The sequence below is a fragment of the Homalodisca vitripennis genome, chromosome 2 (genome assembly GCF_021130785.1).
Source record: "Homalodisca vitripennis isolate AUS2020 chromosome 2, UT_GWSS_2.1, whole genome shotgun sequence".
Lineage (NCBI taxonomy): Eukaryota > Metazoa > Arthropoda > Insecta > Hemiptera > Cicadellidae > Homalodisca > Homalodisca vitripennis.
The window spans coordinates 59,545,410-59,833,767 of record NC_060208.1 but is presented as its reverse complement, the minus strand read 5'-3'; positions in this window follow the sequence as shown (position 1 = coordinate 59,833,767).

Genomic DNA, 288,358 nt, shown 5'->3' with positions numbered 1-288,358 from the left:
TTCATATTGTATTATATAGTTCACAAAAACATACAATAACTTTAATAAGTTTCTAGGTGATACATAAACATTAAAAAGGTCCCCTGTAACTGTTGTTCGTGATATTAAGATTATAAATCCATTTTTATTTTGGCTTTATTATATTTTATATCCGAAGAAGAACTATTCACTTCCGATATTTGAGCGACCTAAGTCTTGAAACCATAAGATATACTCTAAAAGTATGAAAGTATAAAAGCTGTTATACTTACATAAAGACCATAAAAGCGTTTTAATTTTGTTACATATTTTAAAGTAAGGAGAATATTTCACATGTTTGAATATGAATTACCATGAAAGTTTTAACTAAACGAGCCTGGTTAAGAACATGTTCAATGCTAGACATACCGTTTCAATATCAATATTTGATGAAACAGACTTACGCTATATTACACATCGGTGTATATAAAATACAAGTTTATTGGCATTCGTTGAATATAACTTTAAATAAATTTAAACTGAGTTAAATAACTTCAAACAACTTCCACTGCAACTGGATGCTCATTATGAACGAAACATTTAAAGTGTCTGGCAATATCGATTAAAAAGTTTCAGATAATGTTTTATTGCTCTAATATCATTAAAAATCCAAAACAGTCCAAGAATAGATACTTGATTCTTTTGATTACATGTAATGTACTATTTTAGGGCCCTGTTCCATCAATAGAATAAGGACAAAGTATTGAATCTAATCCATTTCTTCTTCCTATTGTTTAGCTGTACATCAGTCATTATTTGAAAACTTAAGGCAGCGTCAATTCTTAACAGTGTTCTTAAGTGCTTTATTTTTACACAATAAAAGGAATAGGCTTACATAAATCCCTATAATATCTTAATGTCCATTATAGTGTAATAAAACATTTACCATACATAAAACAAGTTAATAGTTAATATTTTACTACGGTTGTAACAAAATATGAACTTCATATGACATGTGTGCCAAATGACCAACGAAATTTCCATTAAACTTGTTTGGTTATAAGACAGCACACAGTAGTTGTTACATACTGAAATTAAAACCAAATATGTAGATTTTCATCCGCATAAGTATACCTTTTTAGAACAAGGAAAGCCCCATTCCCTTTTAACCCTAACTATCTAGTTCCTCATGGGTCAATGTCCTGTACGAGGATATTATTAAACACAAACATGGAATAGTCGATACTTATTTACAAACAAGCCAACGACCACCGTAAGCAAGTTAGCCATTAGATGACCAGTACAATTATACTGTCTCCTTTAGAAAACCGGGAGAGTCGATAGAGTACGATAATGTAGTGCAGTATAATTATAATATATTTAAAACATTGTGTTAATTGATGTGGTTTTGTATTGGATGAAAATTGCGTATTCACAATAAAAAAATCCTTGTACTGTGAAAATTTACTTAAGTCTCTGACCTCCACTGACCAGTGCAATAGTGCGCAGTACATGCTGATTAGTCACGGTTCGACAGGTCCTACTGTGTAACCGTATATTAGTTCCTGACTCAAAATAGACAGCGTCGGAGTACACAACACGACATTAGTCACTGGTAGAACAGGTCCTACTGTGTAACCACATTATACTCTACCTCTCCACTGTAGAGCGCATAGCAGCCTCCATGACCACGGATAAATAGGTTCCATTGTGTAACTGTATATTAGTCCCTTTCCCTCCAGTGACAGTGTCGGAGTACATTACGTGGTGATTAGTCACTGGTAGAACAGTTCCTACTGTGTAACTGTATATTAGCCCCTGTCCCTCCAGTGACAGTGTCGGAGTACATTACGTGGTGATTAGTCACTGGTAGAACAGTTCCTACTGTGTAACTGTATATTAGTCCCTGTCCCTCCAGTGACAGTGTCGGAGTACATTACGTGGTGATTAGTCACTGGTAGAACAGTTCATACTGTGTAACTGTATATTAGCCCCTGTCCCTCCAGTGACAGTGTTGGAGTACATTACGTGGTGATTAGTCACTGGTAGAACAGTTCCTACTGTGTAACTGTATATTAGCCCCTGTCCCTCCAGTGACAGTGTCGGAGTACATTACGTGGTGATTAGTCACTGGTAGAACAGTTCCTACTGTGTAACTGTATATTAGCCCCTGTCCCTCCAGTGACAGTGTCGGAGTACATTACGTGGTGATTAGTCACTGGTAGAACAGTTCCTACTGTGTAACTGTATATTAGCCCCTGTCCCTCCAGTGACAGTGTCGGAGTACATTACGTGGTGATTAGTCACTGGTAGAACAGTTCCTACTGTGTAACTGTATATTAGCCCCTGTCCCTCCACTGACACCGGTGCGGCGCCCACTCCGCGGTGATTAGTCATAAGTAATAAAGCCCTTACTGTATAACTGTGTTCATAGGGTTGATATCCCTGTCCCTGCATAGTAAGCGAGATATCTTCGATGCATCGGGGTTTTTATATTTAAATTAAGTTTGTTTTTCAACATTTAGAACACTTCTGCTATTTAAAGTACTAATTGCAAATTCAAACGGGAACTAGGTAACTTATTTGATAAATATAAAGTAATTACATTTGATAATGACCACTACTACAAAGTAATACCTACTTCGTGTTAAAAGTAATACTTTTACGTTTCTTTTCTTCATCGTTGAGCGCCGAACCTTATGAATAAGCTCTACATCTCCTTATCACAAGCACTGATAGCAGAACTGGCAAAGTAGCAGCGCTTATACTGGTAGTCATCGGATCAATTTCCGTTCAATACAGTTATTTTTTCCTTATTTTCCCATGGTATTCCTACTGTGACAAATGTTTCAAAATTTTTCTTTTGAAACGGTTTTACACAAAGAAACAATTTAAAAAGATCCTAAAGCATTCGGAACAAAATTTTAACTAAACAATAAAATTATAATAGTCAGTGGAATTGACAGGTTACGTAGTGAAAATAAAAATAAAATGTTTTCAAAACTGACTGACCCGGCCAATTGTAAATAGATATATGACATAATGGGAGGGTTAAACATGGATTGCTCATCTTTTTATTGTGATTTATTCTGAAGTTATCATTCAAAACACCTACATGTGTTACGGCATATCACAGACAGCAATCAAAAAAATAATTACCAACCTTCAAATTGTAGCATTGTATATTTTCAACATTACCATTTTGGACCAATACGGCCAAGAGGCTGTTGTTATTGGAAGAAAACTTAAAAGACAGCCTAAAACTACTTAAAATATTACAGACAAACAGTCACAAACTAATGCTCTTCTCAAAGTTTCTAATTCCAACAAGTGGAATTTTCTCAAATCGTATTTAAAAACCTTTCTTATAAATTAAAAAATTATCGTAAACAAAAAAGAGTTGAATTTTTTCTCCAATATTTCACAAATATTTATATCATTTAGATTCAATCCGGCAAAGTATACAATGTCTCTAATTGAGTTATCTCATCAATAAATGTTACTAAACCTGTTTGGGACATCATAAATAATAAAAAATTATTTAAAACTACAAATCAGAGTCGAAATTGGGGATGAACTGAAGGGGGGTCCAAATTAGGTTTCAAATTAATTTATCACATTTTTCTCAGCTGTTGCTTACGAGCAAGGTTCTTGTTCACTACCTCTTTAAGGAAACCGCATACGCAAGAGTGCTGCTGCTGTATTATATCGATACGCCCATCGTTTTTGGAACTTATAAATTTATATTTAGTATTTCTATACATTGGTAGTATAACTTAATTAAGTGCATTTGTAAGGAGGTAACAATATTATGTATTTGGTAAAAGAATATTATTTGAAAACTCATTAAATCTTTGAAAAATACTATATTTTCTGCAGTATATGTATTTATTATTTTATTAAACTATTTATCAGACTGTGTTCACCTTCGATCCTTACTTCAGAATACTTAATTGGTACCATGTCAAAAATAAGGCCACTTTTATTAACCCCTTAACACAAAATAAGAGTACATATCACGTAACTGGTTTCGCTGATGCTGCATTCATGATTTCAAGTCGTAGCTATTTTTTTTTACTTTAACGCATACTAAAATATAATATTACTAATATTATTTGTTTACAAGTTTATTGGTTCTGTTATACATGCGTTTACCATCATGGTTACCTATGTAAAGCTTTTCACTAACACTTAGCTATATACAGTTGATTATCATGCACTATCTTAGGTTTTGATTTTGTTACAAATAAATGAATCTTAATTTAAAATTTAAGCGTATAACTTTCATATATTTTTTTCGTATATATTTTTTCAAGATATGGTGTGTGACAGAAATAAAATTGTTCTATTCCCTCCGCAAACGCTCAGCATATAGTTAATTTAAAATGTAAAACACCAAATAATAAATTAATATAATGCAGATCACAATAAAGATATTTTAAACTTTATTAGCCAGAGAAATGTTTGTAGCAGCTTTGAATAATGTGACATTATTTACAGTTTGTGCAGCAGTTGTTCCAGATTCAAGATGTTGGAAACAACTGCTGGTTGATATTTTAGTCGCGTCATTGACCAGGAAAACCACACAAATATTACGAATTATGCCTTGAGGAAATGCTTTAGTAATAAGTTTTAGAAGGAACAAAAAGTGCTCAAATAACGGAAAAATTTGTACGGTAAAGTACCGCAAGGTAAATTACGAAACCCAATATAGATTCTTGTTTTTATATATATATATATATATATATATATATAAAACAGGTTCGACTCCCGGCGGAGCAAGTACTTTTTGCGATTCAATGTTTATTGAAATTAAATAAGGCTATTGCCATTTACACAATTTAATGTATATATATATATATATATATATATATATATTTAACAGTTTTTGCTTTACCTCCATCCCTACACAATAGCATACACATACACTTATATGCTGCAAAGGTTAACCTAGAACTTACACGACTACTATTGAATTCTTATAGGATTTTGGCACATGAACATGACGCACATCCGTACAAGATTTTCATTTCACTTTCTTATGACATAAACAATACAGATATTATTAAATTTTATAATTTAATCCTACTTGGTACTAAAAAATTTATGAGTAATAAATCTAAAAAACTTCTCCATAAACTGTCAGTGCTACGAAATGAACTTCACACAGTGAAATCAGAAGATACACTATCTCAAGTGATTCCTCAAAATTATGCTACTTCATCTAAAAGCAATTATCAAAGCGACAAAAACAACCCAAAAAACACTACAAAAATGCTTCAAAATTTAATAAAAATAAAAATAATCATAACACTGATGACTCTCTGATAAACATTGAAAATTTATCCATTTACAAACCTTCGTCTAAAGAAAATTTGGTATTAAAGAAAGGCCTAACCTTTTCTCCTACACCATACAAATTTAATCACATTAACTTCGTAACTGATGCTTTGGAATTCGCAAGAAACATTGGAATAAAATATTTCAGTCAAACCCCTTGTGATGATAAAAATAAAACTCCTCAATGTTTACTAAAATTCAAAGATCGTTCAGGATGGCAACCTCCACCACTTCCACTAGAACACCCTGTTGAGCAATTCATTAAATTCAATTTTGGTAAATATTTCAAATCCTGATCTGCCAGACAGTCTTCATAATTCCAAAAACATATCTCATGCTGAACGAAAAGCAATTAGGTCACTTCAAAATAATGATCAAATTATGATTTTGCCTTCGGACAAGGGCAATTCTATTGTAATTTTAAACTAAGTTGATTACATAAAAGAGGCAGAAAGACAGCTAAGTGATAGTTTCTACGTACAAACAAATTGATGAAGAACTAACATCAGCATTTAGCCAAGAAATCCGTGAATACCTTACTCAAGAGGCTGCTAATGAGGATCTTTCAGATGATGTGCTAAATCTTCTTGTCCCAAAAGCACCGAAAACACCAATTTTCTACCATTTACCAAAAATACATAAACCATCGAGACCACCTCCTGGCAGACCTATCGTGGCAAGCATCGGTTCTCCTACAGAGCGAATCTCAGCATTCGTAGATGACAACCTGCAACCCCTGGTGAGAAATCTTCCATCCTACATCAAAGACACCGGACACTTTTTATCAAGACTCAAGGATGTTCACCAGCCACTTCCTGATGAGACGATTCTTGTAACGATAGATGTAGAATCGCTTTACACTAACATTCCACATCAAGGTGGTCTGGAAGCTGCCACACATTGTCTTGAAAGAAGGCCAAATAATACTAAACCTTCAACAATCTTTCTAACCTCACTCATTCATTTAATTTTAACAATGAATAATTTGAAATTCATGGATCAGAACTATCTCCAAATTAAAGGAACGGCGATGGGTACTCGAATAACCCCCATCATACGCCAACCTTTTTATGGGATTTGTAGAAAAAATTTTTCTTAAAACTCAAAATTTCCTTCCTTTATTGTGGCTAAGATTTATAGATGACATTTTTATAGTCTAGAATCATGGGTTAGAGAAACTTCATCATTCCCATGATAGTTTAAATAAATTTTCATGTCTTAACTTTAATTGGAATATTAATCACAAATCGTCACTTTTTTGGATGTTGAAGTTTTTCTAGAAAATCGTATTTTAAAAACTAATATACACGTTAAGGGTACTAATAAAATGAATTACTTACATTACAGTAGCTGCCATCCAAATCATGTAAAAAAGTCCATTCCAAAAAGTCTTTCCCTTAGAGCCAAATCCTTATGTAAAAACGCTACAGATTTCAAAATTTACAAAAGCAAACTTACTAAAGCTCTTTCTAACAGGGGATACCCTAAAAAGCTTTTGAACCGGCAGCTCAGACAACCAAAAAAGGATACAAATATTCCAATTTACTTCCAAAATGATCCTGAATTTATAACAAAATTTTATCCTGGTTTGCACAAATTCAATAGAGTTATGAAAATTGGCTATTAAATTAAAAAAAAAACTCACCCTTAACTGGAAAATTATTGTCCAGGCCACCTAGAATAGTATTTAAGGGACCTAAAAATTTTGAAGAATATGCTTGTAAGGCCCAAAATTTATGTTGGAAAAAAATTATGAAAATTTATTTTTTGGCTGTAAACCTTGTAATAAACCACGTTGTGGTATTTGCAAAATTATGGATAATACCGATCAATTCCAAAGTAGCGTCACTAAAAAAACTTATCCAATAGCTGGTAAATTGGACTGTACCTCCAACAATTCAATTTACCAGCTAACCTGTAGGTTTTCTCCCAAGGACTACATTGGGCAAACTTCAAATTCTTTGCGGGTAAGTATGACCGATCACTGTTTTTCTATCAATCACAAAGACGACAAAAAACAAGTAGCCTTACACGCTATTCACCATAACAAAATCTTTGAGGATTGTTACAAACTCAAAGCTATAAGCAAAATTACTCCTTGTGAAAACAGCTCTCGAAATTATTTAAATTTAAGGAATAATGAATTGTCACACGAACTTATATTAAAATCAAAACAACCATATGGACTTAACATTCGCAAAATTATTGTTTTCCACTTGAATAATTACATTGTTATACAAATTTACCTAAATTCAAAATTATATTATATTATGTTACTATTGTTAAATTAACAACTAATCAAAACTTGTTTACATGTAAAAATTGTATTAACATTTAGAATTTTTCTTATCAGGTGTTTCTTCTTTTGTTTGTTTATTTTATTTTGTGTATATTTTAAAAGTGTACTTGAAAAAGTTGTTAATTACAACGTAATATTGTACGAAAAAATTGTAGTTTTCTTTTGAATCTGCTCTAAGAGACTATATATATATATATATATATATATATATATATGTGTGTGTGTGTGTGTGTGTGTGTGTGTGTGTGTGTGTGTGTGTGTGTGTGTGTGTGTGTGTGTGTGTGTGTGTGTGTGTGTGTACATTTTTAATCAGTTTAACTATGTACTTCAGAAGAATTTCTAGTCGTAATTTGTACATAACACATAAAAATAGCCTATTATTAGTATTTTAAAAGAATTAAATCACTTGTAAACTATCAAAGTTTGTGTTTACATTAAGCTTTCATTATAAAAAGGTTTGCGTTTACTTTACGAATATCAATAAAGACTTGAATATCAATAAAGCCAAAAGTATTTCAGTTCAAAAAGATAGCACGTTTTTAAACATGCTGTAATAAAATTTATTTAATCATATGTAATGATTTAATCATTCTCCATTGTTAATACATTTAAGTAGGATTTTGTTTAGAATATTTTATATATTTTTCTACAATAATATTTACTTGAAGTTGGATTTTGATACAGACATGTATTACGGCTTACATACTTCATGGTAGTTGAAGTAAGTTGATTGCTCTTGGGTGTTTTTTGACACTATACACTATTTACTGTAACACAGTTCTTCAAGTGTGTATTGCAATTTGTATACTTCAGAACACAATATATGTTCATAACATATATATTACTTCTTGGAGCGGTAGTTGATGGTGCTCTGTGAGTGAAAAGGACTTCTAACTATCGATGTAGTTCACTTATTACGTGCCGGTGGTTAATGTAGATAATACCTCAATAGCCATATTTCAAACCTTAGAGTGGTAAATAGTAATAGTCTGTCCGCTTAACTTACAGTGTAGTCTCCCTTAAAGTTAAGTTTAATGAGGTATAATGTTTCATTGGCGTACAATCGATGAGGCATAAAATCACATTAACCCTTAATTCAGTGCACATTAAACAACCAAGGAATTTTGTTGGAATAACTTTCAGAGCTTGAAGATTGTTTACGTTACACTTTGAGGGTAGCTGAACATTACACAAAGAATTCAAACTTTGCTTAGATTGGAATTGCTCTTAGGAACTTTGAAATTTTGCTGTTCACTTTATTTTTTTCTATTTCCACATTATACTGTATTTGAAGCTATTTATTCAGTTTGAAAATCTTATAAAATACCTGTATCCGTGTCTTTTTTTAGTAAATACACAATTGAATACAGGATACCTTCTCTAAAATTATATTTGATTGAAACTTTAATTTCAATTAAAAGCTTAGGTACAACGTTTCCTTTTCCCCAGCAGTTTTTTGCAGTTTTTAAATGACAAACAATAAGTAAATTATTGCGTAACATTGTTGAAGTACACAACACTACGTGTCGCCGAATACGCTTCTTTAAAGTCTTTATGAAAAATGTCAAGCCAATAGCACATTTAATTCTTGAAATCATACAGAAAATACATTTTTTACATCCCCCGGCAGATAAACAAGAAATGTTTTCAGCATACCATGAGACTCAGTCAAATTCCATTGCTGAACATCCACCAACATCAACCTCATTTTGTCTGTGTAAAAGTTAAATTTTACACACAAAATTAAACCCTGCAAATGATTTGTATTCGTTTACCTTGTCGAATTATACATTTACAATGTATTAGGTATGATAGTAGCATTTAAACAATAAGAGTTTGTGTAAGTTAGAGAGTGCATTACAATGCAAAAGTGCCATGAAATCAGATATTGTTACAATGTGTAACATGTAATTTTACTTAATTTTTTACTGTATAAATAATCTACATGTCTTAATATGTAACATGTTAATATCTCATTTTCTCTTTGCCATCAAATCAAATCAAAATGCCTCTATTTACAAGCGTTTCTCAGTACATACACTGTTTTGCAGAACAACTCAAGTCATTTAATGGCCTTAAATACTAAATAACAAAGACTTGTGATTAAAACTAAAAGGAACAACATTGGATTATACTAAATACTAAAACTTATACACTAACAACTTAAATACGTTATTTATCAACACATATGTAGTCCTTAAGTTTTAATTTAAAAGAATTGCAACTGTATTGCTTAAGGCTAAGGGGGAGGTCAGTGTACAATTTAGGGCCGAAATACGAAAAACTTTTCCTCCCGACTTCATGCCTGACTTTTCGAAAGTCAAGAAGGTAGCCATGGCGGGTACTGCGTTGCGAGACCCCCTCCCGGAACAACAACCGCCCGCTCAAGTACTGCGGTTCCTGGTGTGATAGGACCTTGTGGACCAATGAGCAAGTCAACATCCTGCAGACGGACTCCGCTGGTAGCAGGCTGGCAGTATCTCGAAAGGGAGACACGTGATCAAAACGTTTCAAGTTGAAAATGAAACGCACCGCAGAGTTTTGAAGTCTCTGAATACGTTCTACGTCCCCCCGCGAGATGGTGTTACCATAGGCTGGATAGCAGTAATAAATGACGGAAAAAACCATCGACTGCATAAGCTGAAGCTTCGCAAATTCCGGCAGTAGAGATCTGAATCTGTATAGACCTCTTAATCTGCCAAGTGCACGTTGTATGACATAAGTGAGGTGTTCAGAGAATGTTAGATCGCTATCAAGCATGATGCCGAGCGTTTTCACCCTGTCACACAAGGTCAAAAACTCCCCATCAAGAGCAATCCCCACACCACTGTCTGTCAAGGCCTGTATTGTGTTGTGTGGTATAGTATGAAGGACAGTGCACTTGCCTACATTGAGCTTTAACCCATTGTCTACAGACCATTTACTGATGTTTTCAAGATCAGAGTTTATATGGGCAAAAGCCACCTGAACTGAGCTAGGGTCGTAGGACAAATGCAACTGGCAGTCATCACCATACATATGAGCCGTACAGTGTTTAATACACTTTGGGAAGTCAGAGGTGTACAGGTTAAACAGTACAGGACCAAGACAACTTCCCTGAGGCACACCTCGTTCCCTACTTAGAGAGGCAGATGTCTCGCCCTCAACCCTTGTCACCTGGCTTCTGCAACCATCATGGTTATACCTACAGGACCAATATAAATTCATTTTCAAACGCTCAGCCAAATCCCATTAAGTGACATGCATCATCATCGAACTCAGCTTGTATAACTGAAGTTTAGTGCAAAATTGATAGTGTTCGGAACAGTATATTTTGATTTATCAGGATTCGGAGGGACAGACAGAAATTACAGTTTTCCAGCTTCACTAGTGATAAGCTTCACTGTCGCTTAAACAAATATATACATAATTATACAGAACATTAAAGTTTTTTACTACAAGTATTGTACTACGTCCGAGTACTGAGCGAGGTATACATGAATCCAATACAAATTTGCTCTAAACCTACTTATCGGGGGATTTTTTTATGAGCTAATTGTAATGATCTCGTCATTAAAAGATTGAATACTACAGTTTTATGTTTCTTGTAGTTTTATGTTTTTGTTTCTTTTTAGTGTTCTACTAACACATGTTCAAGGACAAATCTATTTTCTTGTCTATGCTTTGGCTTTGTTACGCTGAGCCAGCAAATTATAAGTAAAATTATATATTGAATATTCCCCTTATTTTGGAGTAGCTGAATTTTTAGAATAATTTTAAAATTAAGGTCCGGCCTTCTGTTAACAAATTTTTTTCTTAGACTTCAATGTAATCATTTGCTTCGAAATTATATTGGATGAGTATTAAAGAAGTGATGATAATGAGTTGTTTATGCTTATTTATCCAAAACCATGCTTAAAAATACCATAAACATTTGGGAGTTTAATACATAATATCACTATCTTAATTTACTTTTTACAATTATACAGCTATCATATATCAGAGAATTTTAATTTCACAGGCCTAAGGGAAACGGTGTACAATCGTTCATATTTTAATTGAAGTTTGTTCAGTGTGATAGTGTAAGGTGGAGATAATAGAAGGATACAGGACTAGCTTTAGTGTCGTGATTCTGCAATCTCACAACTCTTAAGTTACTCCTGACTCCTAAACTAAACTTCGTTAGACTATTCAAGAGAGTCTCTATGTTCTCCTATAGTTTGTAAATGGATCCAGTAGAAGTTTTTGTTGTGGTTCTGCACTCAGTCAAATCTAGATTACAATATGATGGTTTTGATAACCACATACATTTTTTTATTAGCCTTGTGCAAGTGTGATTTGTTCTCGAAAACTTTACTGCTCAATCACTGGATAAAACTTTATATCATGAGGCCTAGAAACTCCATAGAATGATTATACTACATTTTTTTGGGTACAATAATGATAGGAGACACGATTGTTTTTCATTCACTGTATTAGATATATATCGAAGATTGGTTATCTCAGCTTAAGCCATAGTCTATAGCAATAACAATTCTTTTTAACCCTTGTACCAAACAATTATAGATTTAAGTTTTAAACGCAAATAAACAGGAAATAAAATTTACACGCACGACAGAAAAATTCCATTCAGTTTGTAATTATTTCTTTGACATAGATCACTTAATTATCAAACACACATGATAGTTGCTCAATAAATAGTTGTTCGTTAGGGGTGATTCCCCAAATTGTTTCGTTATACATGTAAAAGTAACATTCTGTCTAATGCACGTCCTAAACAATAAATTAAATTGTCAATATTGCTAGGTATAGTTTTAATAGCATTTTCTGATTAAGTAAGTACAGTAAACACGTGATTACAAACCATTGCATGGCTTTAGATTAAAAATGTACTTGAGAAAAAAAACTCAGATAATTAATTTACAGAGATATCGTATTTATTTGTTTAGTAATTATCGGGGACCTTAGTCCATTTAGTTCATATTAAACAGATTTTAAAAATTATGTAGTGTACAAGAACAAATTCCACAGATTTAATGTTCTTTTTCAGGCTAGTATATAGAATTATGGATGATGGGTAGATTGGCCTGGTCAACAACATGATCGCAGTTTTGGATATTATGGCTCCTTGTGAAGTCATTCTTCTTACGACTGTTTCTGTCTCTAGAGATAATGCGCTGACTGAAGCTATCGTACAAGTCTCAAAGTGATTTACATTATGCTCTGCGCCACAATTTAGATGATTTAATAACATATTGAATATGTTATTAATATTTATATATTAATATTATTCATATTAGAGTAGTATGAACTGAATCTAAATAATTAACCACTACTTTAGACGTACTAAAATAGCACTGTATAATCACAAATATCAACACAGATGTGCACGTTGTAGTGACACATTTCTGTAATGTTTGCTATGACCAATGAAGCTGTAAATATTCTGTTGTAAATTAATACAAATATAGGTAAAGTATTAAAGATAACGTCGATAATATCTTTTATGGACGGTCTAGACATAAAGATTGTCAAAGTAGCGCTCTCAATTCTCATCGTCAGCGTCCCAGATCCCATGAATACAAATTGAACTTTCCCCACCCTGCTCTAAAACTTACAACGGCCATAACCATTTACAAGTTCACTATTCGTAAATAGACCTAAAGTTCTTGATTTGTATTCTACGCCCGCAGTTATTATTTAATGTACACAGTGTTCGGAAAACAAATGATTAGTAATGTGTGTTCCGATGTTACTTCTAAAAATTATCATACATGTGTCTGTTAACATATATCCTAAAACAACTAGTTTACACTAATCTGTTCGTAAATATTATTTACATAGATTAACATGTCATAATAACCTATTGATGTAATTGCAAGCCCGTGACTTGTAATAGAACCTATTAAATGTGGAATTTAAACTTGGTACCAACTGAAGACGGCATAAGTTTTTAGCTATCAAATATGGGAGAGGTGTTGAGAGATCGGCTGACGTAAAGAGTGGGGAAAGAAAAATGTAATAACTTCTATATGATTTATAGAATCACCCTAAATATTTCTTTGTTATAATTCGGAAATTAGATGATTTTAAATGCTTTTTTATTTACATTTTATATTTTATACTCATGAATTTCAACCGTTCAATTATTGAGAGTGACGAAGCGTATTCTAATGTCACCAAGATTAGAATAAGTAAAAATTATAAGGAATTAAATTAACAAATAATCTGTTATATTAAAGGCAATGTTACAAATGATTATATATATATATATATATATATAATTTTAAGATAAGTTTGACGTACCAGTAATTTCTTATAGCTGTCATTAGAAATAAGATTATTGTTGCCAATATACCTTGGTTTTGTCAGCTGAACCCTCCAGCGGTGTTATATAGGAGTGAAGGTAGGAACTGATAAAGTTTTATTAAATAAACGTTGTTTAACTGAGTAAATAATATTCCTGCTTTCACTTATGTTTTTACCTAACAATATTTATCAACAAAGGATAACGCTGAATCTTTATGCAGATGATATTCCTTTCACTACTGGTTTACTCCCTCATAACTTACTTTTTCATTCTGCAATGTAAAACTGCATAAATATATTAATGAAATTAGTATTTTTTCTGATCATTATGAATTGACTATAAAAAGGCCTAGAAGAATTACCAGCTTAGACGCAATTGAATAGTTGTATTGAGTATCTTGAAGAAATAAATTTAGTGAACTGCGAATCCAAATCAACCTACATGGTATTTAATAGTCAGAAAATTTAAAATTAATCCTCACATTGGTAATATTGGTGACAAGGTATGGTCAAAACATATACCACTACACATGTTGAAAGTATTCGTAAAAGAATGTTCTCCAATATATATTTGCTTAGAAATTTATAAAATGAAGCCCTTATTGGGAATTGCCTACTATGGACTTATTTTCCCACACATATGTGAAATTACATTAGAGGGTACTTTTCCTAGTTCGTAATTTAAAGATTATTTATATTACTAAAAAAAATTTTTCGCATAATCAATAACTTAACTTCCAGAGTCGTGTAGAGAATCCCTTGAGGAGCTCAAAATACTGTCATTGCCTGACATTACTCACATACTGTCATACGCTGTACGCTTGTGTCGAGCATACTCTGTATTTCAGGTGCACGCTACTGCAGGGCATGGATGTCCGTGGTTATAGTACAAGAGCCGTAGAAACCCATTTTTTTATTTAATGTTTTTTATTTGACGTGTTTTATACCTGACGAAGCTTATTGCCATAGAAGAAAGATTAGTGACGGGTTTTATACTATTTTGTACAATAGGTAAATTAATGACAATAGAGAACTAATGAAATTAATTGCACGTAGTATGGACCATTAAAACACAATTTGATAACGTGTAAATTTTGCACATAAATCAAAATCGGATAATTTTTGTCTTTTACATAGAATATATTACTTGTTCAGAAATAGGTCAATTTGTTAAATATATATATATATATATATATATATATATATATATATATATATATATATATATATATATATATATATATATATATATATAATTATTTTACATCCAATTATTTTATATTTGATTTAAAATCTCCCCTCTAAATAAACCCCTAACTATGCAAAACTGATATCGATATAATAATGTATTCATTTATTATTTGAATTGGTCTCTTTTCAAGTAGCGAATAAAGTATGTTTTATGACTACAATGAATACACTTTATTTTTACACAAAGAAATAAAACTCTTACGGATTAGTAGTTCTCAATGAACCTGTATTAATATTTTATTAAATTAAATATTAAATTGAGATTATATTTGTGTTACATGTGTTCAAAAATGATGTATGACTGCCATTGGGCTGCCTTTATTATTGCTTTTAACGCGTATACTTTGAACATCTTTGAAGACATAATAATTACAATCAGATTTGATTTTTATAATCGGTTAACCATCTTAGTTATATGTAAACAAAAATTATTAAGCGTATTATTATAAAAGAACTTGTGTTATTTTAAAATAATAATGGAAATTGTGATTTGGATTTATTTATTGTCAAATTTCACTTCAACAATTTATTTTTTGAATGTGGAATGTTTTTGTTAGGGATTAAAAGTAATATGGAAACTCTAATATTATATTTATATAACTAGAATAATGGAAATTGTGGTGTGGGCTCGGTGCACTCATCAGTATGATCCTGTTTGCATATAGATTTACCTGACGTCACTACAACACTACCATGAATAATGGTTTGTACGACGTTCAATTTTCATGCACATACTGACACTAACGACCTTAAAACAGAAGTAGATTACAATAGACGAAATAATTTCTTCATGACCATAACACAGGTTTCTTAAAAATAATTAGAAATGCATCAGAGAAAAATCTAAATGTTTTTAAATGTCTAACGTCCTTCTACGAAAAATTGAACATACACATTCCTTATAATATAAATAAAAAATTATTTCGTTGTGTATTGAAATAGGGTTGCAAACCCTAGAACTATATGAATGGTTTTTAATATTCCTGAAGACCTACTTAAAAATAAATTCTTTATACCTCTGCGTCATATTCTCAACAAAAATATACAGGATATATTATGCACATTAACCTTGTAATAGGAGAAGAAATAGGATTGAATTTAGCAGAAAAGTTTTATTGTTATTATGTAACTTCCTGTTATTTAACGAAACTTCACACAGTCACAAGAATAGTGAATTGAAAAGGGTTTAAACGCCCAAAAACCTATATTTTGTTTTTCAAATTCCTATACTATAAAGGTGAAGTTTGACACTGATGTGTATTACATTCCCATGTCTAGCGGCACCGGAAAATATCTTAGACCTATATATATATATATATATATATATATATATATATATATATATATATATATATATATATATATAAAAAATATATAAAAATAAGATACGTAAATTATCACACACAGTCTTTAAAGAAGAGAATTATAATATATTTTCTTAGTAGAGTAAAAGATTAAAATACTTCTACCGGAAATAGATTGAAATGGTCGAAAATAGACCTTTATTGAAGTATACTTATCAAGGAAATTTAAGTATACAATTTAGTAGTAGGTAGACAATGTTTTATTCAAGTAAAGTTTACAGACTGAGGATTTATATATTTTTTTATTGTGGCAACAGGAAAAAAGCTACTATTATGAGCGAAGTATAACTGATTTTGACAAAAAATGCTTCTTCAAAAATTAAACCTCAAATTCCTGCCAGTGCCATTTTGTTAGCTTGATAAAGCTCTCTTAACAATGAGCAACGAAAGAATACTCACAATAAACATTTCTACTTCAAAATCATAACTAATATAGTACTTTCACTAAGATTAATGTAACGAACTTTGTTTTCCTCTGCTCCTAAAATAATCCGAATGTTACTGAAATTTTGGAGCTATAATTTAAAATATAATGGAATCCTGAATAGAACCGTATGTATTTCATGAGTACTCGTAAAACTCTTTTTATTTTACAAATTTAGCTTAACAAAACAGTGCTTTTTAAACATAAAAAGTAGCTCATTATTCTAATAAAACCTCTTTTCAGAAAATGTTTGACAAAATTTATATTTTAATTATAATTGTATTATGGTTATTTTAAAATCTAATAATCTGTTGCAATTATTATTTTTTCAGTAATTTTTTAGCTAACAATTCAACTCATGTTTTAATTGCCCATTTGTTAAGGTTTAGCAATCAGTAACAATTCAAACAATAAAATTAAACTTGTTGTTCTCTTTGTTTGTTACTCTTTGTATGCTAGTTTAATTTTACAACTTTTGTCAGTTGAAAATAAAACAAGTTTTCTTCATCAGACAAATTTATATAGTTGTGTAAAACTACAAAGCTAATAGCTTATTATTCAGAATTAATCTCAAATACCGTTTGAACTTGGTGAGGGGAAAACAAGATTGCAGTAAAAGTGAGAGCGTGAAAGTGTTCTTATAAAAAAATAACGATACGGGAAGGCAGCACAAAATGGCCTGGTCATAACAATACATTTTGGTTCTTTCGCCTTACAAGACTCCATTCACTACGCCATATAATGTGAGGAGAAAGAAGATTGGTAATAGTTCCTCATTTTATTTCCCTTCACCTGGATTAACTTATTGGTTTCCTTCGTGGACAATTCCAGTACATGTATTAAAATTAGTTAAAACACAGGATTGCTATATACTAAGTTGAATAAGTAACGAAATAACACAAATAGTTTTGCCTTTGCAATGACTGAGTTTAACTGAGTTTTTATACTAAAATTGAAAATTCTAGTATTAACAAAAACGTTAACGCGAGTTACACAGTTAAGCATAATATTTGATAGCCATTCATATTATTTACTTGTAGTGTTAATTTATAAATGTAATCTAAAAATTCTTATTCATTTGAATTATACTTAAGTAGGAATATTCAAAATAATTTTAAGCTGGTGAAGTAAATTTATAGTAAGAACATGTTCAAAACCTGGCTAGTAACGCTAATAAATATTATTATTATATAGTAATAATTAATTTAAATCCATTAGACACTCAGGGAAAGGTTATGTTAGGTTTGTACATTTTCCATCAACATCATAATAACAAGGATTGTTTTCGATGGATGTCCAGTAACGCTTCAGTTGTATTTACCAGAAACTTCTGGACATATACGAGCACTAACAGTAGCGATAATTACCTGGTCATGTTTTTATATCTTTCGTATAGCCCCGAATGAACAATTTTAACCTTAAAAAATGTTTTCCTATTTATATTTCGTACATAGATTTGAAACTAAACTTACCTTCTTTTAAAAGTACAACGTATATAAAGTTTGTAACAAAACTCTTTACACAAACTTTAGGATATTGTAGGCTACCATGGATTAAGAAAAGCTGATTTAACTGAATGCAACCAATGGTCTTTGTCTTTTCAATTACCACCTCTATACATGTTTAATTGTTCAATTTTTACTTTAGAAACCAATAAAAATAAAAAAAATTCTAATTCACATAAAATTATTATTCAGGTCTCAAATCGAGGAAAATTATCATATCAAGTATCAAAAAACCCGAAAATTGAGGTGATTAAGCTTCAATCCGTAGTACCTAATAAAATAATGATAGTAAGTGGAGCTGCTAAATGTAATTTCAAACATTTTGTTTCAATTATAAAATTAGATCAGTACATAATGTGGCTTTTAACAATTTTAATTGTACGTTAATGAAGGCGAAAACATGTGAATCATTAAAACTTTTTCGTGCATTACATCAGTTAAAAGCTTACGCAAAAATTTACATAATTTACCGACTGATTTTAATAATCTGGATGTCAAAATATTTTTAACAAGATAAAGCAACATTTATAATCCCTAAACTATTTTAATAGTTTTACTAGCTTTTATGTAATTAAGCTGTAGAAACTTAAAAAGTCTCTCATCTTGAGTCTTGATATGATTGTGTAAATTATAACACTAGTATTGTTCATAAGTTAAACATAGAATGATTTGATGACTAAGCATTATTTGTTATGAATGAAATTTTGAAAATAATTAAAAACGTACTCGCATATCTTTATAATCTTCAGGAGATAGTTTCCGAATTGTCTTAAGGCTACAATTGTAATTTTAAATTTCCCCACTTAGGAATTCGTATATTGACAGAGAGCTGAAAATATTTTTCAATAGGAGAGTTGAAAATAGTAATTACGAAACTAAAAATATTTATAATTAGAGGCACTATTATTTCTGGCTGTTCGTTAAGTCAGAAATAAGTCCTCATTAAGTCTTCTAAAACTTTTTTGTTGTTACAATGTGTCAACAATGTATAATGTGACGGAGACACATATCAAAACAGCGATAAATCAAGTTTCGTGAGTATGTAAGTGCGCGCGTGCGTGCGTGTATACGTGTGTTTGATTCATGAATAATGCATATGATTTTGCACTGGAATTTTTATTATTCAAATAGGTTTATTCTATATTAGGTGTAACTATGTGACATTGCTTCTTACATGGGCAATATTGTAGCTGGATGTTATGATGATTTATGTTAATGTGAGTAAATGTTAACATAAATGTATATAAATACTCGTAATGTATGTAGGTTTTTGGGTGTGTGTCAACAGTTTGTCTAGACTAGAATTGTATTTTTTTAATATGCATTGGCAGTGACTTTTTAAGGATAATTTAAAATTAACGTTTTCATGTACATGTTAATGACAGTTAAATAATATTTTGTTTACGTGTATTTTATGATGGTAACCCCAAATGGGATAAGCCTAGGAGAACTTATTACTTATAAAATTGAAAACATAATGTAACTAAAGCTGTGTAAGTTTGATTTATAACGTTCGTTTTGCTAAATAAAGAAATATTAGTGTTATTAAGAAATTACTCCTGCGTTATATGGTGTGTACCATACGCATGTGTCAAGTATCCAATAACCAGTAATTGAACCCTGTAATTTATTTAAAATTACGCATTTTTAGCCTAGCACGGTCTCCGCTATTTAAAGTAAAATATTCAACTTTAAAAACTGCAGTTTTTTAATTATATAAAACAATACTGTAAACACCAAATGGCATCCATGTAAATTAATGACATGAATTGTTTAACATTTAAATTGAGCCAACAGTAAACCACATTGAATACGGGATCGGAAGCAATACCGTATTAATGTATTCCTTACGGATGAACAGACTTTAAGCTACCTTATCTTTTATTTATTTCACCAGAATCACGTGACTGTTACAAAGCGGATTAGGTTCTTATAAATCTAAACGTGTTCGAGTTAAGCTGCGTGTTTGGCACCGACGGATATTCAAAAATAGTATTATAAACCACAGCGTGTAGAGAAAATACAGATAAAAACATTATATATTTGGGTTAATACTTCCGGGAAATAATAAAAAGTCTTCCTGTAATATTTTGTTTATATCTAATCAACGCGAATACAAAAATAAGTTATAATTTAAATCAATATAATAAATTTACAATTTCCAAATAATTTTAAGTGATTAGATTTAAAATAGCCTACTAATATTATTACCTCTTTTCATTAAAAAAACTACAAACTACTTTTATACAATACCGTAAATGCCATACTAACGTTTGAATTTATTGTATTTAAATATAAAATGTCTACTTGATATCCATAACTATTTTTAAAGTATAATATTAATTCCCAAAATAACAGCCGATGGAAGGTTCGAGTCTCAAAACAAATTTTAAGAGTACAAGGAATACTCGTAAGTGAAGATGAATATGGCCAGCTCGAGTAAAATTTCACATCAGCCTGATGCCATAACTGACAGCAGCATTTAAATGTGTTTGCATTCACTTGTAACATTAGTTCCGTTGAGGACACCTAGGAATTAGAAGAGTAGGTAGAAAGTACAACATTAGAACCGCGTTTAAAACACACAACACTCTTAGACAAAGTCTCGTAAAAACAAAACCTAAAAATGGCACAGGATTCCAAAAACTGTGTTTACAGTATAAAATGTAGCTGCAATAGGGAATACATAGGCGAGACAAAAAGACCACTAAACGTAAGGAAAAAAGAACACAAAGAAAACACGAGAAAGGGTTTCACAGAAAAGTCAAAAATGGCACACCATTGTTGGTCCGAAGACCATCATATGAATTGGGATGAAGCCCACATAATACATCGGGAACCACATTTCTTCAAAAAGGAAATTAATTGAGGCAACATACATTAAGGTCAACCATCAGTCGAGATTAGGCTGCTTTGGTTGCTAATTCTAAAAAATGAACTAAAGAGAAAACCAAAAGTATCAAACGGATCGGATTTTTGTAATAAACCAATGCGGAGTCACAATATGGTTTTAAGAAGTTCATCTCGCATGAACCACTGTCCCCTTCCCTTGTATTTCCGCCATCTTGTTTTAGCCAGCCGTCACGATTACCATTGGCTAGTCCCTCTGGTCAGTCGTAGGTGGTTAGTAGACGAGTGAAGACGTATTGTGACCTGTATTCCATAGTTTAGTTTTTAATGATTAGTGTTTGGTATAGTTTTGTATTAAGTGCATGTCTTTAGAGTAAGAGAAATTGACAAACAACATGTAGGTTGTGATTCCTGACTTAGGCGTGCCACAACGCTTTAGTAAGATTTGTTTATTATGTAGTTTGTAATTATGTATTAGGTTAGTTCTTTACCTGAAGAAGAGATCAGATTGCAGATCTCGAAACGTAGTGTTACTGTTTTCTTGTTTCACTGAACGATGGCAAATGTCCGGAAAAATCCTGTTTCCTTCACAATCCTTCCATCGTCAAAAATAACCTTCAAACAAAGAAGGAACTAGAGTTTGTAAACTAGGATATATATTTTTATTATATTATCATTTTTCTATATTGTGAGCCAATATCGCTTTTGCAAAATATTCAATGCTGGTCCAGAAGTATAAAGTCCCAACTTCTCGGACTCCTCTTCTACACTAGCGGAGATCCTCTTTTACGCAGTTCACACGCCCAATCCAGGTCCATACATCCTTCCTATCGACATAGATCTTTCTATATGAAACACAATGCTTAGTTTATCTTTACATTAGTTTAGTATAGTTTTAAGATTATTAGTACTGTTCATATTACCTTGATACTGAGTTGAAGAGAGGAATAAACTTCGACTTAAAAATAAAGATATATTTAATTTCGTTTCATTTTAATTCCAATGCCATAGACCAGCGATTTTCCTGTTCTGTACGAATCCACTAACACGTCAAGTTCCATGTTTCTTGCTCTACATCTGTCTAATTTTACAGTATAGCTGCACACTTTCTCTGATACACCAATCCAACATTATATTCCTATTTCATATTGTTGTTATTTTACAACAGCCAAATTAAACACTTCTATTCCATAGTTCCACTACATCAGCCTTAAAGGATTCTCTTAAGGGAATACAAAAGGATACCTGAAAAAATACAAACTGAAAACAGAATATGTAGCCAACGTGATAGGTTTGTTTATTACGCTGCATTGGCCAGCCAAACGTACATACTTCACATATACACACTGCATATCGTTGGAAACCATTTTTATTGCATACATTTAATTATGATGTTATGAACGGTATCCGAGAAATAAGTGTGGCATTGTTTGACTTGCATAAAGTAATTGTAATAAGAAATTTAAAACTTGAAAGTCTTTAGTTTAATCTTATCATGTAAATATACTCCAGAATATTTACCTTTAATCTAGAAATAAGTAATCATTAATGGGTAAACTTCATAAAAGTTTTATATTTACAAAAGGTTTAAACATATGTAAGCGATATTTTTCCTTCTTTCTCAATTACGTAGTAAACTAAGTGTATTAGCTCTAATGAGATATAAATAGTTGTAAGTTAATGAGTCATGCTACATTCCGGTGAGGAAATTAACACTGTTCGTTTCAATATTTAACATAAACCGTGGTGGGATGGACAATAGACATATCTACTTCCACCATGAATAAAAGCACATTCGTGATTTTAAAAATTTCAGATAATACTTTAACTTTGCACGGTTCAGCGTGACACGTATCTCCCATGAAGCTTGAAGTTCAAATTTACTTATTAAGTTCTTAAAGCAGTTAAAAATTAATTAACCAAAATATTATAAAACTCACTTATTTATACATGGAACAATAAGATTCAATCAGAGCAATCGACCAATAGAGTAACAGTCGAGTATAGTAGACACCGTGATATACAGTACGTGTCATAGTAGAACGTTGAGTTTAAATAATAATTATAGTTGTTTTGAATATAAACAGTTTATTAACCTCCCATATTTGCTAAGGTCGTCATTAATGATTTCCGTTGAAATAAGTTATAACAATATAGACTTTAGTAGTTATTTCTTGTTTTGAACTTTTTTGCTGTGAGGTGTCGTGTTGTGAAAGAGGAAAACCAACAATCTAGTAGAATTTAAAAGTTAAGTTGTAATTAAATCTGGTAGTTTTTTGTAGCTAATTGTGTACTGTCATCATAAAAAAGGAGTTTCAATATTAAATCCAATTTTGTATTAACCTTAGGCTACATATAGACGGAGATATCTTAATTATTGGTTTTATCTCAGAAATTTATAGGTAATGAATTTCATCAATAATACATCCATTATTTTTTTAAGTAGTATCTCATATGTAAGCAACAAGCTGCATGATCACACTACTATACCTACAGGTATTTAGGCTACCAGCTATTTTAGATGTACATTACTGAATTGTATTATTACAAAAAATGTGTATTCTATTGCATAAAATTACATTAGGACATATTTCACGTAACGTGTTCATGTAACCAACATCGAAAATAAAGATTTACTGTAATGACAATTAATTATTTTATAGGCATATCAAACCCTTTATTCTCTTAAAAGTTTATTAATTATATTTTATATGCACAGTTTGTTTCACTATAGTATTACCTAGTTTCTAAACTGTAGGAGTGATCATTGTCTACACCATCCTATTAATAAAAATAAGTTAAGTTATATATAAAACAACTTTTACCGATATGTGACGTAAAGAAAGCCGCACACTACACGTAAATATACATAACTATAACAATTACTGTTATATAAACTGTTATGATACACAGTGTTTTTTGTACATTAAAAATATAGAGTAAGTTTAAACAACAATGACTGAGTTAATTTAATGCTACCGTTCTGGTATAGGTGAGTATATCTAATAAGTTTTGTCCTGCTACGTAACGGATACATATTCGAGTATATTTTCAACTTTAGGTATGGTATCAATTACTGGTACAACTTTATTCCTCGTGTATCAAACTTGTTGGATCATTCTCCACGATGATTGAGTGATGTAGGTTAGAATAGCTCTTTGTGTACTACGATTTATCAAAGACAATATGTGAGGTAAAAAATCAGTAATAATATTTTCTAAAAAAAAATAAATTTTCCCTCCATATTATCCTCAAAGTATTATCAACTATTGAAACGTTCCTCACTAATATATTATTTTCAGAAAATATAGCCACATTAGATTAAAAAGTGACTGAGACGATAAAATATTTATTGATATAATACACATTCTATTGCAGTTATCGTATATTATATACAATAAATATACTGCATTAAATACCATATTATAAACCTTCATATCAGATTTGTAAATATATGTTACAATGTATAAAGTTCTGCAAGTGTACATTTCAGGCTGAAATGAAACAGAGAACTTCTTCATTTTTATACAGTATATTTGGTGTTACATAATGAGAAAAGCCTAGAAATAAGTACATTAAACACGTGTCGTAAAAGGTATTGAGTTGGTTTGCAAAATTTCAAATCTATAGCTCATTTCATTCTCGAGGTGCTTTGCAAGAAAGATAGACGGAAAGAAAATCATACAAAAAAAGAAACCTCATACAAAAATTAATTTCTATGCATCATAAAACTGTTTGTAGAAATAGAGTATTATTCCAAATTTGAATCATCTTGTCACATAACCCATTCACATTTGTAATTATTACTTTGGGTTCAATATCAGTGTTTATATAATAAAAATGTACAAACCAAGTAGTTATGAAATCATGCTGTATATGTGGGGATAGTTAAGCTATATGTATTAATATGTCACATGATCGGATCTGTTAAAGATGAATAGAGTTTGTTTTTAAAAATTTTTATATTCTGTTATTTTATTGTCATTTTGTTTCCCCACAAGGAAAATGTACATATATTTGCTAACGCTCAGCCAAAACTCATGCAGTAACATTAACCATAGACAGATGTACAGGTATACATATATGCAGGTATGAATATTTTCAACTCGCTCCAGTAATTGGCTTCGCTAAGGCCCAGCCAGTAAACATTAAAGTTAAATAATTCGAAATATAATAGGGCGCGTTATGTACTCAGGACTATTATAACGCGTTCTTTACGGCAAATTAGTTTACATAATTTTAATTTAGATGTTTATTATCCTTGTCAGAATAAACAATTTGCATGTTTTCTTGCAAAATCATTTGAACGGAATTTCTCGAATAGTATATTGGAATAACAATAAGACACATGCATAGTGAATTATCTTGTAAAGATTTATATTTAATTCTTTGTCTATGGGTAAAATCTGTTCAGAAACAATAATGGAGAGACGAAATTGCCTATTCTATGTCACGTATATTCATGCAATCTATCAATTATTCATTTTTAACGTGTAAAGAATGGTCCATGTTTTGTCCTATACTGACAGTTAATGACATATTTTAATAAACAATTGAAAATTATGATACATAATTATTGTAAAACTTTTGTGTGGCTGTTTTGAAGAAATTAAAGAGATCAATTAAATATTCCCTTCACGGTCATTACTAGCTCTATAATATTATAATATGCCATTTTTGTCAAACAACTGTCATGGTCGTAATGTGCACAACAGGCAAACAGCAGGTAGGCGGGCAGGGGCTGTGTATATTAAAGGCAGGGTGTAATGTATGTATGTGTATGTGTCGTGTATGTATGTATTATAGACTGAGCGTTACTGAAGCCTAGCATTTGAGAGGCTGGATAAATTTCGTTTCTGTCTATCTGTCTGGACGATATCTTGAAAAAAAAATGACTTGAAAGTTTGCATAAAGCTTCATATTCATATCAGCACTACTGCGTTACATGCTGGTGCTTGTCACTCCATGGGTGAGTATGATGGCAACAATAAAAAAGAGGAGAAATCAATTTATTAAGTAATATTTATTCCCTGCTTGATGTATGTCTTTCTAACGCAGAACATTTTAAAATTAAAAAAAATGTATAGGGTTGATAACTTCATGCAATCTTAGCGAAACTTGTTTCACGATACTTGATTTGAATTAAATATTCAAGTTTACTGACGTTAAGCCAATCACTGAATTAGTATATTCATTAATCATTAAAGTTAGAAGTGTATCGGTTTAAACTATGAATATAAAAGAAAATAATAATTTATATGTTATTCTTTGTGTTTTAGTTCGAACAAACAAAATATAACAACACAACATTTAAAGTTAAATTTATTTACTGATGGCAATATCACTCAACAAAATTATTAACTTTGATTCAATTAAATTTAACATACCTTGAACTCTTATCTAGGTACATGGTAGTTTGTTTGCATGAAATTTTATGAATATATATTGATAATGGATAGGTTACGTTACCACCAGGAGAACAACAGAGCAATGATTCATATAGCATACCAGTTTAGTTTTGGTGATGTTACATGGAGCTATTGGGAAATGACTGATGTCTAATATGTTGAAAACAACAAACTAGCCTATAGACTTGATATTTTAAATTAAGTTTCATTTATATGTTAGCAACACTGATTTCATATATGGTGCATGGGATTTGACTGAGCGTTAGCGAATGTTTTTCATTGGCCTTATGATAGAAACTAGAAAATATAAGAATAAATATGTTTCTAAACAAACTGTATATAGTACAACTATATCAGATTTTTACAACAAGTAAAACTTTTATTTATAGAGTAGGGGAATCGTTATAAAGTGGATACAATATTAAGACAGTGACAATATGTGCCTTTCAGCGCGCTCTTGCGTATTATTAACCTCGTTACGTTACCGGAACGTTTATCATCTGTATACTGCTAAATATATCTAACTGAGCAAATGTGAATGTTTTTATGTAGGAAGATATATCGAGAGAGATCTTTACACTTTTAATCTTGCATGATCCTTCAACATTTGTATGCAGACAAGAATGAGCACTTTGGTGGGCGCATATTGAACCATTGGATTTAGCTGAGTGTCATTTCAGTTTATCATTAAAGAGATAGAAACAATTTTTGTTTTAGTATGATTTTGGATCTCTCATGGCACATTTAGAAAATTAAATAAGTTGAATGGATTATAATTTTTTCGTGTAAACTATTGCATAACAAACATGCAACCACTGTATTTGAAACCATGTACATTATGGTGCTGACATTTACGTAAACATAATAATTGCGTATTGCAAGAAAGCCGTTTAAGTTTCAGCTGAGCCAAGACGAAGGATGTAAAAAGGAAGTCAATTGTCATGAATAAGTATGATAAATGTGAACATTATCTCCGCTGTTACCGTTTGCCAAGGGAGAAGAGTTGGTGTTTTTTGGTCGTTTTATGCAGACGGTGACAAAAGACCTACGAAAAATGTTTCCCAATTCGATAATACTTTGCTACAGAAGTAGAAACCTTGATCAATACTTTTCTATGTAAAATGTTTGCGTTTAAATAGAGAATACAGTGACACGAATCTACTAGCATGTTAATTTCTAGAAATATTCTTTTACTCGTTTATAGCCAAATGTTACAAGTGTATTGCAACATTTGGACCTTACATTTTGATATTATTTGGTTTATATTTAAATATATTATATAATGGTAACAAAACGATAGTCTATGGAAATTCCGAATCGATTTCTGGTGATAGATTACACCAAATATTAGCCATAGTAACAGTCACGTGTGTATCTCTACAAACTTCTTCCGTAAATTCTGTATTTCTTTATGTTATCAGTTTAGTGAAATATGGTATATGATTCTCAGGGCCCTATGTCCTTAACCCTTCTGGTGAAAAATGTTTATTTAATTAGTAATAAGGTTTTTCCCTAGGGCAAAATATATGTTATCATCGGAGCGCTAAAATAAGATTTATTGCCGAAATACACCCTTGATCTGTGGAAAAAGGTTTCATCTTACGGAAAATAAAAACTAAAAATGTATTCTTTTCATTCAATTTGTATTACGTACCTATAGCCATTACGTAGCTATAACCATAACGTAGGTAATGTGGAAAGGGCTGATTCCATGTGAATGTTTGAGTTAGTTTACCTACCTCAGTGCAGCGTCTGGAATCTGACTCTGTCACAGATTTGACTTCTGGAATTTGGTGTCATGTTTGTCTGAAGAGATAAACAAAGTAGGCAGTGAAGAGGTAAAATCAACATTCACATATTGATCCACTGTTACCCTTGTTTGCCACTATATAGCGCATAACCACAACGTATAAAGAAACATCATATTTTAAGTAATTGTTGTAATATCTTCTCATAGGCTTATACATAAACAGACTTATCGCGTAACAGCCCTTGCTGACATTGCATGGAAACTGAGAAATCTACTGTTCACTTCATTAGGCACATGTTATATGTTATAATTTACATATTCTGTGGTTCTTTTAATTTATTAGAGAAGAAATATGTTCATACAAAGAACCGTAAATGAAATAAATTTAATATTTTATTCAAAAAGTTGCCTTAAAATATACAAAAGTTTGTACGATTTGTATCTATTGTAAAACTAAATATAGTTTCAGGTCTCACTCTTCTTATGGCTGTAGCATAATAATAACCCCCAATCGTGCCAGATATAATTATTTTACTAAGAGCTCATTATTTTTATAACAATTTAATAAGGTAAAATCTCTTAATCACAAATTGAGAAGTAACGCTACGATAATATGTTTATCGTTATATGTTTTCATTAAGCTTGTAAACAATAGTTAGTAACTTATAATACTATAGCTCTACGTACTATCAAAATTATATAAAACATTTAGATCTAAATTTATATATTCGTTGTATTACATAATATAGTAATATTCCAATCTCTTTAAGTGATAATGCGACCTTTATAATTTTGTAATACCACCAGAGCCCAAGTAAGGCTACGGCTTGCTCCTAAATCTCGCGGACCCTATACAATCCTATAATACCACCAGGAAGAGAACTTTGGTAAAAACCAAATATCCAAACATCCATGCCATCATACATAATTTAAGAGAAACAATGCCATAGTATTAATAAGAGGAGTGCGAAACTAAACATTTTATTTCTACTTATAGCATTTATGATAATTTGGCACAGTTACCCTATACATATATACATACCATACGTGATTTAAGAGCAAGAATTTTAAGTTGCTTTCATATATTTACATGTATTTTTACGAATTAAGTGTGGAAACATTCTGAGAAAAGATAATGATGTAATCCTCTTTCTTCATCAATTGATACGAATAATGTTAGTTTTATTATAAACTACTATGTTGGGTCTAAGTTTGGTTTAAATTAATAATCTTAAAATCAATTGAAAAAAGGTTTTGTTGTCGAAAAATACGTAATCCTGGTTACGAGGATTGCGTTTCATTTCGATTTATAAACAGTGGTTATGTCTGAAGAGCAGATCAGCGTGATCATACACGATATGCCTTATCTCTACTCTAATATTCTAAATGAAATAAAGAATTAAGTTTAATATTAAAAGTAAATGCAATGACAACTATCTTGGAATTCGGAATCCTGTAACTCATTTCAGTCCATCTATAATGAACATGGAAAAAGACTTCTGAACCTTTTCCAGTTCCATAAATTTGTGGATATATGGATCCTTGGGTGCTATTATTTAAACATTAATAGTTAATTCGGGTATATATATATATATATATATATACTTATATATATATATATATATAATATTATATATATATATAATTATATATACATATAAAGATTTCAAACATATTTCTGAAGTCGATATGCATAAGAAATACAAAACAAATGCCAATATTAAAGCCCTCGCATTTTTTAAGAACCTGGTTTGAAGCTTATGATATACAAATACTAATTGAATTGATAAATTAAAATACAAGTATGTATAAAATACTTATTCATTTTAATATTATTCCTAATTTACGAAGCTACTGCCCTTGCATTCAGCAAACATTACAAGACGCTATAATGAGGCCGAAACCTCAAACGCAACTGGCTCATATGGGTGCGAAAATACTACCAGAGATTCTTTGAATAATTTATGAATTTATTTCCATACAGCAAACTTTAAAACTAAATCATCGTCAATTCACCATGTTTTAAGGTTTTGGAGTTTTCAAGATGTAATGATGACTGAACAAATTTGTCCACCCTTGGTTTGGATGTATAGACTGTTTGAGACATATACTATTACATTGTTCAGATTGGTTTAATTGAAATATGGTTGCTGTAAAATACTGGGATTATATGTAAGCCCACCCTTTACATTAGGGTCATAAATAAAAAACAACAGTTTATTTTATCTATGATTTTGACTGGTTTGATTTTAACCAATTACTCGTGTTTTTGGATTGGGAGCTTTAATTACATTTATATTTTTCCGTTACCTACATTTATATCATTATGATCAGTATGATTTAAAGGTCTCAAAACGATTATATGATTTGTTGCATACTAAGAGTACATAGAAATATATACCATATATTAAAATACAGAATGCTCCTTAAACCGAAGTTCACAAGTACTAATACCTAAGCGTATTTAGGTAAAGAATGATCATGTATTAATTCCATGTCCTTCGAAGAAATTTTATTACATGTCACGTCATGTTTCCGTTTAGTGATTTTACAGTAAAAGATAATTCCTCTTGCAAGACTTAATATAATAATGTAACAAAATATTCACTTCTAAATAAGTAATAAATTCAAATAACTATATTTTAAATATTTAAAAACATTTATATGTATAAAATGTGTATTTCACTGCTATTATTTCAAACTACTTTTATAATCACAACACAAAAGTTCTACTTGAAATTGAAAATATACTATATGAAAAATATTCGAAAATATTTCATTGTAAATTTAACAAAGAGGAGTAGTAGAAACCGCCAGTGTTAATGGGACTTACTCCTGATTATTTTGTGTAATTTCTGTATAGCTTATAAATAATTTTTCATTACATGAAAATATATATAAAACCGCATTAAGATAAATTACTTTATTACGAATAGCATATTAAATAAACAGAACAAGATAAAATCCGTAATAAAATCAAACACAGCTACACACACAGTTGTGATTATGTTTTTACTTACAATATAAAATAAAAGTTAAACAAACTATGAAAGGAATATTTTTTAAATTAATAGCTAATTATCTATGGATAAAACATTGCTCTAACGGATTTTCCTTTGGTATAGCACATTTTAATGTATTACATATAAAGTTTAAATAACCGATAGTGTAATCTATTTCTAGATATTTTATCAAACCCCTTAATGGTAACAATTAAATTTGCTCTGTTATTAGAGACAGCTTTGGAGAGAAAATAATTACTACAGGAATATTAGCGGTTGTGAAGGGTTATATATTCCCAGCAGAGCTGCAAGAGATTTATCGGAAATGTTACCAGAGCAACTGACTTACTCGTTAGGTACAGTGAAAGTTTACAGCTTGGTAAATATTTACTTCATGTCTAAATCAATAATGCGGTACTGTTTTACATTGATATTATACGATTTGAAATAATGACATGATCTTTGACTATTATAATATATAACTGTCAATTAATTTCAAGTAATAATAATTTAATGTTTTCAAAATAACAAATTCAACATAATTAGAAGTAAAAAATTAATCTACAATTTTTACTGCCCTTTACATTTATTTAAGTCTTCTTTTCAAAGACTCTTTCGATAGCCTATTTTCTTATAAAAATAATGTCAATGTAGGTTCAATACATAAGTAAGATTTTATCTTGAATAATTTATATGTAGATATTTACTCAAAATCTTTGGTATTACAAGTGTAAAATACAGAGTGTTCTAAATTAATAAACTGGCTGTTAAATTAAATGGAATGTACATTAAAAAATTAGATATTCACTTAATTTAAGCCTAAAATAGTAGAGACGTAACCATTTAAGGAATTAAGTAAGGAAATTTTTTCAGTTTGTCTACAACAGCGTTAATGTGTTTAATGTCAGGATGTGTCCATAGCTTATTTTCTCCACGTAAAACACTTTTATTTAAATATTTTGGAGACCGTACTTTTAAAACCAAAACAATTAATTTAATTTCGATAGTTATTTTCATCAGGTAAATTATTATTTACGTGTTCCAGTTTTTACTCTTAATATATAAATAACTTTCGTTAGTAAATATAAAATTATTAAACTCGAAGTTTTGATGCAATCGTTTTGAAAATGAAAAAAAGTTTATAATTGCGTACCTCTATCTGGGAATTTTTTAACGTAATAGGTAACAGCATTTTAACTCATTTGTATAATTCAGCTTTTATTTAGTTGTATAATTGTCATAAAAGGTTTTTCAACTATGAACCAGAACCAAGGATGAAACTTACAGTAAAGCAAGACTAATGCAGATATATATATATATATATATATATATATATATATATATATATATATATATATATATATATATGATCTAACTTTTAAAGTGTAGTTATTATTATGAATATACCTGATTATGTATTTCAAGCTGCCTTGGATTATATGCAATGAAAGGATTTTTTTGGCTGCTAAAACTATTTTTTCAGGAGGGCAAATAAGTGTAGTAGTAGTATTAAAAAAAATTATTAATTTGTCACTAACAGTGTGACAGTTCGTATTTATTTACTTTCATTTAAATATACTGTACTCCACTAATTTATAATAGATATATACCTGCGTTGTATTATTGCCTTTCCATTTATTCACATCTAAAACACACAAGTAAACTTCAGGTAAGATTGGTTAATAATTTTTCTGTAATTTAAGTAACCTAATAACTGATTACACTATGGAAGAAAAATTTGGCAGAAACCTAAAAAAGTGTCATGAAATAAAAATATTACTGGACAAAATTACTGTGCACTAGTTGTATAAAAATTGTTCATATATCAATTCTCTCGAAAATGGACTTAAAATCATAACATATGTTAAACCGTTTAGAACTTACAAAGCAAGCAAGAACGTGTATAAAGTAAATGAACATGTACATCTCGTCTTATTTTCCTGACGAACATTCATGATGTTTAAATTGTTGTCCTACAAATAAACTTTAATTAATTAGTTGCACTATAAAGTGAAGAATAATTTTGAGTCTTTTAATAACAAACTTTGGTATGTTTTATTTTTTCATGATTTAAATTTTATACCGTTTAATTTCTCTATATACGAAACATAACCCAAATGAAGCCAACCTTGAAGGAGAATTAGTTTTACATTTAAATTTAGAATTACCTGTAAGATTGAAATACTGGTATAGCTCGATGCAGTGAAAGATGTGAATTGAAAGTACGAAATGAGATGCTAATGCAATTGTATACGAAACAAGTAGATTGTGGTGTAGCGTGTTGTGTGAAGATGTACAGTACTAGCATTACGAGTAACACTTATCCACCAATGAACTTTACATCGTAATAGTTTTTAAACAAAATACAACTAGTTCCTGGGACGTTAAAATGATCGACTATAAATCATATTTCCGACACATAACGTGAATTTCACGGTTTCTTCTACGGCATCGTTATTTCTTCTTCTTGTAAAGTGTCTCGTGCTTTTATTTATTTTAAAAACTGATAATATGACTTTTACAAGCTTCTGTTATCCTTTTTAGGAGTGTTAAAATGGTTTTGTCCTAAATAGGATTATGTTAAAAGCATAGACTTGTTTTAGTCGAGTGACAAAGTAATTTAGTTTTAATGAAGATAAGATTTGGAAAGCCTTTACTCTACTTAAAATTGAAATTATTAAAGTATTGTTAAAGGCGTTTAAATAAATAACTAATTTGTTAAAAGTGGTTTAAAGTATTAAATTATTGTCCTACAATTAATATGTATTTAGTTTGTTTGAAGTGGTTTTTAAATAAACACATGGAAAACAAACATTATGTAGTATAAGAAAACTTTTATAACTTTGTCGGTTTCAATTCATAACAAAAATCTTAAATAAATTCTTAATGTAGACATAAAAATCTTATTTGATGGTTTCTAATATTTTAATTTTTATATTTTGGATTTCAACAACAACCCATGATTGTTCTATATTAAAATTGAAATGTTACTGAAACACACTACATTATGTGGTAAAGGTTTACGCAGTGAAAGAGCTAAATCTGCTCTATTATACATATATGTAACGTATTACCATTTAACACATTAATTAAATTAGTATGTTTTATGTAAGTAATAGTGTGATTTAAAATTAATGCTAGCTCTCTAACTAACTACAGACCCATTGCAATTCTACCATCGGTCAGCAAGGTATTTGAGGCATTGTTTCTCACTCGGATGGTTTCTTTCCTGGATGAGCATGGTATTTTCTGTAAGGACAGTTTGGTTCCCGAAAAGGAATATCAAGAATTGATGCAGTCTCCCAATTGTTTCACGTTGTGGTGGAGGGCCTCTACAGGCAATTGCCTACGCTAAGCTTCTTTCTTCACCAGTCCAAGGCATTTAACTGCGTAGATGACCAGATCATTATTTCCGAATAACATAAATGTGGGATACAAGGCATACTACTCATGTGGCTTGAGTCGTACTTCAGCAAGTTTATTTAAATGTCGTCTCATCAAAACGCGCCCTCGTAAAATATGGCGTCCTACAGAGATATATTATTGGCCCTGTGCTTTTTTGAGTTTATATAAAAAACCTGAGGTCATCTATATCATCTGGTCAGATGGTTCAGTACGCAGACGATACTACCCTTTGTTTCCAGGGAAAATGTAGAGTCTTTGGAAATGTAATGCTTTGTTAATTCAAATTCATGGCTTCAATTTTTATTAAATACGAATCTACGAACAAATGATTTAAACTTCATCTTTTTTATTCAGGGCGCAGACCATCCCATGAATCCGTTCCATCAGCTGTACTGATTAATATGCTTGATGAAGTTTTAAGCACCAAGTTTCTAGGAATTTACATTGATAAAGGTTTGTCCTAGGAAAAAAATGTGGTTGTCTGTACTATAATTTCCTCAGGCATGCTTTGAGGAATTTGTCAGAATTTTGTGGAATATACCTATTGAAAATGGCCTGTTATGGTAGTGTACCTACATATCATATTATGGCATAACATTGTAGGGATGGTGTGCAAATTTACATTAAATGTATTAACTATGTTATAATAGTGATACAACTTTGGCCAAGAAAATGATGAATTATAATTTGAACTAAAACCAATATTAAGAAGGGATGATTTAGATGTAGCTCCCATTTGTCGTGTACTTACATAAATAATATTATTCTAATTTCCTAAAGCATGGCATTTACATTTATACAATAAGTTCAAACGTACGTCACAAACGTTGTTTTAAAGTACTTCATTGTTCTTATAAAAAGTACATATACTATTTAAAAAAATAAACCTATATACAAGCATATTTATGAAACACCAGAGTAAACTAAAAAAATGCATAAATTCGTTAATGGTAATTATTAGGAAAATTCCATTTTATCCCATTTTATATAATACGGACCTGTTAAGATATTTCATCAAAGTAATTCCTACATGTTATGAGAGGCATAACACATTTTATACCAGCAGTCACAATTTTTAACTCCTCTGAGGAACTGATAGTGAAGGTGATAGAATAAATTCTTGAATACTGTCAAAGGATAACATGCATATATTCTTGTTTTTCTCTACACACACACACATAAACATACATCTATTGTACTCCAATAATTATGATAATATAATATAACAACGAACAGAACGGAAGCTTCTTCAAGTTACAACAAGTAATCATTTAAGTTAATAAAAATCGCTGGAACTCTAAAACTCAAGTATGACGTTTTATTGTATTGTCTTAAAACAGAGTAAACAAATACAGTATAGGACAGGTATTTTTTTAACAATAATGCCCATGAGTGAGGATTCATCAACACTGACTCTTAGATACCCTCCCTTCTATATCTACCTTTGTACTGGTATTAACATTTCTAAATGAATTCGTATAATTTTTAAAATAATAATTGAACGAGACTTGAAATCTATTACGAAACCCAGCAGCTACGATTATCTCAAAATCGTCTCCAATTTAATTCTCTTTACCTCAATCTTGTTAGTCCTTGAGTCATTCTCTGGTTTGTATTTTCTAGCGAATATAAATTTTTCTGAGACACGCCGAGACCTACTCAACTTGCGACGTGTAGTTTGAAAGTCATAAAGCTTTTATATACTGGGTTTCAATGAGTTCATAATGAGTCGTTCAGAATTATTAAACTTTATTTGGAGATGGTGAGATTTTCCAATACCAAACTTGCCAGTTCAGGCAATATTTCACGAGCACTGTCTGGGACCGAGATTACTTTAGAGCTTACCCTTTCCATTTCTCTCCAATCATAAATATGTCACAGTTTTAACGTAAGGTGAAAAAAGATCTTAAAATAGTAAATCCTTTCAAACGTAGAGCTAAAACTCTAGATGTAATATATGGGACTTTGTACACTTCTTATATGTTTGCTACGGTTAGAAATAAAGTGTAAATGAGATTTCTTGAAACTGGGTTTTATTACGTAGCGTTATATTTTACTTACTCTTGTTATAAAACAAGATGTTTTTAAAATAAGTTCTCTTAAGAAAATGGAGACAGGATATTGTTTTGTATTTGGAAAGAGTATGCTGTGTTTGAATAATTTTACTGATACTTTTTAAATGTAATTTTTAATGATTTTTACCATAAAAGCAACTTAAATTAAATCAAACTTTGTTAAAATAAGTATATTAAAATACAATACAACACAATATGAAATATTTTCTTAGTGTAGTATTTATCAGAATTCTCTAATACTTTGACAAATTTTATGAGAGTATTATAAAACAAAGCAATAGTTTTAAAATTATGAAAAAAGTTAACATTTAAGTTTTGACGTGACAACGTCTTAAATTAGGTTGCGGCTCGGAGTCACTCATGAAAAAGTGTAACGCCCGGTAACGTTACGATGCCCGTCCAGTGGGTCCGCCGCACGGGATCCGCACGGGATAAAGCAGATAACTGTGGGTCCGCCGCACGGGATAAAGCAGATAACTATGTTTATTCGTGAAAATGTGGAGTGCTTAGATTCGTCATTTACAACAACTACACACAATAAAGGTAAATAATTGTACACTGATATTTCATTATCGTAAACTATGATTGATTGATTAATTGTTAGATTGACACAAAAGTTGAGAAACTGAGTTTATAGGTTATGTCATACTATTGACAAATGTTGATAGTGTTAAGTAAATTATTAGTTTAAATCACTCTGCAATCAATCATAATTCAGTCGATTGAGAAGAAACAGCGCGTATTGCTAGTCAAACATTTAAAATAACAAATTATAACCTCTAACCTGTCATAACAGTGCGACCAAACAAACGAACTAAACCGACCAATCACCACGCGCGGAGTTAGAATTTAACTGTGTTTAGCAAGAATTTCAAATTCCAATTCTAGTAAATGTTTTATTCAACTTTACCATTTACAATAACAAATTTTAATTAATTTCAAATTATGTACAATGTTTTAGTAAACAAAATATATTTCTATAGTTAAAATTTGTGCAATTCTTATTTTCATTCAATTCCTTGTTCCTATTGTGCAATTTAATAATATTCATATCAATAAATATTCTACCGAGAAAAAGACGTTGTCACGTAAAATCTTCGCCCGTAAAACCGACTTTACAGGCAACCATAATTTTTTTCAACATTAATATTGTAAAGCACGTGACGCCGTTGGAACTGGTGGATGTATAGTGTTCGGATTTAAGAGTAATCTAGTGTGATATTTATAAAGAAGTGATAATATTGTAAATGTTTTAAAAATATAAAATAAAGTGTTCGTTAAAAATGATAAATTATGTTTCCTAAAGTTTTAAATTTTTTTAGTAACATAAGAAATATTAATGAATTATTAATTTATGAACCATACTTAATAATACAATTATTTCCAATGTTAATTTCGTAGTTAATTTTTATAATAATTATTTATAATTTTGATAATTTCAAAATATGATTATTTCGGGATTTAATAAAATCGGGCTTTTTAAAATTTATATGCATACATTTTGTTCACTATCTTAAAGAAAACTCAGATAATAAAAAAAAATTTAACATTTTGTATAGATTACTGGGATTGAGTTGTAGCATTAATTTGCATTATACGTTAATAAATAAACACAATATTTGTTGCGTTTTATATTGTATTTATAAAATATACATCTAACATGTGCGGCGGCCCATAATAGAGAATGCTGCTACGTGGTGGTGTCTAGAGAGGATTGTCAAATAATCATGTTGAAAACTATTAGTGCAGTGGAAAATGCCATAGTTAAATTTTATTTATACGATCATTAACAAATTTATTTTTAATTTATATTATACATAGTATTTACACATAGATTCCAAAATGTACATAAAAAACGAAAATTTATTTATTTCACAATACTGTTCATAAACGTAATAGAATAAAACTTGTACTTTTATTTATTTCATGAATATAGAAAACAATGTAAATATTTTTTCTAAAAAGTTCAGTTTCCAAGCCACACACAACACACACACACACACACACACACACACACACACACACACACACACACACGTATATGTAATGTGTAATAATACATTAAAAGTACAAAAAAGTATTACTCATTTCCAAAGAATCGAGCATAATTCACATGTGGTATTCCTTTTCATTTTTAGACATTTGTATTGGAAAGCTCTGTGAATTATTTTTACTAATTATTTGGCATAATTTTGCATAATTAATTTTTGGGATATCCGGAAGGAATGGTCAAATTGAATTTATTGGTTTTAAGGGTAGTTTCAACAACCACCCATTCAATATTTTGTACAGTAAAACACATATCTACATAACTCGCTTCATTTCCGCTTTACCCTCGTCCAACGTTTAATTATAAACTCAGGGAACGGAAACTCCCGCTATCTCACAAGCTATCAAACAGCTTGTTCACCCAGTTTACGCTTTTCCGTATTTGTTACACCCATACAGGTTAACCATATTTTAATAATGTGGTGGATTTGACAATAGAATAAATATTTATTGTAATATTGTACTATTTGCCTTAATAAAAAACATAGGTACCTTACTTTAGTACTGTTAGTGTCCACTGTAGCACCAAAATATATGTATCAATTCTTATTTCCTTTCTTATTTAGATGTGCTTTTGAACAAACATACGGATTAAAATATAATCTTATAGGAAAGCTGTCGCACATTTTTTTAGACACGGGTTTTAAATAGGTTTAACTCGTAAGTACTGTAATTTTCAATGGATATGAAAATCAGAGTGGTTTGTTGATGAAATTGAGTATGATAAATTATGTAGTCAAACAAAAGAACGAATAAGGTAATTTTAGGGTAAATGGTTGGAACGGGTAGTCGCTGCAAAGGAGAATGTTGTTTCAACACCTCGTTCAAACTCAAGGGATGATATTGACTCAAAACAAGTGTAAAGTTTCATCCGTTCATTTAAACATCTGTCTGAGTATACTTATATATCTTACTTTCTCATTTTACTCACTCTAAAGTTAATGAGACACGGTTCATTAAAGCACGTACTGAACTTTTTTTACTTAAAAAACTGTTCTTTACCGAAATATTCTGGTAATTTTTACTTTAACAACTTCGAATCTGAGATCTTTTAAGATTAAAATATTTTGTCCATTGTTTGATAAAATTTAGTGTATTTAGTATAATCTTTATTATATTTATCTAATGTACTAATTTGTACATAACGGAGATATAGAAGTATGTAATTACGCTACATAAAAGCTTTGTAATCAAATGATAATTACAAATACTCACACGAATGCTAATATGTATACTATAAATACAATTTCTGTCTTAAAATTCAAAATAAGTTTTAACGTATTTTGGCTCTGAGGATTGACAAAAACTTGTGCAAAAACTTTTTCTCACGGTCACAGTGGGGGCAGCCACTGAACAAAAACCACGTAAAAACTTGTATATTACTCTAAATGTGAATCATCTTTCAGTTTTACAAAAAATCTATTTTCCTGGAAGAAATATATTTAAGCATGATTTAATTTTGCACAAATAAATAGTTAAGGAAAAATGAAGTTTTCGTTACCAAAATTTACGTCCGTATGGTCTACATTAAACTCATTCCGGATTTTACAAAATTAAATATTTGTTTTCAACTTGTTTGATGTATTTATAAGTTATTACCAAATTCTTATTCTTTTCCCTTCTAGAAGTGAGTTTTAAGTAATTGAATAATATAACCATATAAACTTAAATAAATTTAAAGAGTCATTTAGAGAAATTAAGAAAACAGGTAAAGTGTCCAGTTCTCTCAAACGTAACATTAGGGAGAAATAACTAAAGATAACTAACAGTCAATATCATTTCCGTTAAAATTCCTTATACGTAGCAGGCATTGCTAACGTTTGCCAAATTGTAGGTTTTACATTATGATTTATAACTATCTACTACATAGCTATTGAACGTGGAAGCTAAATGTACGAGTTGTTGCATATTTTCAATTTATGATTAAATAAAATACTGTAAGTAAAGTATATGTTAAATCAGTTATTAAAATGGCCCCTAATCATTATATTTCTTAAACCGTCGTTATCACCTTAGTTAAGTATTCCATACAACAATGAAGTATAACAAGATTTCGTACATTTGCATCGTTATATCTTACAAAGGTATAACAACATGTTTCGAGTATTTGAATCTATCCTCATCGTCAGGTAGGGGAGGAATTATAAAGAATAAAGAATTTTATTTTCTCAAATTTCAACAGTTAACAAAATGTACACTTTTATTTCAACATATAATAATTCTCTTGTCAGGCTGACAAATTATTTTATTACTTAACTTAGTAGTTTTGCTTGAAAACAGCCTTAACTATTACAATATACAGTATGTACATATTACAGTAGGTAAATATTGACACGAGAAGGAAATTTAAGAAACTCTGGGGCCTCTAAGGCAAGCCTGTTCAGAGGTTCTTTACAGTACTTACAAAAAACAATAGCGCTCAGAAAAAATAATTTTTTAAAGAAAATTGACAAAGATGGTCTCAAAAAAACAAACATGTTGTGCCTTAGCAAAAAATTTATCCACAGTTAACAAAATAAACAAATGCAACTTGCAACAAGAGAAAATAACAACACCTGACTTCCCGTACCACCATCCACAAGGAAGCAGAACATAGACTACAGATACATAATAAAAACAAAAATATTGACTTCACAACTGTATTAACAGTAAATAAATATTTACATACAAATATTAATCATACATTACTGATAAACACTGATCATCTGAATAAGTAAGCTATTGTATAATATTAAACAAAAACTCAATATTTTCCAAATGAAAGAGCCATGATTTTAGTCTATTCAAAAAAATATTTTTGTTTGAATGAATATTTAATATAATCAGGTATTTGGTTAAAAATCTTTGGTGCGATAAAATTATATGTTCTAGTGTAAAAAGATATTGTTGGCTTAGGTATTGTAAATTTATTAGCATTTCTTAATCTCAATTTATAGGTATTTACATTGGCTGGAATATTTTCCACTTCTACAGTAAAAAAGTTTTTAAGACTTTGAATACATATAAATATCTCAGAGGAAAAATTTTAGGTCTAAGAACAATGGACGAGAAGGTTCATATTTAGTTTTATTTGAGATTATTCTTACCAAATGCTTCTGCCGTAGATATATTGAGTTCAAGTAAGAAATATATGTATTGCCCCAAAATACTATTCCATACTCTATTCTGCTCTGCACCATTTGAAAAATAAACTGTACGCAAAACTCTCTCACTACACATTCTTTTTAAAAAATAGAAAAACCTTAGGATTTTATTTATTTTACTATTTAATTTACTTATATGTATCTTCCAATTCATTTCACTATCAACATATACACCTAAATACTTTATTTCACTGGTTTTAACCAAAACAGAACATTTACTTTTTTTACAATGAATTTTGTTGACTAATACAATCTGCACACCTATATAAAATCGGTACTGAAAAATTTACTTCTTTTTTTAAAGAAAAATGTATGTACTTTGTTTTTTCAACGCTCAGTTGCATATGATTCACAGTGAAAACCACCACTGTATCGCATCAAGGTCACGACTCATTGCTACTCGTACTGAGTCCAAATCCTTGCTGGCATAGCACAAGGCAGTATCATCCGCAAAAGATGTTAAAGTACCATGAAAAGCGAGCATTACAAAAATCATTTATATATATTATGAATAAAATAGCTCCAAGAACTGATCCTTTGGTACACCATTTTTAATTACACCCATGTCACTACATACAGCATTAATTTTTGACACATTGTTTTCTCTTCAGCAAGTAACTCTGAAACCAATCATATACAACTCCCCCCGAATGCCACACCGATAAAGCTTTTCCAAAAGAATATTATGGTCAACTGTATCAAAGGCTTTTTTGATATCTAAAAATAGGCCACTTAACATTTTTTCCGTCATTAATTCCATCATAAACATTGGTCATAAAGTTTAATAAGGCATGTTCAGTGTTTAGTCCGGATCTAAATCCAAACTTTTTGGTACTAAAAAAAATTTGTTTTACTTAAGAACTTCATAAGCTTATGCTTCATTACCTTCTCAATAACCTTAGAGAAACAAGAAAGCAATGATATCGGACGATAATTACTGCATAATAAACTGGAACCACTCTTAAAAATTGGTATGACAACAGCATTTTTTAATTTAGTTAGTTGGAAAAATGCCAGTTTGGAAGCTAAGATTAATTATATACAGAAAGAAAAACATCTAAAATATTTTCAGAAACTTCCTTTAGTGTACAAGTGGCTTATTCCATTAATACCCAGGCGCAGTGTTATTCTTTAGAGATTTTATAACACACAGCAACTCTTCAGCTAAAACTGGTTTTAATAAAAAATCGAATGATCTTCCATTCTACATGGAAAATAATTGTTATAGTGCATAGACAAGAAATTATAATTTTTTTTTTCAAATCTAAATTATTCACTACATCTAAGAAATACTCATTGAATCGATTTGATATATAATGTGTGAATCAGAAACTGTCATATCGCCTATTTCTAGAGCCTTATCTGGCATCTATTTGCTTTATTTTGTCCTGTTACTTCATTTATTACTTTTCCATGTTGCTTTAGAATTTCCTTCACACTTATTAAATTTGTCTCTATAGAAAACGATCTTTTAATAATTTTATATCGTTCCGTAATTTATTCCTGAATGTTAGGTAATAATTTTTTAGGCTCTCGTTGTAAGGATGCTTTTTAACATGACTGAAGAGTAAGTTTTCTTCTCTTAATCCTCGAACAAATCGCATTATTTATCCAGGGTTTAATTTTCTTATACTGAAAAGAGTTCTCGACGATAAAAGTTGATGATTTAAACAATTGTTGAAATATAGAAAGGAAAGAGTCAAAAGCAGCCGACACATCAGAATGTTTGTATACATCCGACCAGTCGGCATTATTTAACATCTGTTTGAGGAGAGCGTAGCATATACGTGTGCGGGCCGCGGGAGGGGTGGAGGGCGAGAATTAATACATACACAAGAATAGTCCAGTCTAGACGTTTTTCACTGAACAAAACGCAAGTCCTGAGCAGTCTTTTAATGAACTCCAAGCAGTTTTTTGGTATATTAAAATCCCTTTCCTAGTCTTCTTTCTATTCCTTAATTGAGTATGTAAGTTCTCCCAACTGACAAAGAGGGTATTTTATCGAAGAGGGTATCGATTTCCAATTCTCTACACGTTGTTATGCCTTTTGTAACATATAAATTTAGCAAATGTCCAGAACCCTGTTATCATTTCAAATATTCCCAAAATAATAAACTTCAAATATAGAGTATATTGTATAGTAACAATAACTTCGGCACAGTTTTAATTCATTAGTTCCATATCTTATTTCGTATTAAAAAGTACGGTGATAAGTTATATTGCAATAATACTGTGGTAAATTGGATTTCAGAGTCTTTCATTTATGGTCTCCAAAATACTATTTAATTACCTGAAAGAAATTAGATCAGTTTACAAAATGTATCATTCTTTAAGTGAATAAAAATAATAATTACAATAAAATTTACTAATGAACGAGCTCAACGTTTGCAAGTAGTAGTGGACATTTTTTATTTACAAAATTTGTGCGTGGTTATTATGGTCTAATTTTATAAAATATTTAATGATAGAAATAATTTTTTAATTGGACATATCACTAACAAAATTTTAGTACTTAACAAGAATGCTACAGTGCATTAAGGAACTTTGTGTGGAGTTTATCAAATGCCATTGAAATTTAAAATGGTGGCGACGTCAACACCGTAAATCCGTTCAGACAACACTGGCTCAATATTTAAACAGATTTGCTTTCCATTGGTGCAGAATTGCTGCGACTTTGTTTAACCAGTTCACTGCATCTAAACAAATTAATTACACCATTTAAAGTTATGAGATTTAATATCTGGTACTAACAACAAAATATTTTCAGAAAACATTAAGAGCTTTTAATGTTACTGCTTAAACGTTTGTTTTAAATTTAATTATAATGAAATTTTACATAGCAAGATTCTAATGAAAGGCTTTGTGATTCAGCTAATTATAAAACTTTTATGACACTGAAAGTATAATTCTATGGTGAAAATTATCAAAAATATATTCATTCATGTGAAATAGGAGTAAACCTGCTAAAATGGCTCAAAATCTGTTGAAACGTAACCAGCGACAATGCGACAACGGAACGATACACTCCAGTGACTTTGGTGTTATATTACGCGAATTGTCCAATTAGCTTACTGCAAAAAAGTCAGTTTTATTTTAACCCATTTTCCACCTAAAATTAAATAATACCGTTTTGGTTCCTAATTTTAGTGCTTGCTGAACCCAAGCACATGTGTACCTTTATATTTTCGTTACTTGCTTGTACAGGATCCCTCCAAAATACAAACACTGACTACTATAAACATGTTCACTAAAAACTTAGTGGTTGTTTTTGTTTTGGAACCATTTACGTATTAAACTGTTTTATAATAAATTACCATTTCATCTCAATTTATTATAACCTATTAATTGTTTCTAATTATTTTCCATTATTCGTCCTGTTGAATAATTGAGGAATCCACCATGTTGCAGATAAATTGAGTTTTGGCTCTAAATTGAGAAACCAATTTATCCTTAAATGTTAGTAGTGACACCATTAAAAACAAAAACCATACTAAGTAATAATTAGTAAAATCATTTAAATTTTAGCAGCATAGATAATACTGAGCCAAACGATTCACTTTATCAGCTCTGATTTGGAGTATAGTTTTCAATTAGCTATTCATCTACCATTGATATATGGATGGAAACTCTGATAGAATGTGTTCATGAATGGCATTTACTGACCGAAATTAGGGAGATGATTTGATTACGTCAAAAACTGTACCCAATTTTCTTATTAATCTTGCTATTATTGTACTAGCTCGAGTTTATGAAATAATTAGGGACGATTAGTATTAAAGTAATAGTAAGTTCTAATCTGTTTTGGTTTGTATTTAAATAACAAGTTAAAACATTTCCAATTCAACATAACAGTTATATTCACGTTGTTTTATTCAACAACTAGCACATACTCGTGGCTTCCATCGCCAATTCTATGTGACATTCAATATATATATCATAATTAGCAACCACGATTCTATGACATTTTTGAAATATAATTAGTCATATATCTTACATAAAGTACCAATTTTTCCCTACTCATTATTGAGAGGATCAGAGATATTAAGCAAAAAGGCGAGTAATTATTATTCCAGGCTTTTGGATTTTAAGAAAATTTCTGATTACAATTAAATATGTTTCCAACACCGAATTGGAGCTTGCTATTTTGCTTGTCTGCCATAGAAAGATTATTTATAGCCTCATATATAATTTTATAGTAAGTATGGACTCAAAACGATACTTTTTTCCAATTCTATAGATATATATTGCAATTTTAAAAATTAAAAATTAAAATCAACTTCAATAATAGTGACATATTTCAATACTTACATTATAACAGATGAAATCCTACAACGATGAAGTTCTATGCTATTTTTGAAATAAAGTATTTCAGTGTTCAAGATTGGAAGAAACACTATTATTAATAAAGCATATGTATGTGGTAAACATTAAAGTGGCAATCAGCTTTTATGTATATAACTTTTAAGTCTCATAAAGAAATAAAAGTGATAACAGATGAATAAATATTTACATTTAATCTTAAACGTCTGGTTTCCTAGATTTTAAATATGACTGATTTACGATTACAAATTCCTTTAAATTTATGTAATAATAATAATAATAATATAACTTTATTGCGGTAACAATAATAACATTGCATAAAAACGTCACAGAATATTTAAATAATAAAAAGGTAGGCCTACACTTCATTCACTCACGCACACAGTCACATGTTTCTCTCATTCACTCTCATCTTCATTCTCACCAGACAATCCTGCCACTGCCACACCAGAACCAGAGGATTGATCGTTTTAGTTTAGAATTTCGTCCCAGCGGCTTTCCATAAACTCGTCAACTGAGTAAAACACCCTCGACACCAAAAGGTGTCTTAGTCGAGTTTTAAATTTTTTTTGGTCAATCAATTGTTTGATCTCTTCAGGGAGCTTATTGATTAGCTTGACACCAACCTCAGACGGTAAACGTTCGAATGCTGCAGTTCTGTGTTGTTGAACGCGGAAGTTGTCCCTGCCTCTAGTCCCATACTGGTGAACGTCCCTGCCTTGAACCAAGTTACGCTTAGAACGGCAGTACAGGACAACCTCCAGGATATAGAGACAGGGCAAAGTCAGCAATCCAAGCTCCCTGAAGGTGTTTTTGCATGAATCTCTGAAGTTCAATTTTGAAATGATTCGGACAGCTTTCTTTTGACTTCTAAATACACGTTCGAATTTATATTTAGAACAGCTGCCCCACAGTCTCAAACCGTATGTCAGATGTGGATACACCAAGCCAAAGTAGGCCGTTCTTAGTATATCCAAAGAGCAGAATTTTGCAAGGTTCCGTAAGACATAGATGCCTGAGGAAACCTTTGAACAAATGCTGTCAATGTGATCGTCCCAAGTCAGCCCTCGATCTAGGTGCATTCCGAGGAACTTGGTGGAATCAGTTTTTTGAAATCAAGGTGTAATTGTAAAACTCCTTTTTCTGCTAGGTTTTAATCTATGTAGTTTGTCATAATAGAATAAAATTTACCCAAAAATAGTACTTTTGTAAAGTTATGTTTAAATTATAACCACAACACTTAAAACTATAAAAAAGAAAATTATCCAATGTCGAAACTTCAGCCATCTCTGAAATAACCGGCAGCCAACAGATCCGGTACTTTAAAACAGATATGGCTTCCTTCCTACCAGCTAAAAAAGACTAAAGAAAAAATGCTTAAACCCTTAACTCATACATCTCAAATTTTCTCAAAAGAACTCATCTCACTGGCTCACGTAATCTCTTGGACATATCGTATCGCACCAACACATTGCAAGTCATCCAACACAAGGGCTACTTCATTCTTGTCACGAGATTTTGAAATTCGTGACATCCAAACTGATTAAATCCAAACTGATATTTAGTTACAAAAAAGATTGTTACAAAGGAAATGATGATTAATTAGGTAAACGATTATGATGTTAAACTCCTTAGGAAACGTATTATAAAAAGGAAAAACAAAAATTCCTTACATACGTATTCCCATATAGGTACATTTTTCAAATCTTAACGCATATTAGTTTTTCCTGGTTGTTTTGCAGAAATGTCTTGAAGTTGGAAGTATATAATACTATATATATTTAAAGCGAAGTAATGAAAGATTTATATATCATTAATATGAATTGTTTACATATTATAAAAATGTTCTAAATGATGAGAGCATTATTCTTAATTTTAAAACTAGTCATTATTAGGTTTTTATTTGCTCATAATTCAAACTATATTTCTCACTTTAAATTTATTAATCTTCTTATATTTTAATTAAAGCTGTAAATAAGTTACTGTAACTAAAATATATAGACAATGTTCATCTAATAAAACTGTCTATTCCAAAACTGAAAAAAGTTGTATGAAAGCGAGTTTTTGAATATATTTAGTAACGTTGGACATTATTATTTTGTCATAGTAACTCTGGTTTAGTTTTTATAATTACATGTTTTTGTAAAGTTGTTTAACATTTAATGTATAACAAAACTGTATTGAAACTTAACATTTTTATTTCTTCACCTTATGCTGAACAAAAAAACTTAGGTGATTAAAAAAAATTGTAATATCTTATAATTGCAATAGACTACAAGTTCTTTTAGAATGTGAGAAATACTTAGCATTAAATAACTATTGCATCATTTTAGAATTTAAATTAACGAAAGCGCTTGTCTATTTTTCAGTCTTTTATAATTCTTTTTAGTTAGAGAGAATTATTAAGCAAATAGCTGAGATTATCATGATGAAAATAAATTGCATACTTATTACGTAAAATATATTAAATCAAATTATTCTTTTTAGTGAATTACATATTAAATATAGGCTAGTTTCTATTCCATAGACATAATAAAACTATGTCTTATGTTTTATACAAGTATATAATGATAGAAGGAAATGAAAGTACATCTGCTTGAGTTGCATGATATGTTTTACGTGCTATGTAGTATTGAAGTAACATAAATTTGTAATTATATATTTAAAAAATAATGAACAAGTAGTATCTAAACTTTCTCAGTCAGATGGACACGTAAATAAAATATTTTGGTGATGAACAAGTTTTGAATACATCTTTGAGTGAAGGGCATTCTTATAGAAGATACATGAAAAGTAAAATGAGGTGTCTGCGTACGCGAACAACATTATGTAATTATTTAATTAATAAATATATTCTCTGCATGGACCTGCTGTGTTAAAATTGCAATACCTTTGAGATTAATGGGAGTTGTGGTTATTGAGGTCCAATGTTGAGGACCATTTGATTGGTGATTTTAGTGAATTGGAGCCAATATACTAAACGTACGCAATGCACCAAGTCTTACAATAATTGGTAACTAAATATTGCTCTTAATAATATAATAGTATGTAAAACTGTATCTGTAACACATCTGTAAATACCTCTTAATCTCTACCAATTTGTGTTTGTACATATATCGATGGGAGGCAAAAGTTGATATTAAATTCCAACCAAAAAGCCATTCTACTGTAACAAAATCTGTTTTTATCTAAAACCCTTTTCATAAATCCTATAAAGGCCCCGATATGGGTTATAACAGCAGCTCCGTCGCCAACTACCACGAGGTGGTTTATAAACTATACTTCTGGAAATTGCTAGGCAACCACATGTCTAATGTCCATACCAGAATACTTCTGTCCGTACAGTGTTATTTATGTATCGGGAAAATGGTTAGTAAAAACATTTTCTTATGTCAAAGGCATTTTACTCAACTGATGAGTTCATGATGGGCCGCTGGGATGAAAATTTTTGAAATTAACAACCACGAAATCCCCGGTTCTGGTACATACAAGAATCGTATTGCATTGTATGTATTTTACCTTGACCAATATCATTTATCTGATGTACTTATCTACTTTATATAGTTACGTTGACGCATGCCATGCAATATTGTAATTGTTTTCACGCAATAAAGGATATTATTATTATTATATCAAATTTACCAAGAAATCTATCTTATCAGCTTTATGTGGCGAACTTGTATATTTTTACTACTTTTACAGATTCTCAAATCTAATAACCTAAAATAAAAATAAAAAAGTCTGGAACTTGATGTCACTAATACTATCCCAAATTATTCATGAAGCAAGTGTTGAAGATTCCATATAAATAACACTATATATATATAGTATATATATATATATATATATATATATATATATATTCGATATATATATAGTATTGCTTCATGAAGTGTTGAAGATTCCATATAAATAACACTATATATATATATATATATATATATATATATATATATATATATATATATATATATATATATATATATATCGAAACAGCTAATCATTGAGTCGTTATACCAAGCCATAAATATCCACTGCTCAGTTAGTAATGAATAGTTATCTAATAGGAGTAACAGCTCTAGTTACAGTATATAATATATACTGTGTATAATGTCAGGTGTTTTAATGAACTTTTGTTTCGATTTAAGCTCTCAAAACCAGTACCAAAACTAATAATAGTATTTTTTATGACATTATAAACTGTATAAATAATTTTCCTATACCGTTAATAATATAAATACTGTGAATGCATTAGACATACGTCAAAGCTCCAATATTATAATGTAAACACATGATTTAATTAGAGCACATTAGCATGAAATACGCCTTTATAACCCAGATAAAACATGGATAATTTCCCCTGAAACCCGTATTGAAAGAAATGTATTTAGTACTCAATATTCCGCGAAATTGCTCATTATTAAATTGCATGACACAAACAATGAAACAATGCCCTATCTTTATAGATTTCTTTTTAAATAGGAATTAAAATGTTTAATAGAAATATACCTTTTATTCATTTGTTAAAATTAGTGACGGATAAATTGTTTTTTGTAAACGTATTAATAACAAAAGACTGTAACTTTCAATAAAATTTTGCAATCAGTTGCACCATATTGATTACACTACAACGTACCAATAGAACGACTGTTCAGTTGAAGTATAAATACCGGATAATCAACTTGTGTCACTTTTGTTTCATACATCTCTATATTGTTGGTATTTTATTTGTAAAAACATTTTATTTGCAGATTTGTAGCTAGAAATTATTGACTTCGAATTAATGAAAAGTCATTTCTCAGTAGTTTTGTTATAGAAAGTTTTGGTTTTTTTATATATAACTAAATAAGATAAATAACCAGAAGTAAAGTTATTTGATTTATATTAAATATATAGTAAAATTTACAATTGCAATGAATATTTATTTCTATAATTTTAACTGTATGCATATAGAAGTCATTTACACTAAATAATTCACTCCTTGCTCAGATGCTTATTTATAAAGCTGCTTTGGAACAAATGAGTACGGAGTATGTAATTGCTTAATTGTATTGAGACCAAATAAAGACCATTTATAATTTTTAATTTTTCACTACAATGGTGGAGCAATATAATAATTATTGTTAATTATTATTTGCTGCCTACACTAATTGAAATTTTATTTTACTCGCGGTTTGTTTTAAATTTTAAATTTGTGAATTACAACGTAAACGTTTAAGTTTAAGAGGCGGGTAAGGTTTTTCCATACAAATTATTCACAACACTACAACATTTCAATACGCACTAAACACTAAATTAAGAGTAAAAGACTAAATATTGTATTTATAGCAATCACAGTTGACAGAAATTATCAATTTTCTCATGTTGGCTCCTAAGTAAGCGGAAAAACATTTTTTTATGAACATTGGTTTCTTGGAGGCCTTAAAATAAAAACTATTGGTTTTTGTATTTGCTGACGTTTCTATTGAACTTATTATAACTCTATGCAAATTGAATTTGACAATATTATTAATTCATGAGTTGATCCAGTAGATGTTATAATAATTATTTTTTTTACTAATTACCTTGCATACTTGTTTATCATTTTTGGGAATGGTATGAAAAGTTTATTATGTTTTAACGGTTAATTTACACACTAATAATAGTGATAATTTTAAAATATTCAGCAAAATTTCATGCAATAATTACCATATTTAAACCCGGTGTTACTTTTACATAGAAACGTTTTATGCAAAATTTCAAGTATACAGGTCAATTTTTACACGATATATTTATAGTTAGAATATCGGACAAAAATTAAGTTTTCCAAAAAGTCGCTAGTACTCAGCTAAAGAATAAGTTGCGCTTCAATGCGTGTTCTTAAGATTCAGGTTTACAATATTTTATTTTTGATTGCTTCAGATAATTATTGAGACAATAGTAATTACTTAAAAATGTATTACGTAATTTACATAAATTGTATTTTGTGAACTAATTATAAATTCGTTACAAATGTAAAAATTACGTTTTACCAACATGCACATAAAGTAGTGCTAAACTCATATCAGTAAGCAAACACAGCTCCCATCTTGCGCTAAACTAATTCAATTGCAACTCGTTGTATGTAACAAATCGAAATAGCTCAGTGTAGATGCCTGTGGTTTCAACTGTCTTGCGTATTTTTCACGTAAGATAAAACCAAATCATCGACTTTATCAGTCACTTTCGGTCATTATTTCTTATTGTGGGACTCGAGGGCCTGGTGCATCTGCAATGCTTATTCTGTCACAAAATTACATTTATTCACCAATATTCTAATAGTTTTAAAGAAAATAAGTGAGTTACTTGACTTTGGTAAAATTCTATCAAGAATTTATTTTGCGACTTCCCCTGATAAATTGTATTAAAACACGAATTCCCATTTTTACTCGAAACAACATACGTAATATCTATGTCATGCAGGGATTTGTTTAATGGTTATAGGGTTATAGCATTATCCCTTATAAATAGGTAGACTAAGATACTTATCAAACCAACCTTGTATGCCTTAGAAACGAAATACTTCAAATACATTTTCACTTGCTCATGAAATCAATGTATTGAAATCTGATCACTAGAGAAATTGAATACACCAAAAGTTAAAAACATTACAGCAAGTGGACCTTGGTTTTGTGTGAGATTGGTAAATAGCTACATCAACTATCATTTAGGTTATAATGTATGACCAAAAATATATGACATTTACAGATATTTCAGCACCTGAAACCAAGCATGTGGACTGCAACGTTCGTAGCACTTGCATTGTTAGCCTCCGTGTCCTGGCTACCTAGTGGTCAAGGGGTCGATGGAGAGAGTAAAGACCATTCTTCAAATTTCGGTAAAATGAATTATAAATATAATTGACTGTAATAAATTATTATTTCAAGATCTATCTAATTGTGTAAACTATACCCTGAGCATACAGGAAAACTTTTGGTCACCCCGACATGCTAACTCCTAACACACAATAGTTTTAAACTCTCTTAAAATAAACTAAAACTTTTTCGATTCAGCATTTATGTAACAGATTAAGTCTATTCATGTTTATAAGGTTTGACATAATAAGGTCAATCAAATTGTGTTAAAAGCCTTGTCACTTATGTAGAGTCCTGGCCTATTTATTAATGTTTGGAGAATATACGTATTCCTATCTTATGTGTAGCGTAAAATGTAGAAGTAATTCACAATATATTATTTTAAGCATTCATTAAATGTTAAAGATCTCAAAAGAGTATATTTAACATTTAAAATATTATTAAACTATAAGCTATACTGCTACAACGCTAATTATGACCACTTCTACAAAACTTGTTAAAAGACGCTTTATTAATATATTTTTAACCATATAAATCTATCATGAACAACTAAGTATTTGTCTATATCATTTAAACACAAAATTTAAGTGTTAAATGTGTTAAAATTCGATGCCATGATACATGCAGTTGGATATCCATTTGTTTTTTATAGAGTATGTATAGAAAAAACTTACGAGTAATAAATTAATTTAAAAAACCCAGAATAATTACATTTAGAATAACATTACTAGAAATACGTGAATATTGCCTTTTTTCAATAAAATAAGGAAGACAAGTTTTGTTTAAAAAAATCATAATGGGTTGACAAATTAACATTTAGGTAAATTTCATGAAAATTAATTCTTATTCAAGTTTTTAATGTATAATTGTGATTAGATATTTTTATTGCAAATCAAGGATTAAAAAAAAAATACATTACATTTAACATTCCTACATATGAAGAGTACGCAAACTGTAACTCTCAATAAATACTATGATTTATAATTTATTATAATTTTATTGATGTCGACTACATCAGGATCTAAAGCTAATTATAATGTGGTTTTTAGGAGAATACAAACCTTTCCTGCCTTTTATTCCTTATGTGGAGGGTAAGTAAAATAACTACCGTACTAATACAATAATGTCGAAATTGACTGTAAAACTTTCATGATTTGGTATTATAATTATTGGCAATAATAGTGTCAAAATTTTCAGATGATGATACTATTGTTTATTTCCAGATTATAGAAACGGGTACTACGGAACAGGATCTGATATGCCATTCGATCATTATAGTATTCCTCCATTTTACGGTATGTGAATGATGTCCTGCAATTTTAAATGAAACCAAGTTATAGTACTGTACACGTAGATATTCTCAATTTCATCATTCATGTAAAATACATAGTTGTCTAGGATCACCTAAAATTATATAATACGTTATTGCTGCCAACTATAGTACATATTAGATAGTACCACTGATCGTCATTATTTTCTGTCTACTATAACGGCTGATATTTATCGAAGGCTTGTAATATGTTGAAACACTGCGTGGCACGTCTCTGTGTATCAATGAACTATAACAGTTATCGCCCATATGTACAGTGAAATGAGTTAAATTCTTGTTATTATTCCAGATTACAAATATGCCTATATTTTGTTATCATATCTTAATAATATGCTAGCCACACATTGTTCAAATCAACCCACTTCGTTTTGATGCATTAGGCATCAAAACATCTAAACACCCCCCAAAGTTTTCATATATATTCGTACTTGTAATATTAGTTGGATATAATTCCAACAATTCTGGCAGAGTGTTTATCAAAACCACAAGACGAAATGTATGTACTTTAGCGACAAATCCACGATACATACATAATTTCTAAAATGTTTTAGATTTATCAAATGATTATTGATATGATAATAGCAGTGTTATTTTTTGCAGATTACCCAGACATACCTGTATATGACTACAAAGAATATGGGAATAAACGTGTATAAAATAATTTGAATATAGCCTACGTGTTATTTTGGTTGTTATAGTAAAATATACTACTATTTATTACTTTTACTTTATTTAGATACACTTGTACGTCCTTCAAAACAATCCAAAAACCCAGATGTCTAAGTGTACGTGTGTATGTTGCATTATGCGTGCTTTACATAAAGCCGTATCGAAAATGGTGATAAGTAAAAATGTTTAGTGGATATTCAAGGTCCTAATTGGAAATACTCTGGAATTATGGAACTAGGAATCAAACCGTAAAATTTTCGCTGATTTTCAGTTCATAAATATAAAACATCTATAGATTCTACACATTGAATTCCGTAGACACCGTTCTTTTTGATGTAGATACTGCTACATGACACATTCCAATCTTTTATCATTAACTCAGAATATATATCAGACTAAAAAAAAAAAACAAACACGTAAGTCATAAAGTGAAAACTTTATTATGTAAGCATATTTAGTATAATGTGCTATTTATTATATCACATGTTCATACCTCATGTCATAATATTGCCATCATGGACACCTATAAGACAAATATTTACAGAAGTCATTGCAGTTGCATTGATTATAAGCTAATGTTATTTACTTCATTTAAAGACACTATTTGCTGACAAAAAGTAGCAGAACTATAAAATATTGTATAAATATGTAAAAGGTTTAAATGCTGGGGTTCTTGTTTAGGTAATAACAGTTCCAGCTAAATACTTTATTATGATTTTTTATTTTTAAACAGAACTGACGGATAACATCAGGTATTTTAACTAAGTAGTTCAAAATGGATTATTATAAAAATCATAGCTGAATAAATTTGTTTTTTTTATCTGACCCACTGATATTCCCGCGTATTAACACACCTGACTTAAAAAAGTAACACATAATAACTAGACTTTAGGTTAAAAATAGAGGTTAACAAAAATAATTTTTACCCAGTGGTTGCAGAAATTAAAAAATGTAAAGTTATAGTATTTTTGGACTTATTTTTTATAATATTTTAACTTTTTGAGGTGGTCAGCAATACAATTAATCGAACATAATTATATTCCTCATATTACGACAGTTTATTAATACCATTATTTTGTTTGTTAACTGTAAGTGAGGAGCAGAATCAGAGTCGGTTGTAATTGAACTGATGAGACAATTTGAGGACTTTGACGTATCTCAGCTTCTGTGTCCTATTTACATTTGTGATAGTACATTTTAACATCCCTATAAACCTTTTGTATCTTATGTATAAGTCACTATGACTTGCTTCATTGTTTTAGTTTACCCTAATTAAAATAGTAAAACACAATTCCATTAACAATAATACTGATTCAAAAATAATTCTGTATAAAATGAGGGTATTTACTGTCATTCATTTGGTAGAAATAAGTTCTTTTATTCGGCCACTTAAAGGATAAGCTTTCGCCAAGACCGAAAACTGTAAAATATAAAATAAAGAAAAAGAAACTTTTTTTATTTATTTAATTTTTTTATAATGTTTTGCCCTAAGTGGACGGATCAAAATTCCCCAATAAATAGAAAATATGTATAAAAAACTATTGAATTAAAAGGAAAATACAATTGAACTCAAATTCCGTTATTTCCAAAATTTTGGAAATGGAACAGAGTATGGAACAATGCTTTGAGCTAAGATATTGTAATCCTCCTACTTGTTTGCATATTTTTTCACTCTGTATGACAACATATTGTGTTGCCTATGACGAAATTACCCCTGGTCAATTGCAGTCGTTATCCTTTGCTATAGTCAAAACCCTTTATTTCATTATATGACGTTGTTGCACATTTTTTATAGATAAGAAAATGATCAGAAAATAGTTATAAAAACTTTAACCAGTCTACTCTTATTCTAATATACTTCAATATGTGTAAATATAGTTTCTGCTTTACAAGGTTAACAAAATGGTTTATGAAGGAAAATAGATTCGAATTAAAACAAGTGATTTTTATTATGAATGTAACCTATTATTTGAAAACTTGTAAAATAATATTATAATATCTTTAATTGGTTTTTCGACATAACATGTATTAAAATATAATATGAAAAGTGTAGTTTTCAGTTAGGTTTTGTCATTCAACCTGGCACATTTTATATACTAAAGCCTGAAGATTTATAATATTATTTATAAACTTACCGTCTAATAGTTCTGTATTGGAAAATTGTGTTATAGCAGTTACAAGGAATGCGTTCGTTTACGGTCTTCAAGTGTGCAAAAGAAGTACCATTGTATTCAGAAAAATTACATAAATATTTTCTCCTCTAGGTTTCAAATATTAACGAGGCTAAAACTCATACACATTATACTGGTTAAATTGATCGTAAAAATAACAGTAATATAATTTCCAAACACATATCGTATTGTTTATTAGTACAAAAAGTAATTACATGTTAATAAACCGATAGCTATTAATAAATTGTACTACTAAAAAAATTTTGCAATCAAATTGGTTAGTATTACAAAAAATCTTAATTTAAAATTACAAGACTTTTACATTTTTTACTTGCTTCTGAGCACGTATATATATCTCTCACGGCAAGTGAGAGATCCGGGTTCGAGTCCCGGCGGAGCAAGTACTTTTTGCGACTCAATGTTTATTGAAATAAATTATATATATATATATATATATATATATATATATATATATATATATATATATATATACATATATATATATATATATATATACAACTTCAATGTATTCAGTTCCCTGCACAGTTAGACCAAAGAAATTACTGTGAGATTGGCTAAACAAACAGCGGTAGAGATGTGTTAGTAATGGAACTGATGAAACAGCATGATTGTTCTGTCTGTCTATCAACAGTCGTATCTCCTGAGCATTACAGTAAACAACCCTGTAGACCACCAACGGATTGACCTGTGTGGTTTTTATTTACAGAGTGTTAACTACTGCTAAATTTTAGTAGGGGAAATAAAAAGATTTTTTACTGGAAACGTGGTTGCAATTTCTAATTTGTTTCGTCATATGTATTGCAACCGTTGTATTCTAATATCTTCTGGGTTATACCTTTTTTCCTTTTTGAAAAGGAACACGCTTAAGGAAATTCTCAGGACGTATGGGTTTTATAAAGTTTTAATCACGAACCCTGCAGTAACTCGATGACTTCCCCTTCAATATACGGTATGATCCAAATTTATAGGGTTCGATAAGTACTAAGTGGTCTATTAATAACGTAATATTTGCCCTCATCACATATGATTTATTCACATTAAGATGGGGATTGGCTTTAACAGCAGAAATAAAAATAAACAGTTATATATTTTCAATTAACAAGGTGTCATAATCTTGTCAGTTTTTGGCGCTAATAATAAAGGGAAAATTTATCATTTGCTATTATTATCAGTATGCTTGTTACTGATATTCTGCCTCAATAAAAGAGTAAATAGCTCACGTCCATCCTTTTGTTGAAATACTCCTAATATTATTTTCGCGTTAATTAGATCATGCAACAGAGTTTTCAATATCTCTTCTAAGAAAAGTAAAGCTGTGAATTGTGAAATATAAAGTACAAAAGGGTTTGTATGGTTATCGAGAACAGATAAATAATATGTTTTAGTGCAAGATAAAGATTTGTAGTATTTTAACAAGAAAAACTACTATAGCATTTTTATTCTGTACGTTTTGTTATAATAAAAGTATCATGTAACACAACCGTAATAGTAAAACCGTAGTGAACGTGCAGCCTTGAACGTACTAAATTAGTTTCTTACGTAAAAACTATGAATATAATTATTATTTAACTCTTAACCCACTGAAATCGTATTATTTTACACCTATATATTAAATGAATATTTATTAATTATTTTAGTAAACGTTTTTGTGAAACATTTTGTTTCTTATAAACTGTGAGCGTATATGAATAAATTTTCTAACTTGTTATCAAAACTCATTTCTCAAACTATCAAAATTCAAACTATTATCTACATTTTGAATAATTTGTGTTCCAAAATACGTCAAAAATATTTTGTGAATCCATATTTATTAAGTAATAATTTGTTAACAACTTCTTTAAAATCTTTACCATCACTCAGTTCATTCAACACAAAAACACATAAATGACCACAAATTGGGGGATCTTTATAGTCTTGAATCTGAGAATCATTGTAGTAGACGCTTGATTTTTTCAAATATTTAATCAATTCTATAGGTGGTTTGTCCTCAATTCTTCCATACGAATCAAAATAACATGCATTCTTATCATTTTTATAATAACAAATCCAATGCGTTCCACTTCCCATAATCGAGTCTAAATTCACAATTCCACATTCAAATTTCTTAACTTTTTCAGGTAATGTATCTCTCATGAAGATACCTCTAAAATGTTTAATATTTTTGCAGATTTCTTCCAATTCCCCGAATGTTAAAGGTTTAAATTTTTTTTCAATGTTTGATTTCACGTAATTCAAAGTTTTCTCATCTAATCCAGATCCTGTAACATCTTCCAACTCTTTATCTAACCAATTTAAAATGTTTCGAACAATAGGAATCACATCCTTTTTAACGATTGGAGCAGCTTTACGAACATAAGGAACAACATTTTTAACAACTGGAATATATTTTCTCCAAAATCTAATAAATCTTTCAAAAGTCCACCATTTTTAAGTTCTTTCAACTGATTATAAGAAAATTCTATTCTGGTTCCTTTATTGTTTTTCTTATGTTTTTCGAGTTTAAAAATTGTCTATTTGTTAAAAATATCTTATCTTCGCCATTTTTTTAGTTGATCTATTTTAAATTGAATACTAACGGGTATTTTCTTCTTAAAAGCGGATTTTATTTTTTCTTTCTGATTTTTGCTGAAATTTTACGTTCACCTCCATTTATATAGTTAAAATTTCAAGTTCTCTTCGATTCCCATTCCTAGTTTTCTCTTCAAAAACATTGCTCCAGCTGTTGGAAGCGCAACAAATCTTTCACCTAAACTAGCATCTTTTGATAAAAATCTATCCATTGCCTTATCTTGCAAAACTTTATCTGCGATATGTCTGGAATTTGTGTCTCTATGTTTTGCATAAAAAATATCGTGTTCCATAGCAGCTTGATCTAATTTATTTATACCAGTATCTCCTCTTTTTAGTCTTTTTTCGAGTTTTTGTGCCAGGCCCCAGATATTGATAAGTTGGTACGTGTAATTCAAAAGGTAAATTGTTGATAAAATCATTCAAAAGTCCGCTACCTTCAATCATAGATGAACTTATTGCCGGCAAAACTCGTTTTAAATATTTAATTCCATCAGGTTTTTCAATCATTTCGTCAAGTTTGTTCGAAATAAAATCTTTAATTGCTTTCTTTTCATTCAAAAAATTGTTATTTCCAGCCTTCTCTTGAGCATAAATATAATTAATAATTCCATCGAGTTTTGTCAAATCGTCGATATATCTGTACTCAATCTTATTATCACTGTATTTTCTTATACCAGATCCTTCGATTCGTTTTTCCCAAATTGGTTTAATCAAATTGAGATATTTTTTACCTTTACTTGACTTTGGTTTCTTAGTTGATGGATCATTATTTTTGTAAATTGAATCAGATTTCCATAAAATTTCTGTATACTTTTTCAAGTCTTCTTCAGAATATAAACCGTCTTTTGGAACATCAGTGCCTGTTAATAATCTCCATAAACCTTGAGTTCCTTTATATGTTTTTTCATTAATAATGATATCATTATGCTCAAAATTCACGGGCAAATTTCCAATCATAAAACTTTTCTTTTTTCTGTCCCAATACAAACCAAATTTATCATCCTTTGCTCTAGGAAGAAATTTTTTACCAATTTCACCAATTATTATATCCGTTGTTCCAGGACTTATTGGTTCAACTATGGTAGAGTCTTCAATGATTCGAGGTCTAAATGGTGTTGAAGATGGTAATTTTGGCAATTCAAACTCTTCTACTTCAGATTCTGGAATCGAAATATCAGCAAATTGTCGTACAACTGGAACCAAATTCATTAAATTTTGATTATCGCTTAAAACATTTTCAATTTTGCCCTCAACATTTTTTATTGCAGAAGTTACAGGTTGATTAATTTTTTGAATAAGTTCTTGTTCTTCTTCATCCATTCGAATCTGTTCTTTAAATTCTTTGATTAATTTTCTTTTCGATTTGATCAAGTTTTTTCGCTTCTTCAGAAGTTACGTTCACCATTTAATTAGAAAAATTTTGAAACGTGAACGTGGAACGTAAAACGTGAACACGAAACGTGAAAACGAGAACACGAAACGTGAACACGGAACGTAAAACGTGAACGTGGAACGTGGAAACGTGAACACGAAACGTGGAACGTAAAACGTGAACTTGAAACGTAAAACGTGAACGTGGAACGTAAAAAACGAGAACACGAAACGTAAACGTGAACGTAAAAACATGAAAAACAACTAGATTATCACACGTTTATATTGGAAAATTTATTCAAATATTTGCCATTTTTAGGCTTCAAAGTTAGATTAATAGTTAAAAATCCGTAGTCTTCCTTCCAAATTTTATCACATAACTTAATAAAGTGGTTAAAACTCATATCAGATCCCACATAATTGTTATAAATCTTTCTCGAAAAGTGATCATCTTGCTTAAAAATACACAACATATTCAGGTTATTTCTTATAACTTGTTTATCAACCTTTGAAAAGCATTGAGAAAGATAGATACAAGAGATATTTTTTGTGACGAGACATTACGAAATATTCCTTAATAACGACCTGATTTTCCAAAATACAATCATCAAAAACGATTAACGAATTGGGTTTACATTCGCTTAATGGAACTATGTCCTCAGAAGCATTATAAAAATGTGATATTTTTTTGTTTAAGTTTTTCTCAATATTTTCAAATCTTTCTTGTAATTTTTTATAGGCGTCTTGTTCTAAAGATTTACTAAAAACATACAAATTGGAATAAGGAATCAACCTATTGTAGATAAAATTCAATAATAAAGTTGTTTTTTCCACATCCACTTGAACCAACAATTAACAATCTGATTGGTTGATCTTTCTTATTTTCTTCAAACGTTTGAAGTTTTATCTGATCTTTTTGCTTTAAAAATTTCTCCATTTAAATAGAAGATTTTCATCTTGAAGCAACGCTTGCGAAAATGAAGCTGTTCAAGTTGACTTCAGAAAGCTCTAAATTAGTTTTTAAACTTGGAACATCCTATACACTTAGAGGAAGAATCAAATTATTTTATCGGTTTAAGCGGTTTTTATTCTGACAATTTTGTAATAAATATTAGTGAAAGTTCTCCTTATTGTATAGGATTTAGTGAGAAGAACATAACAAAATATTATGGTTTAAACAAAGGATATTATTACTTTCGATCAAATTAAAAATTCCCTTAAAAATTATCTGAAAACATTCAAACAATCAGATAAATCTTTAAACTTTGACGAAAACAAGTTTGAAATGCAAAAAAATTATCTCTCTAATAAAATTCAAATAAAATCACCAGTAAGAATAATGTTTTCAGCAATTATTGTAGATTTGTTAGGGTTTGTTCAAGAAACTATTGAGCCAAATCAGGTATATTTAGGAAATAAAAACGCCAAAATTTAGACCTTTCGATGTAATTGAAGTGCACTGCAATCTCGTTGAACCTAGTTTTGAAAATCATACCGAACATTTACACAAAGAATCTGAAATTTTGTACACTTTTTTCCCAAATGTTGCTTATGGATCAAAAATCAGTGAAAAACCAAATGAAATCGATTATATTCCAATTAGAAAAAATATTAAAAGAATTCAAAAAATCGTTCTGACTATTCAAGACTCTGAGGGAAATTTATTAAATAATGAGAGTAAAACAACAATATATTTAAGATTGTCGAAAGAATGATGAATCAAGGGGGGAACGAATCGTTCTTACCTTCAAACTTTCAAAAAAACACTGTTTTTATCAATGAATCTGGACTTTACACTCAAAATAAAAATTACTAGTTAAATGGAGTCAGTTGTAGACCTACATTCAATAACAAAGACATTGTAACGATTGTAGACGAAAACAATGTAATCTGGTTTAAAGCTAAAGATGTTGCAGAAGTATTAGAATATGAAAATACGAGGCAAGCTATCATAAATAATGTCGATAATGATGATAAAACAACTTTTGAATGTATAAATTACAGGAGTCTATCCCATAGACCCCTTAACAATCTTCATCCTGACACTGTTTTTATCAATGAATCTGGGCTTTATTCTCAAAATAAAAATTACTAGTTAAATTTCTTTTCTATCTAAATGGAGTCAGTTGTAGACCTACTCAATAATCAACTTATATTCAATAATAAAGACATTGTAACGATTGTAGACGAAAACAATGTAATCTGGTTTAAGGCTAAAGATGTTTGTGAAATATTAGGTTATGAAAAAACAAAAAACGCAATTAAATTAAATGTTGAAGATGATGACAAAATTCAATATTTTTACTTAAAAAACAAGGGGCTATTCGAATGGCCCCTTAACAATCTTCATCCTGACACTGTTTTTATCAATGAATCTGGACTTTATTCTTTAATTTTGCGATCACATAAAAAAGAGGCAAAAATCTTCAAAAATTGGGTTACAAAAGAAGTTTTACCGAGTATTAGAAAAATATGGCGAGTACAAACTTGAAAACGAAAATAAGCAGTTAAAAGATGAAATAAAACAGTTACAAATTAAAGATGAAATGAAATCATTGAAAATAGAGAATCAAGAATTGCGAATGGAATTAATGAAGAGAGATATGGTATGTAAAGATTTTGATAAGAAAAAACACCATGTTTTTGTGTTAATTAAGAAGAATCACATGTGGGAATGGCCTTATTACGTTATCAGAGTTTAGAAACGAGAAATACCAAACCGATTAAAACATCTAAAAATAAATTATCCTGAATTAGAGATTTTGTTCATTGATGACGAACCAAATTCTATCAATCTGTATAACCAAATGAAAGAATCTTTAAATATTTTATACAACGGAAATCATTTTACTACAAATATGGCAGAATCTCGACTGATTTATAGAATATCTAAATTACACGATGAAAATGTTTCTAAATTTTACTAAAAAAAACTTCTCGATTTATTATATTTTGTTTGTAAATGTTTAGCATAACTAGGTAACCATTGAAGAGTTCTTCCACATTCGCAATGAGTCGGTTTATTTTTGGCTTTCTCGGAAATTTCTTCTAGCACAATCCTTACAAAAAGCTTGTTTTTTATCTTTACTATAATGCCAGTTGTGAAATTCTGAAATATTCTTAATTTCTTTACAAACGCAACATTTTTTCTCTTCTAACGTTAATTTTTCTATTTTTTCGTATAATTCTCTCTCATATTTACTACGGCAATCCTTACACATAGACCCTAATCCTTCTTTTTTATTCTTATTTTTATAAAAAGCTTCAAAATCTTTAAATTCTTGACACTGTGTACATTTCTTTTGAGACTCCATTTATATAGAAAAAATTAAAGCTTTGACTTTCTCAATTCATATTCATAAAACTTTCCGGTTATTTCTTCATTATTTAAATCTTTTATACTATAAGTTACAGGATCTGTGTTATTAATTTGATAAATCACAAAGATTTCTCTTGACCAATTGTTCTTATATTTGTTTGAAAATGTTTGTTTTTTACTAACAATTCTTACATGATCATTGACTTTATATTTAGTTTTTGTGTGAATTTCTGGTGGAATATACTTGAAAACGGTCTCTAATAACTCCTTTTCTGCATCTTTATCTACGTCTTTCGGTTTCATTTTTATTGTGCTGTGAACTGTATCGTTATAATTGTTTACGATTTTTTGAAGAATATCGATCCATTTAAAGTTTTTATTAATCTCAAAAAGAACCTTCATTCTTTCATTTTGAGTTCTGTTATATCTCTCTACAATACTTGATTTCTCTTCGTTTTCAGTATGATATCTTAATGTTGTATTTTCTCAAAACTTCGTTAAATTCTTTATTTTTAAACTCTAAACCCTTATCTGTATGAAGTAGATTTGGTGGTTTGTGATTGATCTTTATCGCGTCTTTTACTATATCTTCGAAGGCTTTTGAAACATCTTTACCGTTTTTTCTTTTGATAGCTCTTGACCAAGCATATTTTGAGAAAGTATCAATAACATTTAACATATACTTGAATCCATCATTTTGATCCGAATAGTTAGACATTATTACTAAATCTGCTGCCCATAAATCGTCAATTCCTAAAGTTATAATTTTTCTCTTTTTAAACTTTTTTCGTACTGGTGCATGAATTTCTCTAGCTTCAATCTCTATTTCTTCTTTATTCTTCAATTCTTTCTTTACTTGTTTTTCATAAGGATTCTTTATAAATTTACTCTTATTTGTCTTACATTTTTGAACATTTTGCTGCAATTCTATACAATCCGTTTTGAGTTTGAACAATCTTAGAATCTATATTTTTCGTTTTCTTTTTTACACTTGTGACAGTGAATTAAATCATCTTCCATTTACATATCAAAGTTTCCAAGTTTGTTTAACTCTTCTAAAATATCTGTTTTATATCCATACGGTACTGTATCGATCTTATTTTCTAGGACAATTCTCTTATCATCTTTAGCGTTCAGTGCCAGCTTGTTTATGGTAACTGTGTACAACTCATGTTTATAGCTTTTGATTACTGTCATCTCCCTAAATTCTTCTTTATCTTCGAAAAAAACATCTCTTCAAGTTTTCGATATTTATTGTTTTATTTACAATGCTTCTCTTAATTCCTTTACACCTAACTGGATTTTTGTCTAGATACTTGTACGAGTACATTTTCGATCTCAATCCACAAAATTCTTCTAAAACTTCGCTATTTAACTCATCTTTGAATTTCCCTATTACCTTCTTATTTTTAGTAGTGAAACATTCGTGATCTTTTGGATAATCACTTGTATCAAAGTCATCTATATTTTCTTTAATAATTTTAAAAGGATCTCGTTTCAATTCTAGGAAATAACTGTCTGTATCCATGTAACACAGATTCAAATCTGGGTCAAACTTCTTTAATTTATCGTAATAAAACTCATACATTAACAATTTTGATAGGTCAAGAACTGAAAATCCTATGTAGATCGGTTTGTTAAATTTAACCTTTTGTTTGAACATGTGACTCGCTATACAGTTGTCGTCAAAGATACTAAAGCACTTGAAATTTGTTTTCTTAGCTTGTTTCATTGAAAATTCTTCATTTCCTAGTCTAATATCACATCTATTTCGCACATTTTCCATACTTTTTCCAAAAACAGAGTTGTTCATAAAGCTTGTAAAAATCCTTCTCAAAGTCACTTGTAGCTTTGGTCCTCATATTAGTATTAAAATCAATGTACTCTTTCATAAAAGGCTTCTGATCGAATGCAATAAACTCTATTCACATGTTTCAAAATCATACCTTGTTCCAAATAGAACTTCAAATTTCTCGAATGAACAACGTATTCAGTTTTATCCAGTAGAGTTGTGCAAAGTTTGTTTTTAAAATGTTCTGGAGCAAGAGGTAAATCCTTGTGATGTTCGTGTAAATTCGTTGGATATCCAAGATCAACTTCGAGAATATAGCCATAATCTTCGTCGCCAGTGAGTTCCAAAATTGTTTCTTTCCATTCTGCAGTTGTGTAAGTTTTTGGATCCATCCACTTGATATCACTAAACGGCAGTTTTTGCATTAGGCCATACCCATAAAGGTTATTAGCATCAACGTATAACAAATAGTTTTCGGGCTTTGTCTTATCGAAATCTTTCAAATATTTGTTATTTGCTTTAACATATCGCTTAATACACTGAGAAATGCCCCCGCGAATGCCTTTTTCAATCATTAAATACATATCGTAATCGTGTATCAGTTGAAGCTCGATTTTCGTTAATTTTAACATAGCGTCCCATGCGAGACTTGGAGCTGTTAGATAATGTGCCGGATCAAGTTTGTAACAATTTAGGACAAATGTTTTCTGAAGTTTTCGAATATATCAGCGAGCAATAGTACATCTTGGATATTGTACAAATCAGAGTAATTTCCAAGATTTTTATCTTTTAATTTGTTCCAAACGCTCAAGTAATGTTGATAATCTTTCTCAGATATGCTCTCATCTGTCAAAAGTGAATAGAAATCTTCAATTTTCAGCTCTTCTGTGTAATCAAGTTTTTCAATACTATCGATAAATTCATAGGGAAATATTCCTTTTCCAGATAGAATTTTAAAGATTTCTTCTTCGTCATTTGGTTGTCTTTCTAGAATTGCGTTCAGACCATCTTGTATAAAATGATTTGTATGTTTGAAGTCTTCTTTCTTGAGGTTTTTAGCTAACTTTTCAATAGACGAGGCCATGAATCTAAATGTGTCTACGAAAGAGAACTTTATAAATTTTCTAGGTTTATCATTGTCAAACTCATAGCCATATCCAGAATTTACAGAATAATTTATATATTTTTCGTCTGTGTTTGCAATCAAATCAACGTTTCCATATTGTTTCGCCAATTCTTTTATGTACAAATGAGTATCGTAGTTACTCATATTGTGACAGAAAACTGGAATATTTTGAGGAAACTTGAGATTCACATTGCAAACTCTATGAGCTGCTCCTCGAAATTTGCCAGTTAAATGACAATGATCTCTTACTTTATTATAACTCTTATCTTTCCAACTATCAGGAGTAAAACCATACTGAATTGACCCAAACATCATAAGCAGACCACTCACAGATGTGACAAACGTTTGAATTTTGGTATGAAATTTCTTCTTCTTCAGTCAATTTCATAGGTTTTTTATTCTTAGAATTATACTTTTTAGCTATGTATTTCGATAATTTATTAAGTTCTTCAAACAATTTTGCAGGAACATTAGGCAAATCGTCTTCATTTTTTGCTCTATAACATATAGGTTTGTACATGCGATTGGTCACATTCGACACTAAATATAGAGTAAATCCATAAGGAATGTGTTTTCTGAATCTTGGTTGTAGTCGATCTTTGTGGATTGTTCTTGCATGTCGGAATTTTTTCTAATATGCTCTCAAAATCCATATAAATAACGTACGGATGGCTAAACTTCTTTTGATAATTAGTAAATTTAGTTGTTTGACCTGAAAACGGCATAATTGGCTTACAAACTTCATGTTGCTTGCAAATTTCTAAATGATCTGTTAAATCTCCAGATTTGTAGAAATGGCTTAAACATCTTCTGCATAGAAATTGTTTGTGTTCATGCTTAGATAACTGAGAGAAAACGAGCTTATTTAAATCTGTTATCAAAACATAATGAGATGTTTCTTCATTTTTTACATACAGTAGATCAATATTTAATTCTGCATCATATATTTCTGAAATTTGCAACGGAACAATATGTAGTTTTTCATCATAAGTATAGATATTAATAGACATTTTTGGATACTTATACTTGGAATTGTAGCTTCGTTTTTCAAACAACTTTACATCTTTAAATGACATTGGATACTCAAAACCTGAAAAATATTTCGTCATTTAAAAATTTCTCGTATTGCTTCACACGTTCACAGTCTCTTTTAGGTTTTTCAATAGCGCATCGGATAGAGTAATAAAACAGAAGTCATCTTTATTTTTGATATTTACACAAGCTTTTTTTACCTTGATCTCTTGTGGTAAATCGATATATGATCCTGCGTTCATCATTTCGTGTTTGTTAAGGCTCAAAACTAGTTGTTTACAACTTTTAAATGTCCATCCGGAACCTTTATTTGGATTATTCGTTTGTTCTCGATGTGTTAATTTATTAAATTGCTTAGTAATAAAGTCGTTTACGTCAAAGATTTCGTCTGCTTTGATAGTAAAATACATTGGACATGTTTGCGTTTCACCGTTCACTAAAGTTCGTTCGTATTCACATTCCAAAGAGAGATAACCTTTCGTATTTTTAACATTTTCTTGAAATTTTTCTATTAAATCTTTAATTTCTGGGCGCATAATTGAAAGATATTTGTAAATTGACATAAAATTGTTCGCTCAAATTCGTTAAAATGTATTGCTTGAAAAGACCTTTCACAGAGGATAAAACTTCAACATCTATGATATTTTCAGGTTTTTCGTGAAGAGTTTTATCAATGTTTTCAATGATTTCAGACTTGGTTTTATCGTTAGTACCGATAGCCAACTTTTCAGCTATTGAATGAGGTTTTTCATCATTAAATAGGTCGAGATTTTTTCTTTTCAACTTTGAAATTTCTCTTTAATTCACGTAATTTCTCAATATTAAACATGTTTTCGTGATCGGCAATTTTATTTTCTCTAGCCCATTGTCTTAAATAATTTAGTTCATTATCGTAAATTTGCTTGTTTTTTCGTGACTTTTAGAATTATAATGGCGATCATAGTTTTTTTCTTAAAATTTCTTTTTTGCAGAACGGACATGATATTTTTTCGCGCTCCATTTAGATAGAAAAATTTATTTAACTAAATGGTGCTTGTAAACCAACGATTGCGCCTCTCACGGCGTGATAATCACTACGGATATGACGCAGGCGAAGCGATTATCGTGATGGTCGGTCTGTAGTAGCACACCTCGACTGTCATTGATACACACAGCGCAATCTTTCGGAACTAAAATGTCGGTAATGCAGATTTGCTTTTAAGAATAAAAATTGTGTTCCCGTTTACTATTATAACATTTTCTTTTTCAAAATGTTAGATAATTTTACCTATTTTAAATATGCGTACATTTTGTTTACTTGTAATTTTCAAATTATATTTTAAATTAATTTCTTAAATTTTTACTTCTCGATGGGCTGTTGTATTGTGTTGCTGAGTATATATGTCCGCGAATTCGGTTTGGTCGGTTAGGAAGTTTACTTCTGAACTGTTTCAATGCGAGTGGCCATAGCGGAGAAACACCAAGTTCAGAAGTATTCAGATCGTATTCCGGAACCATTTCTCTATCCGTATCTCGCTCTTCTCTCTCTCTCTAGCCTGAATATAGATCCTAGCCTATAAACGGCAGAAGTGATCGTGTCATAGGCATAAAAAGAGAGGGAGAGAGAAAGAGACAGAGGGAGGAGAAAAAGGTCGACCGAGAAATGGTTTTGCTCTTTTTGACTTTGAATTTTTTTCTATTTAAATGGAGTTCTTGAAAGAGTTAAATGATATTGGAGAATGTAAGTTCAAAGAGTATAAGAAGTTAAATGAATTGGAAGAAAATAAGAAATACAAAATTTTGAATTTGGAGGAAAAATGAAGGATAAATTCGGGTTTACAATAATTGCCGAGTTGGAAGATTATAAAGTACACTTACCGAACAGACTTTTGACTGTTTTGGATGAAAAAAAGATTAAAGAATTGAATAAACATGATAAATTACACTTGGTTGTTACTGGAAAGAAGACTATTAAAGATAAAGACTGTGTTACTATCAATTTTGTAGAATAAGGATTTTATTTCGTGGCTTGATCAATATACTTCCAACTCCTCGGGGCTCCAACCGCCATGTAAACGCTTGAATTTTTCAAGAATTAGATTTTCTCTTTCTTCTTTAGAATCACAAGGAATATTACGAACATTAATGTGTTTCATTTCATCCAAAATGTCATCAAAAACGAAAAGCAAGAATTCTTTGTTTTGTTTAATGAATTTTATTGATAAATCTTGATATTGACAAAGAGTCTCTAGTAATGCTGTATAATTCCTACATCCTCTTTCATAAACACTTCTGTAGCTCCAATCCTTCATAGTTTTGATCAAATTATGGTGGATAAAGTTATAATAGTGCCCAAAAAACTCCATACAAAATTGCTTAAAATATTCTGTTTGCTGTTTTTCTATTAACCTTTGTCCAAGATCTTTTGAAATTAATTCATACATGTCCGCTAGAGCTATCCGTGTTGAAATATATTTGGAATCCAAGTCCTTTAAATTTAATGCTGATATCAATTGTAGTTTGCAAAATTCTGGTAACTCTTTGAACTCTTTTACAATTTTCCCCCCTGGCAACTTCTTGAAATGCTAGAAACTGAAGAGAGCTTGGTGAGTTCATGTTTGCTATTTAGTAGAAAAGTTTTTTTATTAAAGTATGTTTTTAGTAAAAATGTTTTTAATTGATTAAATGTTATTAAGATTTCGAAGATTTTTCCTTTATTCGTAGCAGATTTGACAACATTTTACAAAGCACAGCTCAAGAAAGTAGAAGCTCAGATTCGGTTAATTTTTCATTCCTCAGGAATAGATAGTAATGAACCGATCCTGGATCGCTTTTGGAGACGAACGACTGTAGATTCGGTTAATTTTTCATTGAGATTTGCTGTGTTATTTCTCAGCTTCCTTTATGGTACATTGAACAGTATTTTACATTGCTTTTCGGTCGGCTCCGAAAGTGCGCTAGGACCGCCATATTATTATCTACTTATATATATATATATATATATATATATATATATATATATAGACAGACATTATATACTACGTTATCGCTCTGGTCAAGAAAAACCTATTTTATCATATGAACATGGGTTCTCCAATGCTTATTTTCCCTAATGTCTGTCTGTATGTTTTTTGTATAAAAAATTATATCTTAAATACTAATAAATTAAACTATACCAACTTTGGCCGAAATGTATATACGTATTTTAACTTAGAATATCTAAGAGTTATAGTCTTTAGAAGATTTTATCAGAAATCTAATGATACAAAAATGACTCGAATAGTAAATAACTGATTTATATTTAGACTGTGGCAAGACATGACCCCCATTTAGAGCTTCCGTTTATTCCCTTTTTTGTATTGTTGGCTATTTGCTGAGAACCTAAGTTTAAAGCTAGACAACGTTATTTTCAAGCCACATCTCAAAGAGATTACTGATATCTTTGAAGACTGTTAAGTTATTGAACTTAGCTTTTTTAAGGGCTTTATGAATGATTACGTGCTTAAGGTTTAACCCCAATATTGACCTAGAAAGTAACACTAATCTCTTATAAGTTAACAGATAATTAATGCTGAATTCTAACTATAAGTAACAGTTTAAAAAAAAATTGGATTAGACAAATCAATAAGCCCTCTGAGGCAGTAAAACAAACAATTCAAGGCTCCTATGAAGCGTCATCTGGTGATACATACTTTATATTCTGTTGATTAGCCGTTAAGAATCTCGACATGAAAAGAAAGTAAAGAGAATTTTACGCTTAACTTGTGGCTCTTTTGTATGTCTATTGATACATATTGGAAAGTGCTTTTATAATTAAAGTAGTTTTTTTATAATATTATAGAAAATATTTCTATATTCACTTATACAGAACATAATATATTCTCATGACTTAGTTCCTCGATATTTCGTTTATGAAATAAATTCTTAATTTGTATGAGTTTTGTAACATTTGTATACTCTTCAATTGTTATGTTACACCCAATATATATATATATATATATATATATATATATATATATATATAAATAAATATATATATACACACACATATGTATTATCCTGTTATTCGTTCAAACATTTCATCGTTATAAACTAAATTTAAACTATGAATGTATTAATGTGGGCGATTAAATAAAGGATAAAATAACAGCATCAAATTTACTCATGAGTTCAACCTTATAGTTAAAAATAAAGCTGAATCTAAGGTAAATTCTGTTTTCTAAAAAACATGTATTAAATTAATATTAAATAAATTGTAATACTCAAATATCATAAGTATACCAAAACGAGGCTGGTTAATCTGTGTTATAAGATTACTATATTGTTTCCGCCCAAGTTTTCGCGAAATAGTCACGTGATTTAACCACGTGATCGCTACAGTCGTCACGTGGACACTACAGCGGTCAATGAACCTAAGGCATAAAATATTAACTTAATAATTTGATTAGTTGTAAAAAGTAAACCGGAGAAACGATTAAAGATAAGTTTAAAATTCTTTTCGAAAACTTCGAGGACTTAATGTATAAGGTCCTGTGTGTCTACTTTTATTGTAAGCTATTTATTACTCTAAACTTTAAACTCCACAAAAATAACCATTACAATTTAGGGTTACTGTTTACTATATCCTTTGAGCTTATTCAAAAGCCCCGTGGTAATTCTTCTTGGTATTAAAAACAGGACTGATCGGCTATGTGTGTATCGGGATTATCCTGCACCTTCGGACCTTGTTTGGCTCAATCAACCGTCATTAGGTGTTTTCGAAGAGAGTCGTATCATTTGCTATTGCAAAAAGTAGTAATAATTGTTTCTTAATTATATAACTGTTGCCTTAGGTGCCATTGAATTTGAATACTTGTTGCTAAATTATTTCAGTATATTGCACCTAACACCTGCTGTTGTGCTAGTTTCACAAGAATGGTTTGTACATTTAGATTTCTGTTAACTTTTTTTATTATTCACTCATTCTAGTTTCCTATGTCTTTAAAGTTTTGTGACTATTATGGATTGTGGCTGAGAGAGTAAAAGCTAAGTATTTAATTTAATACGAATATATCAAACATATGATTTGATTTTCTTTTCTATGTATCAATAAGAACCAACTATTAATATATATTGCATTGATATAGACGTGAGATGTTACAATTTTGAACAAAAGAACATTATTGAAGAAAAACCATTGTTCCTCATCTCATAAAATTGAGTTTTGATAATTGTATAGTTTATTCCTTTTCTAAAGTATCCCTTTCAATGTAAATTAAAGCAAAATCCGAATCTGATAAATCTTATGCAAACTCCAATAAGAAGAAAGAAGTTAGTAAAATAGTAAAGTTTCAAATCACTTCTCTAATCTGGAAAACAGCATTAGAAGTCTCCACCTTGTGCTCTGTCGACTGCAATCTCTATTTGTCTTTTTTAATATTAATAATATAGTAGTTCTTGATTCATAGAGAAAAAAGTTAAGAACAGAGAAAAGTCATGATAGAAAATATTTTTTTCTGTTTAAAAGTCACTTATTACCATGGATTTTATTATAAATTGTATACCACACTCTATCCTCATAAGGATATTTTAGAGACAAAAATTATGGTTGCCTGTAAAGTCGGTTTTACGGGCGAAGATTTTACGTGACAACGTCTTTTTCTCGGTAGAATATTTATTGATATGAATATATATTATTAAATTGCACAATAGAAACAAGGAATTGAATGAAAATAAGAATTGCACAAATTTTAACTATAGAAATATATTTTGTTTACTAAAACATTGTACATAATTTGAAATTAATTAAAATTTGTTATTGTAAATGGTAAAGTTGAATAAAACATTTACTAAAATTGGAATTTGAAATTCTTGCTAAACACAGTTAAATTCTAACTCCGCGCGTGGTGATTGGTCGGTTTAGTTCGTTTGTTTGGTCGCACTGTTATGACAGGTTAGAGGTTATAATTTGTTATTTTAAATGTTTGACTAGCAATACGCGCTGTTTCTTCTCAATCGATTGAATTACGATTGATTGCAGAGTGATTTAAACTAATAATTTACTTAACACTATCAACATTTGTCAATAGTATGACATAACCTATAAACTCAGTTTCTCAACTTTTGTGTCAATCTAACAATTAATCAATCAATCATAGTTTACGATAATGAAATATCAGTGTACAATTATTTACCTTTATTTTTGTAGTTGTAAATGACGAATCTAAGCACTCCACATTTTCACGAATAAACATAGTTATCTGCTTTATCCCGTGCGGCGGACCCACAGTTATCTGCTTTATCCCGTGCGGATCCCGTGAGGCGGACCCACTGGACGGGCATCGTAACGTTACTGGGCGTTACACTTTTTCATGAGTGACTCCGAGCCGCAACCTAATTTAAGACGTTGTCACGTCAAAAAGATTATGGAATTCAGGAAAACTACATTTGGGTTAAGGTTGATATGTAAAATAATAAAAAGAATATATTTTATTACACGTAAAAATGTGTTTCTTAGCCAAGCGTTAGCGAAGTCTATTACCAGTAGGGTTAAAAATGTACTTTAATATGTTTGCATGAATGTCCACAATATCTTTGAGAAATGACAAGAAATGTTACATTAAGCTTTTCTAAGAATTTCTATGTAATCAACATAATGCTTTATGATGGGGCGTGTGATTCTATGGGATTTGTCTAAGCATTAGTAAGGATATTTACATGTGTCTTATAGCTACACATGATATCAACGATAAATAAAAGTAAAATAAAAAAAATTTTAAACAAACGGAGTACAATCACATAGTAGTTTTAACAAGATATATTTTAACACACGTAGTTACGGAGTTATGCAACCTTACCGAATACTCAGTGGTGTGATGTACTCCTACCTTCTTAAAAATATTACCATAAACCAATAATTAACCCAAGTAAGAACTGATGTTTGATAACGTCTTTATCTGAGCTGGCTTTATTTCTCTTACACTGATAAGCACTCGGGCTAATTGAGATTATGTTTATTAGATACGTGGCAGAGCCATTCCGTCTGTCCGCTTCTGCCTGTAACTTTAAAAAAGCCCCTGACATACCAACTCAAGCTGCATAAGTGAGTGAAATTTCCATCACATTTAAAATATGCAGTGAAATCATGTATCAGCAATTTGTGCGCTATTCTATTTTTAATTCTATTTTATCAGTACTCGTGATACTTGATTGAAATATCATATTCGTGATCCAGGAAAATGTAATTAAAAGACATAAGTAATTAATATTCTATTAATTAAATATTTTATGACTGTTTAGATATACTATGACACACACACACACACACACACACACACACACACACACACACACACACACACACACACACACACACACACACACACACAGATATATATATATATATATATATATATATATATATATATATATATATATATATATATTCATTAAATTGGTATAAGTGGCAATAGTCTAATTTAATTTCAATAAACATTGAATCGCAAAAATTACTTGCTCCGCCGGGACTCGAACCCGGATCTCTCACTTGCCGGGTGAATGTGCTACCATTACACCACAGAGCCCTCACTTTTTACGATTCAATTATTTTGTATTTGGCCGTTTCTTTCACATATGTGTTTAAATAACCAAACTAACATATGATCGGAAGACCAAATACCTGTCAAATGACTTCTATTTACATTCATTAAATTTGTATAAGTGGCAATAGCCTAATTTAATTTCAATAAACATTGAATCGAAAACAAGTACTTGCTCCGCCGGGACTCGAACCCGGATCTCTCACTTGGCGGGTGAATGTGCTACTATTACACCACAGAGCCCTCCCTTTGCGGCAAGAACACAACTACAAATACAATTAAAGCATTACTTAACTAGTGTTAGTACTTAAACTCAGATAAAAAAACAAGATTTTGGTATTCAATTAGATCATATTCGAATTTATATTTCCAAAGCCTAACTAACTAAGTGAAAATCTTCCAATACGTTAATACTTTTTGTAGCGGTCCCAGTTTGCTCAGTCTAGGGGGTGGGAAGGGTAGGTGTGGTTTTTACAAGTTAACGGCGTAGTAGAGTTAACTGTTAACGGTACTATCCGAGGGCGCCACCTTGTTTCCAGTAGTAGTGTGGTAGGAGAACGGAGTCAGAACAAGGAAAAGACCCGTTACTGAATGATGTTGTAAAATTAATGACCTTGTAACCAACCAAAGTAAGAGTGAGTTAAATACAAGGTAAATCTAAGAAAAGTAAATACATGTAAGAAAGCTAAACTCATTCAATGTAATCATTAAGTTTAGAAAATTCTAAGAGCCTGTTGTTTGGCTTAAATCTAATCACTTAATACCCATTCTGCCAGATATGACAAGTTACACAGGCTGATAATGAAAACCCAAACGAGTTGGAAAGAGCCTTTTTTATTGCAAAAGAAACATTTATCAAATGAAATATTTATTAAATGAAATATTTCTTAAAATTATGTAATTTTACATTTCATACAATGGAAAAAGGTTTGATTACCATTTCTGTATTTGGATCTCCACAGTCTGAGGGTACAGGTAACCCTTAGATTTATCAACACAATATACCCTAAACACCAGTAATTATACACTAAACAACATTACCTTGGCCGGCCACTAGTACTTCTGGTATTTTACCCATAGATATCAATCAAACAATACTTACATAAACTAGACATATATTTACACAAAGCACATTAAACATCAATATGTATCCAATTAAGAAAAATATATTTATAAGTAATTATTCAACTACGCGATGCGCTGAAATTCTTGGAGGTAACTGCAGTGATGTAGAGCACAGGCAATGTCCTTTGAATAGTGAAAATATTTCATAAATTTCACCAAGTTCGAGGTAAAGTCAATTTCACTGGAGGCAAGTTAGTTAGCCTAGGCCTATAAATTACTGGTACCAGTTTAATCCTTATTATTTTGAGGTAATCCGTCAATTGGTCGGTATAACAATTAAAGTTCTACTTATCAGTACGTAGATCACAACCATACGCCTCCGTAAGGGCTCACGGTCAGGGAGGAAGGCACAGTAGCAGGTATGGCACGGGCACTGGGTGGGTAGTGGTACGCAGACCTATGTGGAGGCACACAAACCGCTCCCGAACAAATCCCTGAGCACAATTCAGACAATAGAATCTACAAAAATATTTGACACTAAAAGATGTATAATAGTTGTTTCAGAATAGCACGTAAAATTTTATGTTAACAAAAATAACAATGAAACCTAAATATTCCGTGAAATAATCTTATCATGAAGTATTTTGAGAGATATATAATCGGTTTGTAATGTAAATTTAAGCAACTATTAACTATTAATCAATTACTCAATCTACAGTAGTCAATAGAATGAGATATAGTTAAATAAATTCCAACAATAAATTATTAACTAAAATAAGCTTTAAAAAGAATTCACTTGAAAACATCTTTTCATATTTGTTTCCTATTCTACAAATGTCTTTTCTTACTTACATTTTGACAAAGCACGTAGCATAAATTATCAACATTTATTATCCTGAATTTACAAACAACAACAAAAATAAAACATACTAACAGATAATTTTTAACTTATAGGCCACACAACACTATTTATTACCTAAAGTACATTTTGTTGTAATTTAAAATGCATTATTTAAAATAAAAGTTCTAACCATTGTAACAACATATGTTTGGATCTAAGAAAATATGAACCATTAAAACACTATGTTAATATTTACAATATGAAAGGATTTATATTTATGAGTACAACTTACAAATTAATAAAGGCTCGAGTAATTTCTGCTTCTTAATTTCACTAATATATTTACTCTGGTTGGTTGAGAAAAGAAAAATTAATTCCAAGTATCTGTATTCAAAAGTATTTATAATTTCTTGGTAGCACACGTTATTTGACTTAAAAGAATATTAAAATACCTCACCTTGGCAACAATCCAGTAATGGGCCAGGAAGAGAGCAGTGTAGGTAAAGACATTATAGATAACCTCGTGGAGACTCAATTTCCAATTGAACAATCTTCAAACTATCGCCATGAGAGAGAGAGGTTAAGCCTCGTGAAGCCTGTCAGTAAGTCACAAAGTCCAACAGGAAGTAGAAGTCAATTGTTGTTTGGCCAGCTGGACCTGCAGCTGTTTAATAGCCAGCTGATATGGATTTTCCAGGTTGATCAGGCCTGTCTGCCAAAGTTAATAAAATCTAACTCTTAATCTCTGTTATAAAATTTAAGGTTCACAAAAAAAAATGTTACACCACCCCCTCTCTCATGAGAAAATTTCCCAAATTTTCATCCGTTACTGAAGATAAGGTTTTAAGTCCGAGGTATGCCAGGTGCCCATGAATTTCCCATCTTCTGATTGGAGCTGATAGGTCACTGGAGATATTTTCTTCTTAATTCGGTAAGGCCCAACAAATTTTGGAAAGAGTTTGGATGACTTGTAGTTGACTGCATCCGCTTGGGTGAAGTTCCTCTTCCATACAAGTTGACCTTCTTTAAACTGCTGCTCTCTCCTCCGCAGGTTGTATCGTTGAGCATTAATCTCATGTGCCTTCTTCATCCTTTCTTTGATCTCCTTAAAAACTTCATTCAAGCGCGTCAGTTTCTGGAGGTGATTCACCTGAATCGGAAAGCTGAGGCAAATCTTCTTCACCAAGATTCCCAGATCCCTCACCCGATAAGTTGATCTCATGTCCGAATACAAGAAAGGCTGGAAAATGACAGTGGTCTCATGTAGTACTGCCGTTCGTAGGGCACACCCAATCTGAGGTAACTTAATATCCCAATTGCGGTGATTATCCCCAAACATAAGATCTCAACATGTTCCCTATACATGTTACTGCGTTATGGAGTAATGTCAAGAAGCTTGGTTTTGGTAAGCAACCCTCTCCTGCCTCTACTAATCTTTCACTTAATGATCTAAACGAGTATTTTTTCATAATTTTCTCAAAAATCTATCACCGCAGTTGTTCAAACCCATTTTAGATGAATTGAGTCAACAAAACCCATAATATTCCCTCAGACAGCCAGTTTCGTTTAAATCCAGTATTAGAGGTAGATGTCCTTAAAGCAATCAGGCGTATACAAACGAATGCTACGGGTTCAGACAACATATCAATCTTATTAGTTAAGAAAATTCTTTTTGCTATTCTCCCTGTCATTACAGCAATTTATAATAAATCTCTCACAACAGGTGTTTTCCCCACACAATGGAAGTCCGCCTTAGTTCGTCCACTAAATAAAATTAAATCTCCATCTGAACCCCAAGACTACCGACCAATTAGTATCTTACCAGCTCTCTCGAAAGGCCTTGAGCGAATAGTTCATTCCCAAATATCAGATTTCTTGTCTAAAAATAATATTATTAATGTTTTTCAGTCTGGCTTTCGCCAAAACCATAGTACAGAAACTGAACTTCTGAAAATAACTGATGACATTCGATTAGCCATGGATCGAGGTCTTTATACCTTACTAGTTCTATTCGATTTCAGCAAGGCCTTCTCAATACAATCATTCATAATATTCTATTTAAAAGCTTAAAAAATTTAGGTTTCTCTGAAAAATGCTTTAGCATGGATAAAATCATATCTGAGGGACAGAAAGCAGTGTGTGTGCAATGACAACTCAATGTCTGATTTCAGAACTGTGACCTGCGGAGTTCCGCAAGGATCAATTACTTGGCCCACTACTTTTTATTTTGTACATAAATGACATTAAACACTGTTATTGCGACAGTGCAAATTTCACTGTTATGCTGATGACTTACAAATCTACTCACACTTTAACATTTATCGACATAAAACCAGACTGTGAAGTGGATGAATGAAGACATACAACGACTTGTTCAATGGTCTTTAAAAAATTGGACTTTAAACTTAACCGGATAAAAACCAACCCATGATTGTCTGTCATCAACGACTTGCCAACTCCATTGACCTACAAAATACACCGACAATAACTGTAGACGGAAAACTTTTACCATACGTTGAAAGGGTAAAAAGTTTAGGACTAATCATAAGCAAGACACTTGGATGGACCGATGCAGTGGTGTACACCTGTAACAGGGTGTTCGCTGCTGTGCACACACTGAAACGAATGCAAGGACTTCTACCATTTCACATTAAACTTCTGTTGATCAAGTCACTTGTGTTTCCTTACTTTAACTACTGCAACTCTGTAATCAATGACATGACTGTAGCCCTTAGCATTAAACTGCAAAGATCACAAAATTACTGCATTCGCTTTCTGTTTGATTTACGTTGTAGGGATCATGTTACACACCATATTTTATTCAATCATCAATTCTAAAATTAGCTGATTTAAGATCGATTAGAATTTTGTCATTGTTGCACTCTATTATTAATACGGATTCACCAAAATATTTATCTGAAAAACTTTCAGTTTTTGGCGGGGAGTGGCGCAAGAGAAACTCGGTCTGGTGCACTAAGTCCCAGAATTCCAATACACAGAACCAAAAACCTATAACCGATCCTTCACCGTTACCGCATGTAGATTATGGAACTCCTTGCCAGATCCTGTCAAACAAATTGAGAGCCGAAAACGGTTTGTGGCGGAGCTGAGACGAAAAATACCTGGACCGGATGATCGTGGCGGGCGGCGGGGCTACTCTTTGAATCGTGATGACTGTGTGAATGGAAGAGTGAATGGAATACTGTAAGTGTAAGATTTAGTTAATTAGCCTTAATTTACATTATTAAGATTAATTTTTTAAGAGGTTAAAATGTAAGAAAGGACCATGTGGTCCTAATTTCGCCTCAATAAAGAAGTGTTTCTTTCTTTCTTTCTTTCTTTCTATAGTTCGGTTCACCCGCTCCGTTGGGTTTGCTTGAGGATGATGACTAGGAGTGTAGATTAGTCTTCACTTTATATTCCTTGAGCAAAATCTCGAAATGGTTGACCAATGAATTCAGATCCATTGTCGCAAATCACAATGTTAGGAACCCCATATACCAAGAATACATCTTCCTTCCAAATGTTTAGCAACAAGTCTTGCAGTTGCCGCTCTTAATGGAAACAGAAGGGTATACCTGCTGAAGTAATCCACCACTACCATCAGGTACTTGTAACCTCTTGATGATCTTATAAGAGGTCCCATCAGATCCAGCCTTATTGTCTGCCACGGTCGGTCCACTACTCTCTGAGATCCCATAAGTCCTGCTGGCTTTAAAGTAGCAGACTTAGCTTGCTGACACACCCTACAGCGAGAGATATATGTTGCAGTGTCCTTCCTCATCTTAGGCCAATAGTATTTCTATAAAAGTCTGTGGTAGGTTTTATACGTGCCCAAGTGTCCAGATGTAGGGGCGTCATGAAATTGTTTGAAGAGTTTCCCACGCTGATCCTTGGGTACAACTAGCTTCCAATCTTCTTGCTCATCACCAACCGAAGTAGATGAAGGGACACACTTCCAGAGCTGATTATCGACCACTTTCCATGAAGAGTAAAGGTCAGGCTTTTCTTTTACTGAGTCGATCATCTTCAGATACCACTTGTACCCAATCGGAAAACAGTTAGTTAGGGAATCAACGATAAATTCTGCAGGTACAGATTCTAATGGGTTCCTAGATAAAAGATTCGGAACGACGTGTTCTTTACCTTTGCGATGCAGTAAAGTGAAGTTAAAAGGTTGAAGACGTAATGCCCACCGTGCCAATCTTCCTTGAGGATCTTTTAAATTATGAAGCCATAACAAACTGTGATGGTCAGTTACAACAACAAAGTGAACTCCTTCTATATAAGGGCGGAACTTTTCAATTGACCAAATGACGGCCAAACACTCCCGCTCTGTAGCAGAAAACTTTTGCTCAGTTTTGCTCAACGTCCGACTTGCATAGGCAATCACATTTTCTCCTTCCTCTGACATCTGGGAGAGTACCGCTCCAACACCAACAGCCGAAGCGTCATAAGAAATGGTAAATTCCTTCCCAAAGTCTGGGCAAGAAAGGATTGGAGATTTTACAAGGTTACTCTTTATATCTTCAAAAGCATCCTGAGCTTCAATGGTCCACTTAAAGTTGTTATGTTTCCTCAGCATTGAAGTAAGAGGATAAAGACGAGAGGCAAAATTTGGGATAAACCTCCGATACCAACTTGCAGTACCGCAGAATGCACGGACTTCCTTCACTGAGCGAGGGGTAGGAATTTCCAAAATGGCTTTCACCTTTTCAGGGTCAACTCTCAGGCCATTAGCATCGACAATATAGCCCAAATAACGAAGTTCAGGTTGGCAAAATCGGCACTTGTCTTGATTTAAGGTTAGATTAGCTGCTGCTAGCCGCTTGAAGACTTCTTCCAGAATTTCAAGATGTTTCTCAAAGGTCTGTGTGACTATTATTACGTCATCAAGGTAGATAAAGACAAAAGGTTCCAAGTCCATCCCTAATATATTATCAACCAACCGTTGCCATGTGGCTGGTGCATTGTGGAGTCCAAATGGGAGAACATTAAAGTGGAAAAGACCTCTTCCTTGGATTGTAAAGGCAGTTTTCTCTTTACTTGAAGCTTCAAGGGGAATCTGCCAGTAAGCGCTTTTGATATCCAACGCAGACAAGTATTGGACATCTCTTAAGCGATCCAAAATCGAAGTGACATGAGGTAAGGGGTAAGCATCTCTGCAAGTGACTGAGTTGACTTTCCGGAAATCGACGCAAAACCTTTGGCCACCATCAGGTTTGTCCACAAGTATGATTGGAGAGGACCAAGCACTTCTTGAAGGTTCTACAATGTAACAGTCCACACCAGTCTCTGTTACTGATGCTGGCTAGCTCAGGGGAAGGGGGGTAAGTTGTTCCAAGTCCTAGGCGAAGTCCACAACAACGACGAAAAATGTTCAATATTTATTTTGAGGCGCCACCTTGTTTTGGAAGGAGACTCCAGGGACTGTAACAAGGAACCAGTCCTTTCCAGGTTCCGGGACTTCACCAGGGTAAGCAGGTGTAGGGACCCAAGAGAATTACCAAAGGTCGATGAACCGTTTACAATAAACGTTAAATTTAATTGTGAGAATAAGAATATATTTCTAAATTTAGTAAGTAGGAAAATGTTTGGCGTGACTCAAACTATATTAATGTAACTATATTATTGAATCCTTAGCTTTTCTTGGATCTTAGTAGAGTACTTTATAATAAAAGTATAGGAAAAGTATGGTTAAGCTGTGAAGACGGGAAAACTCAAGACTACAGAACTTTACAGACTCGAGTTTATTGCAATAATTCCCGTACAGGGCAAAACGTATCCCATATTATTTTATAACAGTTACGGCCAGTTTTGCCTCTAATCTGCGTTACAGTGAAACAAAACAACTAGATATAACCAAGACTATTACTGATATAACCACACAGACTTAGACAAGATATCTAAAGATAATTAAACCCTTCTTACAATACAGATATATAATTAAACATTTAACATAAACCAACTTAACTACCTAAAGACAGTAAAAGAGTAATAATTGATGCAACTCTTATTTCTGGAGTCCCAGGCGCTGAGTATCCTTCGAGAGGTATATCGAGAGGAATGGTCCCAGTCTCGGAGAGGAATATAGTATACCTGAGAGATCACCAGAAAATTTGTAAGTCACTCACCAGAAGACGACAAGTCCACGCCCGGTAACTTCAACGAAGTCGACCGAACCGAGAGGAAGGACACGACCGCGGGTGAACCGGATGTGCGGTACGGTAGTGTCGGTCGGTACGGCACGGCAGACAAACAGGCGGTTGCCGACAACAGCAACTCGGAGAGCGCAGCAACAGTGGGGCTAACTGACTTATCCTCAGTCCAGCAGCCACGATCAGACTCCAGGGAATAAAAACCCTGCACAATGTACAAAGATGATAGCCCAACTTTTAAAATTACTTCACATACAACGTATTCAAAGTTTAAACTACACTGAATAATAAATACAATAACGAAAGCACCATAACGAATAATAATTCAAGACAACAGTAAAAGACATATTTTAAAAGTAACTGTCACAGCATCTTCACGGGATTGCAACATCAATTACAGTTACTAAAAGGTACAAGTATCATAGCGGAAATAGTTTTGTGACTAAAAGTGGAGTGCTTTTCGGACTAAATTGCTTTTAGTATTTACTAAGTTTAGCATTATTACTGCCTGTATTATTAATTATTGCCAAAGAAACAGTTTTATTAAAATAATAATCAATCACACATTGCACAGTGCAATACCAATACTAGATACTAAAGATTATATAGGTATATATTATTTTAGAGGAAATTACTATGTTACGGAGTGAGCAAATATTAAATTTAGTGACATATAAAATAAGCTGAGAATATACAATTATTATTTACAAATATTTTTTATGGTGACACATAGACTTGTGACATGACGACATTGTTTTACAAGACATAAAAATTATAAATTGGTTTAATCAAATTAGCATTCATAATTTGTAATTAATTTAATTAAAAATTATTTAATTTTTTAATTAATTACATAATTACATAATTTAATTAATTAAGCTGTAATTCAAAGTTGTTTTATAGTTTATCTTGTTTTAACATCTACTGTACTGTACTACATTCGTTAAATACATTACATTAATTTAACACAACAACTCTGAATAGGCTTCCTAATCGTCCTGTTACAATGATCTTATAACTAAAATTACTTAATTAATTTATCTCAACCAAGGATAACTTAATGCAAGTTCTCTATATTTGAAACCAGTAGTAAACTATATATCTACTTTCATCTGAATATTTACCTAAGTTGCACACTATACTTGAACATGATTATACTTTAAATGTATTATTAAATAAGAGTTTGTATTGTATACTACTAATTTAGTATACAATACAACATAAAACAGATTTAGTTGTATTTATTTATTTGTAATTACTATATATGTAATTAGTGTAGACAAACATATTTGTAATTATCATGACTGATTAATTGTATTCATTATGATTTCTTTATAACATTTGAATTGGATTTTATAATAGAAGTACAAATGAATTATTACAACGATGATGAATTATTTTTAACCTACTGAAGTAGGGCAATTACATGAAGTAACGGGAGGCTTCCAGTAAAACAATACAATTATATGAACAGAAACTATCTTTTCTACATTTTGGCGATCAAGATAAAATTATCTAATATTTATTAGGCTTTAAATTGCTTAGGCTACAATGGGAAAATATTATAACATCCTTAATTAGCAAGGTAACGTACATAATCATTAATAATTTACATACAGAAATCAACAATCCTATTATATAAATGGGTTTTTACACCTTTATGAAATTATTGGGATATATTTTGTGAATATATAGTTATCTTTTCCAGACATGAAAATATTTTCGGCAACGCCACGAGGTGACGCTTCCGCCTACTACGGCCAATCGACCCTTTACTCAAAATATTACATATACTTTAATTATGGTTGGGGCTTGAACCTATAAAATCGGTAATGGATATTCTCTCCATGATTATACATATTATTAATAAGGACACCTGCTTACCTCTAAAATGTTCTTCTGAAAACCAAAGTAATCCACCGTAGTGTAGAGGGTTCATCTAGTGTCTGATGTCGTATCATCAATGTCCAGAAGCCACTAGAATATTCCTTACTGGTAAACATGTCTAAACAGGGATGCCGCTATCAATCTATAAATGTCAATATCACGATCAACAGCCTGCCCTACCGGTAAACAGCTGTTGACCTACTGTTAGCAATAGCCGATGTCCTTCACTCGCTAAAATGAATTTCTCCTGCGCCCTTATGGTAGGTTAGGCAAAATGAAATACTTCCAGGCTTGAATATTTCGTCCAAACGTTAAAGGCTAGCTCTTTAATTAGATATTTTAATGAGGTGATCAGGCTCATTTGGGGACATACACTAATTCAAGTAGAAAGCATGTTACAACAACGCCCTGTTCAATCATTTTATCAAGTTCGGCATACACAAGCTGCAATTTAGCGGGAGACATGGGATAGTAGCGTTGCTTTATGGGAGAAGCATCTCCAGTGTCAATTTTATGCTGCACTAAATGGGTTCTTTCTAATTTCTCTCCTTGATTGCAAAAGTACTTCTCCAAAAGATTATTTAAGTCTTTCCTTTGTGACGTAGTCAATACGGTAGAATCTTGTAGACCAATTGCACATATCTGGCCTCGTGTTGGTGGGTTCTCAGAAAATTCCCAGGACTTCTCATAGGCGTCCATAACAATATGCATAGCATTCTAAAAATCTATCACCAAAATAATTGTTTGAGATAGAGAAGGTACAAAAACGACGGATAAATGTTTTGTTTTATGAGCGAGAGTAATAGGAATGTTGGCTCTTCCAATAATCTTATGTTTCTGGTGGTCAGCAGTTTCTACAAATTGGTTGGACAATGGCCGAATCTTTGCCAGGAACTTATCAAAAATCCACATCAGGTCTCTTCCGATCACTGTATTTGAAGCTCCAGAATCTAACAATGCTTTGCAACTAAATCCAAAAATTCGAATTGGTAGATAAGGTCGAGGATCATTAGCGGAAGTTTCAATCAGAAAATTTATACCTTTAGGCAATGAAGCCAAATCACAATAGGACAACTTATTGGTTGACGGTAAATAAGATAAGGGAGGTACACCTAAGATGCCCAAGGAGGCTCCCTTCGTACCCCGTTTTTTGGAACTACACTTAGGACAGGTTGTTTTGCGATAACCAGCATGCCCACAGCCATAGTAGAAAAGTTTCCTCTCTTTAGGACAATTACTGTACATGTGGTCTTCCTCACCACAATTCCAACATTTGGACTTCCTTTTGGCAAAACTCGTAGGTTTATTAAGTGCATGAACTTGATGATTTGAGGAATTCTTGCGATTATCAGTGCTCATAATGATAATCTTCATAATCTCCTGCAGCAACATATCGTCATAATCCGGCGTCTGAAAAACAAGTTTCATCTCCATACACAATTGCTCCCAGGAATTGACTCTGCCCACGGTCGACCGGTACCAAATTAAAGCATTGCCGGTAAATAAATCAACTGCTGACCTAAAAAGTTGAGCTTCAGACACTCCGCGAGCATGACGAAGTTCCTCAACCCGCTGCAAAAATGCACCAATGCTCTGGCCAGGACCATTACTAAACTGTAAACCCCATTTGAAGACTGGTATAGGCTTTGCAGTTTCTGCCTCTATACATGACTCATCAGGTTTCAGTTTCCTATTTCCAACCATAGTAGATTTTCCTTGTCCAGCATGTCCAAGAGGGGAAGGTGCTTTTCTTGTGCGATATTCTTCCGATTTACATTTCCTTGAGAGGGTGGAGTTGCTGTATTGGCACCTTGGGAAGTGCTACCTTCTTCCGCAGTATTCACTGACGTATCTTCACTCGCCTTCTTTTCTTCAGCACCGTCCAGCTTTTCCGCATGCTCTTCAACACCGTTCAGCTTCTCCGCTACCTTAGATGAGAGGGAAAGGAAGGTATCCAGCATGTGTTTTGATCTCTGTAATACGTCGTCTTTCTTCTCCGCTGTGTCTTTATCCCAGTCCAGATCCACAGGTCTGCCAAAGTTAATAAAATCTAACTCTTACTCTCTGTTATAAAATTTAAGGTTCACAAAAAAAAGATTTTAACTATCACCACTTTACATTTAACAAAAGTGGGATAAAACCGAACCGTAATTTGGTCTCATCATTTCAACAAAGTTGGCAAACAACGCCGTTTGTTCACAAAACAATTCCAACACTTCTCTTCGCACAAAGGCGAACTGCTTGTCACGCCATGTGTTGTTGTCTCTCGGAACAAAAGCGAATTAGATATTACCTGAACGTTTGGTAAAGGTCAGTAAAAGTGTTCCCACAATTGTTTATTTTAATAAAACTATCTTTAATCAACAAAGGTAAACAAATCTAAAACATTAACGGTAAAGATAATGGTTTTTTGAATGAAAAAAACATGAACAGTAAATAGCTTAATATAAAATTTGTGTGTAAAAATAGATTTTTTCTGATACACGTTTTATTGAAATGAGCTAAATATTAATCACTGATTTTAAAAGGATCTTTAAATAAAGAACAGAATAGGAGTGAAATCAAGAACAGAGTAGTTTGTTAGGCTACAGAATAAAATAACGAATAAATCGGACTAGTATGACTACTGATAAGTTAGAGGTTTATAAATTATATTGATTTAACTTTAAAGGAAATCAGAGACTAGCGTACTTTAGACGTGTTTGGGGAGGCCAATGGCAGAATGAGTGTAATATTATGTTACATGGTGGAATGATGCCACTCACCTTACTCATCTTCACAAGTCACGCACACCGCATGGCGCGGCAGAGACGTTTCATCCTCATGAAGGCTCCCACATAGTCGACACACTGTTGACATAGGTACACTGTACATAGATTGACGGAGAGGTGCGATAACATATGAGAGTACAAAACCAGTCCACAGCAATAAACTCTGTCATGGGGAGGATGAAGGAACCGGTGGTTTTGCGGGAATCCACATCTGTCCAGGGCAAAAGTTGAACTCTGCAAAATTTAACGGATTTTTCAAGGGGGTTCTAGAGAGACGCTCACCTTGGGTTTTCAATAGTATAGTTACATAAAAATTAGAGAGAGCCTTATGAGACACGACCTTAGCCACAAGAACAATGAGATGCACCACATTCAGATTCACATTTCGAATGATTGATGGCTGAAGCAGCAAACAATGGACGCTGTGCCGACCAATCTGACCATGTCACGTGATGTACGTCAGGTGATTTACCAGAGGATCAGATCAAATTGTCTTGGCTAATGGTTAGCAATCAACTTAGTCTACGTGATAGTATGTACAGTGAAGTGCAGCCAACTAATCGATTATTAAATAAAGAATACAAATATAAACCAAAATGATATATATTAAACCATTATCGCACAAAACTCCCACACAAATCGATATGTAGATGTACTTATCAAACTCAATCCAGGGGCAACATCCTTAATGACCATCACGTTCATTGTCATGAAGTTAGTATTATATATATAATAAATTGAAATAATATCAGTTTGTACCCTTTCATTAAAGGAAGATATTTTCGGTTTTTTTATGTCAAAAAAACTGTAATTTGTTTTGACAAATATTCAAAATTTTTTGATGCCTTAAAACAAAATTAGTACTTTGTGTATTATTATATTTGTTATTTACGTGATAATCTAAACTTTAATTAAGCCCCAATAATGATTCTTATAGTAATGGTCAAATAAATTCGCTTTGTGAAAAACCAAACTCTAAAAAGACTTCACCAAAAGTATTTTTGAAAGATTTATCGGCAGTAAACACGGTTTCCATCCTCTCAGTCATTTATTTCTTCTATCTTGGACTATGATGTAAAATGCAGAATACTTGTGCAAATGTATAGTTTTGTTTGGTCCTAATAATAAATCTTAGAATGCATAAATCTTAGAAACCTGTAGTCTAACGTACTACTCCTATAATTAGTATTAAATTTGTCAAGTTAGTTGACTAAACTGACTAATTTTACTTGACTATGTATATCTCATGAAGGCTGTTCAATAATAAATTACCAACTTCGGTATTGGATAAAAATATTTTCTTACTGTGGTCATGCTGTTTGTTCTAAGCATGTTCATTACTGTTCCTAAATTCATGAACTGTATAAAATCCATGTTGCTCAAGGGTAAATTCTTTCTAGTTCTTCATTTTAAGATCATTATTAAACATGGTGATGTTGAAAAGTTAACAGGATTGTGATACGTTTTCTCCTTGAAAAAGTAAAAGTAATTATATACTAGCAAGAACTGGTATCTGCCGAACAATCTTATATGAAATTGTGATAAGGACACGTCATAGTCACAATTATCTGAAAATTTTTGAGTCTTAACGCAAAAAATACTCCTGATAATAAGTCCAAATGTGGAAAAGCACATAAAATTAAACACTACCCGATCCACTCTCAGTGACTTGGTAGATGAAATTATTTTAAAAAGTGGAAAATTTAATTAAATTAAATTTGAAATTGTGAAAATTTCAAATTATAGGTCAGTTTCTTGTCGAGATATAAAGAAGAAATGACAATAAGGTAGTCGTATATTATTTTTACCCAGCATCTAAATTGATAGGCTAGCTAACCATCAGTTGACAAATATATTTTTTACAATACCGTTCTAATAGATATACGTTTAAAAATTTTATGGTTCATTTCTTATGTTATGAATGGTTTTTTAATAAACAGTTCTATGTACGTTATTTATTTGTGTTTTAATATATTCAATAACAATTTTACATGAACACAAGAAACACACGTATTTAATTTGATGCATAAAAATTAATTTAACAACGTTTTTGATAGAGCATACTCCACGAAGATAAAAACATTTCAAAGTGAAGGTGATAATTTACATGATTATATATGAAGTTTTAACCTAAATATATAAGACAAATAAAATTTGTTTTACATTCATTATATTATAAATTTGTTGCGAGAGATGTTTTATTATAAATATATACAATGATTTCTACATATATTCGGTGTATTGTATTGTATCAATTGATCAAAAATAATGATATAAATGATGCAATATTGTAAAAAGAGTCGATAAACATACTCTTGAAATAATCAGTTTAAAGTAAAAAGAACTGTTAAATGTCACAGATTCCATTGCTATATCTGTAAATATCACCTCAGTCATGACTTTGATGTTCATAATAAAGTTCAGACAGATATCGTTGTGATGTATTTCAATTGTAATTTACACCATTTTATCCAATTTATGTCTTGTAATATACCAGAAATTTGAAATGATAAATTCTATTAATTTATAGAGATTGATAGCTGTGTAGTTACGGTGTGTATTTTGAAAGCAACTGCTCACTTAAAATACAATTCATTTACGAAATATTTCAATAAAAATATCAATACACAGTACAATTAAATTGGATTCACTTGTAAAATATTCTCCTCGCTATGTATTATCATAGGTTTATTCTATTTCATGTTATGTTTTTTAGAACAACTTTGCTAAGAAATATTATAATTATCTACTACGCCTTTTTTATTATATTCATGTTCTTCAGCTCTAATTTAGTATTTAAGTACCCTTATGACTCATAGCTCAGTGTTCTAGAGTTGTGTACGTATCAAAGGTAAATATTTAAAAACTTGTTATCTTTTCAAATGATCAATAATCATTAAAACATTTTAAACAAAGAAAATTTAATTATATATTGTCGGTATAAAATGTATAATGTAGAGCCAATCTCATTAATCGTTCACCGTAAAGTGCTGTTACTTTTTTAACGTGTCTTCGTCATTACAACTGAAAATATATTCCAAGTTTAATTTACGCTTCCATCAGGACAATACATTTTGACATATCATTGTTTATTTTAATTCTAGCAAATGGCATATCATATACATAAATTATATTCTAAGGAAAGGAGAGCTATGTACGCTGAGTTTAATCCGTATTATTGTTAAAAAAAGAATACCAAATTAATTGTGATTCTTATATTCACCAAAGAGCTGCTTTACGGAAATGGTCCATTGTCTGTTCATCGGTTAAAATTAAATAAACACAGCAAACATGGAATTATTGATAAACTATAAATGAATAATAATTGTAATATAGTTTCTACTGATAAATACTAATGAATATGAGTGTGGATGTAAAATATATAAGAAATAAATGAAATTTGTAAAAATTAAATATTAAATGAGAGGTTTACTCTGTATTAAAGTCTAAGAGAAATAATAACATTACAGTAGTAACTTAAGATTTTATTTAGAGGCAAAATTTGTTTGATGGAAGTATTATTATTCCATTTTCATAAAGATAATTTGACAAATACTGGGAGGGGAATATTAATTGAAGAAGAAAGTAATGGCGTCAGAGATCCAGCATTGTCAGCACTTACCTCGTTGTACTTCATTTACCTCCCCTCATTTGGGGTTGGTTACGGACTACTTCGCTACCGCAAACATTCTTTCTTATAGTCTATGGTGGTTAAGTGGTTAGCGTCTCAGCCTGTTACTACAGGGGCCCAGGTTCAAAACAGTTCGTCCAAAGCATTTTTGCACGCTAAGAAATATTCATCTCAGCATATACACGATTACTCTAAAAATTTGTTTCAAACTAGAGTTTAAGATAATTGAGATTATAAGATTAAAAAAAATTGTAGGTGAAGACCTATAAAACTTCAGGAGGGTAAATCACAGGGTCATGGTGGAAATTGGCCTAAGTAGCAGTGATGTGATACTCAAACTGATTATAAATTATGAACCAAGAGACGACCAAATTGAGACGTCAAGTGGAGTGAAGTCAATTAAAAATTATTTTACATAGATGAAATCGTCAATTTGTTTTAATACATGTATGATATTCTGTACATCATTCGCAAAAAATATTTTCAGCAAACATTACATATAGATCGTGCTGATTTTAAGACGCAGTGATTTAATTATCCTAACCAATATAATTTGTGTTGAAACGTTCCTGCCTTTCTAAAAGACCAAGCAAGAAAACTGATTAGCTGGCTACGCGCCAGATGAACAGATAGTTACCCTGTAACATTGATCGGTGTGTTAACACTGACGTCACCTATTTTATCTGTGATTTATTTTTCATAATAACACTTTGAGATCCATGATATGAAGATTATTAACACCATCTACGCGCCGTCGTAGATGATGTTAAAATTATGTTTAATAAAAATGTAAGGTAAGTATAACAATTTAACCTCATATTGACAGTAAAATGTTTTCATGGGTCGTGGTTTTATAATTATAATATGAATACGAAATAATAAACAACGGTTTAAGTTATGCTATCTAGAGAATAAAAATTTGATTTAGAATCGATACCTATTTCAAAGTAAAAAAAGCCTATGTTATTTAAAACGATAAACATTTCAATACACCTCGAATTTATAGAAGATTCAGCTGCTCAATTTATATCCAAGTTATGGAATGGCTTATTATTTTGGGAAAACATTTAGAATTCACATGTTATTTTGTAACAAAATTATTATTTAAAGAGGTGGTAAATATGAAGAATGCAAAATACTAACACTTTTAAAATTTATGTATTGTTCGTATGTGTTTTTTTTTAGTTTTTATTGTATAATGTGTTATGTATAATTTATGGAGTAAAAATTTTTATTTTACTTTTAACTTACGTTTGAAAGGTATTCTATAATATTAGTGTATTTGTATTTATATAAGTGTTCTTATGCGGATACCTTTATGACATACGAAATTCCCAAAACAAATCTTGTCCACGAACATACAAAACTAATGTGTAGGAAAATTCATATTTGTTACACTTAACCTCATCATAGTTGAAGACAAAAAGCTGCTACTGTTACTTTATTCTAATAAATTGTTACAGTCTTCATAAACCTCCATTCTGTTAACGAGCCACATGCTTTGTGTGAATTATAAATAATGTCAGTAGTTTACTTAATTAAAGTCGCATCAAAACCTCCATCAGGATACATTGTCCTACAAATGAACATATTGATTTGTTTGCATATTTGTGCCTTAAGTTAGTTACCATGTAGTTTTTTATTTCGTGTGATGATTTCGTTGTTTATCTGTGTAATATATATATATATATAGATACTAAAATAACATTACAGACAGTCAGTTCATATTTTAAACAGTCATATCAGTGGTCTTTTAACAGGAGATTTAAATTTTAAGTATTTTAATATAATAGTAAAAGATTTATGTTACAATATTTACTAAATAAATTGTAAATTTGTTGATACATTAACAATATACAGTACCACTGAGTGTTACTATTTTGTACTAGTCCAGGAGCAGCGAGCAATAAGCACACTATATTTCTTATTATAGTTTTTTTATCGATAGAGACAGTTTTTCTAAGAAACAAATTATTACCAGTCACTATATTGGTGGCGGTTGAAATTTAAGGGCATTATCTAAAGGATTGAAAATGTGAGATAATAACTATTTTAGGTAATACTTATCTTAACTTGATACACTTACAACGATACATTTTTATGAAAAATACAATCTGTGACATTATTATTTTCATAATTTTAACCCTTTCCATATAAACTATTTTGACTTCCCCCAAAACTAATGTGGCTAATGATCAATTTATTTTTGTGAAAAATTCCATTCCCAATAACAAGAAAAAATCGTGTTCTCTTATTATACTGTTAAAATAGCTTTTATGACTAAAATGGCATAGAATTCTGGACTATTAAAGTTCTTAATGAATATTTACATTCTATAAAAAAATAATTAGCACCCACTGTTATCTAAGGATAACAGAAATTGAATATTTGTTTATGTATAAATCAAAGACAAAATATATGTTTAATTTTGGCAAAGCAATGTTACAACTAACTACAACATATTTTTCGAGTGCCACGTTGTCGTAGAAACAAAAATGTGGTTGCTTAAATATTAAATTTAAAAATATAATTTATGAAAATTAATTTACATTTTCATTACACCTATATGTCTGCAAGGATACTGTTAATTATATGTTAATTTTGTGTAGAAAATTAAACTATATGTAACCCAGAATTCACATTTATATTTATAATTATAATAAAGCATATGTAATAAAATATGAATTTTTCTTCCAAGGATTAAATGTAGGAACAGAGGTATAATATTTATTAAATTTACACAGTTAACATGTAAGCACTTGTTGTAATAAAACAAAATATATCATTGTAATTTGTCTTTTGGAAGTGGAGGATTACTATTACTAGTTCTATTGAATAAAAACAAAACAAAAAAATAAATGATTTTGGACAAATTTGCACCCATAAAAAAATAAAAATAACAGTCATATATTTATTTTATTAATATTAAAGTACGAAGAGAACACAAATAATTATTAATATAATTTTTATTTTATGGGTTCTAAGTAAAAAAAGTATAACAGCGGCTTCAGTTACGAATAAAACAGTTGGATTAACAGACAAATACATTACAAATAAATAAACAAATGAGATACTGATAGGTAAAGTTTTGGTTTCTGTCAATACGAATAAAATATGTTGTGGCTTTATGTGCTCTGAAACTTTTCTAATGTTAAGTGGGAATAGCATAAAAATGTAATTTATATTTTCGGTTCCTTTAGGTCCATTTACACCACAGAGCCCTCACTTTGCGGCAAGAACACAACTACAAATACAATTAAAGCATTACTTAACTAGTGTTAGTACTTAAACTCAGATAAAAAAAAACAAGATTTTGGTATTCAATTAGATCATATTCGAATTTATATTTACAAAGCCTAACTAACTAAGTGAAAATCTTCCAATACGCTAATACTTTTCTATTAACTATCACCACTTTACATTTAACAAAAGTGGGATAAAACCGAACCGTAATTTTGTCTCATCATTTCAACAAAGTTGGCAAACAACGCCGTTTGTTCACAAAACAATTCCAACACTTCTCTTCGCACAAAGGCGAACTGCTTGTCACGCCATGTGTTGTTGTCTCTCGGAACAAAAGCGAATTAGATATTACCTGAACGTTTGATAAAGGTCAGTAAAAGTGTTCCCAATTGTTTATTTTAATAAAAACTATCTTTAATTAACAAAGGTAAACAAATCTAAAAACATTAACGGTAAAGATAATGGTTTTTTGAATGAAAAGACATGAACAGTAAATACCATAATATAAAATTTGTGTGTAAAAATAATTTTTTTCTGATACACGTTATTATTGAAATGAGCTAAATATTAATCACTGATTTTAAAATGATCTTTAAATAAAGAACAGAATAGGAGTGAAATCAAGAACAGAGTACTTGTTAGGCTACAGAATAAAATAACGAATAAATCGGACTAGTATGTCTACTGAAAAAGTTAGAGGTTAATAAATTATATTAATTTAACTTTAAAGGAAATCAGAGACTAGCGTACTTTAGACGTGTTTGGTGAGAGGCCAATGGGCCAGAATGAGTGTAATATTATGTTACATGGTGGAATGATGTCACTCACCTTTACTCATCTTCACAAGTCACGCACACCGCATGGCGCGGCAGAGGCGTTTCATCTCCTGAAGGCTCCCACATAGTCAACACACTGTTGACATAGGTTGACATAGGTACACTGTACATAGGTTGACGGAGAGGCGTGATAACATATGGTAGTACAGAACCAGTATACAATAATAATCTCTGTCATGGGGAGGATGAAGGAACAGGTGGTTTTGCGGAAATCCACATCTGTCCAGGGCAAAAGTTGAACTCTGCAAAAGTTAACGGATTTTTCAAAGGGGTTCTAGAGAGACGCTCACCTTGGGATTTTCAATAGTATAGTTACATAAAAATTAGAAAGAGCCTTATGAGACACGACCTTTGAGATACACCACATTCAGATTCACATTTCGAATGATTGATGGCTGAAGCAGCAAACAATGGACGCTGTGCCGACCAATCTGACCATGTCACGTGATGTACGTCAGGTGATTTACCAGAGGATCAGAACAAATTGTTTTGGCTAATGGTTAGCAATCAACTTAGTCTACGTGATCGTATGTACAGTGAAGTGCAGCCAACTAATCGAATATTAAATAAAGAATACAAATATAAACCAAAATGATATATATTAAACCATTATCGCACAAAAAACTCCCACACAAATCGATATGTGGAGGTACTTATCAAACTCAATCCAGGGGGCCACATCCTTAATGACCATCACGTTCATTGTCATGAAGTTAGTATTATATATATATATATATATATATATATATATATATATCTTTATATATATATATATATTTCTTGTGTGCGTGTGTATGTTAATGAACTCCTCCTAAACGGGTGGACCGATTTTAATGAAACTTTTTGTGTGTCTTCAGGTGGATCCGAGAATGGTTTAGATTCACAATTCGGTCCAATTTAATAGTTTATTTAATTAATTTTTTAATAATAAGTTGTTGTTGATGTTGGAATGTTTTACATTGGATCCGCCAAACTGCGCTATGAACGACACGTAATACAAAGTGAACTGATACTTAACAGCTGTGAATATTTTCAGCTGAAGTTCATCAAAAGAGGCAGAAAACATTTGTTCACATTTAAAATTTAGAAAGTTCATATTTTAAATTTGTAAAGTGCTTGATCAGTAGTGTAATGCAGATTGCAAAGATGAAGTTTTCACCAATTGTTCTACGTAAACATTATAATATTACAACACAGCCATAATGTTTTTCTATTTTAATTCCAAGTTTTCCCGACATTATGTGCTGCTATCAAACTTGTGTGTTGTTTTGTAACATTCTGTAATTATTGTGTGAGTGCTAATTGTTATAATACATTAATAGATATTGAGATGTTTTTGAAGTGCATAAAAAACTATAGTTATTTATTAAAGTTATTGTACTCATTTTGCAAATTTATTGAAGTGAGTATATTGGTCGCATACCTCAAATAACCTAAGTAGAATACAAATCAAAAAGGTTGTGTTTCTATGTGTGAATATTGTTAACAGTTTTTAGATAATCAAGTTTTAAACTAATTGGATTTAAAATAATTTGTTGTAATTTACATTTTTTAATCTGCAGTCTGAATTGGTCACATCAGTTCAAATTAAGTGGCATACAAATCACATGTGTGAATAACTACTTACTGTTAATAGTGTAGGAATTGGTTTTAAATTAAATTCTGTTGGCCAGTTCCGATTACTATACTGTTTAATTTACAACTTAATTTATTGTAATGCTATTGAATGTACAATATGTTTTGTTAATCCATTCAGGAGTGTACATAAACAAATTAGATGGTTTTCCGATAGGGCTGAAGTATAATAAGTGTCCTCCATCACAATCGAATTATTGAATATTTCTGAATAGCCTATCCAAACTACTGAATTTCATTATAGTTATTTATTCTGTCAAATTAAATTAAATTTTTAATTATAAATTGTTGTTGATGTTGGAGTGTTTTATATTGGATCCGACAGACTGCGCTACGACACGTAATACAAAGTGAACTAATACTTAACAGCTGTGAATATATCCAGCTGAAGTTCACCAAAGAGGCAGAAACATTTGTTTACATTTATATTACGTTATTATAAAGTGCTTGATCATTAGTCTAATGCAGATTGCAAAGTTTAATTTTCACCAATTGTTCTATGTAAACACTATAATATTACAACACAGCCATACGTTTAATCAATTATAGTTTTGAAAGCATAGAGTAAGCATAAACATATAAAAATAACACCACTTCTTATTTCAATGTATTCTGTACTCACTTTGGAGGATAGAGATTATCCAGATATAAAATTGGAAGTTTTAGCTTTTAACTGAAATTCTTAGTAAATATTAAGTGTTGATCTTGGAAGAATGCGTACGATCGCAGTTTCAAATGTTTCTCTATTTTAATTCCAGGTTTTCCCGACATTTTGTGCTGCTATCTATGTGTGTGTGTTGTTTTGTAGTTTCAAAAGTAAATACGGCAAATAACATTAAAATATAATAGAATGAAGTTATAAAAAAGTGTACAACGTGGCCGCTTTATAAGTTTATAAAAGCCAACAGGCAAAAAGAAGGAAAATAGAAAATAAAACATCGTGTAATTATTGTGTGAGTGTTAAAATTGTAATAGTACATGAATAGAGATTATTGGTCGCATTACCTCAAATAACCTAAGTAGCATACAAATCAAAAAGTTGTGTTTCTATGTGTGAATAACTATTGTTAACATTTTAGATAATCAAGGTGTAAACTAATGGATTTAAAATAATTTGTTGTAATTTACATTTTTAATCTGCAGTTCAAAAATTGGTCAGATAAGTTCAAATTAAGTAGCATACAAATCACATGTGTGCATAACTATTGTTAATAGTGTAGGAATTGGTTTTTAAATTAAATTCTGTTTCCCCATTTCTGATACTATACTGTAATTTTAAATAACTATAATGAAATTCGGTAGTTTAGATAGGCTAATCAGGAATATCAATAGAGGTTATCCAGATATAAAAATTGGAAGTTTTAGTAAAATACACTTAACTGAAATTCGTAAATATTAAGAGTGCAGCGATTGATCAGTTAATTTTTTGTTTGTAAATAAATTGTTTTTTTTATCTTGGTATGTTTTAAATTGGATCCAGCAGAATGCGCTATGATCGCAGTTTCAAATGTTTTTTCTATTTTAATTCCAGGTTTTCCCGACAGTTTGTGCTGCTATCAAATTTGTGTGTTGTTTTGTATCATCGTTGTAATTATTGTTATGAGTGCTAATTGTAATATTAAATTAATAGAGAATCACATGTGTCAATAACTATTGTTAATAATGTAGGAATTAGTTTAAAATTAAATTCTGTTGGCCAGTTCTGATACTATACTGTAATTTTAAATAACTATAATGAAAATTCAGTAGTTTAGATAGGCTAATCAGAAATATCAATAATTCGATTGAGATGGTGGCTGCTTATTATACTTCAGCCTTTAAATAACTATAATTTGTATCGTCATTTTAGTAGTATAAATAGGCTATTCAGATATATCAATAATTTGATTGTGATGGTGGCCACTTATTGTACTTCAGACCTATAGGGAATACTTATTTAGTATTTTAGATACCGTAGTCTACGTTGTTATACATTTTTATCTAGAAGTTACTTAATTAAAATTACATATTCAATAAGTTACTCATACTCATTGTGTACTATTATACAGAATTTTATTTTTACAGAAAAATGCCACGTCTTCGTGGAAGAGGACGAATAGTTATACAATCATGTGATTTATATGCTACTTAATTTGAACTTATTAACTGTTCAAACTGTTCAAATGTTAAAAATAGTTATTCACACATAGAAACACAACCTTTTGATTTGTATGCTACTTAGGTTATGCGACCAATATGCTCACTTCGTTCAATAAATTTTCAAATTTAGTTCAATAACTTCAAATAAAAATAACTATAGTTTTTTATGTACTTCAAACATCTTCAATCTCTATTAATGTGATATTACAATTAGCACTCATACAATAATTACACGATGATACAAAACAAGAACACATATTTGATAGCAGCACAAACTGTCAGGAAAACCTGGAATTAAAATAGAAAACATTTGAAACTGTGATCTTAGCGCATTCTGCTGGATACAATGTAAAACATTGCATATTTGTGCCTTAAGTTAGTTATCACGTAGTTTTTTTATTTCGTGTGATGATTTCGTTGTTTATCTTTGGAAGTACTGTAATATATATATATATATATATATATATATATATATATATATATATATATATATATATATAAGATTTCATAACTTTGAAAAAGGCTACCATACAAAAAAGTTAGAAAGTTTTGTCAAATTTATAATAATAGTAATCTGCAAAGAAATATAATTTGTATTATCTATACCGAAAACCTATATAGAAGAGAAGAATACAAAATAAAGTTATTTGGTCATTTTAGTCACCGTACAATCCTAACAATGAGTCGTTTTGTGGACGTAGAATCACCTTTGTCACTTTCATATGCTGAACTAAATTCCTTGTTGAGTTGGCGATAAGACCGTCTACAGCTTAAGGCATTTCACCAAGTCATCGTCTCTGCCTTAGCATACTGCTCATATTTAAACAGTCATATCAGTGGTCTTTTAACAGGAGATTTAAATTTTAAGTATTTTAATAAAATAGTAAAAGATTTATGTTACAATATTTACTAAATAAATTGTAAATTTGTTGATACATAACAATATACAGTACCACTGAGTATTACTATTTTGTACTAGTCCAGGAGCAGCGAGCAATAAGCACACTATATTTCTTATTACAGTTTTTTTATCGATAGAGACAGTTTTTGTAAGAAAACAATTATTACCAGTCACTATATTGGTGGCGGTTGAAATTGAAGGGCAATATCTAAAGGATTGAAAATGTGAGATAATAACTATTTTTAGGTAATAGTTACCTTAACTTGATACACTTAAAACCAACAATCAGACACAGTCAAATATTTTTTTGGAATTAGCGTTACAAAACGATACATTGTTATGAAAAATACAATCTGTGACATTATTATTTTCATAATTTTAACCCTTTCCATATAAACTATTTTGACTTCCCCCAAAACTAATGTGGCTAATGATCAATTTATTTTTGTGAAAAATTCCATTCCCTATAACAAGAAAAATCGTGTTCTCTTATTATACTGTTAAAAAAGCTTTTATGACTAAAATGGCATAGAGTTCCTGGACTATTAAAGTTCTTAATGAATATTTACATTCTATAAAAAATATAGCACCCACTGTTATCTAAGGATAACAGAAATTGAATATTTGTTTATGTATAAATCAATGACAAAATATATGTTTAATTTGGCAAAGCAATTTTACAACTAACTATAACATATTTTTCGAGTGCCACGTTGTCGTAGAAACAAAAATGTGGTTGCTTATATATTAAATTTAAAAATATAATTTATGAAAATTAATTTACATTTTCATTACACCTATATGGCTGCAAGGATACTGTTAATTATATGTTAATTTTGTGTAGGAAATTAGACGATATGTAAACCAGAATTCACATTTATATTTAATTATAATAAAGCATATGTAATAAAATATGAATTTTTCTTTCAAGGATTAAATGTAGGAACTGAGGTATAATATTTGTTAAATTTACACAGTTAACATGTAAGCACTTGTTGTAATAAAACAAAATATATCATTGTAATTTGTCTTTTGGAAGTGGAGGATTAATATTACTAGTTCTATTGAATAAAAACAATACAAAAAATAAATGATTTTTGACACAATTTGCACCCGTAAACAATAAAAATAACAGTCATATATTTATTTTATTTAACATTAAAGTACGAAGAGAACACAAATAATTATTAATATAATTTTTATTTTACGAGTTGTAAGTAAAAAAAGTATAACAGCGGCTTCAGTTACGAATAAAACAGTTGGATTAACAGACAAATACATTACAAATAAATAAGCAAATGAGATACTGATAGGTAAAGTTTTGGTTTCTGTCAATACGAATAAAATATGTTGTGGCTTTATGTGCTCTGAAACTTTCTAATGTTAAGTGGGAATAGCATAAAATTGTAATTTATATTTTCGGTTCCTTTAGAAGGGGATGGATGTACAAAATTAAGGCCTAATTTATGTTTCTATTAAAATAGCTATGGTCTGTTAAACATATAATGTTTTGTTGTATTACTTACTTAGTTGTTGCAAAGCCATATAATTATGTACATTTGTTACTTGCTCCCCCTATTATATGCCAGTGGCAAGTTTCTTATGAAATTAAACTTAAATTCATGCTACATCCAAAACTATATTTAGATTTCCTCTACTAATTAGTATTAAAAATTTGTTTCAACTTTTACATTATTCTGGTAAATAATTGAGAACTCTAGATATAGTTATTATTATATTATTATTATTATTGCGTTATTTGAGTTATTTTGAGTTTTATTTAGTTTCATTATTAAACTATGAATTATTTACATTTAAAAACTAAAATTAAAATTATAGTTTAATTTCAAAGCTTAAAGCAGATATAAATGACAAGTATGTTATTGTTTATATAGGTGTGATGTTTATCATTAAAAATCAGTAATAACAATTATTTCTTTCCAATAATTTCACTTTACATTATTATTCTAACTGTCTATTACAGATTAGGGATCTTTTGTGTAGCATATTAAATACAGAAAAGTTTAAACGTTCCATTACAGCTAGATAATATACAATAAATAATACTTTTAATAAAATAGAAAAATGTGTAAATTTTTCTGAATAATCCTGGTTATTTACTGTTTTAAGGTGTTTTTTTTCGTAATGTATTATGTGAGGAATAATTCTATCTTGACATATATAATTTCATGAAACAAATCTTTATAGAGTGAACATTTTCTTATTCTGGACTTTTTTGTAAGAAATGGTATATTAAACAGCACAAGAATGTTCCAGAGTAAAAATATGATAGTCATCTCATCAAGTTAGCAATTCTACTTGAACGCCTACTTGTAATCAATGTTTAACACTCTTCGACACATGTAACAATTCACGGTAATAATATTTTCAATTACTGTTCAGGTACAGACATGCCTGGAGCTTAAGGTGTTAATAACTTTCTGTTTTTATTTGGAATATCACAGGTAATGTTATGTTAGCTATACACATTGCATTTCTAGTAATATGGATGCTAATGTGCTGAAATAGAAGCTAAGAAAAGTAAAGGAAAGTTGCTTCAGTAAAAGTGAGCTAATTGGCACAGATCCCATGAGTGTAAGAAACTTGAACAGAGACAAATATTAGGTCTGGTGAGAGTTTGAAGAGTTCACGTTAGCTCTGAACTCAACTTGTTGAATAATTTTGCAAGTTCACTACAATACATTTTCTTTGAAGGAAAAAGTGTTAGCTTTTAATGCATGTTATATCTGTTATTATTTACGATACCTTAACATTAATTATTATTTACATAGACTTAATCTCGGTAGACAGGATGTTTTTAAGGGTCCCATCATTTGAACCTATTAAAATATCTTATCAATCTTACAACAAACTTATGGGTATTCCGTAAATTTAAATGAAATTGTTGAATTTTTAATAGGCCATCAATTACTAATATAGCGGACAACCTAATTTATTATTAAATAATATTTTGTAAGTACTATTTTATAAATAGTAATTTTCTTAAATGCTCTTTGACCGTTCTATATGTATACGAGACAAAGAAGACCGGAATTTTATATTTTAAACTGGACCTATATATTTAACTTTAGTGTAACGGTGAAACAATTTCTAAAACAATTTATTGACTTAATGAATTTAAAAAACATGAAATATATATGACATAAATTGAGCCATAATTTTTTTTAAATTTATAAATGTGATAAAAATTTATATATATAAGTAGATAAGAATATAAGGTTCCTAGCGCACTTTCGGAGCCGACCGAAAATCAATAGAAATTCCTGTTTAAAGGACAAAAAACGAATCTGTAAAATCAAACAGTAAATCACGAATGAAAAATTACCGAATCTATAGCTGTTTGCTTCTACTTTCTTAAGCAGTTTTAATGTAAGATCTCCTTAGAATCAATCTATTGGAAACATTGTCAAATCTGCTACGAATAAACTATAAATTAAAACTTATAAACGGAAATGATGGAATTTGCTAACTATCACTCGAGAAGTCGGGGAGAATGTGAGTAAAACCACATTCTTTTCACGAGGTTCATTATTTATCTTTTCCAGGTGTACTATAAAATCATCGAGGATTTCTGGCTTAAAATCGTAGACAAATTCAACATCCAGATAATGAAAAAATAAAGGTAATATCTTTTCATAATAAACGTGTGTATTGATACCCACAAACCTAATGTATTCTTTTGAAAAGGAAAATAATTTTTCCAATGGTTCTAAGAGATAAGTAAAAAATTTTATTCTGTTTTCTAAATTCTGTAACAAATCGTGTTTGCTTCTTGTCTCCATATTGTAATTTTTCTAAGCAGATTGTTTCAAATGTGTTAGTTTATTTCGAAATTTTCTTAGGTTTAGGTCTTTCGTACAAAATTAAATTACAATCTCTACAAACTAAATATCTTTTATCAATAATTTCTCCTCTATTACAACACTTGTAACAGTTGGCATTATACTCTTCCATTAAAACAAAAAGATTTTTTGTTATAAATGGAGATTATGGAACTAACTCTGCCGAGATATAAATTTTTCAACGCAAATGTTTATGTTTATATTTCAACTACCGAGATAAATAGAAATAATTTCATTCTATTGTACAACTATTTAGGATATTTTGTCTATGATTACAATGATTATTCCGGAAGAAATCGAGATTTTTCATCAGCGAAAGAGTATATTTTTGAAGTTTTAGAAGGAATGAAAGAAAATAATATGAAACATCATCAATTATTGTAAAAGACAAAATGAATGATTGTGTCTTTGGTGTAGTGTTGTTAGTGTGCGTGTTTTGCGCTATGGGAATCACATCACATTCAACTTCTACGGTGTCTATTGTTTAGAGACTTGGCCCTGCACTGCTCATTCGGGTCTTAATCAGAAAAATCTGAAACTTCAAAAACAAGCGAGTTCAACTTAAAATTTCATGAAAATAACAAATTTTCAAAATCTACCCCAATCATCCCTTATCTTTAAACTCTTATATCTCGAGAACTATTGGAGCTTTTTTGATGAAATTTGGTATATAGGATCAGTAAATATTAAAGTATTTTTTTAAAATCATCACTTCCGGTCCAACCCTTAAGATGACCTTGAAATAGTTTTTTCCTAATATCATCCCTATTTTTTCAAGATTGTTTAACAATTTAAAATGTATACTTTTATCAATGTCTTTAACAATTCTGTAAAGTTTTTAAAATTATCCGATGAATAATAGTGAAAATAACGCGATTTTACTGAATTTCTCTAATATCGTTCTTAATCACATCATAGGCTAAAAATTTCTCAGAAACCACAACCACATAAACAAATCGCGTTTGTAACAGCTTTTTGAAAATCCATATTGATAATTATATCGTTCTTTGAACCAGAAATATTTGTCAAACTCTTTGTTGTATCAATGACATAAATAGGTCTATTCGCTAAAAATTCTTTAGGATTGTAATACATTTCCTTATTATTACAGTAAACTTTCTTAAAATCTTGATACATCTGATACATGATTCTGAAAAGACCTCCTGAAATGTTTAAATTTTGTAATTCATCTGGATAATAAGAACCGTTCAATTTTACTCTGATATTTTTTACATCCGAACTATCAAACTTTGAAGGATTTTTTTCTTGATTATTCTGTCTATCTGTTTGAAAACCTATGATAATGAACTTGGGATTGAAGATATTTCTATAAATATTTGTAATATCGAACGAATAAGTTGTTCCGGAAATACCTTTTTGCTCAATACATTGCCAATCTAGAAAATTAAACATATTGGTTTTGACTTTTTTGTAATTTCATCAATCAACCTAATTTTACTCGCAGTTTTGTAATCAATCATCGGAACTCTAATGAAAAAATCTGTAATTGTAATTTTGCCATCAACTGGCATATCATTTCCAGTTTTTGTTTTTTAATATCGCATCATCGTCTTCTGCTCTTATAAAACTTAGATAAAATCCTCCTTTATAGATCGGAATAGTAACATTTTCAAAAAAATCCTAATCCAAAATGAGATAAATTTCCAGCTGCTTCAAAAACACCAAATTTAAAATCTGATTCAAAGCCATTAGAAAAAGTTTGAGAAATAACATCACTTTTTGAATACGAAATAGTTCCTTTAATTGTGCTTAATTGACCACAGTTTTCGACTTCTTCTATCAATTTATTGTGTTTTTCTTACTTCAATCTTAGAAAATAAAAACGGTATAAAATTATCGATTAATCTAACATTATCAGTTCCAAGATATGCTTGACCATCTTGTTTTGTTAAAGTTCCAGAAATATAAAACTGGAAGTTAGACGAGCAAAATTTATCTCCAAAATCAATATTAAACTCTGTTATTTTATTCGGTTCATTTCAAATGTTGTTTACTAATTGGATAGAAATTTTTAAACTCCGCCCTTTCAATATCACTAGCATACTTTCTGTAGTCCGCCATTTATATAGAAAAAATTTCAAGATTTGTTTACGAAAATTTTAATCATGTATAAGTCGATAAGAATAGATTTTAGTCATTTTTTAATGATCTACTTCGTCATATTCAGGATTCTCTTCCTTAAATTTTGAGATCTCGGTCACATATTTTAATAAAATCTGCACAGGATAGTAACCACTATCTATAATATTATTCCAATCAACTGTATCTTTATTTTCATTCAAAAACTTTATACTCAAGTGTTGATAGAGACAAAGAACAGACATATGATCTTTTAATTGATAATGCATATTTTCTTGAATGAACTCTGATGATAAAGTTTGATATTTTAGCAATGTTATACCAATTCAATTTGTTTTACGTATAATCTCATCATATCTTCAAATAATTCATATTTTTGAGAAATATCATCCCAATGTTCTTTTCTCAAATCTCTTTCGTGTTGCATTATAAAAAGATCGAAAGCACTGTAATGTCCCGCCATCTCTATTTATTAAAGAAAAAATTTCAAAATCAAGTTTTTATAAATTGGCTCTTTTTAGCGTTATATTCAGCACATTTTACAGATATTCTCTTAACTCCATTGATGTTTGCGTAGTATTTTATATCATTTGTTGCAGTTTTTTTCTTTACATCTCACACAGTATACGAACGTCATTTATATAAGGAAAATTAGTCATCTTAGCCGCCTAATCTTTTTAATCTGTTATCAATATTTAAAAAAATTATATTAAGATCTTTCTCGTACTTATTAAATTTTTCTTCTTTTTTTGAAAATTTGACAGCATAAGAATCATTGTATTCAACAAATTTATGACCAATATTCTCAAAAGTTTTCGTAGCATCTAAACTAAAACTTATCAAAAGACTCTTTAAATTTAGTAAGTTTTTTCATTAATTTCATCAACATCGTCTACTGATCTTTTACTTCTTTCTTCAAGTTTTTCATAGACTTCTAACTTGTCATAGACTTCTGTTGTAAAATCTTTAACATGCAGTTTATTATTCTCATAATTTTGTTTTAGTTCATTAAACATTTTAATATGATCTTCTAATTGAATCATTACAACAACATCAAATGGATTAATTCCTTTACTAACACTGCTAAGTCTTTTTCGTTTAAAATCTAAGGCTTTTTTAACATTCGGATCATGTACATCAACAATATCGATGTTTTCTGATAATTTTAGAGGTTTCAAAATTTGTTCTTTAACAACAACATCATGTTTGTCAATACCAGGTCGAACACCGACAATTCTTTTTTTATTAGTCAACTAACATAATTCTTTTCAACTTTGATCGCTTCAGTAATTTTATCAGCTTTTTCGATAGGAGACATTAAATTGGTAAATATTGTTTTGCACCATCTTCAAATTCTTTTTTCAATGTTTTTATTTTTATCAGCAACTTTCATTTGAACTCATGAAATTTGCAAGTTTGTTATCATATTCTGCTTTAAAATCTTCAATCTCGACAGCAAACATATCTGAATCTGGAAGGTTTTGTAATAAATTTTCTAACTTGTTATCAAACTCATTTCTCAAACTATCAAAATTGAAACTATTATCTACATTTTGAGTAATTTGTGTTCCAAATACGTCAAAAATATTTTGTGAATCCATATTTATTAAGTAATAATTTGTTAACAACTTCTTTAAAATCTTTACCATCAGTCAACTCATTCAAAACAAAAACACACATAAATGATCACAAATTGGGGGATCTTTATAATCTTGAATCTGAGAATCATTGTAGTAGACGCTTGATTTTTTCAAATATTTAATCAATTCTATAGGTTGGTTTGTCCTCAATTCTTCCATACGAATCAAAATAACATGAATTCTTATCATTTTTATAATAACAAATCCAATGCGTTCCACTTCTCATAATCGAGTCTAAATTCACAATTCCACATTCAAATTTCTTAACTATTTCAGGTAATGTATCTCTCATGAAGATTCCTCTAAAATGTTTAATACTTTTGCAGATTTCTTCCAATTCCCCGAATGTTAAAGGTTTAAATTTTTTTTTTCAATGTTTGATTTCACGTATTCAAAGTTTTTTTCATCTAATCCAGATCCTGTAACATCTTCCAACTCTTTATCTAACCAATTTAAAATGTTTCGAACAATAGGAATCACATCCTTTTTAACGATTGGAGCAGCTTTACGAACATAAGGAACAACATTTTTAACAACTGGAATATTTTCTCCAAAATCTAATAAATCTTTCAAAAGTCCACCATTTTTAAGTTCTTTCAACTGATTATAAGAAAATTCTATTCTGGTTCCTTTATTGTTTTTTCTTATGTTTTTCGAGTTTATTGTATTGTCTATTTGTTAAAAATATCTTATCTTCGCCATTTTTTAGTTGATCTATTTTAAATTGAATACTAACGGGTATTTCTTTCTTAAAAGCAGATTTTAATTTTATCTTTCAGATTTTTTGCTGAAAATTTACGTTCACCTCTATTTATATAGTTAAAAATTTCAAGTTCTCTTCGATTCCCATTCCTAGTTTTCTCTTCAAAAACATTGCTTCAGTGTTGGAGGCGCAACAAATCTTTCACCTAAACTAGCATCTTTTGATAAAAATCTATCCATTGCCTTAACTTGCAAAAACTTTATCTGCTATATGTCTGGAATTTGTGTCTCTATGTTTTGCATAAAAAATATCGTGTTCCATTGCAGCTTGATCTAATTTATTCACACCAGGATCTCCTCTTTTTAGTCTTTTTTTCGAGTTTTGTGCCAGGCCCCAGATACTGATAAGTTGGTACGTGTAATTCAAAAGGTAAATTGTTGATAAAATCATTCAAAGTCCGCCACCCTCAATCATAGATGAACTTATTGCCGGCAAAAATTCGTTTTAAATATTTAATTCCATCAGGTTTTTTCAATCACCTCATCAAGTTTGTTCGAAATAAAATCTTTAATCGCTTTCTTTTCGTTCAAAAAATTGTTGTTTCCAGCCTTTTTCTTGAGCAATAAATATAATTAATAATTCCATCGAGTTTCCATCGTCGATATATCTGTATTCAATCTTATTATCACTGTATTTTCTTACACCTGATCCTTCGATTCGTTTTTTCCCAAATTGGTTTAATTAATTTCATATATTTTTTACCTCTACTTGACTTAGGCTTCTTAGTAGATGGATCATTATTTTTGTAAATTGAGTCAGATTCCCATAAAATTTCTGTATACTTTTTCAAATCTTCTTCAGAATATAAATTATCTTTTGGAGCGTCATAGTCTGTTAATAATCTCCATAAACCTTGAGTTCCTTCATATGTTTTTTCATTAATAATGATATCATTATGTTCAAAATTCACGGGCAAATTTCCAATCATAAAACTACTCTTTTTTTATCCCAATACAAACCAAATTTATCATCTTTTACTCTAGGAAGAAACTTTCTACCAATTGGACCAACTATTATATCCATTGTTTCTAGGACTTATTGGTTTCAACTATTGTAGATTCTTCAATGATTCGAGGTGTTGAAGATGGTAAATTTTGGCAATTCAAACTCTTCTACTTCAGATTTCTGGAATCGAAATATCAGCAAATTGTCGTACAACTGGAACCAAATTCATCAAATTTTGATTATCACTTAAAACGTTTTCAATTTTACCTTCAACATTTTAATTGCAGAAGTTACAGGTTGATTAATTTTTTTAATAAATTCTTGTTCTTTTTCATCAATTCGAATCTGTTCTTTAAATTCTTTGATTAATTTCTTTTCGATTTGATCGAGTTTTTTCACTTTTTCAGAAGTTACGTTCACCATTTTAATTAGAAAAATTTTTGAAAACGTGAACGTAGAACGTAAAAACGTGGAACGTAAAACGTGAACGTGGAACGTAAAAAACGTGAACGTGGAACGTAAAAACGTGAACGTGGAACGTAAAAACGTGAAACGTGGAACGTAAAAACGTGGAACGTAAAACGTGAACGTGGAACGTAAAAACGTGAACGTGGAACGTAAAAACGTGAACGTGGAACGTGAACGTGAAACGTGGAACGTGAACGTGAAACGTGGAACGTAAACGTGAAAAGATTTACGTTTTTCAGTTGTTTTCATAATGTAAAATAAAAAGTAAAGATAATGTAAAAATAATTGTAACAAATAATTTTATCAAGTAGATTTGTCAGACCACTGAGCAGCATTTATATTAGAAAATTTTATTCATATATTTACCATTTTCAGGCTTCAAAGTTAGATTAATAGTTAAAAATCCATAGTCTTCTTTCCAAATTTTATCACATAATTCGTTAAAGTGGTTAAAACTCATATTCAGATCCCACATAACTGTTGTAAAATATTTCTCGAATATGGATCATCTTGCTTAAAACACACAACATATTCAAATTATTTCTAATAACTTGTTTATCAACCTTTGAAAAGCATTGGGAAAGATAGATACAAGATATGTTTTTGTGACGAGACATTACGAAATATCCCTAATAACGTCCTGATTTTCCAAAATACAATCATCAAAAACGATTAACGAATTGGGTTTACATTCGCTTAACGGAACTATGTCTTCAGAAGCATTATAAAAATGTGATATTTATTTGCTTAAGTTCTTCTCAATATTTTTGAATCTTTGTTGTAATTTTTTGTATGCGTCTTGTTCTAAAAGATTTACTAAAACATAAAATTGGAATAAGGAATCAAACTATTGTAGATAAAATTCAATAATAAGTTTGTTTTTCCACATCCACTTGAACCAACAATTAACAAATCTGATGGTTGATCTTTCTTATTTTCTTCAAACGTTTAAATTTTTATCTGATCTTTGTGCTTTTAAAAATTTCTCCATTTATATAGCGAAAATGAAGCTGTTCAAGTTGATTTCAGAAAGCTCTAAATTAGTTTTAAACTTGGAACATCCTATTCATTTAGAGGAAGAATCAAATTATTTTATCGGTTTAAGCGGTTTTTATTCTGACAATTTTGTAATAATATTAGTGAAAGAGTTCTCCTTATTGTATAGGATTTTAGTGAGAAGAACATAACAAAATATTATGGTTTAAACAAAGGATATTATACTTTCGATCAAATAAAAAATTCCCTTAAAAAATTATCTGAAAACATTCAAACAATCAGATAAATCTTTAAACTTTGACGAAAACAAGTTTGAAATGCAAAAAAAATTATCTCTCTAATAAAATTCAAATAAAATCACCAGTAAGAATAATGTTTTCAGCAATTATTGTAGATTTGTTAGGTTTGTTCAAGAAACTATTGAGCCAAATCAGGTATATTTAGGAAATAAAACGCCAAAATTTAGACCGTTCGATGTAATTGAAGTACATTGTAATCTCGTTGAACCTATTTTTGAAAATCATACCGAACATTTACACAAAGAATCTGAAATTTTGTACACTTTTTTTACAAATGTTGCTTATGGATCAAAAATCAGTGAAAAACCGAATGAAATCGATTATATTCCAATTAGAAAAAATATTAAGAGAATTCAAAAAATCGTTCTAACTATACAAGACTCTGAGGGAAATTTATTAAATAATAAGAGTAAAACAACAATATATTTAAGATTGTCGAAAGAATGATGAATCAAGGGGGGGGACGAATCGTTCTTACCTTCAAACTTTCAAAAAACACCGTTTTTATCAATGAATGGACTTTACACTCAAAATAAAAATTACTAGTTAAATTTCTTTTCTATCTAAATGGAGACAGTTGTAGATCTAATAAATAATCAACTCAAATTCAATAATACAGATATTTTTACGATTGTTGACGAAAATAACGAAATTTGGTTCAAAGCAGAAATTTTAGAATATGAAAAACACGAGGCAAGCTATCATAAATAATGTCGATAATGACGATAAAACAACTTTTGAATGTATAAATTACAGGAGTCTATCCCATAGACCCCGAGAAAATATTCAAAAACATACTATTTTCGTTTAATGAATCTGGTTTATATTCTTTAATTTTGAGATCTAATAAGCCAGAATCGAAATTGTTTAAAAAGTGGGTTACAAAAGACGTTTTGCCAAGTATTTGTAAATTTGGTGAGTACAAACTTGTAAACAAGATTAAATATTTAGAGGACGAAGTTAAACACTTGCAAATTAAAGATGAAATAAAAACGGAAATAATCGCAAAACAAAGTGTAAAAATTGACTTAATGAAACCAGACCTTGTTTGTAAAGATTTTGATAAGAAAAAACACCATGTTTTTGTATTAATTAAGAAGAATCACATGTGGGAATATCCTTATTACGTTATCAGAGCTCAAAAGAGAGAAATACCGAGAAGATTGAAAGAACTTGAAATTGATTACCCAGAAATGGAAATTTTATTAAGATATGGAGATCCAAATGGTATAAATCTCTACAACCAAATGAAAGAATCTTTGAATATTTTATACAACGGAAATAATTTTACTACAAATATGGCAGAATCTCGACTGAATTTATAGAATATCGAAATTACACGATGAAAATGTTAAACTCTCGAATTATGATATTTTGTTTGTAAATGTTTTTGAAGATAAGGTAACCATTGAATGATTCGTCCACACTCGGCAAAGAGTCCGGTTTCTTTTGACTTTTTAGTTGAATTCTATAGCACAATCTTTACAATGTGTATGTTTTTTATCTCTACTTTAATGCCAATCGTAAAATTTGGAAATATCCTTAATTTCTTTACAAACGCAACATTTTTTCTCTCTAACGTTAATTTTTCTATTTTATCGTATAATTCTCTCTCATATTTACTACGACAAACTTTACACATAGACTCTATTCCTCCTTTTTTAGTCTTATTTTTATGAAATTCTTCAAAATATTTATATTCTTGACAAATTGTACACTTCTTTTGAACCTCCATTTATATATAAAAAAATTACAGCTTTGACTTTCTCAATTCATATTCATAAAACTTTCCGGTTATTTCTTCATTATTTAAATCTTTTATACTATAAGTTACAGGATCTGTGTTATTAATTTGATAAAATCAACAAAGATTTCTCTTGACCAATTGTTTCTTATATTTGTTCGAAAATGTTTTTTTTTTACTAACAATTCTTAGATGATCATTGATTTTAAATTTGGTTTTCGTGTGAATTTCTGGTGGAAAATACTTAAAAAGCGTCTCTAATAACTCCTTTTCAGCATCCTTATCCACGTCTTTGGGCTTCATTTTGATCGTGCCTGTGAACTGTATCGTTATAATTGTTTAACGATTTTTTTGAAGAATATCGATCCATTTAAAGTTTTTCTTAATCTCAAAAATTACTTTCATTCTCTCATTTGAGTTCTGTTATATCTCTCTACAATACTTGATTTCTCTTCGTTTTCAGTATGATAAATCTTAATGTTGTATTTTCTCAAAACATCATTAAATTCTTTATTTTTAAACTCTAAACCCTTATCTGTATGAAGTAGGTTTGGAGGTTTGTGATTGATCCTTATGGCATCTTTTTCTATATCTTCGAAAGCTTTTGAAACATCCTTGCCGTTTTTTCTTTTGATAGCTCTTGACCAAGCATATTTTGAGAAAGTATCAATAACATTTAACATATACTTGAATCCATCATTTTGATCTGAATAGTTAGACATTATAACTAAATCTGCTGCCCATAAATCGTCAAATCCTAAAGTTATAATTTTTTCTCTTTTTAAACTGTGCATGAATTTCTCTAGCTTCAATCTCTATTTCTTCTTTATTCTTAGATTCTTTCTTTACTTGTTTTTCATAAGGATTCTTTATAAATTTACTCTTATTTGTCTTACATTTTGAACATTTTGCTGCAATTCTATACAATCCGTTTTGAGTTTGAACAATTTTTAGAATCTATATTTTTCGTTTTCTTTTTTACATTTGTGACAGTGAATTAAATCATCTTCATTTATATATCAAAGTTTCCAAGTTTATTTAATTCGCCTAATATATCAGATTTTGCTTCATTTTTATAGCCATACGGTACTGTATCGATCTTATTTTCTAGGACAATTCTCTTATCATCTTTAGCGTTCAGTGCTAACTTGTTTATAGTAACGGTGTACAACTCGTGTTTATAGCTTTTGATTACTGTCATCTCCCTAAATTCTTCTTTATCTTCGAACAAACATCTCTTCAAGTTTTCGATATTTATTGTTTTATTTACAACGCTTCTCTTAATTCCTTTGCATCTTACTGGATTTTTTTCTAGATATTTGTAACAAGTACATTTTTCGATCTCAAACCACAAAATTCTTCTAAAACTTCGCTATTTAACTCATCTTTGAATTTCCCTATTACCTTCTTATTTTTAGTAGTGAAACATTCGTGATCTTTTGGATAATCGCTCGTATCAAAGTCATCTCTATATTTTCTTTAATAATTTTAAAAGGATCTCGTTTCAATTCTAGACATAACTGTCTCTATCCATGTAACACAGATTCAAATCTGGGTCAAACTTCTTTAATTTATCGTAATAAAAACTCATACATTAACAATTTTGAATAGGTCAATGAACTGAAAATCCTATGTATATCGGTTTGTTAAATTTCACCTTTTGGTTTGTACATGTGACTCGCTATACAGTTATCGTCAAAGATATTAAAACATTTGAAGTTCGTTTTCTTGGCCTGTTTAATTGAAAAATTCTTCATTTCCTAGTTTGATATCACATCTATTTCGTACATTTTCCATACTTTTTCCAAAAACTGAGTTGTTCATCAGCTTATAAAAGTCCTTTTCGAAGTCACTTAATAATAATAATAAAAATAATTTCTTTATTTCTCTTTCTTTCTTTTACATTTTACATATATATGTATACACAATTCATTCATAATACCAGTCTGTCCTTGATTACAAACTTAAGACTATAGTTTAAAATTAGACAAATAACAAATAAAATAGATACACTATGTACATTAACCAATAGTTTTGTATGAAAGAGAAAGAGAAATCTCCAAGGCTTAGCCTGATTGGAGAATTACACATTCAATTTACATTGTAAAAGCGGTAGCAGAAAGTTATTACAAAATAATCAAAGAAACAAAATTTATTAAATAATCTAAACTCAGATACAGTTGGTACACCACAAGCTTAAAATTACATCTTGTTATAGGCTAAATTGGTTACAGAATTAAAGATCTATTTGTAGAGAATAATAAACAGGAATAGAAAAGGAACGATGTTTAATTTCGAAAGTACAAAATAAAAGCTTTTGTGTGAACATAAATTATAGTTCTTCTACGTAACTTCAATAAGATTTGTTCCCTCCCCATCTTTCCCTGACCATACTGAGAAATCAGCAGCTGATAGATAAGATAAATTATTTTGGAACCGTCAAACCTCAAACTGTTCACAACCTGTCCTGAGTAGATAATGCATAATAACCTAAAATTATGTGATACATTATATGATTATGTGATGTGTTTTGAGTGTTATAGTGTGTTGTGATTAGTTAAAAATTTGGATGTTTGATAAGTGCAGTGGTTGTGCTGTGAGAATTTAGTCTACGGTAAGACGAAGTTTTCTTATTTCATAGTACATACAATTAGTCAATCAATATACAATACAATATACTTATAAACAATCATGATAGGGCTTTAAATAAAATCTCACATACATCATGACTAAGTGACAATATTGAACAAGAGAGACTCAATACTCTCTATTTCCAAAACCCAGTTTTTGACTAGTTTTATGAAATAAATTCAAACTATTTACTTCTTTAATATTGTTAGGTAACTTATTATAAAACTTTGGAGCAAGAAAGCAAAATGTTTTTAGTGAAAAAGGTCGTTTTTCGGCTTCGGAACATAGAGATCATTTGAGCTTCGTAATTTCTGTTTATATACAACCATTGAATTACAGTTTCGGCTTTTAACAAAAAACAATTTCAATACTTTGAAAACATATAACTGCCTCAAATTGAAAATTCTTTGATGACAGAATAAAGGAGATGATGGGGTGGTCAGGTGGTTTTTTACATACTATCCTTAAAAACTTTTTTTGCAATACTATCAATGGTTTTTAAGTTTGTGACATAAGTCCCACCCCAGCTTATTAATCCATATTGTAGTCTGCTATGCACTAAAGAAAAATACAACATTCTCAAAGTAGCCCCATTGCACAGATTTTTAACAAAATAAAATATTCTCAATATGTTATTATTTTATTTTTGAGGGTCATAATGTGGGTTTTCCAACTGAGATCAGAGTCAAGAATAATTCCAAGATATTTTATTGACTGACTTCCACATATTTCTTTACAGTACAATGCACACTCATTAGCCTCAGTTAAGCAATCAGGGCACTTATAAGTAGTTCCATTGATAAATTCTTCGTTTCCTCTCTACGAAGAATTACTTGTAGCTTTGGTTCTCATGTTTGTGTTAAAATCTATGTACTTTTTCATAAAAGGCTTCTGATCGAATGCAATAACCCTATTCACATGTTTCAAAATCATACCTTGTTCCAATAGAATTTCAAATTTCTTGAATGAACAACGTATTCAGTTTTATCCAGTAAAGTTGTGCAAAGTTTGTTTTTTATAATGTTCGGGAGCAAGAGGTAAATCCTTGTGATGGTCATGTAAATTTGTTGGATATCCTAAGATCAACTTCGAGAATATAGCCATAATCTTCGTAGCCAGTGAGTTCCAAAATTGTTTCTTCCCACTCTTCTTTTGTATATGTTTTAGGATTCATGCACTTGATATCACCATATGGTAAAATTTTGCATAAGACCGTAACCATACAGGTTGTTTGCATCGACGTACAACCGATAGTTTTCTGGTTTTCTCTATCGAAATCTTTCAAATATTTGTTATTTGCTTTAACATATCGCTTAATACATTGAGAAATACCTCCACTAATGCCTTTTTCAATCATCAAATACATATTATTAATCACTAATCAATTGTAATTCTATTTTCGTTAATTTTAACATAGCGTCCCATGCGAGGCTTGGAGCTGTTAGATAATGTGCTGGATCAAGTTTATAGCAATTTAAGCAAATATTTCTGAAATTTTCAAATATATCAGCAAGCAATAGTACATCTTGGATATTGTACAAATCAGAGTAATTTCCAAGATTTTTCTCTTTTAATTTGTTCCAAACGCTTTCAAGGTAGTGTTGATAATCTTTCTCAGATATGCTCTCGTCTGTCAAAAGTGAATAGAAATCTTGAATTTTCAGGTCTTCAGTGTAATCAAGTTTTTTCAATACTATCGATAAATTCGTAAGGAAATATGCCTTTTCCAGATAGAATTTTAAAGATTTCTTCTTCGTCATTGGTTGTCTATCTAGAATTGCGTTCAATATTCGTCCATCTTGTATAAAATGATTTTTATGCTTGAAATCAACTTTTTTTGAGGTTTTTAGCTAACTTTTCAATAGATAATGCCATAAATCTGAACGTATCTACGAATGAAAACTTGATGAACTTTCTTGGTTTTATCATCTTCAAACTCATACCCATATCCTGAATTTACTGAATAATTTATATATTTTTCATCTGTGTTTGCGATCAAATCAACATTTCCATATTGTTCATTCATTCATTATTGTACAAAATGAGTATCGTAATTTTGACATATTGTGACATTTGAAAACTGGAATATTTTTGAGGAAATTTTAGATTCAAGTTACAAGATAAATGAGCTGAACCTCTAAAATTTACCTGTTAAATGACAATGATCTCGTACTTTTTTTTTCTTGTTTGATTATCAAAACCCTTACATTCACAAATATGACAAAGACTAGAATTTTGGTAAGCTAATTCTTCTTCTTCGGTCAATTTCATAGGTTTTTTTGTTCTAGAATTATATTTTGTAGCTATGTATTTTGATATTTTATTGAGCTCTTCAAACAATTTTGTAGGAACATTATGCAAATCGTCTTCATTTTTTGCTCTATAACATATAGGTTTTGTACATGCGATTGGTCACATTCGACACTAAATATAGAGTAAAACCATAAGGAATATGCTTCTGAATCTTGGTTGTAGTCGATTTTTGCGGATTGTTTTTGCATGTTGGAATCTTCTCTAATATGCTTTCAAAATCCATATAAATAACGTAAGGATGATAAAAATTTCTTTTTGATAATTAGTAAATGTTGTCGTTTGACCTGGAAATGGCATAATTGGTTTACAAAACTTCATGTTGCTTGTAAATTTCTAAATGATCAGCTAAAGCACCATATTTGTAGAAATGACTCAAACATCTTCTACAAAGAAATTTTTTATTTTTACATTTAGATAATTGAGAGAAAACGAGTTTATTTAAATCCGTGATCAAAACATAATGAGATTTATCATCTTGCTTAAATTACAATAAATCAACGTTTAATTCAGCGTCATAAATTTCTGAAATTTGCAATGGAACAATATTAATTTTCTCATCAAAGCTATACACATTTACAGACATTTTTGGATAATTGTACTTAGAATTATAACTTCATTTTTCAAATAACTGTATATCTTTTAAAGACATTGGATACTCAAAGCCCGAAAATATCTCGTCATTTACAAATTTTTTCATATTGTTTTGATCTTTCGCAGTCTCTTTCGGGTTTTTCAATAGCGCATCGGATAGAATAAATAAAGCAATAGTCATCTTTATTTTTGATATTTATACAAAGCTTTTTTATCTTTGATTTTCTTTGGTAAATCGATATATGATCCAGCATTCATCATTTAGTGTTTGTTAAGGCTCAAAACTAGTTGTTTGCAGCTTTTAAATGTCCATCCCGAACCCCTATTTGGATGATTTGTCTATTCTCGATGTGATAATTTATTAAATTGTTTAGAAATAAAGTAGTTTTACATCAAAGATCTCGTCTGCTTTTATAGTAAAGTACATTGGGCAAGTTTGTGGTTCACTGTTTACTAAAGTTCGTCGTATTCGCATTCCAAAGAGAGATAACCCTTCATATTTTTAACATTTTCTTGAAATTTCTCGATTAAAACTTTTAATTTCTGGCCTCATAATTGATAGATATATGTAAATTGACATGGAATTGTCGTTCAAGTTTGTTAATATGTATTGCTTAAAAGGACCGTGTATTGAAGGATAAAACTTCTACATCAACGATATTTTCGGATTTTTCGTTAAGATTTTATCTATTTCTTCGATCAGTTCAGACTTAGTTTTGTCGTTAGTTTCGATAGCCAACATTTCAGCTATTGAATGAATTGTTTCATCATTAAATAGATTGAGATCTTTTTTTATCTTCCTCAAAGTTTTCTTTAATTCACGCAATTTTTTCTATATTGTACATCTTTTTCATGATCGACAATTTGATTTTTTTTAGCCCAATTCCTCAAATAATTCAGTTCACTTTCGTAAAGTTGTTTGTTTTTTAAATGGATTTTTGAGCTATAATGTCGATCATAGTTATGTTTTAGGATTTCTTTCTTACAAAACGGACACGTTACTTTTTCACCCTTCATTTATATAAAAAAAATTTTAACTAGCGATTTTTCCTAAATTCCAATTTTATAGTGAATTTTCGAGAAATATCGTTCAAATTATCAACTTTTAAGCTAAAACTTCGCAATAATTAGAGATAATTCGGTAGATTTTTCAGGACTTTTCAAAAGACTCTAGTACCAGTTTGTATGTAGTACCTTAAAAAGTTGATAATTTGAACGATATTTCTCGAAAATTCACTATAAAATTGGAATTTAGAAAAAATCGCTAGTTAAAATTTTTGTTCTATATAAATGGAGCTACTAAAGGAATTAAATGAGGTTGGTGATTTAAAGTTTCAAAGAATATAAGAAGTTGAATGAATTAGAAGAAAATAAGAAATACAAAATTTTGAATCTGGAGAAAATGAAAGATAAATTCGGGTTTACAATAATTGCCGAGTTGGAAGATTATAAAGTACATTTGCAAAATAGATTTTTGACTGTTTTTGGATGAAAAAAAGACTAAAGAATTGAATAAACATGATAAATTACACTTGGTTGTTACTGGGAAGAAGACTATTAAAGATAAAGACTGTGTTACTATCAATTTTGTAGAATAGAAGTTTTATAGTTTTATTCGTAGCAGACATTTCAAATAGATTGATTTGAGAAAGTAGAAGCAAACAGCTATAGATTCGGTAATTTTTTTCATTCGTGAGTTACAGATTCGTTTATTGTCCTTTAAACAGTATTTTCCCTTGATTTACTGTTGGCTCCGAAAGTGCGCTAGGAACCTTATATTCTTATCTACTTATATATAATACAAAAAATACTTACATACATGCATACATAATATATATATAGATATATAACTATAGTTATATAGTCACCTGATATTTTATATATAAATAAATAAATAAATATATATATATATATATATATATAAAATCATGTACGGACTATATAACTATAAATATATATACACATGTATATGAGGATAGGTAATTAAAATTTCGACTGAAGAAATTATTGTAAGAATATGTGTGGTTTGTATGATTCTAATGGAGGTTCAAGAATTAATGTATAGATATATTAAGTGCCCAATACATCAAAACCTGCGTATAGTACTGTGTAAAATTGTTGCATTAAAAATAGAAAACTAATCGAAGAAACGAGTTCTGTAATTGATATATTGTTACTCGTTCCTCATATTGCGATATAGAAAATTGCTATTACAGTATTCGACTAATGTAAGCTATTTATATATATATAATTATGAATATAATATATATTTTAGACCATGAAACTAAGAAAGTTCTGAACCCTACTGATCAACTGATCACTGTGTTTATATACATCCAGGGATGTTAAAAAGAAAATAACAATTTTTTTAATACTTCGAAAAATATCACTATGTGGGTCAATCATGTTTTAAGAATGGTAATTTAGATTCGTGATTACATTTGGTTGGATGTGTGGTTCAAAACAATGTTGCTTGTGTATATGACCGCAATGGACCATTAGTTAGCTTATATTACTAGTATTTTCCACTCTATCTTTATAAAGAACCTTTGCAATTCAATTTTAGATTATTATGAGTTTAATTTTCTTTAATGCAAATCAAGTTTGGGTTCGTCTCTCTGCCCCGTTTGGTAAAATATATTGTTTTCATAATATTTTCGAAATATACAACGCAAAATTACAAAATCCGGTTCATGATAAAAACTAAACAAGAGAGCAGAATTCGATTAAAAAGTTTGTCATTACGACGAAATCACGAAAGTTTTAACTAACCTCGTGATTAGTTTAACTGAAACTCAAACTTTTCGAGAACTCCAGTAAGTGTTTAAAGAGGATGAGGGTTTCTTTATTGAGAGGCAAAGTAAAACAACAATTCTTTCTGCCTCATTAACATTAATATCTGTAAAACTATATAATAATTTATTGGGGTCTGTTTGGTTGTGTATCACATAAAACTACTGAACCTCTAATGTTAAATTTTTCATGTAAACTGATAAAGTCCCGCTTATTGCTATCTCGAAAATCCCACCGGTTTAAATATTAGTTTAGTTTAGTTATCACATGATATTAAATTTGTGTAAACATTATAATTTGACAAACCACTCGTTGTTAAATAAATGTACGTACCAAATTTAATTTATTAGTATTTGTAATATTTGAAGGATATAGTAAGCTTAAACATAACAACAAAGGTTGTACATGTTGTAAATTTGAAAGATTTAGTACAAGTATACAGTACTTTTATCTGCATATTTTAGTAAATATTAATTTATATTTAGTTGATTATCAGTGTAACAAAGATATCAAACACAAGGTTCTTATCTAACTTTGCTACAGATTAAAAAACTGATATAAAGCACATACATATTACTCAACTAGGTATGATATAAAAAAAGTTAACTACTTCACCAGAGATTTCTTAGATCTAATAAACTATAACAGTAATACGTATACACTCTTTGACTAAAGGAGGTTTCTCAGACCAACGTACATGTATATATTCTTGGTCGGAACTTGAACGCAAAATCGAATTCCGTTTCAAAGTGATATAGAGCCCTGGTATTCATTACATCTTAAGTTTTTTAAGTGAAATGCTAAGAAAATCTACTTTAGAATTCCTCCAAGAGTCCTAAAGTAGTTTAATTGTTACTGAAGTAGTTTTTTATGTAATATGGGTTATTTAATGTGTTTTGAAACTTAAATCTAAAATAGATCAGGAGATCGAAATATATTTCACTGATTATCACCTAACTTAAGATTGTATTTTAAAGGATTATACCCAGGATGTCATTACGTTTAGGAAATTTATGTGAAGGCTCATAGCCTGAAAATGTACTCTCTTCGATGGAAGGAAGGTCACTAAGGTTTTATATGATTATTGTTTCATATCCACATACAATCAGCATAGAATAAACTATGTTTTCTGTGAATATTATATCAAAGACCTTTCTCAACACATGGTGTAGACATTTACTCCTTCAACAATTCAAATTATGTGACTAGAGGATACAATATTCATTCCCTCATCCGGTATCAAATTGCCCAAGAACAGATAGGGGAAAAGTTTAATTCTTCCCCCAAACAAGAATTGAGTAATTCGAACTCCGTTATAAACTGATGAGTGTCCACTCCTATGGGGATTAGTAGTCTGACTGTGGTCATAGGATGATGACTGTTTAGTATGATGCCCATGTGGGACATGATATGAAAGACAAAACAATAATGCTGTGTAATCAGTATAATTACACGTGTCTGTCTCTGTTTTTGTCTTTCTCCATTTCATGGTTAAATCCTAACTCTAATTAGCTCAGCGAAACATGTTGTTATCTCTGATCAGAAAACAATGCTTTCCCTAACAATAGAGTTTTCATTGCCAGTTAATGATACCGTCTTTTCAGAATATTAACAAGCTGATTCTCTTTAAAACCAAGCTGTCATTTTGTTTCAATAATAATTTATATATTATAATAGTTACAGTTATTAATAATAATTGCTCGGTGAAGGATTACAATTATTTGATTTGAAGTCTCAAACTAATAATAACGGTTCATTGAATTAGCTTTAATATGTGTAAAGTGCTGTAATATAAATTAGATGTATCTTGTGTTAGAGATAATATTTAACGTGCTCACAATAATGATATGGTTATTGCACCTGCTCTAAGTAACACGATTTTGTATCATACCAATAAGTGGATGATTATTTTGAAAGCAGTATTTTAATTTGGATATACAAGTACGTTTAAATCAGAATGTCGTACAGAATTTTAGACAGTTCTTAAATTAATTTTGATAAAAGTAGTAAAATTCGAGGTATAATTCCATAATTACTTTTATCTTTATCTTTATTTGAACGGAACGTTCTCTTTGCAGGAATTACCGATCATGAATATATCTAGGAAATGTAATTTCTCTCAACCAGTATACCACTAAGCTAGGAGAGGTATCGTTAAGCAAGTTTAAATACCAATACGATACGAAAATGTATTTCTATCCATAATTTATCAATTAAATGTTATAATTTATAACTGAACATTATCAATTTATAAAGTTATATGAATGAAGTACAGTTTTTAATACCTACTTGATAACATTTTATACCTACGAATCCAAATATATTCCACGAAATGTTGAGTTTCCACTAAGTTTGAACTATTGAAATCTCACAGATTTATCTTTAGCTATACTAAAACTAATAATAAAAAGTCAAACGGGAAATTAATAAATAAATGTTGTTCAGAAATTTATGTTAACATTAAATTAGTGATGCTTACCAAAAGATAATAATTAATGATCGGATTGTAATTACGAAGATGAAAATTTCATCTTATTTAATATCTTCACATGACCAACATTTACTTACGGAACGATTGGTTTTGCTACTTGTGAAGGGTCCAATTATGACATTATTTAAAAATAAGGAGATTTTACACTTCCAAACACACTTATTGTATACTTCCTTTATTATAGCATATAAATATATTTATATACTTCCTTTATTATAGCATATCATATATGTTTATTTATAAAGACAGAGCTTCTGGCTGAGACATTTAAAAGTAATAATTGAATAATATGAATAATTAAATAATTTTACGAATTGAAGGAAAGATAATAGATGCTTAAATGTATTAATTGTATTTAACAAATGTTTGATAATTTAAATAAATATTATTACTTGCAAAATGTAAACTTGAATCATACTAACATAACATTGTCTTTTACTATATTTCCATTGCCCAAAAAATCTTCTGCCATATGCCTCATTTAAAAATATTGTAGTCACATTTAGACACTCAGTACGCCTAATATATAACCAGGCCTGAACTAGTAACGTATTTGCTTTTCTAATTTCCGATATAATGTATGCCATGATTAATGATAGCCGGAGCAATATCCGTCGGTTTCCATGTTACAGGTTTTGATTCATTAAGCTAGGAAGCGTCCAACGTGTATACAATGAATTACACCTTCATTAATATTTAAATTTATTCTGTTGGTGTAAAAAAACTGTTCTTTATAATATTTAAATTTATAGCCAACATGTTTTCAAGACATTAATGAGACAAATGATATATTATCTGGTCATTCTTTTTTGACTGAAGATAAGTAACAATTAATTAGCTGAAGTCTGCAAATTATATTATAAGCAATAGAAGGGTATAGCTTGATCAACCTAATATAATAATCATTATTGGCAGCCATATTAACGTGATATAAAATGTTTAATGAAAACCCTTATAATATTTTGCTACTGAAGTACAGATTTATATTCATACTACGGTTTGAATTGAAAGCCGTTCATGTATTTTCGAAACAAACATGCTATATTTAGGTTGAAGCTGGTAGTCTAAATTTCCATGCACCTAGTTTAATAACTGTGATTTCCATCGCTTTTTGTTTGAAAAAAAAACTTTTTTACTTTTACATTATATTCAAGTTCTACTCTAGGTTTTTATTTTTAAATATCTATTAAAGCCTTTCTAACTGCAACAGTTTAATAAATATTTTGTCAATGATATAAACAGCCATCAGCAACCTCAGTTATTGGATGTGTTGAAACGCACAACAATAACAATTTACAACATTAGAGTTACTGCTAACTATTAAATATTTAGTAGTCAGTGATTGTAGTACTAGATAGAATTATTCTTACTGTGGTAGTATGATTTATAATCGGTAGAAGCTCGACTATTAACTGAGTTGTCCTCACACGACCACGAGAGATTATAAGGGGTGTAATATTCAAATCGTGATACTACTTAACAATATTTTATGATATCCTTATGTATTATGCAACAACAAACACATAATCTCTAAAACACCTCTGAAATTTAGTGTTACCAAGGGACGCTTTAGTTTACCTCAGGACAGTGACAAGGGCCAGCTCCTTGAGGACCTCCATTATATTATATCTTGCCTGTGATGTAGGTTTTGTTTTCTAACATTCAATAAGTGAGAGCGGATTATATAAAAATGTATTGTCCTAATCAATACATTATAAGTCAGGAATAAATAGCCTATAATATGGAAATATTCGTGTGAAACTATATTTAAATCCTGTGTATGAATAACATTAGGTTTTTCTAAAAGTATTTTGATTTATTAAAATTTTACATATCATGTTTTACTTTTCCAAATCAAAATTATTACCAATTTGAATAAAAACTAAAAATAGTTTCTTTGATTTATGAGCAAAATACGATACTTCTTTAAACAGATTTAATAAAATGATTGTTATAAGTATTATCTAAATCTTTCGTTCTTACATAAATTTAGATAGTAAATTAAATGTATATAAAAAGTCTAGAAAAATGTAAAATAAGTCAAATAGCAGATGCTTTTTACGAGTTAAATATGACCCGAAGTAAATATACATTACATACACCAAAACCCTAGGTTTCCTTAAATTTGGTAAGTCAACTCACCTTAAGAAGGAGATAGATTGAAAAAAAACTATCGCTCTATAAAAATATAACAGTTATATCACCTTAAGACGAAAAAGGGACTGAGTCGGGGACGTTGTCAGTGGTTTATGGTCCACATATGGTTAGCTGATGATGATTTAACATATATTTACGTGTATGACATTGTAATTTAGATGGTAAGACAAGAAAAATTATATTTGTAATTTTATATTTTTAACCATGTTTATCCTCTTCCATTTCAATCTCTGACAATCCTCGCGTAGCTGATGATAAATCTCTCTCCTTGGAGAAATTGGTATAACGTTACAAAAATTAGGTTGTGTTCTTATAGCACAGAAGTCTCTCGGCTCCTGGGCTACAACCGCCGTTTAACATCATTAGTAAGAATATAACGCTGTATTTTTTCTGTAAAGGATGATTAGTTCTATGTGGAAGAATAATGACTTTATACTGATGAAGATGATAAAAGCTACTTATTGCTGTAAGATATGTGAGAGTTTTAATCACTCAAAAAAATCAGTGATACGTGTGTATATAAAAAAGTGCTGTAGTCTGAACCGTTATAAGACTAACTCTACTCTGGGAGAGGTCACTTCTAGGTGGCCATTATTTTGCAGTTAACTTACACTTGCTTTACCAAAAACCATTGTGTTACTTTCATCCAGGAACCCCACGGATGAAAGTAACTTAAGGAATTTCCACGCCCATGAGTGTAAATTCGCTAACAAACAAATGTTGAGATACCGGCGAAAAGTGTGGATTCATAAGCCTAGTTACCTGCGCAAGATGATTTTGGAAGCAAGTGAAGTTCCCTTAATGTTAATTTTGGTCGCTATTTTACCCACGAGGAAAAGCCTTCCGCTGGAGGAGGCTTGAATAGAAATACCCTCCTCTTCGGCCAAAGAATTATTGAGCTATTAGTCCTCCCCCAACCCACCCCTCTTTATCCTTGCCCTTGTTATGTCTTCTATCCCTGCTTGTGGAATTACTAGAGCAAGCGATTCCTACCCAATCTTATCCCCACCCGTCCTAAAAATCCTTTCACTCGGAAAGCGAGAGAAAATATATTTTTTATGTTTTAGCAAAGAACTTTCCTCAGTTTATTGTCCTGAGTAAAAAACATATTTTAATAGGCTTTCTTTCAGCCAAGCAACATTTTTAATATCCCTTGTAATACCCCTGTAAGAAGGATCTCACATAGCTGAATCATTGTTAATGGATACTCTAGATATATTATTTTTGCATAACTTAATGTTCATTTTTACTGTGGAGAATTTAATTAGAATATGTTTATCCATATTAAAAAGTGTTCTTACATTTTCACTACTACACCTCGGTTTTGCTAACGCCATTGATGTTTCATCACCTCTAAATACCACATTAAGTTTCCAATTCTGTTACAGTGAGATATTATTATGTATGAATTTAATATTTCTCTAAGTTTTCTTAACGACTCTGGGATAATCGAAAGATACAGATTTGAAATAACGATGACACTCTATTCAGGCTTTGAGATATCTGGATAATATTGCAATGAGATGATATAAGACACGAGGACGGGAATCATTTCCATGAGGCGACTGACTTCAGGAATTTTGGGTTTTTAATGGTTGAGGTACGGATGTTTTGTGGTGCGCTATTTGCAACCAGTAAGTGCATCAGACTCCAGTGTTAGTTATAACAAGATCGGGATATGATACAGAGGTAATGTTACATTTTATTTTAATAACCAATATTAACGTGGGATGTCAAAGAAAAATTCAGAGATTAGATATACATGTTTAAAGAATTCTGCTTAGAAGCACCGGGAGTCTTATAGTGCAATTTTTACATTAAGTTATCATTTACACATTACAATCAGGCGAGTAATTTTATGCGTACAGGTATTTTTCCTAATACACTTATAATTATACGCTTAGAATACCCCATGTATTCGACAAACAATATTTCCCTAATTTAAATCTTAAATCTTCTCATAAATCAGATGAGCTTTCCCTACTTGTTACAATGTATAAACGTAGAGCTTAGTTGTGTTACCCTACTTGGAAAGAGAATTATCCAAATAGGGATTACTTTAACCCTATACTAATCCTAGTGTTTTTATTTCAATCAAGTAATATATCCATCGCTATTATAGCTTTTAATGTTTGGGGCTTTGTGCAACGACTTATAATTGACTGTTTCGATGGTTTTTTGTTTTGTTTTATTAATCACTACATCAATAACATACCAGTCATTGTTGACACATTGAGATTACTAACCTTTTGTTTGTGAAAGATATTATGTGTAGAGATTGGAATTCTTCCCATGATCATCTAAACAAATAATAATGGATAATAATAAACGGAGAACAATTTACAGAAATACTTCTGTTTATCTCATATTATTATTGTAGGAATACCTGTTACAGTAAATGGTGAATACAATGCTATTTATTCGAAACATTTAGAGAACTTTGCTATTGTTCTTTGTATAAAGCTCACAAGATGATAGATTTCCTGCAAAATCCAGTGTATTCTCGCTACATAAATAACTCTATAAAGATAAAGGTATTCTGACTATACCAGTAGACGTATGGCTGCCAAGCAATCGCCAGAAAGCGGATTTCCAATACAATTTAGTGGTTGGCGTGACAGAGTTGCTTACATAAGTAATGGCTTATCCGTGACTGTATGGGATTGATAAGTAAGTATGTTGATGAAATTATTTTACTCGAAACTTAAATTAGTTACAGAGAAATCGTTCTTTGTTTGGTATTCTATGGAACACTTTTGCATCCCATAGATTTATGTACAAAATAAATGGAATGTATTCGTTATACAAGTTATAAATATCATATAGTACTATATTGATTAATATTTATGCTAAGTTAACTCTAAATACAAAACTTAATGTTTTTATGTAAAAGTTGAATAATGGGACTGTATACTAACTCCAAGATCTCTAAGAGCACCAATTAGATTGTCCTCCTCAGGGGACCTTAATAACCACAACCCCTCTTAGTCTCGAAGGTACAGTAATGTCAACACAACAGGTCCCATGGTACCTTGCAAGAGAATATATTGATTGCTGTTCGTGTGTGCAGACAGCTACTCTTTCTTTAGTTTTCCTGTATCTGCTAAAAGTATATACCTTCTTCAAAGTCATACTCATAACTTGTGTGTTTAACTAAATATTGTATTTACCTAACAATTCCATACAATAACTATTTGTAAATATTTGATCACATGATTACCAAAGTATATTCTATTAATAGTGTGTGTAAAATACTCAGTAATATATAATGTAATAGAAAATTGTTGTATGACTGTTTCTGGAATTTTATGTTAGACTTATTTTCTATTGATACTATTAATATATATGTATATATATAATGTGATATATAATGAATTTTGTCACAGATTTTTAAGCAAAGATTTAAATAATTAGGAAGATTACAGATGTTTTTTATTAACTCCTAGTTAAAATGTTTATGCGTATGTAGCATATGGATTGCTTCTTTCCCGTTTTAACATAAATATATTTAAGGGAGACTCCACTAAGGATCCTTTCAGTCTCTTGATAACTGTATCTTATACGTCGTAAAGTTATAAATTAATTCTTGTAAAAGTTATTTTCAATAGTCTAAAGGTGTCTAGGCTATCTGGCAAAATTGTTATTAACTCCTATCAATTATTTTAGCTTGGTTTTTTGTTTTAATATGATGTAGGTTTTTAATATTTTCTTGGAAAAAATAATGCGATAATGTTCTATTAATTCCCATAACATGTTGTTGCTGTTGTGAAAGGCCACGATATACGTTTTTATTATTATTAAAGTATCCATAAGTCACGTTAATCAGAGTCTTCTATTAAAACTACATGCAAACAGAGCGTGCATTAAATAATCTATCCGATAAAAGATGATTCAGGGATTATAATATATTCTTTTTACATGATTTGGAGCTGAAAAATGTTAAGGGATCACTAGGATTAGAGTTTATGAAGATAGACATTAACAGACACGTGAATCTCCAAGGCTAAACTTTCAAAAATAATGAGCTTGTTACGTCGGTATTTAAAAATACATTGGTCTTGCTAATTTGTTACGTGACATTTCATTTACAAATGGCCAAATAATAGTTTTTCTTAATACTCGCACTCTTTTATGAGTTTTTTTATGAATGCATACTCCTAGAGTCAATTACTAAATAAATGTATGGTAGAACAACATGATGATATTCTTGTCTTGAAAAGTGCGTATCAATCTTTTCCTATTTTGTCAACAACTATAATTTTTATTATATAGTAAAATACTACATTCAGATGAGTACACGCGTAGTATTTAGCAGCCTGTTAACTATTTTACAAAACGATCTTTATAAAACCATTACTAAATGGATGTATATGGCCATTTATTTGAAAATTGATTATCCTTCATAAATGCAATGAATTTCGGGTAGACATAGCCTAAATAGCCATGAATATAAATGTACAAAGCAGGTCTTTAAAACATTAAAGTTTCAGGTTTCAGGTAATATCATATATTCAGGTTACCTGACATGGTGTTGTTAACCAAACCCATTATATAAACATGAACATTAACTAATGGGTCTTAAGACAGTCGACTTGTGTAAGTTAGTCAACTAACTTACCACTCAGCTACATACTGAAGGTATCAGACCACTGCGAAAAGTACGGTAATTTGAGTACTTTATGTTTCGTAAGCAATAAAGCACTAATATAAAAATAAAATTCTAGGATTTAATATCTAGGTACAGACTTCTTACCCTTAACCATCAAACAGATAGTTTAAAACATTAAGATATTCTGGCAGTAAATGGGAGAGGTAAAATTATTAAAAATCCAATGTTCTCCAAGAAAACTGAAAACGCGTTTATTACAACACTTTAATTTTTGGTTCATTTAATAAAATATGTAACTGCCTTTTCCTCCTTTTTGTTTTTAGTAAAGGTAAACATTATAATTTGAGAAACCAATATGAGAAACTGTTTTTTTTTCTAATTTATAATTATTGACTCTGTGTTACTTAATATGAATAGCAATGGCACGTAATATTTAACCAACATAAAACTGTGCCTTAGAAAACAATTCGGTAGGCGGGAAAGTTTTATTTACAATAAGGAGGAACAATGGAGGTCTACAATACAATTGTTGAAAAGAGAAAGAGCTACAAGGCTCCGTGTCGAGACTGTCTCCATTGTTTTTGGGCTTATCGAAAGTTAGTTATTCTACTGAAAGTAGGGTATCTGTGTCAACTGTTAGGCCTATGGTAATGTAAAAGAAATTTATACAAACATCTAACATTATATGAATAATTATACTTGTATGATACACTATTCAGTAAAATATGATTTAATACATTGATTACTAAACAGTACACTGTAAAATGAAGCCGGAAATAATTAAGTTTTTAAGCATATATATTATGATTAAGAAAAACATAATTCTTGAAAGTTAAGAAGGATGGGTGTCAGAACCATGTATTATATAATGATGAATTAGTGTAACATTTATTAGCTTAGAAGATTAAGGCTTGACACTAAATTACAATATGATACATTATAAATGGATACATGATTAGAGCTATTTCGCAGTTTGTATTGAAATAATGTTTATAATAACCCAACTGTAAGTTCTTCGATGTTTTAAGATGGGTTCTGGAATATAGGAGACTTCTCAACATTGATTTCTTGCACTTTTATTTAAGAGCAAAATTGTGTTGGACAACGTCATAATGACCATGAGGTTATAGAATCGTTGCAGGTAGTTGAATAATTAAGTAACAGAAAAGTTCCTTTGTGTGATTTTTGTTGGAGACAGTGACAGAAATGGGTTCAAGTAAATTACTAATGTCGTAGAAATGAAAAAAGTTAGTTTAATCCAAGTAAAAAATATTTCACTCTTAATTTAAAAATTAAAATATACCAATGTATTTAAAAAAATGTATTTTATTACAAATTTACAGTCTAAGACTTTTATAATTTATAATAATATAGCCTTACCATCAGAAAGCTGGATCTGAAGGCAAACAACTATAAAGTAATTTATTTTATTTCACTATAAATAACCTTCTGATATTCTATCGTATCAGTTTGTACGTAGTATGTTTGTATTTAATTCAATGCAGTTTTTATAATTATCTGTGCTCAAAGTCTAATCTTGTAGCTAACTTAAAAAAATATTATAAAAATATTTTCAAATTCTTAAATAGATTGCTCAACAATGTTCTTAACTTATTTGTATTGGAAACCCCTACTACTTTACTAAATTGTATTTATCTATTTTGTGTCACCAATTCCCTTACAGTTTTTATATTGACGTTGGCTAAGAAGTTATTACTATTGAAAACTGTTATACCGATGATGTATTTATTCAGATAAAATAAATAATTTTTTTAAAGGGATAGATATGTCATAAAATTTAGTATGTTGGACTGGATATCATGGCAGATTATTTGTGTCACTTTGCCAAAGCACGGAGCAGCCGTTTTGGCACATCACCAACATATATAGTCATGTGTACAGCTTATCTTCACCACTGACAGGATATTTAACATGGAGATTCCAGACTGCTTTAAAGTAGATTTCCTGAAGTCAGCATAAAGCAATATCTATTTTGTCAAGATTCAGGCTACTTATACAATATTACATAACTGGTGGCATATTAAACACTTCAATATGACCGGGTTAAACCGGTATAAAATTTCAAAACTTAATTATGTTCTTAAATTAATTCAGCCTCATGGTAGATAGCCATGATGGGTTTAGAGAAGCAAGGACTATATAATATATAAGACTATACTATAATCGTAATTAAAGTATATCTGCTCAATCAATTACGTGTCTTTCCTAAAGGTGGCCCTCTTATTGAAAGATTGATTCCATCTGCTTTCCTGAAATTATTGTCTGTCTTGATTATTGTTAAACTTGTTTAGAACACTTAAAGAATTGTATGTAGTTCTTGGTAGTATTTTGTTTCGTATTACATACATTACTAAAGTCCCATATGAATTTTCGCATGAGTATCTTTGTCGTATTCACATGGAATAAAGGAAACTGTAGGATACGGATAAATTGGCCGTACCAGAAAACAACTGAACATTTAATTCTCTGGAAGTGTTTCTCAGACTTTAACATTTATTTTTAATTTTCAACTACAACTTTATTTAAGATGTTAAAAAAAACTGTTTATATGAGTTTCTTTGAATGATTCAAACATAATTAGCTCCTTAAAACATAAAAGTTTACATTCATAACAGTACAACTAAAGTGTACACAAGCAATAAAGAGTTCTAAGTTGTTTTGTGTAAAAGCATAACCATTCCAAATACCAATTATAAACTAGGTTGTAAGTGTATAGTTATTTCATACTTGACCTGTCTAACTTTATTGCCAACTTGACCTTATTTACTGGAGTACTATTGTAGCTTAATGAATATCTATAATGATCACTTTATTGATAAACTCTTGATAACTAGACCACTGTATTAAAAACCTTTAAAGCTATCTGTCATTAGCATGCTAATATGAGAAATTTGCTCACTCAATTCAACAATCGCTATTCATTTCACCAAAGTCAGCTAAATATAATACGTAATAATTAACTTAATTAATAGAATGTATAGTTTTTATATAACCAGCTATTATTGTATATAGGATCTTGCAAAACATTAGTCAGTCATTAGTATTTGTACATGTATAAGCCATTTTTTAACGATTGCCCTTTATTATCGAAAAAGAGTTTGACTGGAAATTTAATTTTTTTTTAACTGAAATTGATAATCTGAATGAATACAGGTTATTAATATTGTTTTATCTGTCTCATGGCCACAGGATATGACAGACTTAATGGTTTTTTCACTTTTAGCCTTGTGATAAAACTATAAAAGCTTAACTCGATTTGTGCTGTCTTGTACTACTTAACGGGACTGGGTGAATGAAACGACTTTTATAGATACAACAAAACGGCCGCGGGCGTAACGCTGACCGGAGCATCGAGGTGAAGGAGATGACTGGGGTATTTGCGGCGGTGGTAGGTAAGTTAAGGAGGGGGGAGCGTCATCCCTTGGCCAATAGGATTTATTCTTACGATCACTTTTGCCAACATATTACATATACCACAATAATATACCACAGATATCACATCCCTCCCTTCTTAGTTAGAAAACACAATTTTGTTACATTAAAAAAAAACAATTACATAAATTGAACATAAATTCTTAAGCACCTAACCTATAATACCTTCTTTTTTTTAATACAAAATGAGAAGAATATTGTTATATCAACTATTGGAATAATTATAATAATAAAATATTGGAATAAAACACACATTATAAATTAATTATCCATAATACACTTGTTAAACTACTATTACAAATCTAGCCTTGTAATTGGCTTTCGCTCTCGTTGAGGATACCTGCGAACAGGAGTGGAACGAGCAAGTGGTGAACGCTGAGTAACAGGACTGGTGTAGGTAGTGTGAGTATGAGAAGCGTTGGGTGACATAGCTTGTACTGGGGCGGACAGAAATAGAATGCCGCGGCCGCATCATCTGTGCGGTTTACTACCTACTAGACTGTCGTCTGCACAGTCAGAGCGCGCTGTCTGCTGGCTCTCAGCTGTTATTACCCTCAGCTGTTTGATCTGTCACTGGAGCAGTGTCGACTGCTATCAGCTGGTCAACATGACGCTTGTAAACAATACCAGACGCTAACCTCACTAAAATACATTGTTGCACCTAGTTGTTTTACTACACATCCTTCTACCCATCGCTCTTGAGATCTACTGTAAATCTCTTACTAACACAGTTTGGTTAATTGGTAAAATACGTGTTTTACTACCTCTAGCATAGAACTTTTGTTTACCTTGTTTTTCTTCAACAACCTTAGATAAATTAGGTCTTAAAATGTCTAATCGGGTTCTAAGTGGTCTACCAAACATTAACATTGCTGGTGATTCATTTGTAGTCATATGAATTGAATTTCTATAGTCAAATAATATCCTACTTAAAGCTACTTGAATATTTATATTTTCTCTGGAAGCACATTTCAGTTTAGACTTGGCATAAGCCACTGAGTTTTTCTGCTTGGCCGTTACTTCTAGGGTAAAACGGGGCACTAGTTGTATGTTTGATACCATTGTGTTTGAGGAAATTGTTAAAACTCAATTGAACTGTACGGTGGACCGTTGTCACTATGCAAAGTGACTGGTATTCCGAACCTTGAAAACAACTCACGAAATGACTAATAGTCTGACTAGCGGAAGTTGAACTTGTCTCAAAAACTTCCAACCATTTTGTGTACGCATCTATGACAATTAAATACAATTTATTCTTATAATAGAAATGATCTGCGTGTATTCTCTCGAATGGTTTACTAGGATAGTGCCAATGGTGTAACTCACTTTTACTTGGATTCGGTCTTTCAAGAAGACAGGATGAACAACTGTTAGCAAGATTTTCAATATCTTTATCCAGATTTGGATACCACAGATAAGCTCTAGCTACTGCTTTCATTTTTGTTATACCGAGATGAGAAGCATGGAGCTCGTTTAAAACATAATTACGTAAACTATTTGGAAAATTATTACTTTGTAACCCCACATCAAGATACTCTGCTCAACAGCTATTTCCTCTCTCCTTACAAAGAACGGGTACAATTCTATATTGTCTTTAGGAATATGGCTTGTCCATCCATACATAGCATAGCCTAACACTTTTCTTAGTATTGGGTCTTTCTGGGTTTTCAAGTTTTACTTGTTCACATGATACTGGCAAAGAACTCTCTTTTACAAAATGTAAATAGGTCCCTAACCCTAGCAATTCAGAAACTGTCTTCTGATTTTGACACTTTCAATGGTAATCTACTCAGAGCACCTGCGCTGTTGTCATCTGATTTAACATATTTTATGTCAAAGTTATAACCACTGAGGTACAAAGAGTAACGTTGAAGTCTACTTGCTGCGAACACTGGCAAACCCTTTTTAGGTTCCAAAAATACTGACTAATGGTTTATGATCACTTCTTAACGTAAAGTGTCGTCCATACAAATACTGGTGAAAACGTTTGACACCAAAGACGCATGACAATGCCTCTTTGTCAATCTGAGAGTAGTTACGTTCTGCTTGATTTAACGTACGTGAAGCATAGCTTACCGGTCTTTCCTGTCCATTGCTATCTACAATACTTAATACAGCACCTATACCGTATGCACTAGCATCGGTCGTTATATTACTGGAGCTTGCGGATCATAGTGTGCTAACACTGGAGCTGTACACAAATAGCTCTTTGATTTGCTTAAAGGATTTTACACATTCTTTATCAAAGGAAAACTCTACATCTTTTCTTAACAGATTGTACAATGGTCTTAGAACTGTTGATATATTTGGTACAAAACTTGCCATAGTAGTTGACTAATCCTACAAAGGATTTTACTTCTGTTACATTCTTAGGTTCTGGAGCCTCTACAATAGCTTTTATTTTGGCTTCCGAGGTGTGTAGTCCGGTTTTTGTCAATTGTAAATCCGAGGAACTCTATTTCAGAAGCAAAGAATTTACACTTGTCTTGTTTTTACTGTAAAACCGACCCTTCGAAGTCGTTCACAAACTTCTTTTAGTCTACTAAAATGAGTCTCATCATTTGGACCGGAAATGATGATATCGTCCAAAAAACACTTCACACCTTGTAAGCCTTGTAAAGTTTGCTCTATTACCTTTTCAAAATTTCCTACTGCACTAGCTATTCCATAAGGAAGTCTTTTATAGGCAAACAACCCCTTGTGAGTTGAAATTGTACATAATTTCTGTGAAAACTCATCTAGTCTCAATTGCATATATGCTTGACTCAAATCGATTTTGCTGAACAATTTACCCTTTTGCATTTCTGCGAAAAGATTCTCTACTCTAGGTATTGGATAACGATCTATCTCTAGCTGAGAATTTAAATAACGAGAGTCGCCACAAATTCTAATGCTGCCATCTTTCTTTGGTACTGGAACTATAGGAGATCCATACTCTGAACTACTTACAGGCATCAAAACATCAGCGTTTACTAGACGCTCTAAACTCTTGCTCTACCTTAGCTTTTAATGTGAAAGGCAATGGTCTAGGACTAGTATATTTGGGTTTACTATTTTCCTTCAGCACCAGTCTAATAGGGATCACGATTACACTGACCTAACTCTTTAGAGAACACATCTGATACTCTGAAACTAACTTCTTTACTAAGTTATTATATTTTACATCTTCGATATTTTTAGCTACAAATAACTCTTCTTTATTCTTGAAAGAAATTACAACCCCTAACTCCTTGATCCAATCTCTTCCCATGAGTGGATTGTGCACCATTTTTAATTACAAATAAACTCATGACTTTATTTTGATTTTCATACTTAACATTTACTTCTAATCTACCTATTGGAAGTATGGGTACATTTAGTGTAAGAACTAAGCTTTACATCAGTAGGTAACAAGTTAAGGAACTTTAGATTCTCGTGATAAAAGGATTCATCACTGATAACGCTTACAGAAGCACCTGTATCAATTTCAAAAGATACTACTTTATTTTTCAACAGTTACTTTAGTTTTTAAGGGATCAACCCTACTAGAGACTGTGGCTAATTCAAACAAATTACCAATACACTCTACTACATCAGTTTCATCGTCATTATTGTCTAGTACACTTTTGACAAAATGATGTTTACCCTTATTGAAATTACCCTTATTGCTGTAATGAGAATAATTGTTGCCTGACTTACCCCTAGCCTGAGATCGGCATACCTTCTTTAAATGATTTGTTTTGCCGCATTTATGGCAAACACAACCGTAATATTTACACTGCTTTACTGAAGTGACCTACGGCGCCACAACAGTTACACTTCACTACACTAGTGCTGCTGGACCGATGTGCGTGTGGGTACTCGGCGTGGCTTGGTGACGCGAAGCGTTGGTGTGGTTGACGCGAAGCGTTGTCTCTCCCGCTCGGCGCTGACTCAGGTCCGTTGTAGTGACGCTTAGCCGATGACGTAGCTAGCCGATGGACGCTGCGAACGGAAGCTGGTGTCATGGCCGCCTGACGCCAACGATGCCGCGCTTTTCTCTGCCATCTCAATCTGCGATGTCAGTTGAACAGCCTTGTCGAAGGTCAAATTAGCTTCTGACAAAAGTCTTTGTTTAGTAAGATTCTGAACGGATTCCACAAGTAAGACGATCTCTCAAATAGTCATTTAGACTAGCCACCGAACTCACTATATTTAGATAAGTTTTTTAATTGAGCAATGTACTGAGCTACACTTTCACCGTCATGTTGGTTACGTAAACTGAACTTATATCTTTCACTTACAAAAGATGGAGTCGGATATAAATGGTTCCTTAATTAGCTTCACTAAATCATCGTACGATTTTGTAGAAGGCTTATCGGGTGTAACACAAATCCCTTAATAGCTTGAACGTTTTTTACTCCTACCACTGTCAGCAAGGTACTCACTTTCTTAGAACGATCGATATCATTACAACTTAAAAATAGTTCAAACCTCTCTATGTACGAGTCCACGTTTCTTCATTGGAGTCGAACTCACCCACGCTACCAAATAATTCCCCCGTCATTTTTCTTGGTGCAATGTCACTGAATAACGAACTAATATCGAATTCGTACATTCACTTCCCTTCCTCCTAGGCTGAAACACTCACTTTGTTTACCGACGCCATTGAGATGCATGCGATCGCTAACCCAACCGACGCTTACACGGTGCAGATCGCAATTGTAACAATAACTGCCGAACTGACCACTAAACACTCCGATTTTCCTCGTCGCCACTTTGTGCTGTCTTGTACTACTTAACGGGACTGGGTGAATGAAACGACTTTTATAGATACAACAACGGCCGCGGGCGTAACGCTGACCGGAGCATCGAGGTGAAGGAGATGACTGGGGTATTTGCGGCGGTGGTAGGTTAAGGAGGGGAGCGTCATCCCTTGGCCAATAGGATTTATTCTTACGATCACTTTTGCCAACATATTACATATACCACAATAATATACCACAGATATCACACGATTCATAACAATTAATTTTATAAATTGCTTTCTTAATGGAAGCTGAACGGTCCAAAAGAATCCATGTTAAATTTGCTATGTTTAGGTACATTTTTATAAGGAAACCTTTAACCTACATCTTTAAGTTTTTACAGAATTCATATGTATGCTTGACGAGTACACTGAACTAGGATTTGAATCTTTGTTTACAAATATAAAAAGAAAGAATACTGTTTCGTAACCCGTTAATGTTTTGGGTTATATTTTAGCTATTTAAATTTTTTTTATCAACTGGATTGGAATAATCCTAGTTCCACATATAAGTTATATTGTCAAGAACACTGGATAAAATCTCAGCAAGATATCTTTATCACTTTCTGTATAAAGTGCACTTATACCACAAGAAAATTGGAGAAATCGCAGGTAACGATAGTCATAACACTATTAATGGCATTAGTGACTCTTAAAAGAATCCAGGGCAGTAATAGTCATTATTTACCTGTTCTTCTGCAAGTAGTTCTTCTTTCCTTAAACATGGCTTCTTTTGTCATATTTTCTGTTGCATTTTCTGCTTTCCGGAAGCCTTTCAACGTCGGATCGGTGCAGTCCTTCCACGGGTACTCTTTCAGGCCCAGCTTCTTTAGGGTACGTAGTCTTCCAGCATTACCGTCGTTGAATGTTAGTACACTCTTCCAAACACCTATTTCTAAGGATTTCTTGCCAACAAATGCTCCTTTAGGTACTCGAGTCTACAGCACATTATTGAAAGACTCATTTATATTCTGAGTTGTTCCAAGTAAACACTTACGTAAAAACACGGGTTTACAAGAGATTTATTGAAAGTTTTTATTGCCTCCATGACAGGTTGAGGTTCTGATATTTGTGTTTGAAACTTCACCCATGTGTTCGGTGGATCGGGGCAAAGTAGATTTAGGGGTTCATCGTCCGTGGAACCACAATGAAAATATGTGGTCCAAACAAGTCTTCTCTACCTTGAAAACCATTGTGTTTTCTCTAATGACCTTTCCATACTATTCTTGTATTCTTATAGCTGATCTATTTTTTTATCCGTATGTCTTCCTTTCCCATGTAATGCTTTGCCATCACTCAACATAGTATTTTGAAGATCTTACCTAAATCTTTTTAGTCTCTTGTCCATTCTTTTTTCAATGTGTTTTTTCAACGTATTCGACGCACTCGAGCTTATTTATTTCCACATCATCGCCATAGGGTTTTACTTGGTTCACACTATCAAATACCTTAGAATATCCATCTCCTAAGAAGTTTACATAGGGCACTCCTCTCTTTTTCTTCGTGTTTACATCTGCCACACTCTCCATCACGTCACTAGACCCCTCATAGTTAAAAAGAAATTTTTTGAGATATATTTTTATATTGTCTTTCTCCTTTACCTTCATACATCCATCACGATGTTTGGTTAAAACTTCAGAGTCAATGTCTCTGCCGGTGTCTAAACTGGTGATTGTTGCATAGCCATTTTTTACATTCAAACTGCGCTTTTGCCAACTACCGTTAAATGCGATAGTAATGTCAGTGTTAGAGTTAGATTCATTTTCATTTATAGCTTCATTGGTAGCAGCTATCATGGAATCTTCTGCTACAGATTCCTACAGCTTCAGATAAAACGTTATTATATTTACTCCGAGCAGTACTTGGCGGTAGTAAGTCCATCGTGGCACACAAGATATTTCGAGAGTCTAGCCCTCTCCAAATGCATCGTAAACCGTAGAACAACCTAACATTTATATCAAGCCTAAAAGTAAACATCCTATACAGGTAACACAAAGCATACACGCTAATCCATTCCGGTCCCGTGCCTCTTCCTGAATACTTAGAGCTCCGCCACAAACCTTGAAAGAAACATTTTCAAATATATTTCGTAAGATATCAAAACTAATAAAAATATTTGTTGAGTGAGTTTCATTATCAGAATAGTCACTCTCATTCACAAGGCTTAATATTCCTAGAAGCACTGGGTGGTCTAAGCTTATGAATTGCGTTTACAGGTTCAGGTACAATGTGTTGGTCTAGGCACATTTACATCTTCTATAAACCTGAGTTGAGCAACGTTACACTTCACATGTCTGTTACCACGAAATTTCCTTTTCTTCAGAGAAGGCTTGACTCTTCCATATTGATATCTACAAAAATACAACATAAACTACAAAACACTACTACCACACCATTACATAATAACACAGTATTCTATTGATTTTTGTTCGTTATGTTTGCAAACATTATAAAAGTAAACTATACAGATGGTAAACCACAATATAAGTGTTGCTAACACGTAATGTAGCAAAAGTTGAAAAAAGGGAATTGTAAAAAGCAGCAATACTGTACCATAAAATTTCACATATGAGTATAAAATGCGCCCAAAATATTAGTAAAATGCATTATAATATATATTTTTTTAAAATTTTTACTATAGTTTTATATAAAGTATTGTATTTTTCGTTTTCAGAAAGAAAAGAATAAAAAAATACAGTAAAATCAATTTTTTCGAAACAATCAATAATTTGATCAATAATCTTTTCTTTTCCTGTTCAGCTCTCCTTAATACGAACCAAGAGCATATAACGAACATCTGTGTGGTGTAATAGTCCAAAACTTTGTAGTTATCGATAATATATGATCATCAACCAGTAATTCAGTCCATGGTATTTGGCCTCTATGCATGTGTGTTAGTAGCAGTTACTCACGGCGTACGAATACGCGGTTCACCACTAGTTGAAAGTAACGAAATCGTGGGCATATTTATTTTAACGATATTCATTTATCTGAATTGGTTCAGTAGGTCTAATGACTTCAGTAACGAACTATTTTAACCCAGAGGGAAGGAATTATTAGTTTTTCAGATAACACTCTTGTGTAATGTAATATATACATTCCAAAATGGAAGTAGGAATATTTTAGGTAAATACTAACTAGGTAAATACCAAGCAATAGAATTCGTTGGTATAAATATATATATATATATATATATATATATATATAATATATATATATACTAGCAGACCCGACAGACGTTGTCCTGTACACACGTTTTTAATCCGAAAATTTTAAACTTTTGAATAATCTGTAACAAATCTGGGCTGTTTTGATAAAAATGTCTATTAAAAAGTTATTACAATATCTAAACTTCATCACATGTACATTTAATCACACTTCAACCAACCGATGTATGTGAGTTATAACATGAGTGATGTGAAATGTAGAGGATGTTTTAAATTAAAACTTACTTAATCTGAAGGTAAAAAAGTTGAAAACAAACTATTTTATAACAGGTATATTTTTTCAATTTTCAACTTAATTTATCGTAATGCTATTGAATGTACAATATTTTTTGTTAATTCCTTCAGGAGTATGCACAAACAAATTAGATGATTTTCCGATAGGGCTGAAGTATAATAAGTGACCTCCATCACAATCGAATTATTGATATTTCTGAATAGCCTATATAAACTACTATCCGAATTAGATTATAGTTATGTAAAGGCTGAAGTATAATAATAGCGGCCACCATCACAATCGAATTATTAATATTTCTGAATAGTCTATCTAAACTACCGAATTTTCATTACAGTTATTAAAAATTACAGTATAGTATAAGAACTGGCCAACAGAATTCAATTTATCTAAAATACTAAATAAGTATTCCGTATAGGGCTGAAGTATAATAAGTGGCCACCATCACAATCAAATTATATATATTTCTGAATAGCCTATCTAAACTACTAAAATGACGAACTGAATTAGATTATAGTTATTTAAAGGCTGAATTATTAATAATAAGCAACCACCATCACAATCAAATTATTGATATATCTGAATAGCCTATCTAAACTACTAAAATGACGATCCAAGTTATAGTTTATTTAAAGGCTGAAGTATAATAAGGCGGCCAACATCGCAATCAAAATTATTGATATTCTAATTAGCCTATCTAAACTACCGAATTTCATTATTTTTATATTTATATTTCTTGTGTGCGTCTGTATGGAGCTGAACTCCTCCTAAATGGGTGGGACCATCTTGGAATGAGTTTTACATTGTATCCAGCAGAATGCGCTACGATCACAGTTTCAAATGTTTTTCTATTTAATTCCAGGTTTTCCTGACAGTTTGTGCTGCTATCAAATATGTGTGTTGTTTTTGTAACATCGTGTAATTATTGTGTGAGTGCTAATTGTAATATCACATTAATAGAGATTGAAGATGTTTGAAGTACATAAAAAACTATAGTTATTTATTGAAGTTATTGAACTAATTTTGAAAATTTATTGAACGAAGTGAGTATATTGGTCGCATAATCTAAGTAGCATACAAATCAAAAGGTTGTGTTTCTATGTGTGAATAACTATTGTTAACAGTTTTGGTCACATAAGTTCAGTAGCATATAAATCACATGATTGAATAACTATTCGTCCTCTTCCACGAAGACGTGGCATTTTTCTGTAAAAATAAAATTCTGTATAATAGTACACAATGAGTATGAGTAACCTATTGAATATGTAATTTTAATTAGGTAACTTTTTAGATAAAATGTATAACAGCTTAGACAAAGGTATCTAAAATACTAAATAAGTATTGCCTATAGGTCTGAAGTACAATAAGTGGCCACCATCACAATCAAATTATTGATATATCTGAATAGCCTATCTAAACTACTAAAATGACGATCAAAATTATAGTTATTTAAAGGCTGAAGTATAATAAGCAACCACCATCTCAATCGAAATTATTGATATTTCTGATTAGCCTATCTAAACTACTGAATTTCATTATAGTTATTTTAAAATTAACAGTATAGTATCAGAACTGGCCAACAGAATTTAATTTTTAAACCAATTCCTACATTATTAACAATAGTTATTGACACATGTGATTCTCTATTAATTTAATATTACAATTAGCACTCATACAATAATTACACGATGATACAAAACAACACACAAATTTGATAGCAGCACAAACTATCGGGAAAACCTGGAATTAAAATAGAAAAAACATATGAAACTGCGATCGTTAGCGCATTCTGCTGGATCCAATTTAAAACATACCAAGATAAAAAACAATTTATTTACAAACTAAAAAATTAACTGATCAATCGCTGCACACTTAATATTTACGAATTTCAGTTAAAAGTGTATTTTACTAAAACTTCCAATTATTCTATATCTGGATAACCTCTATTGATATTCCTGATTAGCCTATCTAAACTACCGAATTTCATTATAGTTATTTTAAAATTACAGTATAGTATCAGAACTGGCCAACGGAATATAGTTATTCACACATAGAAACACAACCTTTTGATTTTGTATCCTACTTAGATTATTTGAGGTAATGCGACCAATAATCTCTATTAATGTACTATTAACAATTTTAGCACTCACACAATAATTACACGATGTTTTATTTTTATTTTCTTCTTTTTGCCTGTTGGCTGGCCTTTATAAACTTATAACGCGGCCACGTAGTACACTTTTTATAACTTCATTCTATTATATTTTAATGCTATGTTCCGTATTTACTTTTGAAACTACAAAACAAGACACACACATTGATAGCAGCACAAAATGTCGGGAAAACCTGGAATTAAAATAGAGAAACATTTGAAACTGCGATCGTAACGCATTCCTTCCAAGATCAACACTTAATATTTACTAAGAATTTCAGTTAAAAGCTAAAACTTCCAATTTTATATCTGGATAATCTCTATCCTCCAAAGTGAGTACAGAATATATTTGAAATAAGAAGTGGTGTTATTTTTTATATGTTTATGTTTACTCTATGCTTTTCAAGACTATAATTGATTAAACGTATGGCTGTGTTGTAATATTATAATGTTTACATAGAACAATTTGGTGAAAAATTTTTACTTTGCAATCTGCATTAGACTACTGATTCAAGCACTTTATAAAAACGTAATATAAATGTAAACAAATGTTTCTGCCTCTTGGTGAACTTCAGCTGGAAATATTCACAGCTGTTAAGTATTATGTTCACTTTGTATTACGTGTCGTAGCACAGTCTGTCGGATCCAATATAAAACACTCCAACTTCAACAATTTATAATTAAAAATTTAATTATTTTGACCGAATAAATAACTATAATGAAATTCAGTAGTTTGGATAGGCTATTCAGAAATATCAATAATTCAAATTGTGATGGTGGCTGCTTATTTACTTCAGCCTCTAAATAACTATAATCCAATTCGGATAGTAGTTTGGATAGGCTATTCAGAAAATATCAATAATTCGATTGTGATGGAGGCCACTTATTATACTTCACCCATATCGGAAAAACCATCTAATTTGTTTATGTACACTCCTGAAGGATTAACAAAAATATTGTACATTCAATAGCATTACGATAAATTAAGGTTGTAAAATTAAAAAAATATACTTGTTATAAAATTAGTAATTTAAAATTACAGTATAGTATCGGAACTGGCCAACAGAATTTAATTTAAAACCAATTCCCTACACTATTAACAATAAGTAGTTATTCACACATGTGATTTGTATGCTACTTAATTTGAACTTATGTGACCAATTTTGACTGCAGATAAAAAATGTAAATTACAACAAATTATTTTAAATCCATTAGTTTAAAACTTGATTATCTAAAATGTTAACTATAGTTATTCACACTAGAAACACAACCTTTTGATTTGTATCCTACTTAGGTTTATTTGAGGTAATGCGACCAATATACTCACTTCAATAAATTTGCAAAATGAGTTCAATAACTTTAATAAATAACTATAGTTTTTTATGCACTTCAAACATCTTCAATCTCTATTAAGTATTATAACAATTAGCACTCACACAATAATTACAGAATGTTACAAAACAACACACACAAATTTGATAGCAGCACAAACTGTCGGGGAAAGCTGGAATTATAATAGAAAAACATTCTGGCTGTGTTTGTAATATTATAATGTTTACGTAGAACAATTGGTGAAACTTCATCTTTTGCAATCTGCATTACACTACTGATCAAGCACTTTACAAATTTAAAATATTATGAACTTTCTAAATTTTAAATGTGAACAAATTTTTCTGCACATTCCAACATCAACAATAACTTATTATTAAAAAATGAATTAAATAAACTATTTAAATTGGACTGAATTGTGAATCTAAACCATTCTCGGATCCACCTGAAGACACACAAAAAGTTTCATTAAAATCGTTCCACCCGTTTAGGAGGAGTTCATTAACATACACACGCACACAAAAAAAAATATATATATAAAGATATATATATATATATATATATATATATATATATATATATATATACATGAATTCTGACAGATGGAAGCCTACATTTCGGGTAACTATCTTTAATCCCAACTTCGTTGCTTATAAACGAGACAACATATTGTATTTTAAAACGCACGAGACTATATTATTAAGCTTACAATGTAGGAATTTGCAACACCACAAGTCACGTAATTGACTGCGCTGAGGTAGTAACAAATTTTCAATTCTTTATAGCTCAATTTATTCTTGTGATTTCCTTTGGCCAGTCACCATACAGAAAAAATGTTTACCACGCCAGGAAAACGATACATTGTCCTAGGCTATTGACGCTTAGCTAAATACCATGGATATAAATGCACTATCTACAGATGATAGTTCGGCTAACACTCGGCCAATAATTATATTTTACGGGAACTGTTTTTGAAATAGAACATTTAACAATATTATTAAACACTCATATTTTGTTGTTAGTTCTTCTTTTAATGGGAAGATTGTGTGCTATTTCTATTGTGTTTTGTTATACATAAATATATTTTAAATAATGAGTTTAAAAAGACAATAAGTAAAAAATAAATATAAATAGTTCATGCAATGTATTAAAATAAAAACTGAACTAGGCAATGAATTTGATTCTCATCATACACTTTATAAAACGCTGATGAAAGGTAAAGATTAATTTTGCGTAAATAAGAAGTTTTGTTTTAAATAATAATAAGTTTTGCACATCATAGCTGTTAATTTCACTGTATATATTAGATAAAAATAATTGTATAAAACAGTACAGAATTGTAAAAGGAGAGGCTTAATATAGTCCTCACATAAACTGTTAAAATATAAAGAGCTGCCAAACACGTAAATGTTATTGCTATATCTGTCAATATCAGCACAGACACGTCTTTGATATTCATATCAATGTTCTGACAGATATTGCGTGAGATAATCCAGTTCAAACTTAACTCATTTTAATCGAACACAAAATCCTGGTAATTATGTTACCAGTCTGGCTTATTTTAGTAACATTAGCCAGAATGGGTATTAATACCCATGTATGTATGTGGTAACTATATATTTAAATGTACGCTTTTAAAAGCTATGTCTAAAAGTACACCAGACATTCAAATTAGTAAGTATCGCATGATTTATTGGGATCGACTGCTATGTAGTTATGAAGTATATTTTTAAATTGGTTTATCTTTTGGAATTAAATAAAAAATCTATAAACACTACGTTTACAATGGAAATATTGTAAAAACTTTCAACTATGTTTCTGTTTAGATTTTAGTAAACCTAAACTCATATTTAAGCAATTTAGCCAAAAACGTGAAATCATGTCCTGATTCATTTATTTATTTATTTCCAACGGTAAACCATTATAATTCTTACAAAATATCGACACAATATTTCACATAATTTAAATACCTAACAAAGTAACATGAAATAAACTATTTGTAACAACGTAACAAAGGAAAGCTATGTAACAGTACGTAATAGAGAGAATGACTATACACAGAAATAGCAAAGAGAATAACTATATACGGTAAATAACAAGGTAATTAAACTAAGAACAGATAGAAATAACCCATAACAATATTTAACAAGAATAAAACTATAATGTTTTCAACAATAAATAAAGCAACACGTCTACAGTTAACAATAATAAAATAACATAACAGAATTAATAACAACTATAGCCAGATAATTGAATAACATTCAAGCAACCCAACAGGCAAATTTTTCTCAACAATTAAAACCATGATCCAGTCTCGCTCACCTACGGATTAGCACTACACATGATCTTGAGTAAGCACCTGCGGAAAGGCTGAGAGGATGAACAAAAAAAGTCCACATTTCTACAGAGTTCATTCCCCTCCCTCATCAGTCGAGGAATGGCGCTGTGTTGGATGTAGAGCGAGGGCGAGGCACGCCTGCAAAACATGTCTTGTGAACGTGTTGCCCGAGGCGCACGAAACTCAAGCAGAGTCAAAAGATCAGGACAGTCTATTGCGCCGTTCACAATCTTGTGCAACAACATCACATCAGCAATCTTCCTTCTAGTTGACAGAAGTGGGAGTCCAAGGGATGGTCGAAGGGCATCAACCGGCGTCTCCAGGTACTGGTATCCAAGACGCAACCCAATGAGCCTTTAAAGTCTGATCTGCAGCCGTTCGAGAAGGGCAATATGTCCAAGTTGGTAAGGACACCAGACAACGGAAGAGTACTCCAGGACCGGTCTGACTATGGACTTGAAAAGAGTGGCAAGTGTAAATGGAGAACGAAAATCCCTTGACGTTCGACACAAGAATCCAAGTAGCGAGTTAGCTTTGTTACACACATGAACGACATGGTCCCAAGGACTAAGCGTGGAGTTCATCATTACTCCAAGGTCTTTAAATGTGATGACCCTACTCAGGTCATCACCATTGAACTGATAGTTGAAGGTGATAGGAGCATTTGATCTAGTGTATGTGAGAATAGCACTCTTGCGAGTGTTAAGATCCATTGCATTATGCTCACACCACAATCCAACAGATATCAAAGTGCTCTGCAAGCGTTCACAGTCCTCCAAACACGAAACTTCAAGAAATAATTTGACATCGTCAGCGAACATTAGATATTTGGTTGACATTGCTTTGCCGATGTCATTAATAAATAAATTGAATAAGAAAGGAGCTAGATGTGACCCCTGCGGAACACAAGAGGTAACTGAAAAAGTGCTGGAGAGGGAACTGGCGAATTTCACAATCATAGTACGCCCACGAAGATAACTAGAAATCCATTTCAAGACAGACCCAGACACATTCAGGACAGTAAGTGGTGTTTCTATTTTTGTGAAATATATGCCACGTATCGTAACCTTGTATTCTCAAAATATTCATCGGTAATAATGATATTTTAATAAAAAATTAGTTATACATTAGCAGAAATTATTTTCTTCGTTAACAAAATTATCAGTATTATTGGAGGCTGAAAGTAATAATTGAAAAAGAAAAAACAGGTGGTGGTTAGTACAATTATATTAAAATTAACCTTGTAATTTTAACAGCTACAGAACGGTTTGAAGTATTTAACTAAATCTACCCCATAAGATAGCACTATTAGTGTATTCTGATGTCAAGCCTAGTTACTAAAATGCTAAATGGGACTTTCAATCCGTGCTTGTTGAAAATAACAAAAAGTCTGTGATAGAATGTCGGACATTTGCCAACGTTATATGCTACAAAATAAAACACTACTTTTCTAGGACTGATATCTATACTCTTTCTCGGGTGTAATAAAACCCTAAGGCATAGGTTAGAGAGCATACCTATAAAACTTTAAAACTAAAAATTGTGTTGATGAAATTACCACTTAATAAACTTAATTAGCTAGCAGTATATTTTATACGTCAAAAAGGCAAGCATATACTTGAATGATAAAACATCAGCATAAGTTACACCTACGCGAATAATTCCAAAATTGATTTCACCGCACAAACACAGAGCATTCAAGAACACATATCACACGCAGCGGGTGTGATGGAACACTGTGGTAAAAATCACTGTATTAGCTGTAATATAACAGTTATATCAGGAAGGTGAGAGTGTAGAGAAAACGGTGTCAAGTGATGAGTCTATGTCTCACATTTTGCGTCACAAAGTCTTAGAGTAGCATATTTATTATATATTTATTTTTAAGATGTGTAATGACCGACCTTCAAAAGAATATTTACTTAGTGGATGAACACTCAATAGGTTTACGTGTCAAAATAAAAATATTCTTCTCACTGTGTATTATGTTAGGTTTAACTAAGTTTTATGTTTTAGACTAGCAATGTTGGGCAGAGAGATAACTTTCCACTTGCCCTATTTTGTATTTTACTAATGATTATTAATTCTCTCATTCACTGTACGTATAAACTTACGATGTACGGTTTTTGTCGCACCTAAATAACATATTAGAATTTGATCCTATTAACGCGGTGTTCTATTTTTGTAACACATATCGAATGAAAATGTCTAAAATCCTATTATATACCATTAATAGCTAACATTAAGACAAAAAAGGTCAATAATAATAATTAGGTAAAATTTTCTTAGGTATAGCCAACCTCAACAACTGCTTATCCTAAATTTCGGTTACCCTCATATAGAGTAAATAACTCAACACTGGAATTTCACTTCACAACTGAGTGTCAGAAACCAAAAGCCTACGACTAATTCAGGCACTATACTCAGTACTAGGACCAGTGTTTATACTGTCATACCTACCAGTGTGAATGTTTTTAATGTTATGTAAAAATACAAATAACGAAGGCAAATAACAATTATTACAGTCTGAGAGAAACAAATAGACTTGAACTAGTTAAAAGATAGTAATTGAATAGGAAATTAATGGTGTCAGAGATCCGGCACTCGGAAAATAATTCCCTCGTTGTAGTTCATCTCCTTCTTCATTTGGGGTAGATGACTGACTACTGTACCCCTAAATATTCTGAAGCTCTAATTAACATTGTTTCACTTATTCATCAGTGGTGGCTGAGTGGCTATAGTAGCCTCAGTTTATCACCACAGTGACCCGGGTCCAAATCACGATTCGGCCTTTGCATTTTGACACGCTAACAAAAAATAATTTAAGTAGAAGAAGAACTTATCTTACAAATAGTTCCAGGATACAGTTTCTGTTCATCCAGATAGAAAAATAAAATTTGCATCGCATATATAATCTAAAATATTAAAATATTATAATATATAATATAAAATCGCATATGTGGAAATTAACAAAAGTAGGCTACGAAAGATGTGGTACTCAAACTTATAAACTATGAACCAGGAGACGACCAAGTTTAGTCAATTAATAAAACTAATTTCCATATTAAGAACTGCCAATTGATTTCAATATACGAGGTGTGATCAAAAAGTTCCAGGACTTTTTATATACTATGGGAATGCAATGTCCCACAGCGATGCGGTTGGCAGCATTTTATTCCCTGACTCAGCAGTAACACAGCTGTGTTTTCAGATCAATCATAACATCACTGAAAGTAACATTATCACAGTTTGTTTGAGATTAGTTTTATAGAGTTTGGATATTTTTTTGTTTAATGAAAGTGAATGTGAAAGCAGAGCACTTGTTTGTGTGAAGTTTTGTGTGAAACTGAACAAAACGTTTTCTGAAACCTTTTTGATGTTACAAGAGGCTTTTGGTGAAGAATGTCTAAGCCGATCATGCTGCCATCAGAGGTTCAAGAGGTTTAAAGATGGCCGAAACATCCACAGACGACGATGCTCGTTCCGGACGCCCTTCAACGTCAATCAATGATGACAATGTTGCTAAAGTGAACACTCTTGTACGATCAGACCGTCGACTAACAATCCGTGAAATGGCAGAAGAGTGTAACATTTCATTTGGGTCATGTCAGGAAATTTTAACTGAAAAACTTCAAATGCGTCGTGTTGCAGCAAAGTTTGTGCCAAAACTGTTGCTTGAAGACCAAAAGCAACACCGAATTCATGTTTCTGAGGAACTTCTTCAAAAGGAAAATGACGACGAAAGCTTGTTGGATAATGTCATTACGGGAGACGAGACATGGTTTTTTTGGTTACGATGTGGAAACAAAAGCCCAATCATCACAATGGACATTAAAAGGCTCTCCAAGACCCAAGAAAGCACGTCAAGTCGAATCAAATGTGAAGGTCATGCTTACGGTTTTCTTTGACTGTAAAGGTGTCGTCTACTATGAATTCCTTCCACAAGGTCAAACAATTAATCGTTTTGTTTATCTTGAAACCCTCAGAAAATTGCGTAATGCTGTGAGAAGAAAGAGACCTGAGCTGTGGCAAAGTGGTGATTGGGTCCTTCACCATGACAATGCTCCTGTTCACTCTGCATTTAGTTATCCGTGACATTTGTGTAAAAAAACTCAATGACTCATTCCTCAGCCCCCCTACTCACCTGGCCTGGCTCCAGCAGAATTTTTTCTCTTCCCGAAGCTCAAGAGACCCCTTAAAGGATAAAGATTTCAAACAGTTGACGAAATTAAAGAAAAAACGACGGAGCTGCTAAACACCTTTACAAAAGAAGAGTTTTCTGGGGCCTTTGATCAGTGGAAACACCGGTGGGAAAAGTGTGTAGCTTCCCAAGGGAAGTACTTTGAAGGAGACAAATTCGAATAACCTGTATGTTGTATGAATAAATGTATAAAAATTCAGTCCTGGAACTTTTTGATCACACCTCGTAACTAGGATACTCTACACGTTATTTCCAGTAAACTTTATATATATATATATATATATATATATATATCATTCTTATTTTATGAAACAGTAGTTTTACTATCCACATCTATCTAGTTTTGTGTTGTAACGTTCCTGGCTTACTTCGGAAAGACCAAGCAAGGGAACTGATTAGCTGGCTACGCGCCAGATGAACAGATGTTACCTTTTGCTGTAACATTGATCGGTGTGTTAACACCCACGTAGGCTATTTTTTCTGTCGTTTTATAATGATAAAAAATTGATATCCATGTCGTACAGTACATTTAGACGCCGTGGTAGGTGGTGTTAAAACTAAATGTTTGTAACAATTAAAACTCTCTTAACAATGAAAAACTAAAAATCCATAATAATTACAATATTTATATAAATAATAATACTTATTGTAATTTATACCTAGATAGGAAAAAAGTTTAATTTAGTACTGAACCCATTTTAAAATATGAAGAATCAAACAGAATATGTTCTTATTAAACTATAAACAAATCAATATATTTCGAATGAACATTTTAAACTGATGGAATTCCTTACTGTTTTGGAAAAATCATTTTAAAGCCACTTAACCGGTTATTTTAGATAATAAGGATAGTAGAAAGAGGAGGAAATATCATGAAGACAAAATACTAGCTATCTTTACATCAATTCAAAGTTCGTAGGGAGTTTTTGTTTCCTTAACATCTGTACAAAATACTGCGTATAATTAAAAATGTTTAGTTTAATTTTTATGTACATATTTGTTATTGTATAATATTGGACTTTTATAATTGAATCTTAACTATAAATTATAAAACATATAGACAAACCTTTTCCAAAAATATATAAAATTAACGTGTTCTAAAATACCAATTTGGTACCATAAATTCCTCCATAGTAGAAGACAAAAAGCTGCTACTGTTACTTTGTTATAATAAATTGGCACAGTATTCATGAGGCGCCGTTCTGGAAACGCGCCAAATGCTTTCTCTGAATTTAAAAATAATGTCCGTAATTTCCTTTATTCAAGTCTCATCTAGACTTCCAACAGAATAAATTTTCCAACAAATTAAACATATTAATTGGCTGGCGTACTCGTACAGTTAGTAACAAAATAGAAATCCCGTATCTTGTAATACCAATATACATTATATTAATATCAAAAATAGCTTCCATTTTTCAATTCCAAGTAACATCTTTATAAAGTACTGTGTATTGCTGAATATTAAAATTTCAGTAGTATGTTTTTTATTAAAGTTTAAATAAAACCTTCAACAAATCAAACCTTTGTAACCTTCTTAAAGGACAATGGAATAAAGAAGAAACGGGTTTTGAGAAGACTTTTCCAATTGGAACTTAAGTATGTTCCAAATTAAATTTTATCTCATTAACATTTAAAATACGATTAAAAGATGCCCGAATTATCCGTATTAACGTTCAGTTCTGACTGTTTTACACCTTCCAGTTGAACCAAATTTGATTACAGACATATCTGAAGTGTGGAAACCAAATGGATTTTCATTAAAGGCAATTTAACCAGAAATTTTGAGATTCTGAAATGTAATGGTTTATGAATAGGTCTAATGTTGTGGAGGTTGATTTTCAGAGAAGTTGGAGCTCCCCATGAGTGTTGGAACTGATACTGCTGCCGTTTAACTGAAGAAGGAACAGAGATAGCCTCTTCATCTTCCAAGGTGACTGAGATTCAGGCCCCGTTATCGACCATTTAAACTCAGTTCGTTATCCAGTCTGAAAAAATCTAAAAAGTTCAACATAGCGCCATTCTATTACTAAAAATGCGCAAATTTATGACCGATACATTCTTTTCTCCCCACCTTTGTACTAGAAAACCAAGGACCTAGCAAAAAATTCATTATCAAAATTTCTTGAGAGTTATAAATTTCCTGCATAAAAATAGGACCTATCCCCTTCTTATTTAAAGAGGTTAAAAAACAAATCACCCGTGAAGTAAAAACCTTGCGATCTGAAATATTAAAGGAATGAATATACGGTTTATTTTTTTTACGCTTAACATCCTAGCTAACCCTCCCTCCGAAGTAAAACTTTCATATAAATCCTCTTATCCTAGAATTGATCAACATAAAATAGAGGAATTGTTAACGTAGAGGTGTTTTCTTGTGGGTAAAAAAGCTAAAAGGTATAATTTTCCCAAAGTTCAAAATTATAGTATACCAGGAAAGTGGGCTTGACGTTTTATATTCAGCAAAATTAGTCAGTTGCCACATAGCGTTTAATGTTAAAGGGTTTGGAGTATCTAAATAATACTTAACACATACGGTAATATTTTTATCAGCCGAATAAGATGGTTAGGTGTTATATTTCCTACCAGAATATGTTCCCAGGGAGGTTAAAGTTACTGGAGGTTAAGGGGGTCGGGAAGCCGTATCTTCAAGCAATGTTTAATTTGCTTATTTTTAAGGAACATTTATTTTTATAATATTAGATAACATGGTAATTCGTTTTTTATATTATTTTGCATACCATTATACAACTTTTGATACAGGTATTTTTTAAATTAATCAAAAAAATAACATTTTTATATTTTTTTTAAATAACCTAAAAAACAACTTTTTTTAACATTAATCAAAAACAAAAATCTTAAAATTAAAATATTTTCAAAGCCTGTGTTAAGTCTTAAAAATCATCACCACCTACAACATAGTCTTATGGACAGTGATGGTAGAAACAGGTAAGTTTACTCTTGCTGCGGATGCGATAGTAGGTTAAAGAATTTTAATAAAAATTTATAATGTAGAAAAGTATGAAGAAGCTAGATTCAAAGCTGAGTTAACCGTAGTTTATCAACGTCAAATTATGATATATTACTTATCAATATTTTATGTTGTCCTTTCGTATATGCAAAGACTAACACAGAATCTCCAAAATATCTCTGAGAGTAGTACCAAGAGATACTTTAGGTTTCCTGGAAAAAGTTACGAGGGCCTACGCCTTAAGGACCTCAATTACATTATCTCTTGCCTGTAACCCAAGCTTTGTTTTATAATATTCAATAAGTGAGATATTAATTACATATAAAATTTATTGTTCTGATCAATAAGAAAAAAATTATCAATTAAATATAATAAAAAAGAACTTGTTTTAATTTTTTAAATGTATCTATGGTTAAATATTAAAAACCTTGTTTATAATCTTAGATGAAAAAATATTAAGTTATTCTAAAGATATTTTTCCTCTGTATTACGCATTTTATACTTACACATAATACAATATACATATTAACAATTGGTTTAAAACAAAATTTAAATTCTCTTTTATTAATGCGTAAAATAATTCAATATTATAATTTAATAAAGAGACTGTTATAAGTAGTATTGAAATTATTTGTGTTTATATAGATTTTTCAACATATATTAAGCCTGTATAAATACTCTTGAAATACTGTACTATAAAATATACTCCAGAATAACTTAAATAATATATACTTTCTAATAGCCAGAAATGAGCCGGTATCAATAGGCATTGCTTAAACTCAAAACCTGGCTATTCTTAAAATTGGCAGACAAACTTACCTTAAGTTAGAAATCGACTGAAATTCTTAAAAATACAGCTATATAAGGGTCTGTATATGTTTAGTTGACGCCCATTTAACATCACTCTTTACGTTTATGACAGTGCTGTAGGTGGTGATAAGGTAAGAACATTATGATCTGAAAAGAAAATGATCACTTCATGTAACTGTTTTGACAGTCTTCCGTTTCAACCTCCAACAAAATTTGCGTAGCTGAAAGATGATTTGCAGTCAATTTAATTATGTTCATAATTTATACGAGTAATGTCTTAAATTAATCATAACATTATCCCGTAGCCCGCATTTTCTGAGCTGAGATGTATATAACAAAGAAATAATTTGTTGATGTGTAAATACTATAAAATGTACCATAAAAATGGTATGGTTTTTACCAATCTAATGGAATAGTTATTATTTAGGCAGCCATATAATGTGATATAAAATGTATCTAAAAACAATTATAATATCTTACAACTGAAATACAGATTTATATTTGTGCTGCTGTATGAATTGAAAGCAGCTCATTTATTTTCGCATGAAACATACTTTACTTTTGATAGTGTCGGTTGATTAGATTTCAATACTAATTTTATTGTTTACCAACTATGAGTAACATAACTTATTATTTTCGAATTTATTTCGTACTTATACACCAAATATCAGATTCTATTCTAGAATATTCTAGTAATTATCAATTCTACTAGCTGGGTCAGTGCAATAGATTTTTACCAGATCGGTAAATATTCATAATGTACTCGAAATTATGTAAAACAGTTTACTAATACTATTAACACAAATGTTGAGATATTGGGAGTTAAAAGTGCAGATCGATAAGTCTAATTCACTGCGGAAGATGACTGTGGGGGTGGGTGGATCTCTATTAGAGTTTCAATTTCTGTAGCCAGCTTTAAACGTGAGAGTGTATGTTACTATATCCGCTTCCATTGTATAACTATAAGATATAACTAACCCCAACTTTTGATAAATTCCTTCGCTCCACACTAGGAAGTTGATATTACACAAATACAAATGATTAGTATAAATAAAATAACTTAAAATTAATGGTTTATAAATAAAACTTAAACAAAATACGTATAAATTTTATATTTCTATCAAGTATTAAAGATAAAAGTTGATAAATGTTGTTCCCAGGATACTAGGAGAAAATGTTTACCCTTTTCCCTAGAGAACCAAAGGGTTTCATTTGTCTCTATCTCACTGCAGTCTATAGTGGGAAGGAAGTTTTTCAGTTGATTCAAAGAATAACGATGTATGAATATAATAAAGTGATTATAATTCATATATGAAATATGAAAACCGTTTAAAACGTTTAATATAACTAAACCCATCTTATTGTTATTAAAAACCAATAGTTTATTTTATGAAGAAAATAAGAAAGTAATTTTATACATAACCTGGTAAATATTCCTATTATCATTTTATATGTTGTATAAAATAATTTACCAATTTTATAGTTTATTAACATCCAATCTGCATTATGAATTTTCATAGTTAAAAAATTATTATTGTCGAATATGCAAGAACCGTAACAATCATCACGAGTAAACTGTAAGACGATTCTGTGATCAGGTCATATAGTTAAAAAATAAATTTGGTTTGAAATACGTGTAGGCTATTAAAGTATAGTCCTCTTGAAATATTGGCAAATAATTAGTTTTTAATAAATTTTGCTGTTCATATTTTCTGTTGTTTATTAGTAATTTTTAATGCCAAGTCTTTTACGCAAATATCGATAACTGTTTAAGGCTGGCAATTTCTCCATTTGGTGGGATGTTTTTCTACGATGTGTCTGTATAAAATTGTTTGGTTATTTTAAACAAATTCAAGAAGAAATAAAATAAACCTAATAAATATGTACCAAGTGTGAATTATCTTGTAATAAAAAATTCATATATTGATATACTCGTTATGAATTTTCGTACGTCTTTACCTACTTCTTCAACCGTAAAATTGTATAAATATTTACAAATGAAGAATTATTAAACTAGCTAGAAAATAACACGAAAAATAACAGTAATTGAATAATAAACAGTGATCAAATACCTCACAGCCGTTGTTTCATCATAAATGCCAAAGAGCATGATTACAAATTTATTAAAATAACAAAGTTTCAAACTGAAAGGAAATTTTTATTTTAATATAAGTTTATGAGCAGTTTTGCTCCTTCTAAAATTAAATATGTTTTTATCGTCGTTGGCCTGCAATGTAATATTATTGATGATTTTAATTTGTAAAAATTTTCAATGTTGTGTCCCGATTGTGATCCCAGGAGATCAACAGCGAGATGCTTTTATCTTCATAAAAAGAATTGAAAACTTACTGGCATATTAAGTTGCTTGAATAGAATGCAATATTCTTATAATTGGATACTTTTTATTAGTTTATGGTACTGCTAAAAGTTTGACCAAAGGCATTATTTTGTATGTATAAGAACGTGGTTTTTTGACAGGGTTTACAACCGTAAAATTGTTATTCACGATTTTTATGTTTAGGATTGGTTTGGAATACATATTTTTAAGGTTTTGTTTGTCTTCTAAAGATGATATATGTGGTTTTGAAAATATATCTTTAGTTTACGATGATGATTGAACAATATCAGGTTTGATTATGGAATTTTATTTTGGCAAGTAACTAATGACTACTATAACTAACAAACTAATTACTATTGATATTTATATAGAATGGATATTTATTTATTTCCTCATAGATACAAAGATCTCAACATAAATGCAAAAACAGGAAATGATCTCCACTTGGCCTTAGCATGTGTGTAGAGATCGAGACCTTAGCGATCAGCAGCATGCAACTTATGTATACTCATAATTACAAGAAAAAAAACAAATACACCGTAGCTACAACAAAATAAGTGTTTTACAGTAAGAAGACAATCCAGACAAACACAGCGAAATGACAATGCGATAATGGATTATTAATAAATAATAACAACAATATAAAACTTATTTGATCCAAAATAAAAACATTATACCGGTTTATTAGGAGGCTTCGAACCTCTTACACAATTATAACACTCACGCCACACATAACCAACATAATCTCTCTCTCTCTCGCTCTCTTTCTCTCTCTCCCCCCCCTCCACTCACCCCTTTACTTTATCTCCCCCCTTCCGTCCCTACATTTACCATCATCAAAAGACACTCTCTCAACACTCAATCCTACAAAGTTACAGTTGGAGGAGTTTAGCTGTGCTCGTAGCCCTAATACTACCTTTCAACAAGTAAACGCTATCTGTGTGGCGGGTTGCGTTTACGTGCCAGCCGCTGGGATGAAGGCGCAACATACGCTTTAACGACTTTAAATTCACGATTTCGATTTGCCGATTAGTATTTACAAATAATAATATTTTCAAAAACACGTTAAACAACACTATAACAACGGAAACATAAGGATAAGTCCTATTTATGCTATTATTTTGGTATTATCTTATTATTTTATTCCACCACAATCAGCGCTGTTACAAAACAGCCTGATTTTAGCGAGTGTGGTGGGTTATTTGGGCCAATACGATTCCTGAAAGGAGGGTTTTACCCATGATTTACAGGAAATGTTTACGGGACGCAGCGCATAACGCTACCCCGCCACCCCTCCCGCCTATCACCACACACTCAAGGTCACGCGCGCAGCTAAAGTCCTCGAATTGTCAAACATCACGACACCAGCCCACTGTCAATGCTCCTCATGAACATAGGTTAAAAAAATTATGGTTGCCTGTAAAGTCGGTTTTACGGGCGAAGATTTTACGTGACAACGTCTTTTTCTCGGTAGAATACTTATTGATATGAATATTATTAAATTGCACAATAGGAACAAGGAATTGAATGAAAATAAGAATTGCACAAATTTTAACTATAGAAATATATTTTGTTTACTAAAACATTGTACATAATTTGAAATTAATTAAAATTTGTTATTGTAAATGGTAAAGTTGAATAAAACATTTACTAAAATTGGAATTTGAAATTCTTGCTAAACACAGTTAAATTCTAACTCCGCGCGTGGTGATTGGTCGGTTTAGTTCGTTTGTTTGGTCGCACTGTTATGACAGGTTTAGAGGTTATAATTTGTTATTTTAAATGTTTGACTAGCAATACGCGCTGTTTCTTCTCAATCGACTGAATTCCGATTGATTGCAGAGTGATTTAAACTAATAATTTACTTAACACTATCAACATTTGTCAATAGTATGACATAACCTATAAACTCAGTTTCTCAACTTTTGTGTCAATCTAACAATTAATCAATCAATCATAGTTTACGATAATGAAATATCAGTGTACAATTATTTACCTTTATTGTTTTAGTTGTTGTAAATGACGAATCTAAGCACTCCACATTTTCACGAATAAACATAGTTATCTGCTTTATCCCGTGCGGCGGGACCCACAGTTATCTGCTTTATCCCGTGCGGATCCCGTGCGGCGGACCCACTGGACGGGCATCGTAACGTTACCGGGCGTTACACTTTTTCATGAGTGACTCCGAGCCGCAACCTAATTTAAGACGTTGTCACGTCAAAAATTAAGCTAATTTGCATACAAAGAAGTTATAAAATATTGTAACTCACCCCTAGCTATATTTAGTAGCCATAAGGTTACTTTCTTTTTAAAAGTGACGGATTTGTACACACTTGGCAGCTTAAGGCAATCTGATAATTTAGGAAAAATGATATTTGCAATGTAGTGTGAATTTGTTGTAATTGATAGACTTCTCGGGGTAATAATCTAATTTCGGGGTAATAATCCCAGAGGATACTGCCAATATTGTCGAGTAACTATGGCTTACTTGGTTAAAAATATAACTGTGGTTTTTAAACATGTACATTATAATGTTTCTAACATATAAATGTTTAACGTTAAAAACCTTAAATTCATCAACTAACAATTCTGAAGGATAAAGCCGGGTTTTTATCAAGGCAGCTTTAATAATTGCTTTTTGGACGATTTCTAATGGTAACAGCGAGCTCTTAAATGTCCCACCCCAAGCAATAATTCCGTACTGTAGAATAGATTGTACGAATGCGTAATAAACCATTTTTAGTAAATCAAATTTTAATACAATACAAAAAATGTTTTTGGTTTTTTAAAATACCAAAGTCCAGAGTACAATGCAGTAATAAATTTAAGTTCATCGTAAGGGAAAAATTTGTTAAAATAAAGTTCTTTGGTCTACTATTTAGTTTTTATATACAGGTTTCTCAGGATTCTTTGCTAGAATAGCTAAACTTTTTGGGATACTCTTTTTTACATGTGTTGCATAGTATTGGTATCTTTAACATTAATTTTGGTTTTAAGAAAGCCTTCTTCTAAAACCAACTACTAGGAAAGCAATGATTGTTCAAGAATGAAGAAATCTTATTTAGAGAATCTAGAAAATCTTTGAACAGGTCTTCACCATGTTGCCATAAAAGGAAATATTATAAAGTATCAATACCAAATCAGAGGAAGATTGCTTTAGAAATTTAATAAATTTTTGTTTAAATAAGCCCATAAAATATTTGCATAAGCATGTTGCATAATTCATGTTTCTATGGCTGTACCTTTATTTGTATGTTGAAATTTTCTTTAAATTTAAAACAGTTCAATGTCAGACTACACTCTATGAATGTTAAGATTAATGGGGTAGATGGCTTTGAATTTTAGTTATGTCATCATGTGGGAAGTTTGTATAAAATGGTGTGACATGAAAATAATGTGACAAGGATAAAATTCTTTGGTAAAGGGTGATTCATTTGGCAGAGTTCATAAATAAAATCATCAGTATTTTTTACATAAGATGAAAGTAGTTTCACTAAATGCTGCAGTTCGTTCTCAATGTAACCAGCTATTCTTTCAGTACCACTTCAATAACTGGCAACAACTGTGATAACCCACTAATCTGTAACATTTTGATCAACTGTCTGTCGACGGTATGTGAGTACAGGCTGTCGAGGTTTTTGAATATTTTCGACGATTCGGGTGGGTAATGGACATCCAAAACGAGGTTTCTCATCAATCGATATTTTGCTACTTCTAAATCGAGCAACCCACTCATAAATTTTGGGTCTTTCCCATATCTTCAACTTGGTAAGCTGTTTTCAACATTAGAACAGTTTCAGTAGCATTGTTACAGAGTAGAAAACGAAATCTCACCGCTCTACATTATTCACCTAAACTTGCCGTCATAAAAACTAAAAAACAAAAAAAAAACAGTACTAAATAAACAGTCACTTTTGCACGAAAGGAATAAGCCATTTTTACATTTCAGGTGGCACTGAACTGCCTATGAGCTCAGCAATACACGCGTAGTAATAGCAATGCGTACTACACAAGCTCGGACATAAACAGTGCTATTCTGGTTACTTTTGGGTATTCCGTCGTATATTATACTTGAGAATGATAGTTGATTGCTTTAATATGGTATAATAAGTCTAGGATTTGTAAAATATTTGTTATTAACCATAGCTTTAAATAGCTTTTTAATATGATATTCCATAACACAGAAAAAGAAGACTTTTAATTAGTCCACTTAGAAATACTGGGATTTTATAATCAGGCTTAGGTAGAAAAGCAAGAAGGTAAGTGATTAAAATTTTTCAGTGTGTGCGTGAGATATAGCTTCAGAGAGTGACATGTTAAAAATAATAACATAGTTAAAAACATATAATTATCTGCTGTTATATTTAAAGAAAGATTTATACCATATCCAATATCGATCGCGTTACTTTAAAATAATGTAAAAGTTTTAGGTGTCTGATCTGACGAAAACTTTAGTTCTGACATAGGGTTTTTAGTACCAGTAGCCAGGTGTTATAAAGAATGAGTTAAATACAATATTTGTGTATCTCCTGCCCGAGCCTGTGCTTTTAAGTATTGTTCACACACTGCTAAATCAAAATTCTATGTTAAATATTACTTCCCCACGTAGATCTATAGCTTAATCAGAAATTTTAGCATAATAAGTTAAAAAGATCCTTATGGCATAATGAATAACGTACACTTATAGGCTGATCGTTAGCAAAGCCTAACGATCAAGGGATTTGAGTTTTATTTCTGTCTATCTATGTGTTTGTCTGTTTAAAGACAACCACATAAGCCACCATACCACCATATGCCTTAAGTCTACCATAAGGCACGTGGTGTGGTGATAGTATGGTGTGGTTTATGTTATGGCGACCATTCGTCTTAAGTCGCTGTAGACTTTTACATAAAGTTTAATTTCTAAATAACCATCATAAAGATGATAGTGCACTTACTCCATAAGGTTTCACTGAACTTTTACATGCCTAAGGACAGTAGGATTTAAAGGAAATTCATTATCACTTTCCAAATATTAGAAAAAAAGGCTGGTGTCACAGACAACAGATGAAGTAATGGGGGTCTTCTGAGAGTAGGCCCTAATCACTGTCTTTGGGTAAACTAAGAACTCTTCCGGGTTTTGCGTTAGTCGATGCATAGTAAATAAAAAGAGTCCATTAAATAATTTCCTTGTTAGAGTATTTACAATATATTAGTAGATAAACTTTAATAAATGATGAATATTAGGATTAAAATATATGTAATCTCTAGAGCGAGAGTGAGCGCTACCAAGCTTACATTAAGCGCGTATCTTTACTGACGATATAGCTTTGTAATAAGCTGCTTAAACCTTCTTCCATCTCCCACAGTGGGGTAAACATGCTTTTTGTACCAACACTGACTCCTAAACATTTAATATTTATTGGAAACTTCAATGCTGTAACAAATTTTTTATTGCACATACATTTTTTCAGTGAACATGCCGGCATACACATGAAATATGAAATTGAGACATGGGCGGCTTGCTAATTTGCACTGATATTAGAACAACCTCCTAATACTAATCTAAGCAAATTATATTTCATGCAAAGAGACATTAGATACTTCAATTTATACAACAGCATAAACTTGCATCTGTATTTCTGTTGCATCTTTCTGTTGTATACTTTTATAACTTCTTTCAGAAAACTTTAAAGCACCTAAATATTGTTAATTATATTTTTTTATTTAGTGTGATTCCCTTTCATATAATGTTTATGGCGTTACGATGGTCTTTATTCTATCACCTGAGGAATACTTATTTTAAATACATGCCGCTATCTAGACACTAATGTTTGTTAACGTCATGTCGCAATATTAGAAGTACAACTATGGCATCCTTAACAAAGTTTGCAAATATGTCACCTATTGATAACGAACGCCCTTGTATACGGTGTAGTACAATTATTGTCGCATAGCCTACCTAATTATTCTTAATTATGAAATGTTACTTGATAAAGTTGTAGCTTTCAATATCAGTACTTTCAAGTTCGTTAATATATTTTTGTTACCACACCTGGTTTTTGTACGCGCTTTGGATGATCAATCTCTATGAAAATACCATTTAGGGTTTCCGGTTCTATTTGATTGTGACATTATTATGTAGGAATTTAGCAATTTTGACGTCTGTGTTCTAAACGATGCAATGATTGTCGAGAAATAAACTCTGTTTATTAACGGTGACACTCTGTTGAAGGGTATCAGCTTCCTGGTCTAATTCCAAAGGGACGGTTTAAAGTACAAAAGTGGAAATTATTCAATGATCATGACTGACTTCAGGAATTACGAATGGTTTCTCATAGTCCAAGTACAGATCCTAGGAAGTGCCTTAGTTAAAAGCTGCGTGTTACCAGATCATTAAGTGTATTATTGCCATGTTGGTATATGATTGAGAGGTAGTGTTTTACTTTCTCTTAATTATTGAAACTGACCTGTGGGATAACACACAAAGCTTCGGAAATTAAGTGTAGATGTTTAAATAATCTATTTAAACATTGAAAATTTTCTATTTCTATTCTGCATTAATTTAGTATTCGTTAAAGAGAGAAGCATTTTAATCAGACGGGTATTCTTTCTGTATGCGTTTGTTCTTGAAAAAGTCCATAGTGTAAATATTGAATCGTCTCGAGACACATATGATCTTTCCTATTTATTAAAATGTTAAAGCCTCGTGTCTATGCCACAGGTTGTGATTGTATACTTAGATATAATTCTCCCAATAAGGATTATTTTCGCCATATATTAAGCTTAAACATCCCTCCAATCAGGTGAGGAGATTTATATTAATATTACTATTTACATGAATAGTTATGGACATTATTAGTAAGATAAATTTAAATAATTTCTTATTTTTGTTTCTATCATTATTATTAAACTGATGGAACATATTTTTTTTACATAAAATGTAAAGAACTCTATCGTTCTTTACATAAAGCTGACAAGATAGATTTCCTTGCGAATCCTGTGCATTTACAGTACATAAATAACGGTTAAGGGATAAAGGTATTCTGACTATGCCAGTAGATATATGACTACTCAGCAATTTCCAAAATCAGTTTCCAATAACACCTTGCAGTTGGAGTGACAGTGTCACTGATATAAACAATGCTGTGACGGGACCTCTATAGGAGTTATAAGTTAGTTAATGATAGTGTTTTTATTAGAGTTAACCTAGTTACAGTGAAAAACTTTTTAGAGATTATTCTATGGTTGACTTTTACCTCCATCAAAATATATATAGACGATCAAAAAATAGAAAAGGTGCATTATACAATATAATTCTTTGTTTAAAGGTTATTTTTGACGATGGAAGGATTGTGAAGGAAACAGGATTTTTCCGGACATTTGCCATCGTTCAGTGAAACAAGAAAACAGTAACACTAAGTTTCGAGATCTGCAATCTGATCTCTTCTTCAGGTAAAGAACTAACCTAATACATAATTACAAACTAGGTTAAAATAAACAAATCTTAGTAGACCTACCTCAGTCGTAGGTGGTTAGTAGACGAGTGAAGACGTATTGTGACCTGTATTCCGTAGTTTAGTTTTAATGATTAGTGTTTTGTATAGTTTTGTATTAAGTGCATGTCTTTAGTGTTAGTGAAGTTGACAACAACATGTAGGTTGTGATTCCTGACTTAGGCGTGCCACAACGCTTTAGTAAGATTTGTTTATTTTAACCTAGTTTGTAATTATGTATTAGGTTAGTTCTTTACCTGAAGAAGAGATCAGATTGCAGATCTCGAAACGTAGTGTTACTGTTTTCTTGTTTCACTGAACGATGGCAAATGTCCGGAAAAATCCTGTTTCCTTCATACAATATAAGTTTTAAATATTATACACTAGTATATTATTACAAAGCTACATTAACATTAAATTCTAAACTAATACTTGTATGCGCTAGTTGCATGATAAAATTGTATACTAGCTCCAAGATATCTAAAAGCATCTATAATATTGTCGTCCACAGGGGACCTTTAAAAACCGAAACCCTCTTTTAGTCTCGAAGGTACTGCAATGGCAACACAATAGGTCACATGGCACCTTGCCAAGGGTATATATTGATTAATTAAGTCCTCACATAGTACTATTTGTATGTCCAGACACTTCTTTTCCTTTTTTTATGTACTGTATGTTGTATATAGTAAGTCTGACCATCATTAAAAATCATCCTCAACATTTATTTCTTCATTAAAATATTAGATTTTTATACATCATTGTGATTTAAGACCATTTTATACCAAATATTTATTAATAAGAACAATAAAGTAGGTACATTATATTTTAATGTAGATACCATATAAAATAATATACCATGCGATTTTATTTAAGATATGTTTACACTGCTACTATCCAATATAAAAAAAACATTTACTTATCAATTCCTAATTTGGAGGTTATATATTATAAAACTTATTTTATTAATAAAACCCTCAGTAATTAACAAAAAGAAAATTACTTAGTAAACATTACTATATAAATTAATATTTTGTTACTACAGTAAAAGTATTTATATTAATAGTATCTTCAAACTGCAATACATTTTTTCAAAATAATTTTTTTTTAAACTATTCATCCGACGAAGCAGATAAACCGTGCAATCTCTACATATATGTGTGTTAACTACGTATGAGTTATTGACAGTTTTTAACAGTATACATAAATTTACACTTTTGTTTATTTTGCTTGCAGATAAATCATTAGAATACTTATATCATATGAGGTTTAGTTATTTACACAACGAAAATATTTAATAAACATAATAAACTATTTATTGAAAGCATTGTTATATAATTATATGTATAGAAAAAGTACATTACCGGATAAAGATGTATTTCCTTATACTTTATAATTTTTTCTCTTCCCATTAACTTATACAGTTTAGCACATTTAAAAATGTGCACAACTAAGGTAACATAAATTTTCAGTATTGCTTTATTAAATACTTAAAGTTTATTGAAAATGTAATTGTTTAACTTTAATTGAGTACAGTATTTATTATTAGAATAAGTATACAGTTCAACGAAAATAATTTCAGGCCTTAAATTGAACACGGTTTTATAAACTAGGTTTGTGTTTTTATAAATTGACAATAAAAATTAAATAAATTAAACACTTTTTATAATTTATAAATTACAGTTTTAAAAAGTAGTTCTCCATAACTATATAAACCATTAGCAGTATAAATTGTTTGTTAAATCAAGGAAAGCATTCCAAAATTATTCTGTTATTTATAAATAATAATAAGGGATAGGTTTCTCCAAAATTCCAAAAATCACAGAAATTAAATATACTATTAACTACGGTCTTAAAAAGTGTTAATGAAATCAAAGAATATTACAGAACATTAATTACAAATTATATTTTTTGGTAATTATGTAGCGTCGTACAGAATGCATACTCATGGCCATTTTGTCTTTTAGTGTATGTGTTTGCCAATTAACCAATAAAATAAATATTAACACTACTTTAATATGTTCATACATGAATGTTATTCCTAACAGAATTAGATCAAAGACAACGCGTATATAGAATGATGATATATCAGTATTTATTTAACAAATATTTCATATGTATTTTATTAACACTGTTGTTATTTAAGTAAACTCCCTGTTGAACATACTCGGGTTTCAACCATTTACATACATATTGTGTTCGTAGTACACAAATTATTTTTAACCTCTTGAATAAACACTGTATGTAATTCTTACGTTAATGATTAGCTATAAAGAAGGTATCTAATTCATGTTATTAAGTTATTGACAGTCCTTATATATATTAAGGGATGGGATTCTGAGATAAAAAGACCTAATTTTTAAGTATTTTGAGGTAACGTGTTGTGTTTAAGTATTTTAATTTACATTAGAAATTGATATAAGACTTACAAAAATAGAAGAAAGGTGTCATACTGTTACAGGGTTTCTAGTATATTTTGTTTTAGTTTGTTTCGAACTGGATACTTTTAAGGGATCGTTCGGATTAGAAATTGATAAATTTAGTCGTTAACTGGAACTTGTCTCTTGGGCTAAACTTCCAAAATTAATTACTTTACTATTTCAGTCTTGAAAAATAATTTTACTCCTGCTAATATTTGGGGTAAAGACTTGTTTACAAATGAACAACTGATTTCTTTGGTCTACTCATACCCTTTTACGAGTTTGTGAATATAAAATCCAAACTCCTAGAGTTATTTACGAAATACATTCATGATAGAACACAATACTGATATTGATTTAAAAAAAAATAAAAAATGGCTAATCACATTTTTGCAATTGTACCAAGTACTATAATTTATCTTATTGGAGAAAATTGTACACTGAGATGAGTAGGTGTATTAGCCACATATTAAGTAGTTGAATAAAAGATACATAAAACCAATTACCAAATGGATAGAAGGTAATTTAGTGCTAAATTTATTCTCCTGCATAATGAAAAAGAATTTATAGCAACTACATAAGTATATTCCTGTGAAATAAAAGTTATCAATATATGCGAACAAAGCAGGTCATTAAAAATTACATTCCTCTTCACATTACTTACTATGGTGTTATTAACCAAACAAGCCTTTAGACAGTCGAGTTGTTTAAGTTAGTCAACTAAATTACAACTCTATTACATATTGAAGGTATCATAATAGAAATTGAGCCATCATTAATTGAGTTTATCATAAATGAAACACGTGTAAGTGACAACACTTTAATTTCTGACTGAATTAATGAAATATGCCAATACATTTCCCTTCTTATAGAATTTAATAAAATTAGACATTATAATTAAAGATACAAATTTGAAAAATATAATTTTCATTTATAATTATTGACTCGTTACGTATTATTGTATATGGATAACAAACGATATAATGAAATTTGCAACCAAAATTAAACTAGTCTATATAAAAAAGGACGATAGACGAGAAAGTTTTATTTAACACGATGAAGAACAATGGATGTCTACAATACAATTGTTGAAAAGAGAAAGAGCTACGAGACTCTGTGTCGAGACTGTCTCCATTGTTTGTGGGCTCATTGACATTAAGTTATTTTACTGAAAGTTAGGCGTCTGTGTCAACTTATAGGCCGAGATTTTAGAGTTATCTATTTTACGTATTAATAAAAAACTATGGCAACGGAAATATATTAAAACACACAACATATAAACTACACAATACTAACAATGTATAAATATTCAAACTTGCATCATACAATATTCAGTAATACATGATTTTATACAGTAAATCCAAAAAAGTATGGAGTATAACATAGTAATAACTATTGTAATCGAAACTATACAAATTATACTTAAGGACAGTAAATAATTGTTGAAATTTAAACAAAAAAACTTTGGTTTTCAAAGATAATTCCGTTTAACGTACTATCCACAATCAAATGTCTAGTCTGTTTTTATATTTCTGATATTAATAAAAAGAATATTTCCACATAATAGTAATGTAAACTACTGTATTTGCATACTTTATTTTTACTAAGTAATTTAGTACAAAGTGACAATATTCGGTTGATGTATACCAATAACACTGGCAGCTAAAATGTGGCAAACGTAAATCTTGTTTTACCTTTTAGCTCTGGCTTGTATGAAAATCTATGTTACTGAATGTAGCAACTATTTAGGAGTCACAGAATGTAAAAAGGTAATGTAAATAGAAATATTATAGTTTGTAAAATAATATTTAATCAGAATATAATTTTTCTATTGCAAATTCATATCATTATGTTAAAATGTGAAAAATGCATAACTAAAAAGCTATTTATTTATTCCCATTTACTTTCTTATTTTCAGAAATATTGTTTTATCATTAATATAGAAATACAAGCATTATAAAAATATTGTTACTATCGTACACTCCTCTTAACGTACGTTTGATAAATATGATAATAAAATAATTTGTATTCTAAAAAGTTCTAATAATCTTCGTTGAGCGTAAGCGAAGACTTTTACTCTATATTATTTGGTGACAACAAATTACTTCTATTAGTTAGTCTGTCCATCTATCTATCTGCCTCTCAGGTCGCACGACATCTGGACGAACGATCTATAGACTTAAAGTGTAGCATGAAAAGTCACATCTATAAGGAGAACTTTGAGGTTTACGATGTTGCATTTCACTACATAGTATGTAGCTGATCGTTAGAAAAACATTTTCAAATGGTTATACAAAATTATGATGCCAGCACGAAAATATCAGAACAAATTAATTTATGATTAACGGCATTGTATTATGTAACATATTAAAACCTGTAGCATAATTATACCAATACATAATATATTATTTATTAGTTACTTGGGAGTAGACTTTAATTATTTAATTACAAATATGAAAGCAAATTTACGGAATAAACTGGGTGTAAGCAAAAGTATGGAACAAACTAGAATTTATGATTATGTAAATGTTCTGTAAGTTCTTACACTTGTCTAAGTCTGCGGCTGAAAAACTATTATTTTTATATTATCCTACTCTAAATTGAATGTAAGTTTATTATATTCTATGGTTTTTAATAGTCCTAATTACATACATACATCAATGGTGTGTTAAGGTTCGATTGTAATGAAAAACAGATTTTTATGGTATCTTGAATGTGTTGGATAATGCTTATTTAGTAAAAACTTACCACACAAGATGGTGGTCGTGTTAAGCTATTAATTTTTTATTTGGACACGGCACTGTGGAGTCAATGTAGAGTATGCTAGATATAGTTAATAGTTCATTTTGTCATTTTCCCGCATGGCATTTAAGTTTATACTAAAATTAAATGACAACATTACTTATGTTTAATACTGAAAATTTGCTACAAATTTACAGTACATTAACAATGTCACTATTTAAGTGTTTGTTTCTGTACGAACTGAAAAATATATTTCACAGTATAGGAAATTTAAAACAGAAATTGGCAGATTAGTTCAAAAATTACAGTCCAGCGAACTTTCATCTAGCATTGTTCTCCCCGACTGCTTCAAGGGGGTCTTCGGAGTCAAATTCTGATCATCTTATACTTCAGGACTTCTTCTAAGGTAGATGAGTACTTATCTAATCGCTGAAAATTAATAACAGCGTGAAAATAAATGTTTAATCCCTAGAGAATTTTTACTCTATAAATGTAAACAAAAATAATTGCTATTAAATTAATTAAACATACATTTGTACAGTCTCAAAACAATATTTACACAGAACAGTTCATTACATTTGACAGACTCTGTAAATCTATATTTCGCAACTTTAAATACCAAGATGGGATTGTTTGCTACTTTAAAGGCCAGCCGGGCGTAGTCTGAAGGGGTTATCGAAATAATAATTAGCCTATTATACCAAGGATCCTAAGAATGTCAATGAAAGTGTCAGTACAAGCTGTTGAATAGTTTACCCGTGAAGACAAAAATCAAATAAAGGTACTATTTTATTTATATTATTATTATTATGTACAATTCATGACATACGTGTTGTTTGAGACTAATGGTCATTGTTATAAAGCAATCCCGCAAAACATACAAACTATATCCCAATGTGTAGATGCATATACATTCAGCATAAACTCGCCATGGTATAATTGATCTTTTGTGATTATTAGATTATAACGTACATAAACTTATTACTACATTAATTATGATATAATTATACACAATAACACGGTAAAAATTGTCGTATTGATAAAATAATCATGAAATATTTTGTTGAAAGTTACAAGTACATATGTGTTGATTGCAAAAGTTCCTAAGGCCTGAACTGCCAAAGTGCCTAATGGTCTTAGCTGCCAATGTTCCCTACATCGATACCTAAATCGTGTATAAATCTTTCTTTTTTTTTAGATTAAAGTTTGTGAGGTCTCTTGATAATATGTTGCTAGTTATTTTTATTTAGAGGTATGGGAATAGGTATCATTGAAATTTTCAAGGAAACTTCCTTGTTAATTAGTACGATTATAGAGTGAATGTAAAACTTGGTGTGTTTTTATAGCGGAAATAAAATAATTTACCTCTATTATTTCAGTAAATTGAAGTATTTTTTCACTATTATTTGTTTCATACATGTTACAAAGTAAATCTTTTTGTAATTGTTATAAAGCATGGATCATAAAACAATTAATGTAACTTGATATATTATATTATTTTATTTTTTTAGTTAGTTAATATTTAATTGGCCGTTTCTCTAAATAAATCTATTAACTAATTACTAACTGGTTTAATTCTTGAAACAAACTATGTATAAACTTTTTAATATATTTCATAGTTGTGTGACGCGATTGACAATTAAAAATAGCCTTCAAATTAGACTTTATATAATTGTGTTTGTAGTTATATAAATTAAAATAAATTCATTATGTTACTTCTCCTAAATTTAAAAATATTTAAGGTAAGGTATGGTTAATTTACATATGAATTGAAGCGGCGGTTTATTTATAACAGAATTATGTGAAACTTACAAAAATTTAACAAAATGATAGTGACATATGATTTAGACTGGATGGCACTAGTATTTAATAAAACCGGCAAGTGCAAATATTTGTAATTTTTTTTAGAGTTCTTATTAACATGTTGACTGCACACCTCATGGTGTCAAGGCACAGAATTGAATGTACGTATTGAAGTTAAAACAGGAAATGTAATTCAAAGTAATTTAGTTATTGAAATTGAAATATTCTTGATTACCAAAAAAAGTTAATCAGGGAAAGTAAACTATCTATAAAGTCTTATATAAATTCATATATCTGAGTCGGTATATGAAATCTTACTAAACTACTCGTCTATCACTGGTGTTACATTTGTTTAGTAGAAGGCTCAATGTGAAACATTATAATAATTTAATGGCAACATTGTTTAAAATAATAATGTAAGTTACTACGGAATATGCCATTGAAATAGATAAGTGAATCGAGTATATGCAGGCGCTTTGCAATATTATCTCAGAGATTTAATGTCTTGCCCAGGATTTGGCGAGAGTTCAATATGCAGATGTAGTTTATCCTTGAGCAGCGGGTAGCAAGGTTGTTTGTATCATATTACATAGACAACAATTATCAGTTTTAATGACAATTAAACGAAGTTGTTTATACGCAAGTAGTTTATATTCCTTTTATGCCTATACTAATGTCCAGATATTACACACATTCTCTATTTCATTATAATTTAACAATAACAGTGATTACAATGACGATTCTGGACCTGATTCGAAATCTTCTTTTACTAAGCAAGGACAGTTGTATAAAGTTTTTGTTAGTATTTCTTTTTGTAGAAAATGCTGACGATATTATATTTTCTATACGTAATTGTGCTTTGTGCACCTTAAGTAAACGAAACTTCAGGATACGGATAAATCAACCGTAGCGTCAAACAGCTGCAACTGAAGTTTGCTAATTCTCTCAAAGCGTTTCTCACAAGGCAAAGTTTATTTCGATTCTTCATTCACAACTTTTCTCAGGATACTCGCTTTACTAGACTGTTGAGAAAAGTTATTTTAGTGGTTTAAATTAATTAGCTTATATATAAAAATAGACTTTTAGACAAATAGGAGGCAAACTAAAGCGTAAGCAGACCGTACTATATTCTAACTTTGTTTTGTGTAAAAAAAAATAACCATACAAACTTCTAATTGTATCCTTTGGTTGTAAATGTAGAGTTGTTTCCAACTTCACCTAACTAAATTTGTTGCTCACTTGACCCTATTTACTGAAATGGTTGTGGCTTAATTAATAGCAACAATGATGGCTTTAATATTATACTCTTGATAATTGTACCTACCATTATTATCCACTTGTTAATGACCCATTATATAACTATTACATTTACTACAATATTATGTGTTAATAGTCTTTTATCTTTCATTAGTAGATTAGTGTGAGGAACTTGCTCACTGAAGAAAAAAAAATGCCTTTCATTTCACTATGTACAGCTAAATACGAACTTTATAATTATAATTAGATTAATACCAGTGCTTTGATACGAGATCAAATATAAAACTTATTAAGGTTAGTTTTGCTATATCCCAACTCTTATTGTAAGTTATAATAAAAGTCAGTCTTTAGTATTTCTATGTTTCTCGTCTAAGCTCTCTCTCTAACGATTTCCCTTGAGCTTTTATAATTGAAAAGTCCTGTCCTATAGCTATAAAATATGACCGCATTAAATATCTTTCAATTTAAAGTTTTAACTAGTAGTCTTGTGCCACTGTATAGTTTAGGACGGATGAAATTCCATAGCAGCGTTATTGAGGTTCCAGTTTCTTACATATATTTTTATAGCATCGTTAATTATGGGAGGGGGATATTGAAACTCTATTTCAGTCCTTTCTGTGTGTGTGTCAAAACTTCCAAGAGTGATTTTGGTTGAGTGAACTTTTTTCTGATTTACGTTTAAAAGTTTTCCTCGCCTGTACCTAGTTTAGGGAGTTTTTTCATATGAATTTCACGCAGTTACGCAAGACTAGATTGCTGCTTAGTTAAATTAATCTAGTAAAAAGGAAAGCCGTTAGAAGAAATAACATTTGTATGTATGATACTCAATTTTGCCAGTTTTAACAAAGGATTAGTTTCATCTTTAAAACAGTTACGATTTGATTATTTGTAACTAATTTGTGTAATTTTGCACATTAATAAGAATTTGCATTCTTTCTAAATGTTAACAATTTACTGAAACATAACGGGAACTGGAAAGATTCCCCAGTTTGAGTTTATCGTGAGGTTCAAAATAAGTTTGAGAAATCATTTTGTTTGAATTTTATTGATTATACGAATTGAAGAAAAAAGAAACTTTAATTTAATGTTATTTATATTAAGTTTTTAATCCAAGTAGTTACATACACCCAAAGCCTCGAATAATGGTATTAATTCTCAAATTGTTGATCTGAAACTTAATGCCAAGTACATTCCTAACTTATCGATTTCCGTTGCTTGACGAAGGACGTAGAATACAAGTTTAGGAATATTGTTAGTATAAAGGCATTATCTACTGCATTTCTATACGATAAAATAACTGTCACTAGTTGGTGATTGTTTATCCCAGGAGGAATGGGGGTGACATGCAGACTGGCAAAATTTACTACATGTTTTTTATCAATTCAGTTTTACGTATTTGTCCTTGGTTTGTGTTTTTCCAACAACCAGTTCAGTTCCAACTCTCATTACAAGCTTAAATTACTATGTTGATTCTACTGATCAAAGAACTGTTCTTTGTGAAACAATAGGGATTCGATTACTACCATGTAATATTGCTCCCAATGGAATAGTAACCTATTTATTTTATTTTAAAATGTCTTAACGTTTTAATTGTTGGATGTTTTGTAAAGATTATGATGTTTTTATGGAATCCTAATCTTGGATAATTTGCAATAAGAAATTGAAGTAATATATTACCGAGTGGTATTGAAAAGTTTTCAAAAATATATAATAAACTAAATGTATACCAAACAAAAATGTTAACACAAATATAATATGTAACATCTCTTAGTGTGGGAAGATATTTCAGTATTAAAAAGACATCCATTCATTCTATTTCCGTGAGTAGCCCGACACTCAAATGTTTTCACTCTTACTATTATTTTACTACTACTTACGATCTTTTAGATAAATGTCATAAAAAACTCTTTTTATTCAAACAGCTCCCAGTTACTCTAACGTAGAAGTAGACCACAATACGTGTCACATTATAGGCTTCGTTGAGATTGTATGAAAAATAAGAAATATTCTTCGACAAATGTTACGACTAATTAGGCTTCATATTTTACTATGTCAGGTGTTAAAATATTATATGGATGTAATCAGCTAGTTAACAAATTTATTTTTTCTGCAATGTTATTGTCACCGTCATGGTTACTCTTAAGACCAATGCAAACAAGACATTTTTGCTCACTCGCCAAAAAGCTATGGAAGATTTCCATTACAGTTCATAAGACTGGTACATTTACTATGTTACTGAACCACCTGGTTCCTTAACTGTTATGAGAATTTATATTACTTTAACTTTAGTCCTTCAAGACATAGATGGTATATTTACAGTACCGATGTTTTTGAAATTTTGGACAAGTTTTTTCAAAACTTAAATAAGTTTTTAAAAGGCATGCTTTTTTCAGTATATTAAGGTTTCATGTTTTAGCTTTCTGAGTTTTACCTATCCTGATGGATTATCTACAAAGTTAAGGATTGTATATCAGATCAGTATAGTTAGTAACGTGATTTATAATTTATATACATTCGCTTCCTCTGAAATAGGCAAACTAATAGCCTATACACTGTACTTATTATTAATTTAAATTTATTCAATAACTTCCTTTATAAAATATCACATTTGAAAACATTTTTACTTTTCATTGCAGTAGCATGAAACAGTAAAGTAATGCTATTTTTATATCATAAGAAAACTAAAAGAAGAGATAGACTGAGCAAATGTTTTGGTAAAAAAACTTTTAATTTAAATCATAACTAGGAACAACATACGGTATATATGTTACAGAGACGACTTATCACAGGCAAGACTTCTCAAAGCAAACACATGTAGTAAATGTCGGACATTCTCTTTAACAGAATCACACATTTCCAATTCTGGAAGCTAGTTTTACTTGTTAACATTACTACATTGTATTTTGTATAATTTTCTAGTTTTCATTGTTAACCTCCACTATTTTTAATCAGTAAAATAACCTTTATCGTCCTTAGAAATTCACAAAAGTTTTAAATAAAGTATTTAAATATGTTCATCGAAATGTCAACGCGCGTCTCATGCGCGTTCCTTATTATATATTACATATAAAAATCATTTAAGGAGCATATATTAAAACTTTTAAAATTATTATGTATTGAAAATTTTATATTTGTTTCAGAGAGCTTTAAAAAGTAAACATTTTACACATTGATCTTACTTGGAAAATTTTTAAGGATTTTAAATAAGGCAGAAAAGATTTCACAACAGTAAAACGCACCTCTAAAACGTGGACACAGAAACTGAAATTCGTCACAGAGCTCAATTAATTTCCTCAGTTCAATTACATCTAGCTCTGATTCTACCCCTCACTCTCAATTAACCAACAACTCCTAATTAGAAACTTTACCTGAAAGGTTTACTATATTCGTTTCTATTTTCACACGAAATATTTCGTATTTTGATTAGCAGTTCACAATGACCTTTATGTGTGGTGTCAATATATTAATTCTCTTTTATTCCTCTACATCAGTAAAGTTATTATTACATTAACCTTTTATTTTAAAGTTATTTAAAACACAATGCTTTGATGAGTACTCTATCTGAATGTTTACGTTGTACTGCATTATATTATATGAATAGAAATACTGGAAAACATCAAACATAATAGTATAGAATATACAACCTTACGTTCTACCTCAGAATTCAACATTGTGCATAGAAAAGTTGTATTTGCAGTAGTATTTTTTAAATCTTTAGTTAACGCTTTATAATCCTCGATAGTTGTTAGAGTAATTGCATGATATGTTTGTAAAAGACTAAGGTGTGAATTATATCAACTGAGATGAATTTCTTGAACTGATTTCTTGAAAATAAATTTTATCTTTTATCATTATCTGTTAGTCTTAGGCAGTTAATGATGTTTTCAATTTACCAAAAAGGAAATTCTCTGAATAAAACTTTTGGTAAATGTATAAACGATGCAGTTTTATGGTTATTTCAATAATAAAAATACCCTTAAAATTTGATTTTTAAATGTATATCGTCTAAAAGTTTGTTTTGTTTTTAATATGTACGTAAGTGTTGTAAGTATACTTCATATAAATTAGCCCTTAAAAATCCGTCTCATAGTGGAATTTCCAAGAGTTTTTCGTTTTTTTCCGATCATAAATCCCAGAATCCATAACTATCATGATCCCAAATCTTATATAATATTAGTATATAAGAGCTTATGCAATTAATATATAACGCGATCCTGTTCACATGATAACTGCCATTATTTTTACAATATTTAGGCTAAACGTAATACAGACTAGAAAAGGTTTTAACTAAACTAATATCCATTAATGTACATTTTATAAACAAGTATCGAGTGTTCACATTTTTCCATATCTGAACAGGTTTTCAAATGGCTCCTATTCATAGTTTGAAAAATTAATGGTAATTTATCACTTATTATGTATTATAGCGCAAAATGATTTAGAAACCTGTCATTTTCAATAATTATTGTTCTAACAATTGTTTTGTCGTATGTTTTTTTAGATTTTAAAGTTTTTAGCAGTATAAAACATTGGGGGAATCATTGAGAACACGATAACTATCGTTGTACGATATATTCAGTCTAAGCTTGGTACGATGAATATATTATTATTTAGTTTATTTGTGCTTGTTAGCTGGACTTAATAATAAAAACCATTTCACATTTGTTCAAATACTTTATCCAGGGTATTTAACAACATAAATCAAATATGACAATTTTCTTAAAACTGTAAATTAGTTTCAAGCTACATTTATTCTTACGTATTTCTTGATAACATGCATGGTTATAAGATGGTAGCAATAAATGTATGGAAGCATGTAAATAAACGATAAAATTGTATTTGTGTAATTAGCACAAATCCGGATTTTACAACTAAATCAATTCCACATTTTGATATAGAAATGTATACACTTATAAGCACTTTTGTCATGTACAATTTCAAAATTAACGGGTTTAAAATGTTAGACTGTTTAAGATTATATTAAAGAGCTCACATTGAGTGTTATTTCCCAACCAGACTTGTCCTATATAACATGAAAACCAAGGAATTATCAGTTTGACATTTAGAGATAACGGGCACATGTGTCATCTACTTTTCTTACTTCTGAGCCGAAACGGATGTGTCAACTGTAAAACCTTAGTTGATGTTTCGCAACGACAAACACGTTGATCGGACAAAACGTATCCAGTGATATAAGAAACGTTTTCTCTTTATGCTTTAGTGATAGTAACGTAATCCAATAGTGTTAAATATTACAAATGCACGGAGCTTGTAATTTCGTTACATTTTTGTTTAACAAACATTATATGGAACAGTAATACAAAAATAACATCTGTGTGTGAAATTTATCTGTGATGGAGAGGGGACATGATGAATCACATGCGAAAGTTTTGAAATGGTGAGTAAACGAATATGGACCACCTTTACGTCTTTCAACTTCAATTTCCAAAATTATTTCCACCCCTTTAATGTTTGCTGAGTATAGGGTTCCACCATTAGTCATGAACTGTGCGGGCGTTGTATTTGACTTTATATCCTACTTGTTAAATTTAATTTCACAAGAAATATAACTTCATTTGTAAAATCTAAACTATTAGTACAATTTTGTTCCGTGTAAAACTTATGCATTATTCTATACAATACATTATTTTAATAATAGTCCATATGAACAACTTTTTTTTATAAATTAATATTGATATAATTAGAATTAACTTTGCTTTTACTACTCGGACATCTAATTTTAAAGCTGTAATTGTAATTTTAACTGTGTTTTGATAAAAATTGTTATTTCGTTGTTTTACGTTATGTTAAACATAATCTGTACTTGATCATTTACCTAAAATTGAAACGGATCTGTATTCCCTCTTCCTTCTTATAGTGAATGCCGAAGACTACAACATAACTCGAAATGCTATCATAAATGCGAAGTAAGTATCTCTGAGGTAAATATGTAGAGAAAAAAATATCTAAGTATCTGGATAGCCACATAAACTATTCCGTTTGATTCTTATTGTCATGTTTTACAAGATATCCAAGAGGGATTAACATGAAAAGAATAAAATATATATATATATATATATATATATATATATATATATATATATATATATATATATATATATATATATACATTTATTGAAATTAAATTAGGTTATTGACATTTAAAGGATTTTAATGAATGTAAGTAGAAGTCATTTGACAGGTATTTGGTCTTCCGATCTTATGTTAGTTTGGTTATTTAACTTATATATCTATGAACTAAATCTTCTCTAGTTGTTAACTTTTCCAACGACTGCAAGAGAATCGTCATCTGGAACCCTAACTTAAACAAGGACATTTGTAAAGATATCTCCAAAGACAGCTATACTTATTCGTGTAACTTATTGTCCTAATGTAGGCAGAAAAACTTTGTAAAGGATTTCTGGGATGATGTAGTGGTAAATTAATTTAAGAAATAAATATGTACTTTTAATTATGATTATATCTTCCAGGTAAGAACTCCTCATAGTCATCAACATAGATGTCCCTCAGACTGTTGCTATGAACAATTATATTTTCCTTAGTAATGTAGGTAAGTGATGGTTATCGGAAGCAAACTAAATCTCGGCCAGTTATTATGTATCGTTGCTCCATGTCTCTCAAGAGAAGCGTTATTTGAAACCCTGATATAAACTAGAAAACTTCTCACAGTAACTCTGAATGTTATAATAGTGATTTGAAACGTTAATATCAATGTACTCCATCTTGTTATTTTGTTTTAGGTTTTATTTCAATATTACCTCAATTTGGAAATCATCCTGAGTTCAAAGTAATTAAATCTAATATTTTTCAGGTATGTAGTATTAATCTTATGATTTAAATATTCATTTTGAAATTTCGTCTTTTCTATATGTAAGGTATCCAAAACGATTTCGTAATCATATACTGGTATACGAGTGTATCTGAAAAAACCAAAATATTTATTCATACTAGGGCAATCCTCTTTAATAAAAAAATAGTCCTTCTCTGTTAATAATGAGTGCACAAATTCCGTACTTAATTTGATTTACAATGTCAAAATAAAGTAAATCTGCAGTAAACAGTGACGTTACCCGATACTAATTAGGGAAAGGAAAATACCGATTCCCCGAACGCAAAAGTAATAAGAACTATATATATACTAATAGTCCTTTCTGAGGCTAAGAAGCAGTGTTACTAATTACTCGGTAATCTATTGATAATTTCTTTAGTAGCTTAATCATTACAGTATATAAGAGAATGCAAGGCTAAAAACATAACTACTTAATCTACTTTTTAAACCAATATTTTTATAAATGAATACGAATTCTTGGTTTGGGTTCTGTTACTTTGCTACATTAAATGAGTGTGTTTCTGATGAAGGGTTCAGAGAATTAAAATTTAAACACTAGTTTTTCTGTGTTGTGTGTTTAAAAAAATAAACTGTGGTAGAAATTCAAAATAAATATTTTTTAGTTCCAATATAATATTCTGTATACATGAATTTTAGTTCCGATGTTATAAATAACAAATCAGTGCTTTACCAGTAAAAAATGTATAATTTAAATCAATTATATATAACAGTATAATAAAGTTAAATTGTATTTATTACAAACAATAAACTTAAATTAAAAGTTAGCTACAGTGAATAGGGTGTATCTGGCTGTGAAATCTACTTCAATTTAATTGTATATTTTACTAGGGCTTAAATTTAATAATCATAGTTTACCTTCGAAATATTAGTAACATATAATTTAAAATCTAACTTAAATCAATGTCATTGACTCCAGCCTTTACAACAAGCGACTATGTGTCAAAACTGGATGTGTTAATGTACGAAACACTGTGCTATCAAGTTAAATCAGATATCTTTGAAAATGCTCCTCAAACATTGTACTTGATACATTGTCTGTTGAGTGTGCCTTAAGTAAATACGTATGACAAGAACAGAATATAACACTTTAATGTCCATTTACAAACTACTTGCCTTGTAAAGGAGACAACCACGGAGTTTAACATTGTTTGTACATTCTGTATAAATACTGTATCCAGAGTAAATGTCTTTTCGAGGACAATTAGTACTTGGTAAATAACGAATGTGTCTGTTTTCTTCTTGAAATATAATACATTATATTAATGGTACTGTTAAAAATTCTTTGTTTTAATTACAACACAGATTTATAATTGGCAGTATTAGAAAGAAAGGTGATTGTTTCTAGATAGATTATTAGTTTTATGGATGTTAAAAATAAACACAAATAAAAAGGCATGTTCTTAATGTGAACATTACAATAGTGTATCGGCTAAAAACCTGCTCTTGAGATGACCGTAACGCTGTATGTAACAGTAGTAATCCCATACAGGATACGGTTTACATAACCCCAACCTATATATTATATGAACTCTATGTCTGTTATCAGACAGTACCATGCAACTACACAATGTTTATAAGTATTAATGTTTTACAAAATTTAATTATTTTGTAAATGTTGTTTAATTTAAGGTCCAAATTCAGATTTATATATGTCTTATGTGTATGTCTAGAAAAATGGCAGTATGTATATGTCCATCTCGGATTTAATTTAACAAAATTATTACATTAGGAAGGATATAGGAATTTATCAAGATATAGGAATATTGATAGGAAATTTAATGTACAGTTACGATTAATTCTAACAAATGTTGAGCTGATGACACTAACAAATTACTGTATATTGCTATTGCAAACCCACCAATAAAAATCTACAACATTGATATAAATGAAATAAAATAAACGTAAAAAAGCGATAAGTAATTTGTTGCCGTAAAAAAAATTATGGTTGCCTGTAAAGTCGGTTTTACGGGCGAAGATTTTACGTGACAACGTCTTTTTCTCGGTAGAATATTTATTGATATGATTGCACAATAGGAACAAGGAATTGAATGAAAATAAGAATTGCACAAATTTTAACTATAGAAATATATTTTGTTTACTAAAACATTGTACATAATTTGAAATTAATTAAAATTTGTTATTGTAAATGGTAAAGTTGAATAAAACATTTACTAAAATTGGAATTTGAAATTCTTGCTAAACACAGTTAAATTCTAACTCCGCGCGTGGTGATTGGTCGGTTTAGTTCGTTTGTTTGGTCGCACTGTTATGACAGGTTAGAGGTTATAATTTGTTATTTTAAATGTTTGACTAGCAATACGCGCTGTTTCTTCTCAATCGACTGAATTACGATTGATTACAGAGTTATTTAAACTAATAATTTACTTAACACTATCAACATTTGTCAATAGTATGACATAACCTATAAACTCAGTTTCTCAACTTTTGTGTCAATCTAACAATTAATCAATCAATCATAGTTTACGATAATGAAATATCAGTGTACAATTATTTACCTTTATTGTTGTAGTTGTTGTAAATGACGAATCTAAGCACTCCACATTTTCACGAATAAACATAGTTATCTGCTTTATCCCGTGCGGCGGACACACAGTTATCTGCTTTATCCCGTGCGGCGGACCCACTGGACGGGCATCGTAACGTTACCGGGCGTTACACTTTTTCATGAGTGACTCCGAGCCGCAACCTAATTTAAGACGTTGTCACGTCAAAAATTCTATACATTTAAATGACATGTGATGCAATTTCTTATTGGATGGAATAGTGATTTTCTTTTTTAAAGGATGGCCCTCTAGTCCTCTAATATATTATTTCTAAAGACAGTACAAATATAAGATTTTTTTATCTAAGTAGAGATAAAGTTGTTGAAGAACATAGTAAAACGGTTGTATACAAGGTTATGATAATACACAGAATGTATTTGAAAGGTGAACTTAGGAAGTAATGAGCTTTATGGAAATAAAAAAAAAACTATAATTTCCTTAGGAAGAAGATTACTAGGCACAATGATTATAATATGTCCTGTGGACATATCAAAATGTCCTGTGGACATATCAAAGTAATAAAATAATTTTAGTGAAATAAATCGCATTAAGAGAGCATAATATACTCCAGCTACAAGGCATTTTTTGATTTCAAAAGGGTGATTGTTAGAGTGTAACACAATTTTAAAAGATAATTGTAACTACTTATAAACGTTCTTACTGGAAGTTACAGAATAGACAGTTCTTTCAAATATGTTCAACACATTCTTCGTGAGGGACCATCATTCATTATTTCATAATCCCTCCCTCTTCACATGTACAAAATTTATTTTTTTACATGAATTAACAGTTTTTGTATTGAACTATCAGCACTCTTTGATTATGCCAAACGCTTTAACAACAATATTTAATAAGTTGATTGGTGAGCTTTAATGTAATTTCAAACACTTTTTAAAGAAAGATTTATCATGAGACTGTGATTTTCCTACTCATATTTCAGTTTACTACTATAATATATTAAATGAAGATGCACAGTGCTTATTAGTAAAACATTACTTTAGTCTATAGTTACCTATCATGTATTAAACCCACTTTTATGTATGGAATTAAGTATATTTGTAAGAAAGTATATTTTTATGTCTTATATAATACATATTTACGTAATATTATATATTACTGACAGATTAACACATCTTTAATACGGAGCAATGGCGGAAAAATTCAAATTTCTCCTTATTTTAGAGCTAAAGGAAGATGTATTTCAAAGAATTAAGCCGAAAAAGCTAACCGTTCTTATCCGTAGCGGAAACATTTACAATCTCAGGCTTTTCTTAAATAATGCAATGCTTGGCCAAGCTTGGAAGCTGAATGATAACATTCTTTCTAACTTATTGTTATTTTACATTTTGACTCTTGGTATTATCATTTAAATGTTTCACAATCCGATTTGGTAATTATTATTAGTAAATAGTTAAACCATTATAGGTAATCATTTATTCTACAGCTTATGTTTTTACAGGATAATAATTTTAGATAATTCAAAATTTATAAAGGGTGAGGAAATCGAAACTCCACATTTGTTTTATATCACAAATTAACAACTTATAATATTTTAATGAAAAAGGAATGCAGGTATTTAAAAAAAAGAAATGAGTCATTTCATATTATTTCATTTAGGTATAAACTTATAATTTTTTTAAGATTGCCACATATAAATAAATGAAAAGGTAATCCAGAAACGTAATAATATACACGTTTATATAATATATACACGTGAAAAGTTAACAATATTTTGTGTATTCACATCACAACAGAAATATATCAAGACATTATTTCTTAACAAAGGTAATCCATAATTTTTACCCCTTAAATATTATGCTTATTATAATATCAATCAAATAGGGATCAAATTAGCAGTTTAGTACGCAATCATTCTTTTGAAAATCTTTATTATTAGATATTTGAAATGAGATATGCGTATATAAATGAGATTCGTGACCGGAAAGCTATTTTGTTTGATGCTGCCTAACAGCGAGTAGTAGGTAGGTGGTTGTTAATGTGAGAGGTTAATTAACACTTGACAGTTAATGTGGAGTGTAACGTAACAGTTATTGGCAGAACTGAGTTTCAGTCTAATGAGAAAACGCGTTTGCAGTGTATTGTTTGGTTCCGTCGACTGCATAGTTATTAATTTTGGAATCATAATGTATGGAGTCATTCTATAATTGTGTTAAATATAAATTACATTTTAATTTAAACTTTATTGATACGTGGAGAGGTATGTTCTATGATGGTGATTAGTGGTATTTAACTGGTCGGACAAATCCTCTGTTTTTTGGAAGATGAATGTAAAACATTATTTTCCGTACGATTGTATGTGTGTCTGTTCTCAAGACATCTTAAATATTAAATAAGTTATGGACTTCAAACTTTGCATGCAACCTCAGCGAAGCCTGTAACACTACCCGTGATATGTCATACTCCTACGGTTATGGCTGAGAATTAACGAAGCCTAATACTCAGGACTGACTAATAGTCAGACTGTCCTCACGGTATCCTGAGAATAAACTTACATGTTGACTTTTCAATGGTTTCAATGTCTATATAGGCAACAAGATGGCGCATGTCATTGGGTGGGATTCGTTTGGGCAATGATCATCAGAGAAACTTTACATTATTATAATTGGTAACCATGATTTAAATAACAATATGATAGTATAAATAGATTTTTAAATTACCTGCATACAAACATATGACATTTTAAGATATGGCAAATAACTCATGTAGCTCTACACTAAAAATGTTTCATGCAACCTCAGTGAAGCTTGTCATGAAATACTTGGTTTCAGGTACCTCTACAATGTAATATAACACTTAGATGTTAGCTTTGTTTAATTTCATAAAGAAAATGGATCACTTGAACAAATTACCCAGTAATTAGTCTGTCTCATTACTAGCTGCTTTGTCTTGCCTCAGACAGACTGACCTGATTATTCCTTCTACGTTACTTTGTTGATCTGAGGATTCCATTATCTCTCTATTTAGTGATCATCCGGTTTATAATTTTTTTATATTGCTTTGTAGTGATTTAATACATATTGCAATAAAAACTTAACGTATAAATATCTGCCGTAAACATTTTATATTAAAGAACATGGGTAACTCCAAAGATTGTAAAAGATTATTAGCTTGTGGTATATAAAAAAACACGCACAGAAAACAATTCAGTTGCTACTACGGTACTAAAGGGTGTACCGATTATACCCCATTGCATTTATAAAATATCTTTCCGCAGTGTACCAAAAACACATTAGACGTTGAACTGTCATGGACTGCGGTGACTTTTCATTCATTCAATCAGTGATAGACCGGATAACAGGAGTTGATGGTTGGAGAATTGGTCTAGTCCCATTCAGAGCATACAAAATTACTGAAGTAGGCCTACGTGTAACAGAATCAATAAACAGTTATCTATAATGTTTAAAGATTTAAAATTTTATTTAGTAAAATAAATAGCTTTTTAAGTAAAAACCGAGATAAAATTCACAAAGAAATAATTTCTTTTAATAATAGCATTATCCAACATTTCAAGTTTTAATAAATAAAGTTCTAAAAGTTGGTACAGGTGGAAATTCTGGCATAAGCCTGGTAACACAGTCAAACAATTTCAAGGCGCAATGTACATATGATATTACCATGCATATTTAAACATAGTGTTGGTTTGTAAATATTACGAAGACATTAACTCTGTAAAATCAGATGTCCGAGATCGGAAATGTATATGCCGGAAAATCAGACACAGCCACGTGGTTGACCAAAGTCAATTTTAAGTCAAGTGACGGTGTCGTATATCGTATCTCTTATATGCTATTGAGGAATTAAATATAAAAAATATAAAAATTATATTGTTCCTTAGGTTAATAAGCTCTTTAAGTATCTTCTCCACGTTGCATTTTAAACAATCACTTATGACTGAGTAATGTCCTTTAGCAGTGTTTTGGCAGAAATCATGAAAGTTAATTTGTATGAATTGGGATAAATATGGGTTAAGGTACATGTTTCCACGCATTTGCCCCATAAAAAAACTTAATATTTATCCCCAGAACGATTTGTTTTGTGACTGCTTCTCTCTACAGATGACATGTGACCAAAACACTGAGTTTCTTTACAAAACAATTTATTCTTTTTATAACCCGTGAGTGACAGTCCTTACTACTCCTTAGCCAATTTCGTATTTTATTATTATTTGTTTTTAATGGGAATTTTAATCACATAAAAACACTATTTCGGTATTTTATTTTCATATAAGGCTCAATAGCCTTTTAACTATTGACATGTTCAGTTCTGAGATTGTTTTTTATGTGTCGGGAAAAAAGGAATTACTAGTTTGAGTAAGGGACTAATTTAATTCATTATATTTTCATCCAATTTGTTTGTAAATTCAAAAGTATTATCCTCATTAGAAACCTGTTTCGTTACGTTTCGTACGGATAACCAAAGTAATACTTATTATACAAGACGTTTCTATTATATTTGTTATCTGATAGGAATCCTATATTAAAAACTAATTTATTTGGATTATAATTTCGTATCACGGTTGAAAGGAAAAACGTCGTTTATATGTCTCTGGATACATTTTATACGCTCTCATCCTATAAAGCCTGTGTACTTTGTTACAACAAGACCCCAAAATAATGTTTCGGATTAAATATCAGCAAAATAGCCTTGTTGCTCATTCACAAACAATGCAATTTAAACTGCAACTATTTATGTAAACCATGACGAGACTAAAGAATGTATTAACTGTTGCTGACTTATATCTTTATGGTTATCCTTTTATTTATGGTGTTTCCATGTACTGACTTAGGTACAAGTTATTTCCTAGATACAATTTTATAACTGGATAAAGCTAGACCATTTTAATCACAAAAATCTAAGTTATCACTAATTATTCTTACACCTAATAAGTGTTAGGTTTTATTCTTTTCACCTTTACAACATGCTATAAGTCCGATTTTCTATCAACTTAAAAATTCAGGACGTGATTCTTGTAATTAGTTACTACTTTTAGCTGACTTAGTCCATAGCATATTTATGAGAGGAGGACGTTATATTTTACATTACATATCGAGTACATATTTTGGACTCTTATAAATAAAATAAGGTAAAATTGTCTCAAAACTACAATGAAAGAATGTTATTGTGAGTTAGCCGTGCATGGGTGCTAATTAAAAAAGTTCCCAACGCCTAAACTTTCAAAGCGTCTGAAGTCTTAACTGCCAATTTTCCCTGGTTTTATGACCAGATTATGCAAAACATTATCGGCAGAGAGTATAGTTTCAGTATCATTAGGCAATCTGTAAAACGTATGAAAAATAAATGAAAAAAATAGCATACAAATCTAAATTATTTCTACACTGGAATTATTAAAAATTTAGAATTTTAAGTTTATCTTAAATAAACTGTTATAGTATTTTTTGTATATATTAATCTCCACAAACATTATTTGGGACATTTGTATTATAAAATTATCGTCACTACTATGTTAACAAACTAATCACTTTCTAATTACGTCATCACTATTATTAAATTACAGTATAATAAGAAACAAAGGAATCTATAGACCGAGAACTTGCGGTTGCAAAACAATTTTAATACATAGACAACATTTTTAAATTCTTTTGTTTGTACTGTCCGTGAAGGGAAAATTAAAATAAATTTTACATAATTAGTATATTATTTTATTGTATCTATATTTGTGTTATGCACCATTAAATGAATGAATTTTACTTTAATCTGTTTTAATCATTGTCTATTATATTCTCAAAAGAATTAATTGTACTTAAATGAGTTGATTAGGCTATATCCTTAAACATAACCCAAATTATATCTTCACGTTTGGAAAAATTTCTGATTTAAAGAAACTGTAATAGAAGTATTAGTATTTACTATCGTATTATTATATAAACATATCGTTATATCATGCAGTTGACTTAAGAAAGGGGAACGGAATTATAGCGTTGTAACACGGTTTATTGCTATGAACTACGTAACATTGTGGAATGTAACCGTTGTGCATGAAATGTAAAGCATTGTGTTCGTCGGTAGGTAATGTGGTATGAGAAACGCGTTAACCATTACGTACGATGACCACATTCAGTAACGTATAGTTGATCAAACTAATATATTTTCTGGTGAGTTAATTTAAATATTTAGGTTTTTCAGTACTTTTTTATATTTTAGTCGTACTGTTACATTATAACACAGACAAACATATTTATATATATATTTTTAATTTGCAGTTTTATGTCATGTAAATTATGAGTTAAAAAACAATATACTACAAGGTGACATTTTTATTTGTAATAATTAATTTAAATAAACAATTTAATACTTCGGTTACATAAAAAATATTGAATAATGATTTTTCTGTACCTATTTTATAAGTGATAGATTTAAATAAGTATTGTAAATATTTAGATTAATTAAAAACCTTTTATTTATAAAGTTAATTTATATTTTGTTATAAGGAAAGTAATTATTTTTCCGATATTCCGTTTTAAATACGTTTTTCATTCACTTTGAAAATAGTAAACATAGTTTCCTGGATCTGTATGCAAAATCACTCCTAAGAATAAAATGTTCTATACATGATCTGAGGCACATTTGAAGCAGTTTGTTATTGTATTGTATAGGTTTTAGCTTAAATACTTGGTTCTTTTATAATTATAATGTAAGAGTATGGTAGAAAGCTGCAGTAATATGGGGGATACTACTGAAATAGGTAATACGTAAATATAGGGCAAGGACTTTAGAACATAATCTCAGAGCTTTAGTCGCGTCTAAGAGTTGGCGAAAATCCAATATGCAGATGTAGTTTGTAGTAAGGAGAAGATTTGATTCTTAAAAAGGTCCATTTTCGTGTAGACAACATTAGCATAGTGTATAAAGAGGACCATCTTAAAAAAATTGTTTTCTTTAAAGAATGTTCATATAGACGTTACGGACTTCCAATTAAAGTATCGTAATTACAGTTCTAAAAGACCATAACGTAGAATTTGAAGATAGTATTTATTTTAATATTTTCAATTTAATATTAGCTTTGGCTCGTCAGCTTTTCTTTAGTGCAATTTTACGCCCTTTTAGATTCTCGGATGATAGTTATTTTCTAAAATATTGCCAAAAATGTATAGTCACCTAAAATTGTATAGTAATAATATTGTTTGTTTCTACATGACGTTTTGGCAAACATACTTTACTAGTATATGTATTTGCTCTGTCATAATTCTGAATAAAATAATAATTGGATTAGACTCCATGAATATTTGTGTAAGTAAAATATGGGAAATGTGTTAATTCATATAAGAACATATTGTATGAAATGTCTTATTTAATGGCATATATTTACTCAATAATAATATATTATCACTCGTTAAATAATAAAAAGCAGAATATTGAGTTTCAAGAATTCCATGCATGAAAATATTTATGTAGGTTTTAATACTTGATGTATGGACTGTGTTAATAATTAATGTTTTATCATATTCCGTCCGAGAGTGTTGCTTATCTATGAATCCTTAAAATGAAAACTAATAAGAATTTTAATATTTTGAAAGATATAAACCCTACGGCCTTAAGCACGTATGTTAATTTTATTAAGGCACTCTCTTATAAAGAACTTGAAATTAATTTGAAAGTCAGCACAGATAAGACTGTTGGACGGCAGTATATATTATCCTTCTCAAACCAATTCTGTTGTATATTATTAGTATTCAATATCATAAGTATTTTTAGTATTCCATTTTCACACACTGTTCCACGTAACACTCAGACGATAGATAGTCTTGACGTGAGACAGATGTCTTACAGTATTGGAGAATTTTTAGCCGTGTGGAGAATCATAACGTTCCACCTAAAAAGTCTTTCTTTGTATAAACTATACTACTCTTAAATCAGGGAGTGTTTTTCATAAAGATTACACTGTACAAAATTAAAGCAAAGTAACATTCTTGAGGTATTTACATATAAATAATGATATTCATATTTTAATGGCGTTCACATTAGTAATGGCTAATTATAATAAAATAAAAAATGCTTAAGGTAGTGAAACATGCCTAGGGTTATCTTTTCTGGAAATGGGATCTGTGACAAGAAGGAAGGAAGCTGTATAATGGAATGAATTATTTTTTTATATTAGTAGCTTGATATTTTATGGACCAATAGATAAAAATATGGTGATCGTTGAAAATCATATAGTTGTAAAATGATTCATATTATTTTATACAACTCCTTAAAAGCTAAGGTAGCCGTTACGCATTATAATAGTAATAGTACTAATTGTTTGTTAACAAAACATTTATAAAATAAATGTAACTTGTATGATCATAAATAATCATAAATAAATAATAAATAATTAATTAGCATCTTTTTTAAGGTAAAAAAGTATCATATAATTACAGTAAACTGACAACCAGTGAATTAATTTTACGCTACAGTAACTGATTAATCTCAATACGTGACTGACGCACGATACTGCTGGTTCTCTTTCTGGTGTATATTAAAATTACGATTTTCATACCTGCGTAACATAGAAAGTAGCATTCGAATCAGCATCTAAGCCCAGCAATTAATCAATTAGTTTGCTTAGGTAAATAATAATGTAGAATTATATGTAATAATAAACACGAAAAATGTATATAAAATGTTTATAAATGTTATTTAGCTTAAGTGCAATGTATTAGGGGGAAAACAATGAATTAATATAATGTATGAAACGTCTACTGCAGGCATAGATGCTGAATATTGGGGGACGATTTATCTACCTCCTTTTAGCCTTTCTCTTTTACAAAAGTAAATATATAATGATCTTGCTTCTGAATTAAAAGCTTATTATGATGTACCATTCCTTGACACACCATAGCACCGATTGGATCCTTTAAGAATAATAATAAATAATAAGACAAGATAAAACTATGTACCAAATTGCAATCTCTATTTTTTATGGTTGTTGCTAAGCGTTAATGAATCAGTCAGTAAGTCTGTTTATGTTAGCACACTTATGTAATATCATTTTAGAACAAGTTACATAATTACAACAATGTATTGATAACAAATATTATAGAAAAAATAGGCCTGTTTGATGTATGTACATATTTCAAATATTACTGAATATAATATTAGTGACAAATTGTAATAGTTACTTAATTTTCTGAATTATACTATTCATTAAATTACAATAATAGCTGAGATACGGTTTTATGTAATAGGAAGTTGTTTTAATAAATAATAATTTTTCAGTAACCACAATTATTTAAGTTCAGTGATTAGGTAAGCTTAACCACCCATGGGGATTTATAATTAAAATATGTCCGACTCCTAAAGGATTTACATCCCAAAAAGCAGAATACAAATTATGTGTATCAATTGATTTTCAGTTATAAGTAACGTACTTGAGCTCTCTATACTTCACTACTTAAAGTTATATTTTTAACAATTAATTGGTAATGAAATAAAAATGTACGTTTTGTATTTTGTAAAATACTGCGTGTATAAATACGTTACTTCAATGCTTGGATACTTTGAAAGCAGTTATTCTGTACAAAAAAGTATAATCGTAAAAGAATATGGATACGTTACGCTCTTAATACAAGATATAGAAAAGGCAAGTTTTAAATTTTATTTTCTATACAATAATCTTAAAAGGTTACGGTCATTCTTTTGGCAGAATCAGAATATTTATCACCTTTGCTATATTTTCATTTAATATAGAATTAGAAATTCAATTGTTTTTATTAAGAATTTATTACTATAAGAATATGATAGTGAAGCATTTCTGAGTGAATGTATTACTTCAATAAAACTGTTCATTTATTGTATCCATACTTTCTAATGTAGTTAATAAAAATGTTACTCTTGAAATTCTATAATACTAATTCTATAAGAATTATTAAAACTTAATGCTATAAAAATATTTTAAATTTTTGATAAAGCCAATTAAGAGCAAAAATATAAAAATATGCTATATAAAAACGAATTAAATCCAATATCCCGTGTCAATGGATGAATCTTAGCTGATCAAAGTTCACACGACTATAAGCAACATCAAACCCACTTGATAATAAACATATTGCAACGTGGGAGATTACCATGCAGAGTAAAAAATTAGTGTATTCCACTTACTATCCAAAGAATCTACCAGAGGACCTTTTGCTAAACTGGTTTAGTAGTTTTCTAAAAGAAAGAACCACAGCAAGTAAAAATTCAAAAACTGGTCTCAGTCACGCAAAAAATCTTATTGTGAAAGGTTGTACCCCAGGGAAGGATCGGTATTGTCCTGCCAACACTATTTTTCATTTTCATAAATGATTTTAATGAATGTTCCATTCACGGTAAAATAATTAGCTTATTTTGCCGTATGACGTTGCCATCCAATTACTCCAAGAAAAGTTTGGGGAAAAACATATGGGACAAACCATTATATGGAAGATTTGCAGTCCTTGGGAAAACCTGGTGTATTAACAACAGAATGAAAAATAAATTGCCTGACAAGACAAACTTTATTAATTATTTTGGACCTTAAAAACAATACTCTTTCCCTAATACTTTAAAATATCACGATTTATTTAAATTTGCTCAATCACATGATACTAACCTGTCCCTGCCCGATTATTAGTCAAGTTAACTTCATCTAAAATATCTGGGGGCCGTAATTCTAGCGAAAACGCTTCATGAAGCAACACATCTATCATTACAGACCCAATTAAGAAAAAATATAAGAACGTTCTATTATTTAAGGAAATATTTTAACCGATGACCTCTTTACGTATGCTATATTTTGGCCTTAATCCAATCAAGGACTGACTTATGGTATAGAAGTGTGGGGTGCAGGCACAACACTACCACCACTATAAATCCATTAGAAATCATACAAAAAAACTTTATAAGGATCATAACATTTTTAAATCCAAACACGAAACCGTTCCTTTGCCTGCTATTTCGCCTCCAAAAAATTCTGCCTCTGTGAAATACCTTTTTATTTTTTAAAGTATTAATATATGTATTTACTCATACGTAGTAGTGGGAAATTAAATGTTTCAAAACACATTTTCGCTTCTATACCAAGGGCAGCTTCAAAAGTAACATACATTAGACCAAAAGTGAATATAAAATATATTCAGTAAAATAAACATTTTATATTTTTAGGCCCAAAAATTTTTAATATATTTTACGAATTAGGACATAAAAAAACAGTCCAAAACATAAGGCTATTTCAGATTAAATTAAAATCCGGGCTGTTTGATAAAGGACAACATTACTGACCTGGTAGAAATATTTTACATTAGTTATATTTATGAAAATTAAAAAACGAATTCCTATTGTAGATATATGGAATAGGAGGTTTATATGCGTTTGGGTAAATATTTTTAAGTATTCAATTTGTTTGGCTTTATTTTAGAATGTATTGGATTGTTTTTTAGTTAACCTTACTGGCACGAGAGTTTACTTAGTTGAAGTGTATAGTTTACTTAGGTTTATCCTTACTTACTCGTAGTAAATTGTTAAAGTGTACTTTGGTTCAGGTTAGAAATAAATTAAGTGCTGATACTGCCAGCGGGACCGCCTAGGTTATTTAAGTGATATTTAGACTGTTTTGATGTAAGAAGGATTCTTGTTTATTTTCAATAGTGCTAGTCACCTTTTATTTGTTTACTTTGAATGCGGTGACTAGTCCATTCCAAGTTTTTTTACCATTTGTTTTACCTTTTGTTATTTGGATGGTGGAATAAATACCATTCATATTTCTTATTCTTATCTAGCGGCCAGACTTTTCCAGCAATTTCTAAAATTAAAACACAAGAAAGGTTGCCTTTGAATCTCGTTTTGGGAATAAGGCTAAGAAAATGTTTTGCTATGCTCAAAGGTGGACCAGCTTGTAGTGATGGGGGACCTCATTCTGAAAGTGTGACAAAGAACACCACAGGTTCACTTACTAAAAAAACCCCTTCTACACCATAGGGATTGTAATCTGAATTATTACCATTTAACGTATTATATGAATGCAAAAAAATGTATTCAATAATTTACCGGACAACTTCAATTAGAGTTAATCGTTATGATACATAAGTACTTTCTCTGATTAATATATTAGACGATCCTATTTGATGCAAAATAGACAAAAAAGGGGATATCTATCAACTGGTATTTATAATTTACCCTTGTTTCTTATTATGCGTTTTGGAAAAAAAAAAACTATTACTTTTTTGAATTTGGTACGCCATTCGGATGTGCTGGGTTTATATTGAGAACAAGCCGGGGCAGTTGAATCGATTGAATAACTTCAGATGACCTCTAAGGAACGTAAGTTGTTGTCCCGCAAGCCAAAAATTTTTCAGGCACATCCTCATTCACCTGTACACGCATGGGATTAACTACATTGAATAAAATCAACAACCCATATAGATGTTGCCAGAATGGCGTGAGTAGATGGAATTTTGCCTAAGAATTTTCGAAATAATATTTATACCTTGAATCTGTTCAGTGTGAGCGTCGTTACAACGGAAAAGTACTGTGTATCTTATAGTATATATATTTTCCGTCAAAACATAGTCCTGCAGCACTCAAAAAGCACCATTGTGGTGTCGTTATACTATGAAGAGCGAGCGTCCGATGCAGGGCGGATGGTACATAGGTGAGATTCTACTTTCGTTTTCTCTATCATGTTAAAGAACGCGTTTTCGCAGTATATTTCTCACTGTTTCATATGAAACGATGCTTTGTTTAATGAGTTCACGTGAGTTACCCCCATTTCGTAAAAATTCAAATATTTTTCAGAGCTTATTACTTTTTCTTATATATGGCAAGATCAACAGTAAACGGCACTTGAAATAATGTAGCTATGCGTTTTGTTTAATATCCTGAAATTAGTAAAACCTATGATCATGCGTGAATCTAATTTTACCGAATGTATTCGAATTAGTAAGTTACTAATGTGTTACATTTATTCACAAGATTCTAACGCTTAAAGAGTTCTTGTTCGTTACACAAACAGTTGTGAAGTTCAAGAAATATCTGACCTCTGCTGAATCCTAACTACCTATTACACACGAATTCTCAGTCGAAGTCAAAATTATTTATATTAGGTAAAACATGATTTTATCGCTACCGGTTCCTTTGTTACATTGTTGTATACTAGTATTTAATACAAAAAGTTTTTAATTGGACGTTGTATACAATTACATTCATTTGTGTTACATTTATGTTCATATTGGTGGTTAGCAACAATAAGTGGTTGTTCTAAATTATGTTGTCATTATCAGACAAAGATATTAATCATTAGCTTTTTTCAAATAGGATTTATTTTTACATTATTTCAGTAATTAGTAATTTCATTTCTCTGAGGTTGTTGCAATCAAACACTTTACAAACTCTTATTGTTAAACACTTAAACTATGTGTTCTTCTTCTTATTTATTTATCACGTTACTTTATCAAACGACTTATATATTGAAGTACAAAACTCATCATCGTAGTTAATTTCTGTTAAACTAGATGGCACAGGGGAATGCGTCATAATAAAGCTTTTTTAAATGTGCGTTAATTAAAGTTTTTATATCTTACTCTATTAAATATTTATATTAAATTATCAAAATTCTGCATAGAGTTTCATGTCCAAAGAATCTCACGATATTTTCCAGAAATCTATCTTACTTTGGCGTTATCTTAACTTCGAAAGCTATTTCAGAAAATCAGATTCATTATTTTATTTTCCTCTTCATGATCACTTTTTATGGATTGCGTCACCATCAATCAAGTAAGACAACATGAATAAATATAACACAAACGTTATGCTCAGGACACTTGTGTATTGGCCTCGTTTATAAACGAAAAGTTAAAGTTATTATTTTTTAACGTGGTCTTCTACTTTAATTAATTTTTATTTCTTACTAACAATTTTTAAAACATAACCATAACATTGTTTTCAATTATGGGGCAAAGAAATTAAAATAATTCGTTATAAATTAAAAAAATTTACTAGTTATTATACACTATTCAATCAAATCGTTTATAATACTCGTATAAATTTGTCTCACATTGTATATTTTTCGTATTATTAACAATAAACATTTTTTTTATCTTACACTTCCATTCTAATACGTAAATATACTACTGTTGTTGAACAATCTTTGTCATTCATTAATTAGAACAGAATGAACCGTTCGAAATCAGGTATATTAAAGTTTAATATACCATATGATTGCGGTGTAACTGGGATGCCTTTGCCTTTGATTTAGATGGGTGGTAGCGTATAAGTCGTTAAGGGAGAGTTTGGTGGGTTGGTTAATTAGCACTTGACAGTTAATGGGAGTGTGAGTTTAAACTTATTGGCGAAATGTGATTTCGGTATATTAGGGAAAAAGGCAGTGTTTTTGTTCAGCGGAAAGTTCTGTGAACTGTTTAGTTATTCGTTTTCGATAATTAACTGTGCTTTATATTGGTTATTTTATGTATGATTCATTAAACATGAAAGTGAAAAAAACGGATATGCTCTGTTTCATGAGGTTAACAATTGCAGTTTTAAAACGAGAATTACGGACTACATAAAGGACTATCAACACAAAAAGGACAGTTAATTTTCAACTATTAATAACTATTTTTAACATTTATCCAAAGTTAATTCAAAACTGTTCTAATTAAAACAATAAAAAAATTATTAGGTTTAAAATGTATATATATATATATATATATATATATATATGTATATATATATATATATATATATATATATATATATATATATATATATATATATATATGTGTGTGTATATGTATATATATATATTAACAGAAATTTTTTGTATAATTGAATTCTATACTAAAAATTTCCTCCTTTATTGAAATTCGGAGCCAAATAATAATAGTAACATACTAACTCCGTATTGTAATTTAAGGATTCTTAAAGACTACTTTAATCCATGTCAACATTTTTCCACGTCTTCTCTCACAAAACGTAAGAATTTTAAAGTTTAAAATATTGTGCGTTTGTTGTAATATCACATCTTATCTCTACTAAATCTATTAAATAATAAATTGAATAGATCTCAGTAACACTTTCCGGATACACCAGATAACGTGAGGGTGAGGTACTGATAATAAATCAATATGGAAACTTCCTGTAGCAACGTGGCTCCTCCTATAGAACAAAAGAGAAGATGATGGCAACGATAGGAAGGAGATAAAGAGCAGATGTTTTCGTCCTTAAGTGTTTATCTCAAAGTTTACTCTGTGTTCAAAATATTATCTGGCTATGAATGCAGATAAATATTTATTTATTTATCTATAATGTAATAGTATAAATTATAACATTTTAAGTAAAATTATGTTAATTTTCATGTATGATAAATTACATATTATTGATTCATATTAAATTATAACTTATCGTGGGTAGTTTAGGGCAGGCACTCTAAATATATTACTACTGAGCATTACAGTAAAAAACGAAATCAACACTGATAGATATCTGAAATAATTCTAACTAACTACATTGCATTTGAAGCAATGATATAATGGCTGCTAATATAACTAGTTACATTGTGAAAAACCAGTTATAGATAGTAAGATATATTAAGAAAAATGAACAACCAGAGAGGTATTAAAAAAATATAAAAAACCACCAACATCTTTATTAATAAAAATTGTCCTTATAATGATAATCCAATCCTCACACTGTGACAGCAACCAATTACGTTAGCAGTAACAAAATGGCAGCGCTATATCTCAAGAAAACTGACATCGGTTAACTGACATCAGTTCGGTTGATGTCATAGATGTCATAGTTTGTGGATATCTAATGTTTAAACTTCCCGGCAACCAACTTTATGGCCTCAGAAACTATGTATGTGACAGGGTATATATTAAGAATTTTAGGCAATCTGCCTTCTATATTACATATCCTGTGCTAAATAACTCGTAACGTTTATAGGATTGTTAGCTGGTGTTCCATCAAGCCTTACACGTCTTCAGCTTCCACCTCCGGTGTGTGAGCACCAATCATACTTCAGGAAAGTTACCTGAAATATCAGATCTGGGTGTAATCTAGAATACTTCGCTTTCATTTCCTGGTTATACGCCAGTCACAACATATATAAGTGTTCTTGTAGTCTAGGAGCACATAATCTTAATGCTTCGTGCTCTAAATTATTCCAATCTCTAAAATATATCATGCCGCTGTTATTGAGTCAAAGAAGAACTTGCGCTTTTATACAGCACTAGCATCTGTCACATTGACTATTATGGCACGTGGTGACGAGATATATTAGTATCCTCTTTAGAAATTCTGATTTATGTCACCAGGTTCTAGTTTAGTTAAAAAATAAAAAAATTGAAACAGTATATAACGTAAAATATATAAATACCTATATATCATAATACGTATTTTGTATATTTATAAACTACACCACCAATAATAAATATATACGTTTCTTTAAAATATATTGGATGAATAAAGATTAATACAACATCATGATAGGGGCAACTATTTGTTTAATAATTGTGGTTAGTCAGTCATTAGTTACATTACAGTTAACAAGTAAATATTTATTTACGAGTGTTGAGAATATAGAGAAAAATAATATCAAGGTCAAACAATAATCAATTTTATGTTCAGCTAGTTAGTTTTTTTTTTTCGTGATACACACGTTTGAATGTAACGTTACTAGCGAGCGAGCAATCCAGTCTATATATTCGACCGTGACTTGTTAGCTTGTTACTCTCAGCAGTATTAGATCTATACTCTCCTCTATAAATATCAGTAACTTATTTCATTGACGCATTTGTAATATATCCAGTAGAGTATATTTTTGTATTTAATATTCATAAGAAGATTCTTTGATATCAGTGGAAATAGTTTAGGGCATTCCTTTGCTAAAATCAATAAGCGGTGAGCTTTGCAGTGACACGTAACTGTCGTCTGATGTAACAACGCCCTCTCTCATTGCTGGAGACATCACGTGGTACATTATGTCTGTCTGCAGGAGTGTCCCTTAGACTCCAGAACAGTAAGTTGTACCGAAGGAGCCGTTCTGTAGATGTTGACAAACCGCGGTTACTCCACAAAGTCTCGCACTTTGTTTTCTCTTAGGCAAATTAATGCCGTCTTGGGTCTCGATACCCTCTTTCCTCGTATTCATTACACAGTGCCTCGTTAGTATCGTTGTAGGTGACCTGGTCTGGCCGCGGTCGCTTACCTCTTTGTTCTCCTGATGGTTCCTCTCTAAACTTGTTCCTTCCCCGATGCCAGTGACGATTCTCAGTGAAGGCGACTCGTTCTTCAGTGGATACGACTGCAGCTGGAAGTCCCCCAACTTCGGATTTAGTGAGGCCAGAATCAAGACGAACATTGATGAGTTGGCATCTATCCTCAAGTGCAGCCTTTCTACATCATGCCTCACCCGTCCTTCCATCTCTGAATAATTTTTATGGTGGAGAAAACTCTTTTGGTAATATCAAAATGACATTAAAATAATATTCTGAAGATGTTTATCACAAAAGCCTAATTCATATATGCTTTTCATCCAGAACAACCTAGGCCATAATTTTGTTTTGTATCCGCAAGCAACTAAATTGAATTGTAAATGTAAATAGAAAATAATTTTCGTTAACAGTACTTTAAGTTAATTTAAATCCCACGCCAAGTCGTTAGTTTTTGTTTAAATAGCAGAGATATAAAAAAGCTAACATACAATGATTAGTGTGGTACATACAGTATATTTAGTAATATACTATAAACGTTAACAACTTTTCTGCACTATAGACTTCCCAAAATTGTTATATTAGTGTATAACGTGAAATTACACAACAAAAAACTTTTTACCTTGCAAAAGAATCTTGAGTTTAAGATAAAGGCAATAGTTTTGGAATTAAATTACGTAAACAACGAAGATAAACAATCAGTTGAACGTAATTACAGTTAGATCAGTTATTCACTTACAAACTAAATCCAAATTACATTTTCATTGGTGTTCTTAATTTAACATGCTAATAAGACTTTCACAGAAAAAATAAGTTATTAGCAAAGATAAATTTAAGAAAGAGAGAGATATCTTGGGAAGAGAATAGTTCAAAGTGAAACAAATATATATAGTGCCAGAAGGATTTGGTGGAGGGCCAACAATTCAATAGAATCTGGATGTTCGTCTTCTACTTTCCTCTATCTATCTGTATAAAGATTGAGTCATGCATCGTGCCAAAAATATATATTTACTGACTTAAATATTGAATTTCTTGTATCAACATGTAATCAGTTTTATTTTCAATGGTAATAACATTTTAACTGATTTCGTTCAATGTTTTAGAGAGAATTCCATCCCGACTTATCGTTATATCAATAAAAATCAATTCACAAATGTAATGTATCTTCCTGTTGGTTAACGGATTTGACTTGATTATGTTATTTCCCTGCCATAACGAGCTATCAGCACCGAAATTATTTCAACATTAGAAATCCAGAAATTTTCGCATATCAATTCTTCCTTTTTGCTTTTGTGCACTCCTATGATCTGATTCTGAAAGTTTAAAACTTCAGCTATTCTAAACCGCTTCTAAGAACCAAGGCCTGGACAAGATGTCCGTCTTTGGAAAATTATATTGCAAACTACAGCATTTAGAACTCCAAAAAATAATGTCTTTGAATACTTCCTTGCTTTAAGCCAAGTCATCATAAGATATCATACAGTATATGAAGCCCTTATGAATGCCTGAAACTATTCCCCTATCATAAAATGCATGTTTTTTCTGTCACTATTAATGCATAATAAATGTTGTGGCTTTTAGAATGCTTTGAACCACGATTGTATTAATAATCGTACGCACTTATTTTCTTTTAAGAGAAATCAGTCTCCAATGTCCTATATTTTGCTATTTAAATGGCATTCTTATAGTTAGCTTCATTAGTTGAGTTTTGTCTTTTAACGGAGGATTTTGTATTGCTCTTATTGGCAATGATATCAATTTCACTGTTTTTATGTTACAGCTGTTACATATCAGTATAAACACAACTTTGACAAGCCAATAGAACTATTTTAACAAGTATAAATATCTTCAGGTGTTAGCTCTAAGCATCGTAACAAAATCATGTTAGTGTTATTTACGGTGGTATCGTCATGACTTTTAGGTGTAAATACTCACAACATATGTGCTGTATATTCTGATGCAGTGAATATTGACGTCATGATGTTCGTAAGAGTTGCGGTCGGACGCCTTGAGATATGTTGTTTAACTTTGGGTTGTTTTGTTACCAAATCTTTTTTAGTACGTGTTGGCTAGTAGTGTCGTTTAGTTGTCAAAAATCTATCCAACTTTACGTCTAATTACTGGAAGGTGTTGTAGTTTTAAAACATTTAATTAATCACTTTACTCGTAACTTTATACTGTTTGAGGAATTTATAGGTATAATATACAAAAAACTGTTCAAGAGCTCAAATAATTTGACTTCGATTTCTTCCAAAGTATGTTCCTAAGCATCAACAGTTGTGCCATCAACATTTATGTAATGTTATGCACGTAAATATGCTCCTTTAAAATATTTATTTTTCAATGGTTATCTGGTTTTCATTTTAAACCACCTCTATTGTGTTAATTTTTCACGTAAAGTGAAATGTTTGCGGTTATATTTTGCTCTGCTAATAGAGAACTTTCATTTGATGTACTTCGCTCTGATTATTAAGACTCCCTTTGATTCCTTGTGGGCAGATTTATTATGTGTTTAAAAATAAGATATTTTACTAGAAATTTAGATAACTAAGTGGTATAAAAGTAGGTATACAAAACACATAAACCATCTAAATAAAAATGCAATAACATAGTATGAATGGATTCCTTCTTCAGTATCAAATAAAATGTCTCAAGAATTAACAGACATAAAGAATTTGTTGTATCTCCTTTTTCTGTATTTACCGCTAATACGTTTATTTTGGTTCATAAAAATTACCCTTTAAAATACGAATCTCCTGAAAGTACACCTCTGGATTGCTATTCATCTCCTTTACTGTTGTATTGAAAGCGACTAACAAAGGAAAATCCTGTGCACAATCTTGTAAGCCTCCAACAGCCTTCTGCATAAGTCTGCATTGTATTGGATCATGAATTTAAAACACGCTATTACAAGTTTCGCTGTACCTTCTAGACGTCGTCTACAATGACGCTAACATACCGTATTACAGTAGTTCATCATATCTCTATCCGTAAAATGATTTTAGTAATGTTTCATAACCCTAGAGTTCCGTCACATAGTTAAATAAAGTTAATTTTTGCTGGTTTAATTTTATTTATTTATTGCGAGAAGAAAGCTCTTATAGAAACAAATAGACATTTAAACTTGGCAATTAACTTTTCCCGAATTTAAGCCCGAAGGACTATCATTTATGAATGAACAGGTCATTTAAATTTTGAATATGTAACAAATACATAATCTATTGTGTGATTTGCTTCGCTCACCTGGCACACATATCTGGTATTAGGTGAGTGCAGATATTAGAAATTTATTAATGTTAAAAAGAAGTATGAATATTGATGTTTCATACATAAGATGATATTACATAATTCCCCCTAACAAATTGATGACGATTTAAAATTTCTCGTATCTTAAACTGTGCCTATACAACACACTTTTCACTCTTCTAATGAAAGTTATGTCTCCACAATGAATTTTGTTGCTATTGGGAGAAAGTAATTTGTAGATAATGTCTCTTTTATAAATTATATAAAAACATTCCGGACATTGTATGGATAATATAAATTGTATTGTTAATTTTACTCTTCATTTTGAATATTCTGTTTAATTACTGGAGATATTGTTATTTATGGTGCCTTGTTTCAAAATGTACATGTAGTTTTAAAAAATAAACACATAATGAATAGATGCATGCTTAGTATATAATACATCGATTGATGAAAACAAAATTACGGGTAGGGTAAAAATATATCTGGCTAACATTGCAAAAACATTGCTGATACCCAACATTTATCAGCCATACCGATTTAATTTAAATGAACGAATTCAATACGCGAGTCCTGTTTTAAAGCTTGGGTTTATAGTTCTCTCCAAATAATCCAATTTTCATCGGAATGCTGTAATTCAATTAACTGACAGACCCTTTGAAATATAATGTACAGAATATTAGGATTCAATAATGAACTATGCAGTATCTATAATAGTATAAAAAGTATAATGGTGTCTGTCCTTATATAATGCAATTGTATTTTTGTTATTTAACCATGTAAAAACTCCTAGATCTATAGTACTAAAAATTTTACGTGGACGCTCAGGATCCTTAGGTAAAATATAAGCCCCTTCCTACTTCGAAAATTCTGCCGGAATACACTCTAACGGTTTAAATTCCAAAAAGAAATAAGTTGCAGCAAACATATGCTATTTATTGAAAGAACCTGTTAACATCCGGAAATTTTAATTTACCTCCGGTTTAAGGCAAACATGTAGCGTAGCAGCGTTTACATTATTGCTCTGTTAAAAGCGTTTAGGTCTGGAAGTCTTCCTAGCTGGAAAACTGTCTACTTCCGGCCACTGTCATCGACGGTGGCTGTCATTATACTGTATTAGCTAATTCCAGTGCCTTAGTAGCGTTTGTATTGTTACCTCAATTATTAACGGAATACAAGCATGTACAAAAATAGGTCAGAAAAGTGTTTTTCGGTGCTGTAGGCACGTTGGTATTATTGTCTCTGTTAATAAAATATGTACATAAGTTCGTCTGAAAAGTTGAAATGATTCAAATCGGTCTGAGGTAATTACCATGCTGCAGTAGCGTTTAAATTGTTGGGCTGATAAAGAAAATATATATGTGTGTGGAAGTTTTCTTCTGTGAACTAGCATGTACTTCCGTTCACTATAATTTACTTCAATTTCAATTTTTCTCTACTTCAACTCTTTATGAGATCGGAAACTTGGAGAATCAGTAATGAGTGAGTTAGAGCTTTGTATTTTTAAAACAGAAATAAATAAATAGCATCTTAAACTAAGAATGGTATTGTTTTTCTCCACACTGTGCACAGTTTATTCTTTTATTAAAATTAAAATAGCAAAAACTCTTTTGCACATTTTTAATACTAACCCGAACATACTAAAATAAATCGATTACAGTGATAAGTAATTTCATATTTAGTCACATTTCACATACGATATTATGCCTTAAAATTAAATGCTTTCCGTCTAAGTTAAATAGAAAATTATAAAAATATTAACCAATGAAATTATTACATATAAAACACAAATAATACCTCTACTGCTGTACAACAATTCAAGTTGTTATTTCGGGTGGAACAAAACGGATGAAGATTATTTTTACCTATTTATAACATATCTGTTGAAATATATTTCAAGGTAAATCCATTACACTTTAATCATATCCTAACTAACTATAAAGATAAATAATATCGAACAGCTGTATTATTTTTATTTAATTAATGGAAAACTTTTTATATTAAAATTTTTAGATGTTTACATATTTACAGATATTTTTAGTACTATAAGGATAAATATTCTCTTTATCACAAGGAACATAGTTTTTATATTTAATATCTAAAAACATTTCCAGTCATAAATTGGAGGTTATTATTTTTAACACCGTAGGTTATAAACAGGTTAAAACAGATCAATATAGCAGCCAAACTGTCATAGATGGTGCCGTTGAAAACTTCACCACATTACAGAACGTCGTTGATAGTTTCCTCGACAAATCTCCGCTCACTATTATCGATCGTATTTCTACACTTAACAATGTTGGGTTTATTAAATAAAGAATTCTTTTTGTACTTTTTTTATTCTACAGAGTGAGGTAAAACCTTTAATATAATGATGGCATAACTAACCTCTATATAAAATAAATTGTTGAAGCAGTTGTTCAATAAAATCGTGTAATCAGTATTTTACCCGGTTGTTATACTAATTAGGAGTTTAGAAAAAGCACGGCCATCGTATGCATGCCAAAACTAGAAGTAGAACACACTACAAATGCTGTGATACGTCTTTTGATATCGTAAGCTTATCCCATAGAACGTACCATATACAGGGTGTATATTATGTCTGGAAACACCCAAATATATCCTTTAATAATTTAAATATAAATTTGAAACCTCTTACAATCGTGATAGAGATTAGGCATCTACTTTTTGGAAACAATGTTTTGTTATGTTCACACCAACGGGGGACGTCCTGCCGAGGGTATCGTGAATATTCTTAATGGAAGCCCTATACCTTGTGATACATAATTTTAAAGGTAATAGCTTACTGAATTGAATGCCACAAACCGCATCTCAAGGGAATTATTCTATCAGAAAATAGAGCATTTTTAGTATTGAAAATTTACTGATGTTCAACAATGTAATTTTAACATGGTTCTTGCCACAAAAATGTGTTACACTAATTTTTTAGCATTTTTTTTAATGTTCAATTAAATAAAACAAAAATTTCATTTTAAGCTGGTTCTATTAGCACAAAATTTTGCCAGTTTTTATTACAGTACAATTATGGAAATACTTATGTTATTGATTTCTTATTACAAATAAAAAATAATGTTATGCTGTTAGAAAAGTCTTACAACAAACGTTTTACCTGCATTTGGTGTCAAAGCAATTGTTCGAACTGTGTTCCTTCTACGGTTTGACAATGAGCCAATCTTGTGTAAAATGATTCGACAGAGTTGCCTAACATTTCTTCAGTTATCAAAGCAATATCCTCTATAATCCTGTTTCTTAGGTCTTCCAAATTATGAGGCTTTCTTCTATAAACATTGGATTTTAAATGACCCCTTAGGAAATAATCGATTGGTGACAAATCCGGAGATCTTGGAGGCCATTCGATTTCTCCTCTTCGGCCAATCCATTTATGAGGAAAACCTTAAATCCAAATACTCTTTTACCTGTCTCCCATAATGGGGTGGAGCACCATCCTGCTGAAACCATACATTATCAAAGTATTCTCACTGATGCAAATTTGGAATAGCTGGGATTATTTCATTTTGGAGCATATTGTAGTAAAGTTCGGCATTTAAATTTCCATTGATGAAAAAGGGTCCAACAATTTTGTTACCTAAAATTCCACACCATTACGTTCAGTTTTTGTGGTTGCTGTGAATGGGGACTCAGTAATCCAATGTGGGTTTTCACTAGCCCAGTAACGGCAATTGTGCCTGTTAAACATTGCCATTTAGGAAAAAAAAAGTTGCCTCATCAGAAAATAGTATGTTGGTCAGAAAATCTCTATTGTTATCACATTTGCGCATCACAAGTTCACAAAACTCAACTCTTCTGTCGTAATTCATCCTCACTTAACTGTTGGACTAAATGAACTTTAAATGGTTTGTATTTATTAATTTTCAAAATCTTACTCACAGACATAGGGTGCATATCATGTTGCTGGTGCAGCTTTTCTGAGCGATGTAATGTGGGTCCTTCAATAAATGTTTGCAAAACATCTAGTGCATGTTCTTCATCTGTTGCAGATTGTATCCTACCCGACTTTGGCCGATTACGTACACTCCCTGTCATTTCAAAACGCTCAAATAGTTTTTGATATTGTTGAAACACTTATGGGATTCCTTTCTGGGAAAGTGTCATTAAACAAATTACAAACTTCCCGATAAGATCTTTGACGATCGCCATATCCTCGCATCATCAACAGAGTAATTCGTTCTCTTTCAGACAATTCCATTAAAATGCCAAATAAAAACTGAACTACTGTAATTAGATAACTTGTTGACAAGCAATGCTTCAGAGACACTGATTAACTCGACAGGAATGATATGACCTTTGTCCATTTGTAATTCCCAAGCTTAGACCTGTCTAGTGAAAGCTCCATTCTCAACAAACTGAAACTGTAGACCAGATGATTAATAACACAATAATGTTTCTCATAGGCTAGTGACCTTTGTCTCTTTAAAACCTTCCTGCTGACTGGAAAACACCAAGTACAGATTCATAAGTAATCAGAGAAAGTGACTCATAAGTTTTATTCATTGTAATAAAAAACTGGTAAATTTGTACTAATGAAACCAGCTTAAAAATAAATTGTTTATTTTATTTTAATTGAAACATTTAAAAAATGCTAAAAAATTAGTGTAACACATTGTGTGGCAAGAACCATGTTTAAAATTACATTGTTGAACATCAGTAAATTTTCAATACTAAAAATGCTCTATTTTCTGATAGAATAATTACTTTGAGATGCGGTTTGTGGCATTCAATTCAGTAAGCTATTACCTTTAAAATTATGTATCACAAGGTATAGGCTTCCATTAAGAATATTCACGATACCCTCGGCAGGACGTCCCCCGTTGGTCGTGACATAAACAAAACATTGTTTCCAAAATAGTTAGATGCCACAATCTCTATCACGATTTGAAGAGAGTAAGGACGGTTTTCAAATATTATATTTTAAATTATTAAAGGATATATCATTAGGGTGTTTTCCAGACATAATACTACCACGTGTATGTAGTAACTGAATATTGTTGTTATTAATAGGAACAATATAGAATTTTAATGGTGTTAATGTGAACAGGATTAGGATTACGGACATTACGATATTTACAAAACTCCACTATGCGGAAGTGCTTTGTCAAGAACAGTACTTCATAAACAAGTTATAATAAATTCTCACATAATTTAGGCTCATACACCACCATTTTTCTCTAACAGAAAAGGTTTTGTAAATGAAAGACTTCTGCTGACTGGCGGGAAAAAGTTAAACCTTTATGCCTCATTTAGGAAGCACTTTTGTTAAAATGAATCCCTAGTGATTCCCGTGCCATCATATTTAGCTTTCTTGGTGTCGGTCCAGTATATAACATTATGCTAGGTTCTAAGAAGAACTACCTACCTTGACAAACAAATTTTGTTACTTGCCGGCTCTCTTGCAATTATTTTACTTTTCTGTTCTAAGCATATTTAATTAAAATGCATTTGAAATTTTGCTATTGAATTACTACCTGTAGTTACCAACCAGTTTTCGTACTCAGGAATCTTACCCCTGAAAAGTCAAGCACACTACACAGACCAAAAAACACAAGCTCTTTTTTTCTAAAAAAAAACCCTATCACAAGCTATTCACCTGCATTTGTGTCTTATTATTATTATTTGATGAAAATAAATATTAAATCTTTGATTTATATAAAAACAAAAACCATAAAGGCGTTTGCGTATTCTCTTACTTTTCCCATTTTGATTTAATAGGATACACTCGTATTACTGAGTATTCACTTTCACTTGATTCATTAAACTATGATCTATAAGAGATTTTGTACTTTATGTTTTATATATTAACCTATGCAAATCCATTTACCGTTGTGAAAACATTAATGGGGGGGGGGGGGTGGGGGGGGGGGGGGGTGGGGGGGGGGGGGGGTGGGGGGGGGGGGGGGTGGGGGGGGGGGGGGGTGGGGGGGGGGGGGGGTGGGGGGAGTTTTCAGAGGCCCCAAAGGAAGAAATCGTTTGGGATTTAGATCTGGTACCGGGGCGGCCACGATACGGGTCCCCCCTGCCTATCCATCTTTCCCCATAAGTTTGGTCCAAAAATTTGCCTGACATCTAGTCTGAAATGCGCGGGAGCTCCATCATGCATGAACCAACAGTGCTCTCCCCACCCCCAAAAGGGAACACCCTCTAAAATTTCAGGAAATTTCGTGTTGTAAAAATGTCTGTAGTTTTCACCATTTAGTATCCAGGTAATACAAAAGGACCTAATAAACATCTCCCAACGATGCCTGCCCAAACATTAATTAAACTGCTGTTGATTCTCCCTTCATGAAGGGCTTGGGGGTTTTCATCAGCCCATTGATGCATATGGGGTAGTTGTTATTCCATCTCGATTAAAACAAGCTTCATCTGTAACACAACTAATGATTAAAACCAGGGTTATTATTTGCTGACAAAACCATTGGCAAAACTGAACGAAAGGGAAAGTCACTGGACCAAGGGCTTGTACACGCTGATAATGGTACGGATATAACATCGCTCATGTAGAACTCGCCATACTGTCAGTGGTCTACTCGAGTATTGCTCCTAACTGCCTAGTACTTACCCGGGATCTTCCTCTACTCGCTTAAGATGTTTTTTCCAAATCAGGAGTTCTAAACGCGTCTCGTACACCTGGGTCTGCGTAAAGGGTAACAAATGCCAGTCTCATGAAGTCTTTGAAAACGCAGCAAATGTTGAATGAGTAGGTTGTTGTCGATTTGGAAATGATTCGTAATACAGGCGGGATGCTAGGCAACTATTACCGTTACTTTTCCATACATAAATATCATGCAGTTGATGGCTAAAGGGGAAAACCGCCATCTTCAATAGAAAAAGAGCACTATCGACTAATAATGTTTCTACAAGTGAAAGAAAACCAGACATATCTTGTAAAAATAAACGGAAATGACTTACTTACTAATTTCTTGTTGTTCTAATCAGCTGTGTCTCAACATGAAAACATATTCAGCGTTTACACCATGAAAGTTGAGTCATGTAGATTGCTTGTTACAATTTTGTTTTTAAAATTTAAATACTAATTACCATGTTTAAATTTTTTTTAACCCCAAAAATACGTTTTATTTTTTATACTGCCTAAATACTTACATTAACTTTTAAAAACAAAAAAAAAAAACTTGTAAATGTGATATGTTACTAGGTTAAGAAAAATGCCATAACTTTTTTATTTCTTGAGCGATTTTCAAAAAATAGGTACCGTTTTTTTTTTATAAATAAATTTATTTTTTTTTTAATTTAGAAAAATTTTTTATACGGGAATAGTTTTTGAAAAAATTCACCATAAAGATTTTAACACCGCCATTTTAATTTTTTAAAAAAAATTTTAATTTTTTTTTAAATTGACAACCTTTTACAAATTAGCAAATTTAAAAATTTTTAAAAACTTTGTCCTTTTTAAAAAAGGGTTTTTTAAAAAAAACTTTTAAATTTAAAAAACAAACAGAGGGAAAACGACGAAAACATGCTTTTGGACAAATTTTAGGAAAACTTTTTGGTTCTTTTTGACCTCAGGAAAAAACCTCCTGAAGTTTTTGGGTTTTCTTTTACCCCTGTTTATAAAAATTTTAAAAGAAATTTATTTTTAAATTCATTTCAATTTCTAAGTATTCTATAGAGCTGGACAAAAAATTAATATCCAAAAAATTTTTATCATTCAAACAAAATCCAAAAAATATTTTACTAATGCTTAGGTAAATCCCCAGAAGTGACATGCACCGTTATTGAACGTGATGTGATGTTCATAGCTTCATGAACAATTTTCATGAATTACTTACCGACGTCACAATCATTTTTATGAGGTAGCGAAAACCATGGACCAAGTTAAGTAAAAAAACAGCTGTAATTGCTAAATATAATGATTGGGGTTTTGAGCCCTACACCTGCGGTCGTAATATAGTGAATATATATAGAATATATAATAGAAGTGAGGCAGGTAGGTATTTTATAAACTTCTTTATAGTTGAATTTTATGCCAGAAATAACTATGCAATCAAAAAAGTTTTCCACTTACATTTACACATGAGAATATTCAAAAAATGAAGTACTTTTGATTTTATGACCAATTTACAATTGAGTAAAGGAGGGGTAAAGGGGGGGGCAACAAAAACTTTTTTCAAATACAAACTCCTATCATGCAACCCCTCATGTTAAAAGGGAATATAAAAAGAAAATCCAAATAATCCAAACTAGAGGTCTCTACGTTTAGTTTAACAGATTTTATGACACATTTACAATAATAAAATCAGTAACTGTCTTGTCCTGTTTATCGTAACATGAGTCAACACTAACGCAAATTCTAAAAAACAGTTACCTGTTTTAATGTAGCAGGTGTTCAAACTGTTCAACTTCGGCTGTTTGACAGTGTGTTAGACGTGTGTAAAAACTTCAGACATAGGGGTTTGTATTTGAAAATGTTTAGTTGCCCCCCTTTACTCAATTGTAAATTTGTCATAAAATTCTGTTTAAATAAACGTAGAGACCTTCTAGTTTGCATTATTGGATTTCCTTTTTTTATTTCTTTAAAATGAGGGGTTACATGATAGGGGTTTGTAATTTGAAAAATGTTTTAGTTGCCCCCTTTAACCCCCTTTAGAAAAGGGGGGAAAATTTTTCAAACAACTTTAAAACATTGAAAAAAAAAATATGTTATAATAAGGTAGGGTCCAAGGTTTCACATAGATATCTCGTACCGTTTTAAATTATATCGAGGTGTGCCAGGACATAAAAACTCACTCTGGCCTTAATGAATTGAATTTTTTAAATATTTGATAGTATTATAGAAATGATGTATTATATTTACTTATAGAAACAGTAGAAACATATCTTTAAAATCACTCCTAATTACTCAAAATCACTGTACGATTACATTACTTAAAAACTATCTATTAAAATATATCTAATTGTATTATATTAAAACACAGACATAGACTAGGCCAATACTAAGGTTAATGTCTTGCCTTAGAAGCGGGTAACCGTGATAGTTTATTTAATGCAAGGCAAACTGCCCCAGATGTGGTTTACTGCAGTAATTTTAGTGTCGGATTAGAAATTAAGACATAAACATTCCCTTAGATTGTACTACACTGCCAAACCTCTGGTTCACCGAGATATAATAGAAAGAGATGACCATTCTTAATACAGCGTTTGGGTGTCTTTCAAAGCTGATGATTTCGTATTAATAAAATACTGTTAATATTTCTAATGTTTGACAGTCTTTAAGGTAAGCAGTAAAATTTGTTTTGCCTTATAAAAGGTAAACATAGATATATCAATAATTATTTGTAAGAGTTCTCTTCGTTTTTATTTTTTAAACTTTCCATTGTCACGAGAAGTAAGATTGTGAATGGTATAACTAATGTTTTTTGTTATACCATTTATCAATTATGTAGCCTACGTGAAAATCACGAAAGTTTTAATCTGCAACAGAAATCACAACCTCGCTTCCAGTCGGTGTAGGAAATTGGACGCGTTCATTGTTAAAATAAATTTTGTTTACATTTATATTTTTCATATAATAACCAATCTGTTAAATATGTTCTATTACCTGCACTGGCTGTATAGACGATGACGTAGAATCAGGACATTAACCTTTTAATGTCTTAACAAAAACTAGAGAGATAGTAATGGCGTCACGTCATTTGGTTGACACTGCTGCTCGTTTTGGGCCAGAATCATTAAAGCTTACACTCTTTCTAACGTTTTACTCTCTCGACCCTGAACAGATATAGATTCCTTTGTAACTAGATATTCCTACATTTCGATTCTCGAAGGCTAGGAGGAGTGTGAAATATGCTGTACTCTACTCTCATCTGTACGAGAGATAGTGTGTCGACTCTGTGACAGCCCTTTGGGAGGATGACACATCTCTGAGCCTTACCGTGTTGCATGTAGCAGGTGAGTACGACTTCGGTGAGTGGCATCATCATTTATTTAACCCTTTTCTCTCTATTTATACACCCCCCTTCCTAATCAGGTTTGCTCTAATATATATCTAATATCATTAATGATCTTAGCTTGTACTGTAATAAAAATATAGATACTACAATATAATATATGAAATATTTGTCAAAATTTAATAAATAATAGTATAAATAAAGTTTAGAGTACGATGATACAGTCAACTAAAGGTTTAGCTTTATGAAAGTAGTAAACCTTTGATACTCCTAATTGTTATTCAACCACAGTAATATCAGTGATAAAAGCTACGATGTCAATTAATTAGACCACGCATAATGAAAATTTGTACAAGAATGGAGTTTCTCTTTCTTTCTATTTTATATATAAAATAGAATTATTTTTATATATATAAAAAAGAATTATAATTCTCTCTCTCTCTTTTCCATCTGTTTCGAAAAACCAATTGGACAAGTTAACATCGTTACCTCCTTCTTGTACAATAATGTATAGCCTTGTAAAAATGTAATTATTAATAACAACTAATTTATGTAGAACATAATATCTCAAATTCTACTTTAAAATTTTGAGCTTTTGCATTATACATAAATGCATTCTCACTACATCTAAAATAATATTACGAAATAGTAGTAGAAGAAATAGTTAGTGACCAATACTACTAAGGAACTACAGTGAGACGAATTTGTTGAAAAAGCTGGTGTAACCAAGCTACCATGGGACTGGAGAAAGAAAAAGTTGTTGACTGATGAATCTTAGTACCCTAGTATTAAGGTTCGCTTTGTTCTCTTAGCAATGCTAATATGGAATATATTAAGACTGTTTTTATTACAGCACTCGAAATATAAAATATTTCAATAGTCATTCCTATACTGTATATCTCATGCCAAGCCATATGTTTTTTTGGAATGTTTTATTATAGTGTGCTGGAATGAGCAAGTGTTGAACCAAGTATGTTATGTCAATACTTACTGGGAGTGAAATATTTATTCTATAAAAAAGTATTATACGAATAAGTATTAATTTTATTGAGAAAAATAATTTAAAGTTGAAAATAACATTATATTTAGTAAACTAAACATTTATAATATAACCTCTCAAGTTCAAAAACAAATTAAGATAATACAAAAATGCCATTTCGAATGTAGAGGTATTGAATTTCAAATAAGTTAACAAAAAACTCGCTACTTACAAAATGAAAGTGAATTTGTTTGAAATCCCTAAGTGAATCCCGCATTGTTGCCTAGCAGCAGCTGACTATCCACAATGCTGATCCATCACGTGACTGCCACCTATGGTTGATTACACAGCAACAGAAGAGATTGGAAATATGGTTTATTACTCCGAACTATACATCAGTGTTGTTATAGAAAAGTGAGTTGAATTTGTAGACAGGAGGTGTTTTTCCTAACTTAAATAACAGGTTTGGATTTAAAACAATAAGAAACAGTTTAGTTTGAATTATATTCGAGTATGTTTAAGAGAATTATTTTTTTTCACAGCTTAAATTTGAATCCTCCCTAGAAACTTCATCAAACAATTCTGTGAGATCGCTAGCTCAGAAGAGTTTGGTTGTAATTCATTGTCAAAACTAATCAACAGTTTTATCAAATATACTGAAATATGGTCCTTTGAATGACCATAAATGTATATAATAATCATAAATGTTATCTATCTATATAGTTCAAATAAGGTGAGAGTTAGACTATTTAAAATAACTAATGACATATATGGACACAAATAATGTCATTTTTCCTTTACAACTACAAAATAGTCGGAATGACCTGTGTCAGTTCTGGAATACGAGTATTTTGCTAATGGCGTTTTAGAGCATTATTACATCTATCTCTTTAAAACGTCTGTAGGCGAAAACAATTTTTGTTAATAACTGTATTAGTGATGGTATTGTAAAAGTAACTAACGCTATTTTGAAATGCTAAATTATTAAGGAAAAAACTTAAGAATAAATAAACACTTAGGAAATATGTAATATCACTAACTATAATATAATAAAACTGTATAATTTTTTGAAATAATTATAAATCTTCAATAATTTCAGCTCTATATGAAGATTCATGATAATGATGTTTAAACTTCCTATACAGGGAGAGACATAGACGCCTGGGTCTGAAAGTTTTAAGATAATCTGTTTGACTCCGAACCTAATAAATAGAGCATAGTTTAGACATATAAAAATGTACGTATTTTGACTCTTTACTACTAACCAAAATCGTCTTTGTATCATCTAAACCACATTTTGGAGTTCCAGACATACTTAGGGTGCCTATTTTGCGTATCCAGAAGCTGTATAGTAGTAAATTATTTATTGAGGATCTTTTACACGTATCGTGAATTCTTGCAACATACTTTCTCCTTCTATAATCAATATAAAATAGCTCTTTCTGGTATATTCAGAAATATAAGATAAATTTATTTTACTAATGCTTAATTTATTCAATTTTATACTAACCCGTCTTCAAAACATGAGTTACAAAACTTTAGGGGTTTTTTTCCTTCCAGTCGTAGACAAATTCGTGTGAACTGAGGGCGCGCGCAGTCTATTGTGTGTTGAAGTTATCGCTAGATAAACCGAGTTCAAGCAACGGACAAGGAATTGAAAACAGCGCCCTGATCGTCGTTGGGAGTTGCCCTTTTAAGTCGATGGGCCCCAGATTAAGTGAGAGGGGCCTTCGTACCTAAATTTTATGTGTCTCATAGTCATCATAAAATATGTTAAACTGTATAATCTAAGAAACGGTGAAATAGTAGATTCTCTCTGTGTGACATATTACCCCTTTCAGGAAGTAATACTTTTGAATGATTACTTTATTATTTATTTTAAAATAAAAAATATTTACTCTAGGGGGATAACATATAGATAGTTAATGGACGGAAAAAATATTTTTACTGTAAACACCAAATAACACGGAAACACGAGTAAATTGCAAATCTTGAGTTTCCTGTCTCTCGAGACAAACACTTTTTTTCATTTGATCACAAACAAATTCTTTTTATAACTAACTGTAACATGGCATTGATCAATATTTATATGCGTAATATTTGTTTAATATTTACGATTAAAACCCACTTCATGAGGCTTTGTGGTACTTAATATGAAAACAGAATAATTATAGATAAAACTAATATAATCCGAGTATAATCTCAGAGCTCTTGAGCTTAAATGTACGGTTATTGGAGAAAGTTCAAGATAAAGCTCATTTCCCACATCATTAATTTTAACGCTTTCAGAGTCCATACTCGTGATCCAGTGAACAAACCCTTTTACTATAGTAATTTACTCACCTATGGGCACTCCCTGATGTTGATTGTAAAAAGTTTTGTATAGAACGAATACTTATTAAGGACTTATTTATCTCAGTGCTTATCTCACCACACTTCTCTAGACTAGTTTCAGCTATTCAGCTATTGACAAACAGAGTAATCAAGGTACTTTACAGTTAGTGTTACAAAGTAAAGAGAGAATTGCTAAGTAGCTCTCCCATTTATTAATCAGTAAGCTCCGCCATCTTTGAATATTTCCATCATTGATCTCAAATGTAAAGTGATTGTCTTCTCGGTTTTGAAAAGATGTTTAGGGTGTCATAGTCGCCTGCGGTTGTAACTATAGGTTTCGTTTTAATTAAAGTAAAACAACCTGCTACTACGTGCGTTCATCCTACAACATCCTCCTGGATAACTGAACAGTTTGCACATGTTTAGAGCAACTGGCGTTTAAATTATCTAATTTTTCCATATCCTATTCTCTCGAGTGTCTAATCTACGTTCATGTGATTTGGATTTCAGATTAGAAAACCAGGTCGTTCTGGTTAGAAAACTATTGGGTTCTATGTTTACCAATCATTTACTAACCAATCATTTAATTATGTAAGTGTGATTTCTTTAATAATATCTATGTGAAGAGACGTAAAATTGTTGCGTCAGCGTCTCATTAATATCAACGTAATTTTTATTTTCTCCCAAATGCCAGGTACAGCAGTTTTGTTTAAAACGAACGCAAAAACCCCACAATCTGCTAAAATATTACGATCTGTATGTGTTCAAAATTCAGAGGGATTCAATTTTAGGTTTGTTGGAGATAAATAGAATAATTATTGAAAAACAATATTATTTTACACATTATTCAAACCTGGAAATACAATAGTAAAATCATCATAATTAAGGCGGAAGAGAGTATTCTTTGGCTTGATGGAAACAGTAATATATAAACTGACATAGTTTAATTATTTACTACATAAAAGCCAAATAAACCTCAAAAGAATATTCATTGCTTATACGACAAAAGGATGTACAACAATGAAAACATCACAATTCAACCCAGACTGTAGTGAAGTACACGTGTGACACTGAAGTACTAGAATGTAGGTTACACTTGATTCTATTTTGCATGTCTTAAGAAAGATTCTTAGTAATATTCAAATTAGTATTTTTAATACTCATTCATTCAACCGTTTCCAATCGTAGTAGAATATAAATTTGTGTTTTATAGAGACCTACATCTTTTATTTTAAGTGTGGTTCAAGAAGTATTTCGTAAATTCTCCTTTGAATAATGAACATGTACCATCCTATAATTATTCTTTGGACCACTTTACACTGCACAGAGATGTAAATTATTGATTTTTAGTGAAATGGACTTTATTTTTGAATCAATGTTTAGAATTTCCGACTGATGACTGAAACAGTTTTAATTGTCGATGTGAACAGTGACGAAGTAGAATAATAATAAGTTAGCTGCATGGCACAATTTATCCACTGTAGATCCAAATTTTTATTTTAGAAACAAACTAAGCACTAAAGCCATTTCTGTAAAAGCACTGTTAAGGTAACACCGTCATAAACATGGAGCAGCCGGTTGATTCAATACGAATCTAACTTCAGCTCCATTTCAGCTTCCACTTTAGTGTCAGCGTCTGAATTCTAAGTGAGTCTGAATAAGTATGACAGACTTGTATCCTGGAATCTGATCAAATCCGTCTAAAAAGGTCGAAAAAGCTGGCGATTAAACTTAAAATTCATATTAAATCAACTCCACCCACCATTGCACTACGTAATCTGTAAACAACTCTGTTGCTCCATTACATTTGAGATCGCGTTAGAAACATGGTAGTGTACTCAATTGTGCACCTAATGAGATAATGAGAACACCACTTCATCTATATTACATTTGTTTCTAGTATAGATGTCTCTGATATCAAAACTACGTAAATAGTTCGTTTTGAGCTCCTTCATCGCCGACTGTCCTGGATCTATTCAAACAAATATTGGTTCCAGATTTGAGAAGTCAAGTGTGTCACAGCATTAGATTTCCGACACCGTAATAAGTGCAAGATGAGATATAACTGAACTTAGCATTTGTATTGATTCAACCCTTCCAATAATTTCTGTACGATATGAGTAGAGGTTTCTTCTATCTAGAAGACACCTAAACTGAGTATAATCACTGATCCATTCAACCTGAATTTTGAGCTGTTTTTATGTCTCTGTCACAAACACTATATGCACCGGCGTGGTATCTTTAGTAGGTTCTCATGTTGTGTATTTTGACGAGATAAGGTTAACACCAGAGATTAAAGGATAGTATATAGCGAGCTTGGAGTGAAGACGTGATTCCCTCATTCCTAATATTTTTTTCCTGTCTGCGAAATATATGTGTGTGTGTGAACTTTTATTAATGTATCTGACGAACTGCCAACTAGTGTAAATAGTATTTATTACGTTCAATTTAGTAGTGCACATTTGTTTAGTTATGTAATCTTAATTGAATATGTCTAAACGCCATTCACTGAAGAAAATAGAAAGTATAGTATTAATTTTAATTTCACGTAGAAATAGCCGTGTACACCCGTTTCATGAATCCATATTTTTTACAAAAAGTTTGTAAAATCATAATTAAATAAAACATTTTTATAAGGATTTGAAACTTCCAGATTTGAAATGTTCTTCTGGCCACCATTATTAATTACATCACTGTCGTTGCTAGTTTTAGTAATTCTACTATAGTATGTGGCTAATACTCATACTCATTTTTTTATATTAACTTTTTTAGTACTTAAGCCTTAATACTTGTCATTTGGGAAGATGTATAAAGAGAAGGTATGGTGAAAATCCCAATTAAAAAGTATAAAGACTATTTTACTAAATTGAGTTGCTCAAAATATTTGTTATATCTTGAATGTAATGAATTCAAACCCCTATAGTATAAAATATGCACAACTATCCTAAGCAGGCCAAAGAAGGTACACCAGATATGAAGAATTATAGTTATATGTCTAGCCTTCTCGCAAGAATTTGTAATTACGCTATCCTCCATAAAGCAATTAGATGTAATGTAAGTTTTAGATTTAACTGACAACATTCCAGAAAAACATTGTTTATAAGCTTATAATTCCACAAGGAAATGTCCAGGATTGTAAACGAAATTACGAGTATCACACAAATTTTGAGTCATTAACAACTAAACTAACGCGTCCTATAACTTTGAAGAGTCCATTAAGAGTGTTGTTATTGCTTGACGTAACGATATTCTTTCTCTACCACACAAAGTTAAGTAGTTAAGAAAGATGTAATGAACATGAAATACTACAGTAAGAAAATATTCTTGTGGTAATCGTATAAGTAAACGTTTTAACCCGTAAACAGTTATTTAAATAATGCGTCTTAATCTCTGTAAATGTATATTAATTTGCTGTATGATTTAAATAAATAAAATAAATATGTATATGTACGACATATATGTTAGTATGTGACTTTGCATGTTTATGAGATCTTCTGTTCCCAGTGAATTATATTTCCGACGCTAATGTTGAATTTACTTAGTTTTATGATCAAGACTAGAAGTTTATATTTATGGTCATTGTTAATTTAATCTGTTCTTAGTTTTTTTTGCCATAGTTGATTTTTTCTTATTTCCCGATCTGAGGAGCCTAGTCCTGCGAAAAGACAACTAGTATGGTTTTCATAACTGTATTTAAACACAGTAATTACAGGAAAATATAGATAGTAATTTTTTCTGCATTACAGTACTGAACGTACTGTAATGCATAATTATACTTAAATATACAATTCATATTTCATATTTGTTCAAATTAACATTAAAATTATATTTTTTAAAAATACTTTTAATTTCCTTATCTAAATATTTTCTTACAAATTGTTCGTCAACATTCCTAACAACATAAAGTACTGGCTCAGTATACAGCGAAAGAGATGATGTGAGTGAAGGATCAAAACAAAAGTTGTTGTTAAGCGTCACTTTGTAGACAAGTTCGTTAAGTTCAATTCAATCTGTCCACTCTTCCAGACAGTCTCAGCAGTTCATATCCAACTCGTTGTTTTAATCCCGCTACTCAGTTTGTACAATATTTAGTTTTAATTTCATTTGTTTCTCGTCCAAAAGGGTCTAAATTAAACCTTTCGTTTAAAATTTAGGATTATGAAGTAAAGTTAAACTTATTTGCATAGTTAACTTAGAAAGACAATTATTATTTGATAGAACCCATCAACATAATGCTTTTGCTCCTCTCTAACACAAAAAATGGTTTAATATGGTGTTTCTTTTAAAATGTTCTAGATATGTGGGAATTTGTTAACATTTTTAGAGACTTGATGTTAAGTCTGACATAAACTTATTGTCACGTTTATGGGTTAGGTACAAGATTTAATTTTGGGGACATAAAAATATACTGAAAAATGTAGGAAAGATATAGTTTTTTTGAGGAGATACATCATAATATTCCTTTATTATAGCAGATAATCAAGAATACATAATTACCCGTAGATTCGGGGGTACAAGCCTCATCAGATTATATTTTGGACTACATCCTTTTCGTCCCAATTTTATAGTATGTTGTTTTGGTGTACCAAATCTGCAGGAAATGAAAGAAACACACACATGGCAGTTTCATGGAAGATATAGTTTTTTCATTTTTTTATAATTTATATAGTTAATCAAGGCCAAATGAAGAAGGGACTCAATGATCCTCTTTGTTATGCCAAATATTCTGCAAGAATAGAGATAAGGTGCCAAAAACTCTGGTGTTACGCCAAACACCTGCTCTCTTGGCATTTAGCCACTAGTATCCTGGCATCCTGTTTTGTGCCGTGCGGTGGTTTGATGCAAAATGGTCCTTACTTATATTAAATATAAATAGAGAGAGGTCGCCTGAATATAAATATGACTACTGTTATTCGCCTAAGCAGCAAACGAAAGTAATCTAGTGATCATAATATCGATGTAACAGTAAAAGGAAAATATACAATAAGAATACATTTCGATTAGTTCTATTGCTTTGATTATTCTCGTTTTTCGTTATTTTTTTATAAACAACATTGAAATGTATGAAGATAACCAAATAAAATAACTCCTACTATAAGAGATGTTTACAGTAGCAGTTTATGAATGTAAGAATCTGTGCCGATTAATAAAGCTTTTCCTCGAGTGAGGGAACCAAATCTTAATTTTTAAATTTTGGAAATATATGTTTATAGATTTAATCTCACCTGCAATAGTTTAAAGAGGTTTTGTAGTTTACATATTATTTGGAACTTTATCAAAATGAAATGTTATGAGCAATGCAGAGATTGTTTCACAATCAATCTTAAATAAAACCGGTTTCCTTAATTGCGTAAACTTTAAGTGTAAAACTGTTTACTCTTGAAACAATATCCAACCTTGGAATAGTATTAATTCCATTACACAACGGAAAACGTAGAAGAAGCGACCCGTTCGCTTGTGTGAATCTAACTTTAGTTCTTAGTCGTAAAACTAATGGACGACGTTTTGTAACACGACAGTTACTCTGGGAACATTTCCGATAACTTGAGTCACAAATCTTGTCTTTCCCTTATCGATGATATACCACCGCCACTCTTTACTTCACTGCGTTAGTTATTAACTCGATTGTCAGTTTCTCCTACATTTTTATTAGTATTTTAAATTATGCAGTACAATAAACCGTTACTTACAATTATGCGTACGGAAAGTATACGATTGTATATGTTTAAATAATTAATTATCTTATTCTTTCACAACAAGTCACACCAAAAACTGCATTTATAATGTATTTATCATTAGTTATATTTATATTAGTCATTAGTGTTTTTGAAAGCCCAAGAATATGCGAGTCAGATCAGTTTCAGCCATATGATAACACTCAAAATACTGGCTGGGAGACATAATGTAGGCTGTATAAGACCATAATCTAATTATCGTAAAATTGACTGAAGTGGGAGTTGATCGTTAACCACCTAATTTGGTGGCGATAGATTTTGTAAGTGGTTACTCAATAACTCTTTTTCAGTCTCTTTGGCAGACACGTATACTCGTATAACTATTATTTACGTAACTGTCACGTGTTGCCAGGTCCTTCAAAGCTTAGAGATATTATTTTTTTTAATTAACCAAGTGGTGTCCTTGAACTTTTGCTCCTCTCTAATTTCGATTCCCAATGATAGTATAATGGTTGACAATAGAATACTTACCTGAGGGCAATATTTCTATTGATTTTACGAAATACATAATCAAAGTTGCGTAATTAAAGGGTACAAACACTCTCGTTTCTCGAACAATGTTCTACAAATTTAGTGTATAAAATTATAACGTAGTTCTGTAATAAGCAAGATGTATCTAACGCGAATATGTATTAGATATAAATGAAACAATAATCAGAGTATTTCAATTCAATTTGTTAAATCAAGTCACAATATAGCTGGGCAAAAACATATCTTAGTTACTGTTGACAAAATTACATGTTACAAGTTTATACTTGCCAATTCCAGCCGTAGCGTCACATTATGAACATGGATGTGAAATAAAGCACTTAAGTGTCAAGTCGTGTACTTTTATTTTTACATATTCAATGAACTGTAGAATATGTAGAACGCTGTTCAATCTATCCGCCTCCTTCCAGTTGGTTACAGATGACACAGAGTGTTTGTTCTGTGGTAATTGAACTATATACCTTAAAAATTTTCAAATATCAAGTATTTTATTGTTACGTAACTGAAGCTATCTGTTTCAATCGCCTTTGCAAAAAATCATCATCGAATAAGTTCCTAGAATGGTAAATAGGAGTGGTAATTATTTCAACAATTCTATGTTTATATATTGCTTGTTCATATCATGATTAGACTGAAGCTTTTCTTGTATTTTTAATATAATAGTGCTTTTTTGCAGTAAATTATTAGTTGATTTCAGGATTAATCACTCTAGATCTGTACTCTGCGTAAAAGTATTTATATTTACCATATTGTATTTAACAATGGTCGTGTTTTAATAATACGGAATAAACCTAATGCTAAAATCAGGTGTTAATTAATTCAATATAGTTCAATAATCAGAGAAATACACTTTTAAAAGAATATTTTGTATCTGCGTCTAGCGGAAAATGAAAAATTAACTATTAAAACAACTTGTTGTCTTCTTCATATTAATCTTTAATTTATTTATACTTTGTTTGAAATACTGTCGTTATTCATCTTATACAAGTCTTACGCTAAGATTAATTTAACACATGCAAAAAGATGAAAAACACTGTGTATATCAGTAGCAGAATTATTGTTCCTGTTAAAGTGTATTTTTTCATAAATGACAATTCACTGGTATGTTGGATAGAGTTGTGAGTTTTTACAATATCTGTGACGGTTACCATACTAGTCGCAAAATGGCTTTGTCTACGATGAGTAAAATATATATTTTTGATTTAAGTACAAATTGGTAAAGCTATACGAAAGCATTGTATATTCACGACCTCATGCCAACTTTACTTTTTATCTTGAAACTCATGACAGTTGGAAGCTCCAGTGATGGGTTACTTCCGGGTATGAATGACAAATTGTCACGAGATCAAAGTTTCCTTGTTTTCAAAGGATTTATACTTTATGATGCGAAAGAGTTACTTGTGTTACTGCTATTCTTACAAACTACATTTTGTTTTATCAATCACAAACAATAACACCGTCATGAAATATAGCTCTATCTAGGATAATACCAAAGTTCCTTACCCCTATAAGTCCCTTAGGCTATATAATAACATTTAAAGTAATAATGTGACGTCCATCTTTCATATGTCTTAATAGCCAATTTTATGTACATTTATAAAAGAATCTATTTGAAATCAAGAATGGATATACTTATTTATTTAGTATAACACAGTTTATACCTGAGTACAAGTGTTCAACTGCTGATTCTAATTATTGGTATAAAAGGTTCTTTGAAATTTATTAAAACAGTACATACTGTAAGTCTAGTTACCTATTACTATGGAGTGCTAACAAAGAAAACAATAATAATCACACACACACAAACAAAGTGGCTACAGCTGAAAAAATAGCTTAGTGGTGGAAAATACAACCTCTATTTTCTATTTTATATCTTTTTTGTACACTCAAAAGGAATAGTTCGGTAAAATTATTTATTAATAAACTGTTGCTCAAGTTTACAATCCTTAGAGTTGGTTAGTTTTATATTAAAACATATGTTTTTAAATATAATGGGGTAGGTTTTATTGCAGTTATACTGCTTAAGCTTACATTTATTTAATTACAGTTTAAAACCTAGTATTTTACATTTATATTTGTACATTCAATAAAATAAAAAAAAATATCCCGACAATGTTTTCGTTAGTAACTTAGCCGGTAAGATGGTAAGACACATCCTCAATATTTGAAAGTACTCATGATTTTAAATACCAATGACTACGCTTATTTGCATAAAGGTTATCTAGATTATGTCTATTTCACAGAATCTCATTACATGGTCGATCCTTTCTCGTTAGCCTTTCTGTAATGCGATTTTACGCTCTTTAAAGGTCTTATAGGAATCGCTTTACACGACCTCCCACGAACGGTTTTATAATTTCCATAATATATAGTGGTGATTACTCTTCTCTGTACAACTAAAATATTCTTATACGGTTTAAAAAGACTAAGTAACTGAACAAATTATAACTGGTTTATTTAAATATAAATGAATAAAGATTGCCATATCCAATTAAATTCATATTTATATCCGTTCAGTTATTGTACAACAAAAATATATTCCCAGCAATACAAGTATAAGAAAATGGGAATAGCATTTAAGTAGCAGAAAAGTAACGAGGACTACAGAATTTGTTTACTGATCTTTTTTTAATTTACACACGACTGCAACGCGTGGTGCGAGCGAGTAGATTACCCAATCTGACTACACAGTTCCTGTATTTCTCATGTCATAGTGTTAAACTCGATTTTAATTTAAGACTTAAAATTTAACACTCATTTTATCACATTCATACACAACACGGAATCATCCTTTCACATTATTTTGCCTTAAAACATACCAATATTACCCGCTTAGACACTACAATTTGCAATTGTTCCCCATTAGGCATTGCAATTGAGTAATTTATGATGATTTTTTTATTCAGTTACGATTTTTGCACTCTAAAATGTACTGTTATCAAAACCACACTTCATTATTAATTTCTATTCCAATTTCTAAAATGTCTACACTGACACATGTTGAACGCGCTGTGGATTGTTTCTGCAATATTTGTTTCTGGTGGATGTGCAATTTTTTAACTCACTATTCTGAACCGTACTATTCTGTATTAAGAAACATTTTCACTTTAAAGTTTCACAAATTGTGAAAGGTTTTTCAACAGTAATAGAACGAAATTTGTGTGGTACACGTAAACATAAATTAAAAGCAGATGTGATTACGTCGAAGAAATAAAAACCACCAACTCATATTGGCGTAACCCGTAACAATAATAAGACTATGATGGATTTAGATAAGTCAGCAAATTAAACTCATTCTGTTAGTATTATCACACGTCATAAAAATTTCAAGACCATTTATTATTGGATAAATAAAAACAACCAATAATATCAATGTCTAAAACGGTTTTGTGTTTATTATATCTCGAGCGTACTAAATAGAACGACATGCAATTTAACTTTGAAAATGTATAAGTTGACAAATATATCGTTCCAAGGCTGAGCTCTATAATTGTGCTCTATTTCTTCTTCGCTCAATTCCATTCCAAAATAGTTTCTGATCTATCAGTATCTTATCTTTCTCTACAATTCTCAACAACAGTCCAATGCTATTGGTGGGAATTTGATGAAATGGAAGGCAAGGGTGCTATAAAATGTACCAGCCCATTTCTTTTAAAATAAGATTAGATATTAAATAGTACTATTTGTATTTCCCTTGAATGTCTAATACAACATTGTAAAACAACCAACAGAATCATATGTATCGTGATGTGATTTATATCTCCAGTAATAACAATAGCTTTCGGTTCCTGACTGCCATAGGCTACTTGTACATTATTATCGATGAATTTGTTGAAAGTTTTGGTGTGATTAGTAAAAGAGTATTAGGATTGTGTAACAGTTATGATTTTTTTTATGTAGAAGTAAGTAAGTTTTTGTGAGATAGTGAAAAATATGTAAGAAAGTTATGTTGTACTTCGCTGTTGTCTGAATGAAAAACTATGCGTGCATTATTTGCCAGGAGTTTGAGCTAAGAAGCGCTCTATAACACAATGTGGTGACAATTGGCTTAAAGCTGAATACCGAATCACAACCCTTAGCTGGATAGACCGGTTGCTTGCAAGGAAAGGATCGCTCAGCGGTCATCCATCGAAGCACCAGCCATGCTCGACGTTGATTGACTATAGTTTATCTTGCAACTATGACGCCGTACCTACTACACTGGGCCATTGGTAGATTTCGGTTTGGTTTTATTATAAATATTTTAAGCGTGTTCATAAGAATGTTTTTTTTTTATAAAAAATAATATGTTTAGTATTTAAATTTTATAAAGGAAAACAGAATTTTTCTTCAGGTGATGTCAAGTAATGGATAAGTAACCTGGCACATAATTGCAATCGAGTTTAAAGTAAACCACCTACCATCAATCTAGGTTAGTTATTCACCTGATAAAGAGATCAAACTGCAGATGAAAACATTTTACCTTCATAGTCACTCTGGTCTCAAAAACGAAATTCATGAATGTGTTATTCGTTTTAATGTTCACTGCCAGCTAGATACTATAAAATGAGATAACTACATCACCATCTGTGCCAGTGGTATCTCAGGTAAGATACAATATACATCAAGCCTTTCCGTAAAAATCTCAATTGCTACCATGGCAATATTCTTTCCACTTAGAGCATTGGTATACTCTACAAGTTTTTTTCTGTTATTTTAAATTGATCGATTATGCAATATACCTGAAAAGATAAAGACGACCATTTATGACAAATCTAACGCTATATCTTTCTTTATATTATTTGTTATATATTTCAAGTATATTCATGTCTGTTGGCCTGTCTTAAAAATAACGTGGGTAGTGAATGAGTTATATATTATTATTTAAGTATTTATAAATATGATTATAAAAACTTACACAAATTCATTTAATTACTGTGCATCAAAACAACGTGTTTAATACGTTGAAATAACTGAACATAACAAACAGGAGTTAACTGGCCACTGAAGATCTAAATTTGTTTCTGAAGTTGGCAAAACTGTTCTTCTCCGTGCGTGAAACTTCTCTGTGACTTATTTGAACAGCCCCAAGGCTTTAACAGAGTTGAACGTTACATGTTTACACTTTACTGAGATCCAACTTCGATCGCATCTGCGGGTTACACACGTACCTTCGTGAAAAGTTTTAACTAAATATGTTAACATTTGTATTCAATGCTTTTAATGCTAGAATCTCATTTGATTTCTTGACCACAATATATTTTTTAATAGCTAGTTTTATAAGAAAACAAAAACAATATATCTTAGCTTTTTTTATTAAATATCTTTAAACAAATACTTTGAGTTTTTAACCGAGTGACTAGCAGATAAGTTTATTTAATAAAGGCATGAAGATTGATGGTAACTTGATTAGCTTGTCAATAAAAAAACGGCTTATATTAATTCAGCCTTTCAAAAAAAGTATCACAGGCACAATCAGTGTTAAACACCACACATAGAATAATTTACATGAGAGGTAATTAATAATCAGATAAGCTGTGTTTTTCGTTTCGCCGCTGGTTTGGAATACCTTTCATATTCCATCTACAGACTTTTCTCGCGTACCGAACTGAAAAATCACAGCTATGACGTGTAGCGGATATCTTGCAAAATTGCAAATGTGTGAGTGGAACAAGAGGTTAAACATAATAGACCACCTGCCGAGTGTTCTATCTGAGTATAGTATAACCGAATTTCATTTGTAGCTATTATAAATATAATAAACATATTTTTTAGGTCTGAGTTTCCTTTTCTTAATCATAATTTATTAGTACAGGATAGTAGGTAGATTTATATTTTCAACGCATACTTATCGAAATTTAATATTTTATCCTCCATGAGAACAAAATTTAGGATATTATCTACCATTGAAAAGTTACTCGTTAAAACTGGCATTCACTCTTTAACTAAAAATGGTCCTAATGACTGTTCTCACTTCATGGCATGAAAGTTAATGTTCATAAGTAATTTTTCTCACTCTAAGATTTTAATAAACTAATTTTTAAATACTCATGGGAGAAAATAAAGATATAATAAAATTTACATTAGAACTAGTTTTGTTTTATCTTAATATATCTGGCCGGAACTACATTGCGCTCACATGGAAGAGTTATCGGCCAACGGTTCCGGTGTATTACATCCTAATTTAGAATTACAAACCGTCAGCATACTTCATAATTAACAAACGTAACTTAATGCTTACTAACTGAGTAAAGTAATTTTAAAAGGGAAATAAAGAATTATTTTCTGTTTTTAAATAAATTTAAAAAAAAGAGTATGCTCTTTCATAGCGTCGGGGTCAACTATACGCAAACGTCACGGATTTTAAACAGTTTAAAGAGCAGTTCTGCAAATAAAAAGTTGTATTTTACCTTTTCAGTTTCAGCAAGAGTGGTCAGCTTGGTGCTTGATCGTGTTTCCAACCACTTAAACCTAGTGAAGAGAGCATTTCACTGTGAGGTTGTAAGGTAAAAAACAAACATTGGATCTATCAGTTTAAACATACTTTTAACTTTATATAGTATTTTGGAAATCTCTGCTCTTGTAACCTACATACAAATGTCAACTTCCTATCTAGGATATCTGCTTTACTGGATCTATGGAATCTTCTCAGAAGTTTTTTTACTTGACCCTTTAGGAAAAGAGGTTTGTGTCACATAATTTATATGTTTTTATACCTAATCACGAGAAAAACTCTTACAAGGGCAATATACCTATGTAAGAAATCGATGTGTTTAATCATTTACCCTTAAGAAACTTGAATATCCCGAGCATAAGTAGCTCAATCTTTAATTTTGCTATACAATTCATTTTAAATTTATGTATATAAACACTTAAATTGTTCCAATTATTCAAGAAGTTCATAAACGGTTACACAGAAATCAATAAATGTTGTTACGTTACCTGGAAGTCCTACTTATTGTAAATTAAGGTCTCTCATAAGGTAAGGTAATCAGAAGTGAGTGAACCTCCCTAATAGTAGTAGTTTTCGGTAAATCTTACCGAGTCTTAAAATGTAAAAAATGTGGGTTTCTAGTTATTCCGTGTGAAACTTCTCTGTGACTTATTTGAACAGCCCCAAGGCTTTAACAGAGCTGGGTATTTCATGTTTATACATTACTTAGATCAAAAACATTGATCCTTTTCACGGTTAGACTTAAACCTTAATCATTTTTTAAACCAAACCATTTTTCTTCATTAGCAGTAAAGAGAGTTAACATTAAAGTACCTACTATAGATAGTAATCTAAATTCCAAAGTTTTACTGCACTTCTTATCGAAAATAAGAGTTTGTCATATTGAACCAATATTTGTTATGAAAAAAGTATTACATTATGTACGTTTCGATGGATGAGTAACATGTTTTATTGTACCTTGTACTAACACAATTTTGAAATTAAATTCGAAAATCTATAAATATACAACTATTCCCTATATAAAAACATTATTTCAACACATTTATTAGTATCTTATACCTATTTTTGTGTTATCAAGGTTTATTTAATGGGTTTGGTGATATCAATATGGCGATCGGCACGAAATTCGCATTAACTTGTATCCTTTATTAAAATCTATAAATAAGTTTGTAAATTAAAAGTACGTCTTTTTGCTATTTTAATATTGACTAGTTACACCAATATATAATTTATTGTGGTAATTAATTAAATCGATGGTTTAACATATGGTAAACAAAACACGACTAGATCGATTAGATTGTAGTTCATGGACATAACGAAGCATCTCAATTGACTATGTCCTAGTCGATGACCAGATTTAGGGTTGAGAGCTGAAATAAAACCAATGATAAAATTTTCATTAATTCCTTACAACAAACTCAACAATATTGAACTAAACATAATATGTGATGCGGATGGTGTGTTTGTTCATATTATTTATTTAATTAATTAAAATTTCTAAATTAACTCCAACCCTATTAGAACTCAACGAAGACGTACTGTAAGTTATGTTGCATTCTATCGTGGTCTGGTGCTTTTAGTGGAAAGTTTTAATGCATTCTAACTTGGATACATTTAGCATTAAGATCGCTACATTTGTCTAAGTGGATTTATAATTATAAAACCTGTAAATAAATATTTTTTAAGTATGAAACATTAATAATATTTTTTAATATTTACTTAATATACAATTTCTTATATCGTATTTTACCTCGAAATAGGTATTCTTATCTTTGTACTAATATTAAAAAAACGTCTCTTTGTCATATACAGTATAATAAAAAATAATTTAATTAAAGAAATATTATTATATTACTGGTATCAACACTAATAAATATAACGGAATCCCAAAACCATTCTCCCCATACTTTTGAATTGTGGTCTATCCCAAAATAAACTATACGAATCAAAGTATTTTATGTAATTCTTATATTAGGATTTATGATACATTTGTATTAATATGTAGTAAAATATAAATAAAAATCTCTAACGATAAAAAATGCGTTTTATTCTCTGATCCAAACACTGATAATAACGAATTAATGCTGAATTATACACAACATAAGAGACAATTTTAAAGAAATAAAATGTTTTATGGACGGTCACGTAAAGCGATCCTTGTGAGCCTCTGAAAGGGCATAAAATCGCATTACAGAAAGGCTGACGAGAGAGCTTCGTCCACGTAATGAGGTTTCCGTGAAGTGGATTCACACAAACTTTTCTTTCAACAATTCATCCAAATTTCCCTTCTTCAATTCAACGAATAGTTATTCATTTCGAACGTTGTTTAACGTGGAAGTTGTCACAACATGTTCATACTTCTACACAAACTTTGCAAATATTTTTATTTTATAGTCTGTTCATATATACATATTATAACATATTAGATTTGTATTATAATATATGTTTTAAAACTTGCATGTACCGTATATGAACTATTAAAAAATGTAGAGGCTACATGTTTTCATTATCTATATAATTATATAAATATAGAGTAGCATATTTAGAAGTCCTAGTTGAATATAAAAAATGGAAAACGAAATTGAAGAAACAATACAATAAATTATGTAATAAAACGAATGTCTGAATTAGAAAAAACACCTAGTTTATATAATATGCAGTTATAGAGTTCTTGTAGACGGTATAACTTCTATGATAAACTCTTAGACGTGACAACCAGTAGTCGATCACGTGATCACCGCTGACAGAAGCGTTTTGCGCATATGCAGCAAATTTCTCTTTCCCTACACCCCTTCGTCAGTTTTAAACTTAAAGGCAAAAGTATACAGAACAAAAGGACTCGGCTGAAAAAAATTATCCAAAAAAACGCTCATAAACTTGAAAGGTCACAGTTCTAGTAGCTGGAAACAATTTGGTAGAAGGTTTAAGGCCGGAAAGATCTTTGTGGGTAATGTATTCAACGTTACATATATCATTCCTATTCTCTTTGGAATGAGAATTTCTTATTCCTATTTGAGTACTAATATAAGAGAGGCAGACATAGCGACTTGTAATATTGGAGACGTGTGAAACAAGGGATAAATTCTAAACATATTTCAACTGTCAAGCGTGTTCTCAAACCTTACTCAAACTTCAGTTGTATTTATTATAATACAATATATTATTTGAAAACATATTTTTCTAAACCGGAGATTCCTTTATTTAATGGATGGTGGAACACTTTTTGTCAAAAGATAATAAATACAAACCGAACTGTAATTTTCATTCAATTTGACGGGTATATTCTACAGGATTAATGTCATACACTTATACTCACTTAAAACAAAAAATACTCGTAGTAAATTATTCTCAATACATTCACTTATTCTCAATCAAAACACACGTTATGTTTTTTCTAAATTAATTAATTAATTTTATACAAGTATTTCACTTTTATTATCTTTCCTTAAACTCAAATGAGTGGCATTAATCATAACATTCTTATAATTACAAGTCTTTATTAAGTCCTCTTCAAAGCTATATTCAATTGAAAACATGTCAGTTTCAACTCAAACCTAGAACTCCACATTATTGGAATGAGTCGCTCTCCCATTGAATGGTTGATACCTTCTTCCGGCAGTTTTATGAGCTACTGTGTGAACTGTTTCGTAAATTATTGTAATTATCGTGCTGTGGTATTTTAATATCGACGTACTGAATGAGAAAAACCTCTTGCCTAAGATATTTAGTGATTCTTTGAAGTCATCTGGCCTTTTAAGGGAGTTTATATAATATATATCTGACAAATATATCTGATATATTCGGACCACTACGCGCACGTCTGGAGCTTCGTTAAACAACCAAAAGGCATGTTCCTTGCGACCACAAAATTTGACTTACACACTGGAGATATTCCCCCTCTCGATGCTAACCTTTCCAGTGAGGTTTAGTGCCTCTTAGGATAATACACCACTAAGGAAGGATTTAACAATTTTAATTAAACTTTTATTTTCCAGAACATTTTTGAATTATTATATCGTCAGTGCAACTCATAATTAACACCTTCAATGCTGGTATATAATGAGTGATGAAGAGTAGTCTTATAAGACATCAGATAAATTAAATTTAAAGAGAAGCAGTTTATTTTTCTTCTAAAATAAAGTTAAAAAGGTGGGTAAAGATAAATTTTCATTACCATGTGTAACACTACTAAACATAAAAGACAGAATTGAAGAGCTAACCTCTCTACTCCACCACTTAAAAGAGTTGGTCTGTGATCCGCAAACTCACGGAGTTAAAGTTAAACGCGGAAAAAAAACAGTTCTACCAACACAGAACTCAAATTTACCTTTTCTGTTTCAGCAAGAGTGGTCAGTTTAGCGCTTGTTGGTGTTTTTTACCACTTCAAATTAGTGAAGAGGGTCTTTAACAAAATCTTTGCACATTAGATTTGAAATTTAAAATAAGAAATAGTTTTAATATTTACTTCACTATCTTTCGTTTATTAACTGGTGAGAAAGTTTTTTTTATATAACAATCATAAATAAAATAGATTTGTACGAGTGCAGCTAAATTAATTGTTCATCATATTCAATTTGAGAGTAAACAAAGTTACGGTTGGAATAATTTCAAAGGAAACTCTTTAATATAATAAATTAAATTTAAAAGAAGGTTGTGAATTTGTAAAGCTTGCAACGTAGTGCTTTCCTTTGAAATTATTCCAACCATAACTTTGTTTACTCTCAAATTGAATATGATGAACGATTAATTTAGCTGCACTCGTATGTATATATATATATATATATATATATATATATATATATATATATATATATATATATATATATATATATATAATGTATATAATCGACGGAGAAGTACTTTGTGTTTTTTTTGTTTTTTTATTGAAATTAAATAAGGCTATTGCCATTTATACAATTTAATGTAAATAAAAGTCGTTTGACAGGTATTTGGTCTTCCGATCATATGTTTAGTTTGCTTATTTAAACGCATATGTGACAGATACGGCCAAATACAAAATAATTGAATCGGAAAAAGTAAGCGCTCTGTGGTGTAATGGTAGCACATTCACCCGGCAAGTGAGAGATCCGGGTTCGACTCCCGGCGGAGCAAGTACTTTTTGTGATTCAATGTTTATTGATTGAAATTATATATATATATATATACACCTTAAAATTAATTAATTACTGTGTACTGCTGATACCTAAGATCAATAAGTTATAGAAAATTTCGTAAAATTTTGTAAATTAAAAAATTATTTATAATTATTGATCGAAACTTTTTCACATTCTTGTAAAGGATAATGGATTTCACACTTATACCTCCCTCTAAACACACACACACACACACACACACACACACACACACACACACACACACACACACACACACACACATATATATATATATATATATATAACTTTTATAATTGTTTTGTGAGACAAATTACAAAAAACCTTATTCATAGAGTACAAGTTACGTGAAAACTTTCGTTTAATACCAACGTAGGTGAAGTTATAGTTAGTAATCGAAGGTTGTAAATGGTTATACACGTCACATATTAGGTTCCGTATAATTGAATCTCTTCAAAGAGAGAAGATATATTCTTTTAAAATAACGAAAATTCATTGTTGTTAGAACAAAAAACAAGGAAGTTGGCAGCACTGGTAGCGTTCTGTTTGATAGGCTTTTGTTATCTGTGGCGACTCTCCAATTATACATAGGAGCGTTGCCAACCCCGCGGTGTGTGTCCTGGTTTTTAACCAACAGATTATCCTATTTATACAAAGGAGCAATTTATCGCAATTAAATAATTTTGAATTTGAAAACAACAAGATATTAAAATTTTGTTTTAGTAAAATATAGCATAGATTCTCTTAATTCTATTAGTCAAACCCCTGATGGAAAGTGCCAATTTTCATTACACATCAACTTATTTTATTTTTAAATAGAGATAGGAATGTTCCCTGTGATGCCACAGTATTCGTTGGGAATGTAACAGGAGGGTTGCTAAAGGCTCAAGTATGTAATACTTTGTAAAATGTCATATCGATTGACGTATTTCAAACTATTAATTTTACACCTAAATAATGATTATATCAATAAAATTAACAACTTTTAGTGTCTTTACATGGGTATACTACATTTACATGACTGTCAGTTAAGATTTGGGTAAAAGTGGGTTAAGCTAAAATATTATACTTGCGACAGATGTGTTGGATAGTATTGTTGGTACTAAATCAAATTATATATTTAGTACGTAACTGATTTCACAAAAACTTTGGGCTGTTCTGATAAAATGCAAGCGTATCCACGCATCCTTGACTATAACATATTGTTGTAAATGGAAACTCAAAAGTAACAATACAAAAAAAGTATGTGTTTATATCACTCGAAGAGATGAAAAAAGTGTAATTTTAGTCTGTCTATCGCGTGATATCTCGGGAACGAAGTGAAATATAGACTTAAAAGTTTTATAAAGCGTCTTCTCCTTCTCTAAATAGAAAACGTCGTCTTCAATGAAGGAGCATGCCACTCCATGGTATTTGGCAGAGCAGTAGCTCAGATAATCTGCTTTATTACAATCGAGATAGTGTAATACTCTCATTATATTTAAAATTTTCTAACGGTAAAATGTATAGTAAACATAAATTATAAATAATCTGAATTAATAGTAACATATTATATTATTAATCAACGTTCACTTGAACTGTGAAAAATTAGTTATAGGTTTGAAAATTAGTTATAAATTAGTAAACTAAATTATTGTAAACCCTAAAAAACACGCACACACACACACACACACACACACACACACACACACACACACACACACACACACACACGCACACACGCGTATATAAAATATTTGTAATGGGGGGTAATGTTAGCCTCTGAAGGTCATGTGCAGTGAAGTTATACACAAAGTTTCTTTAAAAACTACTACTACGAGGGTGTTTGAAATAGTTTACAATAGCATTTCACAGATGTGACGTACGATTATTTTAATAAATAATGCTTCATATTGACATATTTGTAAAGTTAAGAATACTTTACAGGGGTACTTAAAAGGGTTTAGATTAGGTTCTTGAATTAAATATTGCCTGTTGATGGTAGAATAAAAAAGTGCGTAACCTTACAATTTATGTTGAATCTGATTTCCATTTTCAATTCATTGAAATTCAAAGAAGAGAACCCATATATAAAATATATAATAAACTCAGAATAAAAATAAATTTAATTTACAATGTGATATACAATTGGCAGTAGATAACAAATACTTGTTGTTTGGTAAATCCTTGCGTAGTTGTACTCGTATTTGTCACATGTCTATTTCAAAGTTATAACTCAGAAGTCCGAATATTAATACATTATCAGAGCTGGTCCGGAAAACATTTCATCATTTATAATCTCTGTTTTGTTAGAATATTAGACTTTCCATGACATCCCATTAGAAAAATATGTAATACGTAAAAGATTTGTCTAAGAATTAAAAAATATAATAAACAGTGTAATTCCAATTCTTAATACTTACTGCAATATAGTTCCTCCAATAAATGTGAAAGCTTTTCAAAGTAGTTTACATAAAACGTCTTTGTTTTTAAGAATGACCATTATATGTTACCCTTGAAGTAGACAAAGGCTAAAGAGAGAAAGATAACAAGCATCTCCAATATGCAACATGTTTTCCTTTCTACACAGAACATTCTTTGTCATCTAACTTGACTGCCTCTCGTACTTTACAACTTAAACACAAGTAGTACGCATTAACGCCAGCTTTCATTATTAAAGTTAATTTTTTCTGATTTGTCTATATTTAGGTTGTAGATAAACTTACTATACAAATATATTGTCCCCGTTAAATATTTTAATAATCCACCTGTGGCACATTATAACCTAGCCAGAAATTGGCTGTTACATAGTAGATGTCACTACAATTACGATTGGTCGGCAGTTGTACAGTCAGATGGAAAGGTACGTTTAATTGGATGTGGGCTTTCTACTATAGAAGGGCTTAACACGTTCACAACTTCTTCATTAATTTAACTGTTCCCGCCACCCTGCTGACCCTCATCAACGTGAACATGAAATCTCCCAGATTATACAAATTTAATCTGTTCCGATGTTAACGTCAAGCAGATTTGTTGTAAGCTCCAAAAATTTTAACTTTTTATTCTACAACTGTTTTTACTTTACTCATTGAAAACTGTACTGCGTCTAAAGGTCAATGATTTGCTTTAAAGCAGTAATATCTGTAAATTTTTATTTTTCATCATTATTATATAACATTATGTACTACAAGGATAGCAACTAGAAAAATGCCTCTTGTATAAACATAGGAAATGTAATGCAAAAAATATTTATTTTCCTCTAAAAACATTTTTCATGCATTTTATAAAACAAGGTAATATTCTGATGCATATCGTGAATGTTTTAAAGAAGGCAAAAAAAAAAAAAAAAAAAAAAAAAAAAAAAAAACTACCCAGAGAGAGAAAGAAACAAAGAACTCAAAACGCGTGACGCGAATTTTACAGTGCATTGAATTTATTTTTTTTACAGGCGACGTCTCGTAAGGGTAATAGTAGGTTTTAATCTATATTCATTTTAAATTCGAACATAAGCAAGCAAGCAATAAGGTGAGCACATAATTTACAATAAATTTAAACTTGATCATTCTGAGACTTAAGTTACAAGCAAATATGGATTTATTTGACGCCAAGTTTATGTACAGTAGCTACCAACAAGTAATAACAATAAAACTACAAAGAGAACAGATACCAAAAACACAATGATCATTTCAATAAAACATAAAATATTGTGGAAAATTAAACAGCTTAGACCTTGAAAAATTTCAACAAATACAAAATAATATGGCCTGTGAGATTCGCTTTAAAGTAGATTGAATCACCCTTATTATTCTAACCAAAAAATTCAAATATAAAACTTAGTTTTTAACTCAAAACATATAAAATGTGATGTCTCTCAGGGATCCTTTCTTGAACTTGTATTATTTACTTTAAAAGTTAATTGAACTAAATGACGAGTACTTCAAGAGATTCAATCAGATTCGTAAGACGCAATAGTCATATAATATAATGATGGTACGGAATTTCTCTTGAGTTCATAGTCTGTTGAGGGTTATGGTTATACTAGTTCAAAATCAAGCCGTTCAATATTTTGAATTTAAAAAATATTATAAACTAAGTATGACGAAGGTAATGATATTAACCATCTTTACCATTTATTTAATATTCACCGAAGAATACAATTAGATTATGCTGGTTAGTGACCTGCACAAATATTTTGACTTATAATTGATTCTCCTAAGCCAAATCAACTCATTGAAAGTAAAAAAATATAACTATTGCATGTTAAGCAACTGGTATTTGGTTACATAAATTAAACAAATGAAACTTTTTAAAAATCAATCAGATAATACAACATGTACTGCACCCAAGAAAGTTTAATAACAACTGTTCGAAATGACAACAACGAGTAGGTAATTTAAGCTCTCGGTTACAACAATCTGATGATTATTAACCAGCAGTTGTAAATTGATTATTGTAATGCGAGATGGTGCTTAGTAAAATCTTTACTATTGTGTTATTGAAATTAAATTGATTGTTATTATTATTTAATATTCAGTTTGAAATCCAAAAGTACAAATTCTTTCTTAAAGGAAGGAATAAAGGAGGTCTTGAGAAGGAAGATAAAATTATATTTCTTCCATTTAACCGTATCCATTTTATGGCATGATAAAGATGTTCCTTCTGATATAAATGGTTTTATGCGACGTATGTGGTGTAGAATTCTCGGCGGTGATAATGAAACATAAATCGTGTTAAAGTTTGGGACAAGTATTTTTGAGGGTACCTGATGTTTATAAGAGAGCAGTTTATGGGTACAGTATATCCTCCCCAGGATTACTCCCTCCAGACACTACCCTAAGGTCATCTCGCAAACAGGATTATGGCTTGTACTAAAGCTTACCTTTAGGGTTATCATACTTTACTGCAGTGTACTTTGTTCAGATTACATTCCGTGTTCCCTATATATCAATTCGGAAAATAATGTTGACTCATTACCTTGTTTAAGGTCTATTTTAACAATATTGTTCATTGTTTACACCTATGTTTATTAAAAATAGCAATAAAGTTGTATTTTTAATTAAATAGTTATAGAGATGGTTAATTGCATGTTTAAGGGATATTAGAAATTGTTTTTATATTTTGAATACTTTGAAAATGGATGTTAGATTGAACCTAAAAATTCGTGTCTAGATTTATGTAAAATCAACAAGAATAATTGGGCGCTCAGTTAAAACCCCTAAAAACCTTGTTTTAACAGCCATGATCCAATATCAAAATATAAGTCATACATTTAGAAAGAATAAAACTTTTTTAAATATTTACGATTGCAGCGAATGCAACAATTTGTTTCATGATAATTTTATGAATGGAATAATCGAATTACAATATTTTCACACATGTCTAATTTTATAACATTTATTTCGGAGTTTATCTTTTAACCTATATACTGGGAATAAATATTAAGACTCGCTCGCTCTTCCAGTTACTTTAATCTGATTTTTAAAACTGTATATTTATGTAAGTCGCATCGTTTGACAAGAATTGAATTAAAAATCAAAAACCAAAATATTAATCACCAACATAAATACAATTCATGAATATATTTTAATAAAATCCGGATAAATTGTAATTTCCAATATGTGCGGGGTATAAATAAATGGCTGATTTACAATTAATATCTTTTGGCAACGTTATGTTACATATTATATATAATATGTAATATTATATATTACATGTTATATTACATATAACATATGTAATACATATGTTATATTATGCTTGGCTCCCAAGCGGAAAGTGTTCACTCTTAAATTGGGCAACATTGTCACCATGTGTGGAATGAGTCAATTTAATCAATTATGACATAACAGAGTGAAAACGTGTGGTTTCAAACAGAAACGTTTACTGTAAAAGGTACTGAGCCAAAAAATTTTAAATCAAGTGCTTAAAAGATTTATTTCATGTATTCTTCAGGTAGGGTGTTAAATTATATTATTTATATTAAGGCCTGTAGAGAAAATTCTACCACGTTTATATTTCGCATTAACCGGTTTAGTCAAATTAATCTTTCGTTAAGTTAACATGGCCTAATCATATTCCACTTTTGAATATTATTACACACGCAGTATCATAAACCGAGCCATTCAAAGCGAGCCATTTTCAAATGTTATTATCATCCATATAACTGATTACACATAGTTCCGTAGTTGTGTATTACAGTAAATGATATATTTGAAAGTAGTTTGTAATAAAATGGATACAAATAACTCAAAAATATTTTTTTTCTAAAATGATTAACATTCTATAACTGAGTATGGTATATATGTGCAATAAAATTGAGGTGCTCTAGTCAGGAATCACACTTAAACTTTTCGCAGGTATTGGAGATTCTCTTATATGTTCATGAAATGTAACAAGCATTTGTAATTAAAACCTTAATCCAATGTATAACCGAGAGGGAACCATTACATAGAAAATATCCCTTTACATTCCTGAGGCACTTAAATTTAACTACTAATATTACATGAGAGAAAGAGAGAAACTTTGACACTCTGAGTAGTATTATTGAAAATATAAAGAACTAAAGCGAAAGGAGGTAAAAGTGAATGCAAAGTAGAAGCTTTGTTGAGCGATAGAGCAGGAGGGGCCTGGTCCACTGATATCGTATTCAGGGCACACGTAATGCCCTCAGCAAGAACTATTAATGCGAGCGACTCTGACTCTCTGAGAATTATTTAAAATAGAAATTACAAAAACGAATGGAAGTAAAAGTGAATGCAGAGTAAAAGCTTTGTTCAGCAATAATGAAGGCTAGGCCAGGCCTACAGATATCGCATTCAGGACACAGACGTGAAGCTGCGAGCAAGAATGATTAATGCGATTTTTAGGAGCTGCAGGCTGGAAACAGGTCGTTTTTACTCGCGTGCAAACGTTTGAGTGTAAATAACACTACAATGAACGTACTTTCCTCGCCCTCTGTAACAGCTAGAATATGTTTAAATACCGGTAACCAACTTACAGAAACAGAGATGAAACTTAATTTGATATATTCAGAATAGTTACTACAGTTATTGCTGCCTCTATTCATATCATTACGAGTGCCTGTTTACGAGTGAATTTTTAAGTTCCAAACAATTTCACTGTAAACGGGTAAAAGTTTTGTTCCCCATTAATATCAATGCATGTTTTTACGCAATATATGTCTGCAAACATACTTAAACCAATTTTACACCGAATCTCGTGTATTTTGCGATATGTGTTTTTTGACAATTTTAAAATGTTCCCATTGCATTTCATGTTATTATTTCCATGTATAAAAATCCTGTAATGACAATCAAACAATACTTAAATAAGTAGACACCAAATATATGCTCAGAACTATGCATAAATAATTGTCATACTTTTGCTAAACTGATTAAAAAATACTGTTTTATTAAAATCCTAATTTTTATATTTGTAGCGTTCCATAATATAGCCGTATACATTGTTATTTGTTTAAATACTTTAAACATAGATGAATGTTTATAATAATAGTATTTAAAGCATTCTCATATACCTTTTTCTCATACACCAAAAAATGTGATTGAGTAAAAATATTATATCCAACTGATATACCACACAAGTAAAAGAAAAGTTTTGATGGGGACGCAATGAATCTGGTCCTAGCATCATTTTAGGACAACATAGAAACTCATTATATTCCTCCGTGTTGGCGTATTGTATATTTTGCAATTACTTGATTACAAACTAATAAATATTGTAGGAAATGCTTATGTTGTTTCATAATAACGTAAAAATGAACCAGATAGACTTTAGCATAGAATACATGTTGAAGTAGATTTCAGTATGTGACTGACTAACGATATTTTTTTCTTAAGTAAAGATCACTTGAATCGAGTTTTGATTCCTAACATCTCTTTATTTTATTATTTCTTTAATTCCTTTCGATTACGCTATAAGTCTTAACGACACTCCTTATGGTCATAAAATACTATGAATCTGGCCGTTTCATTCCTCCAGATTTCCCTTTATACCTGAATATTGGGGTTTGCGTAGTACATGAAAACCTTTTTTCTACAAGCTTTTTATCTTATGATGGCCCAATCAGTTGATTCCTTTGAAGTACAACCACCCTCCTAGCCTCCTACATAGTTTATCCCTCTCCAATCCTTTAAGGTTTCTGCTCTCAAAAATCAAAGTTTAAGTACTTTTTTGACCTTTCCAATTATACTTCATATGAAATGATTCTGATAATTTAGATTTGACGAACCAGCTCCCTTTTCAATTTTCGCTATTTATGTATTTATGCAAAAAGCATAAATTTCTTTGGGCATAGTTTCACACAATTTAATATATGCGTTTTCAAACATTACTGCAATCCTTCCAATTAGATGTTGCTTAACTATGTTGCTAACAATATGTGTTTTTACAGTAGGCGCAATATACTTTTGAAGTGAGAATGGTGTATAATCAGGGGCTTAAGAATATATGCCATGTAAAATTCTTTTAATGCTTGCCTTGTATTCTTATTTCAGGCCATTAAATGAAAAATATCATTTTTGGATTAAATTTATCGAATGAGTTATTCTTTCTTAGTTATTCAAATAACTTTATTTAGTATTAGTAATAGTATTTTAATATAAAAATATATAACAATAGCATAACACATTATTTAGGTTTGATTATATTTAAAGGAAGGTCTATTTGGGAATTTACACTTACTAATTTCATAAACAGGCCAAAATTATTAAAAAACCACATTTTCAGATTTTTTACAAGAGAAGTTAATAATGTATACGATACATAATTGGAAAAATTTAAATTTGAATTTTATCAGGTGCATGGTACATTTTTATGTGAATGACATTAATTCGAATTATTGTTCTACATCGCTTAGTTGTGTTGACATAAATGTTACTATTATCTGCCGGAAATGTAATGCTCACACCCAATGTATTACTTCCGGTCTAACTGTCAGTTAGTGCACAATGTTCGATGGCCCTAATTTCCCTATGTACACTAAAAGCATATCAATTAACCTATATGGTTTGCCCGACTCTGGTGTATTATTGCAACGTTAATGAATGGCCATAACAGACTTGTATGGCTGGCGCTGAAAGTATGAATGCTGAAAAAATGTATGTTCTGATAATACTCTAGTTCATAAAATGAAGAGGTTTAATTTGCGTTGTCATGGTTGGACTAAAAAGGGGATCGGCCTTTTGTTTTGTGAAAAATTGACCACATGGATGATTTTAACGTGAAATTGTCTATGTAGGAACAACTTAAAACCTGCTTTTTGTATAACAAACTCTTTAAAAATAAAACATTACTGTCATTCCCATTGAGGTAAAAATTCCCATTTAAGTTTAATTTGAAAACAAAACAACTAACATGGGATAAGATTTTCCAAATTAGGTTATTCATTACTTGTGGTGTAAACATTAGAAATATGTCATAAATAAACTGTATAAAATAGATAATATTATGTAATAATACAGGTTAAAGTGACATTGACCGTTGTACATTGTTGTGTATAATTAAGATATTGAATTCCGTAGAAAGATGAGGGTTGCCCACCCGTAATTGTATTAAAAATATAAAAATGTAATAAAAATTTAAACATAAACATTATATATTTTGACCAAAGAATATGTAAAACTGAGAAACAAAACTGCATGTGTACTCTTCAAGTTCCAATTACTTTTTAATTTCATACATATCAAGATAACGTTTTCCAAAACAAGAAGCTTTTCCTTGATATAGTCCTAGTATTTAAATATATTTACAAATATTGTAAGAGAAAAAGATGATAAACTCTGATTCTCCGAGTAGAATTATTAAAAATACCAATTAATAAAACGAAAGGAAGTAAAAGTGAATACAGATTAGAAGCTTTCTTTTACGTTATTGCTGGCTGGATCTTTTGGATCGCTTCAGAAAAACATGACTTCAGATTCTGTAGTCAAGTCTAAGGCAGCGTCAGATAACAGATGCTGCAATAAAAATAAGATGAATTGTGGTTCAATTCAACATTCAATATACATTTTTCCCTTTTAAGGCTTAGTATTAGTTGGTAACAAGATTTTACTGATATCTGCTGTACTATTTATGAATATATTGAATAGTGCTCACACTTTATTGTTTTTATTTACTCATGTTAAATGAGTTCTATAGCAAACTAAATGATGAGTGACATGATGATTAAAGTTGTTTAATAATAAATGTTTAAAACAATCGATTTCTTAAATAAGTATGTTGCCATAGCAATAGTTTTTCTCAGGATGAGGAATACGTTATGTATATTTTGTGTTGAATAGATAAATTTAGAAACAAAATAATTAATTATATGGCATTACATATTGAGTATGTTACGAACATATGTGTAACTTATGTAACATAAGTATTTGTAACTCTCGCCTACCCAGTGGGAGAAAAGCAGACAAACGGGCAGATTAGGAGATATACAGCCCTAAGGTACTAAAAAAACAAAATACATTGTATTTTAATTTCGGATTTAACTCAACGGCTTCGGTCCAGTAGGTAAAAACAATAATTTCGTTTGATTCATTGCAATGTTCAAAAAATATTATCTAAATAATTTAAACTGTCTAAACAATGTCCTTGGGAAACTCATCAAATTTTTGCAGGTACTTAAACTCATATCCTCATTAGAGGATACATTTATAATATATCTATATTAATACTTATTATTAATACTATTATTACTATTTATTACTATTACTATTATTATTATTAATACTATATTAATACTTAGACTATTAGGCTAAGTATTAACTTAGCCTAATAGTCCAGTTTAAATTTCCGCCCATGAGGCAACAGTGTGACATATCTCCATGTTCTTATTCTTTTAACTTCTCTGGAATTTGAACGTTAATCTTTGTCAGCCGAAAAGGTTTGCATTGTTCTTTTGGTAAATAATAATAATAATGCAGGTGTTGTAATCAAATGAAATGTAAAGCAAATGATAGCTAGGACGCATTATCTTTGATGTTCTTTACTCTTGTAACTTCTAATACTCATTTTCTGACACTTAGTTACAATAAATTACAGTAATTTTAATTTTACAATAGCTTACACTAGCGCAGAAGCGTTTGATGTGTTGACGGTTTTGGGTGAGTGTTGTGAAAACTTCATTTCAGCAGCTGTAATGTACGCTATACGTTTTCCTCCAGACCATAACTACTCATGAAAGGTATTTGGAAACTTAGATGATCGTGTTCTAGAAACTGGAAGTGTGCATTGTGATCAGAGCAAAGTTGAGTAGATTTGCGGGGTCAGATTGGGCACTTTTAAGGTGTTGGTGGGCTTGATGAAGGACTTTTCACACTATTAGTAGTGTTAAACTGTCAGATTACAATTTAATGAGTGAATAAAATGCTTGAAATAATTTAAAATTGTAATTTTGGCCCACATAACTGAAAACACTTAGTATAAAAATAATTTGTTTAATTTTTAACATTTAATTTTGTGCAGTGCTACAATTGTACAGATTGTATTGAATATGTCTTAGTTTTATATATATATATATATATATATATATATATATATATATATATAACTTTTATAATTTAAAAAATTCTTTAATGCCAGATTTTTTTGTAACTGAAGTTTCATAGTTATATTTTAGGAAGAGTACCTCCTCACTTATTTTAGGTAACTTTTGCAATTTCATAAGTTATCTAATGAAGCAACAATAAAACTCCTGTTAAAGATGATTGTTATACTTTTCAACAAACTCCCTTTACATTTACAGCAAGAAAAATTGAAAACACGTTTTTAATAGATTTTTAAAAAGGTACCACTTGCCCCACATTTACAACTACAAATGTACAAAAACCACCAATGGAAAATGCCCATAATAGCCTTTTGGGAGGTTCATAATAATTTTATCGAATTTTTATACCAAAAAATAGGGAGGGTACAGTTGGAACGGAGTTGTATTTTCACTTTTTATACCATTACAATCAATGTCCCAGGTTTTGTGATTCACTCTGTATATTTTTCCCTCAAATTCATAAGCGAAGAAAGTTGATAATAATAATGTACTTCCTTCATTCTGAATTTCACAATTGAAATGTATAAAGGTATTAAACAAAGTATTCCAGCTTGTTACTACGCTTATGTGTCTGTTCAAATTAAGCAATCAATAATAGTGTTGGATATAATGTACTTTGCAAGAGAAGAGGTGTTAAAAATGTTATTTAAAATTAAAAGTATATTTAAAATGTTAAAACTAACTTCCTCTTTACCTTACAAACTCACAGTGAAAGACTCTCCACTAGTTTGAAGTGGTTGGAAACACCAACAAGCTTTAAACTGACCACTCTTGCTCTAACTGAAAAGGTAAATTAGAACTCTGTGTTGGCGAAACTGCTCTTCCGTGTAAAGCTTTTTAACTCCGTGACGTTTGCAGATCGTTGACCTCAACGCTTTGAAAGAGGTGAGCTGTGGGGGTCTGCTCTTCAACTTGTTCCTTTACCGTTTAGTAGTATTACACATGTTAATAAAACTAAAATTTTGAACTTTATTTGAAAATGGAAAACTATTCTCTATTTCTCTTTAAATTGAATTTGCCTGGTTAGTAAGTAAGTATTATGTTTATCTGTTTGTTAATTAATTATGAAATACTCGTATGCTGACGGCTAAAAATTCAGTATTAGTATGTTATTCATCAAAACAGTCATTAGGACAGCTTTTTAGTCAAGGAATGAATATCTGTTCTAACATGTAACTTCTCAATGGTAGATAATATTCCGACATTTGTTCTCAAGGATTAATGATGAATTATGCTGACGGTGTATTATTTAGAATTAGGATGTAATACAACGTGCAACCCCTTTATACGAGCGTAATTTTAATCCGGGCCGATATCTCAGGAGAAAACAAATCTATTTTTCTTTTCTCTCGCTTTAATTATATTTGGCATCTCTGGCAACATATGAAGGTACCCTGTACGAGTCCTAACATTTCATTATAGACAAAGATTCGAGAGTAGCCTTGATGTCAGTGAGTTAGTAGTTAAGAAAAGTAGCCTTTATGCTAGTGAGTACCAGTTATAAAAAGTTACCTTTTTTGACAGTGATTAAGTACTGTACCATTTATGAAAATTTTACTTTATAATAGTATGTAACCAGTTGTGAAAAGTGGCTTTTATTACAGTGAGTGAAATCGGTTAGTTTTTAAGAGTAATTTTTATGTCATCATGTGAGTACAGTTCTTCATTATAGTCAAGGAGAGAATACTAGTTCTAGAGGCCAACTTTTCAATGGTAGATAATTGACTTTTGTTCTCATGGAAGTTCAAATTTATTACATTTCGACTAGTAGGCTTTTGAACAATGTCAATCTACCTACGCTCCTTTCTCAATATTTGTCGTTAATTGAACAATCAGGTTTAGAAAAAATTGTGGTTATTGTATTTTGTAATAACTGCAATTGAAATTAGGTTATGCTTTACTCAGAGAAAACGCTCGGCAGGTGGTACATTATGTTTAAATTCATCTCTTGTTCGACCCACAAGTCACCAATGCTGCAAGATATCTGCTACATGTTATAACTGTCATTTTTCAGTTAGGTACGTGAGAGAGAGTTTGCAGGTGGAATATGAAAGAGGTATGCAACGTTGAATACATTATGTGTACACTTATTTCATGGTTTAGTACTTATACTGGATTGTTTCCAGCCGTTTCGTCTGAGAGCTTTTATTTTATTTGTAGATATTTCTCTGATGTGCTTCGTAGATTGATAAAGGCCTGATAAGGTAATTTTAAAATATATTTTAGTTGTGTTCCCGTCTATCCGACCGTCTTTGCTATAGCTCTTGATAGAAATAAAAATTCCTCTTGGTCAAGGAAGAGTCCTACTGATTTGGGCTGAAAAGGTCAAAGGGCAGTCTGCCTTTCAGTAAGTTTGTCCAACTGATGGAAATGCAATACGTTTAATATATTGAAGGGAGAAATAGTGCATATATCAATAATATTTTATATTTATATGCATAAAGGTTATACAATATTTTAGTCATTGATTAATTTTTTGTATTAATACCTGAATTTGTAGGTTTTCATAATTGTAAATCAATATTTAGTGAAGAATTCATTGCGAAAATATAATCATCGATGTTTAAACTGTTCAAAGGATAGGCTACACTTCTACTTGACCGAAACCTCATTAGCCCGCAAACCCTCTCATCTGCTTTTTTGTTTTACGATTTTACATCTTTTCAGTCTCTCAGAGCTTACTCTACACATCCTTCTGTGTAAAGGTTTCATCACTTTCTACCCCAATTATCGGGGGAAGCTCTTCTTGTCTGTACAAGTAGATATGTACTGGTTACATTAGTTTTACTTAATACCACTAGTAACTTACTACTTATTTTCAAATATAGATTTTTTACGAGGCTGTTCAGAATTTTCATTGGTATATTAATGTTTATATTTATTTCAGAAAAAGAATAACACATTGCATAAATTTGTAAAAGTTTTACTTAGCAGTAAGCAAAATGAAGAAGAAGAAGAGATCAGATTGCAGATCTCGAAACGTAGTGTTACTGATTATTGTTTCACTAAACGATGGCAAATGTCCGGAAAATCCTGTTTCCTTCAGTAAGCAAAACTATAGTAATTTATTTTTTTGAACTAAGCAAACTGTTTTAGAATAGTTTAATATCTTCTAACCTTTTACTTAAGTTGTATCCGCCATCCTGGCTGTGTCTAGACTCAGCAATCTCCCTATACACCACCAAGGATTTAGGCATATATACAAAGTATACTAATTTAGCTAAAAGCAAACAAGAATAAAGTTTTCTGTTAATTGTTACCTAATGTCGAATAAGGGGTGACAAATTTCACAAATTTTTCAGGTCCCATTTGATCTTATGGATTACATTATTTTGCTTACAATAAATCTATTATACAAAATCGTTTTATGTTGCCAATGAAACTAAAAAAGGGAGGAAATAGCAATGAAATGTTAGAAACCTAATGGAAATTCTAATATCTTTCAAGTTTCACAACTTCAACCGATAGATTAATAGATTACATGTCTCTACACAGCACTTGTAGCTCTGGGATTCATCTCGTCCTACTTATTAAAGTTTGTAGAACCCCAGTTGTAACTCCCCCAAGCAACCAAAATGTGAAACTTTAATTTACAACAAAATGAGTTGAAAATAATGTAACCAATCTTAGCAATAAATCATTAATAAAATATTAGATACGTAGTAAAGTACTAAGGGTGGAGATTTGTCCGGAGGTGCCTCACTCTATTACGCTATCTTTTAAATTACGTTATTTTGGAGCTTCATTAGAGGTACTATAAAACGTTTAAGCTCGTTTTTTGAAGGTAAAAAGTTACAATTTACACTTCTTTTTACTTTATTGTAACACGCCCTATTGCCAAGAAAAATATTTGGCCTTAATTTCCACTTATGTTAAGTTCAAGTGTAGGTGAATGAACTTACTATAAGTGGGCAATCCATTCCAATTTTTGATAGTTTATCGACATATTTTCTTAAAGTTGACTCTTTTATCACACAAGTAATATTTTGAAATTAACATGTTTTAATTCCTTGTTGTTGAATGAATGGATTTTTTTCAGTTTTATTAAATTGTTACAAGTAAAACAATTCTTTGTTTCCAGCATTCCACAATATCAGGGGGGCTGATGAGATACTCGGTATCGAATATCTTTTTAAAATTTATCCATAACAAGTTACATTCTAGAGCAGTATTAGCAAAAAGATAAGAATATCGATTCTGGACTAAAGTAAGTTTCTATCTTAAATTTCTTCCAATCAAAAGTAATATAAAATGTGACTTTATTTCTTATTCATTACAATTTTAGCAAAAACATGTTTTATAGTGAATACACCAGGATCCGTTATCGCGTGTAAGCCATAACGCGAGATAACTACACCACCTCCTCTGCCAGAGATAATCCAGATAGGACTCAATATACATAAAACCAGTTCTGCAATATCTCACATTCGCCCAGGAGAATTCCGTGTAACTTGTGAGGAATATTTATCAGGTAAATTAGAAAAAGTTCAAAAGAAATGTTAATGATTAATATTTAAGTTTTTGATAAATTTTAAGCATTTTAAAAGATATAATACATCTACAAGACTAAAGCCAAGTGTTTGCTCTGAGTTATTTATTAGTAATTTTAATATTTGATTCTAGTATTATTTGTGTCTCTGTAATAAAATTATTCCTGTTGATACAAATTTGTGACTCACCAAAATAGGGGAGAGAAGGAAGCAGGGAGAGGGAGAGAGAGAGAGAGAAAGAGAGAGAGAGAGAGATAGATAGAGAGAGAGAGAGAGAGAGAGAGAGAGAGAGAGAGAGAGAGAGAGAGAGAGAGAGAGAGAGAGAGAGAGAGAAGAGAGAGAGAGAGAGAGAGAGCGAGAGAGAGAGAGAGAGAGAGAGCGAGAGAGAGAGAGAGAGAGAGAGAGAGAGAGAGAGAGAGAGAGAGAGAGAGAGAGAGAGAGAGAGAGAGAGAGAGAGAGAGAGAGAGAGAGAGAGAGAGAGAGAGAGAGAGAGAGAGAGAGAGAGAGAGAGAGAGAGAGAGAGAGAGAGAGAGAGAGAGAGAGAGAGAGAGAGAGAGAGAGAGAGAGAGAGAGAGAGAGAGAGAGAGAGAGAGAGAGAGAGAGAGAGAGAGAGAGAGAGAGAGATTTCACGTATATTGATATTATATGTTGGTCTGTCTTACAAACAATACGATCATAAATTACTTATATCTATTTTATATTGAACTATTATTATGAGAAATTACACAAAATCATTACATTACTCTGCATCTAAACAATGTGTTTAATACCTTCAAATTACTTAACATAACAAACAGGAGTTAGCTGCCCACTGAAGATCTAAATTTGTTTCTGAAGTTGGTAAAACTGTTCTTCCGTGTGTGAAACTTCTCTGTGACTTATTTGAACAGCCCCAAGACATTAACAGAGTTGAACGTTACATGTTTACACTTTAATGAGATCCAACTTCGATCGCATCTGCGGGTTACACACGTACCTTCGTGTAAAGTTTTGACTAAGTATTTCACTCTATACATAATTAACATTTGTATTCATTGCTTTTAACGTTAGAATCTCATTTTACTTATATTTATTAATACCTAGTTTTATAAATAATCCAAAACAATATATGTTTATTAACGTTATTAAAACTTGACGTTGTTTGTTGGATAATCGAAATATTTTTAATTAAAAGCACCACTTTCATCACATATCGTTCTGTAACTTACAAGGAATATTGTCCTGGTAGTATTTGAGGTTTTTATGGAAGGTTTTATGTATGTCATATCCTATCTGAAATACCGCCGTCACAGACGGCGATGTTGTTATCTCTCGTTATGGTATGTTGCCGGCAGTGAACATCAAACTGTGTTAAAAAATTCATTAGGTAAATCTGCTTCGAGATTGTAACTTTTAAAAATTGTATATTGTAATCTTAGTTTAAAAATTGTTTTTGACAACGGAATAACCATGAAAGGAACAGGATTTTCGAACTTTTAATCGTTTAGTGGTACAAGAAATCAGTAACACTACATTTCAAGATTTACAATTTGATCTCTCTTCCTCACGCGGGTAACTAAAGTAGATTGTTTTGTAGTGGCCTGTTTGAACCTAGATTGTAGACGACAGATTTTTCCTGAGGACTATTGAATTCAAATATATCGGTAATCTACTAGAACCTCATACGTCACATTAATCTGCGAGTTGTAATTACTTCATAACAGTGCCAGTTATATAACTAATCATCTATAGTGAGTCATCGTTAATAATGTAATGTGGCGATGTACCAGTAGAATATGGCAGTTAGGAACCATATTATATAGTTATTATTATTAGTTATAGTAATATCGGAAATAAGACATAATAATAACGAAAAAATTATCCCTTTTGTTGTTTTACTGTGTTATATTAGACATCTAAGGAAATAAATAAATAAAATGTATTAATTATTCAGATTTTAAGTGAAATGGACTGTTACAAATTTAAATCCTTTCTCACTTCCATTTCTTCACATTATTTTCCTATTATTTAACAATAAACTAATTAATATTATTGTTCATTCTAGAGAAACATAAGATATTGTTTGATCAGTAACTATTATGGGGTTTAGAAATAGAGCACAGTTATGGAGCTCATCATCGGGACAAAGCATTTGAAGTCTACTCAGCCTGGTAGAAACTGTGTATGTCAAACGTAATTAATATAAAAATAGTATAGTAATCATTGTTTCACTACGTTGTAAAGTAATAAATGTCTATAAATTTAAAGAATGTCCTTAGATATATTGAGATTTACTAAACCCAGAGCTTTACTACACAAATGTGGTCTGATATGTTTCTCCCAACCACCAGTGTTCCGGACCACATGCTTCATCAGGAGAAACAGCAGCAGTGCTACCACTACAACGCCAGAGATCAGTTTGCGGCCACTACCATTTAACTTACTTGTTATGTAGAGCCTTTTGCCTCAGACTTTACATCATTATTCAACGAAAACCTGAATTTAAACGACAGTCATGTATACAGTTTGATGTAATATCTATCTAAGTATTTGTGAACTTTACCAATTAATATTAAATAAAATTGCTAAATAAATTGATCTAAACCTTGTCTTCTTCATTCTACATTCTATTATTTATGAACTATTTCAAACTTGGCATCAATTCAAAACTTTGCTGGATTTGTTATTATCACCATACTATATTATTGATTTTCAATTTACCCAATTCTATATGGACTTGAAACTTACGGATTGTGCTAAATAATAATTTAAGTAATAATACGAGAGTAAGATTTATTTTATCGCCTTATCTAAATCTATTAAATTTTGACTCATAATACGTGGTGACTGTTTTTAATTTCTGACTTGGTTGCATAAGCATGTTCGTTTATGTTTACAAGTATCTATATATATATATATATATATATATATATATATATATATATATTTTTCATCGCCGAAGGGTCTTTTACGTTGAAATAAAAAGAAAAAAAAAAAAAACAGTGTGTTCAACATGAGTGTAAGTATGGAAATTTGAAAAATCAACCACGAATATAAAACAAATTTGTGGTTGTACATCTTGCAGTGTGATGAATATCTCCAATAAATAACAGTGCAAGATAAAATAGAAAGTATTATTTTGTAAGCTGTTTTAACGATGCTAGAAACAGAAATGCAAGAAAATGATTCTCTGATATGTAGGCTTTGTTAAAATGGGTGTAAAATTACAATTCTTGAACGAAAATAGACTTGAATAGTGTAAGTATGATCTTGATCCTGAAAGGGCAATTATTAGAGCACAACTGGGACAGTTAGTGTAACAGTTTGAAGCATGACATCTACCTTGAAAAAGAAAACGTAAGAGTGTGAACTGGACATTAAATATGTGTGTGTAAAAGTGTAAGGTGTAGCTTGACCCTATTAGGTGTTGCTTCCACTTAAAAAAACGTGCTTAATATTTTCATGCACTCATAAGGCGGATATAACCGTTTAAAAAAGTGCTTAAGAGAGTGATGAACTCGGAACCGTCGTCCGTAAAACTGTGAACTTTACACCTTTTACCTGAAAGCAAACAGTTGAGGCGTAAAAATAAATTTAAAATGCTTTAATAAAGCGAGTATGGAATGTATTTATAATGGAATATAGAATTGAATCGATAGTGACGAATACTGTGACCTCACAAGACATCTAGTAAGTACCGAGTCAGTTCAGTGTTAAGAGAGAGGACACCCTGTATACGCACGCGACTTAAGTCAACTAAGAGCACGTTTCGTCACATTTCGTCTGGCATCTCATTTCGTCGTTTGAGAGCCACGACTAAGGATGTGTAAACAGTGAGACGAGCCTAATCTACTCGCTCACATCACGCGTTGAAGTCGGGTAAATTAAAATAGATCAGTAAACCAACCCTCTTGTCATAATTATTTGTATGATATTTAAATGTTACTATTAAAAGTTGTTTATGCTTTTATTGCTAACAATGGAAAATATTTTTTCTTGGAGAATATTGAACGAATATTCTTATAAACATTAGTATAATTATGTGCAAATACTTAGTGTTTATTAGTGTTCAAGAATGTGTTTTATATACAGAAAAGAGCAATCACTATTATATATTTTGAAAACGATAAAATCTTTTGTGGTAGGGCGTTTTATCCCGCGCGTAAAGCGATCCCTATAAGACCCTGAAAGGGCGTAAAATCGCATTACAGAAAGGCTAACGAGAGAGGATCGACCGTGTAATGAGATTCTGTGAAATAAACTCGCAACCCGTCCTTTCAAACATTTAACCATTCCAGATAACTATTTGCAACGAAGTGTAGTCATTAAACGGTGATTTAAAATGATGAGTTCTTTTAAAAATTCACGATGTGTCTTACTTGTGTAATTCCCAATGAAACAATGTAGGGGTAATTTTTAATTTATAGGTATGTACACATATAAATATAAAATAATACACTACATATAAAATTGTAATTAAACAAAATTGACGCTAATAATTAGGCCCGTAATAAAAACGTGTCCTGCTACAGCAAGACTCATATATTTGTATGAAAAACAAGTAAGATAATTAATATAAACGTGAACAACAATTCATTCGAAAATAATTTTAATGATGTTATAATCTGAAAGTATATCACAAAAATAGAGGTTTCTTATTTTCCATCACAGTTACTTTGTGATTATTATTGTTTTCATAGTTGACACTCCATACTAATAGGTAATTAGACATTCTGTATGTACTGTTTTAATAAATTTAAAACGTATCCTTTATACTGATAGTAAGAAAAATAATTTATACAATTGTATTCAGGTATACACTAAATAAATTAGCATCTTCATGCTTTTATCTCAAACAAATTCTGAGATAAAGGTACAGAAAAACTGGTTATAATATGTCAAAGATGAACCTTACAGTATTTCCTTAATTGTTATTATATAGCCTGAGATTTCGATAAGGGATTTTATTATTATCCTAAGTAGAGCTATATTTCATAACATGCTATTGTTCTAATTGAAAAAATTTAAATTTAGTTAGAATTACAATAACACAAGCAACTCTTCCATATCATAAAGTATAGTTCTTTGAAAACGAGGAAACATTGATCTCGTCACAATTTGTCATTCATACACGGAAGTTACCCATAACCGGAGCGTACAAATGTGATAAGTTTCAAGATATAAAGTAAAGTTGGTATGAGGTCGTGAATATATAATGCTCTTGGTTAGCTTTATACGACTTTTTCATAAATAAAAAATATAAATTTCATACTACTGATATAAAACAATAATTAATAATAAACAATAACTGTTTTTGTTTTTTAATAACAATAATTTATACACTTGTACTCAGGTATAGACTGTGTTATAATAAATAGGTTAGAATCTTCATGAAAAGACGAACCTTATAGTATTTCCTTAATTGTTGTTATATAGCCTGAGATTTCGATAAGACACTTTAGTATTATACTAGATAGAGCTGTTAATGTTTTAATTGATAGAGTTAAATTTAGTTCCTAAGAATTACTGTAACACAACCTACTCTTTCGCATCTCCAGGTATAAATCCTTTTAAAACAAGGAAACTTTCATCTCGTGACAATTTCTCATTCAAACCCGAAAGTTAGCTATAACTGTCCAGGATATAAAATAAATACAGTATGAGGTGGTGAATATACAATGCTATTGGTTATTTTCGCCATGTTTTACACAAGTCAAGGGTAAAAATATCACAGACCATAGACAAAGCCATTTTTCGACTAGCATGATATTGCAGAAACCATCACAGATATTGCAGAAACTGAAAACTCTACCCGGTATACCAGCAAGTTGTCATTTATGAAAAAATACATTAAGTAGAAATAATAATTCTTCTACCATTTTAGACAATGTTTGTCAACGGTTTACGTATCATGTGTAGATTCATATTAACACATGAGTTTTACATGATAAGTTCTTCTCAAAAATTCTCTTACTTGCAAAAATTCGTACATTTACAAATAAAGGTCTTAAATTATACAGTATCACAGAATTTACGAAGCATTGCTAGAATATACAATGACAAATATGGAACATCTTTATATCCTAAAGTATCATCAATGAACTATACAGCTACTTGGACTTAAAATTATGAATTCATATTAATTAAGCTTATTTTCAATCATTTAATTTTTCATTTTCTGCAAGAAAACAGATCGAATGATTGTTCAACAAATGTATTTCTCTTAATAATGTACTGTATTGAATTAAGTAATACCAAAATATTTTTCATTAGCTTTTCTTTATATTATTAAAAAAATCATTGTTAAATGCAACATGGGAAATATAAAACAATATGGAAATATTACACAAAGTTTTTATTGTAGAGTGAATAATCCTGAAAACACACATTAATAACTGAAGGCTAGATAACTTGATGTAGATGTTATTTTCTTAACAGAGACTAAGGCAAGTTTGCTCAGATATACCATGACTTAAATAAACAATTTTAATTGTAATGTTCTGATTATTGTTTCACTGGTATTAATAAATATTGGAATTACATACATATTTGTTACTATATAAGTACACTATAGTTTTATAAAGTATTATTTTGGAACATAGTTTGAGAAGTGAGAGCAATTTGTACCCTATAATTATCCAACATAGCCTGTTGTAAAATCAATAGAAGGATTTAAAGAATTTACTCCAAGATAGCAGCGGAGGAGCGCAAGCTTATATAGGACACCCTCGTGCGAGACCCGGTCAAACGCTTTGCTGACGTCTAGAAACACTGCAAAAGAGTGCAGGTTATAACTAACATTATCAAATAGCATGTTAACCACTCGAAATAGTTGCTGTGTCATCGAATGGTTACGCATAAATTTAAACTGTTCTGGCCGGAAAACCCCATCCTGGTAGGGAGAATATTCTGGATAGGAGAAGCCTCTCGAAGAGTTTAGAGATTATAAGAAAGAGTGATATGAGGCGGAAGTTCTGTGGAAACCGACGGGACTTTCCTGGCTTGGGGATGAGGATACATGTAAGCACCTTACAGCTGGCCGGGAAGTGATGCATTCATACAGCAGCATTAAAGACGTGAACCAGACGGGCCAACAGTGATAAAGGAGCTGCTAAGAGGGCTCTAGCTCCAATACCGCCCAATATGGGAGTTTTCCGCGGTTTAGAATTCTTGATGGAGGCCTGTACCTCTTCAAGAGTGAACGAGCGCTAGCTCCATCTCAAGATCAGTTAGAAAAATGGTCTAGTGTTTCCTCCACATGTTTACAGTGATCCTTGTCACAGATTCTTGCGGTTTGGCCTGATATGCTCCTCCACGGTATGAGGAAAAGCCTCTGCCTTGTCCTTGGCGGAGTCGTCAGGCCATGTTGAACATGGAGGGGCTGGTGTGTTGGCTTCTCGCCACGCAGGATTTTAGCCGTGTTTCATGCACATCCTCCAGTTCTAGGCCAGATAGATGTCCATGACTCAGTCCAATAATCGTACAGTATCCGCTTGACAAGGTTACACTGCGCATTAAAGGCTCGCTTAGTGACTGCATGTCTTGTCTGCTACCAGAGACGGCCACCGCTACTCGGATGAGGGCAGGAATTGGACAACCTGCTTTGCCGAGTTGGACCTGGCTGAAGAATCTGTCATCAGTGTGTCCGAGATTGTGGAGTGCAGTCCTGAAACATAAATGTTAAGCTTTTATGTTAAGCTTAGGTAAAGGGATCACTGGAGGAGGTCGTTTAGGAGACGACTGTAACATTCTCATTCCATATCATGACCAACAGGTCAGTAGTTGGTGTACTCAAGGCCGGGTATGTCACTATTTCCATCAGGGCAGGCACTTGATTGGATGACAGGTCGACCGCCACACGCACGTCCGCCTGATGTTGGAGATCCTTAAACAAGAAAACTTCTATTACATCAGGGAGGGCATAGAGGTTTGACGGGTAGTGCTTGGGGTCTACAGGTGCTGCCAACATCGTATCTCCCATATTATCGTAGGCGTCGTCCCTTGGTGTTCCTGCCGGCTTGTCAACATCATCCTCTGATACCTTCAACTCCAAATAAACTATCAGCATGAGGAATAAAATGGTTCATATTAACAACATTAAAAAAGTTCGATGTATATTTTTAATCCTAAAATTGTATCATTAACTAAAATTACTTTCAGAACGTAACTGTTTATTATACTGCATAATTTAAAATAGTAATAAAAATTTATGAGATGCATACAATCAAGTTAATAACTAAAGCAGTGGCGTAAACGGTGGTATATCATCAATAAGGGAGAGACAAGATTTGTGACTTAAGTTATCGGAAATTGTTCCCAGAGTAACTGTCGTGTTACAAAACGTCGTACTTTAGCTTTACGACTAACAACTAAAGTTAGATTCACACAAGCGAATAGGTTGCTTCTGTGTTTCCCGTAGTAAAACAGAATGAATACTATTCCATCGTTGGATATTGTTAAAACATTGTACTAACAGTTAGCAGATAATACTTTTAAGTTTCGTAGGCAATTAAGGTAAACGTTTTTATTTTATAGTTACTCTAACAAATTTCTACATTAATCATTACATTTAATATTGTTGAAGTCACGAATATTGTATAAATTATAAAATCTGGCAATACTGTTGCAGATGAAACTACACGCCACAATACTTCCAAAACTTAAAACTAAGAAGAAAATGTTTCCCACATTCACGGAAAAGCTTAATCAATCTGAACACAGATTTCTCTTTCTTAAACGACTGCTGTAAACAGCTCTCAGAGTATTAGTTATTTTATATAGTTATCTTTATAAATTTCATGTTGTTTATCAGAAAAAAATAAACCTGCCTAATCAAAGAAACATAATAAAATGCGAATGAAATGAAATGTAATCTGATTGTATGTTCTGAGGATAATAATACGGACTAGCAAAAAGTTTTAATTGCAAAAAAGATATCTGACAAAATGTTTGAACTAATAAAAAAGCATTGAGTTACTCAGATGTGTGATTTCGCCTCGTTTAGTATGAGATAATGACGTGTCCCTTCAACTGTTACATCAATATTATGTTCACTAGATTACTTTCATTTGATGCTTAGGCGAAAAATTGGTATTCATATAGACTCTATATTTATATTGTATGTAAAGAACCATTAATGCTACGGTATTTTATGTTATTGCATGGTACTCCAAAACCAAGGTACTGCACTAAAGATGATGCAGGATACTTCTCGCAAAATGCCAAGAGAGAGCATGTGTTTGGCATAACACCAGAGTGTCTGAAGCATTATCTATACTCTTGCAGCATATTTGGCATAACAAAGGGGATCATTGAGGCTATTATATTTAGCCTTGATTTACTATGTTAATTATATTAAAAACTAAAAACTATATCTTTCAACGCAATTACCATATTTTTTTCTTTTCTTCCCTACAGAGTTTACACACCTAAGCTGCATAACATCAAATGCGACGAAAAGGGTGTAGTCAAAAATATAATCTGATTAATCCTTTTCCAAATTCTGTACATATTATTAGCTATTCTTGAAGGTCTGCTTTAATGAAAATATAATATATATTCAAAACAATTTATAACTATATCTTCCCTATAATTTTCAGTTTATTTTTATGCACCTACTTGATATCTCGTTTCCAAAAATAAACACAAATAATAAATTGGTGTCAGACTAATCAAGTCTCTGAAAATGTAACACATTCCAACATATCAAAGTCATTTCAAAATATTAATCAATATTAAACCTTTTTGTGTTTAATATGTTAACGGGTTCATGGTAAGTCATTGAAATGTCTCGGAGAGGTGCTAATTCTGAGGTTGGTATGCCTGTTGAGGAAATATTTGTATACATTGTAAGCCTGTTCCCAAGTGAAAAGTACAGCATAAGTAAGGTGTTTATTTAATTTAATATAATCTGACCATATATTGAAGAATTTTTGAATTGCAAGTAAATAAAAACAAAAGATTATTATTGTTATTGTATAATGTGTAAGACATACGTAATTATTAGTATACAAAAATTCATAGAATCAATGTACAGATAGTTGCTGGAAAGGGGAAGTCTTGTATTAAAACTCGTAACAAAAATCAAAACAAATCTGAAAGTAGTATGATCACATCAGAAGACCCATCACAACATCCAAAAACCGAACAATATAGGAACTTTAGAAATCATTATACCCTGTGAATGTTCACTACTCCACGAAGAATTAACACATATACACACAGTAATACCACGTGGTTCCAAAAACCCAGACAACTATCAAATAACACATTTTCTGCTCATTTCTTGGTCAAAATTTCACTCCAAACTATATTACCCCTCGAATCAGAAACAAGACAAGAATTCCAACACCTCCATGAAATCTTAGATGAAAACTGGACCTTATCGACACCCACCTACTTCGTTCACAATCTACAAAGACAACACCACTTCCAGCTAAAACACGACGTCAACAACATAGTAAACAACACGGAACTCATTTTGTGCATTATATTAGCCTGGACTTCTATATTAACACTTCTTCTTTTTATAGCCCTCTACTGCATCCAAATTAACAACATCAAAATAAAATTCCTGAAACCTACAGTACATGAACGTGACTACCCAATGGATAACCTAAATTAGACGATAAGTACGATTCGTAGGATGTAAGTGGATATGCACATCCGCCCAGACACCGGTGATGAACAAACAGGAAATGCTTGCTTAAGCAGCGGAAATGCTTATTTCTAAAAATCAAGCGACGATGTAAGGGACAACCATGCTGATATGAAAAATTGGTACTCACCAATTATGATGGACAGATTTGGTATAAACGTGGTCAGGAGAGCTGGCGGGGGCAACATCAAAAATCAGGAACAACGAGGGAGAGGCAGGAAGTCGAGGAGTTGATTCGAAAAGCCACGTTCGGGAGTGCCAATGCTTGTGTTTGTGTGCAGGGAAAAACATTTTAGGCGTAATAGTGTCAAGTGCAAAGAAAATGTAAATTAAGAAAATCTTGTATTTAAATTTAGGAACGTAGTATTATATATCAGGGTTCATTAATCATTTTAATACATCTCATTTACAATTCCAAGGTACCTGTACCTTAAGTAATGAAAAGAAAAGACTATAATGTGTAGAAATCAAATGAATGGTTTAATATTGAAATTCATATTTTCCTATTCAACATATTTTAATTAAATGTTCTCAATTTCGAAAAGTCACTCATTTGTTTTAATCATGTAAAATTTTGTAATTGTTTAGATATTTTAAAAGAAAGTTTTCTCACGTTAGTTCATGAATACATATTTATTGCAACACTACAAAATGTACTAATAAATGTAATAGTTAAATAAATTAAACATAAATTGTAATGAATAATTTAATAATAATTATAATTGGTATTAAAGTTTGTGTTCAATATGTCGGTTGATGATATCCATTGTTATTTAAAATTTTAATCAATATAATGAGATGCTATTACAAATAAAATATGTGTTGGTTCATTTGAGAGTGTTGTATTGCCAATCGAACCTATTATTTAAATCCTCTCACAACAGCTCTTGCTCATAATACATTATAATATTTCACAACCTTAATCTAAACAAAATAAACCTTACAAATGTAATACTATTTTTTTAGTTACCTTTAGCAATGGCTAACTAATATTATCACATGGAAATAAAGCCGAAATTCTGAATATATTTATGTTTGGAATTTATGTTATGAACCATAATTTCTCTCATGGTAAATTAAACAAAATTTACTACGTTATAAACGTTCTTAACAATACAGGAAACAAATTAGAAATTATGAGTCTCTACTTAATGAATACGCCTTGAACTTGAACTAACAAAGTTCCAACGGCCAGGACAGTTTGATTTTGGTTAGTTTATACCTTTCAGTTGAATCTACCCGGAGTGAAGTAATAACCCATTTGTGACTTTCATCTGGGAAACTCAATGGATGTTCAAGCGCGGCACATCTCTAATCGCAAATTTCGAGATATTGCTGTAAATAGTGGGTAGATAGGTTAAGTCTTTTCGAGAGGATAGCTGTTTGAAATGGTTGAGCGATCTTCGTGCTTGCTGTTACTATTATGCGAGAACCTTCCCTTACCCGGTTTTACCAGAAGAGGCTCGAGCAGAGCTAGCCTCCCCTTCTCCCAAGGTGACATGACTGAAATATAGAGCCTGCTATCCGGTTCTGTTAGGACTAAGTATAATGAAGAGATTCCTCAGCTTCTTGTCCTTAGAAATACAGCAATAAAACGATAAAAATTGTAAGTATTATCTAGGACACAGCACCGTACAGTTATATTTAATTAATGTTGTTAAAAATTGATAATAAGGTTATTTACAATCAACGTTAATCATGAGTACAAATTTAGATTATATTTATACTAAAGTGAGCACTGTAAATAACATTTCTTAAAAATAAAAGATTTTAACAAGAGCTTTTATTTGCGAGAAACGAAGTTGAACTAAACATGGTACAAGCTGAGTAGCGGGTTAAAATCAGTGAATAGGATATAAATTGGGGAAACTATCTGGAAGCGTGACAGATTGAATTGAAAACTTAACAAACTTTTCATCAAAGCGTCGCTTGACAACTTGTTTTGTTCTTCGCTCACATCGTCTCTTTTGCTCTGTATTTAGACAGCTTTCTCGTTAGGAACGTTTGAAAAGTATTTTACTTGTACTCAATTATGTATCTATGTATATATACAAATACACACACACACACACACACACACACACACACACACACACACACACACACACACACAGTGTGTGTACATACATACATAATTGCGTACACGTAAAATACTTTTCAAACGCGCGCGCGCGTGTGTGTGTGTGTGTAAGAGAGAGAGAGAGAGAGTTTCGTTACGTTAAGCAATAATACCACTCTTCATAGACCCTTCAAAATTATGAGACTCGTTAGTTAGTTGTTAATGACTCAAACTTTTGTAATACTCCTAATTTTGTTACAGTCCTGGAGATTTCCTTGTGCAATTATGAGGTTATAAACATGTTTGTCTGGAATTGCTTTTTGGACCTTGAAGTCATAAAAATATCTTTGAGAAGGCTAGACATCTAACTTTAATTATTTGTATTTTGTGTACTTTTTTCGCCAGCTTCAGGTATTTGTGCATGTGTAATACATAAAAACTGGAATGTTAGTTACCTTTTTATAAATTCATTATTAAAACTTTTTTATTTAATTAGAATTTCACAGAGTCTGTGAAAAATTTATGGATCCCTAATAAGATTGCACAAGGCTACCCCTATTGTTACATGAGATGAAAGAAATGCTATGTTTCCAATTCCCTTCAGTTAATGGTGCTAGACATATTTCACAATTAAGATTAGATAAACACAGAAATAGATAAATACAGAAATTTACTCTACTAAATCAAACGTAATAAATACTATCTACACTAGTTGACAGTTCGTCAGATAAATTACATAAAAGGTCACCAGTCTCTATGATTCAGCCATCTGAACCTTTTCTTTTCCACCGTGTAAACACGTGGAAAATTGTAAACACTTTATATATAGTGTTCTCTGGTTGTGTACCTCCATATATTAAACAAAACATAGTAACGAACACTCACTTGTTTCTTTTTAAACTTTCCGGCATCTGTGTATGCAAGAGAATTATGTACAAAGTTGTTTTGAATTTCTAGCAAGTAGCATTTTTATTGCGGCCGCTTCGTGATCTCATATAGCCAAACAGTCATTTAACGTGATCCTGACTAATTATGTTTGAACGATTAAAAATTTTCGCTTAAAGGAAACGGAGTACTTAGTAGCTTTAAACCAACAGCGAGACTAATGCTGTATCGTACACCACTCAGCGGAGTCACATCTTCACTCCAAGCTGGCTATTGCCAGTCTATGTAATTCTTTAATATCTGGTGTTAACCTTATCTCGTCACAATACGTAATGCTAGTACCTAATAAAGATACCAGGCCAACGTATACAGTTTATTTGTTACAGAGAGCAAAAATCTGTACAAAACTATAGATTAAATGGATCCGTGATTTTACTCAGTTTAGGTGTCTTCTAGATAGAAGAAACTCTACTCATATCGAAGAGAAATGGCGGGAAGTTGATTCAATACAAATGCTAACTTTATATCTATTTCACCTTGCACTTAGTGCGGTGTCTGAAGTATTATACTGTGACAACTTGACTCCTCGAGTTTGGAATGAACGAACATCCGTATGAAGATATCCAAAGCAATCGACGACGAAGAATCTCAAAACGAACTCCTTTCATCGTTTTAATATCAAAGACACTTATACTACAAAGAAATGTAATCTGGATGAAGTGGTGTTCTAATTTTCTCATCAGGTGCACAACTGAGTGCACTACGTTGTTCTGACACGATCTCCAATCACGACAGAGCAATCGAGTGTTCTACACATATGGTAGAGCAATGGTGGGAAGCCTTCATTCAATACGAATGTTAAGTTAAAATCGCCAAATATTTACGATCTCTTCAGACGGATGTAGATTCCAGATTACAGGAGCCAAGTTTGTCATAGCGTTAGACTGTAGACGTTGCTGCACACTAAGTGGAAGGTGAAATAGAGCTGAACTTAACATTCGTATTGAATCAATTGGACAGTGCATGTTGAAGACGGTGTTTCCTTGGTAATGCCTTTATTGAAAATGCGCTGGTGATAAATTTATATATATATTATAAAAAATACAAATCAACAGTGGACAAAGTCTACCATGCACCTTAATTAATTATTATTCTATTTCATCACTTTTTGCAAGAGTAATTAAAATTGTTTTAATCATCTGTCGGAAATTCTTAAATCTATCGAATTTTAACATTGTTTTAAAAATAAAGTATTTATTGTTACAAAAAATAATTTTAAACTCTTTGTACAATGTAAAGTCCTCCCGAGAATAATTATAAAATGGTACATGTTCGTTATTCTAATGAATACTCATGAGGTGCATGTGAACTCAAACAGTAAAAACTGTAGGTCTAAAAAATAATTATTTATATTGCACGATAAGAAATGGTTGAATACATGGGTATAAGAAATGTATCTATGTTAATAAAGGAGAAATCTTTGTTCTTAAGAAATGCAAAATAGAATTACGTGTAACCTACATTCTAGTACTTTTGGTGTCACACGTGTGCTTCTATGCAGCCTGAGTTGAATTGTGATGATTTCATTGTTGTACAGCCTTTTGTCGTATAACCCATTTGTGTTGTCTCGGGGTTTAGTTATATTTTATATTAACAATTCATTGAACAATGTAAGTTCATGTATTACTGTTTACCTCATAATAATGAATACTCACCACGGGATTAATTATAACAATGTTATTTTTGTATTACCGGGTTGTAGAAATGTGTGAATGATATTGCTTTTCAATAATTATTCTATTTATCTCCACCAGTCCTAAAATGTTATCCTTTAAATTTTTTTACAAAGCGAATATCGCCATATTTCAGCAGGATGTGGAGTTTTGTGTTAGTTGAAATAAAACAGCTGACATTTTGGATGAAATAACCATTTTGATATTAATTAGGCGCTTATGCAGTATTGCATCCATTTAAATGTATATTAAAAAACAATTAACTGTAACGTTATAGTAAATGGTTGGTAAATAACTAACCCAGTAATTTTTTACCAACAGAATTTGGTTTTTAACCTGCAATCCAAACCACATGAACGTATACTAAATACTGGAGGAACAAACGCACTTGAAGATTGTTTTACTATAAGTAATGCGAATTCAAGAGACACATCCCTACACTACCATCACTTCCTGAAAATCTTTCCAAAAACGAGAAGAGGACCACTTTAAATTTTAGATCAAAGATGGAATATTCAAAGAAGACGGCGATTAAAGATGTCCAAATGGAAGAGCTACTTAGTAATTCTCTCTTTACTTTATAATACTACCTATAAAGTAAATGCACTACTCAGTTGCTAATAACTTTAACCACTCTAAAGAAGTGGTTAGATAAGCACTGAGATAAATAAATCCTTAATAGCCTTGCATATTATTAAATAAAATTATTAAAACATTGTTTCTAATACTCGTAATTATGTTCGTGAATTTCTTTGTAATCGATTGCTAATGGGGTTTTTACCATGCTATATTAAATTGGTATTAATATAAAATGAAGTATAGTGTATAAATAATATCATTTTATGTTTGGTAAAAATAAATTGTTTGCACCAGGAGAGAATGCGTTTATGCGTTGGAGAGTAGGTCTCACAGCATAGCAACTTGCGATAATAGGCAGTAATATATTGTGATAATGCAGAATGGAACCCTTCAGAATGTCTTCATACCTGATCTCGTGCACTCCCGGTAGAACGAACTACTTCGTTTCGGGTGCTTAAAGGCCAGTAGTGCACCCCTCGTCCCGCAACCCAGGAGTAATTGCTACTCATGAGTTTCCGTTTCGTAGTATTACCGCCCACATCCAAGGTGAGATATGTCCTTAAATGAAACGCTTAAACACAAAGATCGGGTAAAAGACATCGCGATAGTGTGTATACCGATATGACCCGACTTTCATAACCTAAGGTTAAGGTACCTTTTGAATACCCATGACCTAACAGCATAGTAAAAATCAATCTCCAGGCTGATCGAAGCCTCAATGTTACATCTATTCTGACTCGCCGAGTCGACTTCTCTGTTCCAGTGCATGGCAAATGACAGTCTGTCTTTCAATGGTTCTATAACCATCTTAGCCGAGCCAGTATGACAGATGGAATATTCTCTCTTCCTGACTTCAAATCCATATTTCAAAGGGTTGTGAAAAACGTTTCTTGAAATTGAAATCCTAAAAAACAATAACACTGCATGAAGGGTGTTGATGTCGGCTAACTACAGTTTTACATGCCTCATAGTTTAAAAAGAACATGTAGATGTTTAACAGAATCTGTACATTATTAGATTTTGGTTTCTAATATTACGTTATAAATAGCAGATTATAGCTTCAATGTTAAGACCCTTAAAGAGTAGAAAATAAAATAAATATAAATTTCATAAGCATATTTGAGTCAGTATGTGTGTGGTAAGGGATGAAATGAGTAAAGAAAATGCTACGTCTATGTGCAAAAAAATTATTTTAAAACCAAATTTAGGCAAAAATTAAATGGTATACTAAATAAACCTACATCTAAGGTCTGAAATCAATGACCATACGATATTTTTGCGTAATAGGTAATGCAGTTATTAACCATTTGTTCTGTGACAACAATCTGAGGTTAGATTATTCACAAAGCCATTCACAAGGCACAAGATGCAATGTTTGGAGCATTAAACCATCGAGAGGACAGTGGGTTTGTTTTCCACTGAAGAGACGTACGTTATTGACTAGGTATAAGGTATACCTATGACTTACTTTTGAAATGTTTTAGATTTGGACATGAGACCTTCTGTTTATGGGATAAAAATTGACATAAGTTTCGTTGATTCAAATTAGTGCCCGGTCCTTCCTTATATGTTTGCTAACCCATTAAACTGTCTTTGCCCTTCGATTTGGAGAGTTCCGTGTGAAACCGCGGGTAACTGCTAGTTCATCATATTAATAAGATATTGTTCAGTAAATACTTAGAATGTGGTAACAGATTTTAAATATATCATTATGTAGTTTTTTTTAAAGTTTAAAGTTTTTCACAAAGAAATAAAAAATAATTAGATTCTTTGGAAATAACGTATACCATAATTTAATATCAGAAACTAAGTTATTTCTCTTAAATATTACGCTCGCGTATAGGTACAAAAAGCACAACGTCTTAGTTTGTAGGCAATAAATTTTGCCAACTCCCTCCAGTCTGACCATTTGTCTCTATAATGTTTCCTTGCCCCATGACTAACAAGTTTGTGTTAACCTGCCCAACTTCGTTTTACTGCTACATTTTGATCATCACATATATATTTATATAAATTTGTTTTAATGACTACTTTAAATTTATTTTTATACGGTGTATCACGTCCTTTCTCTAAGATGATAATTATAATAACCCTTTAGATTAAAAAGAGCCTTAAGAGACATATAAACTCAACCCAAAGGTAAAGTATCTTTCAAAATTAACACAAGCAATATATTATTATTGGTAGTATTATTTATCTGTATGATTTTATTTAATGCCATTAAATATATTAAAGGAATACGTCACTCGAAGCGGTGAGTAACAGACCACTTGGAGAGTGCATTCAATTGTGTATAGTTATAAATACTTCAAGTCTATATTTACATTTATTAGTATGTTAAACGTCAAAATTTCATAAATCGTGAGATTCATGGATTTGACGTAATGACAATAGACTGAAAACGTAATATGGACAACGGTGTAATTGTGTACATAACGATATCGGTTTTATTCTGAAGCTATGGATAAAAATTGCTTGTACCATTTAGTTTAAAACCTAATAACTTTAATTAGTTACACATTTATTTTTTAAACTGCGTTTGTCATACCAAGATAAATACAGTTCAATATCACACTTTGGCCTTTTTAATCTTTTTCGTAAAGATGATCATGATCTATGTATCTTATTTAACCTAACCCGTATTGGTCTATGTTTTCTACTCTGTACTATAAGAGAGAAGCAGGTTTAAACAGACTGTAAATCTGCGTACAAGGCGGGATTAACACCTATTTACACCTGTGGCAAACTTTGAGATAACGCCCCGAATATTCTGAAGTGATTTAACCTGGATTAACCACTGACAGTTTGTTGACATTACATAGTACCACAAAAATGTAAACAATCAACAAGTTTAGCCAAATTACTTTGATAATACTACTTTATATTAATAAAAGATATAAAACACACAAGATTAAAAGTATTAATTAAGTTAATATTTATTTGGTTCATTACGTTTAGCATACGTATATCATTGAAAACTAGAGTGCATGCTGGGAACATGGCTACTGGATTTTTTAAGGATGCTTGGTTCCAAAACACTGTATTCTGAAATATTTAAAAATGGTTCCCCATTTCATAAATATTAAGTAATTTATGACACTATCTGATCTGTTTTCTCTGTAACGGAATTTATATGGCGGTCTTTGGCATATTTATATGTGTAAATATACAACCTGTAATGTGATTTAACATTTTTATTGTATAATTTTATATGTCTTTTTTGTTATTTTCATTATGATTGCGTATGTCATACGTTATTACTTTTGTTATACTTATTCTCCTGGTAAATTAAGTAGCACAGAGAAAATAATTATATAATGCCTAAGTTATAATGTGTGTCGTGCTCTACAGAACGTAAAGAAAGATTTTCACGAACTGATTGTATAAAGACAAATTTACTGCCCTTTAACCTTTTGAGCTTACATAGCACATACACAAATACAGTCCAACTATATCTATATATGATAGCCCATATGAAGGACAATATATATATATATATATATATATATATATATATATATATATATATATATATATATATATATGCTGCCTTCCCAAGATCAGCACAAGTCTTTAATCTAAAATCCAAGTTTCGTCTCTAAAAACTGTAATGTAATGTCACACTGACGGATACGGTTTTAAGAAGGACCTGTAGTGTCCTTAATAATTATTTGAATTAACTACGAATGGTGTATTTACTATCTTTTCGTATGATCATCACTACAAAATATTTCTGTTTACTGATTTAATAATTTAAAAGAGTTACACACATTATATGAAAAAATATTAAAGATTACAGCTTTTTTCTATTAATTCTAGGTTATCCAACTTTCTGCTTGTAAAGCTAGCATTAGGCTAAAACATTTAAATGAACAAACTATTTAAATGTGCAAGATGGTGGCTTTTTGCTTAATTATTTCCTGCTTCCTCTCCTTATTTCCTCTGAAGATTTTGCGCGTCTTGCCTGAGCATGTCCCTATTAGCAGCTCCTAAAGGTGAGGTTTTGCAGCTCTGAGATTATATTCTTATTATATTCATTACATTTTAACGGTTCTCCATTATTTTAAATTAAAATGTATTACTTATACATATGTTACATTTTATTTTATCTAGCTTTAAGTCAAGAAGTGCTTGTAAAAAAATATTATACATGTATTACAAACATAAAAATGGATCGATACTACCTATCCAATTTTTTGTTTAAGTCTGTTTTTAATGATGGAAGAATTGTGAAAGAACCACATTTTTCTAGCAAATATTCCAAAACATCCTTATACAATTCGTTATTACAATAATCACACGAAATTGTTTTTGTACCCAGTGACAGGAAAGAGCTTTTACTGATAGGAATATATTTAAAAATAAGGTATATAAACACTTTATAGAGTGAATGAAAAAATATGATTGTAAATTCTGGCTAATTTTCCCCAGAGTGCATATATCATGAAGTAAAAATGAATAATTAAGCATATTTCATTCAACTCCAGAATGGGGTAATAAATAATATAGAGAAAACTTAGTACGAGTCGTATTTTGACTATAAAGTTTTAACATCCTAGCCAGATTAATTTTTAACTTGTATATTTAAAACTTTACTAGAGAATAAAACAGGTAAACAAACGATCTGCGAATTACAAAACTATTGTTTTTGTTTCTTTACGATGAAAAACTGAAGTATAATTATTCCTTTGGAAGTGAACAGAGTATAAGTTATGCTTTATCGCTATAAGTTGCTTGCATATTGTATATTTATATATTTCTAGTTGATTGTAACTAAATACATTTGACATTCTAACAAACATATGTGGGTATAAGAACTTTTTTTTATTTCTAGGGTTTGAAAATGATAGAGTTTTAAAATATTTGGAAGTGTTGCGAATATCATGCTAACTTTTATAGTTTAACCCTCATTGCTGTAAAAATTAACCATATAAGCTAAAAACTCATATTTATGTTTCGATGTTTCGAAATGGTAGATCCCCTCTCAGTGAAATCTACATTTTTCGATAAAACAGCTGCAATATTTATTCCTAAACCATCCATTGGTTATTTATATGGTATATTATAATATATAATAATAATATATATGTTATATATATATATATATATATATATATATATATATATATATATATATATCGTATTTTTAATTCATATATGTCGTACCCGTAGGCCGTCGCTTTTTGTATGTAGAAAAAATAAAATCTAAATAATTATAGCACAGGAGATCCTAGTTTCGATTATACATTACACTAGTAGTTAAGAATAGAATTGCTTTAGAGATCCCTCCTAAGAGATAGGATCAACACGTCTTATTAATGTATGGCAAAGTTTTTTGAAATTTTCTAACAATCTGACGTGAAGTTTAAAGATCATATAAGATGGAAATTCCGTTCTTATTGATAAATAATGCATATTACTTTGTTACTTTGTACCGTTAGTTAGTTAGACTTTATATAATGTAACATTTCACAACCTAGTCAGCCAGAACAATTTAATATTATTTTTTTATCCAATGTTCCGGAACTAAATTATCGGCGGAGTAACTACCTAATTGGCACGCGTATGAATATTTTATTCTAACCCTTTGTAGCAGCCCAACTACGTGACCGATTTGACCTCGCGCGCCTTGTCCGTAAGTAAAATTTATCTTTCCGTATTATTAAATTAGCCCTTTGATGCCAAACATATAAAAATGAATGTAAAGTAAAGTAAAGTTGTAAATAGTACGTAACTTACCCTTGAAGATCTTTTATTTGCTTGATTGAAATAGAAACAAGTTGTGGCGTCGTCCTTCTAACGAGCACGTTGTCGTCATAAGTTTTTTGTCTCATTAAATGGCTAATACCGTCGCGAATTTGTTTTAGGCGAGCTCACGTATTATTTGTGTAGATGGCTACCACTTTCATAACTTGAACTCCTCTTCTAGTAATTACCGACTAGAAATAACCCTTCTTAGATTACAGCTTCAATGTCTCGTGCCAAGACGCCGACACCCGGGTTGTGAGTCTACACATTGCGAAGGGAAGTAAAATCTTAAAGTTTTATGAAGTAAAATATCGTAGGCATAATTCCATAGAATATTGGATATTTAAGGCCCACCTATGAGATATACATTTTTAGTTATTGTACTCCAATTGGCAGCAACGTGGCAAGGCATACATTTAATTTACCAACTAAAAGTGGTGCTTGTAAGTTTCATTAATTAAATTGAATTTATAAGTAAACTTTGCAATTCGAGTATTTATTACTACGACCTCAGAAGTCACCACCCCATGTGTTATCGTCATTCGGTACAACTTTTAATTATTATTTTGTTTGGATTTAGTTTGTGGGTTTAATCTCTCGTGGGTACTTGTGAAATGGCAATTAAGCGAGAAACATCCTTTTATAGGCGTCAGATTTGTCATTTTTATCTCCTATGAGAAACTCTTATAACAACGTGAAAATGCACTATACAGGTCATTTAATAGCCGTAGTTATTATTCATAATTGTTTACATTTTTATTCGGGGGCCAAGAGGTTAAATACATTATAACTCTCCGATTTCATTAAAGGCTTATACGTGGGTTTGTAACACTTGCACATCCTTTAAAGTAGAAAATATCGATTAAGCTACTGAACAGAGAGTCCTGTGTTGGATTATATCAACACGATAGTATATCAGGACACAATAGCTTAGAGGACAACAAGATAGCCTTTCATATAAAAATATTCCAGTAGACAGAGACAACAATTTTTACTATGCAAACTGTAATCCACATTTTTATTAGTTTACAAAATAGAGAAATGCTAGATGGCTTTGGTTAAATATTGAAGTCAAGTTAATAATTTCAGCATTTTTACCAAATAAATAACTAAACCTTAAGTTTAAGTAACAAGTAAATTTTAAATTGTATTAGTGTTAGGCTTCAATGACGCTCAGTCAAATTCCATGATTGGCATGGATACACACCATTGAACTCCATGTTCCTTGTATAAAAAAAGTGTACGTATAATTACATGTATATAAATCAGGACATACAGGCAGACAAAAATTAATGACGTGCCTGAGGGATAAGCCATCAACCTCATTTCTCAGTGAATAACTCTTTGCGAAGAAATTTAGTGAAACATATTTTAGATCACTTTACAGGAATCATACACCTTTTAGTTACAAAATCTAGGCAATTTTGTAATCAGACTCAAATAAAAACGCCTGAAAATAAAAATTTTGCAGCTTGCACACGTGATTAAATCTTTGATTGTATTAGTTGTGTAAATAATACAATCGACTATTTCACCTTTAGAAAGTGACAATTTATTAATGATTTATGACTCCAGGAAATTAAAGTTTTTTATTCTATAATGTTATAAAATGGCATATTTGTTAATAAAATTGCTCTTTAAGAAAATAATTGTTATAAAATTAATGTATTTTTTGCAAACATCCCTTAAAAAATCTTATCCTTATCTTGAAATGTTTTACTTTGAGCTAAATTGTAAGATAATCCTACAATCGGCGTCAAATACATACACTCATCAATAATTCATCAATGTGTTTTTTTATAATGTTCCTGCCTCTACATTTATGGATAGATAATTAATTAATTACTCGTTTACAATATTTATTCTCTCCTGACTGATTCCAATTAGGGTAATGTAATTTATTATTGTTGTATTATGTTATCAAATAAAACGATAATTACATTATTCTTTTACGTTTGTGATAAAATAAAGGTAAACTTTAAAGCATGTAGTCCAGGCCACGTAAAGCGCCCTTGTCGTCAAACGTTGAAGTTCATTCAATCCACTGTAATTTTTACGTCTAACAATGTTTGGAATGGTTTAGTTTTTTGAAACAAATTATTTTAACATTATATACATATATCTTCATTCAGAATGTAATTACAAGTGCAGAGTGAAGGAAGAAAGGAACTAATTGAGTGACTAGAGGGTAAGGTCGGCAAGGAGACAGCTGTTGGTTGGAGAAGAGCAAGTACCCTCCTGCTCATGAATCCTTTTGTAACTCAACACAGCTTCCATATGAGCTTTTTTACTATTTTAAAACGCAATTACAATAAACAATTTAAACATAATGGAAAAATTAAGTGAATTAAACAAATGTTAATCCCTCCGATTATCTCTCGCATAATTACTGTAAACATTTGAAATCCTTATTATCAGCCGTTTTTCATTGGGCCTGATTATAAAACGACTTCATGAAATTCTCATGAAGTAGACCATTTTTGTTTTGTTTTTACTTCAGGAAGAGTATCGTGAAGAATTGTGACTATAATATTAAAAAAAAAAAAAAATACTTAACCCAAAATCGTAAAGTTGTAACTCGTGTTTGGAAGACGGGTAGTATAAAACTAAACAAGGTAAGAATAAATGAAAGAATTTTATCTTATATTTCTTAATATAACTGAGAGTATATTAAATACTGATCGCGAGAGAAAAGAAGAGACCTGGATTCTGGCCTATCTGAAATTTGCAGGCGCTACTACTAGTATGTTGCCGCGCCTTGTTTCGTAATTCCATTATTGTTTCACTGTTCCATTGCTATGATAAACAATTCGCAGGGTTGGCTGTGGGGCGAAGCGCCTGAAATTACCGCGCGGCAACACACTAGTACACAGCTGTGCGCCTGCACGGGCCAGGTCTCTTCTTTTCTCTCGCCATCAGTATACGAGGAGAATTATGTTGCAGAAGTGAACGGTATAGAATGGTACAAAAACCCCAGACAACAGTATTTGTACTGGTAAACAGCTTCTAGATATAAAAAATAGGCTCTTTATGCAAGCATGGAACTACATAAAGTGTGTTTAAGGCTTATAATGTATTTTTTTGTAACTGCTAAAAGATTGAAACACTGATATTTTTGTAGTTTAGGAATATACTTCATTAATCAGGTTTTTTCTTATTATTCTAGTAATTTAGTATAATTATTTTCATCTACAGGATTTTAAATGTTCTTCTAATAATCCCCTAAAATGCCATTAGTAAATATATGAAAGCCTAAACAAGTAATTCTAACAAGTAAGTTAAGTGGTCTGTTTGAATAGTTAAAAATTAATATTTGTACCCACTTATGGCATTAGTTATTTTAAATAGGCTTTCCATTAAATAACTCTTACCTAATCTGAATTATACACAAACAATTTATGATGATATATTAAATTCATTCAAAGAGCCTTATTTCATGTTGTATAATTAATAAAAATACGTTGAATTGTTTTGACAAGCAATCAGAACCAAACTAAAGTGTTTTAAAATTTTTCTAAATTCTAAACACGGTATCCTACGTAGAGGTACCCCTCATATCCTACAAATCTCATATCGCTATAAGAACACTGACGTCTAGTTCGGAGCAATAAACCAATATTTCCAATCACTTGTCCGCTATGCAACCAACCATAGGTCGAAGTAACATGATGGATGTAGTCAGCTGTTGCGAGGCAACAGTACGGGATTCACTTAGACATTAAAAACAAATTCACTTTCATTTTTTAAGTAGCGATGTTTTGTAAACTTTATTGAAAAATAAAATACCTCTACATTCTAAACGGCATTTCTGTACTATATTCAATGGTTGTTGAACTTATTAGATTATATTCTTGTTGTATGTTAATCGAATATGCCAAAGTTTTGGTAAATTACAAAAATAACAAATTATGTTCAGAGTTACCCAGATTTTTTATACTTGTTGTGGATGCAATACTCTAAAATATAACCCAAAAGAAGATACTAATTTTGAAATTGAGTTTGAGCACAAAAAATAATCAAAACTAGGCAGCTGTGAACTAAGTGATGTTGATTTTTACTTTTATTACCAATAAAATAAATAATTGTATTTTTTTTAATAATTTTGTACACATCAAATATCGCCCTATTAACTAGCATGTCATAACACATTGGTACAAAAACTTTTACTTTGCAATGCTTAACTATAAAATATTCCCAAAAAAGCATATAGCTTGCCAATGCTGGCAAGAAATATACAGTATAAGGACGATATTTGTAAAAGCTTAATTTAGAAGACTGTAACAGAAAAAGTCCTTACATATCACTTACTAGCATTGCCAAAGATATGCAAGTACCATGGCATTCTTAGTACTGAGGCATCAAGAATCATCATTCAACAACGTTATCTCACTGTATCCTCTTGGTAGCATTGGTTTCACCAGCTTTTGAACGTCTTTGTCTTGCTCTAGCTCCTTGGTAGCATTGGTTACACCAGCTTTTGAACGTCTTTGTCTTGCTCTAGCTCATTGGTAGCATTGGTTACACCAGCTTTTGAACGTCATTTGTCTTGCTCTAGCTCCTTCGTAGCATTGGTTACACCAGCTTTTGAACGTCTTTGTCTCGCTCTAGCTCCTTCGTAGCATTGGTTACATAAGCTTTTGAACTGATTTGTCTTGCTCTAGCTCCTTGTTATCATTAGGCACTACCTATTTATTCTTCTAATATTTCATAACAAAGCTAATTTTTATAAGTTTCACATAAATTAGTCATTAGGAATTAAATGCTTGTGAGGCTATACATTATTAATAAGAAGAAGATAATGCTGTCATCCAGTTGGTTTTTATAAACATATGGACAAATTTTATTTACAGAGTTTAATAAAAATAGAGAACATAATAAAATATTGTTGAAAAGATAAAGAAAAATAATCTTCATTGTTGTAACAATTCTTGTAGTCTTCTAACAATTGTGTGTACTCTTATTAATTGTTGCTTTATTTAGGCTGTAATGAAGTTTTAACAAAATGATGTATCGTATTGCAGTGCTTATATTTTAATACAGTACAAACAAAGGAACTAATATGGAAAGGGGAGATATACCTAGAGAGAAAAGTGTTAAATAAAGAATGATGCCACTCACTGAAGTCGTCTTTACCTACTACATGCAACAGGGTATGGCTCAGAGATGTCTCAACCTCCCAAAGGACTGTCACAGAGTCGACACACTGTCTGTACACACATTTACAAATGAGAGTAGAGTACATTATATTTTACACTTAGATTCTTCAGGCATCAAAAGGTAGGAATATCCAATTACACGTGAATGCACACCGTCCTAGGCCGCAACAGATTAACGTATCTATACAGCCAGTGCAAGCAGCCTATTGAGTATTATATATAAAACACAAATGTATTCTGACAATGATATTATATTCCATACCACGAAGAAACAGAGTTGTAAATATCGCACAAAATGTTTAGCCAATTATTACATAAATTAAATTTAAAACGAGGTTCCTTATTTGCACTAGGACTCATGTTTATGTACTAAAAAACAGATTTGTTATACAATTAAACTGAGATACTATGATAATTCGAAGAGAACATTTCAGAAAACGCCCTCTTTAGAAGGGTCAAAACAAATTGTACTACTATCAAGAGAAGTACATGTATTTCCTTTGTATATTTACAATTTACGAGTAAATGCAAACTGATATTGTACAAGTAATTATTACTAAAATTGCCTTTATAATTTTGTGAGTACCTTGAATTACAGTCAAAAATGGCGAGATTCAACTTTGGCAGAGACACCCGTCAATTTCCTATACCGAACTATTCGAACTGCTAGTAAGAATGTAAAGTTTAAAGCTAAAAACGAAGGGAACTGTTATAAATAATTACGCATGTTTACATAATTAAGTAACAAAACTTTTACTGGCTGTCTAAAGATTGTAAAAAATTACTAACATTAAAATTGTTTATCAATACGAAATCATCAGTTAAAACACACTCAAAGCAATATTGAGTTAGTCCTTCCCTCATGTTTATCTTGGATAAACCAGAGGTGTGCAGTGTAACAGTCTAAGGAATGTTTATGTCTTAATCTAATCCGACACTAAATTACAGTAGTAAACCACATCTTGTGGGCAGTTTGGCTTGCAGTACCTGAATCTAAATCTTCACATAAACTGTATCACTGTTACTCTCCTCTAAAGCAAGACATTTACTTAAATTAATGTTCAGTTAACAATACCTTAGCTAATTTATGGACTAGTCGATGTTTGTTTCCTACAATAATACAATTTTAGACATCGCGATAGATTAGGTGTTAGTACAGTAATCTTATGGTAACATTAATTAGTTAATATTCCCAACAGTACATCGCTATCCACTCCAGGGCCGTTGGTGTCCCGCCGTGCCGCCTCCTGGGTGTCGTCGTCGTCGTCACCTCCGTCTCGTCCCGTCACCGCTCTCGGTCCGTCTGCCCTGCTGTCCACCGTCCACTCAGTCTACTCCCCACTCCATACCATCGCTTCTTGGAGGGAGAATTCCCTCAAATGTTCAGACGAAGGGATATTTGTGGGGTCCCTTCGCCACAATACGTTCTCCTTATGTTGTAAGGACTGATTTATATAATTCTGAAAATTGCATGTTCAAATTAGTCGATACCCTGAGCATAATAATTTTTATACAAAAATGTAACTTAATTTCAGTGTTTGAGTTTGTCTGTTTCAATCTAATGTATATTCTTCTGAAAATGCCATACTTTTATAATGAAGATAGATATATACTGGAAACCAAACTGACTGTCAGAGAAAGAAATACAGTCACAACCAAACAGAACCTCTTCGTATCCGTTCCCCAGAATTCCAATGGCAATGATTATAAACATTAAAAAATCACATTTAACCCTCAGCGTCAGCTATGCCGGCTTCGAAGTACACTGGTTTTTGTTATTATTACATTTTTGGACCTCCTCGGGATTCGAACCCGTGATCTCTTGGTTAGAGAGCCGAGACTATAACCACTAGTCTATGGAGGAGGACATAAACATTTTTATTTTATAATGTTTTAATCAAAGTAAACTTAAACCTTTCAATAGGTAAAAATATTACAACCGAATTTCATCACTGTAGTGTTATAATAAGCTGATTACAACTAAAATAAAAACAGCTGATTGTGGTAACTCACAAACGATGACTCATACGATGACAGCGGATACTGAATATTATTTATCACTGGGCGTTTTTAAAGCGCAATTTCTACTTTATTTATCAATCTAGTTTCTTGATCGTGATATGGTGGGATTTTTTATTAAATTGTCTAACTAACATATAATACCTGTGACTTTAAAAAAAATTCAGTTTTTAAGATATTTGCGTTTAAAGTTTTTAGATTGCCTCCATTTTGAAAATAAAGCTTTTAAAAATTATAAGCAAAGGTCTTTGATCTTTTAACGACGTTATAAATGCCAAAACTAAATGAACTAATAAATGTGCGTTTCTGGTTTGTTACGTCCCAGCTTTTTTCAAACACGTTTTGGTTTAGATTGATAATGAAAAATAACTAATCCAAGAATCCAAGGGAGCTTGGGAGCTGCAATACCAAACTTATAGTTGTAGGTACTATTTTGGTTCGAATAAGTTAAAAGAAATTAACCTAATTCTATCAAATGGTGAAGATTTTTATGGTCTCTTTGCCAAAGTAATTTTCTACTCCATTTTGTGGCACTAGAAAGTACCATAAATAAATACGCCACTATATATAAATATATATATATATATATATATATATATATATATATATATATATATATATATAGTGAGTTAAAAGTATGGAAACGCTCTGTTTAGTATTTGATAGTTAAAGTTTGAGGGATGGAGCTTGGGACACCTTTCTAGGAAGTGATCTTTTTAGTCACTTTTACAACTTCGTCAATTTCCTAAAAATGAGATTTGTGGGGGGGGGAGAGACTCAAAACTTTTGAAATTTAAAGACCCATTAAGTGACCCCTAATTTGAATCGCCTTGATAAAAGTAGAAGATCAGTGGACACTAGATCTTTATATCTCAACCCAGTACAAAATGGCAGCTCATTGAAATTAATTAAAAATTAAATGAGACAAAACATAATACTAATATTCACATTCATAAAGTGAATAACTTCAATAGACAACGAATGCCCTTACAAACCCAAACTTGTTTTTCAGTTACCTGCTGCAGGCAGGCCTCCCTCATCTTATCTTGAGGAAGTCCAGTATCATGCTCAATCTGGTTGGAATTAGCAAAGTTAAGACGTGTTTTTGTGATAATTTACGTTGAAATGAAGAGTTTCGGTGAACAAGAGCGTATTATGACCCTGATGATACGAGGTTACAGAGACCGGGTGTGATCCTTAGATGAAGTCAGGAATTTATTCAATGACACTTATCCCAATCGAAACAGTGTATTTAAATCAGGACTTAAAAAATCCAAAGTTTCCAGGACAGGAACCGTTAAAGACCACCCAACACCTGGACGATCAAAGCGGCCAAGCATTGTCAATTGACGTTTTACAGTCTATTGTAGAAGATCCTCATGCCTCAAAAAGAAATGTTTCTGAAATATTAGGTATATCTTAAACATAAGGCTCATCCAGCTATCCAAGTAGCAACCAACAACCGTAATGAACTGGATGGAGCACCTCCACACTATAGCCTGCATGTACACTAGTATTTATACAACATTTCTCCAAATCACTAGATCGCCAGAAGAGAAAGTATCGAGAAGCCACTAAGATCGTCAGATCTATCTCCACTAGACTTTGTGTGTGGGTTCACATAAAAAAAGTAACAACTCAAGTTTTAGCCGTTTTATTGTTTGAAGTTATTTTAATTGCTAGTCCTACTGTAAATGAGCAATTTAATGAGTCTAGACCTATATAAATTGTGCTATTGAAATATCATATTCCTTATGAATAAATATTTATCTTATAACGTTTTCCTTATAAACCAAAGAAAAACTTATAACGTATACGTATCTAAAATATCAACACCATATCATAGTATTTATGTAAAGCACGAACATCCTTGCATTGTTGTTACTACTGTACTTGCACAGGGGAAGTTTGGTCTCCCTGAAATGATTACGAAAGACTAAGGCTAAATCAAACAAAGTCACTTTGTGTGAACATAAAGTTTCATTCCCAGAATATCTGGGGTAAGAGAAATGAAGATATACCGGAGGCTGGGACACATTACACTAGGGTAAAGACGGTAAATGCTATTAATGTTTCTTAATGATATTCATACTTTCACACAAATTACAGCTTTCGGAAGGAAACGTTATATCTTTAGTATAACATGTTTAATTACATTGTTGTACTTTTAATATGAATTTTTATTTCGTATTATATATATATATATATATATATATATATATATATATATATATATATATATATATATATATATATATTTCTCGTAGATAAAATACATCTCTAGTACTTCATGAGTAGATGCAAAAGTATTCTTAGTTGTGGATGTTAGGCGATAGTGTTGTGGAGACATAATATTTAACTTTGAATATTTATTACTTGGCAGAAAATATAATTTCTAATTTAAATTAGTAAGCTTAGAAATAACGTTCAAGATACCTATCTATTTACATCTTATGTTACGATACGAGGCACAGGGCTCAAATTAAATCATTAGATCTGACAATAACAGCTGTTTTTGATAATTAATTATTTTGTCCAACGTCTCCGTGGTGTTTCGTTACCTCATAACAACGAACTGAAAAATCACGTGGCGCACAATTACTATGTTTTACGTGACGACCCCTTACTTTTTCATTGTTTTGAAACAATTAAACAACATCTTGACAATATGATCGTGATGAAACATTGGCTGAGAGTTAGTAAAGCCTAACACTCGAGGGTTTCGAAAAGCGTCTGTCAATCTGGCTTACAAGATATGACATGAAGCTGTATTTCCATTCAATCAATGTCGAGTTCGATGATGGTGCATGTTACTCCATGGGATTTGGCTCTGTATTAGTGAATATTCTAACATCGGTCTTGTGGTAGCAATGATCTCATGTAGAAAAATTCAGAATGAGTATGACAAATTTATGAGATTTTAGCACGTAACATATTAACATTTGCCTAATTAAATTTAAAATAAACTTAACATTTTGCATGCAACCTTAAAATAGCCCGTTACGTGATAATTTTGACTATGTATCAGTCTATGAGAAGATATTACGTCATATACTAATATGTATTACCACTTTACACGTGAGGGGGGGGGTTAGGGGGGTGAGGGTTTTGCGCTGTATAGCAGTAAATGGAGGAAACAGCGATTAAATATGTATTAAAACTACTATCTAACCTATGTTATGCTGATTACACGTAATTTAAAATAAATAATACTTTCATTTATTGAATAAAAATGAGTTGATTACTAAAAGATTAAAATGGATTAAAAATTAGAACAAAATGTTTAGTATGGTAGCGCTATGTATACTTTAAAGAATAGAGCTAGCTTTACGGAACTAAGTTTCTGCTATACAATGCCCATATGAATGTAAGATTTATTTTCTGACCTTTTACAGATAAAAATATATCAAAACTTCTATTTCTGTAGCAAATTATCACCTTATTGGGATATGTCATCTGTCGCCGTCTATACAAAATTATCAAAAACATCAACCTGCCTCCTTTTGCGAACGGCAGCAACGGATATAATGTTCACTTTTATCATACTTATTTATGATAACTGACTTTTTCTTTGCACCATTCCACTTGGCTCAGCTATAACTTAAACGGCTTTCTAGTAATACACAATTATCATGTTTTCATACGTCTAATAACAATAAAAGATTGTTCCAAACACAGTCACTGTAAAATACTCGTCAGTGTGTATAAGCTATAAGGTGTCTTGGTATAACTATGGCCTTCCCTTTTACATTTTACTATATAATATTGGAATTAAACTATTAAAAACTATAGCCTACAAGCTAAGAGTAGGCCTACCACATGCAGCTAAGATTTACATTACTTCCTTCTATAGATGTCCTGCGAAAAGTTATATATATATATATATATATATATATATATATATATATATATATATAGATAGATATGTAATAATTCAATATATATATATATATATATTCAATTATTTTGTATTTTGCCGTATCTGTCACATATGCGTTTACATAACCAAACTAACATATGATCGGAAGACCACATACCTGTCAAATGACTTTTATTTACATTAAATTTGTATAAGTGGCAATAGCCGAATTTAATTTCAATAAACATTGAACCACAAATGGACTCATTTTCCAGTAGCTTAATACATTAGGCATAGTTACAATGAACTAAGAAGCTTGTATGAATCATTACTCAGATGATAAATTCTTCTTCAATTAACTTAATTTATTCATTATTACTTCTTTTTATATTAATCTCTTTAACATTCATGAGCTTTCTTCCAAACATCTGTTAAATAAATTGTAAATTAAAATAACTACATGTTGGTTAAGAAATTTGGTTTATTGCCGTGAATATAAATAAATCTTTTTTTAAATATTTGTATTTTATTATCTGTTGTATTCTCAGACAGAAAAATAACATATAATCTAGAAATTATGATTTATTTTCAAATCTAAATGGTTTAAACTATTATCTTACTACTTTTAGTATTTAGTGAATGTAATAAATTACAAACTCAACACATATCTCTGACTAAAACAAATCCAATGATTGGCTTAACGTCAGCGAAGCCTGATACTTAGGGGACTGGTAAAATTTATCTTCTGCCTGTCTTCTTGCCAAGAAGACTGTCTATCAGTCCCGAAAAATCTAGAGAATGAATTGAGTTATATACCTTTATTTATATAAAAAGACTAAAAATATTTATTTTAATTTATTATTATTATATTTTTTATTGTAATTAATATGTTTTCAAATTTTCATTGTTCATTTTGAAATTTATAAAATAGTTTTAAAATGAGGGTTTTCGATATTATATAAAAAATAAAAATTAATAAAAAACTTCCCCTTAAGAAGTATCGCACAACAGGCTTCGCTAAGTTTGGATGCAAAATATTAAACCTGTATCTTCTGTCAATCTTGAGATTTTCTGCGATCAGGTTGACAGACATATATCATACATGAAAGAAATGCATCCCCTCGGCAGATAAAAAGAAATTTTGTCTGCCTACTAAGTGGTACCAACGGCACTCAGTCAAATTCCATGTTCCATCATAGAATTCATTCTTGCCGACGTAGCAATGGAGTTACATGCAACATTTAATGTTAGTAGGCCTAATTGATTTTTAAACATCGTTACATAATACATCCACATTTTATTCTTTGAGTTAGGCTTTATGACTGAGGCTTAGGTGTTTGTATAATAATACTCCCGGCACGATCAGGAAGAATACGACTATGCGAGAGTGCGCTAAAGTCAAATCTTGTAACCGACTTAAAGTTAAAACGTTGATTTTCCGCTGTATTATTTTTCTTTTACTCAGTGAATACAAATTTTACATATTTAAATATCATATTATTGTACTAAGTTTGCTTATTTTAATTATAATATTGTATATTTATACTTATTTTCCCGTTGACATCAAGGCTACCCATAAAACCAATATAAAAACATTCGATAACACTCCCATAGAGTGACATTTACCATCATCTAACTCAGTGTTGGTCATGTAGAAATGAAGTTCTTAAGTGGTAGGCCTCGCCAAAGTTCAGGCAATGATAAGAATACATTCAAAGCATAAAAGTACAACACGGTGTTAAATGCTATAATAAATCGGTGACAAATACGAAAATACTACGTTTGAATGTTATTTTAGGCAAAATAGCAATGGTATATTTTTATCAAGGTTTGTAATAATTGAGAAGGATATACGTAACTTGATATATTCATTGTATATTTTTCAAACACCCATACAAACTTATTTTAGATCAGCACGGTGATTGTTACCATGTTCTATTGTTTATTAAAATCTGTCATAACTAGTTGTTGAGTATTTTATTATTCATCAATAATAATTATTAGATTCAACTTCTTATAAACCTAACAGTTTTAGACATGGATTAAAAAATAAATATACATATTGAATTGATGGAGTGCATGTATGTAAGTGCCGTACATTAGTCACCGTTGTCTCCGATTGAGTTTCCGAACGGATCCTGTCCAATGACAAGTAATTAGACATAAATCTTTACAATCAATTGACAATGCATCTCTATAACGGTAATTCCAATATCCTATGCGAGAAGTCCTGCGCAAATGAATATGCAAGAACACACGCAAACGTTTATTCCGACAAGGATGACTAAAATGTAATTTAAAATTATGTAACATATCTGGGCTCTCTTTTTTCTGTGTCAATATACACACAACATACATACAGGGTGTCAATTAAGTCCTGATACGCCTGTACATATTCCAAACGGATTGAGATATCGATGTACAACCTTCACCATACTTATTAAAATATATTTTTTGGAGTTTTTGGAATGATAAAAATATTTCTACACCCTTTTCAAAAGGGGGGGGGGTATGGAAGGTTACTTTAAATTTTCAAATTGCAAGTCCTATCTTGTGACATGTCATTTTAAAAGTCTATTTAATAAAAATATAATGCTGCTACGACAACAAATCTACACCGTTTCTAGTAAAAATGATGGACAATAACACAAAAATAATAATATGTAGGGATAATGCCAATGTCTTGCGCATTTAATCACAATGTATGTGTGATATTTGATAGTAAGACTCTGAAGTTTCCATCTCATCCCTTTACGTAGCACTAATGTTCCTGGTGCATAGTTTTGGTTCTTTGGTTCGTGCATGGTTTGGTTTTGGTGTCTTTTTCTTGGTGGCATTACAATGTAATGGGATATTTGCCCATAATTTTTGCTAAGATCGTCATAGCGATGTTTTGTTCATGTCATTGTATAAATAAAAATTGTATGGATGCCAATAGCCGAATTTAATTTCAATTAACATTAATTAACAAAAAGTGCTTGCTCCGCCGGGATCTCTCACTTACCGGATGAGTGCGCTACCACTACACCACAGATCCCTTACTTTTTACGATTAAATTATTTTATATTTGTTTGGTTCTGTCACATATTTGTTTAAATTAACAAAGTAACATATGCCTGGGCGAGATATATATGTATATATATAATATTTCTACACCCTTTTCAATATGGAAGGTTACTTTAAATTTTCAAATTGCAACTCCTATATATATATATATATGTATAATTTAATTCATTGGTGACTTATGAATTTATTTATTACGTAAATGTATTATGAGTATTCACTTCCTTGTGTAACTCTCTGTACAATATTCATTTATTGTTATTGATTATTAAACTTATTTTCGTACTTTTCGCGTTTAAAACAGGTTTTAGTACAAGAAATAGATTTTATTTTTAAAGGTATATATCGTAATACAGGTGATTGTATGAGTAAATCATTCAAGAAACCATTAAAATACAAAATACTTTTTATTCGCACCGCACTGAAATTTATGCTGCATTTAT